The sequence below is a fragment of the Cucumis melo genome, chromosome 10 (genome assembly GCF_025177605.1).
Source record: "Cucumis melo cultivar AY chromosome 10, USDA_Cmelo_AY_1.0, whole genome shotgun sequence".
Taxonomy (NCBI): Eukaryota; Viridiplantae; Streptophyta; class Magnoliopsida; order Cucurbitales; family Cucurbitaceae; genus Cucumis; species Cucumis melo.
The window spans coordinates 15,691,791-15,973,785 of record NC_066866.1 but is presented as its reverse complement, the minus strand read 5'-3'; the positions used below and the strand labels follow the sequence as shown (position 1 = coordinate 15,973,785).

At 34.1% G+C, this 281,995-nt stretch overlaps 9 protein-coding genes, 2 long non-coding RNA genes, 1 other non-coding gene and 1 pseudogene across 22 annotated transcripts; 6 read left to right on the top strand and 7 right to left on the bottom strand.

Moving 5' to 3' along the window:
* Positions 1-7,599: 7,599 nt before the first annotated feature.
* On the bottom strand, positions 7,600-10,085 carry LOC103499110 (SEC1 family transport protein SLY1). Its single transcript, XM_008462005.3, has 2 exons — positions 9,911-10,085; positions 7,600-9,795 (listed from the first exon to the last, which is right to left on the bottom strand). The coding sequence occupies exons 1-2, from the start codon at positions 9,939-9,941 to the stop codon at positions 7,952-7,954; spliced, it is 1,875 nt and encodes a 624-aa protein (XP_008460227.1). The 5' UTR covers positions 9,942-10,085; the 3' UTR covers positions 7,600-7,951.
* Positions 10,086-10,257: 172 nt separating this feature from the next.
* LOC103499109 (uncharacterized) lies at positions 10,258-13,199 on the top strand. 2 transcript variants are annotated; one of them, XM_008462004.3, is made up of 6 exons: positions 10,258-10,437; positions 10,871-10,951; positions 11,997-12,125; positions 12,498-12,560; positions 12,732-12,856; positions 12,935-13,199. In XM_008462004.3, exons 1-6 carry the CDS (start codon positions 10,291-10,293, stop codon positions 13,128-13,130), a joined length of 741 nt encoding a protein of 246 aa, XP_008460226.1. In that variant the 5' UTR covers positions 10,258-10,290; the 3' UTR covers positions 13,131-13,199. The 2 variants fall into 2 exon arrangements, with proteins under 2 accessions (XP_008460226.1, XP_050947363.1); XM_051091406.1 differs by having other exon boundaries at positions 10,273-10,437; positions 12,949-13,199.
* A 36,757-nt stretch (positions 13,200-49,956) lies between these two features.
* On the bottom strand, positions 49,957-62,374 carry LOC103499108 (uncharacterized). Its single transcript, XM_008462003.3, has 15 exons — positions 62,226-62,374; positions 61,879-62,006; positions 60,650-61,177; positions 59,057-60,274; positions 58,637-58,964; positions 58,088-58,343; positions 57,785-58,001; positions 57,353-57,705; positions 56,688-57,224; positions 55,134-56,331; positions 54,616-54,969; positions 53,639-53,876; positions 50,720-53,358; positions 50,489-50,616; positions 49,957-50,383 (listed from the first exon to the last, which is right to left on the bottom strand). Exons 2-15 carry the CDS (start codon positions 61,987-61,989, stop codon positions 50,080-50,082), a joined length of 8,409 nt encoding a protein of 2,802 aa, XP_008460225.1. The 5' UTR covers positions 61,990-62,006; positions 62,226-62,374; the 3' UTR covers positions 49,957-50,079.
* Positions 62,375-65,994: 3,620 nt separating this feature from the next.
* LOC127151164 (uncharacterized) lies at positions 65,995-67,756 on the bottom strand. Its single transcript, XM_051090585.1, has 5 exons — positions 67,516-67,756; positions 67,083-67,327; positions 66,606-66,950; positions 66,370-66,519; positions 65,995-66,237 (listed from the first exon to the last, which is right to left on the bottom strand). Exons 1-5 carry the CDS (start codon positions 67,754-67,756, stop codon positions 65,995-65,997), a joined length of 1,224 nt encoding a protein of 407 aa, XP_050946542.1.
* Positions 67,757-84,310: 16,554 nt separating this feature from the next.
* Positions 84,311-169,086, top strand: LOC107991707 (uncharacterized). Of its 6 annotated transcripts, XR_007824253.1 has the most exons (8): positions 95,100-95,311; positions 95,418-95,502; positions 95,589-95,688; positions 95,935-95,984; positions 96,782-97,216; positions 167,091-167,222; positions 167,325-167,447; positions 167,690-168,571. It is a non-coding gene; the product is annotated as an uncharacterized LOC107991707 (long non-coding RNA). The 6 variants fall into 6 exon arrangements; XR_007824255.1 differs by lacking the exon at positions 95,418-95,502 and having other exon boundaries at positions 95,101-95,311; XR_007824254.1 differs by lacking the exons at positions 95,418-95,502; positions 95,589-95,688 and having other exon boundaries at positions 95,103-95,311.
* On the top strand, positions 112,680-118,090 carry LOC103499107 (eukaryotic translation initiation factor 2 subunit gamma-like). Of its 4 annotated transcripts, none has more exons than XM_008462001.3 (10): positions 112,724-112,982; positions 113,451-113,520; positions 113,936-114,122; positions 114,264-114,325; positions 114,823-114,935; positions 115,044-115,146; positions 115,376-115,603; positions 115,749-115,967; positions 116,707-116,967; positions 117,515-118,090. In XM_008462001.3, the coding sequence occupies exons 3-10, from the start codon at positions 114,017-114,019 to the stop codon at positions 117,815-117,817; spliced, it is 1,395 nt and encodes a 464-aa protein (XP_008460223.1). In that variant the 5' UTR covers positions 112,724-112,982; positions 113,451-113,520; positions 113,936-114,016; the 3' UTR covers positions 117,818-118,090. The 4 variants fall into 4 exon arrangements, with proteins under 4 accessions (XP_008460222.1, XP_008460223.1, XP_008460224.1 ...); XM_008462002.3 differs by having other exon boundaries at positions 113,451-113,547; XM_008462000.3 differs by lacking the exon at positions 113,451-113,520 and having other exon boundaries at positions 112,680-112,982.
* LOC107991708 (uncharacterized) lies at positions 141,553-142,428 on the bottom strand. 2 transcript variants are annotated; one of them, XR_007824257.1, is made up of 2 exons: positions 142,311-142,428; positions 141,553-141,733 (listed from the first exon to the last, which is right to left on the bottom strand). It is a non-coding gene; the product is annotated as an uncharacterized LOC107991708 (long non-coding RNA). The 2 variants fall into 2 exon arrangements; XR_001763929.2 differs by lacking the exon at positions 142,311-142,428 and adding an exon at positions 141,851-142,153.
* On the bottom strand, positions 149,525-154,486 carry LOC103499106 (sm-like protein LSM36B). Its single transcript, XM_008461999.3, has 4 exons — positions 154,247-154,486; positions 152,111-152,264; positions 149,919-150,032; positions 149,525-149,829 (listed from the first exon to the last, which is right to left on the bottom strand). The coding sequence occupies exons 2-4, from the start codon at positions 152,223-152,225 to the stop codon at positions 149,780-149,782; spliced, it is 279 nt and encodes a 92-aa protein (XP_008460221.1). The 5' UTR covers positions 152,226-152,264; positions 154,247-154,486; the 3' UTR covers positions 149,525-149,779.
* Positions 169,087-187,113: 18,027 nt separating the features above from the next.
* Positions 187,114-191,979, bottom strand: LOC127151306 (uncharacterized). Its single transcript, XM_051090789.1, has 14 exons — positions 191,658-191,979; positions 191,369-191,581; positions 191,205-191,297; positions 191,002-191,118; positions 190,490-190,921; positions 190,343-190,399; positions 190,025-190,255; positions 189,716-189,954; positions 189,463-189,630; positions 189,270-189,374; positions 189,121-189,169; positions 188,928-189,023; positions 188,742-188,845; positions 187,114-187,285 (listed from the first exon to the last, which is right to left on the bottom strand). Exons 1-14 carry the CDS (start codon positions 191,958-191,960, stop codon positions 187,282-187,284), a joined length of 2,211 nt encoding a protein of 736 aa, XP_050946746.1. The 5' UTR covers positions 191,961-191,979; the 3' UTR covers positions 187,114-187,281.
* Positions 191,980-192,225: 246 nt separating this feature from the next.
* LOC127151163 (uncharacterized) lies at positions 192,226-195,786 on the bottom strand. Its single transcript, XM_051090584.1, has 4 exons — positions 193,319-195,786; positions 193,117-193,222; positions 192,412-193,032; positions 192,226-192,291 (listed from the first exon to the last, which is right to left on the bottom strand). The coding sequence occupies exons 1-4, from the start codon at positions 195,784-195,786 to the stop codon at positions 192,226-192,228; spliced, it is 3,261 nt and encodes a 1,086-aa protein (XP_050946541.1).
* A 51,500-nt stretch (positions 195,787-247,286) lies between these two features.
* On the top strand, positions 247,287-249,048 carry LOC103499105 (exopolygalacturonase-like). The gene is made up of 4 exons (XM_051090849.1): positions 247,287-247,454; positions 247,532-247,831; positions 247,971-248,489; positions 248,619-249,048. The coding sequence occupies exons 1-4, from the start codon at positions 247,320-247,322 to the stop codon at positions 248,844-248,846; spliced, it is 1,182 nt and encodes a 393-aa protein (XP_050946806.1). The 5' UTR covers positions 247,287-247,319; the 3' UTR covers positions 248,847-249,048.
* A 19,896-nt stretch (positions 249,049-268,944) lies between these two features.
* On the top strand, positions 268,945-269,025 carry LOC127151510 (small nucleolar RNA R11/Z151; annotated as a pseudogene).
* Positions 269,026-269,131: 106 nt separating this feature from the next.
* Positions 269,132-269,240, top strand: LOC127151511 (small nucleolar RNA Z152/R70/R12). The gene has a single exon (XR_007824561.1). It is a non-coding gene; the product is annotated as a small nucleolar RNA Z152/R70/R12 (small nucleolar RNA).
* Positions 269,241-281,995: the final 12,755 nt, after the last annotated feature.

Below are 281,995 nucleotides of genomic sequence, written 5' to 3'. Positions count from 1 at the left end.
AACCAAACATCCATTTGGGTTGGAAGAGAATCGGTCAGACAAAACACTTCAACCTTCAAGGTAACCATCTATCAATTACAAGTTGCATCCTCAACCCACTAACGAATCAACAAAAGCTACCTAAAGACCTACTCAATGAACGTGAAGTTGAATAAGAAATACCCTAAAATATTTCCATAGTTACCTATAGAATGGTTTTCATAAATGTTTAGATCATAATAATCAACTAAATAATAAGAGGTATATCTATAGTTGTAGTTGTGCTACATAATTTCTTGGTCATTCAAAAGTGGCATTAAGTAAACCATAATTTTATATGCTTTTATTGATAAAAAATCTCTTTTATTCCCCTTTGTTCGTTCAGCCTAAAGAAACTTATAAAGAATGAATTCAGGGAAGTTCTTTGACAGTTTCTAAAGATCAAACTTGAAATTTTTTGAGTATGAAGCTGAAGAAGACTCGATTCTTGCGACAACTCCTTTTCTAAACAAACGTAAGAACATTGACAAACAATTACACTTACAACATTATAAAATGAACAAATCTGAAAAGTGCTTCAAGAACCACTCTTAAAGTATTTCTCCTAAAACAACTATTCAATCTAATATGTTTGTGTTTGGGACAGAGATGAAATAAGAAGGCTCAAAACTCAAAATCCTGAAATGACTCATAAGGAAGCCTTTAGAACAGCTGCAAAAAACGTAACAAAGTTCCTAAAGAAAAGTAAAAGAAATCCAAAGTAGCTACAATTCTAACTCACCGGTGCAAGAGACAGCAAAATCCCCTTAATTACCAAAATCCACAACCCATTGAAAAACAGAGCAATGACCACTGGAAAACACAAATACATTGAAAAATGCAAGCCCAATATATATTTCGGAGTATTTACGAATTAGATAAAAAAATAACAAAAGTGAAATATGAAAAAGAGCTAACCGAAGGAAGATTGGAGATGGCCGGAAGCGAGATGATCGGACGATAAGACAGAAGACAGAAGAGATGGAAGTCGAGACGGCCGGGGAAGACGAAGATGAAAGAGATCGATGATGGGTTACTTTTTGCGTCAGTCTCTCGAGTATCCAGAGCTTTTGTTAAATAAAATATTTGATGGATGACAACGACGACCGAAGATGGAAGAAGACGACGACGACCAAAATCAGTGAACGGAAGACGACGGCCAAAAACAGAGCGACTTTTGGCAAGACGGAGCGACGTTTGACAATGGGGGAGACGAGCGAGGCACGAAAATTTTGAGCAGGCACGTGATTTTGGGATTGTAATTTTTAATATTTTAATTTAGGGATTGTAATTTTGTTAAATTTTTTTAAAGATTTTAATTAAAAAGTTAATCTTGACGTTTCTAAAACGTCAAGAAATATTGAAAATAACTCCCTTCGTTTTTTATAAAAATTATTGACATTTTAAACCGTCAAGAATTTAATTGATATAACTTGACATTTTTAAAACGTCAAGAAAAAATACATTTTACTTGACGTTTACAAAACGTCAAGAATCTTGAAAGTATAAATATTCTTGACGTTTTATAAAATGTCAAGAATTTAATAGATAATCCTTGACGTTTTTAAAACGTCAAGAATAAAAATATATTCCTTGAAGTTTTTTAAACGTCAAGAAAGCTAAAGCTAAAAATTGATTTTCCATAAATATTCTTGACGGTTTGTCCTTTCAATCACCCCTTTCTTGACGGTTTTTTTCAAAAAAAAAAACGTCAAGAAATAAAATCTACAACCGTCAAGAAAGGTCTTTTTTTCTAGTAGTGAACAGACTCATAGAATGCCTATGATTTCTCACTCAATGCCAAATCCCAAATAAATAAACAAAAAGTTTCTTCACAAAAAAGGATCCGAAACTCTTCGAAAATTTTAGCCATTTCTAAAAATTGAAAATAAAACTTTATGAGGAGTGAAGAATGGTATTTTGAGACTTAAGCTTGTCGCATTCTAAACCTGGAAATATTTTCACAGTGGGGATTACGCGGCAAGAGTGAACCTTAATGGCGTATAAGGCTAACATGCATTATGAAAAGTTTAGTGGACGCGAAGAGGAGGGTAAGTCTACAGTGTGGAATTGTGCTTGGGGACAAGCATTTGTATGGAGCTATGCTTGAGGACAAGTATTATTTTAAATTTGGGGTGTGATAGCTTGTAGAAATTATACAAATTATTATGGCCTTTTAGGTAAAACAATGGAGTCTAAACACAAGATAAAGTGTAAAAAACACGTAGCCTTTACTACAAATTCATAAAGATAAGAAAATACAAGTTACATAAGTTTCCATGCTTAATTTACCACGCTTTTTAGTGTTTTATCGCAGGATAATGATGAAAAAAAGAAATAATGAATCGCAAGAAGAACGTGTGCGAAAGCTTAAGCGATAGGAACATTGCCTTGCGATTAACTTCACTAGACGATAGGCCATATCATCACGCAAAGAGATTCACTAAAAGACAAGAATGGCAGTTGAAGTTGATGTGACTTGACAAAGCTGCTTTTGGCGTTGACATGTGCAAAAGAATAGAAGTTTCCCACCTAAAGTAGTCTATATATACCTCCATCTCCACCATGAAAAAAGAGGTCTGAAGAGACCCAAAGCTAGAGAAAGGTCTGAATGAACCAAAAGCTGTAGAAGTTCTTTCTCTCTTCTCCTTTTCTTCGGTCAACTTTTGAGTGAGATCTTAGAGAGAGATTAGATAGAGAAACCACCAATCTTTCCTCTAACTTGTAAAAGAGCCAAATAATGCTCACAAGGTATTCTGCGGCTCGGTTCACCTTCTGACCTTCTATTTTTACACTTTTAATACATTGCATCTTTATTCATTATCTTTTTGTCACTTCTTTACTGTTCATCTTGTTGAAGTATTATAAGTAGTTTAAGTTCATGATAAGTACTTGATAAGAGATCTTTACTTATAAGGCTCATTGCGTTTAGCTAAGTTCTTCTTCATCGCTTGGCTAGCGTTTATCGCCAACTGCTCGAGAGAGTAAGTAGCAAAGACATAGCTAAACGCATGCAGAAAGAAGTTTGGAATCAAACTCCATTATTTTGGTGATTGACCCTCCATCATTTGTGTCTCGAAAGGAGAACAAGTGTGGTATCTTGACGCCAAGAGGTTGTCCACCTTAAAAGAGAGGCAATATGATTCTTATAAATATGGAAGTCTATATAGCTATCGCCTAATTTATCTTTATTATTTGTATCTCAAAAAGTGAACAAGTGCGACATTTAAGCATCGAGAGTTGCTTACTTTAATTAGAAGATGCTTAAGCCATACCTATCGCATCAAGGACCACTGCATGGCTAAATCACCTACAACGTAGAGACCTTCCTTCACTATTATTTAATGCAAGTTAGTTCACTCCTTATATTCACACAACGCCATGTCACCTTCTATAGAATCTCATATATACACTCATACTTTATATTGTATAGATATTTATACCGCCTAAAAAAATTAAACAATATAACTAAGTTTGATAGAAGTTTCCTATGTTCGACCTTGGCTTACCTATCGCTTCGCTTACACTTGGGCAAGCGATAGGAAAACTTATACTCAACACAGATTTAGTGGTTAAGCGTGGAAAGGATGTGTAACTTTTATTGCACGATCCTCGCCTAGAGACATAGAGAGCATATTGTATGCAATGAACATGTCTTATCGCATAACATAGTCACAGTATAGAACCCCAATGAGACACTGAAAAATTTATTATTAAGCCAAATGAGAGGTGTGTAAAAGATCGTATACCTTATCGTGTAGAGTTATGTTAACGATTGTGTACCCCATCGTGCATCATTGATTTTACGAAGAGAGGTTTGCGCTAGAAAGACTAAAATGATAAACTCCCAGCAAACCCCTCCTTAAATCTGACAAGCAAATTATCTACCATCGTGCAAGTCCTATTTTTCCTAATTTGTCTACGTACTCTATTTTTGCGCCAAAAGGTTTGCTCAACTTTCGAGTTAAATGCAAGTTCCAAGCTTAAGTTGTAATCCTTCACCCATATATTGCTAGCATACTCTTCAAATAAGTACACGATACTCTTATAGCAAAACTTCCTGTAAAAGACAAAAACATGCAAATGATTCAAAAATTTTATTGAGTCCCCAACAACGATGCGAAAAACTTGTTTGGTTGTTACTATGTGTTATAATTTTGAAGCGTAGAGATGCCATAATGCATTATGCAATGACTACATCCTATGGTGAATTCATATACGATTAAGTTTTTTACTCAGATTTATCATTGATGTTCTAAGTATCCGACTAATTATCGATGAGCCAACAAAATGCATTAAAAATGTGACAGCAATGATTACTCATGTCCATCACTCCAACTTTCTAATGATTTGTCTAATTGCGTACAAATTTTCCTTTATCATGTCCAAATGCAAGTATTAATAAAGGTTTCTTAAGTAAGTCAGAGTCGAACACACGACCTTAGTAGTTTCTAAAAACTAAGCAATATTATGTCTTTTGCAATGAACGATATATACAATAGAAGGATATGCACAATATGCGACTAAATTAACTAAACCTATAGTGTACATGTATGTGAAATGCAATGAGTGGAATGGAATGGAATGTGGGTGAGTGTGAATGTAGATGAACTATTAAGTTACTTGGTACAGACTTTAAGAGATGTTAGAAGGAATGCTTATACAAAATGGTTATGAACTAAAAAGACTTAAGAATTCTTTAATTTTTATTTAAGACAAGCGACCTCTTGATGCCTCTACCATCCCTAGTTACATCTCTGGATATATATGTTGAAGTTCATATACTATCTTTTCTCTTAGTAAAGATGAATAACGTGTTTATGTTTTAATCTTTAATTAAGTCACGCTACCTTTCGACACTTTAATGTCACAAACATTCTTGTTTCTAGATATGGATGCTAAGGTTCATATCAAACTTTTATTTCTAAAGTCAACCTTTTACTTATTTAAAGTAATATAAGTCACTTGCTCTCTCGAATAGTTAACTATCAATACTTAACACAATCTCTCAACTGAATTAAGTGTTTAATGTAGCATAGATTAAACAAGATGAATGTATTGTTCATACCTACTCTTTAAAATAAACTTTATCTTTTTACTTCATTCTAGAACCAACATGGAAAATAAAAAGATGAAAGATGGATAATGAAGAGTGTTTATATTCCTATGATAAATTGTTGGTCTTTCAACCATTCAATTCGACATCCAAATATAATAAAATCAAAATACAAATAGAAACGAAGAAAGTTGTGTCGAGCTACAAGATGCAATCTCTTGCATCTTTTGGCTCCATTGCAATCTACTCTAAAATACAAGTGGAAAGGAAGAAAGTTGCGTCGAGCTGCAAGATGCAATCTCTTGCATCTTTTGGCTCCATTACAATCTACTCTAAGAGTGGTATTAGGTGAAGGAATAGATGAGCTCCATCTCCGTATCCAAAGAAGAATTAAACTCTCACCTAAAACTTCAATGAAACCAAAGAGGAAAGGGAACGGGGTAGTAATTTGACAGATCTTCGACTTAGAAAGAATTCTCCAATATGAGGTATGTGTGTATAACGTCAAGCTCCTGTAGGCTATTGATAGGTGTTGAACTTGAATATTTCAAGCATACAAATTTTGATCTCTTCTAACACTGAACATTAAATTTCGTGTCTTGTCGCGTCGTTTCATAGCATCATAGATCCATATGATTGGGCATAATCTAGACTTTGGCAGCTACCAACTTGCTACTTGAATGATTACCAACCATGTTGGTTGTCTTGTCGTTTCATTGTTTTATTTGTTCATTGTCTGGTCCTTTGGTTCGCACTTGCCATGTTGATCAAATGCAAGTATTGATCACTGCTTCTTTTCTTATTTCTCTCTGTAGCCAATCTCTTCAAATTTTCTTCTTCTTCTTCTTTTTTTTTTTTATCTTAAACCTGCTTTCAAAACATTAAAACTAATAAGAAACATGAATTTGTACTCTTCTGTAAACTTATGTTCGCATAATAAGTTTTTTCATATAAATTCATGATAATTCATCGTCTTAAATCTCAACTTGGCTTCATTGTTTTAAATAAAATTATACAATAACTCACATTGCTCAAGATATCACATTTCAACAAACAGTTTGAAGTATCGATTTAATTTGGCGCTAACATAAACTAAGTGAAAATCAACATGTGATTATTGATCATCAAAAATTAAAAAAGGATACCACAATTCATCAAGGAGGTCTTCCCGGCTCTGAAAATTTCAACATATTCACAAATATTAAAGACATTTTAAAGGTGAAACAAGCAAATGAAGCTCAATCTTCAAATTGATAACTTTAGACTCGATTTAACACGACCCATCTCAAATGAAAACTTTTACAAATAATTATTAATTCATATGAAAGTGTGTCTAGACAAGATAAACAGAAAGAGGGATTAGAAAAATAGTTCGATGTATAGCTCTTGCTCAAGGAACAGAAGTTAACAAATAGTGGAAAATAATATATACAAAACATGAAATACATTTTTCTACAAAGCATCTACTACCTATTTTGTAGTATGAAAAGGAACTTTTTAGACCTTCTCTCTTTTACATCCAAATAAAACTATTTGTTGTGTGTTAGAAGCTTGCGTTTGTACATCATTGAATATTCTTTGTTATAATAGTCACATGTAAGCATACAAAAGATTCCTCAATCTGAACCAAAATGTAAGATCCTTTAGTACAGAGTAGACCAGTGAGTAAAATGAAAAGTACAACATTATCACACGTCTACCTGTTCCTCTAAAGTCACCCAGATTAGCAAAAAAGGGGAGAGAACAAGAAAAGGTAGCAAATCATTTATACACACAAAAAATAATAATAATAATAATAATAAATAAATAAATAGAACAAATCTCGAAGATTAACCAGATCCATAAGGAAGAATAGAAATGGACCAAGTACAAAAGGAAATGGTTACGAGATTTACACATGAAAAAAAGGATAAGTTAATGAGATTACAAAACCTGTCCTACGACAGCGATGGGAGGAAGAGCTTCCCAGAGGAGCAATCCTCGCCTCGCCACCATGATCTCTCGAGACAGTGCAAGCTTACTGGATTCAGTTGACTAAACTGATCAAGCTTCCATGGTAGCCATTGAAAGATGGAAATACAACGAAGATTTGAGGGTTTTTTTTTTATGGGAAAAGGAGAATGTAATAAGATGTGTTATAATGTCATAGGTTTTCTTTTATTTAATAATTACATCAGTTTCTCTGAATCTCATGAAATGTACCTATAAAATGTCAATCCAAAACTGACATTAAAGATCTACTCTTTTTTTTTTTTTTTAAATGTTTGACGTCAGTCAAAAATTGACATCAAAGATCCACTTTTTTTTCTACCCTCCTGACATTGTACATCTGAACCTTCTTTTTTGGAACGACATCAAAGGTTAAATCTCTTGTAGTTAAAAAAGGAATGCGTATGATATTAAAAAAATAGTAAAGAAATGAAGCCACTCAAAAATTAAAATGAGAACCACAACCAAATCAAGCAAAGCAAAACTGATTTTAGGAAAGTGAATAGCCCTACAAAGAGAAATGAAAATACCTACAATTACACATATAATAATCTTTGTAGATATCATTTAACAAAGAAATTTAGGACAAGCTTTGACAAAAGAATGTTTGGCAAAGGAATTTCCAAATACATAAAACTCTAAAGAATACAAAAAGTTATTAAATGGACAAACTAACATCTACAACGAAGGCATTCTTCCCAGATTATCGAAGGTTGAGGTCAATCAAGAGTCTGATTTTAAGAACATGAAAGTTGCCTTGAAAACAACTGAGGTGGGTAGATTCTATAACCCAAGATATTCTTGTGCAGATTTGCACCAATTTCTTTAATGAATTAGCCAATCCTAGGCACTGCAGTGGACAAAGAAATTTTACAGAAAGGGGTTCAGTTAACGACCTGGAGGAGGAGGAGGAGCAGCCACATTGCCAAATCCCATCTTCTGCCCCAAAAGCGAAAGCTGCTCCACAAACTCAACTCCGGTGAGAATTTCGGTGCTACCGTATATTATATGCTTGACTGGCTGCTGATTCATTGACAGTTCTTGCAAGCTCCCGTACTCGACATAGTTACCCCCTCCAATCATGAAAACAATGGCTTCCTTAAATGGTCCTTTCAAATGGCTACTACTTGTTCCAGAACTCGACTTTGGAGCACGTGGGTCAAATGTGAGGAAAGTATCAATTTCAGGGTTCGGTCTTCCATCCATCAGCCCCTCAACCGTCCTAGTCAGTGCAAGCTGCCTATCACTAGATAAAAGATTTTTAACACCAGCAGTCACTGCACTTATTGACTGTCCATATAGTTTTTCAGCCCAATCCACAAGGTTGCTTCTGCTAGCTGAATTTGCTGATGAGAATGAGGCATTCAAAGACTTGATTTTCTTGACATATTGAAATGCACTGGTATCAACCTCCGATTCCCTCAGAGCAGCTTCCACAGCTTCAACTTCAGATGGATTTAAAGTTTCAGAAGAGATGAGATATATAACAGCAAATCGGAGCTTATCCGTTTTAGTACCCTTCCCTTTGAGTACACTCAAGAGTTCATTTCTATCGATCCCTCCTCTGACCATCATGTCATTCTCCTTTTTAGCATATGAATCAAGTGACCTGTCCTTGATCGCACCTAATAATACTGTAGCAATGTTTGTATGCTTATCAATAACTTGCTTCCTTTCAGTCAATTCTGGCAATGAGTTCACTGCATTCATCAAATGCTTTGTGTTCCCAATCAAATCTGTTCCATCAAACTCAGCTCCATCAGTACCACCAGTTCTTCTATTCACCTCATCAACATCCTTTTTATACTTATTCAACTGAGTCTCAATCTCCACTGCAACTTCTGGAAACTCCAAAGATCCATTTGCCACCCAAAATGGGTCTGAACTATCTAATTCATATGATTTCATCCCACCCTTTTCACCCTGCACATTCAATCTATTCAACTTCAATCCTAGAACATCATGAACTAAAGGTCTATACCTAAAATCATGCTGTATTCCTACAGATAACTCAAAATTTCGATCAAACAGACACAAAATCGGACGCTGGAAGGAGCTAGCAAATCCTCCACCCTCTGTAAATAAATTGTTCTTCGACAACAAATGATCTCTCAACCTCTGATCCAATGCCGAGGCAACCATTTCCGCCGGTCCTCCTCGCTGGCATCGAATGACAGGCACTACAGCAAGCGTAGCCAAAACACTAAACAACCCACTCACGATTCTCTCAATAATCTCCTCGATTTCACGATCTCCAGCAGAGGGATCGTTCAATTGGAGATATATACTCTTCTGTGCTAACGAAAACAAGTTATCTTCCAACGTAACAAACTCCAAATACTGGTCATGAACCTTCGAGATTCGTTGTACCGAATCCGAATTCAGCGTCCCAGATGCGAGATCCTCAAGAAGAGGACGAGGAATAGAAGAAGAGAAGTTTATGTAAAAGCTATCGTAGAGAAAACGAGAAGCATCAGCAACAATTCTATCTATGTTGATCTTAGTCGGTTGGACGAAATAGACGGCGGGCACATCGTGAACAGGTTTTCGATCCTTGTCGATGAGAAAATAAAGAGTGATCCCATGTTTGCGAAGATCCTTGACGTGAATTAAAGGGGACAGTATGTTCTGGCAAAATCTGTCGAAGATCAAGATCTTGTAAACCTCTTCTTCGTTCCCGGCCGAAGTTGAGTTCACCGGCTGGTTCAAATTCAACATTCGAATTATACATTCTGCAATCGCAAGAAGTTTAAATCAAATTCCAGTTTGAAAACACCAATGCAGCATCAAATTTCGTTTCCATCACTGCTCAAAACTGGGATCTAAAGAGAAACAAAGAGAAATCACCTGTTTGCTTCTGGCGAAGGTTCAAAGCCATGGCGATTCGTACCCCAGTAAAATTCAGTCCCTTTTGTTGTCCAGAGGAAAGAAATCGGAAGCTTCGAGATTTTGGAGGATTCGTTCTTTCAATTCGCCGAAGCAGAGTTCTCGAAATGCGACGGTGGGTTGAAGGGAGAATGAGATATCTGAATGTATACTTCTTCCATACGGGCGCTTGTTGTTTATTTTATCTTAACAGCCAATACACGTTTGCCACGTCAACATAATGACTTGGTATTTTGACCCCATGTAAACGTGGAAGCTTTCCATTGGCTAAAATGTACAATAACTTCTCAAATAACGTTTAGTGTTTAGTGTTGCATCATGTTTAGTGTTGCATCAAATTCATGAAAAGGATTACAAATACCGGAGAAGCACAGAGGGGAGTTCAGGATCAGGGAATGGCAACGGCGTCGTTTCTGCGCAACCGATACTGGATTCTCAGGCATGGCAAGAGCATCCCAAATGAGAAGGGCCTCATTGTGTCCTCTATAGTTTGTGACTATGGCCCTTTTTCTTCTCTTTCTACTCACTTGTTTTATTCTCTGCTTGTTGTTTGGATTGTAAGAAAATGGCGTTTTACTGGATTCTTGTCTGATTTTAATATGTTTGTGGAGAATTTTTCTCAGATTCCGAAGTTTCTTTTATTGTTCTGAAAAATGGGTTTTTGATATGGCTGTGGTTGAGGATTGTTTTGCTGCTTCTCTTACGTTCTTCTTTTCCTTTCAACCTAATTGTGTTTTGGAAATGAATTGGGCTGTGCGTGAATGCTGATTTTAGGCTTCGTATTGTGGTGAGTTTGCTTGAATGTCTGTTTGTTCAGGGTATATGCCTGTGATAAGACATGTTTATGGAGGTTTCGCTTGTCAGTTAGATTGAGAAGAAGAGTGAAGAATAGGTAATTGACTGAGTTTGATTCTGCTGTAGGAAAATGGTATCCTTCCGGAGTATCAACTTGACCCCGAGGGTGTTGAACAGGCACGGTTGGCTGGAATACAGTTCTTAAAGGTATTCTATTTTTGTCCTTAATCTATGTTTCTTCAGGCTGTATTTCTGTAGTAGTCCTTAGATTGTGCAAATGACCGATTATACAAAGTTGGGTATGTGTAAACTGTATTCTTAAGGGTATAGAAAATGGAACAAAATGACTTTTCGGATGTTAAGCCTTAGCATAGCTCGAATTAACTTTAAAGTTAATATGTTGTAGAAAGAGTGAAAGTAGCTTAGCTTGTCAAATGCAAATAAAGTAGTTTTTGTTTTCTGGTTCTAGTCTATACAAATCTAATTCATCAGCCTTGTTTTTTCTTCCCAAAAGTAAAAATGAAATCCTTTTCTTTTGAAACGCTTCTTGAGTTTGTAAATATTGATTTCAGTATGTCTAGTAATACTACGTTTTACAGATCATTTAATCACACTTGGTAGAAACAATTTTAAGAACAAAAACAAGAAACTTCTATCAACAGTATGGTTTCACTGATTTTTCTTTCTGCTGAGGTAGACAAGGAAAGTCAGATTGTCTAACCATTTCAAGGAAATAAAGGAAATTTTTATATTTGTATGCAGTAGAATTGAGAGTCGAGACACATTGACATTAGTTTAGTTTATTTAATCTTTATGTAACTGCAACAGATAGGTTTAATTTGTTTTGCTTTCAGTATAACTCATGAAGCCCCTTGTTCTCTTTAGGTAGTAGCCACGTTATGTTTAATACTGATTAGGGAAGAACATGGGGGTTTTGGCCTTCATGATCATGATAATTAACCCGATACAATCAAAACTTATCTGGCCATTTAATTATGTGACATGTTTATAATTTTATGCTTTATGAACTATATGGGAGGATTCAAGGTAGTATGGGATGACCAATGTGGTACTTAAATGGCTTGACCCTCCCACCCCAATAATTAACTTTTGGGATATGGTTCTCCAAGGAAAGTACCTAACACTATCATCTCTATCATCGTCGAGTCTATCTCAATCGGTCTTTTTTGTCATTCTTGGTCACTTTTGACAAGGAAAATAATGATGCATCAAAGCAATATTACAAGTGCAGGAATTGAAGGAAAATTCTATTTTGCTCGAAAATGTTCGGATTTGCTATTCACCATTCTCTAGAACGATTCATACAGCTAAAGTTGCTGCATCTGTACTGAATCTTCCATTTGAAGATCCCCAGTGTAAGGTAAATAACTGTCATATTTCATTTGTGTTTCTTTAAATGGTCTTGGTTGGGTCAAATTTCGGGTTCAATATCTTCTTCTGTTTATTATAAGATAAATTGATAAAACCCGGATATATTAAATATAAAAAATAACAAAAACACAATAAACCAATTGATTTGAGGTACTTGGACCCTCAAGAACCCTTCATGAGATCACACTCAAAGCCTATCTTAAGATCACTCTCAAGCTAGTTCATGTACCAAATATTGCTTTATCTTCCCCATTCCCCAATCCCTGTATAAACCAACAAATATAAGTATCTAATTGTTATTATGCCCTTTATATTTTAATAACCCCTAATACCAATCCAATCATAAAACTTTGATTTGCAGATGATAGAGAATCTGAGGGAACGCTACTTTGGTCCTTCTTTTGAGCTCTCCTCTCATGAGAAAGTAAGATAGCGATTATTTGTTCCGACTTAAATGTGTTTTTGGTTACATGAAAATAAATTAGAGTGAATTTGAAGGTTGAATGAATAGAGAAAGTTAGCAAGAGTTTTGTGTTTGGAGTTGGTGACAAAAGAGTGGTGGTGTTGATTTTGTGTGTGTTGGATCATGTAAAAGTATGAAGATATCTGGGCTCTTGATGAGGAAGATCCATTCAAGCGGCCTGAAGGTGGAGAAAGCGTTGAAGATGTTGCTTCAAGGCTTGCCCAAGCAATTCTTGAAATTGAGTCACTATTTCAAGGGTATTCTTTTTTCCGCTTATTATAGATGAAGTATTGTTCGCTGTTGTTTGAAATTCATATTACAATAAGTATATGCAGGTGTGCAATCTTAGTGGTAAGCCATGGGGATCCCCTACAAATTTTTCAGGCAATGATGGGATCGGCCGCCAAGCAAGATGGATCAACTTCTTCTAATGATTTGTCGTCAATATTCCAAGCCCTCATTACCAAACCAGTTCTCTCCAACCACCGACAATTTGCACTCCTCACCGGAGAACTTCGACCTCTCCCTTGAATTCCCATAACTTCTCAAAGGATTTATTCAAGGAACATCATAGCTTAAATGATGCTTCTTTTTTTTTTTTTTTCTTTCTTTCTTTCTTTTTTTTCTCTTTTTAATTATATTAATATTTATTCTAAATTTAGGTTTACTTTTTCATCCTGAGCAATTAAATTCAAAGTTTTATTACTTCCTTATTGGATAGTGGTTAAATTTCATTAAATATCCACAAAATATAATCATAAAAAGACATATTTTTAATTTTATTATATTAATTACCAACTATTTACAGAGTTAATGACTATAGTAATTATATTTTAATTTAATAGTAGAATCTTAAGGATTTCTGTAACCTCCTTTGCTTCTATATAACTATATAGATAGTATCTCTTCTTAGGTTGTTTAACTCCCGATTTTTTTTTTCTTCATGTTTGTTGTATTATGTACTTGCGAGAGTTGCGAGAGTTGCGAGAGAAGATACTTCAACAAAATATATGTTCTCAAAGATATGTATAATTTATTCTTATTACATGTTTTAAGTTATTTTATAATCAAAAAATTGCTTCCTACTATGTGTTTTATTTTCTTTCAGGTTAAAATTCTTTAATTTCAATTTTCAAGAAAAAAGTCTTAGGAATGTCACAAAATTGTTCGCCACTTTCACATCCTATGAAACTACCACCGTAAAAATTATTTTTTTATTTCGTTACGTCTTTTGACCTACCTTTATCAATATTGAGTCTATTACTCTCAAATTTTAATTACTTTAATTTATAAGAATGTAAAATTCTAATAATATGAAAAAATATATTGATTATGAAAAGGAATATTTATTTTAAAAATAATTATTTTACATTAATTATATTTTATCATGAAATTTCAAAAATCATATAAATCTCAATCGTGATCATTTTTTCATATTTTTTTCAACTAAATGCCTATATTTATACTATATTTAAAAGCAATGATCCAATAAACACATTTCTGGACAACTACACTTCTCTCACTAATTTCAATCATTACTAAAATGTCACCAACAAAATTTGAATAACGATTGAAAAAAACCACGGAAGAGTTACATTTTAACAAACATTCTGTGATTATTTTTTATATTTCTAAATTTACAAATGATGTCCTTCCTACTTTAATAATACTTTAATAATTAGTTGAGTTGAAAAAAAAAGTGAAGATTAAGGTATGTAATAAACTGTAAAAAATCATCAAAATAGCAAAATATTGAATAACAAACAGAAAAATAGCAAATTCAAAAAATAATTTAATTTATAGCAAAATCATCTGCTGGATAATTTTTTTGAATTTTGTTTACCCAAATATACTCCTTTACAAAGGACAATTTGTCGTATATAGATATAGTGTATTTGTATAGGTCAAGGCAAAATTTAAATCAATTCACAATTTTTTATATTTCATATTATTTATCAAAACTTTATAAAATAACACATATTAAATATTTTTAATAACAATTTGAATCTACATTTTATATCTTCTCTTAAAATCGTCAATTTGAAATCAAATTTTACCTTGTATCCCTAAAATAATGTCAAATATTATTCTTTTCCTTTTTTCCTCGCTATGATTCTTTCATTGTCTTCCTTCGCTGCGATTCATCGTCTTTCTTCTTTTTCTCTTCTTTTTTTCTGCTGTGATTTTTTTTCATCGTCTTTCTTCTTTTCTGATTCTTTTTTTACGTCGTTTAATCTTTCCATCGTCTTTCCTCTTTTTTTTTTCACTGTCATTTCTTTCCATTGTCTTTCTTCTTTTTCACTTTTTTTTTACGTCGTTCAAATTTGGGTAATCAAATCTAAATGACCGTGTACAAAAGATAGCAAATTCTAAAAGATCATGTATAAAAAAATTTGAAAAAAATCATTCAGATTAGAGTAGCCAAATGTAAATGATCGTGTAAAAAAATAAATCATCGGTAGACAAATGTAAAACGATCGTGTACCAAAAGAATTAAAAAACTGTTTAGCCAAAATTAAACGATCGTGTAAACAAATCTAAACAATCGTGTAAAAAAGAATAAACGATCGTGTAGCAAAAGAATTTTAAAAAATTGTTTAGCCAAACCTAAACGATTATGTAATCAAATTTGGAAAGAAAAAATCATTTAGATTTGGGTCCACATCTAAACGATCGTGTAACTACATTTTAATGTAACCAAATTAAATGATCGTGTAACACAAATGATAGAATTGAAAAAATAAATTGTAGTCATATCTAAACGATCGTGTACCAAACAATAGTCAAATCTAAACGATCATGTAGCGGCATGGTTGACAGGACATTTTTGGTATTTTACTCAATAGACCTCTAGGCTTTTTTTGTTTTCAAAATTGTTCTATACCGTGTAAATATTTTGCCGCTTTGTTATATTTTTTTAAAAACGTCTTAAATATATATCATAAAGCTTAATGAGCATTCTTTATATACAATGTTTTTTTTTGTTACATTTCGAACATTTATAATATTTTCCTTTTTCTATAACATTATTAAACTTTTTGATCAAGCCATTTTATAGTCTAATTTGAATTTTTGTTGCCTGAAAAAGAAAACATATTAGATTTTGTATATTAAGTAAATTGTTGTATAAATATATTTTTAAGTAATAAATGTGAGGATGTGAGACAATATGAAAGAAAATAAATAGTAAATATTTATTTTATTTTATTTTATTTTTATATTGATCAAATAATAAATCATTTAATTTTTATGTGCAATAAAAAAAAGTTTTCATTGAGTATGTGGGTGGTGGCCGGTGGATTCTTTTTTTTTCCTTCTATTTATTAACACATTAAAAAAAACTTAACTAATAAGAACTATTTAGGTCTAGAAACACATGATAATAGTAAAGTTTAAGATTTTGAGAAATTGATAAAATAGTTAGAAAAAAAAATGATTCTCCTCTTAACTAATTTTGAAGATAAAATTGTGTTTTTTTTCGAGAAATGGTTTAATATAATTATGTAGAACAAATTAAAATGTAAAATTACAAAATTCAATGCTTTATTGGATGTGACTTGACAATTGACAATATATTGTATATCATTTTCTTACTTTCTTACATACAAAAATCAATTGTTGTTATGTACTACAAATTTAAAAAAAAAAAAAAGGAACTCAAAGAATTATCAAACTTGATTTCACAAAATTGACTTTGCATCATTTTTCTTTTTGTTCCACTACATCCATATCTTTGAGTTTTCCCTAACATTACAAAGTATTAACAATATTGCAACATAAAATATCATTGGGACCTTGTTAGAATTTATGTTCTAAAACTCGTAGTTTGTAATCATTTTATAATCAATAAAGTCGTTATTGAAAAATTAAATACTATAATCTTAAATTCGATAAATTAAGGTCCTAATGCTATTTTAAGTAAACTTGAACTTTATGTAGAGACGTAAATATAGATCAAGTTTGAGTAAATAGCCTAAATAGTCTATAGTATATGAATAAAAATTGGACACCTTATTCAGAGACACTATGGATGCGGCTCACTTTGTAGCTAGTACAGATGAGGGTAATCTTAAATTGTTCATGTAGAGACATAAAAGTGGGGGCATCCTATGTAAAGAGTTTAATAAGACTAAACCATGAAATAGTCACTTTTATGTTATAACGACGTTTACTGTTTAAAATTGACTATTTCGTTTTTTGTTGACTTAGGTAACTTAATATAAATCCTAAGGTAACTATGAACTCCTGTTCACATGAGATTATTCTTAGATTTGCATAGGTGAGGGCAGTTCTTTACCATTGGTCCAATAAGCCTCACATTTCATGGGTAAGATCGAATGGATAGTTGGTGACATAGGGTGCGAGACAAAATTCACTCCTACCCGCTTTAGGGTTAGTAGATAGGTTGTTCCCTTATGGACTGAATCCAAGTTTTAAATAAGGGGCCCTACCCTCTCATTGCCCTGAGAGGGATTCAGTTTATAGGTCGGAGCTTAAACTAATTGTTCAAATGGACCAGTGGTGATGGAACAAAAACATTAGAGAAACATGCAATGGAAGTCTAGGATCATGCTTTACTCTATATGCATCTAAACGATTTAGAAACTAACATGCTGCAACTAAACGACAGACCTAAATGAAGAATAGAGAAGGTAAACGATGAGCTTACCTTTGTATTCCTTAACTTCTTCTCCGTTCCAAAACTTCTTCTTGCCAGAAGATCACGAGCAAAGGACAACCACTATGTTGACCTACTAATCTCAGAACTAAGAACCGAGTTGTGGGACTCATTTTTATGAAGGAAAACTTAGAGAGATGGATGGAGAAAGGTGTATCGTTTAGAGACTTTTCATGAAAAGTTTCATCCACTCCTTATTCTGTAAATGGAAGTTTATAAAGAAAATTTACATGTAAAATGCATGCAATTTACTTTATGAAATCTCAACACCTAATTAATCCATTAACTATTAATGGAATTAGTGGCTTATAAATTCATTACAAACTGCCACATTTCTCACTAACATTTAGTAATAAATATAATAGTCAAAAGGGCAATTTGGTCATTTTGACTAATTAAGTCAAAGTAAAACTTTGACTTTTCTTAGCCAAAAGTCAACTTTTTGACTTTTTACTATTTTATCCGTCTTGAATAATTCCAACCTCCCGAGTATGAATCCGCATTCATTTTTCTAAAATTCAAATCATATTTGAATATAAATCCGATCAAAGTTTTGTTTTTCAAAGTAAAAAATCAACATGTTGACTTTTACAACTTTGACCGTTTCAAAACTTTCCAAGCTTCTAAATATGAATCCATATTCATATTTTTATTATTTAAATCATATTTAAACATAAAACTTAAAGTTTATATTTACCGACTAATAAACAGTTGGTTTAAGGTCCAACCTATAAACCTGAATTCTTCTCAGACCAATTAGAAGGTGAGGCCCCTTGTTCAAGACTTGGATTCAGTCCTTAAGGGAACAACCTATCTACTATCCTAGAAGTGGGTAGGAGTGAATTCCGTCTTGCACCCTATGTCCCTAGCTATTCACTCGGTCTTATCTCTGAAATGGGAGGCTTATTGGGCCAGGGATGATAAGCTGCCCTCACCTATGCAGATCTAAGGATACTACCAAATGAACAGAAGTTCATAGTTAGCTCAGGATTAAGATCAAGTTGCCTAGGTCATTATAATTGAAATAGTCAGTTTATATAGTTTACCGCGTTATAACTAAAAGTGACTATTTCGTAGTTCCAGTCTTATGCAAACCATTTACATAGGATGCCCCCACTTTCATGTCTCCACATGAACGATTTAGGATTACATCGTTTGCACTAACTATGGAGCGGGCCGCATCTATAGTGTTTTTCCAGAATAAGGCGCCCAACCTTATTCATACACTATAGACTATTTGGGCTATTAACTCGAACTTAATCCATGTTTATGTCTCTACATAAAGTTCAAGTGTATTGACAAACTTAGTAAAATAGCCTCGAGACCTTAATTTATTGGTTTTTAAGATTATAACATTCAATAATAAACTTATTGAATCAAATAACAAAGTATGAGTTTTAGGACAAAAATTCCAACAAACTCCCACTTGGACTAAAACTCCTAGTAGGATAAACAAAGTTAGAATTTTAACAATGAGAAAAGAATATATATATATATACAAGTACAATAAACATATATATTAAACTAGGGCACATTCCCAATAAGTCTCCCACTTGTACTAGTTTACAAACAATGTAGACCTAAACCATTTAGGTGGCTCTCAAACACTTTAGCCGTGAGAGCTTTTGTAAACGGATCAGCCATGTTTTGCTCGGATAAGATTTTTGTTACTGTAACATCTCCTCGATGTACGATTTCTCTAATAAGATGGTACTTTCGTTCAATGTGCTTTCCTCGTTTGTGACTTCTAGGTTCTCGTGAATTTGCAACTACACCACTGTTGTCACAGTATAAGGTGATTAGCATATGCATATTTGGAACAACTTCCAAATCTGTTAAGAACTTTTTAAGCCATACTGCTTCTTTTGTTGCTTCACAGGCTGCTACATATTTAGCTTCCATAGTGGAGTCGGCAAAACAGGATTGTTTTATGCTTCTCCATACTAATGCTCCTCCATTCAGAGTGAAAATTGATCCCGATGTAGATTTTCTAGCATTTTTATCAGATTGAAAATCAGAGTCAGTGTATCCAGTAAGGATCAGATCCTTAGAACCATACACAAGCATGTAGACTTTTGTTCTTCTAAGATATTTTAGAATATTCTTAACGGTTGTTCAATGATCACGTCCAGGATTGGACTGATATCTACTAACTATCCCTACTGAATAGCAAATGTCAGGTCTAGTACATAACATTGCATAAATCAGGCTTCCAACAGCAGAAGCATAGGGAATGTTACTCCTATCCTCAACTTCTTGAGGTGTCTTTGAACCTGTTCTTTTGATAAATGAATTCCATATTTGTACGACAACAGACCCTTTTCGAAATTTTGCATCTTATATCTTGACAACATTTTGTCTATATAAGATGTTTGAGACATGGCTAGTGTTTTGTTCTTTCGGTTTCGAACTATTTGGATACCAAGAACGTATTGAGCATTTCTTAAATCTTTCATTTGGAATTGCGTAGCTAGCCATTTCTTAATATCAGTTAGATGACCTACATCATTCCGAATGAGTAGAATGTCATCTACATAAAGAACTAAGAATGCGACAGTGGAATTGATGATCCTTTTGTAAACACAAGGTTCATCAACATTTTGTTCAAAACCATAAGATTTGATCGCAGTATCAAACCTTATCTTCCAGGATCTAGATGCTTGTTTTAATCATGGATTTTCGAAGCTTACAAACCTTTTGTTCTTTATCCTTTTGTATAAACCCCTCTGGTTGGACCATATAGATACTTTCCTCAAGATTTTCGTTCAAAAAGGCTGTCTTGACATCCATCTGCCAAATTTCATAATCATAAAAAGTGGCAATGGATAAAAGTATTCTAATTGACTTCAACATGGCAACAGGAGAGAACGTTTCTTTATAATCCACTCCCTCCTTTTGTGTATAACCTTTTGCCACTCGTTTTCTCTTGTAGATCCATTTACAACCAATCGGCTTTACATCATTTGGTTGATCTACTAGAGTCTAGACAGAATTGGAATACATTGATTCAATTTCGAGGTCCATGGCTTTGACCCATTGGTCACAGTCCACATCATTCATTGTCTGTTTATAGGTCAATGGATCCTTTATTCCATTATCAGGTATGACGATTTGAGCTTCACTTAAACCCAAATAGCGATCAGGCTGTCGTACAACCCTCCCACTACGTCGAGGTTCTCCCAACTCTTGAGAAAGATGTGTTTGACCAATATCCCTAGTTTTATCAACTACTTTAGTGGATGAACTAGGTCTATCTGTAGTATTCTTGGAAATTTCTTCTAATACTAGTTTACTGCAAGTTTGATGATTTCTTATGTGGTCTTCCTGTAAGAATGTAGCATTTATCGATACAAATACTTTATTTTCTTGAGGGTCATAAAACAAACCACCTTTAGATTCTTTTGGATAACCTACAAATAGGCATAATTTTAAACGACGTTCCAACTTCTTAGAATTTTGCACCAACACGTGTGCTGGACATCCCCAAATTCTAAAGTAATGTAAACTACCTTTACGCCCTTTCCTTAGCTCATAAGGTGTTTCAGAAACACTTTTAGAGGGAACATTGTTTAAAATATAGATAGTTGTTTCTAAAGCGTATCCCTAAAAATAATCTGGCAACTGAGCAAAACTCATCATAGAGCGAACCATGTCCAACAAAGTTCGATTTCTTCTTTCTGATACACCGTTCTGCTGAGGCATGCTAGGTGCAGAGAGCTGTGATTGGATTCCATGTTCTATCAAATAGTCTTGGAATTGCAAGTCCATATACTCTCCACCTCGATCTGATCGAAGTGTCTTTATAGTTTTACCTGATTCATTTTTAACTTCAGCCTTATATTCTTTGAATTTTTCAAAAGAATTAGACTTGTTCTGAATTAGGTAAACATGACCATACTTTGACATTCATTGGTCCACAGAGGTCCAAATGTACGAGCTCTAAAGGTGTTTTGGTTCTTAGACCTTTTCCAGTAAAAGATCTTTTGGTCATTTTTCCTTCAAGACAGGAATCACATGGAGGTAAAGAGTTATCTTCTAATTGACTTAGAAGTCCACTCTTAACCAATCTCTTAGTCCTATTGAGATTTATGTGACCAAGTCTTAAGTGCCACAAGAAGGCATTGGAAGAAACTTTTTGTCTTTTATTATGAGTTTCAGTTGTTCTAAACATTTCAATATTTAAGACAAAATTTGCTCGTGTTAGTCTTAACTTATATAAGTGTCTTCAAGTATAGCAGAACAAACATGAATACCTTTTCGGAAAACGAACGCTTCATTAATTTCAAAAGATATTCTGTCCATATGTTCTAACATACAAGAGATAGATATTAAATTTCTCTTCATTTGAGGTGCATACAAGACATTCTTGAGCATGATATATCTATCATCAAAAAACAACTTCAAGTCTCCCACTGCTTTAGCTGAGACCATTTCTCCAGTTCCAACTTTGAGAGTGACCTCGCCCTCAGAAAGCTTTTTCCAAGAACTATTTTCCTGAAATGAGAAGCAAATATGATTAGTGGCTCTTGAATCTAATATCCAGGTAGAATTTTCATTTTCCACTATATATGTTTCAAGAACAAGTAAATCATATTTACCTTATGCTTCCTTCTCTGCTTTTTCCTGAGCAAGGTATTTTGGGCAGTTTCTTAACCAATGCCCATTTTCACTACAGTGGTAACACTTACCTTTTTCTGTAGTCTTCTTTTCCCTGTTATGTTTGGGAGTCTTTCCCTTTCCCTTCTTTTCTATTTTTCGATTAGGTTTTGAGGGTCCAGCTTTATATTTAGAGGACAATTCTCTTGAGAATTTTCTTTTCGTAGTAGCAACATTTGCTTCTACTTCCTTTCCCTTACCCATGATAAGATTCTAGAAACGTTGGAGCTCATTTAGAAGGGTTATCAGAACTCTATCTTCTTGAGGGACGCATTTGTTTGAAATGGTATGAAGCTCTTCGGAAGAGACTCTAAGATAAAGTTAACCTGATTAGCCTCATCGATGGCACCACCATTTACCTCAGCAATATTCAAGTGCATCATCATGTCCAGGACATGTTCTCTAATAGAGGTCTCCTCCTTCATTCGCTTAGTGTAAATGTATTTAATTGTCTCGTGTCTTACGGACCATTCTTGTTGCCCAAACATTCCTTTTAATGAATCAATTATCTTTTTAGTCGTGGCTAAGGATTCATGTTTCTTTGCTAAAACATCAGACATGCTAGCAAGGATGTAGACATGGGCTTTCTCACTAGCTTTTATCCATCGATCGTATACTTTCCGACTAGTTCGATTCGCATTTGAGGCAGGGGTTTGAGGACATTCCTCAGTTAAGACAAACCTTAAATCATCAACCACTAGTATCGTGTTAAGATACAATTTCCATGCCGCATAATTATCGCCGTTAAGTTTTTCGGAAGCTAATAATTGAACTATCAAGCCATTCATGCTGAAAAACAAACATACTTTGTTTAGAAACTATAACCCTAATAAACCAATCTTTTTAGCAAAAACTTTTAATAATGTACCCCTTATTATGTTTTGCTACGATATTTCAAAGGTTCAGAATAAGCTCTACCGAGGGGTAGCCGATTACTTGTCCTTTGAATCAAGACAATCTTGACTAAATGCTAACTCACAAATATCTCATATTTACTTAGCATTTAGTTACCATTACATCGGTCAAGAATATACTAACTATTTAGTAATTCTTGTAAGTGTAACTCTCCATTTTCGGTCCTCAGAGATGAGAATCATTATGCTCCCAAAAGTGGAAAGGCAATATGAAAACTTATCTAAGAGGCCCTATCCAAATATGGAGTTCACGGTGTTCCGAATCTTATAATACATCCCTCTGAATGGCACGTCGCTTCAGGGCAGACAAGCAGGCGCATTATAGGAATCTTACGGTGCAACCCAATGGAAGAGACCGTGGGATGTATTGTCATATATCCCTCACCCACTTACTCTGTACTACTTCCCCCATTCACCTTGTTCATAACCCATGCGAACACTCTTCGTATGGAGTCCGCTCCTACGCACGGTCCAAAGCCCTGCATGAACCTCATGGTGTGAATTCTTGGGGACGCTAGAGCTAAAAGTACAATACTTTTCTCCAGTTGAAGTGTTCTAAAAGGATTTTTGGGTAAATTATTCAAGATTTTATTTAGGCTAACTTAAACAAATCCTAAATCTAGGTAAAACATCCGAGCATAACTTTTATACTAGATTTAACCTACGATGTCTAGATGATAAACCAATTTTATTACCTTACATCTCTCACGCATGCTCATAAAATTAGGTTAACTAGGCTCAAGAATTGATTACGATCTCTAGGTAGGAGGTGTTCCATAAACCGTCACCTTAAAAACCTCCATTCCTTAGTTATCTTATTTGACTTGTTGACAAGATCGAACCAGGTGTGCCTCTTGTAACCTAATTTTACAAGATATCGACTTAAATCTAATTTTGGAAGATATGGTATTGACCTAGGTGAACATGCATCTTATCTTTATTATAGATTTTAAAATCTAATTTATTTTATAACAATTATAAAACTCTTAGACAAACCTATAACATTCATCTAGGAATACAACAAATAATTAATATGGTATTCTGATTTATTTAACTTTTAAATAAATCAATAATTGATTAATTTCATTAAATTATATTTAATAAAATTAATTCAATTAATCTTTAAATTAATCATATTAATTTAAATTAACACTAATTAATCATATTAATTAATTTCCATATTAATTACTCAACATGTATACTAAACATGCATGAACATGTTAACCTATGGTAGGATTTTAAAACTATATGTCATACAATATGCATATACAATTTTAGTAATAATTAAGACATACATCACATGCATAATTAAATAAAACACCCTAAATTGGATTGATTTTGGCTCTCTAAATTAAGTTAAAACTAGATTATTACAATAATAATTTGATGGAGTACATGAACCGTTCTCAAGCACTTCGAACCGGCTGGAATAACACCAATATTGCATAAACCGACCAAAAACCGCTCGTTAATCCTTACACGATCGCTGACTAGGTAGACGATATTCATGGGCATAACGATACGCGTACCATACGCTATCACCGAGAGGGTGAACAATAGGGTTTTAGGTGAGCGATCATTCATAAGGTAAACGATCGTTTATAGGTGCCAACGATACGCATACCATACGCGATCACTAAACATGTAAACGATTGTTCAAGTGCTAGCGATATGCGTACCACATGTGATCGCTTAGCAGGTAAACGATGGGGTCTTATACAAACGATACGCGCACCATACCCGATCGTTTAGCTGGTAAAAGTGATGTTCGTTGGTTTAAGCGATGCGTGTACCATACTCGATCGTTGAGAAGGTGAACGATAGGTCTGAAACAACTTCTTCTCAGGTCTGAGCTTCAAAACAACACTTCTTCTTCCCAAAAGAAGCAATTACAACAAAATTCAACTCTAATGACTTCAACAATTACAGACTCTTTGCAGAAAGTAAATTAAGCCCCCAACAGAGCTATTTACAATAATTAATGCAAATAAACAACTTAATTTAGAGCCAAAGCCATAACTTATCCATTTTAGTTCAACCATAGCAATTTATCATATAAATTGAAAGAACCCACAATATGCATATGAGTAAAGCTAAGCATGCTCTGATACCACATGATGGAACAAAAACATCAGAGAAACATGCAATGGAAGTCTACGATCATGCTTTACTCTATATGCATCAAAAAAATTTAGAAACTAACATTTTCAACTAAACGACAGACCTAAACGAAGAATAGAGAAGGTAAACGATGAGCTTACCTTTGTATTCCTTAACTTCTTCTCCGTTCCAAAATTTCTTCTTGCCAGATCACGAGCAAAGGACAACCACTATGTTGACCTACTAATCTCAGGACTAAGAACCGAGTTGTGGGACTCGTTTTTATGAAGAAAAACTTAGAGAGATGGATGGAGGAAGCTGTATCGTTTAGAGATTTTTCATGAAAAGTTTCATCCATTCCTTCTCATTCTGTAAATGGAAGTTTATAAAGAAAATTTACATGCAAAATGCATGCAATTTACTTTATGAAATCTCAACACCTAATTAATTCATTAACTATTAATGGAATTAGTGCTTATAAATTCGTTACAAACTGCCACATTTCCCACTAACACTTAATAATAAATATAATAGTCAAAAGGGCAATTTGGTCATTTTGACCAATTAAGTCAAAGTAAAACTTTGACTTTTCTTAGTCAAAAGTCAACTTTTTGACTTATTGTTATTTTATCCATCTTGAATAATTCAAACCTCCCGAGTATGAATCCGTATTCATTTTTCTAAAATTCAAATCTTATTTGAATATAAATCCGATCAAAGTTTTGTTTTTCAAAGTAAAAAATCAACATGTTGACTTTTACAACTTTGACCGTTTCAAAACTTTCCAAGCTTCTAAATATGAATCCATATTCATATTTTTATTATTTAAATCATATTTAAACATAAAGCTTAAAGTTTATATTTATCGACTTATATCATATATTCTTGTCGGTTTCTCTTTCTTTACCTAATTCGAACAATTCGAGTTATTCCAACATATTGTTCTAAGTTGAATCCATATGAGCTAGTAGGGGAACCTAATGGACCTATAGATTATGAGCCCCAACGATTCGAGATTAACTGGCTAAACTCTTTTAGACCAAGCTTAATCAACATTCGTTAACCAATGAGTCATTCCACTAAAGACTCATAGTTGCACTTCCTTCACTATAGATATATTTCTGTCCACCTGATATAACCATGATGGGTAAGTTGATCCTTCACAGGTTGTTCTTAATCTTGGCTGGGTCAAAGTACCGTTTTACCCCCGATATTACATCTTGCTCCTTAAGACCCACTGATCCACTATTGAACAGTTGGTTTAAGGTCCAACCTATAAACCTAAATCCTTCTCGAGCCAATGAGAAGGTAGAGCCCCTTGTTCAAGACTTGGATTCAGTCCTTAAGGGAACAACCTATCTCTTATCCTAGAAGTGGGTATGAGTGAATTTCGTCTTGCACCCTATGTCCCTAGCTATCACTCGGTCTTATCCCTGAAATGGGAGGCTTGTTGGGCCAACGATGATGAGCTGCCTTTACCTGTGCAGATCTAAGGATACTAATGAATGAACAGAAGTTCATAGTTAGCTTAGGATTAAGATGAAGTTACCTAGGTCATTATAATTGAAATAGTTAGTTTATATAGTTTACGACGTTATAACTAAAAGTGACTATTTCGTGGTTCCAATCTTATGCAAACCATTTACATAGGATGCCCCAACTTCCATGTCTCCATATTAACGATTCAGGATTACATTATTTGTACTAACTATGGAGCGAGCCGCATCCATAGTGTTTTTCCAGAATAAGGAGGCACCTTATTCATACACTATAGACTATTTGGGCTATTAACTCGAACTTAATCTATGTTTATGTCTCTACATAAAGTTCAAGTGTATTGACAAACTTAGTTTTTAAGATTATAACATTCAATAATAAACTTATTGAATCAAATAACAAAGTACGAGTTTTAGGACATAAATTCCAACAAGTGGGACTTAAGGAACAAAATGTAGTCTTAGGGGTAAAACGGTATTTTGACCCAGTCGAGCTTATGAAAAACCTATGAAGGATTAACTTACTGATCATGGTTATATCAAATGGACACAAATATATCTATAGTGAGAGGAGTGCAACTACGAGATTTTAATGGAATGACCCGTTAGTTAACGAATGTTGATTAGCTCGGTATAAAAGAGTTTATCCAGTTAATCTCGAATCCTTGGAGCCCATGATTTATAGGTCCCTTTAGGTTCCCCTACTAGCTCATATGGAATAAAATTAGAACAGTATGATGGAATGAGTCAAATTGTTCGAATTAGGAGAGGAAAGAGAAGCCGACAAGTATATGTGATATAGTAGTCGAATTTTAGATTACAGATAGATCTTTATTTTTAAATGGGACTTAAATATTAAATATATGAATTGGGATTCATACTCAGAAGTATTAAAGATATGAATGTGATATAGTTGTAAAAAGTCAAAATGTTGACTTTTAACTTTGAAAAGTCAAACTTTAACCAGAAATATATTCAAATATAATTTAAATCTTGAGAAAATGGATGCTGATTCATGCACGAGAGGTTAAAATTAATCGAGGTTAAAAAGGTACAAAGTCAAAATGTTGACTTTTGATTTGAAAAGTCAAAGTTTAACTTTGACTAGAAAGGTCAAATGATCATTTTGTCCATTGACCAAAGTTAGTGGAAAAATCTAACATTTTGTTGGGTAATCCCACTAACTCTTAGTTGGGTAATCCCACTAACTCTTAGTGGGCTAAGTGGAGGCTTATGGTGATAACACCAAGCTCACTAAGAGGAAATGAAATGATAAATAAATGGGAAATTTATGGAAATGGCAAATATAAGAATAGAAATTTGAAAAATAGCAAACTGTTATTTTTTTTATTTATGGCAAAACTAACTGCCTGAAATAGTTTCCCACTTTTTTGGTTTGAAATTGCACCTCAACGGATGAGAATCGTCTAGATACAAATACAATGTATTTAATGAGGTCGAAAAATCAAATAAAATATCACATATTCGATTACAGTGTATTTGTAAACACACCCACTTATGATAATTATTAACTAAATAAAAAAATTATTATATTCTTTTAGAGATTCCTAAACATATTCAATTGGTTTCAATATCCCTTAATTATTCCGAGTTTTACCTTCAAACTAATGAAAAATAACTTCAAATATTTATTTTTTTAATGCAATAATTATACATTCAAACTACTATAAATTCAAAACTATATAATGCAAATAATTATTTATTATTATAAAAAAATTAGAAATTAACGAAAAAATGGTTCAAATCTTCATTCTTGAAATTTTAGAATTATACATTCGAAAGTGAATACGTCCTAAAATAATGGCAAAGACAATGAAATAATTCTAAAATTTCGTAATACCCGACCTGTAAATCAAATTAAAACGTGATCGTTAAACATGAAACAGTGAAGACTGTATTCGATAAACGTGTTCTCTTTGAATTTTTCTATAGCTTTACAACGAGTGAAGACCGTATTCGATGGTAGATGGATTGAGTCCCGATATGTTGATTATCGCGTCCTTGATGTTTATATTCCAGTTTCATCATCATTTCAAGAATTTGTAAATTGCATCCAACGTAGACTTTTTCCAAATTCAAAAGTTTCTGTCTCTAGGTTGACCGTTTACTGGAAAGATTGCAACAATTCGAATCTCATTCGAATTGTTGATGATAAGGATGTGTCTTGGATTATCTTAGTCATGTCGAAATTCCCTGACAATGATCTACTTGTTGTCGTTGACACTGTACATGCTACTGATATTGGAAATACCCTGTATTTGAGTAGTAAATTACCTAGAACCGAAGACTTGCGTACTGAAAATGTAATTATTGTCCTTAATGCATTTGAATCATCTCATACTGGTATATCCATTAGAGTTGGATCAATGTTTAGGCAAAAATCAGTTTTGAAGAAAGCTATTTATATGCTCGCTTTGAATAATAGCTTTGAATTAGTTACTGTTAGGTCCAATCGTACATCATTCTATTAGATGTAAAGATTCATCTTGCCCTTGGTATCTACATGCTTTGGTATTCAACAAAGTGATATTTGGATAGTTCGTAAATTCATGGATACACATCAGTGTTCAGTTGACGTCGTGAAGAATGATCACAAACAAGCAACATCCAGGATTGTATCTGAGTGTACGAAATTAATATTTAAAATGAATGACAAGACTCCATGTCGTCCTTCGAATGTTATAAATTATATGAAGATTCACCACGGAGTGAACGTAAGCTATGATAAAGCTTGGAGAGGACGTGAAATTGCTTTAAATTCCATTAGGGGTACTCTAGAGGACTCGTATGCCATGATGTCTGCTTTTTCGGATGCATTGATCTGAAACAACCCAAGTATAAAAACGGCAAATACTCTGTATTTTAGTAAGTACCAAACGATCAATCTAAAAATACAATGTAATTATAAATTACTTTATTTGACTGTTTTAAGGTACATATACAGCTGAAGAAGCAGATGATGAAGGTCGGTTTAAATTCTATTTCATGACACTAGCTGCTTCAATTGATGCATGGAGCTACTGCGTACCAGTTATTTCCGTTGATGGTGTAGCCATGAAGAACAAATATCTTGGTACCCTCATCTCTGCTTGTACTATTGATGGGAATTCTCAAATTGTGTCACTAGCTTTTGTTGTCGTTGATTCAGAGAATGATTTATCATGAGCATGGTTTTTTCGAAACCTTAAGACCATTTTTGGGGAACATAATGAAATGGTAATTGTGTCTGATGCTCATAAAAGTATAGAAAATGGGTTTAATGTCGTTTATGAAATAGCTGAACATGAATTATGTGCATTCCATTTGTTGAAGAACTTGAAAAAGAACCATAAATCACTTCCCATGGCGGACTCATTCGATAAATGTGCCAGAGCTTATACACCATTGGAATTTGAGTACTAAATGAGGCAACTCGAACAACTATCTCCATCAATGAGGCATGAGTTGAAAGCAGTGGGAAGATACAGGTGGGCTAGGGCATTTTTTAGAAGAAAAAGATATCAGGTTATTACAACCAACATCTCTGAAAGTATGAATTCTACCTTGAAAGAACAACGAGAATTGCTTGTAAATAGGACTTTTGGAATCAATTCGTAGTTTGGTTCAAAAATGGTTCTACGAACGTCGTACCAAATGGAGTTTCCAATGCACAAAACTTTCAATATATGCAGAAGATATGATTCAAGAATCTTTAAGGGAAAGTCACTCAATGAACGTAAGTTATTTAATATTCTATAAATGCAATAAATGCAATAAATATGTATTCACTTGTTTGTAAATGATATTTTTTTTACTGTTTTGACAGATATATCCTATAGACCAACATGATTTGAAGTCCACCATCGTAAGGAACAATTTGTTGTCAACATTTTAAATCGGACATGCTCATGTCGTCAATGGGACCTTAATTTGATCCATTGTTCACATGCATGTATAGCATTGTCCACAAGGAATCTTAATCTCCATTTGTACACTGATAAGTTCTACTGTCTCAAATTTGATAAACCTATACAAGAAGGGAACGCGTCCTATTAGTAGTGTAAACCAAATTAGGAATATACACCAAGGTGGCAATGATGGAATACTTCCACTGCAGGTTAAACATCCAGCTGGAAGACCAAAAAAGAAGAGGTTTACTTCATTTTTAGAGAAAAAAGCCACTGTTCGTTGCAGCAGGTGTGGTAAAAAAGGTCACAATTGTAGGTCTGTAAAGAACCCATTTATTAATTTCCATGTTTAATAACTTAAAGTTCTAATTAGTTTATATTTCCTTTCTAATTGTCTATATTCGTAGTTGTATTTTGTTATCAAGTGGGTTGAATGATTCGTTCAAATAAGATTGGTCTTTTGTTCATTTAAATACAAAGTATTTCTTAGAATGTTGACGACTTAGGTATGTTTACTAAATACATTACATTGTATTGACCTGTTTTAAATTCATTTATAGTTATGTTCAAAATCCAATGTATTTCAACTTACTTAATAATTATCAAATAAGCATGAATTGATAAGTTTTGTATATCTAAAAACAAATATTTTAGTTTAACAAAAAATTTATAGATTTAATGTAAGTAATCCAATAAAACAATGAATATTCCAATATATTCTAGACCCCTAACAAAAAAGTTTAAAATGAATATATCAACCTTGACTTAGATGCAGATCAAACGATGACCATTCTGAGGATGAATTCTCTTTATCCTTCCTTGGTGGAACTACTTTTCCTCTTAAAGCATCTATCCATATTCCTGTTGAAATTGGTGTAACCTCTCTATACACTTTAGCATTTGATCTTTTCATTCACAATCCTTCCTTTGTGGTGTTCGGCTAAAAACAAAAGGAAGTCTATTAATAAGATAACATGTTATAAATTACGTATAAATTATGACATATACTTACATGTTTTAGAATAACCCTCGCTGCTGGTCTATTTTCCTTCATATTTGAAAGTCTATCATTACTCGGCATTTTCCCTATAATCTACAAGTTATTGACAAACAAGATTCTATAAGTATGTTATTACCATTTTCGAAATGTTGAACCCAGATTCATACTAGATATGTTGTCACCTTAGCCATCTGTGGTCTATCTTTAATTTTGCCAAATGCTAGTTGCACATTCTTCAACATTCTTGGGGTTGAATTCAATGAACATTGACCCTGTGCATTCTTTAATATTTCTCAGGTATTAGTTAAAGATACCATTCATATACAACAATTCACATCTTTCTAAGGAATAGGTAGTCAGACCAAACTTACAGCCATTCACATCATTATAGGTCACATTTCAGATACACTTTAATTGTTATTTGAATTGTTTAAATACAATAGCCATACATTCATTCAATATTATAACTGTCCATTCATTAACTGATATTCATAATGATAAATGTCTTACAGCAACCCATTCAATTATATTCATAATGATAAATGATATTCAATGATAAATGTCTCATAGCAACCCATTCAATGATATTCATAATGACAATTACCCAGAATAACACTATAATCAACATATACTATGTAATTACCATAATTCATTACAAAAAACAGTAGCAACTTGTAGATAACCCAAAAAAACTTTCATATCATCGATTGCCATACACTTCCTAATATGGTCAGCCTACTACGACAGTTAAAGGTACAAATTCAATATAGTTTATATTATAGTCATTAAAGTAATAGTCACTTAGTATAATATACATACACACATCCACAACTATACCGTTCTTCTCTTGTGTTCTTTCTTCTTGATCTCGTCATATATAACACTTTCATCGATTGACTGTATCAGCTTGTTTATCTCCTCATCAGTTTCCTCTTTGACCTATTACAAGTATGTACATATATTAGTCTATAATATGTATTATACACATCTTCAACAGTTTCATTTTTTTCTTTACCTTATATGGCGAAGAATCTTTATCTCCGGCTGTTGGTGGTGTCTCTGATTTTTCCACTTTAGATTGACCACCATCTTGTCCTCTCAAACTTTCTGCTCAACTTTCATCCATAAGCCCTTTTCCGTGTTTGTCTTCATCATCATCCCTTTTTCCAAGCACCGTTGGATTGCTTGAATCCAAGTTTAAATCTTCAACATCATCTTCTTCTTGGTCATCCTCTACCTTGTCAAGGTGCTCTTCAAACGCCCTTGCTCCCTGTGCAACAATACAAACAAGATACACTATATTTGTTAAGATTTAGATTCATGCACGCAGATTATTAAAGTCTACACAATATGCTTACCATAAATTTATGGGTGTATTGGCCACCCGAAGAACTATATTTTTGGCTCCTTATTGCTTCTATTATTCTATTCATCTTCTGCCCTAGTTCTTCAAACCGATTATTCAATTTCAATTCTACAAATTTAAGAAACTCAAGAATACCTTCCACACTTGTCTCCATCCTTTTTTGACTATTCTCAATCTTATCTACCATTTTCGTCAAGACATCAATCCCACTTGTAGAGGGCATGCCTCTATTCAGCGAAACACGGGCTATGTGGTCAGAATTCTTGGTCTTTCGAAGCTCATCTTCTGCTTCTTTGAGTATATCTTTTTCTGTCTCGATGAATGGTGCAAAGTATGGCATTCCCACTTCAGTTGGGGTTGCGAGCATGGGGGACACTTCAAGCTGTTTCAAAAAGGAACAAAATACTTTATAAACAAAACTATTATAAATATATAAACTACTACAAATTACCAGATTTACATACCGTTGGCGAATCGAAGACTTTCTGTTTTAAGTCCTTCCATTTCGGTTGTGTGTCAGCTGCCCAATTTATAATCCTAGGGACTTCATTAGAAATCCTTGTTGCCAAGAAGTTGGGTGGAGTACTTAATGTTGGGATTACCTCGTAAGCCCAAGTAAGAATGGGAAACCCCCCCCCCATCGAAATCCCAGTTTTTCCCTTGCTACAAACGACCCTATTCATAAAGTTCACTAAGAGTTCAAAAGCAACTCTACCCCACGGGTACCCATCAAATACTTCATCATCATCTACCATAGTGATATGATCCCACTCTACACTTAGACATTCTTGCTTAGGGATCAAAAAACTCTCGAGAAAGTATAATTTGGCCATTTTTATCCTATCATCATCGGTTTCAGCAGTACTTACATTGAACATAATGTTCAAGTACTGCCTCGTCATAGTTTTAAGATTTTTAAAATATACCCCTTTTAGCCGTCCACCACCCTTTATATCCTTATGGTTAATATCAGGAATCTCATGGCATTTTAGGCCAGTTATAAGCACAAATTCTCTCAATCCAAACCTCAGAACTCTTCCTCCTATTAGAAATTGAAGTTGATTAGTCGATTTGGGTTTACACATTCGTTGAATAAGGTGCAACAACAATTTGGAGGATTGGTTTGTTATGGAGAAGTTTAGAAAGTGCCCAAATGTGCCCTCCCTAAACCTATTAATCAGCCTATCTCCAAGGTTTTCCTTAATTTTGTCTACTACTGTGCTCTTAATGTATAAATTGATTTTTAAAGGCTCGTTTCTCCTTTCAGAACACATTAAGTAAACCGAGTCCTAACATTGATTTGAAAAAATTATCAGTAACCACACATATATCTATCACATTTAATTAATTTACAGTAAAGATATATTGTAACTAAAATAAATTAATCTCAGACTGTGAATACATTCAATGTAACAGAACATGGTTTACATTCGTAATAAAAAAATACTGTTTAATTGGATGCACCATATACACATATCTCATAATGAAATTCATATACACTCAATCGATAAATACACTGTCAACATAAAATACAGTCAACATATATAATTGAATACACCGTTAAGATAAAATAACATACAACACATTCACACTTTTCATTCTCAATTTATACGTACAATGTAATTAACTACATCGCATACAACCAAATACCCTAAACATACAAAATACAGAAGCCACAAATTCAAAACACATACAACAGAAGTACCATACAATACATTTGAAACACTACAAATACAGAGTTGTGGCTACAGAAATATATACCTCATATTTTTTCGGCTTCATTGGGGCTTTTCTCTTCCTCCTTTTATCTTCTCTTGCCTTTTCTTCTTTTTTAATAGCCTTCACCTAGTTTATAAAACCAAAAATTGAGACATGTACGTAAAATAACATACACCAAATGGAAATTATTTGCTTACTTTCTTTCCCTTTTCTTCAACCTCTTTTTGTTTTTTTCCTTCACCTTTCCCTTTATAAACTCGCCTCCTCAAAACCTAAACAGGGAACAATATAAATAAAAGATTTTTTTAAACCTAACAAGTCATTGGAGAATAAATCTACACTTTATCAAACTTTTAATCCTTCGTTTCTTCTAGACATTGACATCTTCTTTTTTCGTTTCAGTCCTTACCCTCTTTTTTGAAGTTCCTGGACTCTCCCGCTTGCCCCCGAAACCTTCTCCCATTATATTTTATGTTCTCTGATATGCATAGAAAAACCTATAAACATCTAGATAGAACTCGATAGATTTTGAATTCCAATTGCCAATGATTTTCTAGAACAAGTGATCCCCGTGGCTCTTAACTGATCACTTGTTCTTGTTTTGACATATCCCTTCCCATTTTTCATCTTTATATTCTATACAATTAAAAAAAAATTCCAAGGCAATATATATTTATATATAACCACACAACAAATCACAACTAATATTCCTAAAATAAAGGGCGTTCACATTTTATGCCCTTTATTTTAAAAAACATAATTAAGGAAATAAAATATAAACATGACTTTCTATGCAAGTGGAAAGCGATTTGAAAATTTGAAGAACACCTTAAAGAACAAAAAGAAATGTGGGTGGAAAGCCATTTGAAAATTTGAAGAATGTTAGAACCGGAGAAAATTTGAAGAAAATTTTGAGAACCCGGTATTTTTTACCGATACATGCAAAAAACAGATCAGGAAAAATCCAAAGGTTGAAGAAGGAACGAAACAACTCACCGATACTTTGCAATATACCTGCAGAGATCCAACGAAAGGTTGAAGACTGGTGGAAAGAGATCGGTGGTGCAAAGCAATCGATGGTGCAAAGAAGGGCGTGCTGAACGACAGTGGAAAGCCTTGAAAATACGGAAGAGAAAGCGACGATGGAAAGCTTTTAAAAACTTTAATAAATGCGGGTGGAAAGCCTTAAAGAAAGAAGAGGGAAGGAAAAACTAGGATTTTCTTGGAGAAGTGGAGTGGTTGCATGCAGAAGATGTGATGTTTTACAGAAGATGGTTTCTTTTTTTTTGGGGGGGGGGGGGGGGGGGAATTAGAAAATTGAAGGGATGCATGTATATAATTACAGCGTATTTGTGGATTTTCTTACTATTGTATTTAGGAATCTATATTGTAAATTAGGTAAGGGCATTTAAGGTATAGTTATCCCATTTATTATGTGGAAATTAACTATTTTGCTATTTTGACAATTTAAAAATAAATTTGTCATTTATCCAAAGTAAACCTTATATTTTGCTATTCTTCTTGTCGCCCCTAAATAAATCCACTAATTGTTAGTAGATTATAAGGTGTTGGGCTTTGGTAATTCAATTACATGAAAATTTTGTATGCAATTTGTTTATAAAAGGATAGTTTTTTCAAAATTTTAAAAAAATTTGCCTCTTCAATTTTCTCTTAAAAAAATTAAAATAACGAAAGTTTTTCCCCAATTACCTTTCTAAAATTTCCATCGCTCCCTCACTCAATTCCTCCTTCTTTCGGGTCCCACAACCCAATTTTTCATCCGAAGTATACCGAGTCAACTTTAGTGGTAGTCCGAGTTCGTGTTTGGTGAAATTTCTAGCGATTCAGAAACTACAAAGATTATTTCATGAAAACCCTAATTCATGTAGTTTATTTTTTTATGCATGTTTACCTTAGCAAATAGGGTAATTTTATGATTCATTTTTCGCTATGCATGTCAATTATCTATCAAAAGCAAGGTTAGAATCATGTTAAATTTAAAAAATCATAGAAATTATAAGGCTAAGAGTGAGTAATAAGAAGAAAATTAAAAAAAGCCTAAGTAGAAATGACCATATAAATGTTTGCAAGAAATTTTTTTGAAGAGAATTCTTTATATTGTTGAGAAAAATAGAAGTTACAAAACCTTTTAAACTTATATGAATTATTCTAGAAATTTAATCATTAAAATAAAGATATAGAATTTTCATGTTCTAACCTCTTTTATCTCTTGAAATCATTATAGGTTAAGAAGGGCTATGGGAATGTAATTAGAAGATAATAAATAATTAATATTTGTTTTAATTTTTAATAATAAAAATAATAAAATCGTTTTAACTTTAATGTGTCAAAAGTAATATTTTTTCATTTTATTTTTAATAATTAATAATAATTAAATTATTTTAACCTTAATATGTCATAAGTAAATGTTTTTTTATTTGTTTTAAAAAAAAAACTCATTGCACTGTGTACGTGAGTGTAATTAAATCATTTTAATCTTAATATGTCATAAATAATGTTATTTATTTATTTATTTTAAAGAAAAACTTATTGCATTGTTTACATGAGTGATATTTTTTAATTACCAACCTACCATAAAATATTCAATAACAATAATTTTAATGTCTAGAAATAAAAGGTGCTATTGTAAATTTAAGACTATCATAACATTACTTATCATAATCCTTCTCCCAAACACATACTATCATAACACTAGGATTATTGTAATACTAGGATTATAATAATACTAACCCTTCCATAAATCAACCCTTCCCCCAAACGCCCTCTAAATGTTTTAAGAAACACATTATTGATTAATTCTAAAACTTCTTAATCAATAAGAATAGAAAATGTTAACATAGGAAAGAACAAAGTAAAGAACGTAATTGAAATTAGAAAATCATCATATGGACAAAATAGTTCAAAAATGATTCTCCATATTACGTAATAAGATAAGATTAGATAGATAAGATAAATTGGTACAAAAGTAATACTAAAAATGCATGTGCTTTGTAATGATTTCCTTTACAAATAAAAGCCTTTTTATACAACAAATTCATATCATAAAACTAACAAAAACAAAAAGACAATTTCTTAAGCCGACTTTCAACTTAATACATAAATATTTTTTAAAAAAATGAATGTAAGAATGAGATATACCTTGAATCAAAGTCATTTAACACAATTCTTCTTTGCTTAGCAATATAACTCTTAGAAATATGTGAAACTATTTACAGGGATGGAAGAGAAAAATGTGCCCTATCCAATTTGTTGTAGAATTTGAAAGGTTAAGAGAAAATTTAGAAGATTTAGAACGTGGAAAGATTTCATTCATTACTTATAGACATAATTATAATATAATAGTAATAAGTCTTTTCAATTGGCTTCAATGGTTAGTTGAGAATGCATAAATTAAATTGTAACCTTTTCAATTTCTTATTATTAAGTCATAGAGTGGATCAATATTAATTGAAACATCCACTTTCAAGATGTAACCTACATAGACATGTTTGATTATGGGTATGATCGAAATTTTCAATATATAGGAGGGATAGAGAAGGCCAAAAATGATTCTCCCGGATCCTTTTTTTTTAATATAGTAAAGATATTTTAAGTTTTTTTTATTGTAATTATTTTGTTTAATGAAGAAGCATGGATAATTTTCTTATATTGAATAACTTAAAAATGAGCAATAAAGTTACATGTTGGTAGGCTGTGCAACTATGTACGCAATATTGACAAGTAAAAAATATTTTTTCAAACTGGCAATGCTAGAAGCAAAAATTAGTACAATATCTAGTTCTGCAAACCTGATTGGTGGATAGAGAAACCACCCTAACTTTAGATGGAAAGGAAATGGTCAACAACGAAATAGAAAAGTCTGTCATGCTAGTAGACATAGTGAAATATCTGGTTATCACCAAAGCCAGCATAATACCAGGTTTTATCACCCTCCTCCATAGAACCAGAATATTGCAACCTCTTCAACCTCTTATATAGAAAACTTTGTGAAGGAGTATATGCAGAAGAATGATAAAATTTTGCAAAGCCAACTTGCCATGTTCTAAAATCTGAAAGATCAAATGGGGCAGATAGTAAGTGAGTTTACAGGAAAACCAAGAAGATCCCTTCCAAGCAACACAGAGGCTCCAAACAATGCAAGAGGATCAAGAAAAGAGCAGCGTAAGGCTATTACACTACGAGCAGAAGGGCTTTAACCATTCGCGAGCTTGACCAAGAATGTAGAATACCTACTTCTTTACCCACAAACTTCATGAGTGACCCAAACCATAGTACTAATGATATTCTTGTTAATATATTTCTTCAACAAATGATTTTTCTTCCTTGTAGAATGACATACAGAAAAACAAGGAAGTGAAGAAAGATAGACGAGGTTTTGAGCGAAGTGAAGCGTCAAAATACGCGCCTACTTCTGATATTTTGTCGCCTCCTCCATTTATTGGTCACCTGAAAAAGAAAAGTGATGAATAGTACTTTCAATGTTTTTTAAATGTGGTCAAGCAATTTCTCACTTTTCAATGCATTAGAGAAAATGCCTTCCCATGTCAAGTTTCTAAAAGACATACTATACAAGAAAAGAAGGCTGAATGAATTTGAAATAGTGGCTCTAACGCAAGAGACAAGAAACATCTTCAAAAAAAGGATTCTTGAAAAGATGGGAAATCCTAGAAGCTTCGTCATCCCTTGTTTGATAAGTGGAATAGATCTTGGTCGTGCACTATGCGACCTTGGAGTTAGTATCAGCCTAATGCTGCTTTTTGTGTTAAAGAAATTTGAAATTAGCGTGGCAAGACCTACTACAGTATCACTCTAGTTGGCTGACAGATCCATTACGCATTATGAAGGAAAATTTGAAGATGTGTTGGTGCAAGTGGACAAGTTCATATTCTCGTAGACTTCATCATTCTAGATTATGAAGCTGATTAGGAGGTTCCAATTATCTTAGGGCGGTCTTTTCTGTCTACTGGTCACATATTAATTGATGTCTTATGAGGCCTTGATCATGCACCACTAACATGATAAAGGCCCCGCGAAAGGGATGCTATACTAAGAAATTTATGACAATAAAATTTTTTTTGCAAAAGAATTATGCGATGGAAGGTCACTACGCGAAGAGGTTACACGGCGAACAACTAGGTAATTCAGGGATACTTCACCTAGGAATAGTGATGTGACCTTGATGTCAGTAGGTCATCGATTTATTGAACCCTGCCACCCAATCCAAATTCAGGATAAGGGTTGGGTAGAGATACGTGGTGCTTCAAGATTGGACCACTTCCTTCCACCAGCAAGAGTAATCATTCTAGCATGGGAAAACTCGTTGAAGAGACCTACAAATAGAGAAATTCAGATTAGTTTGAAGTTTCTTTTACCCTAAGCTCAATTAAGAGAGAATTAAGAAGATTTCTAAGGTTTTCAAAGATCCAAAACAAGCCTGATCCCGACAAGAATTGTTGAAAAGTTCAAAGGAAACTTTTGGTCAAAGAAGCTAGGCTAAGGAGCTAGTCGACTGTTATTGTGAGTGGCTCTTCTTACAAAATGGTTCCAAATTATAAAAGATTTCTAAAATGTGTTTAAATCCTTAAATGTATTTCTATTAAGAACATAAATTACATGATTTCCCATATGCTTTCAAGTTCTTAAAATGCATATGGCTTACAAACCCATTTGTTGTACATTGGAATGATGTGTTCTAGAGAATGTATAAGAACTAATAAATGTTGAAATGAAATAATCTTTGTACCCTACGCGATATAATGTCTCAAACTTGCTGTGTGTTTTAGTGTGGAATGCCTTATCTTTGTTGGAAAATCACCCACGTTCCCTATTAATTTAATAAATTAATATCAAAATAAAAATAAAAATTAATTTAATAATTAATCAAATCATGTTTAATTAATATTTCATTTAAATTATATTTAAATGAATATCTCTTGCATAACCAATAGTTTTAAGGGAAAGTTTCATAAATATAACAAACTACTAAAATATTTACGGTCCGTGTAACAAAGTCCATAAAGTTAGCCATTTTTTTTAAATATTTCTGGCTTGCCCTTCCATCTTTCTTCTCCTCTCTGCGATTTTTTTATCGTCTTCCTCCCTTATTTTTAGCTACGATTTCTTTTCAACTTTATTTCTTTTTCTCTCTTTTTTCTTCTGTCGTTTAGATTTGGGTAACCAAATCTGATTTCTTTTTATCGTCTTTCACTATTTTTCTCTTCTTCTTTTTTTCACTGCGTGCATGTTTGTCTTCTTCTTTTTCTTTTTCCTTTTTTTCATTCATTGTGTGCATCGTCTTTCTTCTTTTCTATTCTTACATTGTTTAGATTAGGGTAATCAAATCTAAAAGATCGTCTATAAAGAATCTTGAAAAAAATAGTTTAGCCATTTAGATTAGGGTAACAAAATCTAAAAGATTGTGTATCAAGAATATTAAAAAAAAATCGTTTAGCCAAATCTAAACGATCGTGTACCAAATTTTGAAAAAAAAAATCATTTAGATTTGAGATAGCCAAATTTAAACGATCGTGTAACCCAATTAATTAAACAACCGTGTAACCAAATTAAACGATAGAATTGAAAAAACAAATCTAAACGATCGTGTACCAAATATATTACGCGCGTTACCAAATGTATTACGCGCATTGTTGACGGAGCATTTTTGGTATTTTCCATGGCGGACCTATGGGTTTTTTCCATTTTTAGAATTATTTTATATAGTGTAAATATTTGAGAAATCCGTGGAAATGGCAAACATAAGAATGGAAATTGTCAAAATAGCAAACTGTTATTTTTTTTATTTATGGCAAAACTAACTGCCTGAAATAATTTTCAACTTTTTTCGACCGAAAATGCCCCTCAACGGATGAAAACTATCCATAATCAAATACAGTATATTTAAGGAACTGGGAAATCAAACAAAACATCACATAGCTGATTACAGTGTATCTGTAAACACACCCACTTATGATAATTATTAACCAAATCAAATAATTATTATATTATTTCAAAGATCTCTAACCATATTCAATTGATTTCAATATTCCCTAATTATTCCCATTTTTCCTTCAATAATTATATATTCAAACTTTATCTAAAACGATTTTTTTCCTCAATAACTATTAACACAATGAATAGGTTCTAAAATTTTAATGCAATGAATTCTTCCTTCCTAAAATAATGATAAACATGATGCAATAATTAACCATATACAAAAACATTAAAAAACCTAACGGAAAAGCATTTAAAACATTCAAAATTTAAATCTCTAAAATTCAAATTTAAATTCCAACCATTCCCTAAAATTATGGCAAATATAATTGGAATACATAAGTTTAGATTCAAATCTCAAATATCCCTAAAATCATGCCAAAACACAAATCGGAATTATCCCTAAAATTGTGATCTATCTTTAATGTTGCCAACAAACCGGAATTAATTGAAACCAAAACACAATATTCACCGAAAGACAATTTTTTTGAAATTTCACATGAACGATCATGGCCATTAAAACATAAATTTCAACGAAGAACGGAGCAAAGCATATTATTTTTGAAATTTTAACATCTTTATATTCTAAACTACTTTAGAAAAATAACTAATATTGTCTTCCCAACATTATATTCATAAGATTATGCTATATACATTTTATTTCTTTACCCTTATCTACCATATTTTCGTAATATCCGACCATTACATCAAATTAAAACGTGATTCCTACAAATGAAACAGGTACCCGTATAATATATGAAACAATAATTTAATTTAATATTCATCCCTCCTATAGACAATCTAGCAGTTAATACTTTATTCAAGAAGCGTGTTCCCTTTGAATTTCTTCCATGGCTTTACAACGAGTGAAGACCGTATTCGATGGTAGATGGATTGAGTCCTGTCGGTATATTGACTATCGCCTCCTTGATGTATATGTTCCAGTTTCATCCTCGTTTCAAGAATTTGCAAATTGTATCCAACGTAGACTTTTTCCAAATTCAGAAGTTTCTGTCTCTAGGTTGACCGTTTACCGGAAAGATTGCAACAATTCGAAACTCATTCGGATTGTTGATGATAAGGATGTGTCTTGGATTATGTTACCTATATCGAAATTCCCCGACAATGATCAAATAAAACTTAACGGATGAGAACCGTCCAGATTCAAATACAGTATATTTAAGGAGATAGAAAAATCAAATAAAATATCACATATTCGATTATAGTGTATTTGTGAACACACCCACTTATGATAATTATTAACTAAATCAAAAAATAATTATATTCTTCCAAAGACCCCTAAACATATTCAATTGGTTTCAATATCCCCTAATTATTCCGATTTTTACTTTCAATAATTATATATTCAAACTTTAACTATTAACGTCCTATAATTTTAATGCAATGAATACTTCTTAAAATAATAATAGAGATGATGCAATAATTAACTATTAACAAAAATATTAAAAAAGTAACGAAAAATCATTTAAAATATTCAATTTTCAAATCTCAAGTAAAATTCAAATTCAAATTCCAACCATTCCCTAAAATTATGGCAAATATAATGAAAATACTAAGTTTATAATCAAATCCCAACCCTCCCTAAAATCATGCCAAATAAAATGTGATTTAATTATGGCAAATATAATGGTTTAGAATCAAATCCCAACCCTCCCTAAAATCATGCCAAATAAAATATGATCTATCTTTAATTTTGCCAACCAACCAAAATTAAGGGAAACAAAAATAGAAGATTCACCGGAAGACAATCAATCGAAATTAAGGGAAACAAAAATTTGTACTAAAAGTGACGATGCGGGTGGAAAACAAATGCGAGTGGAAAACAAATGCAGGTGGAAAGCCATTTGAAAATTTGAAGAATGTTACAACCGGAGAAAATTTGAAGAAAATTTTGACGAAAATTTTGAGAACTCGGTATTTTTTACCGATACATACAGAAAACAGAGAAAAAATCCAAAGGTTGAAGAAGGAATAGAAGCGTGAAACGAAACAACTCACCGATACTTTGGGTGGTGCAAACCGATTAAAAAAGGAAGGGGTGGCAAACGGTGGAAAAGCGATGAAAGAGAAATCGATGGTGGAAAAGCGTTGGAAGAGAAAGCGACGGTGGAAAAATGGAAGAGAAAGCTACGGTGAAAATGCGCCGGAAAGCCTTTAAAAAACGGAAGAACAATACGCCGGAAAGCTTTACAGAAGATGGTTTATTTTTTTGGGAGGAAAAATTAGAAAATTGAAGGGAGTGCATAGTATGTATTAATTACAAGGTATTTGTGGTTTTTCTTACTATTATATTTAGGAGTCTATATAGTAAAGTAGGTAGGGGCATTTAAGGCATAGTTATCCCATTTATTATGTGAAAATTAACTGTTTTGCTATTTTTTACAATTTAAAAATAAATTTGCCATTTATCCAAAGTAAACCTTAGATTTTGCTATTCTTCTTGTCGCCCCTAAATATTTTCCCACTTTGATATATTTTTTAATAGACCCCTAATTTTAATTTAATTAATTTAACTAAATCAAATTAAATTAAACTATTAATTAATTCTCTAATTAATTAATTTCTAAATTAAATATCTTATATTTAATTTAATCAAAATTTGAATCATATTCAAATATGAATTTCACTCATAACCTATAGTTTTAATTTGTATCATACACATTAAATTTTAACTTATAGTTTTAGTATGAATCTAATTCACATTAAATTAATATTTGAACTTATTCAAATATTTTATTCTCTAGTAAATTAATTTTGAATCATATCCAAAATTAAATTTATATATTAAAGTCTAATTAAAATATAAACTTTATATCATAATGTATCACCATACATTATATTAATTCCTAAAGTAAATTTGAATATTTCAAATTACAACCAATACAATTAAATCTCATTACCCTTTATGAGCTAGGAAGGGGACCTAATGGACCTATAGATCAAAAGCTACAGTGATATGAGATTAATTGACTAAACTCATTAACCACAATAATCAATATTCGTTAACTGTGTGTACACTCCACTAAAGACTCACAGCTGAACCCTTTTAACTGTAGATATATTTCTGTGTCCACGGATATAGACCAATACCAGTAAGTTAATCATTTACAAGTGTTTGTAACACCAGTTGGGTCAAATTACCGTTTTACCCTTGGGTTACTTCTAGTCCTTAAATATCAATGATCCTCTAATGAACAACCTGTTTATGGTCCAACCACTAAACAGAAATCTCTCTCGTGTCATAGAGAGGGTAAGACCCTTTGTTCAAGTCCTAGAGACACCATTTAAGGGAACACTTATCTACTTACCCTAAAGTCGGAAATGAGTGAATTCAATCTTGTTTGATTATGTTTCCAGCTCCTCACTTGGTCTTGTCCCTAAAATGATAAACATATTGAGTTGGCAATCTGGCCACTCTCACCTGTACAAATTAAAGGACAATCTCTCGCAAACAGGAGTTCATAATGCACTCAAGGTTAAGACTAAGTTACCTAGGTCACCATAATGAAATAGAAACTCAACTAGTTACAGAGTTACATCTAGTGATTACTATTTCGTGGTTCGGTCTTATGCAAACTCATTGCATAGGATATCCTTACTTGCATGTCGCCTACATAAATGTGTTCGATCAATGCATTTGTATCAAATACAAAATGAGTCATATCCATAATGTTTCCAGGATAAGGTACCTAGCCTTAACCCTATAGTACTATAGACCCTTTAAATTGATCTTGAACATTGATCCTTGTATGTCTCTACATACTGTTTAAGACTCATCAAATAACTTAGGATGTTAATTTATTGGATTTAGGTTATTATGACAAAACTAATAATATAATCAATAACACTCATTGAAATTATAATAATAAAACACTTTATTAATAACGGTCAATGTATTATATTTACTATCTACGAGTTTTAGGACATTAAACCCAACAGACTCCCACTTAGACTAAAACTCTAGTCACTATGGGATGTACATAATAAAGTAATCCTCAAACATTGGAAATGGTAAAATGTACAAGTATATTACATAAAATGTATATATACAAATACAATAAACTAGGGCATCCTCATACCCATTAAACATCTCCCACTTGCCCTAGATTACCTAATGTACATATCTCGTAGACTTAGACTTTCTAGATGACCCTCGAACACTTTAGCTATGGGAGTCTTGGTAAATGGATCAGTAATGTTATGCTTTGAAGCAATCTTGGTGACGATCACATCCCCTCATTGCAGAATCTCTCGTATCAGGTGATACTTCTTCCCTATGTGTTTCCCTTGTTTGTGGCTGCGAGGTTCTCTAGAATTGGCTACTGCCCCACTGTTATCATAATATAGAGTGATGGGTAAGTTCATGTTTGGAACAACTCCCAAATCATGTAAGAACTTCCTAAGCCAAACTACTTCTTTTGCTGCTTCACAAGCAGCGACGTACTTAACCTCCATAGTAAAGTCTGCAATGCATCCTTGCTTGATGCTACGCCATACCACAGCTCCCCCGTTCAGGGTGAACATTGATCCTGACGTGGACTTTCTAGAATCCTTATCGGTTTGGAAATCATAGTCAGTGTATCCTGTAAGGATCAAATCCTTAGCTCCATACACAAGCATGTAGTCTCTCGTTCTTCTAAGATACTTGAGAATAATTTTAACCGTCATCCAGTGGTCTAACCCTGGGTTAGACTAATACCTACTGACTATTCACACTGCATAACAAATATCTGGCCTAGTATAGAGCAATCATACATTAAGCTGCCCACAGCTAAGGCATAAGGAATACGTCTTATATCATCAACTTCTTGAGATGTCTTAGGACACTGTACCTTAGACAAGTGAACCTCATGCCTGAAAGGTGATAAATCCTTCTTAAAGTTCTGCATCAAATATCTAACAAACATTTTGTTGATATAGGTTTCCTGAGACATTGCTAGTGTTTTGTTCTTACGATCCCTTATGATTTGGATCCCAAGAACATATTGTACCTCTACCAAATCTTTCATTTGGAATTGGACTGCTAGCCAAGTTTTAACATCAGTTAGGTATCCCATATCATTCCCAATGAGGAGGATATCGTCCACATAAAGTACTACGAAAGCTACTTTACCTTTATTGATTTTTTGTATACACAAAGTTCATCAACATTTTGGTCAAAACCATAAGATTTGATCGCAGTATCAAACCTAATGTTCCAAGATCTAGATGCATGTTTCAACCCATAAATGGATCGATTCAACTTGCAAACATTTTGCTCCTGACTTTGGGTTATGAACCCTTCGGATTGAGATATAAAGATACTCTCTTCAAGATTGTCATTCAGAAAAGCAGTCTTGACATCAATTTGCCATTTCATAATCATGAAATGTGGCTATGGACAAGAGAATCCTTATAGACTTTAACATAGCAACAGGGGAAAAATTTTCCTCATAGTTAACCCCTTCCATTTGGCTTTTGCTACATGTCTAGCTTTGAAGGTTTATACATTACCAACTGAATCTCTCTTTCTCTTATAGATCTATCTACACCCTATAGGTTTTACCCCTTTAGATAGATCTACAAGCTCACACACTAAATGGAAGTACATAGACTCCATTTCAAGGTTCATGGCTTTGACCCATTAGTCCTTGTCTACATCATTCATTGCTTGTTTATAGGAAAATGGATCCTCAACACCATCATCTGGTATAACAACCTGAGTTTTAGTTAAACCCAAGTAACGATTAGATTGTGATACAATCCTCCCACTGCGTCGAGGCATTCTCAACAACTGAGAAGGATGAGACTGACCTGATGTGGTGGTTTGATCAACTCTTGATGAGGGACCGACTTTGTCAACAACCTTTGTTGATTCATCGGTAGCTTCATTTAATACTAATTTGCTTTGTGGTTTATGATCTTTCATGTAGTCTTCTTCAAAGAAAGTAGCATTTGTCGAACTATGTTTTCTTGTGGATCGAAGAATAGACCACTTCTTGTCTCTTTAGGGTAACCAATAAATTGGCATAACCTTGAACAAGGTTCCAACTTCTTGGGATTTGTCACTAACACGTGTGCTGGACAACCTCAGATTCTGAAGTGACTTAAACTAGGCTTACATCCTCTCCATAACTCGAAAGGTGTTTCAGAAACACTCTTTAAGGGAACATTGTTCAAGATATGAACTACAGTCTCTACTGCATACCCCTAAAACGAGCTAGGCAATTGAGCATAACTCATCATTGAACGAACCATGTCTAACAAGGTTCTATTTCTCCTTTCAGATACACCCTTTTGTTGAGGTGTACCAAGTCGGAGAGTTAGGATTGGATTCCATGTTCTATCATATAATCTTGGAATCTCAAATCCATGTACTCTCCACCTCGATCAGATCGAAGTATTTTAATCTTTTTACTTAATAAATTTTTAACTTAAGCCTTATACTCCTTAAACTTTTCAAGAGCTTCGGACTTATGCTCCATTAAGTATAAATAACCATACCTTAAATAAACATTTATAAAAGAGATGAAGTATTCAAAACCTCCTCTAGCTTTTACATTCATCCGACCACAAAGGTCTTAATGTATAAGTTCTAAGGGCTCTTTGGCTCTATAACCTTTTCCAGTAAAAGGTCTTTCTGTCATTTTTTCTTCAAGACAAGATTCACATGAAGGTAATGAATCATCTTCTAACTCGTTTAGAAGTCCATTCTTTACCAATCTCCCAATCTGATTGAGATTAATGTGACCTAATTTTAAATGTCAAAGATAGGTATTGCTATTTGGAGAAATTCTTTACCTTTTATTTTGAGTATTAGTAGTTTTAAACATCTCATGATTTAAAACTGTTTTTGCTTCATTAGGTCTTAATACATATAAGTTGTTTTCAAGCTTAACCAAACAAATATGCACACCATTCTTAGAAATGAACACTTCATTCAAGGAAAAAGTAATTGAGTATAATTGTTCGATAAGTGAAGAAATATAAATTAAGTTCCTCTTAATTTTAGGAACTATGTACAAGTTTTCTAAAAACAAGAATCTATTTCTTAAAAACAACTTGACATCTCCCACTGCACGAGCTCAAATGATGTCTCCCATTCTAACCTTAAGTGTCATCTCACCCTCCTCAAGCTACTTGAAGGAACTAGTTTTCTGTAAAGAAGAACAAACATGGTTAGTGGCTCCTAAATCAAGTATCCAGGCATTTTGGTCATTTTCCACTAAACATGTTTCTAAGACGAGTAAATCATATTTACTTTCCTTTTCTTTCTTTTTAGCAAGGTACTTGGAGTAGTTTCTTTTCCAATGTCCTTCCACATTGCAATGGAAACAATTCCCCTTGATGGCTACCTTAGTTTTCCTTTTGCCCTCAGCAGCAACAGTAGGATCTTTCCCCTTCCCTCCTTTCTTCTTCTGAATTTTCTTAGATTCAGAAGATGAAGGTGGAAACATTTACCTCTCCTTTTAGGAGGGTAGTCATGTTGTACTCTCTCTTGTTCATTTTCGCATTGCTGCGAAATTGAAGAAAGCTCTTTGAAAGAGATTTTAAGATATAGAACACTTGACTTTTCTTATCAAAAACCGCTCTGTTCATTTCTGCTACAATGAAGATGACTATCATGTTGACAACATGTTCTCTAACATACTGACCCTTTTTCATACATGCATTATAAATGTATTTAATAACCTCTTGTTTGATCTGAATGGGCAGTTATCCAAAAATCTCTCTGAAGGAGTCCATAGACGTAATTTAGTATGAAATATATTAGAAAGAAAGACTCATTGTATAATATCATATAACAAGTTAGGCTATTCTAATTGAAACTCCTTATGACATAGACCTAATTTAGTTAAAAAAAAAATTGCTAATGATGTAAGTGCTTCGTAGTTTATAACCTAAACGGAATTATATTAACTTAAAAGTGTACATAATGTCAACCACGATTAGTTCAATTTTTCAACTCCACTTTGATCTTAGGATTCCCTACCTTGTTTGAAGTCAGCCAAGACGACTTCATGGGAATGCATATATCAATAAGAATTTTCATGTTATCTAATTCTCAACTTATTAGAAAATTGATAAGTAATAAAACATGTAAGATTTTACAACTTCACCAAAGATCTTCCAAAATCAATTTTACGATGTTTTAATAAAAGAAAGTTAATTGAAAAAAGAAAAAGGAAAGTATTTCTGTTGGCCCATGATGGAATTGATTTGTAATATAACATAATCCAAAACTCATGTTTTGATCGAGGGTTTCAAATCCAATTTTTAACCTAAAACTAATTTTATTCTAATATTTTTCAATCCAAACCCTTTTTCTCACCATTTCACTCTTCACGATTTCACTTCCATTCCATTTTCAATTACTCAAATTTTTCAATACTCCTAGATTTTCAATAGTAATCCTAATTACATTCTACCTCTCCAAACAACCTCTTGAAAGTACTTTAATTTTAAGGTGTAAACATCCACATTGTCCCTTAGTTGTGTTGAAAAAAAATATCAAAATCACATTCAGATATGCTCTTTGAATATTTGTATTTCATTCTTAGTTCCATAGCATATTACAAAACAACTTAAAGAAAAAACAGTTCAATTAAGAGTATAGCAGTTGGATTCTCACTTATTTTTTTCGACTCTTGTTTTTCTTGGGCTTATTTTTTCCTTTCCCTTTTTGATTCATTGCTTGGGGCAAAACAGGTTCAACTTTCACAGCCTCCACTCCTCTGCATTCTTCAGGGCTCTTGTCATTGCAATCTGGATTGACAATCTCGTCTCCTTCAGCATTCTTGATACCCGACATCTGACCTACTTCCATTTCAGGATCATCGTTTAGTAGTTTAGTAAAAATAGACTCCAACTCTGTCCTCCTTGAATACAAACTCTTTGAAATCGATATCACCTGAGTTACATTTTCCTCGGGCTTGCTGATGTAAAATTCATTTAACAGCGGAATGTTAGCATCAACAGGCAATGGTAGAAGCAGATGGAAGTTAAAGCTTATTATGGAGAGAATGTATAAAGTTGGTTACCTCATGCTTAAAGCAGTAGAAAGCAAATCTAATTCATTAAGCAAGCCATCCACTTTTTCTAAAGGTATCTCTTTCTCTCCCATGCTTTTTGCAGCAGTTAAATGCTGAAGCCATTTATCCACATCCATCTGCAAGAATAAACCATAGAAAAGGTATAAGTAAATTTCAATTGGATGCTTCCACATAGTTCATACAATGTCAAAACAAATCTGACATGAGTGTTAAAATTACCTTGACTTTTGAGGCGTTCGACTGTTTGCTCTTTCCATCTATTTCACTCTCTACTGATGTCAAAGCTTCAAACATTTCCCAGAATCCAGCAGGCTTTGGTGAATTACCCTCATTTTCGCAATCAGATTTCATCTCCTTATATTTATCTAAAGCCAAGCTAGAGGATGGAAGCTGGGTAACTTCACCTGGATCACAGCCTTTTGATGATTGCACTTCACTGGTAGTAGTAGTAACATCTTGAAATTTGGGAGTGTCGGTTCGAATTTGCATAGTTTTGGCTTCCTTTGGGAACATAACCTTCATTATGTCGTTGATGGAGTGGCTGATCTTCAAGTTGACAAGGGTTGCATCTCTACATTTGAATTGCTTGCAATCTCCATCTGAACTCACAATTACCATTGGGTTTCCAATTGCCTTGAAGAATCCAGCAATCTTATTTATTTTCTCAGTTTCTACGTAAAAATTCTTTCTCCTAAGTGCATCACAAAATTCCAAGGGTAAACAGTCGGTGATGTAGTTGCGACCAAGCAAATTGCGGAGTACATCAAAGCAGATGCCAAAGTTGAGATTAAGCAAACATGTTACAGCAACCAATCTCCGCACCAAAATTGGGTAGTACTCCTTCAAGTTTGGATGTGTCTTTTTTGTCCAATCCTTTGTTGTCTTCACGTCCAGAAGAAAATGTTGCAGAATATTAGCCAAAAATACAACAGTTGGTCGAAAAGAATGTTGTGTTTGAGCTCCTAAAATGAAGGTTACGTTGGAATTTTCTTCCTGGCAGATGAGCCATTCAATAAAAGAGAATTTTGTAGTGATGAAGTATCCCTTCATGGATGATACCATGATCAAAAGCCTTTCGACGAGGTACATGAAAGAGAAAGGCGAAATATAATCTCGCTCTGCAACCCAATTAGCGTTGTACATGTCCCTTAGAGCTTCATGAAACCTCCACACTAGAGCCATTTCTTTTGCCAGGTTCCCTCTTGGCTCATTTTCTACACTCTTACTGTCGCAAAGTTCTTGAATGAAAGCACTCCAAGGATAATTCTCACGTAACCAGTTAAATATACTTCTACACAATTTCTTATCAAGTTTTCTAGATCCTAAAATCAACATTGCAACCCTTCCAATTTGGCCATAAGTTGGCCTAATTGTTAGCTGAACATTCTCCATGATAGTTTCGATCATCATATTCTGACAAACATCCGTAAGTCTTAGACATATTAAACTTTCCTTCAAAGAAACTTGACAATCTGGTGGGAAAAAATGAGTTTGGATTTCCCCAGTTGCCAATTTATAGAATCTAAGTAGCATCTGTTTATCATGATATCCGTGATTCAAATGTGTGCTCTCTAGAAGAAATTTTGCAACTTCAAACATGCGACTGAGAAGCCTACACAAAAGAAACGTGGTGAGCTGACTTTTGTTGGAGAATTTATAAAGGTAGTCAAATTTTTCTAAAACCTTCAGCCCAGAAGTACGTAATTCTGTAGTCCAATAGTTCTTGGCAAATAAATAAAATTGGGCAGCTTCAATAGAAACCAATTTTCCATTCCTGTGAACGAATCTTTCGTCCACATTTTTGGCCCAATCAGCATTTGAATTGAGCAATATGTGACTGTTGTTCAGCCTCCAAACACCAAAAAAATCTAAACAGAACTCATTGTAAGGGTAGATATCAACATCGTTCCCACCATGAAATGTAAGGCTCTCAAGGAGGCTTAAAATTCTATCTTTCCAGCAATTCCAAAAGTAAACCAAAGTTTCAACGGACACTTGGTTTTCCAAAACCACTTCTTTTGAATGCTTGGTTAGATCAGAAACTAGTTCATATTCCAAAGTGTATTTTGATGTATTCAAATGAACATCCAAAATTTTTCGAAGACATATCATTTCACCTCTAAAATTATTTTGGTTTTTAGTCGCAGTTAGATAACCAGCCAAAGCTTCCAAGCTATCGTTTTCATTCGATATAATGTCTGCTTCTGTGCATGTGTAGTCGTATAATTTTTTTGAATCATTTTCTGCTAAGGATTTGGCCTTCTTCAAAAGCTCTTCCTTTTGTTTAAACTGCTTCAAAGGCCAACCTTTGCTTCCGGGAGACCAGAGAGAGTTGGAAAGTACATATTGTACAAGAAGCTTGGAGGCGTCAATAAAATTTCCTGCCTTACCTAGAAGATCAACGACATGAAGTAAATCACCTTTTGACTTTGCAATTTTTACTGCATCCAAGAAGTTACCAAGTTCTTCTTCCAACAAAAGTAGCTCGTCAAGGCAATTCAAGGACTTCAAGAAATCACGCATCAAATCCACCGTTCGAAAACTTTTAACCGACTTCATCATGGATCTACTGTCTTTGCAGTAGTGAAAATGAAGAGCACATTTTTCTAGGAACTCTTGTTCAAGGTTCTCAATTTCCTTACTTTTGAATCCATGGTGATCACATCCAGCATCTTGTTTCCAGGATAAAATGTATTGCAAACCAATGTCAAACAATTTCCCTTCAGAGCAAACATTCAAACACGCAGAAAAGCGATTTTCTCTGGCATAAACATCGGCAGCACGGTCATAGCATTTTGCTAGATGAAAACACTCCCCTGCCCTTTCTAGTTTTCCACATTTTTCCTCAAAAATAACCCCTGCAAAATTAACATTTTACAGCTTCTTAATTACTACTGATAACCCTTACAGTAATCGTTATGAAAACATGACAAGAAAGGGAAGTAATTTCATTGTACAATGAGTTCTACCACCAACAATGAACAAACAACATAATAACCTGCCTCCTACATCATAAAGTTTGATTCAATAATGTTTAAAACCAAAATTTCTATTTGTTATACTTCCATGAACAATGTAATTTTTCTAAAACAAGAAATTGGTACACCAAATTTTATGAGTAGCAAAGATTGTACTTACCTGCCCTTTTAAACTCTCCAATATCAAAAAAGCATTGAGCAGCAGAATCAGCCTTTCCAATTGCTTCGTATATTACCGCTGCTTCCCTGAGGATTGAATTAGCTTCTACAGGATTGGCCTTAAGGATATGTTCTGCAAAAGCTCTAAGACCAGAGGCCTTGGATCTTTTTTCCCAATAATCATCTTCAGCTCTTTCAAAACACATTGTTGCCATTTTATAGTTGCCCTCGTGGTATAGCTGAGTAAGAGATGAAGAGATCAGATTTCAGGCAAGTATAGAGTCTAAATGGATCTCTAACAACCCCTTGTGCAAGAAAAACAACTTATCATACAGCAGCAAGCAAAGATATATATGCATGACTTTGAAAGATAATTCTCACAGTGAGTGTTGTATGATTTTTTTAGTTTGATTTTTTCTTCTTATAAGTCCTTTTGGTGAAAGAAAATTAGGGTGTATTCAGAAGCTCTATCGCAATAAGTGCTTTAATGAAAATAACTTTATTCATATAGAGTACTTAATAAATCAATTTGATGTTTTGTTTTAAGATTTTAAGAAGTGATTTTCGCCACCTTAACACTTTTGTAATGATCGAGTATATATTTCTAAGTTTCTAATTCTTTTTTAAAAATAAAATATAAAAAACAATTTGTGTTCGGAGCTTCGAAAGAAAAATTATGTGTATACAAAAAAATATAATAGAGGGGGTGTAAAGAGAGATTTTGAGGGAGAAAAACATATTTAAGCACATTTAACAAGTGTTTTCAATAAGTTAAAATTTATTTAAGCAAAGTTGGAAGTAATGTTCAATGTATGTTTTTCCATATAGTATTGTGGAATGAAAACAAGAGAATTAATATTAGATAAATAGATATAAATACTCAGTGACCACCTTAAAAAGTACAATCAAAGAGTTCCATGTAAATTGCATCCCTCATGATATCTTAACATCAATAGAAGAAATAGCAAATATACTGACCTTAAACCCTTGTGACCTCCAATCCTCCCTACTACTCGAAGCTACCATAGATTGAGCAAGGGAATCATTCAACTGTTGAACTTGCACCACACATTTTCGTTTCCAATAATCAAACAGGGGTTCAGAATGCTCTCTTGTATCCTCGCAAAACCATAGTCTCTGCCTCGTACGAGTCACCGCAACATACAATTGCTTCAGCTCAGAGCACAAACTGTTATGTTTTGACTTGCTAAATTGAGGGATAGACTGATGTAAGTTGGAATCTAGCATGCCTAGCTCCTCCATATAATTGTAAATAACCCTCCATTTGTTTTTCAAAGGCGAGGAACCAAAAAAGTTGTATAACAACACATCCTACAAGTAGAAGCATTAAAAAACAAAGAATTTCAGATCAAGGGATATTAGATAATGAGACTTCTACAGTCTAGGTAATTTCTGACGTATCTTATTGATTGGAATGCAAATTTACTATAAGAAATCCCATCAGATCCATAGTAAAATATAAAAGATCTTTTTACCTGAAACTCGAGTCCCTTGCACTCCAGAATGGTAAGTACAAGTGCTTTCTTTCCAACAATATTAAAGATCTCTTTTTGGGCAGATTCATCACGCACCAATATTACCTGCTCGGCCCCAAATCCTTCCATACTCCCAACATTCCTTCTATTTCCAAAGATCATTTTAATTGCATTTTCATTGTTTCCACATTCAAGCAGCACAGGGGATTCCCCAGAAATACGACTAGTCTCAGGCTTCAAAATGTCAATCGATTGTGGGAAAAAATGATAGAGAAGATCAATTACACTTTGTGATAGATTAAGAACTCCAGCATGTGTTCTAAAATTTTGACTCAAATGAAATATCTCTGAAATGTGACCTTTGTCTTCTCTTTCACGACCTCCACTCCTTATCTGTGGTAATACAAACTTTTTGTAAAACAATGATCTTATATCCTGGAACCTAAAATCAATTCCCCTGGCAATTGTCTGAGCTGTATCACCTGAAAAGACAAATCCTTCTTCGACGTTTCTGCAGACATAACTGAAAAGAGCAAGCTGACTCATGCTCAAATCCTGCACTTCATCAATGTAAATAAAATCCATTTCATCACCCTCATATCCTTGAGTTCTAAGGCGATGATGGAGGTCAATAACAAAATCACCCAGATCAAACTCTCTATTTTCCATCTTCAATTTCTCATAACTTTGGAAGATCTCATAAATTGTCTCTCTCTCCTGCCTAGTTAAGCTGGATGTTCGACAATGGGACAGTAAAAGATAATCCTCTTTACTTAATTTTCCATCACTTGCATCAATGGCTCGAGGATCCCCTTTTATATGTGAAAGAATCTCAGTGAAAACCCTGGAGCAATCTAGCTTTTTTGTGAGTTGGGTATTGAAATGAGGCCAATAAGAAGAACTAAAACGATCATACGTAACTTCATTTTTTCTTATAAAAGATTGCAATGCAATAGATCTTGAACCACAAGTTTGACCATATAACAGTTGTCTTGCATCACAAAACCTCTCAAAATAAGAGTTGCATAAGGTTCCATCCAGCATCATCAAGAACTTGTAGAAAGTTATCACAAGTGGATATGACTTCGTTGTAATATTAGCCAAGGAATCAGGGACATCCGTGAATTGTGCTTCTAAGTCATCCATATTTTCCATATCAAATGCAGTTGTTCTCTTAGTATCCCCACCACAAGCATGGCTGTAAATGATAGAGTAACATACATTAAACTCGAAAGTAAACTGAATTTTTTCAAATCAAATAGAATATCAAATTAAACAGTGCTACATTGTACTTTTATCAAATTTAAGAATACCATTGTCTGAAATGATTCAAAAGGGAAATGGCTGTATTTGATGTTATCATCCGCATTTATGTCTTGACCAAACAATAATCTAGTACTACAGAAACAAAAAAATATCGAAACTCTAACTTGTTACCGCGTAATTAGTCCTACCAAAAGAATTTCATGCAAAGAAGGGAGAATATTAATGTTAGACAGACAGGGAAGACAAAAGAACTGATAATAGCAACATTTTCTGTGTTTCATTCACTACCTTTTCAAGTGAGCTACATGCTGTCTAACAGCATAACAAAGTTTTGGACTAACTGTCAGGAAAAGCTGCCGTAAAACAGCTCCATTTTCCGCTGCTGGAATATCTGAAATTTCACTTTTTTGACCAACTTCTGAACTCACACCATCCTCAACTCCATAGGATCCTGCAACCAAATAATGCAACTTTTCCTTCTGATATAACTTCATGGTTAATACAGTTGTTTTACCAGTTCCAGACCGTCCAAGGATAAAAGTGCTTCTGGGATAAAGAATTATATCTAGTTCTTCTTCTGTTACTTCAAACGGAAGGTCCAACTCAATGCCATCTCTATCCGAAAGCAAATGGCTCACCACACCAAATGATAAGGAGTAAAATTTCATCAGTAACAAGCTGTCTTTGACCTTTGAATTCTCAACATAACTTCTGCCATCATAAGCAGTACCTTGTAAGTTGCCCCCATTTGAATTGTCAACATCACTCTTGTATCTTACAAGCTCTGACATAAATGCCCAAGTTTTGGGAACTTCCAAGAAATCCCTATTCATGAAAGAAAATCCAAATAGTTAAGAAACCATTTTGAAGAAAAGCACTGAACCTTTTAAACAGAAACTTTTTCTTATTAACAGTAAAAGAGGATGAGATGCCACCATAGAAATCCTACATACCCATCATAGCATATTTCTTGACAAAGATTGACGTATTCATCAGTGTAAGAGCTGAATATATTGTCGAGATGTTTGACCAATTTTGAGATATCCTCCAATGGTAAGACATCCCAAATTCTCAAAACTTGCATGTATGCCGACTCTTTTACTATATCAATTGAACAAATAACATAGAGGCGCTCGACCTTGATTTTCTTCAAAATTCTCGTTGAACTTCCACATACCAAATTTAAATCTCTTGTTTTCGGCCTCCAACCATTGGAAAGTTTTAGTAGAAGATTCAGAACTTTTTTCTTCATCTCAACTGCAGACAATTTCTTGAATGATTTCAGAAATCTATCACTGAATAGAACCTATACATGTAAAAATAAGAGACAGTGATAAAGTAAAACAAATAATGAATACTAATAAGAAATTTGGTTGGTATTGAACCTTCCATCTTGCATTTCTGAAAAGAATACTATCTCCTCTCAATAAATCATCAAGTTGGTTGAACTCTTTCTTTACATCCACTATTGCTTTGGCTAGGTTCTCATCATCATCAGCATCAAAGAAACAGCCACGATCCTTAGCATCGCAGACCAAATGAGCCCAAGAAGACTCACTATTTGACAAGGTTTTATCATTCCCTAGAATCCACAGGCAATATCTGATGCATATAATGGGCAGTAAGTATTCTCCAAATATAAGATAAAGCGAATATAAACTTGCAAAAAAAATTGTAATCTACATTACCTAGCTCTTGTAAGAGCAACATTTGTCCTTTGATCACAAGATAAGAATCCAACAGAAGAACCTCTATTTGATCTAACGGTTGAGATAATGATTATGTCTTCCTCACCACCTTGAAAGCCATCAACAGATTTCACCTTCACCCAAAAGCCATCAAGTTTATCATACCTGTGTCCAAGTTTATCTCGAATAGTTGCTACTTGAGCAGAATATGGGGAGATAATACCAATGCTGAGCTTTCCTCCTGAGTTTGTCCATGCTGTTACAACAGCGATGAAACCAAAATTACATACTACAGTCAGAAAATTGATTTCTTCAAATCATTCTATAGTATTTTTCATCTATACTGTTCATATAATAGATTTCTTCTATTCATTCATTTGTATTTTTCGTCTATACTTTTCATATAATTAATTTCTTCTAATCTACTATGCTGATTTCTAACTTTTTCATAACACCCTCAAAAGGTTGTTTATCGTCTAATTGATCATACAATGGAATTTTCTACTTTTAGAATCTTAAGAGTCATTCAAAAAGTCAATATAGGCATACCATTGTACAAGCTTTGCACAATTTTCAAAGCGACAGCCACCTCAATCATATTCTTTCGACTGTGTCCAATATCATCTTTCTCTTCTTTTCCATACTTTATGTTTATGAAAGAATAGGGTCCAAACATAAATCCCAAAAGATAGTTCTTCTGATAGTTCGAACTTTGAACATTAGGACCGTCCAAGATCTGGCTAAAATAGAATTTCGAATTTGGAAAGAAACTAATGGATGGGTGCATTCTGTACTGCACATTGAGAAGGTGTCTAGGGTGGCCAAGAGAGCTAAACCGTGCAAATAAACTTCTTCCAAATCCAGCATTGTCAGCAAGCTTTTAATGAAAGTAGTAAAAAGTTTAGAACTCAAGTTTAGGAAAGGAAAGAGTAATAGTTACATATAAAATGTTAAGCACACATATTCTACCTTGCTTTCAACCATTGCAGGTAATTGGCACTCATCACCTATGAGTATAGCATGCTTAATATCTGGAATTTGAAATGCAATGATTGACTCACACTCTTTCAACTGTGCTGCTTCATCAATTACTAATACTTTGAAAGAAGGCATCGACTCAGAATCTAGCCTATATTTATAATGTAACCTATATGAGCTTGAAGCAGTGGAAAAGACCAAGGAAGCGTTCTGAAAGCAGAAGTGCTCGATCGATAATCTGTTTATGGCCCTTGGAAGCTTAAGTGCTCTTAAGGAACAATGAAGAGATTTCAAACCGGATAAGCAACCACTTCTTGCCATGTCAAACAAGCACGCAAAATCGGTGCATGTTGTAGGGAAATCTTCACTTACAACAGAACGTTTAAAAAGATCCTCAAGTACATCAGAAACAACAGATTGTCGAAATAGTAAATCTTCAAAACAATCTAATGATTTAGAAAGGGAAACCAAGTCCTGCAAACCAAGCTTCAAAATGCATTTTCTAGGTAAATGAGTACTGAAGATTGCAAGACACGTTCGGAGTTGAGATGCAACGGACATAAACTTCTCTCTCGCAAATTCAAGAAAAGATTTACTAGCCACCTTAGCATCTTTATCTTTCCTTATGCAGCCTTTTTCATCAGTTTCTTTATCATCAAGGCATTCTTGTTTAAGTGCATTTTCCAAGAAAATGTTGTACTGAGAAACACAATCTTCAAGAAAATCAGTCATGGATCCAAAGCAATGCCTCCAACCAGTGAGGGGGCCAAAGCACTCCAGAAGTTTTTGAATTCGATAATCCAAATATATTTCTTCAACGTCTGAGCCAAGTTTGAGCATCTCCTTATTTCCAAATAAAAGAATGTCTCCAAAAGAATAATATAAACAATCTGGTCCATATTCTATTTCATGTAACTCCTTGACCAAATTAAGAACTCGGGTGGCAACTTCCACGATGGCAACATTTGTCGGAGTGACTATGATAGTTTTGCATCTGTTCTGCATTAGATTTAAGAGCAACACACTAACTGTCTTCGTCTTCCCTGTCCCTGGTGGACCCCATATAAGGTCAGCAGTAGGTTCATGCTCAAAATTTGTTTTGTAAAGGGATGACAAAACGGCTCTCTCTTGAGAGGCATTCAAGGATGAGAGAAAGCTGGCATTCAAATTTTGATACAGATGCCTAGACGTGTCAAAATTTTCAGCATCCTGTTTTTCCAAATAAATAAATAAACTCGTGAGATCAAACATTTGCTTTATACAGAATTCACAAGTCAAATTGATCAATTTTATTTAGGTATTTTTAGATTAGGAAAAAAACAAAAAAAATATTAAAAGATGGCAACTCTTCATAAATTTTGAGATAAAACCATTTGTCTCTCTTGCTCGCTGCAATTTCCAGTCTGATGAGATAGTTTATTGCAATCTTCTTATAACATGACAGAATACTCTGTTTCTATATTCCCTTCTTTACGATTTTTTCCTTATTTTCATTATAAAAAAACAAAACAGAACAAAACTTCCTTCCATTTCGTACCAGAAAACAAATAAATAACTCAAAAATTTACCAGAAATGTCACTCACCATTGAATTGGGGCATAGAATTTTACTGATAATCTCTGAATTCACATTCATGTGTAATGCATTCCATATTCTTTTGCTCGGGAGTATATTAAACAAAAAAACCACAAACATCGATTTCTCGATCATCTCCAAGTTCTGTACTTTTACTTTAAATGAAGTGGAGGAGAGATCATCTTCTGACATTTTATGAACAATGGCTAAACTCCAAGATTTTCCCATTCTTTGTAAATCTGAAGGAAGTTCAGGTTTGACATCTGCCAAAATAAATACATCTCCAGGAAAAACTTCATATGGCTCCTTCCCAATTCGGTCAAATTTGTTCTTCCATCCATCAACCTTGCAGTCATATAAACCGGTATTATACGGCTTACACTCTACCAAATAACTCACTTCAGCACACGGTGCAGCCGATATAACATCCATGTCCATGCAAGAACAAAGCTGAGCTCTAGTCTCCTCTAGTAAAGGGTTGATATATGACCCAAGATAACTCTCAACAGACCCAAAAGTATCCGGAATCTTTTCAATCTATCAATATATATATATATATATAAATCAATCAACGAAGTATAAAATCAATAAACTACTTTTAAAGCTAAAAAATCATTTGTAGTTGTGGGTGCAGCTAGCTCTTCATGAGGTAACTATATGAATTTTCAAGATACAAGAGCCCCTAACCAATTCAAAACATAAGTGGAAACATAGTTCCAATAAAGGGAACATGGACCATATTCTTCTCCAATCTAAGTTTTGTTCATGTTTTGAATGAATTCAAGGACATATTCAAAGAAATTCTAACCATCAGTAGGAATGGTTTGTGGAAGACTAACGGTTCATACAAGGTAAATCTTCTAATCAATAATTGGGCTAAAGAAAGAAATATAATTTATTTAGTATATTTTTATATCTATCAAGATGTTTGCTTCTTTTATCTAAAACTTGATCCTATTTCCATGGTAAAATGTTGATTCAACAAAAATGATGAACCAGGAAACACATTCAGAATGACAACTCGCCTTAACTTTTTTGTGCTTACGAAGTAATTTAGTTAAACTACACAATAAACGAAGATAAGTAAGTTAAACAGCGAAGATTATCATCAACCAAATAATTAACGAATGTAACAAGTCAACATAAAAAAGAGAACCCACAATGCATCAAATAAGAAAAGAACAAATGAGTGGAAAGATAATAGGTTTAAAGAAACCAAGCCATTAGAGAAAAATAACCTTATCTTGGTACAAATTTTCATTGAAAATATCTTCAAGTGACCAAGAAAACAAAATATCAGTCAACCCCAAATGGGTCTCCATCTCCTCCTTCTCCTTCATTTCATCCATGCTCCTTGCTGTTCTTTCTGCAAAAACCAAAATGCTTTTAAGAAACAAAACCTTTCACTGAAAGGCAGGAAAACCACTAATAACCAAATAATATCTCCATATCTATACATCATTTCTTCAAGTGAAAGAAAGGAAGAAAACATAAGTAAAAGGTGATGACTGAGAAAGGTACAAGAGAAAAAAAAAAGAGAGAGAAAAAGAGGAAAAGGGTATGTGAGAACAATCAAAATCCGTACATATTTTGACTTAGAAAGACCCAAGTCTTTGTTCTTGTTGGGTTGTTGTTCATAAAAATGTAATAGAGTTCGAGGGTTTTGTTGCTTTAGAAGCTCTATTGTTAGAAGCATTTGTTTGATTTTCCCGCCTCCGAGAAATGGTACGAAGAAGTAAGTAAAATGAAGCAGACGATGATGATCGGGTCGTACAGTGTTTTTATTTGTACGATCAGCCAGCGGTTTCTTCGCCAAGAAGAATTTTCTTACACAGTCTTTGCATGGTGTTTTATTTAACTCTTTTGTGTTATTTGTGCTGTATTATTATTTTTGTATTTTCAAATATTAGAAAAATATTGTTTTGTATTTTCAAATATTAGAAAAATATTATTTTTTGTTATTTACATTTTGTCTTTTACATTGTTTCGTAGATGTATAATATTTAAACAAGTAAATAATTTCCCAAAAATAATGCATGTATGTATGAAAATTAAAAGAAGAAAAGTAAAGGATAGCATAATTCCATGTTGTAAAATAATACTTAAAACTATTAAAACTTCAAACGTGACTCAACATACAAAATATATAATGATATTATATGGACCTTGTCCCATTTTAGTTGGAATCCGACCATCAACCCAAATGTTAAACAAAATCTTCTAATAATCAAAATTTTTTTCGTCCAATAATAAATGTTTTGCTTCCCTTTTTCCTAATTCTTTCTCTTAACAAAAATATGATATTGGGTTTTCCCTTCAAACAAATCTAATTTCTTTTGACTAATGCAAATACCAAAACGGTTCAAATTCCTTTTTTGTTCTGTACAATTTATATTAATTATTTATTTAATCACATTTGAAATTTAAATGATAAGTTTCATTTTCTCCTTTTATACTATAGGGTAAATTTATTTCCTATAGTTTGAGAAAATAGAGTTTAAATTTCATTCCTATAATCTATAATTAGAATTTAGTTTACATATATAGAAAATCCTTTGAGACCATGTATGAGAGAATTTTATTAAAATAATAAAACTATTCGTGAGATTTCATCAAAATAAATTTTAATATTTTTTCAGAAAAAAAAACATAAAGTTGTAATTAAACACCAATATATATAATTTTCATTTCAATGTTTCAATTTATAAACCCGGATAACACCAATTAGGTTGCTCCCTGATATTCATATTTAGTCAACTAAGGAAGCTAATCTTTTAAGTAAATAAATGCACATTTTTGTAGAAAATGAAAAAATAACATAACATAAAATTATGATATTTATACTCAAACTAAAAAAAAATTCAATTAAAAACATACCCCAAACTAGCAAGTAGCAAGAGGTACAAAATTGGTTGAAATTACAAACTCAAATGTACAGTAGGCAGAGAGATAGAGATTTGGAAAGTACCTGAAAGTGGAAGACTTAAACTCCTTATGAATTTATAGGATAAAGCTTAAGAAAGAGTTGTAATTTTTACATATATATATATATAAGTTTTCTATTTCAATTTGTTATTATTATTTAGTAGGAAATTGGATACATGGGGAAGTGGAGGGGACGAAGTGAATATTTAGAAACTTTTGAGTTACCACAACATAATTGGCACGTGGCAGCTGATATGTAGAGAGGCTTCTCAAATCTCTCTCTCTCTCTCTCTCCATTAAAATGTTAAATGCTCATTTGTTCTCCCACGTGGCGGAACAATAAATTGTGATGATATAAAACTATTCTTTAACGGTACATTATATTATCCACCTATGCATTTACATAGAATTGCCTAAATTATACAAAATACCTTCAAATTTTTTAAGTTTTATTAAACACTTCAAAACTACCCATTATTACACACTAAACTTTTAAAAATAACCTAAAATTTTGTATGAGTTCAAAAATATTGTTAGAGTTACTTTTACTACGTGTTTGAAATAAATACATGTACAAAAGCTAAAAAAAAAAAAAATCTATAAGACTTTTTTTTATTGTTTTTTTAGTCCCAACAACCTATATTATTAAAAGTTTGAAACTTTTTAGTGTTTTTCTGAACCTATAATGAGTGTTATTATAGAGTATGAAGATATAGCTTATATATGTTGCTATAGAAATATTTGATACTGTTTTTTATTAAAACGATAATATGTTTATATAGCTTAAATAATGTGCTATATTTAACATACAATAGCATTTTCAATGCTATAATATAGTATTTATAGTTGCAATTGTATGTTATAGTAATGCTATTAAATCATTTGCAATTATTATAATAATTATAATATAATCTTTTGATAGCATTTCATTTTTTCTATAACTGTTGGCTACGAAAGGGTTAACTTTTTTTCTCAAAAATAATTTTTGAATTAATTTGTTTCTAATAAATTTTAGCTCAAGTACTCAATTTTAGTTAAATTTATGTACACACTTCATAACACAAAATACTAATAACTTTCATTCATAATCTATTAACATTACAAAATAAAGTATTCAATAATTTCTTAAAATAAAGTTATTGTCTAAATGATACTAAGGTAAATAAAGTATTTAGTGAATGTACCAACAACATAAGTTAATCCTCAAAATACAAACAAAATTTACCAAATGTTAAAGATTATATTATCATGTGACTATGATACCATCATTGGTTATTTTTTTCTTATTCTGAAAAAGCAATGTGAGAGATAATCAATTAACCCTTCAGTTAATTCTAAAGTTAATAACTTTAGTAACAACTTAAGGGATAGCAGAAGAGAATAACACAAGATACTTTGGTAACCCAGTTTGGCCAATGTTATCTACGTCTAAGGGGTTGCGCACAGCCCTGATGAGTAATTTTTATTAATATTCACTTAAGTCAAGGTACATCAATACAACATATTAAGCTCAGTTTAATTATATGACTTAGTAGCATGTGTCTCGACTTCAGACTCCAGGCTCCCCCTGAATGCACGAATCACTTTTCTTCATGATGTCTAACTTCAGGCTCCCCCTAAACACATAAGTGAATAGCTCCGACGATATCTTTATACTCTACCAAAGATCGCAGTAACCACACGTTCCACTGTCTCGTCTTTTACGTTACTCATCAATAGACACAACTTCGATCAACATATTGATCTTATAGTCATAAGATCATAATACCTTTTTAGTTCCAGCAGTTTCTGTGAATCGCTCTTTGAAAACCTTCAGTCGTAGATCGTTCACCTCTAGTCCCTTTTTTTTCCTCACGAATAAAGTATCTCGACGGCCTATTTATACACATAACAATCGTATGTATAAATCCTTCTTTTTTTAAGATAATTAATAAGATTCCTAAGATAATGGGAAATCTTTTATCCTTTTAAATATCTTTATCTTTTTAAGATTAATTAATCCATTAATTAAAAAGATATTCTCAAAAGTCTTTTAGACAAAATCTCCAACAAACTCCCCCTTTTGTCTAAAAGAACTTTCTTTTCTGGTTCAACACAAAGCTTCCACAAGACAACTGTTGAGACTAACAGATGATAACAAGTCATATCCTCCTTCTTATATTAAAAAATTCGCACACCACAAACGATTAACTAAACTTATTCATTATTTCAAAAGAAAAACAACTTCCACATAACAAGAGGCAGAAGTATTAGTAGGAACTACTTCTCCCTTAAAACAACAAGAAGAACTTCCAACTAATCAGCAAAAAAAAAAAACACACATTTAAAAGAAAAACAATCAGCCAAAACAACCAACCAAGCACCCTGCTGCTGTTACTCCCCCTTTGAACCAGAAAAAAAAATAACATCATCCAGACCCATGTCCTCTTCTACTGGTAGATGGGGCAAAAGCCTTGACAAATGAGAGCATCCACCTCTAAACGACGTCCGAACAATAGATTGATAAAAGTGGACAAGGCTTGAGATTCAACAGCAAGTGAATTAACAATACGAGAAGTCAACTCCCCATCAACAAAGAAACCTTCAGCAGACTCAGCCCAATCACTTGTAACGAAGACGCGTGGCCCACGAGACAGATGCACATCTTGATCAATATCAGGCACATGACTGCCCTGAAAAAGTCTGTAACTGAGAGATAAGGTTTTAGGATCAGGTCCAGGAGCATTTGATGCAATTAGCACGACACCATTTTAGTGGAGTAGCAGACTCGAGAAAAAACGTGACAGAGCAATTGGAACTTTTACCCCAAACGATCCAACATGCCTTAACAGCTGATTATATATAAAAGCACTTGTATCCACTTTATTGTCATTACAAATTTGATACAGAAAAGTTGCCAGGGCTGCAGATACACTGGAGGCATGAGAGGAAGGGAACCAATTAGCAATATCAATCTTATGCAGAATGGCATATTTAATGCTAAGAACAGGGCAGGGATTCCATTGACAGGCCACATAGACAGGGTCCCACCAGATAATACAGAAGCCAGAACATTACTAGAAGGAGACGATGGAGAATAGTCAATATCAACAACATTACCTAGAAACCCGTTAATCACAACAGGAAAAACTACAAATTTGAATCCCCTAACATGAACCGTATGATAATCTGGGCTACTTGGATCATTAAATTCATCAGGTAAGTTGACTATAAACTCCCTAATAAGATGAGGATAAAATGGACCAGCATTCGAAATAGTTTTTGCTAAACCTGTTCTGCCAATGAGGTCTATGATACTCATGTAGGATTGATGTTTGTCAGAAACATTTACCTCATTAGCCAATCGTCGCTGAACCACAAATTTCCAACGCTGAACATTCTCCTCCTAATGAAACGAGATTCCATCAATGGGAACAGATGGAACATTTGAGGGAATCTTCTTTCTGTCTGTTTTGGTGGTTTTATTGCGGCGATTTTGTTGTGATTTCCTCTTGACTGGCTTTGGTACAACCGGGACCTTAAAAGAACAAGGTGGAATAGTAGGAGTATCATCAGCATTTGTGGGAACTTTATCAGTGCACACTTCAGGGTTTGAAGGATCTACCTCGTTCTCATCACTTAGAGCATCGGGTTGCTCTTCACGTGCAACAGAAACATCACCAGGAACATCATTAGGAATAGATGCATGGACATCATCAGATGCAACGGGAAGTGACGGAGAAGGGAGGAAACGCACAAATGGCCCAGGTTGAACTTTAGAAGCTGGAGCAATACCCAGAGTAGGAACAAATACTCCCTCAGTTGACGAGCTTTCTTGAGACTACACAGACGCAGAAGGAGCCGCTGGTATCTCAACAGTAGCCTTTAGGACATTAGTCTTCTTCAACAAGCGAGCCAAAGGGACATCATCTAGGTCATCGAAATCCATGTCAGTGAGATGAGCCTCAGACGCGCTTGGCCTAGCTGTAGCAACACATCAGAGCCAACTTCTTCTTGCACTAGCTTATGAGAACTTTTGGAAGTATCATCCTGTGATTTTTCTGAAGGAAGACGATAGGGCCTTCGTGGGGGAGTACTTTTGAACCGACGGCTACACATTCTTACACCATGCATGGCTCCTTTTGGGCTTGAAACTTCATGAACTTCTTCAGAGGACTTGCCAGCATAAGTTCCCTTACGAGTGTTCACCATTGTCAATTCAACTCAAAAAAACTTGACTCAACTAACGACCTCACAACCGATTATAAGAAGATGAAGAAATCTGAAGTTAAAACGTTCAGCTTAAATGATCTGGAAAACTTCTTAAATATTCTCTCTTACCAAGGAGATCTTCTTCAAATGCCAAAAAGATAGTCATTATTTCCTATTACGGCGTTGACACAACCATTATTACAGATCGTGATAAAATGCTCCATCTTTTTAGCTAATTAAGGAGTTAAATTTTACATACTCCTAATCTGGCGCGCAAATGCTCAAACGTGGTTGCATCAAGAGGTTTAGTAAACATATTTGTCAATTGTGAATCGAGCGAATATGTTCCTGTTGGATTTTATGTCTTAAAACTCGTAGATAGTAAATATAATCAATTGATTGCCATTAATAAAGTGTTTTATTATTATAATTTCAATAAGTGTTATTGATTATATTATTAGTTTTGTCTTAATAACCTAAATCCAATAAACTAACATCCTAAGTTGTTTGATGAGTCTTGAACAGTATGTAGAGACATACGAGGATCAATGTTCAAGATCAGCTTAAAGGGTTTATAGTATAGGATTAAGGTTGGGTACCTTATCCTGTTAACACTATGGATACGGCTCACTTTGTATTTGATAAAAATACATTGATCCAATGTGTTCATGTATGCGACATGCGAGTGAAGGTATCCTATGTAATAAGTTTGCATAAGACTGGACCACGAAATAGTAATCACTAGATGTAACTCCGTTAACTAGTTGGATTTCTATTTCATTAGGATGACCTAGGTGACTTAGTCTTAATCTTGAGTGTATTATGAACTCCTGTTTGCGAGGGATTGTCCTTTGATTTGTACGGGTGAGAGTGGCCAAATTGCTGATTCAATATGCTTATCATTTTTGGGACAAGACCGAGTGGGGAGCTGGAAACATAATCACACAAGATGGAATTCACTTCTTCCCACCTTTAAGGTAAATAGATAAGTGTTCCCTTAAATGGTGTCTCTGAGACTTGAACAAAGGGCCCTACCCTCTCTATGGCACGAGAGGGTTTTCTGTTTAGTGGTTGGACCATAAACAACTTGTTCATTAGAGGAGCACTGGTATTTAAGGACTAGAGGTAATCTAGGGGTAAAATGGTAATTTGACCTAGCTGGTGTTACAAACACTTGTGAAGGACTAACTTACTGGTATTGATCTATATCCGTGGACACAGAAATATATCTATAGTGAGAAGAGTTCAGTTGTGAGTCTTTAGTGGAGTATACACACAGTTAACGAATATTGATTAATGTAGTTAATGAGTTTAGCTAATTAATCTCATATCATTGTAGCTTTGATCTATAGGTCCATTAGGTCCCCTTCCTAGCTCATAAAGAGTAATGAGATTTATTTATATTGGTTGTAATTTGAAATGTTCAAATTTACTTTGGGAATTAATATAATGTATATTGATACATTATAATATAAAGTTTATTAGACTTTTTTATATAAATTTAATTTTGGATATGATTCAAAATTAAATTACGAGAGAATAAAATATTTGAATAAGTTCAAATATTAGTTTAATTTGAATTAGATTCATATTAAAACTATAAGTTAAAATCTAATGTGTATATGATACATATTAAAACTATAGGTTATGAGAGAAATTTATATTTGAATATGATTCAAATTATGGATTAAATTAAATATAAGATATTTAATTTAGAAATTAATTAATTGGATAATTAATTAATAATTTAGTTTAATTTGATTTAATTAAATTTGATTTAATTAAATTAATTAAATTAAAACTATCGGTTATGCGATAGATATTCATTTAAATATGATTTAAATGAAAATATTAATTAAATATGATTTAATTAATTATTAAATTAATTAATTATTTAATTAAATTAATTAATTAATTTAATATATATATTAATTTAATAATTATTATTAAGTTAAGACAGAACGTGGGTGGTTTTCCCACGTTCCCATTTATTATCTCCAACTTCCCACTTCTTTCGTCAGAAGAAGTGGGAATTCTTTGCGTAACAATCACAACAGTGAGTTCTGCGAAGAAGACTCTCCATTATCTCTGAAAAAATTCTCTCCATTCCCTTATTCCAATTTTGGTTCCCATAAACCATCTCAATCAGAGAATAGGAAGGTTTCCAAGTGGTGGTGCCCCAAAATTTGGTGTTTGGTAGATTCAGAGTCGTCAACGAGCGTAAGTTTTTTCTTCTCTGTATTTTTTCAAAGCATGTTTAACCATAAATTTTTTTTTCTATTTTTTGCCAATGTATTGGTATTTTTAAGGTTCCAATTAAAATTGAGTTTCTGTATTTTTTCTGCTGTAAAGGGTTTTCATCCCTCAGTTCCAATGTAATAATCTTATTTTCAATAAGCTCTCTAATGAAATGATGTCTTATATCAATATGCTTGGTTCGACTATGTTGAACTGGATTTTTTGATATATCAATCGCACTCATATTATCACAGTACGGAGTCATAACTTCTTGGGTTATTCCGTATTCATGCAACATGTTTTTCATCCATATCAATTGAGTACATCCACTTCCTGAAGCTATATACTATGCCTCTGCTTTAGAGAGAGATACACAATTTTGTTTCTTACTAAACCATGAGATAAGATTGTTTCCAAGAAAGAAACATCCACCAGAGGTGCTTTTCTTGTCATCAGCAGAACCAGCCCAGTCTGCATCACAATATCCCACCAATATAGAGGTTGTATCATAGGAATATAAAATTCCAAAGTCAGTTGTTCCGTGAACATACTTGATTATTCGTTTAATGGCTGTCAAGTGAGAAGTACGAGGATCCGACTAAAATCAAGCATATATTCCAACAGCATAGGCAATGTCAGGTCTGCTTGCCGTTAAATATAGGAGACTCCCAATCATGCTCCTATACAATTTGTGATCTACTTCTTTACCATTAATATCCTTGGTAATTTTAACATGTGTCGCAACTGGAGTCCTTTTGTGTTGAGACTGATCCAGACCAAATTTCTTGACTATGTTTTTGGCATACTTCTCTTGAGATATAAATATACCCTCACTTCTCTGTTTGATCTATAATCCCAGAAAATAAGATAGTTCTCCTACCATGCTCATTTCGAATTCTGATTTCATTATGTCAATGAAGTTATCAACAAGTGCTTTAGGAAATCCCCTAAATATAATATCATCAACATAAATTTGAGCCACAATGAGATCAGTGCTGGTTCTATTAATAAATAGTGTCTTGTCAATTCCTTCTCTGGAATATCTTTTATTACCCAGATAAATTGTTAAGCGTTCATACCATACTCTAGGAGCTTGCTTTAGCCCATATAGGGCTTTATGAGCTTGTAAACATATTGAGGAAATTCAGAATCAACAAACCCTTTAGGTTGTGCTACATAAACTTCCTCATTCAAGTACCCATTCAGGAAGGTGCTCTTGACATCCATTTGATACAATTTAAATTTGTGGATACAAGATATACCGAGCAGAAGGCGAATAGCTTCAAGTCTAGTAACAGGTACAAAAATTTCATCAAAATCAACTCCTTCTATCTGGGCATAACCTTGAGCCACCAAACAAGCTTTGTTCCTTGTTACACATCCTGATTCATCAGTCTTATTTTTAAAAACCCACTTAGTACCTATAATATTTACCCCGTTAGGTTTAGGAACCAAGGTCCATACATTGTTACGCTTAAATTGAACTAATTCTTCTTGCATGGCGTTTATCCAGTATTCATCCTTAAGTGCAGCCTCAACAGAAGTAGGTTCAATTGCTGAAGTATAACATAAATCAATGATCATTTTTGAATAATCTATTTTGTCCTTCTTCCTAGTGGTGATTCCAGCAGAAGGATCACCAATAATTGAGCTTGACGGACGATTTTTCCAAACATGTGATGAAGGAATTGGTAAAGTTCCTTCAACTACTGCTTCCTTAGATGTATATTTGGAGCATAAGTTAGAATTAGTTGTCTCAATATCAGCTTTGGATACATCAGCAGGTGTAGAAGTTGGAGCTAGAGTCACCTTAGGTGTTTCGTCTTCTTCATCATCAATTTTCTTATTAGTATATTCAGAATCATTGACCACAATATTAATTGTTTCCATAACTGTTTCAGTTCTATTGTTGAAAACTTTGTAAGCTCTGCTGTTTTGTGAGGATCCAAGAAATAGACCCTGTTCTGATTTAGCATCCCACTTTCGATGATATTCTCTGTCAGCAAGAATATAACAAGTTCTTTCGAAAATATGAAAATATTTAACATTAGGCTTTCTACCCTTCCACAGCTCATATAAGGTTACATTACTTCCAGATCGAGTAGTGATTCTAATGTGAATGTGGCAAGCTATGTTAATAGCTTCTGCCCAAAAATGCAGAGGTAAACTTTTGGCATGTATTATGATTCTGGCCATCTCCTGTAATGTTCTATTTTTCCTTTCGACAACTTCATTCTGTTGAGGAGTTATAAGAGCAGAGTATTCATGGTGTATTCCTTCAGAATTACAGAAATTATGGAGATCTTCATTTTTAAATTCTTTGCCATGATCACTTCTGATTCTAAGAATTTTCACTCCTTTTTCTTGCTGCAAAATCAGACATAAGCTAATGCAGACTTTGGGAGTATCAGATTTGCCTTTCAAAAAATGAACCCATGTGAATCAAGAAAAATCATCTACAGCTACAAGCACATATTTCTTTCCACCAAGACTTTTCAGTCTGCATTGGTCAAAGATCCATATGTAGAAGTTCAAGGACTCTATTTGTGGAACATCCCTTTAGGCTTTTGTGAGATGCTTTAGTTTGCTTCCCAATTAGACAATCTCCACAAAAAAAAATTTATATTTACATCAATATTAGGAACACCTATCACAACATCATTTTTTACAGCCCTATCTATGCTTTTCAAGTTGATATGTCCTAACATTCTGTGCCATAACCAGGTTTGATCTTCTTTAGTCGAATGACAAACTTTTGAATTATTGGAGATCCAGTGATAGCAGTTATCCACTTGCCGACTACCATTCATAAGACTTTGATTACCCTTATTAATTACCACACAGCTGTCTTTACTAAAGTTTACACTGTAGCCTTGATCACATAGCTGACTTACACTAATCAGATTTACTTTTAAGCCATTCACATATCTAACATCATTCAGACATGGAAGATTATCTTTGACAATGTTTCCTTTTGCTATAATTCATCCTCTTGCTTCGTCTCCAAATGTAACATGGTCAGAATTACACTCCTTTAGTTCAGAAAAGAAAGATCTGTTTTCTGTCATATGTTTAGAACAACCACTATCAAAATACTAGGCATCAATCGTGACTTGAACATATGTGAATGCAATATTACATTGTCTTGACTGTTTAACTCTCCAAACTATACCACTTCTTTTTCTCTTATCTTGTTTTGCAGGACTTGCTTTATATTTTCGATTGTTGTGTTTTGCCTTCCACTGATACAATATATCTCTCTATAGTTCATAGCAAAAAGGTCTAATATGACCTTTTTGACCACAATAGTGACAACTCCATTTAGTAGTTTTAGCTGAAGGGCTAACTACTTTCGTTGTTGTGACTGTGTCTGTCTTGTCATTAACTGATGCAGGTACAAACTTTATTTCGGTTGTAGTATTGATGAGTAATTTTTATGTTGTATTGATGTATCTTGGCCGAATTGTAACTACACACAGCCCTGATGAGTAATTTTTATTAATATTCACTTAAGTCAAGATACATCAATACAACATATAAGCTCAGTTTAATTATATGACTTAGTAGCATATGTCTCAGCTTTAGACTTCAGGCTCCCCCTGAATGCGTGAATCACTTTTCTTCATGATGTCTAACTTCAGGCTCCCCCTAAACACATAAGTGAATAGCTCCGACGATATCTTTATACTCTACTAAAGATCGCAGTAACCACACATTCCACTATCTCGTCTTTTACGTTACTCATCAATAGACACAACTTCGATCAACATATTGATCTTATAGTCATGAGATCGTAATACCTTTTTAGTCCCAGTAGTTTCTGTGAATCGCTCTTTGAAAACCTTCAACCGTAGATCGTTCACCTTTAGTCCCTTTTTTTCCCTCACAAATAAAGTATCTCAACGGCCTATTTATACACATAATAATCGTATGTATAAATCTTTTTTTTAAAGATAATTAATAAGATTCCTAAGATAATGAGGAATTTTTTATCCTTTTAAATATCTTTATATTTTTAAGATTAATTAATCATTAATTAAAAAGATATTCTCAAAAGTCTTTTAGACAAAATCTCCAACATATTGAGATATCATTTCATTCTCCTGCATAAATTTATAAAATAGATATCAATATATGATTTTGTAGACACCAATAATAGTGGATATTAAGAAAACATATATAGAAAGCTTAATAAATGTAGAAAATTTATAAAATTAGAAAATAACATACTAATGGTTAGTTTAATAGATGACCATGCAACCGTACTGCTAAAAGCTTCTTCAATACATGTCATTTCTATTTTCTAATGTTGGCCTCTACAAATATGCATTGGGTTTCTTTGATGTATCAACCCATACTTTAACTACATGTGAACCAATAGGAATGTGATGAACAAGAGTAGTTGGATCGTTAGAAGACTTTAGTATCATTAGAAGACCATCTACAATGTGAAGAATGCATTTATTAGTCGTTAGTGGAGTGAATGCTAGTTAGTGAATATTGATTAATTCAATTAAAGAGTTTAATTAATTAATCTCATACCATTGAAGATTCTAATCTGTAAGTTCATAAGGTCTCATTGTTATCTCACTAAGGATAAAAATGAGGAATAATTTGAATTAACCAAATTGTTTAAGGGAATTTTATATTAATATGATTAATATAAAAGCATAATGTATTTTGATACGTTATAGGATACAGTTAATTATAAATATGATCTATAATAATAATAAATATATATAAATAAATAAATAAATAAATATATATATATATATATATATATATATATATATATATATATATATATATATATATTATATGAGAGATATTTGAATGAGATTCGAATATTAAAATCATATGAATTATATTCATATAAAGTTATAGAGTAAAATTAATGTGAATGAGATTCACATTAAAACTATATTATAAGAGACATATACGCATATAAGTATATGATATCTGTATGTTAATTAATTACTTGGAGTGAACTACTCTCAAGCAATATACATTCTTTAGGGTTTCTTGCTTAATTAGTGATGAATATCACAATGTGATTCTCTAGAAAAAGAAAAGCCTTCCTTTATCTTTGTAACGATTAATCCCCCTCTAAATTCTTTTTGTCAAAAATTTTTTGGTAGGGGAGCAAACGGGTTGGATTGGGAGACATTCTCAATCTAACTCATGTTTTTGGGTTGATTAGGTTGGCAATTCAAATAACCTGAATTAAGTTCCTACGACCCAACCCAACCAAACCCATAAAATACAGGTTGGGTTAGGGTTGGGTTGTCAAGTTGTTTTGTTGTTTTTTTTTTTCGTTTCTAAATTTTAATGTTTGTAAAGTTCAAAATTGTTCCTTTTCTAAAAAAAAAAAAGAATGTTGTAATCTCCAATTCTCCATAGCCCATCAAAATATTGGTGCTCATATAATAATTTCTTAAGTGAATAATAACTAAAAAGGACAACCACAACATACTTTGAAGCACTCAAATAATAATCCACATAAAATAATACAATGGTCCATACAATAATCCATAACATACTTTGAAGGAAAACCAAAAACAAAAAATTGGTTCTTCTTCAAAGCACTCAAATAATCAGGAATAAGTAATTTCTTCAAATTCTCCACCCAACCACCAACAAAAGAAAACATAAAAACAAAGTGACTGGTCTGCTTCTAGATTATTAAACTTTAGACATACATGAAACATTGAAGTTTAATTTTTGATTAGTAAATAATTTTAGTGTACCTATCACACCCTACTTCAGATGCCGCTTCATGCGATCAAGAGGAGGCGTGTTGCCTAGACATTCAACGCACATCTCTCATGAGATGGTACACGTAATGCTAAGCAGAACAACTTCTTTAAATACAAAGTTAAACACAGAATTTGCACTTTGATGAAACAAGAGAACTTCATTTGATAGACAATTCACAAGAGTACATTCGGTTCTTAGTACTCAAATTGTTCAAAAGAAATATAGACTGAAAAAATGACTTGACTTTTCTTGCCTAGCTTCTACATATTTCACAAGATAACAATGGTCACTACCAAAATAATGCAATTCATGAGGCACGATAGACGATCAAGACATCAAGTTCTACGCCGGATGTCCTTCGTTACTTGGGGAGGAGGGAGTAAAACAAAATATTGAAAGAGTTAGACGAAAACGCTTAGTGAGTGAGATCTCTTAACAAGTGCTTTACGTAAATTAGTTGCCTTTTTCACCACATAATCTTTTCCAATGCAGGTATCATGGCAAAATATAAATCAACTATTTTGTGAGTTCATTCTACACAATTAATTTCATCTTTGTGTATCATCTCCCTAGCTCAATCATTTACCACATTCTTTTACCAAGTTGTAGTCATGCAGAGGAACCTCAACACACTGGTAAATACCATAAATTTTCTTACGTATAACACACATTTCCATGTTAGATCATATATCAAGCAAATAGGCATCTTACACTAGATCACACAGCAAGTATGAGGCATCCTAATCAAGATCACAAATAATGAATAGGGCATTCTATTCTAGATCATACAACAAGAATAAAGTATCTTATCTTAGGTCACACAGCAAGGATAAGGTATCACATTATACAGGGTACAGAGATTATATTTTCTTGACTTAACAGTTTTGTACATTATTCAGCAACCATCATTTCAAGACATGACGTCAACATTAACCTCAATGCATTTAATCGTAATGCAACTTCTCACTCAAAGAGGATGCTTCCACAGTATTCCTTAACCAGAAATCATTTATAAAATACTTCTTTTCCATTTATAAGATCACTTATGTTTTAATGATGAAAAAACATAATGAAAATTATGTTGTTTATAATTTCAAAATAATATATCAAGGATTTTAAACACATAAAAAAATCCTTTTTCTCTTGGAAATATTTAGCAAGAAAAATCACTCACAATCACAGTCGACTAGCTTCTGAGGTCGAAGTCTCCCTTACACTTTTTGGAATTCTTTTTGGAAATGAGCTCGTTTTATGTCTGAAATCCTTAGGTATCTTTCTAGTTCTTTCTTAATGATATTAAGGTAAAAAGTATCTTCAAATGATTTGAATTCCTCCATTTATAGATTTTACCGACGAGTTTTTTCATGTCAAAATGATTCCTCTAACCGATGGTGAGAATTGGCCCAATCTTAAAACGTCACATGCCCATGTCAATCCCTTATCCTGAACTTAGATCGGGCGGCTGGGTCAAATCAATCACCGACCTATTAACGTCTAGTTCACATCATTGTTTCTAGGTGAAGTAACTCAACTTGTCTATCTATTCGACGTATAACGTTTTTCGTAGAGAGGTCTTTCGTCGCATAGTCCTTCCCCAAATCGCATTTTACCAATCGAAATCTCTTCATGCATTATCCACATCGTAGGATCTTCATCGTATTGTGGAATGTGATCAAGACCTTATAGTATAAGGATTCGAACACATTTTGGAAATCCTTTTTATTTTGAAATCATTTAATAACAAGGACCACTCACTCTCAACAATCGGCTAATGGAATACGAGACATGCACAACGAAAATAAAACGACCTATTTTACTCTAAATGTAACTAAACATTTTAGTAATTAACATGCATAAACTACCATAATTAAACGAAATTAGGGTTAAAGGAAAAACTCACCTTTAAAGATTTTTTATCTTCGTAATCTCCTCACGAACATGAACTGAGCCACCACTAGGATTACTATTCTCTAAACCTAGAACCGGGTTGTAGGACTTGATAAGGTGGAGAAAATTGAGAGAGATGGAATTTGGTGTTGGAAAAATTTAGGGTTGAGATTATGGAGAGAATTAAATTGTTGAGAGAAAAATGTAATTTCAAATTACAAAATTGGTAAAAAGTTTTTTCACATTTGAAATCAAGCCTATTTATAACCTAGTTACATGCAAAAATGCATGTAATTTGTTCATAAAATCTCAACACCTAACATTCCACTAACCATTAGTGGATTTTAGTGGGTTAGGTACTTACATCTCATGTAGTCACCTATCCAACCACTAAATGTTAGTGGGATTATCCAACAAGGATTATCCAACAAAATGTTGGATTTTCCCACTAACTTTAATTCAAGGGCAATATGGTCATTTAACCATTCAAGTCAAAGTCAAACAAAAGTCAAAAGTAAACATTTTGACTTTTTTCCATTTTGTCTATCTTGACGAATTTCGACCTTTCGAGTATGAATTCGCATTCAAAATCATATTTGAATATAAAATCGGTCAAAGTTTGACTTTTCAAAGTCAAAATGCTTTTGACTTTTCACAACTTTGACCATTTTAATCAATTTCGAGCTTCCGAATATGAATCTATATCCATATTTTTAATATTTAAATCAAATTTAAACATAAACCTCTATCTCAAACTTATAACTGATGACTATATCATATATATTTGTCGGTTTCTCTCTTTATACCTAATTTGAACAATTCGAATTATTCCAACATATTGTGCTAAGTTAATTCCATATGAGCTAGCAGGAGAACTTATAGACTATGGACTCCAACGACTCGTGATTAACTAGCTAAACCTTTTTAAATCGAGCTAATCAAGATTCATTAACTAATAGCACATTCCACTAAAGTCCCATAGTTGCACTCCCCTCACTATAGATATATTTTTGTCCATCTAATATAACCACGATTAGTAAATTAATCATTCATAGTTTGTTCATAACCTCGACTAGGTCAAAATACCGTTTTACCCCTCAGATTACATCTTACTCCTTAAGTCCCACTGATCCACTATTGAACAATTGGTTTAAGGTCTAACCATAAACCAAATCCCTCTCGGTACAATGAGATGGTGGGGCCCCTTGTTCAAAACTTGAATTTAGTCATTCAGGGAATAACTTGTCTACTAACCCTAAAATGGGTAGGAATGAATTCTATCTTGCACTTATGTCCCTAGTTATCCACCCGATCTTACCCCTAAAATAGAAGACTTATTGGGCCAGCATTGTTGAGCTATCCTTACAAATACAGATATAAGGATAATTTTGTTTGAATAGAATTTCATAGTAAGCTCAAGATTAAAATTAAGTTACCTAGGTCATTAAATAGTCAGTTTTATGTAATTAACGATGTTATAACTTAAAAGTGACTATTTCATAGTTCCAGTCTTACGTAAACTCTTTACATAGGATGCATCAACTTTTATGTATCTACATGAATGATTTAGGATCACTTCGTTTGTACTGACTCCAAAGTCGGCCACATCCATAGTGTCCTTAGAATTAAGTCGTCCAACCTTATTCATATACTATAGACCGTTTGAGCTATATACTCGAACTTGATCCACGTTTTTGTTTATACATAAAGTTCAAGGCTACACTAGATAACCTTGAGACCTTAGTTTATTAGATTCAAGATTATAGTATTTTATTTTCACTAATAAGTCCTCAATAACCACTTTATTGGATATAATATAATTTAAACTACAAACTATGAGTTTTAAGATATAAATTCCAACACTTGCAACCTTTTGTCAAGTTCTCAAGCTTCAGGAAATTCTTGAGAATCTTGGAAAATTCCTCAATTCCTTCTATTTATAGTTAGATTCCTTTTATTTATAGGCTTTTTTGGTGACGTTTTCCATGTTGAAATGATGACTTCCGTTAGTGGTAAGAACGGTTCAATCATAGAATGCCATTTGTTCTTGCCAAATCCTTATCTTTGGATTCAAATTGGACGGTATGGTCAAATCAATCACTGACCTACTAATACATGGGCAACACTATTATTTTTAGGTGGAGTAGACTCAACGCCTAATCACTAGCCACGTTGCCTCTCTCCAATATTCTTTATTTATCGTATAACCACTTCGCAAAACACGAGTTACTTTTTGATGAAAGTCTCATCGCACTAATCATTCTTTTCACTTGAATTTCAACACATTAGACAAAACACGATTAGGTTCTTACATATCACACCTTGTCTTTGACCCTCTTCTCTTAGCCTAAGAGAAGGTGTAAAGCCATCAAACACTACGCTACTCTCATGACACTTAGTGAAAACTTACTGAACTTGCTAACTCTTAACTTACATAAAGAAACTAAGAGAATATGCAATACTTTAATAAAAAAAATTAGAACACCTATACAGTACTTACAACGTATTGAACTAAAAATTTAGGCTCGGGAATCACGAGCTCTACCTTGAAAATGGAAAACATTTGAATGAATGAGCTAGGAGCCCAATGAGTGACTATTAAATGCACTTTTAAATCAAATACTTAAAATCTCAGGAAAGCAGTAATAATTAAAACTTTCTCTTTATTCTATACCTATCTAACTAGGTTTTGTTAGAATTTAATCAACACTCATAACGGTATTTTCTCTGTAACTAGTTAAGTTGTGGTAGAATTTAGTCGATACCAACAACGGTAATCTCTTTAAAACTAGACATGAAGTAGAATTTAATAGATACCCACAATCATCCTCATCGAAGTGGAATTCTACATCACAATAGTGAAAATCTCTCTATGTGCACATAGTAACTATCCCTGAAAGGCTTAAACTGATCTCTGGATATCTTAGGTATAGGGTAAATTAAAATAACTCATAAAACTTAACTTAAATAACTAGCTCAGGTAAGTCATACTTAGATAAATAGCATGCCGGTAGAAAGCTTCATATAAACTCATATTTGCTTTTAAATCATGTTTTGCTTAAATACTTGCTAAATCTCATGTTTAAATACTTTTAACTAAATCTCATGCTTAAATGCCCAAGATAATTCTCATGTTTTGTAACTCAATGTAAATAGATAAATTATGCTCATAATAAATCTTGATTAGTAACTTAGGAGGCGTTTGTGGGAAGGGTTGGGCTATGGAGGGTTAGGGTTATGATAAACCTAGTGTTATGATAAACCTAGGATTATGATAAGATGTGTTTGGGGGAAGAGTTATGGAGGAAGTGTTATGATAAAATGTGTTTGGGGGAAGGGTTATGAAGAAAGTGTTATGATAATGTTTTGATAAGATGTGTTTGGGAGAAGGGTTATGTGGGTAGGGTTATGATAGATTAAGGAAGAGTTGAAGAAGAGTTAAGGAAAAGTTGAAGAAGTGTTGAAGAATGATTGAGAAAAAGTTGAAGAAGGGTTAAGAAGTGTTGAGGAAGGGTTAAGGGGCTAAAACTAGGGTTACATAACTCTTCCCTCAAACGAGGGTTGGATTACATAACCCTAACCCCCCATAACCCAACCCTTCCCCCAAACGCCCCCTTAAAGTTTACTTTAAATAATTTTGCTTGAAATTCATGCTTAAACTAAGAAAATTAAAACCATTTTATCACTCATGGGTTTAGGCTAGATCTATTAGGTTTGTAAGCTTACCTTATGTCTTCTTGGCGGGAAATAAAATAATTATATTTCTAATTTAATTCTCTTAGTCCTTAAAAATTCCAAATTTAAACGTAAAAGTCTAAAAAATATATATATAAAAAATGGCACAATGGCATGGTTGGGCACATGGCTGTATGGATGGCATGAGTTGGGCACACAAGACATTGTGAAGGGTTACTAGAATGCGTGTTAACCTCCCTGGCCACGCTGCATGCCCACTATGGCTACAAACCCTTTACCATGTGTCTATCTTGTGCGCACAAGTCTTGCTGCGTAGCCCTTTGGCGCATGTAGGCCTTGAAGCCTATTCACCTGATGTACGAGCAAGCCTTGATGCATGGTCATTATGCGCATGCATGATTCCATGGCCCTGCGATAGGTTTGCTTTATACTATACATGATACAAAATATTAGCACTCACTCGCACAAGCAACATTTCATGGCAGCTTTTTCTGCCTAGTGTCTTAATGTCTAGCCAAGGACATACTTGCTTGCCCATAACCTCCAACCTACCTGCTTAGACACAAATTCTAGATTTCACCTAAAAAATTCATAACTTAATATCCATTAATCAAATTGAAAACCCTCTTTCTACAAACTTCTTTCTTAACCACTTAACTAGTTTACCTCAAATTTTCATATCACAATTCCAAGTATTCCTTTGGCTAGCCTCTAATCTTTGACCACTGTCTTGGGTTCCTTAAAAAATAGACCGAGTGGTGATTCCTTCAACCATTCATCATATTCCTCACTTCCTCTTCTCCAGAAAGCCCTCGTTGAGAAACTACCCTATTTAAACTTTAACTTTCTTTCAAGACTAGAATCACTCAATTCGTACAAGGGGTTATGAAGTACTTTCAATTAAAAGTTAAACTTATAGAGTTCTCTGCATTGAAATGTATTTCTGAAGTAAAATACAAATTTACAAGTGTCTTAGTCTTGTTACCTTCATATTATAGAACTTTCCAACAATAAGAAGTATTACTATAAATATGGGTGACATCTCCTGTAAACGCGATATTTTCTTGGTTTAATTTCTTTAAATGTGGAAAATGAAAAGAAAAGAAAATGGAAATTAAAGAAAAGAAAGAAAAGAAAGGAAAAAAGGAAAAAAAGAGAAGAAAATTTCATTTTTCTTTTCTTCTTCTTCTTTTTCTCTTCCCTTCGCCACCAAACATTTTGAAGAAACATTCTCATCCAACTTCCATTTTTTTCCTTCTTCAATTTACAGAGAACATTTAAGAGAGAGTTTGGAAGGAAGTAGAAGAGAAATATTACAAGAATTTTGAGGTTGAAGAAGAGAAGGAGAACTCAAGCAAAGTGTATGCATGGCTGAATCTTGATTCATTCTGCACATCACTAGTTTTTAATTCGGTTTGAACTCTTTAAAAGGTATTAAGAGGTGAGGTTTACATTTACTGAAAGTTAACTCATTTTCAAACAAATTCTATGAAGACAGTTGGAGCCAATTCGGATATTCATTGGGTGCTTTTTGATGAAGAAAACAGGGCAGTTGGTTTTTACTCGTAATCAGGAGGTCTCTAGTTTTTCTTGTATTTCAGAGTGTACCAGTAGAGTTAGGATCTCTATTTGGTATGGTTGGAAATATTATTCAATTTACTACAACTTTCATGATGAAATTATGAACCAAAAACGACTAAAAATAAGTTAAATTGTAGGAACAAGTTAAAGAGGTCGTGTGCACACGATTCTTGAAGTTGTTCTGTTTTGAGGGTAATCTAAGTTTATTCACAGGGAATCCGATTTACATGTCTTCAGGTAAGTTTTAGAGGATCTTAAAATGAAGATTTTGATATAAAGAACGCTCATTTTGGTGAAGTGTTGAGGAAGTTATAATCATTTGAAGTTTATGTTAGAAATCTGGAAATTTCAGAGAGTTGTTGAAATAGGATTTTATTTCTTAAGTTTTGTTTTCATGAGCGTCATCTTTAGTGCGACATGTTATGTATATCTTTAGAAAACCAGAATGTTTAGAGTTCCAATATTCGGTTGGGTTGTTGGCAGGCCGAGAAGAATTAAACCGAGCTTATAGACCAAGGATTTAGCTCAAGATGGTGAGTGACAAAACCAACTTTGAAATATTTTCCATAACTGTTATTATGATTGAATGCGATAAATGTTTATTTACGAAGCTATGAAAGGTATTTGAATTTCATGACTATTTTCAAGTATACATTTGGAGACTAGATTTCTTAAAGAAATTTATTCTAGCACGTAGATATTAAATGTTTGGAAAGTATTTAAACCACAATGTTTTAAGCAAAGCATGAATTAGTAAGAAGTTTTGTTTTAAGAACTACATTTTCCACGAAAGAGCTGAGTAAAGTTCGAGCTTTGTGTAAAATTTATAAGCAGGCATGTTTTAATATTTTTAGATGATTTATGAAATTTTCATTAACTACATGACTGAGATCTTGAGCCTGAGGCTAGAGATTACCGTGTGCACACTTAGATTCCGTTGTTGACATTAAGTGTACTCCGTAACAACGATGCTGTTATGAGTGCTGGGTGGGTCCCACTACGACAAAGACGATGGGAGTGCTGGGTGGGCCCCACTACATCGTAGAGCTTGTAAACGTTGTTATATTGGGTGTACCCTACACAACGTAGATTTTTCATGTTAGTTAAAATGCTTCGATATACTTGATATGCCTTGCTAGATTTCAATGACGAACATGCTGAGTATTTGAGGAAGCTATTCTTACTACTACACGTTTACATTTACGACTTGTATAAACAGATTTATATGTGTAAAGTTTTCACGTGCTCTTATCTTTAAATTCATAGTTTTAAACTGAGTCACTCATTGAGCTTCATAGCTCACCCTTTAAAAAATGTTTTACCCATTTTCCAGGTAGAGATCGAGTTCCCGGTGCCTGATAGACTGTCTTAGTCTGCTAAAGCTCCATTATCGATTGCCATTACGTGTTTTGAGTTGGGCATAGAGTCTGTTGTGTTATGATGTATATACACCCTTGTATGTTATAGATACTCCACAGTTTGTATAAGCTTTAGGAGCTGCAGTTGTGTAAATTTTTGTTGGTTATATTTTGATTAAGGCGTCTTTAGGTTTACTCGTGAAATCAATTAATTTCGAGGTACACTTCATGTATGTGTTTGACTAGACTAGGATCCGTTGTGTTTTGTTGCATGTATAATAGTTTATATACTAGATTCGCAAGTTCATCACATGAAAGTTTTAAGCAGAGTCGACAGATACAAGTACAGAAAAGCATTGTTCGTCAGCTTCACGCCATCTTTCGGTGTAGGGTAGCAGGTAATCCGGGAGAGGGTGTGACACCTCCAACTTAGCTAAATGTTATTGTTTATTCTTAATCTCAACCACCTATAAAACACCAAATTGACTTAGCCATCTCGCCTCTTGGTCTATCAACTCAATTTGAATGCCTAGCTTCACCAACCTTGCTTGCTTAAAGCATCCTTAGCCATGTCGCATAGTCCTCAACACTTGATATTGCCATCTTGCCACCACTAATGTCTAGAACACTCATGATGTTAACCACTTCTTAATGCCATCTAGGGAATAATAATTGAACATACTTTCGCATTTGGCCGCCTATGTGATACTTAAGTGTCTTAGTTTTGCTGCCTCATACACACGCCCTTTGGCTGCCTTGCAGCCTTAACTCGCCTTTACAACACTTAGCCAAAATTTACCTTTCTTTTCTTTAGTTGCCTAACAAAACACATCAAGTCCCTTATCCAGACAAAGTCTAGGCCACCAACCTCATGCCATTGATATTTTGGCTGCACACTTAGCTCAATAACTTAACACATACTTATGTTATCTATCATCCTTCTCGACCAACACACTTAACTATTATACCTCTTCAATACTCGACTTAAACTACCTAATAAGTGATATAATAATAGTATTCATAAATCATAATACTAAAATAAAGAGGTAGCAAAGTTAAGGTGTAACGACCCGAACTTTCAAATTAAGCTAAGGTAAACTCAAAAGATAAATATCAAAAGACACTCTCTCGAAAAGAGGATAACTAAAATCTTTATAAAATGAATTTCAATAACTCTTTGTAAAATATAAAATTTGTAAATTCAATAAAACATCGTAAAAATATGACCCATGAGTTCTAAAAATTTTAAAGAAAAATAAATAAATAAATAAGACAAAACTTTAAGTAAAATGTCTAAAATTTAAAATACTGAGAAAAAAATATATAAATAAACACGGAAGCTGAACTGTGTCCTCATATGGCATGCCACAGATCTCTTTATGTCGCTTGCCAACTTTCCAAGTTCTCTACCTTAGCTTGAAATATTAAACATAGAAAAGAGTGAGTATATAAATATACCTAGAAAGAGTCCCACTGCTTGTTCCGCTAGGTGATCTGTTAACACCTGGGTCAGTGAGACCAAATAACGACGAATAATAAAGACTTATAATGAAGGTTAATTTTCATAAATGTAACAAAACACAAAAATATTTATGGCTCGTGTGACAAAAAGCAAAAAACCCATGAAGCTGATACAATATTTTCATGATTTCCATATTTGTCCTTGAATATTACGAATGATTCATCACTTTTCTTTCTTCTTCTTTGCACTCTCATCACTATAAATATATTTATGCCACCTGATATAACCATGATTTGTAAGTTAACTCTTCACCGGTTATTGTCCCGTAAGAATATCTCTAACTGTAAATATATGTAGTATTTTAAATTCAGTTCGAAAGCCCAATAGTAGAATTTCTTACCTTGAGATTAGCTAAGTTAAATCATATGTGTCACAGTCAAAGCTTTCCAATAGACAAAGCCTAAACAGTAGAAGAAAATTATCAAAATATTTATGACTTAAAAATGAATTGGAACGATGTGATGAAAAGTGAAGAATGCATAAAATTGGATAAGTTTAAAAGAAAATAATTTTTTGTACCCTATGCGATAAGAATGTCTCATAATTGTTGTGTAATATGGTAGGGGATGTTTTATCCTTGTTGTGTGATCTGAGATAGGATGCTCTATTCTTGCTGTGTGTTCTGGAATGTAATGTCTTATTCATGTTGTGTGATCTTGAGTAGGATATCTCATACTTGCTGTGTGATCTGGCATTGGAAGACGTGTTATGCGTAGAGGAATTGATGGAACTTACTCATTGCATTAAGATTACTTTACATAACTGAAACTTGGTAAAAGAATGTGGTAAACGCTTGAGCTAAAAAAAGGTTACAAATATGTAATTAAATATGTAAAATGATTCTGCGAGATGCATACATTGTGATATGAATTGCGGTGAAAGAATTAAAATGCAATATATTCCATGAGAGTTATGATAAACCATTTAGAAAGGTAAATCTTCCTATGACTTATGAAACTGAATGATGAATTGAAATAGCATGGGTCGCCTGAATGCATTATAAATGATTTGGATTTAAAATTAATCTCTTGATGACACATGCTATTTACACTGCCTAATTTGGCGGGATGTTTATGATCAGTTGTGGTCATTTTGATGAATAAAAGGTGATGAAAAAAGATTCCACTCACTAGACGTTTTCGTCTAACATTTCTATATTTTGTTTTATTCCCTGTCCCCCTAGGTAGCGAAGGACATTCTGCATTGAACTTGCAACCTTGATAGCCTGTTTTGCCCTTGTAATCACATCAATTGGTAATGGTCACTGGTACCTCACATAGTAGGTAGAGCTAGGCAAAAAGGTTAGTCACCGGTTTTGAGTATGTACTTAGTTCTTTTGAAAACTTCGTGTGGAAATTAAATGTATTCCCATGATTTGATCATCAATGAAGTTTTCTTGTTTCATGTGTGTTAATTTCTGCGTTTCACATTTATGTATGCATTTGTTCCCACTTACTAGATGTTTAGGGTTTTTATCTCGAGGGAGTGATGCGTTGAATGTCTAGATGGCATACCTTCACTTAGTTGCATAAATTGACATTTAGAGCGGGATGTGAAAGTACAAGTACTAATCTAACCAACCTAGGTTTAGACCCAGTGGGTAGTTAGCTAGCCATTTTGAAGATAATTGTTCACCCAAACATTTCGTAGATCTTAATGCAATTAGGGTAATTTGAAATTGCATGTTCCTCATCTTTTCAAGTTAAACTAATTTGTTAGTTATGAAAGATTGATTAGATTTTTTAAGTAATTTGTTTATGTGAAAGTGGTCGATAATTTTAAGTGATGAAAACTTGATGAACAAATGTCTTGAATAGGAAAGCTTCAAAACAATCCAAGTTAGACTTTTAATGATTGATTTACATCTTTTATTTACTTTGTTTTATGTAATTTTCTCTTCTGTGCAATCAACCCATCACATACACTCCTCGATTACCTCAAACTGCTAATTATTTACCTAAGAAATTATTTGTGTTGTCTGTGCTTGACCCAAACTTACCACTAAGACTAGTTTTTATGGAATGTTTAAGTTTACTGAACCAAGGTGTCTATGGCTGACTTTCTCAGAAAATCCATGCAGCTATAGATCTTGAATATGAGACTTTCTATACATAAAATCAAAGAAAGAAGTGACTCATTAAACTCTAAGTCTTCTTCTCTCTAACATAGTGAGCTGCCTCTTTCACACCTATCATTTTTTAACTTAGTTTTTCCTTGATCCCCTCCACGCAAAGGTAAGTTCATTCATCTTCTTTAGTAGGGTCTTGAGAGAAGTGACCATATCTCTTCTTATAAAATATATAGAAGCTAGCCCAATAAGTATCATTGGAATCCATCTACTTAGTTTCGGGCAGGCGATTAGAATCAGTAATAGTTCTAGTTTCATAGGTTGAAGTACTATTATCATTAGAAAGGTCACTCTAAAAGGAAAGGGAATTAAATCGTGTCGCCTCAAGGGAAGAAGTACTATTCTCTATTATTTCTTCTCATAGGACTAGAAATACAGGGTGGGTTCATAACAATTTTACTTAGTCGATATGGATCTGCTCAACTCTTATCCAAATTTAGGCAAAAACAATTGTTCAACCAATGACGACTAGTGCAAATAAGATGGGGTTCTCGAAGCTTGTTGAGATTGCTTTGAAAGTGGAGCAGATATAGTGGAAGAGAAAGAATATGGGGATACATTAAGAGGTGGACAAACAAGTCATTCTTTGAATAAGTCTTGTGCTTTCTTCAATTGAGGTGGTGATAGGAGATTTATGCTAGGGGTTTTTGGAAATGGGAGTTTTGAACCTGATCTATGCATAGGTTTCTTTCCTAGATTTGTCATGTTAGGCTTTAAGTGAGCGAATTATAGGCGAATGTATGAGGTTATGCATTAAAAGGCGCATTCCTATTCATGCGTTGCTAGCTTTCTAAAAATATGCATGTCGTGCAAGCTTTCCTCTCTATCACTCAAGTGTAAGCGAAGAGAGGTTTTCTGGTAAGTCCAAGTCGAACTTAGGGAATTTAAGCTCCTAATTATCTTATCTCGTCATTAAGTCATACTGTATAACTATATAGTAATGATTACACACAGAACATTCTTAATCTATTATTTACACTATGGTGTAAGGTGGTTATGGTAACATGGTGAGAATGTAAATTGAACTTATCTCTAGAAATGACGATGCAGGAATGGTTTAATTATTTAAATGCATTGAATTGTGTTTAATACTTCAAGGTGATACAAAGCATATATTAACTCTAAATTTGGGCGAGCAACTTCTCGATACCTTTGCCATACTTGCTTGCCTTTCGGAATCCAAATATACAAAGTTAAGCTATGATTTATATCTGATCTTCTTGAATGTGCCATTAGTAACTTATCCTTAATTAAGGTAAGCAACCTCTCGGTGCTATCACCACACACATTGGCCTATTGTAATGTATGCAAAGGATGATTTTGGCAATAAGATTGTATTGCTACAATCTTCTCGCAACTCGCTTAACTAAATGTGTGTTCTTACTTGTCAGGCGATTATAATATGCACCATTATTCTTCTATCGAATATGTAAAATGCTTATATATTCGCATTTAATTCAGCAAAACTCATAACACATATATTCTGATTCTCTAAATATTAAAAACACATTTCATTACTCGTTAGCTAACTAAATGGATTAAACATGGAAAGTATAAGAAATATGAGAGAATGAAAGAAGATATGCAGAATGAAAGAAGATATGCATTGCTTTCATAAAAATAACTTTAGGCATTTTGACCATAGTGTACATCTTACAAAACAACACAAGAAAAATGTAAAATGGAATACAAGAGAAGGTGTTATACCCAAAGTTTGATTTCTCATACTCTTTGTGTCATACCCCTTTCCGGACTACCTGCTAGCTTAGACCGAAAGATGGCGTGAAACCGACGGACAACGCTTTTCTTTACCTGTATCTGTCGACTCTACTTAAAACTTTAATATGATGAACTTGCCACCCTCGTATATAAACTATTATACATACATACAATGCAACGAATCCTAGACTAATCATATACATGCATGAAATATATCTCAGATATAACTAATTTTACAAGTAAACCTAGAGACACCTTAGCCAAAATATAACCAACAAAGGTTTATACAACTGCAGCTCCTAAAGCTTACACAAACTGTGGAGTATCTATATCACATAAAGATATATACATTATAATACAACAGACTATATGCACAACTCTAACCACGTACTGGCAATCAATATCGAAACTTCAGCAGACTAAGGCAGTCTATCAGGCACCGGGAACTCGATCTCTACCTGGAAAGTGTGTAAAACATTTTGGAAGGGTAAGCTATAAAGCTCAGTGAGTGACTCAGTTTAAAACTAGAAATTTAAAAGTAAAAGCATGTGAAAGCTTACACTTATAAATCTGTTTATACAAGTCGTAAACATAGACGTATAATCATAAAAACAGCTTCCTTAAATACTCAGTATATACGTCATTGAAATCTAGAAAGACCTATCAAGTATATCAAAATATTTTAACTAATATGGCAAATCTACGTTGTGTAGGGTACACCCAGTACAACAACGTTTACAAGCTCTACGATTTAGTGGGGCCCATCCAGCACTCCCATCGTCTTTGTCATAGTGGGGACCTCCCAACACTCACGACAGTATCGTTGTTACAGAGTACACTCAACGACAACAACAGAATCTAACCTGTGTGCATACGATACCATATAGCCTCGGGCTCAACACCACAATCATGTAGTTAATAGAAACATTAGAAAAATCGTATGAAAACATAAAACATGCCTGCTATCCTTTTATTTCATAAAGCTTAAACTTACTTAGATTATTCATGAAAAGCTGTAGTTCTTAAAACAAAACTTGGTAACTCATACTTTGTTTGAAACACAATGGTTCAAATAATTTCATGATATTCAATAATCACGTGCTAGCATAAACATTCAGTAAGAATTCTAGTCTCGAAACTCATACTTGAAAATAATCATGGACTTCAAATGATTTTCAATGCTTTGTAAATAAACATGTAGATCAGTCAACTATAGTAAATATTTAGGAGGAATAAAATATATTTAAAAACCGGCTTTGGTCACTCACAATCTTGGACTAGTTTCCCGATGTGTAAATTTGACCTATTTCCTCTTAGCCTGTCAAACAACCAGAACCAAGTATTAGAAACCTAAATATTATGATCTTCAAATTTTATGTTTAACATGGTTCACTAAGGATAATGCAAAAGAAGTCCATCTTAAAAACAATAAACCATACTCAACACACTTCTCAGAATTTTCCACATTCGTAGGACAAAATTCAAATGATCATAACTCTTCCAATACATAACCAAAATGAGATTTATTTGTATCAAAATCTTCATTATGAGGTCCTCTAAAACTTATCTCAAGACATATAAATCTGATTCCCTATGAATAAACTCAGATAACCTTCGAAACAGAATAACTTCAATAATCATGTGCACACGACCCCTTTAATTTGTTCCTACAATTTAACTTATTTTTAGTCGTTTTTTGTTCACAATTTCTTCATGAAATTTGTATTAAATTGAATAAGATTTCCAACCATACCAAATAAAGAACCTAACTCCACTGGTACTTTCAGAAAAACAAGAAAAACCAGAGACCTCCTGAAATCACGTGAAAACCAGCTACCCATCTGCCCTGTTTTCTTTATCAAAAATCACCCAATGAACATCCAAATTTTCTCAAACTTTCTTCTTAAAATTTGTTTGAAAATGAACTAGCTTTCAGTAAATGTAAACCATACCTCTTAATTCTTTTTGTGTAGCTCAGAATCAGCAGAACATTAGAGGTATGCTGTGTGAATCAATTTTTGTCAAGGATGAAGCTTTGCTTGGAATTCCATTATCTTTCTTCAACAAACCTTCTTGAACTTCTTCTTCTTCCTTTCTCAGCCTTCTTCCCTTTAAAATTCATCTGAAAGTTGGTGCAGAAATGGTGAAGAAAGTGGTAGAAATAGATGGAGAAAACCTTGGTGATGGAGGAAAGAGAAGAAGAAAAGTAAAATGAAAATTTTCTTCTTCTTTTTCCTTCCTTTTATCCTTTCTTTTCTTTTCTCTTTATTTTACTTAATAAAAACATTATATATATATATACATACTTTATTTTCATTTTACTTTTATTCATTTCACATAAAAATAAAATAAAATCAAATAGACTAAGAAAATATCGGGTTTACACTTTGGCTCTAATTTTTGCTTATCGATGAGGGGGAAGATGAAGGGGATAAACTCTCTCCTTCTCTTGTTCTAAGCTCTTACCTAAAACTCAAGGAACGGGAGAAGACAGACGATGTATGAACTTGCGCTTCAGCCAAATGTGCACACCTTGTTCTAAAGTGAGAGGTTCTATTTATAAGCGAGGCTTGTTGTTGACAGGACATTCCAAATGTCATTAATGCTTCTGGAAAGCTACATCGGCCGCCGCGTAGACAGCCTTTTGTCTTTTTTCTGATAATCACGCCAACCAAATTTGTTTACTAGTGCATTATATTGCCTAGCTTACTCTGTTTATCACCGCATAGGTTGAGCTCATCTCCTCGCATAACCATTATAATACCGAGTGTCACTTCTTTTACCTAAAATCATGTGATTAGAGCACTAAAATACAATAAAACAGGGATAAGGTTATTTTGTATCATGTTATTCGCAGATTAATCAAATGGCCTACTTTTTCCTCTGTTTTCCTCTATTCTCATGCAATAAGACCTCATTATTATACCTAAATCTCATGTATCCTGGCCTAAAATTGATACATCAATAGGTGCTAATTAAGAAATAAAACCCTAGAATACTATAGTGAATGTGGAGGAAGAAAATGAATTGTAACATACCATTTGCGACCTAAAGACTTAGGACTCAATCACCTCCAACCCAGGTGAGCATGTACAACTCCAATCACATGATGTGTGGTATCATATATGATGACTCCCTATAGACAACTCACCCATTGATGAATGACACTGTCTTGTAGGCCCAGACCTACAAATACAATGATATCATTAACATATGCATATAAGTTCTAAAATAATGAACACGGTAAGCATATAATCATAAATTTGAAAGGTGAAGGAAAATAAGTAGAGGCCATACGACTTCGAGGACTTAGTTATTCCCATGTTTCTTCTTGTGCAAGGTCACTTTTCCATTAACTACCTTTTTTCAAACTAGTAATGGTCTTGGACCATACCAACTCACCTCATTCGTAGCTGATGAAGTCTTCCTAGTCATCAATCAGGCTCAACATCGTCCAATCCATATGTTGCCTCCTCTTTCAATCCATCATCGCAAGCTCGATGAAGTAGAATATCGACATCTTTATCACATCCTCGTCGTTCTCAAAATGAAGGGTTGGATAATCCTTCTTAAACTCATAGTCGTTCATGCTTGTCCTATCCCGCAAATATAATCTTTTTAATCGAAGGGCCTTGTCCTGTTCAAACTGGAACTCACGTATGGGCCTATACCTCAACCTTGTAATTATGTCAAAGTCCTCCAGCCCAAAAGGAGACCTTCTCACCTAGTAACTTAAAACTAATTGTGTTATCTCATCCCTCCTCGACCTCTCTTAACAAAATGTAATGGTAGAGAGGTCCATTGAACACCAACTTTACATCCAAGAAGTGTATAAAGACGATTTTCCTAGACATGTGAAGTTGCCTAAGTGTTAACTTATTTTTTATACTTGACACGGTCTTTAATAGATGTGAACAACAGGTCAAGTTTTCAAGGAAGAAATCCTTGAAGTTGATTTTGGTCACAAGAGGGATTTGCAAAATAGAAGAAATACATATTTGAAGAAAAGAAGTATTCTGTGTTAAAACTCGGGTTGCTCTCAACTCAATCTCAATTGGAAACCACATGAAACGCTACTTGACCTTGGACAAAATTATCCGAGATAGCACGAGATAGGGGTTTCACATGCATTCGGTAAGGTAATCTCGATCCCATCTCAGGCAAAATTGATCCCGAGATTGCCCTCAGAATGCATGTAAATCACATCAGATCTCAGGACTCCTCAATGAATCTCGGGACATTTTCATAGATCTTGGTAGAGATTCTTCATCTTGCGACCCTCCTTGATGAAATCATTGAGATCCATCGAAGGAGACCACATGCATTAACTTAAAATAATATTGTACATCTAACCACATCAGACCACCAATTACAAAGTTTCCCATCCACCTCAAATTTCAAACTCAAAACTCAAAACATAAAACATAAACTAAAAAGTAAACCCCAAACTATGAAATAGTTAAAAATGCTTCGCCTTGAGAAATTTAAGAGGATAAATGAGTTCAAAAACTTTCGTAGAGGAAAAATCACTTAAATTCATTTGAGTTTAGAAGCGAAATCATTCACTTCTCGGCTGAATTGAGCACAATATTTGTCGTTTATTGTTTTAGGAGAATATATAATGTTTAGGGTTCTAGGGATATTTTATTAGTCATTTGAAATTTCAGTGAAAGATTTTTTTAGAATTTACAAATGATCTCGAGGTCGAACTTAGTCGAAATTGACTAAGAAAACAAGATTACGAGTTTTCTCAAAGTGTGCTACTTTTGAAATGTAAAACCAAAAATGTGTTATTTCTCAAAATTTACTCCAAACATACGAAGTTATCTTAGTAATGAATGATTTGAGAGGTGGTCTTGTGCATATTAATGAAGAAAAAGGTACAAAATGATGATAACAAAGCTTCAGAATGTTAACTTGATTTTGAAAGAGGATAGAAACTTACCTGTTGCAAGTTTACTTGATGGAATTAGAGAGTTTTTGCAAAAGTGGTTTCATGATCGAAGAAAAGCTAGTTTTTTAATGAAACCAATTTTAACTCCTTAGACTGAAAATAGATTACAGAAGCAACATGAAGAATCAAGAAGTTTCTTGGTAAGAGTTCTCTCTCTTTTTCCTTCTTTTTATTTAGATATATCAAATTGATGGAAAAAAAGTCTAACACTGTCTATTAGTGATAGACTGTGATAGGACTATTAATGTTTATTTGTAAGTATTGATTTTGTAAACCTGATATTTTCATGGTTTAATTTCTTTAAATGTGGAAAAAAAGAAAAAGAAAATGGAAATTAAGTGTAAATATAAATATATATATTTATATATTAAATAGTTTTATTAAATTAATTAAATAAAAGAAAGAAAAGAAAGGACAAAACGAAGAAAAGGAGAAGAAAATTTCATTTTCTCTTTTCTTCTTCTTCTTCTCTTCCCTTCACCGCCAAGATTTTGAAGACATCCAAGTTCCCTTTATTTTTTTTTTCTTTTTCCTTCTTCAATTTGCAGAGAACTTCTAAGAGAGAGTTTGGAAGAAGAAGAGAAATTTTACTAGAATTTTGAGGTTGAAGAAGAGGAGAAGAACTCAAGCAAAGTGTATCAATGGCTGAATTTTAGTTCATTCTGCACATCACTGGTTTTTAATTCGGTTTGAACTCTTCAAAAGGAATTAAGAGGTGAGATTTACATTTACTGAAAGTTAACTCATTTTTAAACAAACTTTATGAAGAACGTTGGAGCAAATTCGGATATTCATTTGGTGCTTTTTGATGAAGAAAACAGGGCAGTTGGTTTTCACTCGAAATCAGGAGGTCTCTAGGTTTTCTTGTATTTCAGAGTGTATCGGTGGAGTTAGAATCTCTATTTGGTATGGTTGGAAAGCTTATTCAATTTACTACAACTTTCATGAAGAAATTGTAAACCAAAAACGACTAAAACTTGGTTAAATTGTAGGAACAAGTTAAAGAGGTCGTGTGCGCGCGATTCTGAAAGTGGTTCTGTTTTGAGGGTTATATGTGTTTATGCACGGGGAATCAGATTTATATGTCTTCAGGTATGTTTTAGAGGATCTCAAAATGAAGAGTTTGATATAAAGAACACTCATTTTGGTTAAGTATTGAGAAAGGTATAGTCCTTTGAAGTTTATGTTAGAAATCTGGAAATTTTAGAGAATTGTTGAAATAGGATTTTATTTCTTAAGCTTTGTTTTCGTGAGCGTCATCTTTGGTGCGACATGTTATGTATATCTTTAGGAAACCAGAATGTTTAGGGTTTTAATACTCGGTTGGGTTGTTGGCAGGCCGAGAAGAATTAAACCGAGCTTATAGACCAAGGATCTAGCCCAAGACTGTGAGTGACAAAACCAACTTTGAAATATTTTCCATAACTGTTATTATGATTGAATGCGATAAATGTTTATTTACGAAGCCATGAAAGGTATTTGAATTTCATGACTATTTTCAAGTATACATTTGGAGACTAGATTTCTTAAAGAAATTTATGCTAGCACGTAGATATTAAATGTTTGGAAAGTATTTAAACCATAATATTTTAAGCAAAGCATGAATTAGTATGAAGTTTTGTTTTAAGAACTACAATTTTCCACGAAAGAGCTGAGTAAAGTTCGAGCTTTGTGTAAAATTTATAGGCAGGCATGTTTTAATATTTTATGATGATTTATGAAATTTTCATTAACTACATGACTGAGATCTTGAGCCTAAGGCTAGAGATTACCGTGTGCACACTGGTTAGATTTCGTTGTTGACGTTGAGTGTACTCCGTAACAACGATGCTGTCGTGAGTGCTGGGCGGGCCCCACTACGACAAAGACGATGGGAGTGCTGGGCGGGCCCCACTACATCGTAGTGCTTGTGTTGTACTAGGTGTACCCTACACAACGTAGATTCGTCATGTTAGTTAAAATGCTTCGATATACTTGATATGCCTTGCTAGATTTCAATGATGAACATGCTGAGTATTTAAGGAAGTTATTCTTACTATTACACATTTACATTTACGACTTGTATAAACAGATTTATATGTGTAAAGTTTTCACGTGCTCTTATCTTTAAATTCATAGTTTTAAACTGAGTCACTCACTGAGCTTCATAGCTCACCCTTTCCAAAATGTTTTACCCATTTTCTAGGTAGAGATCGACTTCCCGGTGCCTGATAGATTGCCTTAGTCTGCGGAAGCTTCATTATCGATTGCCAGTACTTGTTTTGAGTTGGGCATAAAGTCTGTTGTGTTGTGATGTATTCACACCCTTGTATGTTATTGATACTCCACAGTTTGTATAAGCTTTAGGAGCTGTAGTTGTGTAAATTTTGTTGGTTATATTTTGATTAAGGTGTCTTTAGGTTTACTCGTGAAATCGGTAAATTTTGAGGTACACTTCATGTATGTGTTTGACTAGCTGTGTTTGACTAGCCTAGGATCCGCTGTGTTTTGTGGCATGTACAATAGTTTATATACTAGATTGGCAAGTTCATCACATGAAAGTTTTAAGCAGAGTCGACGATACAGGTATAGAAAAACGTTGTTCGTCGGCTTCACGCCATCTTTCGGTCTAAGGTAGCAGGTAGTCCGGGAGGGGGGGGTGACAGATTTCTTTTTCTATTTTTATTTATTAGGTTCACTATATCAACAACATTAAATATAATGTAATGGCTAGTGATAAACCATTGATAGTAAAGTTGAACTTGGGATAATCTTGTAGTTGTCGAGTATGTGCTTTCCATGAGATTCCTTATTCTTATGCACTTGTCATTCTTTAAATGCTTAACCTAGATACTTATTCTTATGTGTCTGATTATTATCATTTAGAGATATTATTGTCGACATATATGGGTTCTGTTCTACCCATTGGAGTTCATTCAAATTGGAGGGTTGTAAATAACGACATTAGAGCTTTACTATGATGCCCTAATTAAAAAAGGGAGTCATGTTGAAGAGGAACCACATTAGATAAAATTACTTATATAAGTATAGATAAGACATTATGTAGAGAAACAATGTGATGAGAGAAAAGGTAATTCAAAGAGAAATATTTGAGTCTAAGTGTTATAGCACTGGAGTAAGCGACGCAATGAGGAAAACTAGCGAAGAAGAAGCATGTGTTGGATTCTAAGAACTAGGCATTGGAACGGTAAGGCGGGAAAAGTACCTACACCTAAGTATGTTGTGATGGAATGAGTGTCTGTTGAAAAGACTAGAGGATCCTCTAAGGAAAAGTAAATGTATGTTGTTTCTCGAGAAAAGAGTTAGGTGGATTGAGCATTCCAAGTAGATAAAGTTGACGTCTCAAGGAAAATGTCTAATCGCAAAGTGATGGCTGGCTTATGTGTCGAGCTTGGGTTGGTTGCATAGAGCGTCAAAGGGGTAAAGTGACACGTGTAAAGCATGAAAATGATCTTTGAATGTGAAAGGTCACTATAAATAGGACCAAAGATCAGAAGAAACAGGCATGAGATATTAGAAGTTTCGATGAATTGTTAAGAGAAGATTTTGAGTGTTGAAGATGTTGGTTGAAGGAACCACTAGGCGAGAAGAGAAAGTCGAAAGAAAAAGGGAGAAAAGTTGAGGCTAATTATTTATATGAGTGATATTTATAAATGAATAAATGTTTGTAAATGATTTCATAAATAAAAAATAAAGTGATTCTAAATGAATGAATGGTTGTTTTAACAGAAATATTTTCATTTATGATCCTTGTAAATGAAAGAAGTACTTTTAAGAATGAATATCTGAAAAGCATTTTGTTTGTAGCCACACATTATTGTTTGTTGTATGACATTGTCATGATTGTGAGTTTATGCGTTGAAAGTAAGCTATTAAGCTAATGTTCTCATTTTTTTATTGTAATGGTTGTATAATGTGTGGTGTTATTGACCTATAGCAAAATGCTGGTGGAAATCCTAGGTTTAACGTGAGACATTGGTGGAAGTGAAGCCAAGGTCTAGGTGGTAAATGTTAGTGAAGTGAATCCCAAGTCTAAAAGAGAATGGGTTGTATGCTTGAAAGCTAAATGTTGGTGAGATGAATTCCAGATCTAGGCGAGGAATGAATTATGAGACGTTGGTGAAGTGAATCCCAAATCTATCGCAATACATTGTTGAAGTGAATCCCGGGCTTAGGTAATGAGATGCTAGTGTGAAAGCGAATCCTAGGTTTGAAATGAGAATTGAGTGCTATGAGATGCTGATAGAAATCATAGGTATATCGCAAGATACTGGTGGAAATCCCAAGTTTAACGTGAGATGTTGGTGAAGTGAATCCCAAGTCTAGGTAGGTAAAAACTGGTGAAATGAATCCCAGGTCTAGGTGATTAGATGCGGATGGGAGAATTATAGGTCCCGGTTATGATTGGTGAATATTTGATGAACTGAAACACATAGAATTGTTTACGATTACTATGTTTGTAAATTGTAGTGAAACTTTGTGTTGATGCAATGAATACTTGTGTTCACGAGTTTAAGATTGCTATTATGATTGAACTTGTTGTATTCCCCAAAAAAGGTATTTCCCAAACCCATCACTCAATAAGTCTTTGACTTACGTTTTAAGTTTTCCCCTCTTTAGATTATCAGGCGTTGAAGCTAAGTAAAGAATGACTGTCAGGTGAATAAGCCAAGTAAAGGAGGAAAATGTGGATTGTTATGTAAACTTATATGACAGGCAAGCCATGTCTTTCCATATTGAGTTTAAGGAGTTAGTAGGTAAGAACTTCACTTCTTAACGCCAAGGACAATAGCTCAGTTCTGAAGAAGTGCTGAGGGTAACATCATAATTTTGTGTGGCCCAAGATAATGAGTAGAAGACCTGAGCTAAGGATGAAGAGCCCAAAGGTTGTCCTTGAGTTGGGTTGCTGAGCGATCAAGGAGAATGATCAGAAAGGGTTCTTATACTCCTAAAGACCTTGACGTGAGAGTACCACCCAGTGGATGGATGAAAGCGTGTGGTTTAGAACTTACGTTTTATTTTTGTTCCATATGAAGAAAGGAATATAATTGTTAAAGTATGAACTATGTGTAAAGTGTTAAGTTAATAAAGAGAAGTTATGTTGATTCTCCTGCATTATTATTATTTATACTTATCGTTTAGTAGTTGAATTTGAGTTAAGTATTGAAAACTAGGTGATGGAGTAAAATCCAAGGGTTAAGTATTTCTGCTATAATGAGTTGTAGAAGTCTCTAAAGCCCAAGGTAAGAGCTTTGCAAAGAAACAAGTTGAAGTGAGTTTTTTCGCTTATCAAGTGTTCCGCGTGTCATCTCGTGGTGAGATACACAATGGATGTCTAGGTGACACGCATCCATCTGGTTGCAGGTGGTGGCATTTAGGGCGGGACATGACATTTACCTCCTATTTTTAAACGTCCAGCAAGAAGACCTAAAAAATTAAGAATCCCCTGAAATTAGTAGTAGTTCAACAAGATGTAATAGTTATCATGGTAAGGGTCATAATTTTAGGACTTGCAAACTTCGTCAAATTAGTCAAATTAATCAATGATGTAATCACTATAGGTTCATTTTTCTGTTGTATTCCCAAATGGCTTTATTGGAATTTATGAATGTTAATTTTTCAAATTCTTTATATCAATAAAATTCTTCGATGTCTTTGTTTATATTCATCTTTAAATTGAAACATGTGGTGTATAAACATTGACATTGACACCTTTATACAATGACACACATTAACACCTTTATATCAGTGTCTATCAAAGTTATCACATTGAACTCCATGTATATTTTTTTAAATTAAGTCCTAAAGAATTGAATTATGTGATATATAATCTTATACACACTATGATACACATTGATACCAGTTTTCATCACTTATAGAAACTGATACCTCTCTATCAGTGTCTATCATTGATAGAAACTAATAGAAAGAAGCTCCATGTTCAATTATAAACTATCAATTCTTCTATTTTAAATTTTTCATGCATGGGAAGGGGGTTAATACCTTTCCCACCCTATTAAACCAAAAAACTAAAAATTCACTGTCAATCACTCTTTTTAATAAGGAGGAATTGTTTTCGTATCCTAAACTTAAGGAAGGCAAAAAGTCCCTTGTCTCCCTTGTTGTGATAAGGGGTAGAGCTGTTTGTTTTCAAGTCAAACTTTGCATCCCTCTCACTTAACCTCTCTCTTTTCGTGTTAAGTCAAGCTCCCTTTCTCTTTTTAAGTCAAGAAAAGTCAAGTCAAGCTTTATCTCATGTGATATATAAATTTTAATACATGTTCATATTAGTTTCTACCACTGATAGAAACTTATAGAAAGATGTCATATAACACTAAATACCTGATAGGAAACAAAAAAGAATCTGCATGTATATAATACTAGTCTAAAATCTATTTTTGAGATATAACATTTACAAAGTAGGTGGTTCATGTCACGACCCACTCCAAAATCACTTCATGTGATCAAGAGGAGGTGTGTCGCTTAGACACTCAATGCGTATCATCTCGCGTGATAGCACATTGAACGCTTAGTAAGCAAAACAACTTCATTGGCTAAAATTAACGACTCAACTTTGATAAGTAGAACATAACGGAAAAACAACAAACAACCTCTCTTTATTCCTTAATAACTAGCAATTTAGATACAATACAAAACTTATGCTTTCTTTATAACAAATCTTAAAATAAAATTTATGTCTTTAACGCCTTGCTTGCTTGCCTTGCTCTTCTTTACTTGGCCTCATTACCTTGATAACTTGAGGAAGGAAACTTAAAACATAAATCAAGTACTTAGTGAGTGATGATTTTGAAATCCTTTTTGGGAATGCAAATCAATCACATAAAATCAATTTCATTTTCGCAAACAGGCTCTCAACTCCCCGTTTCATAAAGACATATAAATCATGCATTAGCTTTTACTTATCCCTTTGTCCCAAGAACATGAAGCATTCCTTCATATAGACTTGGGATTTGTTTCACCAGCATCAAGCCACATAGACCTAGAATTCACTTGACTACTATCCAACGTTTAAGCATGTGATTCCTTTCACTAGTATCCTATGGGAATTACCTTGATTCATTTCCTATTGCTTAGGTTGTTGACTCAAACACCTTTACCCTTTAAGTGTACACTACATAAGAGTTAGCTCATTAATAGGGATAAGGCTAATGGTTTACTCACATACAAGCATCACAATCACCAAATAAGAAACAACAATCTATAACTTTCTTTTTAATAATAATGTTAACTTCAACAATAATATCAGATAGTAGTGTACGCGTACAACACATGACTTAAAAAGAAAAGATTTTGAAGACATCTTTCTTTTATAAAATCACTCACAAAATACTAAGTTTCCTTCCTTTCAAAAAGCCTAACTTTAGATCTTCCTTCTCGCCTAGTGTTTCACTTAGTAGCTTAACACTTAGACAATTCTTAGGAAATCAGCACCTTCTTAAGTCTCTTTCAATTCTATTTATACTAATCTTAAATCAGATTAGTCATCTTTGAGCTTCTCTTAATTTGTGAACTCCTACTTACAACTTTACACGTGTCAGCTTATAGCTCATGCTTAAGCTTAAACTTAACACAATCGATTGTCAAATCAAGGATTAGAGATTTCCTTGAAATTCTAAGTTTTCATCGCATAGCATCTCGATCTCCTTGCATTACAATACCATGCCTAGTGTCACGCCCCACCTCAAATGCCACGCCATATGACCAAATGGAGAGCGTGCCGTCTAGACATTCATCACATACTTCTCGCAAGGTAATGCACTAAACGCCTAGTAAGCAAAACAATGTTTTCTTTTGTCTCTTAACACAGCTCTTCCACTTGAGCCTTGAGACTTTCACTTCTTTTTACAGCGGAAACAACTTAAGAAAATATAACACAACGAAAAACTTAAACTCGTTCCTTTATTAACTTAAGGCTTACAATTTACAAATTACAAATTACACTTTGCTTTGATAAACTAAACTAACTCTGATCTTCTCGCGTCTTTCTTCTTCCACCAAGGTTCCTCTCTTTGGGTCAAGGTGATCTGCAGTATAAGACTTCAATCTCAGCCCTTTTTCCTCTAGTCATCAGTAGTCCAACCCAAGGACATCCTCCGGAGTCTCCTTTCTTGCATTTCGCCACTAATGTTGCTCCTTGTAACGGGTACTTACAAGTGTAAAGGTGGCACTTCCTCCTTCGCCTAGGTCACCCAACTACCTCTCTTAGCAAACGATGATTAGGGCTACTTTTGCCCTCACTTCGACTCTTTGGCTTACCAAGTTAGACCTCACCAACTTGGGTATTGCTCTAGCCTTCCTTATGACTCGGGCCATCTGTGTTAAGGAGCAACCCGTTTATCAATCGACTCTTTAAGCGTAATAGAAATTTCTATGGATAACGCACCAAGACTACAAAAATACTCTACATTCCCTCCTTAGCTTGGCTACATAGCCTCATAACTAACCTTTGCATGGCCTCAACGCTTGACAACCTGGGGGAGGGAAACACTTAAAACATAAGTCAAACAGACTTAGTGAGCGACAGGTTTTAAGAAAACCTTTTTGGGAAATCACAAGGAATCCACAAATAAATAAACAGTAAGTTATAACAATTAAGGTTTGTCACAACGAACAGTTAACGTACATCGTATAACTAGCACAATTCAATAACCACGCAGTGAGTTACCAAACTGTACAACGATCACAATCGCAAGATCATTCTAAGACCTGGGAATCTCCCCTCGCTGACCTGGAATTCGCTCTCGCTAGTATCACGCGAGTTATCTGGAATATCCAACAACGTCTCGCCAGTATCACGCGAGTTACTTGAAATATCCAACAACGTCTCGCCACATTCATATTCTTAAATTGATAGTTACACTCCACTAACGTCTTATCAACATCTTTCTCATAGCAAGTGCTACAACGCCATATGCTAGAATCATTTCACAACAAGCTCATTCTGAGACTTGAGAATATCCCCTCGCTGACTTGGGATTTGCTCTCGCCAATATCATGCAATTTACTTGGGATAACCAACAGTGTCTCACCACATATTTCTCACAGCTTGCTTCGACTTGGGAATCCTCCCCCCATTGACATGAGATTTGCTCTCTCCAGTATCACACGAGTTACCTGGGATTCCATCTAGCATCGTGCGATAGATCAAGCCACAACCATACAGTATAATATTATTTCTTCTCATAGCACAAATCAACACAGTCAATAAAGCATTTTGTAATCATCAACATAGAAAAAAGAATACTCAACATGCATCCTGTATAAACATCACTTTTCAGAACGAAGATCAACCCAGGTTTAGAAATCATATTGGAAATCATTTACCACTATTTATAAAACACGTTTTACCATCTTTCAAAGAATACTCAGGTTAGTAGAAATATTTATCAATTTCACTTTACTATCAGAAAATGTTCACATAATGGATCTTAGTAGTCATAGAAATTGTTGGAATTTATGTCCTAAAACTTGTAGTTCACAGTTAAAATTATATTCTATTCAATAAAATGGTTATTGAGAACTTATTAGTGAAAATAGAATACTATAATCTTGAATCCAATTAATTGAGTTTATAGTCCAAACAGTCTATAGTTTATGAATAAGGTTGAGCGTCTTATTTTGGGAACACTATGGATGCGGCTCGCTATGTAGTTAGTACAAACAATGTGATCCTGAATCATTCATGTAGAAACATGAGAGTGAGGGCATCCTATATAAAGAGTTTAAATAAGATTGGAACCATGAAATAGTCACTTTTAAGTTATAACACTGTTGATGATATAGACTGACTATTTTGATTATGATGACGTAAGTAACTTAATCTTAATCCTGAGCTAACTATGAACTTCTATTCAAACGGTATTATCCTTAGATTTGCATAGGTGAATGCATCTCAATGGCGCTTGTCCAATAAGCCTCCCATTTTAAGGGTAAGACCAGATGTGTGGTAAAGGACATAAGGTGCAAGACGGAATTCACTCCTACACATGTTAGAGTTAGTAGATAGGTTATTCCTTTAAAGATTGAATCCAAGTCTTGAACAAGGGATTCCACTCTCTCATTGGCCTGAGAGGGATTCGGTTTATAGGTTGGACCTTAAACCAAATGTTCAAATGTTAGTTAGGTGCAGGGAGTGGAACTACGAGACTTTAGTGGAATGACCCGTTAGTTAACAAATGTTAATTAGCTCTGTGTAAAAGGGTTTAGCCAGTTAATCTTGGATCGTTGGAGCCCATGATCTATAGGTCCATTAGGTTCTCCTGCTAGCTCATATGGAATTAACTTAGAATAATATGTTGGAATAGTTTGAATTATTCGAATTAGATAAAGAGAGAGAAATCGACGAATATATAGGATATAAGTGTCAATTATCAATTTGATATAGAGCTTTAAGTTTAAATGTGATTTAAATATTAAAAATAAAAATAGGAATTCATATTCAGAAGCTCAGAATTGATGGAAATTGTCAAAGTTATGAAAAGTCAAAATATTAACTTTTGACTTTGAAAAGTCAAACTTTGATCGGCTTTATATTCAAATGTGATTTGAATTTTAGAAAAAGAAATGTAGATTCATGCTTGAAAGGTCAAAATTAGTCAAGACGGACAAAATAGCCAAAAATCAACATAAAAAGTCAAAGTTTGACTTTGACTTTAATGGTCAAATGACCAAAATGCCCTTGGACTAAGTTAGTGGAAAAATCCAACATTTTGTTGGATAATCTCACTAACACTTATTGAGATAGGTGGTTACATGAGATGTAAACACCTAGCTCACTAAGTTCCATTAATGATTAGTGGATTATTAGGTGTTCAGATTTAATAATCTAATTCCATGCAATTTTGTAATCAGTTTATTTAAATATTGGAATGACTTTTGGAAAATATTTGATTTTATGAATTTCAAAATCACTTTCAAACTTGTTTTTCTCCCAAATCTCAAACCAAAATTCCTCCTCAATTTCCATCTCTCTCTAATTATTCCTTCACTTAATGGGTCCCACAACCTGGTTCTAAATCTGGAAAATAACGAGTAAACACTAGTGGTGGTCCCTGATCGTGAGAATGAGGAGATTTCGAGAAGTTTGGAAGCTACAAAGGTAAGTGCTTTTCTTAACCCTAATTTAGTTTGAATTAAGTTTTTTTAGCATGTTAATCAGTAAAGTGTTTAGTTGCATTTAGAGTAATTTTCGACCCTTGTTCCCGTTGCGCATGTCTCGTTTTTCCATCAGAAATAGGATTCATAAAACATACTTGATCATTCAAAGAATCACATTCATTTTCATCGAACAATGCTTGTAAAATAAAATAGTGTAATGTTATTCTTGATACAATATGTAAACCATTTTGTCACTCACAAGCTATTGCTTGTGTAACTTAAAACCATACTTAAATAATTGCTTTTAAAACAACGTGTCACTCACACAAAATACTTAGCATTGGCTTCTCCTTTCTCGAATTTCAGCTTGCTTTTCTTTTTCGACAGTTGGAGGATTCGTCCGTTCAGCATTTGAATCTTTCTCCTTTTTCCTTCATCAGAAAAATCCACACTTTTCTTTTAGTAAAAACTGCCATTTTATTAGGCATTTCGACCTATTTATAGAAACCTTTCACATCCAAAGGTCACTTCTGCACTTTACACATGTCATCTTAGCATGCACCACATTATGCTACCGATTCGAACTCGACACATAGCCTATCCTTCAGCGGCGATTTGACTTTCCCTTGAGATGCACACCTTATCTCATTGGAAAGCTAAACTCTTAATTGTCTGACTGTTTCCGTTCTCTTCCTGAAGAAGCTACCGTCGTTTCTTTTCTCATAACGAGTTGTTATGTTGTTTGACAAGACGATTACTTCCTTGCCTCACTCTCTTGGGTACATATACTTCTCACAGTATCTTGTCATTGCCTCACTCAGCACATTGTCTTTCTCGCCAGCTATTCTTAACGCGTTACTCACCCTTATGTGATAGAATCCTTTGGCTAACACTTTCTCTTCACGTTGTCTGTCTTCTTTCGCATCCTTCCTTGCAAGATATCTCAACACTTAGCTACAACTTTCCAACAAGGCTCTCCTCAACAAGACATCTTTCTCTGGATTAGGGCCTCACACCTAGTCCTTCTCGCGTTACAGGTCTTACATGTATACCTTTTTCTCCTTGCGTCGCCTATCTTAAACACATACTCCAAGATACTTAGTTTCAAAATCTTTTAAATCAGAACTCTTTCCTTGACAGAACCCTTCTATTTTAGACATGGATTTAGCGGTTCATTATTACAAGGTTTTTCAAATACGTTTACAAAATAGGTAGTTAATTATAGAGCACAATAAACAACAACACCTACTACGGTAAAAAATTTTAAAGAACAAAATAGTGTGTTTCTTTTCCAACACTGATATAATAAATGATAGACAATGATAGAAGTCCATCTCACTCAAGTTTTAAACAGTTTGAAGTTAATTTCCACAAACATAAGGATGGCATAAAAGAGTACTAAGATAAGATGAAATCATATAAAAACTTTCGACCAATGAAAGTATAATGAAACTATAATTCTAAACTTTAATGTAGATCATGAATTCCAATTATTCAACAAAATTTTTTCTATAACCCAACAATAATATAGCTAAATCGAATAAAATCAAGGGAAAAAAAAATTAGATCTCAAAATGAGATGCCAAAAGTCAAAATTCAGTACAAATATGCATTTCGTAGTTTCTAATATTTACCTTTATCTTTCTCAGCATCATCACTATGAGTTTTCTCTATATCTTCACCTTCAATCTCCTACAACAATACAATTTGTTGTTATTTTATATTATTTAAGATAGACACTCATACTCCCATCATTGTCTAATGACAGAAGTGTCTATCAATGATAGACAATGATAAATATCTATTGATGATAAAAACTTATAAAAGTCTATGATTTAATGAAAAGCGGTAGACATGCTCAACAGAAAAACATGATCTATTTTACTCTAATTACATCTAAGCAATTTAGAAATTAACATGCATATATTACCTTAGTTAAACGAAATTAGGTTAATAGAAAACGTACCTTCAAAGTTTTCCCGACCCACATAATTTCCTCACAAACACAAACTCGAAACGACCACTAGAATTGATCCGCTATTCTCTAGACTTAGAACCGGGTTGTGGGATCCGATAAGTAAAGGAATGACAGAGAGAGAGAGATGGAAATGGAATTAGGGATGGGAGAACTTAGGTAAGTTTTTTTTTTTCACTTTTTGCTTTAATTTCAAAAATTAAAATTTGCCAAAAAAAATTCTACAATTTTGAAAACAAGCCTTTAAATAGACAAAACACATGCAACTATTGCATGTAAAGACTAACCTAAGTTCAACACCTCATTTTCCATTAATAATTAGTGGAATTTAGTGGGCTAGGTATTTATATCTCATGTAGCCACTTATCCCACTACGTGTTAATCGGATTATCCAACAAAATGTTGGATTTTTCCACTAACTTTAGTCAAAGGGCAATATAGTTATTTGATCATTAAAGTCAAAGTTAAACTTTTGCTTTTTCAAGTAAAAAGTCAACATTTTGAATTTTTACCATTTTGTTCGTCTTGACTAATTTCGACCTCCTAACATGAATCTGCATTTATTTTTTCGAAATTCAAATCACGTTTGAATATAAAGTCGGTCAAGGTTTGACTTTTCAAAGTCAAAAGTTAACATTTTGACTTTTTAGAATTTTGATCATTTCCATCAATTTTGAGCTTATGAATATGAATCTGTATTCATATTTTTACTATTTAAATCATATGTAAACATAAAGATCTATCTCAAACTTATAATCAACGGCTATATTACATATATTCGACGATCTCTCGCTCTTTACCTAATTCAAATTATTCTAACATATTGTTCTAAGTTAATTCGATATGAGCTAGTAGGGGAACCTAATTGACCTATAAATCATGGACTCCAACGATTCCTAAACACTTTTAGACCAAGATAATCAACATTCGTTAACTAACAAGTCATTCAACTAAAATCCTATAGTTGCACTTTCCTCACTATATGTATTTGTGTTCATCTAATATAACCATGATCATTAAGTTAATCTTTCACAGGTTGTTCATAATCTCGACTAGGTCAAAATACCACTTTACCTTCGAGATTACATATTGCTCCTTAAGTCCTACTGACCCACTATTGAACAATTGCTTTAAGATTCAACTTATAAACTGAATCCTTCTCGAGTCAATTAGAGGTTTGGCCCCTTGTTTAAGACTTAGATTCAGTTCTTAAGGAAATAACCTATCTACTAATCCTAAAGCGGGTAAGAGTGAATTCCATCTTACACTCTATGTCCCTAACCATCTACTCGGTCTTACCTTTGAAATCAGAGGCTTATTGGGTCAGCACTGTTGAGCTCCCCTCACCTATGCAAATTTAATGATAATTCCGTTTGAACATAAGTTCATAATTAGCTCAAGATTAAAATTAAGATTAACTTACCTAGGTCATCAATAATCGAAATAGTCAGTTTTATATAGTCAGTGGTGTTATAACTTAAAAGTGACTATTTCTTGGTTCTAGTCTTATGTAAGCTCTTTACATAAGATGCTCCAATTTCCATGTCTTTACATGAACGATTAAGAATCATATCTTTTGTACTAACTACAAAATGGGCTGCATCCATAGTGTCACTAGAATAAGATGTTCAACCTTAGTCATACACACTATAGACCGTTTGGGTTATATACTCGAACTTGATCCAAGTTTATGTCTCTACATAAAATTCCAAGACTACAAAGATAGCCTCAAGATCTTAGTTGATTTGATTTAAGATTATAGTATTCAATTTTCACTAATAAGTCCTCAATAACAACTTTTATTGAATAAAATATAATTTAAACTATAAACTACGAGTTTTAGAACATAAATTCTAGCATGATTATCCATAATAGCAAATGTTTTTTTAAAAAAAGAAGACAATCTCCTTATTAAGATTCAATAAAAAGTCAAAGTACAAGAGATAATTACTAAAAGTATGAAAAGAGAGACAATTTGTTAATAAAAAGAATGAAACCTTCTCTTCATGATCATCCTCTAACTCTTAAGTTATCAGAGTTTCTTTTATATCTTCACCTTCAATCTTCTACAATAATACAATTTGTTATTGTTTTGTGTTTAAGATAAACACTTATGGACAATGATTTATTTCCAGTGTCCATATAAAAATCAAGTATTTTAATAAAAGGAATGAAACCTTTTCTTTTACTTTTGGCATATATCTAGTCATCTCCCAACGCTTGAGTTGAGTTTCCAAAGTAACCATTGCAATAATAGGTTTTGACTCTTGCGTTTGAAGTTGTTGGGTTTGGTTTTCAATTTCAATTTCAACTTATAAGAAAAAGAAATTTTATAGTTAGTAATCTAATAGTTACAACAAAAAAGGGTAAATATCATATACCAAAGACTTACCATAGATAAATAATTTGTCACATAGTTTTACTACGTTATCAACATTACTGTTATCTTCCAAAACTTCCGACTGCAAGAAGGAGATTTGTTTTTCTTCAAAGTCAGTTCAAGTTCCTTTTCTTTTACAGACTCTTGTGGAAGATTTTTCGGTGGAATATTCTTTAAGCAATCTATTACCATTTTCAACAAACTTAGAATTTATTTCTGTCCTTGTCTAAATTATTTTTGTTCCTCTTGTATTTTCTTTTGTCGTTCAATTATTTCTTTTAATTCCCCGATGTTCTGCGCGATTCTTTTCAGTCACTTTATTTCTTCCATCTTCTTCAATTAGTTCATAGTTCTTTATTTTCTTATTTTCTTTGTTCTTCTTTCTTCTTCATGTCAACAAAATAATGCATTATCTTTTATTTAGATTCTTTCTTTATCCAAAATTACAAGTAAACACATATAAAATTATTAGAAAAGTTATTTACACTACTACAAATATGGGTTTTAACGAGACTTTCAACGACACAATTTTCGCGTCATTGAAGTCACAGTCAAGAAAGGCTATTTAACGACACTTTGAAAAACGTGTTATTAAATATGTTTAGATGACATCAAAATTGTGTCATTAATACCTTTACCTTGACGCAATTAATATGACATCGTTATCTATAACTCGACACCCATATATTGTCATCAATACCCTTATATTGACGCAAATCATGTGTCACCGTTATCTATACCTTGATACTAATATATTGTCATTAATACTCTTAGATTGACGTTTTAAATGTGTCACCGTTATCTATTACTCGACATAAATTTATTGTCATTAAAAACCTTATATTGACGCTTTAGAATGTCACCATTATCTATACCTTGACACAAATATATTGTCATTAATACTCTTACATTGACACTTTAAATGTGTCACCGTAATCTGTCACTCGACACAAATATATTGTTATTAATACTATTGCATTGACAATTTAAATGTGTCACCATTATCTATCACTCGAAACCAATATATTGTCATTAATACTCTTATAACGACGCTTTAAGTGTGTCACCTTTCAATATAACTCGACACTAATATATTGTCTTTGTAAATATTTCGTTACACAAAATTGTTGTCAAGAAATGTGCTTTAACGACACTATTTATGTTTAATAAAGGCTTATATGTCGACACATGTTTGGTCTCGTTATTCTTCATTTTCGCAACACATATTTTTCTGTCATATATTTCTTCTTTCAAAAAAATTAAATACTGAATTTCAGCATTACCCACATATGTTTGGAAAGATATTTATATTGATAATAAAAAAATATAACTTACATTATCAGTAAAGATTTTACAATAATCTAAAAGATAAATTTACTGTAATATTACATGTATGTGTGACCTAATCTAATCAAACTGACGCATAAATGAGAACTTGATCGATACCATGGTCCATGGATTCTTCAACTACCTACAAATTTGAAGAAAATGAACCTTAGCCAACATTCATTACGGAAAATGCATAAACATAAGCATAAACATTAAGCACATGCCAAACAAAAATCACCTTCTTAATAAGCAGACCAATAAACTTTTCAAAATAAGCGTCCAAAGTTCATACAACCAAAGTTTTTAATAAAAGACCCATAAGGAATGCAAAAGATTAAAAAAAAAACACCGACTACATAAGCATAGGCATAAGCATTGTATATAAATGTTGCAAATGTAAATTTTGATTCAATCTTTACAGACCAAGCAATGTTCTAGTTTGCATCAAGTCAACTTAGCATAAACTTACCCTTAGCCCCTCTCCTCCAAAGTAAATACAAAACAACATGATTCCTATAACATATGTCTAAGCGGATTGAAAAAATAGCTTTTCAATGACTACCATAACTGCAGAATAATTAACACAACAAAGTATCAAGTTCCTAAGTATGTGTGAACATGATTCCTAAAACATATGTCTAAGCTGATTGCACAAAATAGATTTTCAATGGCTACCACTGCAGGATAGTCAAAGCAACATTCCTAAGTACACGTTAACATGATTCCTAAAATAAAATAGTTAAGTTATGTTACAAAACATAAAGCACGCTTACCTCTTTCTTTTACTAAATCTCCACCCCCATATCTTGATTGCCCTTCATAGAGGCTTCTTCTTTCTTGCAAGTTCAGAAGCCCTAATAATGAATAGCAAACTACGTAAGTTAAGTTTTGGTTACTCAAATTTAAACGACGTAAAAAAAAAGAAGAAGAAAAGAAAAAATACGATGGAAAGAAATCACAGAGAAAAAAAGAAAGGAAAAAAAGAAAGACGATGGAAAGATTAAACGACGTATAGAAAGAAGAAGAAAAGAAGAAAGACGATGAAAAGAAATCGCAGCGAAAAAAAAAGAGGAAAACAATAAAGATGACAAAAGAAATCGGAGCGAAGAGAAGAAAAAGATGGAAGAATAAACTTGAATTGGACAAATTTTATGGACTTTTTACATAGACACTAATTTGGTTTTTTTGTTAGCTTCCTACAAATTTTCCTCTTTTATTTTATTTTTGTAAAAGTAAATAAATATGTGTCATTAGTCTAATTTTTTGAACTTATTTTGGGAGAGATAGAGGAAGACTTTAAAAAATTATTATTACTCTCCATTTTAATTTTGAGAAGAGATTGTGTTGTACCATTCCTCTTATTGCTTCCAATTTCTTTGAGGGCAGCCCTAGCCTTTGTACAACGCAAGCTTCCTGTAGTATCTCTATCTCTCTCTCTCCCTCTTCCGACGGTGATCTCTTTTCTCTCTCTCACATTCATCACCCGCCGCCGCCGGTAGCTTCTCTTTCTCTGACGCCACCGCCGCCGGTAATCTCTCACTCGTCGCTCTCAACACAGAGAAATTTCTGATTGAGCATCACCAGGTCCGGCAACTAACATTCCTTGCTTCTGCATCTCTTTTTCTTCAATTTCTGGTATAGTTTTGATGGATGGATTGTGTGTATTCAATCATTTATTGTGTTTTGATGGATGAACCCGTTTATTATTCTTTTTTATGACTTCAAGTAATTGCAACTGGGTACTTCTATCTGCAACTTCTTGGCTGAAGTAATTTTTAGTTAAGTGCAAACGGACGGGCTGGGACCGAGCCAATCTAACGCTTATTTTATCGAATTTTGAGGAGTTGGTTTTGTTTGGGTTTATAGCTTAGGAAGGGTTTTTGGTTTCGAAGAACCTACCATTTGAAGGGTTGGGTCTAAAATGTCGCTTAATTCGACCCAATATGACTCTGAATGTTAAATATTGAATAGAAAAGAAATGAAATACTATCCCTAACCTGTCTGCCAATTTCGTGCAAAAAAGCCTAATAGCCAGTTTTTTCTCGCCGGCAGTACATTCGCCTTCCCCTTCCAAGCGCTACGGACTGTTGCTCAATCTCCAGAATCTCTCAATTCGCAGGGGGCAAGTTCTTTCCATCAATCATTTTATGTATTTTTGCTTCTGCCCTAGATCGTTCATCTAAAGTTCTTTACCTTTTTCTTCTGTTTTGTTTTTTGGTGTATAACTTATTTGATGGTGATGGATTATGATTCAGTATCATTTTCTTATTTTATATCAGCAACAAATTTGGATTTGAAATCATTTTTTAAATACCTTTTGATGTTAAGGGTTTAGGCTTATTATTATGATTCAGAGTCATTTTCTACGTGTTAAATTAGTTTACTTTCCAAGTATGCAGTTATGTTCAAGCAGTTATGCAGTCATTTTCTGATGTGGGAGATAGTGCTGTTTTCCTTAAATGTTTTCTATTTAAACCATTGTGCGCTTGGTTGGTGGCCGTGCAGATAATTGCATTTCTTTTTTTGGATTGGGGCAGGTTGGTTACTCTCTGGTTTAACTTTCACAAAGAACCAAGACAGACATCCGTAACTTGTTTGCATAAAGACATTCAACCAAGATGTCGCGGAAGGGTTTAATGGAACAAGACTTAAAGAAATTGGATGTGACAAAGCTCCATCCACTTTCTCCAGAAGTTATATCTCGTCAAGCAACCATCAATATTGGTAACTTTTCTTTTGTGTGATTCTTTTATTGCACATTTTTAATCCTTGTTACACCATATGTGTATACCGGAACATTATATACTTGGGGATCTTATCTTATTATCAGAGTTGACAGTACATTAATAAATTCATCTTTCCCAGGTACTATTGGTCATGTGGCACATGGTAAGTCTACTGTTGTAAAGGCAATTTCAGGAGTCCAGGTGATTATTCTTTCCATCACTGATGGCTAATCTCGGTCGCTATTCTCTATTGCACTATTCTGTTTTACTTCTTTGGCTTGATTGTTGGTTGGATTTTATGTTCCATAGAGGTTCCTTGGTTATCCTTTGGTGCAAAACTTTTCTTCCCTTCTATTTTTCTTCCTTTTCTGCATAATGATAGTAGCATGGTATGAATTTATAAGAGGAACAGAAAATCAAACAAGATATTACGTAAAACTTTCTTTTTCTTATTGACCATCATGGAAAAAATTGCTATTAATATTTTGTCTAAAACCCAGGCTTTTACATATTTCACAATGGTGTCAATAACATGTACTTGCATGGATGCTTTATTGCATTGGATTTCACTTAGAGCAAGTAGCACAGATTTCAAGTGGTTTTCTTTCAAAATTTAGGTCGTATGAGTAGAATTTCCCAGAAAACCATTATAACTTCTGCTTTCTGATGGATCTATTAATGGAATGTCTAATCTGCAGACTGTACGTTTTAAGAATGAGCTGGAGCGTAACATTACCATTAAGTTGGGGTATGCTAATGCGAAGATATACAAATGTGAAGATGACAAGTGCCCTCGGCCTGCATGCTACAAGTGGGTGTTTCTTCTATTTTTATATATTGCTAAGCTTGCACTCCTATTTGTACCTAAAAGGTCAATGACTTCCAGTATTTGATTAACGTAGTCAACATGCTTTTGTAGGGCATATGGAAGTGGAAAGGAAGACAGTCCTTTGTGTGATGTGCTTGGGTTTGAAAATTGCAGGATGAAACTACTGCGACATGTATCCTTTGTCGACTGCCCGGTAAGGCTTTGAATTGTTGCATCTGTGTGGCTAAGAATTGTATGAAACATGATAGAAGACAAAATATATTATTCCTTACACATTTTATGGATAATATCTTCTTACGAGTATCTTGGATTTTCAGTCTTTGATTTTATCATATGGTGGATTATTCACCATCACATATTCACATGCCACAAAAGCTTATTTCTCTGCTGCTACCATAACCTGGTTCAAATTTTTTTTCTAGGGTCATGATATTCTTATGGCTACCATGCTTAACGGGGCAGCCATTATGGATGGAGCATTACTTCTGATAGCTGCCAATGAAAGCTGCCCTCAACCTCAAACTTCTGAGCACCTTGCTGCTGTTGAAATTATGCGCCTTCAGCATATTATAATCCTCCAGAATAAAGTTGATCTTATTCAGGAAAATGTTGCAATCAATCAACATGAAGCTATTCAAAAGTTCATTCAGGTTAGCTCAGTTTATTCTCTTTCCTCTAGGTTATTTATATTCTCGTACGAACAATTTTGTCTATTTACTTTTAGAAAAGGATATGCAACTTTCATAGTGAAGGATTTTAATTGTATTCAATTTGTCTTTTTAAAATCTTTGATAGGGAACAGTTGCTGATGGTGCACCAGTAGTACCAATTTCTGCTCAGCTGAAGTATAACATTGATGTCGTTTGCGAATATATTGTAAAAAAGATTCCAATTCCAGAAAGGAATTTCGTCTCACCTCCTAATATGATTGTGATTCGTTCCTTTGATGTTAACAAACCTGGTTTTGAAGTTGATGAGATCAAAGGAGGTGTGGCTGGTGGTAGCATATTACGGGTATATACTTAATACTATTTTCTTAAAGAAGTGATCGTCAATTTATGTTGAAATTGTCATGTTATGAAGTACTTAAAGCAGCTTTCGGATGGTCTGTTAAGCTGTAATGGTACCTTATGGTTGAAATTGTCATGCTATGAAGTACTTAAAGCAGCTTTCAGATGGTCTGTAAAGCTGTAATAGTACCTTATAGTTGATTTTTAGTACCTTACATCCCTGGATTACTTGCTCTGATACCATATTGAACCACTAATTCACCCAAAAGCTTAAGCTGTGGTTGAAGGAAAATTTTATTATATATCATTAACAAAGACAATTGTTCGAATTTGGCTTGAATTGACAAATGTGATTTATCCTTTTCAATCGTTGGTGTTAAAGTTAAAAAAGAGGCTTTTGACGTTGCATATAGATGATCTTGTTCAATAAGTTGAGTTATACGGTTAAGAACTTTGTCCAAGTTTTTTGATTGGTTTGAGTTACATTTGTACTAGTTCAAGCAATCATCTAAGTAGTAAAAAAATCAGAATTTTTGTTATTTCTTTTAATTACTTCTTGGTGGTTGGATGTTTTGATTTCAACCAACCTGAATTTTGCAGTTGAACCTGTTTTGGATAACATTATTTAAGGAATTCATGTCACCGTTTACATTTTTAATTCATTTTACCTTTTGGAAAAATTGTCCACAGTTTTTCTGGTGCTTTATGTGTGGCTAACGAATTTGAAAATGTATTATTTCCAGGGTGTTTTAAAGGTGAATCAATTTATTGAAGTTCGTCCTGGGATTGTTGTTAAGGATGAAAGTGGTAACATAAAGTGCACCCCGATATACTCGAGGATTGTTTCTTTGTATGCTGAGCAAAATGAGCTGCAATTTGCAGTCCCTGGAGGTCTTATTGGGGTTGGCACAACCATGGACCCCACTTTGACTCGTGCTGACAGATTGGTAGGTCAGGTTCTTGGGGAAGTTGGATCACTTCCTGATGTTTTTGTCGAGCTAGAGGTAAAGTTCTTATAATTTGAATGTACTCTTATTTAATGGATGTGGAGACCTTTTAAGTTGCGATCTGAGACTACTCTAAGATTCTTTCGGCTCGTCCCCTTCATCTTCCAGATTGCTGTTTATTTGTTTATTTGTTTAAAGCAAGAATTTCTGTGCTCTTTTGGAAACAATTAGTGGGCCTACTCGTTTTTAGTTGTTTGGTTGCTTTAAGTTGTTTCTGCTTAATGGTGCATCCCTAAACCCAAGCCCTCCTGCATTCACCCTTCTGGTAAAGGCCGAATGTTAATGCACATTGGCTTTCTACAGTTCTCTGTATGATTTGTAGAGGTCTTGAGAGATCTTGGGAGGAGGTTTGGTTCAAATATAATGCTTCTCTTTAGGCAATGGCCTCTAATCATTCTTCTAATTGTTTGTTAGGTTAGGTCTTATCTTCTTGGATCGTTTTTTGTTCTTTTTTACATGCAAATTTGTGAATGATTTGATCTTGAGAAAGGTTGGAGGAAATTGTCCAGAATATCTGTTTTGAGACTTGTCCTTATCTTTTCAGGTAAACTTTTTCCTTTTACGGCGGCTCCTAGGTGTGAGGACAAAAGGATCAGAAAGACAGGGAAAAGTATCAAAACTGGCCAAGGGGGAGATTCTAATGTTGAACATAGGATCCATGTCTACAGGAGCTAGAGTACTTGCAGTGAAGAACGATTTAGCAAAGTTGCAGCTTACATCTCCTGTTTGCACCAGCAAGGGGGAGAAGATTGCTCTAAGTCGTCGTGTTGAGAAGCACTGGCGTCTTATTGGCTGGGGTCAAATTCAAGCTGGATCTACTCTGGATGTCCCTCCCTGCCCCATTTGAGTAGTAAAGGTAAGAATCACGAAGAAAAGAAGTGAGAAGAGTAAGGAAAATGTGCAAAGTTAGACAGTTTGTTGGAACCATTTTTGTTAGGTGGAGGAGAAAACACCATCTGGTTTCTCATTGTTTATTAGGTTGTCTTTTTCACAATTTCATCCCCCGAAGTCTCTTTATGATTTTTACTATTTAAGTTTCGAATCATGGATACATGACATGTGAGCCATTTGGTTTATGAACTAAAAATGCGATAATAGGACGAACAATATTATTATTTCACCTTTGCGAGTTTGGTTCAGACTTTCAAATGAAACAACCCATAAAGCTCACTGCAAAGCCATGTTTACAAGGACAGATGAAATAAGTTAACATAAATACATATTGTGTGTATAACAAACAAATCTTTTAAGAGACTGCCCCTGTGTGGATCATTGGGTAGTTTTGAACATAACAAAATAATTGTTTTGGAAATATTTACATATATATTTGGGTTGGATTGAGGTGGAGAGTTGAATTGGGTCTAGAAATTTGGGTTTAAGGTGTAGAGTTGATTGTCATGTGTATTTGGTGTAATTTTATGTGACAAGAAGTTTGATTTATATATTTACAATTTTGTTTTCTTAATTTTTTGTTCAACCATTTAATTACATGTATAAGTTTTCAAATTTTAGATTGGTAGTTGAAGTTCATCACATTTAATTTTCAATGTTGTTTATATCGTGGTAGACAAATTACTGATGCTTCATACCAACAGTAGAAGTAAATAAGTATGTCATCGGGGGTCTATTTACCTGTTTACAAAATACTTGATAATGGCCAAGAATTTGGTTGTTTAATAACTAAAAAGAAAGAAAAGAAAAGAAAAGGGTTTTTTTAAAAATATAACAAAGCATATAATAGAATTATTTCGAAAACAGAAAAAGCTTAACGGGCTTATAATAAAAAATACAAAAAGTGTCTCGTCAATTATATTGTCAATAACAGGCATAATATATTTGGTACACGATCGTTTAGATTTAGCTATTGTTAGGTCGTTTAGATTTGATCATTTATAGATTTGGTCGTAATTTAGATTTGACCATTTATAGATTTGGCCGTACCAATCGATTTATTTTTTCAATTTTATCGTTTAATTTGAATCGTTTAGATTTGATCGTTTACACTTTGGTAGTTAATTCTAAACAATTTTGTTTTTTCCAAAATTTGGTACACGATCATTTACATTTGGCTAAACAAATTTTTTAAGATTTTTTGGTACACAATCGTTTATTTTTTTCAAGATTTTTTGGTACACAATCGTTTATATTTGGTTAAACAATTTTTTTTAATTCGTTTGGTACACGATCGTTTAGATTTGCTTACACGATGTTTATTTTTTTTACACGATCGTTTAGATTTGGTTACTCCAAACTAAACGATTCTTTTCAAGATTTGTTATACACGATGTTTTAGATTTGACTATTTTTTTACACAATCGTTTAAAAAGAATAGAAAAAGACGACGTAAAAAAGAAGAGAGAGAAAGAAGAAAGACAAATCTAAATGATGTAAAAAAAGAATAGGAAAAGATCGTTTAGATTTGAGTGACGTAAAAAAGAAGAGGAAAAAAATGAAGACGATGGAAATAAATTGAAAAAAAAAAAAGAAGAGGAAAAGAAGAAAGACAAATAAATTGTAGAGAAGAAAGATGGGAGGATAAACCTAAAATATTTAAAAAATGGTTAATTTCATGAAACTTGTTCCACGAGCTATAAATATTTTATTTGTTTGTTATATTTATGAAAATTTTTCAAAAGAAAACAAGGTTGCTTATTAAAAAAGGTGGATTTGTTAGTGTTAACCAGTGTCAACTATTTCTTTTTGTCGTAAAAACTTGAGTTCATTCCTCCATCTTATAATGAAGACTATGCCATCCTCAACCTCAAACAAATAATTTGTACATCGACTCCTCCAATACCACTAGATAGGGTTATGAATGAAGCAACGTGCAAACTTAATCCTCAATTAATAACATATTTTGTGTAAGCTGAGTGCTTAATAATGTTAAAAAAAATTATTGTAATGGTTGGTACATCTCATATTCTATGCCAATCCAAGAGACGCTAATGTTCTCCTTGGTAAGGTACTAGAAACCCCTTAGCATTAGGATATCTTGCACTACATAAGTAGCGTATTACAAGGTAGATGATAACTAAGTTTTAATGTTTTAATTTCTTTCCTATCCACGATGAATAATGTTTTATTTGTTTTTAAGCCCTTAAAAACCTTCAAGTTGTAAGGTTGGAAAATTGCATTCTTAAGAACTTTAGAATTGGTTGTGGGTCCTTATTGTAGGACAAATATAAACTCTCTAGTCTGTATTTGGGAAATAAAATGTTTTTTCACTCTTTCTAGTATTATATTTAGGTCGATCAGTGTTACTATTCGTTAGTACAGATCTTTCAACACAGATAGACAACTCTACTTGGAAATGAAAATATCATTGTCACGATAATCATATAAATGATTCTTTTTTGTTTTTGTTTTATGTCCATGAGTGTTCGAGCCAGTTTAGCAACTAATCTTATGGGACAATCTATTTAGCCTAACGAATATAAATATTTACGATATATAACCATTTCATCGCTCACAATTGGTGCATGGGTTTGTGATTGGCTCTGGTTTTTAGAGTGCATTGAGCACAAAATTGAAATGTCTCAAAACTATCTCACAAGACCTAAAACATTGTTTGTGAATCATTCAACGTCATGGCCAAATAGTGGACTCTCCTAATTAAGCATATTACAAAGAATCACAAAAGGTTCTAAGCCTATCACGATGTCTAACGTATAACACGGTTGGTTTTCTATTCTTAGAATTATTAAGTAGTCGGCCTACAGTTACCAATAATATTGTTGTCTTTGGGAGGTGGTAATGATTGTGGGCATAATCAAGGGAACACAAATTTCCCATTTTTTTAGTTTAACTACATCAATTGTGTTATAATATCTTCTTGTTAATGTGTGTATCACTTTTTACTCCTACTCCTTAAATATACATACATGACGATCATTTTAATAGTAATCGTTGGTTTGAATTCCATTGGTACACTTAATTCTCAATTTCTAGATACTTCATTGTGGTAATGACAGAAGGTATGGTAGGGAATTTCTGGATTTTCATAACAAATTCTTTGTTTAGAAAAAGAAAAAAGACAAAAAAGAAAAGAAACAAAGAAATTAAATAAAAAAGGGACCAAATAATGGTTTCTGAAATAGGAATATGTGAATTTTATACAACTCCATCCATAAAACTGTGTAAAACATGGGAATGACAATATACATAACATAACATTGATTCTAATAATGAAGTATGAACCCCTAAACCATAGCAACTTTGGAATAGTGATAACCCAATAGAGAGAAAGTGCTCATCTCACTTGGAAACGTTTTCATCACCACGTACGCTTTAAGACACCTTGCGAAGTGTTGCAAAGTATACCATTCCATAGAATGCAAAAGATGTCATAAATAAATCTAGATCCAGGAGTTAATTTTACAATCCACAGATTGGTACATTAACTCTTAGATAAAAAATTTATAATAAGTCTTTCAATTCTGGACTCTTTTTTTTTTGTCCAATATTAGATTCTCATAATATCATTTTCGCATTTCTCAATATATATTCAAAATAATTTTAAAATCTTAACTGTTGTAATAAACATTAGTTGGTTTTTTTAAAAATATAAATGTATTTGGATGAGAATTTGAGTATTTTGATAATTTGAACATATTCTTTATTTTGAATATTACAACCAAAACAATTTATCTTGAGATCGATTTCGATCGAGATTATTCTTAAAAAAATAAAAATGTAAGTTTTTTAAAAGGTATTCTTTTAAAATGTAAAAACTAAATTGTGTCGTTTTTGTCTTTCGAAGTATTAATGTGGATAATGCTTTTTAAAATAAGTATGCTAAGCTGTCTTTTAAAAAAATTTGTTGTAGATGTCATGTAACGACCAAACTCCTTATACTGAATCGAAGTCATTACTAAATATGGAACAAGTGGTTTAAGTCATAAAATTTAGTAAAACACATAAGGTTTGAGAAATTTTATTTATGAAAATCCAAACAAGGTAGTTATGCAAAAAAAAAAAAAAAAATGAAATGCGTTCTAAAGTCCTACTCGGGCCCTATCTACATAAAAGATGGTAAGTAATGAAGAATACTCAAACTCAGGTACTAAAGTCAAAAACAAGAATAAGCGGAAGCAGAAGTCCCTATGGCTCACCACGGTCACTTCGGGTCGCTCGCCAGCTTGCCTTTGCCCTTGCCTCGTCCTCTACCTGAAAACATGACATGAAGAGAGTGAGTATAAAATACTCAGTAAGGGACCCACTACTAGTCCCACTAGGTGCCTGTTAACTTCCTGTCAGAGTCCTGTAACTGGTACCCAATCTCTGGCACGTTCCCGAACACGTGCAACATGCGCTCCCGTAGGAACATAACTCTGGTCTTCGGTGCCCCGGGGGACACCTAGGACAATCGGGATGCGAGGACCCCGTCGAGTCACTCGAGTCATATCTATATCCATGCTAGACTGGTGTCCCGTCGGACCACACAGTCCTCAATAGGTGGTGATCCCGAAGGACACCCATGCAGGTACGACTCTAACAGGTTAAGCTAACAGGTATCCTAATCGCAGTATACATACACATGGCATCGACATATAACATAACAGATAAATCATCATTACACTCTCCATCTCGACACCAGTCGTACAGCCATAACAGTTCTCGTCATCACACAACATGGTATAATATAACCATATCGTCATTTGCATCATACTATCATTGATTTCATGCATCGTACAGTCTAGTCCTCAACATGCACAATTGAAGGTATACGTAATCTCATAATTCTAAACATGGAGCTAGTAGTAGAATCTCTTACCTGGAGATTTGGTTGTCGAGTCCTAAAAGTAAGGGAAGGTGTGCTTTCCAAGCAGCAGGGCCCTAAATGATTAAAAAAAACAATTAAACCTAACCTTCAAGGAACAGAGATCCAAGAGTCGTTTGAAGCAACTTACCCCAAAATCAAGGTTGCGCTAACTCCCTTTAAGCCGAGGGAGAATCCCACGCTGCAGCAGTTACTTGGTCCAAGACGTCCCTTAAGGAAAATAATTTAATTTAGTTCCAAATTAAATTATTTAGTGTCCAAAAACATTGAGTCTTATTGGGTAATGCCAAAATAATTAATTAATTTACCAAGAATTAGGTGGTAGGAGCCAAATTAGGCTTGGCGGCTCGGCTGGGAAGAGAACAGGGATCGGCTCGGCTTGGAGGTTGAAGATCGGCTTGGCTTGCGGCGCAGACAGGCGCGGCTCGTGGTGCAGACAGACGCGGCTCGGCTCGGCTCGGCGCAGAGGCTACGCACGTACGGCTCGCACGCGGGTGCTGCTCGGCTCACGGGTGCACGCGGCGCGGGTCGGGCTTCGGGTCGGAGGCACGCGTCGGTTCGGGTCGCGGAGCGGGTTTTCGATCGGGTCGGATCTTTGCGCGCGAGGCGCTGGTTTCTGGATTTCGGGTGGCGCGACGGCTGCTGGTGGTCCGGCTACCCACGGCTTCGCTCGGCGACGGCTGCAAACGAGCGTTTCGGCTGCGCTGCGTCGGATCGAAGTGGCGCGACTCGGATGGCTGACGGGTCGGCTGCGGACGCGCGAAGGTGACGCTGACTCAGCTTCGGGCGACGGCTGCGAGAGACGGCTGCAGACACGGCGCGGTGTGCGTAGCTACTCCTAGGCGTGCGGCGGCTTGACTCGGTTTGAATTCTCCGGCGCGGCTCGGAGGGTGGTTCGGCTTCTACTGCGGCTGGCTCCCGAACGCTTGTGCTTGAACTGGTGGCGAAGGCGGCGGCGCGGGTCGGCGGCTAGGGTTTCGGCAGCTAGGGTTTCAAGAAGAACTTAATTGCTCCTCTCTCTTTTTTTTTTTGTTTTTCTTATGCACGGGTCCCAAAGCTGCTTTATATAAGAAAATATCCTCTTTTTTTTTTTCTATTTCCTTTAATTAATTTGAAAACCAACCACCTCCTATGTCTCCCAAATCTCTTGAAATTTTCCTTATTAACCCCAACTAGGTCCCCACATTTCTCCCTTAACCAACCAACTTTAGTTTAATAATAACTTCACCAATTATTTCCAAATAAAATACTTATTATCTAAACAAAATAAAGATTCCAGACCTTATTTAATTGTAAATTTCAAAATGATAAGGTTCTTCCAATAAATTTGAATTTTCCATAACCGCACTTACATATTAATGACAATGAACAAAATCGAATTTGTTGGGGCTGTTACATGTCACCATTTTCTTCATGTATAAGTTTATATGTGGTACGATTATCTTCATATAATATCATTCTTGGCTACTGCATGAAGGGCCAATATTTCAATAGTTGAGATAATTTGTTTCATATAGAATTTTATAATATAAAATTTTTCTCTATTCACTTCGTAACAATCCTAACTTTTACATGTTAGATAAGTAACATATTCCCAATCGATCATAATTAAAATTAATTATTAAAAAAAATATCATTAAACTAATTCTCAAATAGACGATGTTCCAACTCTACTCTAATGTAGTTCTTTTGGAGGAATATTATATCTATATAACAAAATTGTTCAAAATACGATGATTAAATCTTAAATTGTTTATTATAAATACACTTTGAATTAATAATATCTTAAAACTATGATTCTTCGAGATCTAAAGTTATTTACTAGAAAATCCTTATATTGAATGATATACTTTTTCGCATCGAGTAAATAAAGCATAATAGGAGTACTGTTGAATGATGTACTTAATTAGTCCCATGCTAAATCTTTTATGTATAAAATGATCAAACCTATATGCTTTATGTGCTTTATTAATTGCACGTTAAAGCAAAACTTAATTTGTTTTTTCTTTGAAACTTTCATCTCAATTTCTTTCTTAAAAAACTTTATTACCTTCGAGAGCATTTTGGGAGTTTAATTCCATTATAATTTAAATCATCAAAATATATATATAAATTGTCTATGATTTCTTTATATATATGAACAAATTGATGTTATTTTTATACTTTCATTTCAACAAATATTTAATGAGATGATTGTATCACATTCATCATGAATGTTTTATAAGAATCTTTGTTATATGTATATAACCTTTTAATATTTGAATTATATGATTACGACACTTCAGGAATTTTCATGAATAAGACATTATGAAGAATTTCTTATAAATGTTGACGATTACATCCTTCAAATGTATGCTAATCTTTTTTTTCTTTTTTCGAAAATCATGCATGTTAACATATTAATATACACTCTGAAATCAATACCACTCCATTTCAGAAATTATAGAATATGACTTGCAACATTGCTCTATTTGTTTTTCTTTAAATACTCACTTACATTCCACGGGTTTGATATTTTTTTTATGTTTGAACTACTAACTTTCATGATTTGAAAAATAAGTTTATTTCTATTGGATTGTATTTTTTTCTTTTGTACATAAGTCAATCATTTCTATATTGCAACATTTTTTCTATCATACCCCCTTCCGAAGCCCTATCACTCTCCCTTTCCTCGAAAGAGAGTGCGAAGGCTGGCAAACATTGTCATACTTTGACAACACTCTCCGACTAACCTAACCAAACTAAATCAGCAACCACAAACGAACATTGCAAGCCAGAAGAACAACACAAGCTAAAAGCGCACTAAACAACTTACTGACTGCAACCTATTGTAGATACTCAACGGAAACATAGACTTAACGTAACAAATAACTTTACTAATTGGGCCCTTACTTCTAACTCATGCTAAAATGCATAAACAAGTCAGTTATAAGAAGAATAACCCCAACTCACAATTAGAGGATAAGCATGTAACGCCCCAAAAATTAAGATAATTTTGGAGTTAATTATCTTAATTTTGTATAAGTAAATTTAATTTATTGGGCGTTATTTTGAATTCATTTAATGAGAATTATTTGGTTTATGTGGAAATTGAAATTAATTAAATATTTATTGGATGAATATTTAATTAATTAAAGGTTTTGGCATGTGGTGTTGAGTTTTCGATTAAATGGTAAGTTAAGAGAATTAAGTAAAGTTCTGGATTTTTAGTGTTGTTGAACTTGAATTTAATTAAATAATTATGGATGTTATTTAATTAAATTGTGGGGTGAAAAGTTTGTTGGAGATTTGATAATTATATGTATATGTGGAAATATATATATAATTATTATGTTAAAGGAAAAGATAATTATATTTGTTGAAATATAATTATTTAAGGAAAAGATAATTGTATTTTGGAGAAACAATATTTAGTAAGGGAGAAAAAGTAAAATAATTATATTTTGGGAAAATACAATTATTTGTAAAAGGATAATTACTTTGGAGAAAGATAAACAATAATTAATTATTGTGGAAGATAATTAATTATTTTGGAGAAAGATAAATAATAATTAATTATTATGGAAGATAATTAATTACTTTGGAGAAAGATAAATAATAATTAATTATTGTGGAAGATAATAAATTATTTTGGAGAAAGATAAATAATAATTAATTATTGTGGAAGATAATAAATTATTTTGGAGAAAGATAAATAATAATTAATTATTGTAGAAGACAATTAATTATATTGGAAGAAAGGTAAATAATAATTAATTATTCTGCAGAAAGATAAATATTAATTATGGAGTGGAGTTGTTATGGTTGGGTTAAGATAATTCATATTAGAAGTTAGTGATTTATTGGAAAAGATTTTGTTGATTAAAATAATTGAGAATTTAAGTTAATTTGAGATTTTGGAGGGAAAAGTTGGTTTTGGTGGAATTGGATTTAATTGAGTATATATATGTGGATATATATATTTAATTAATAATTTGGAAAAGTGAAGTTAATTATATTATGGAATATAATTATATTTGTTTGGAAAAGAAGATAATCATGAGGAGAGAGATGGTTGATTTGATTGGACGAAAAAGATATATATTTATTTATAAGAGAGAATAATGGTTTAAATAAATATATATGTTTATTGTAGATTTTGGTGAGAGAAAAATAATAATAAAGAAGTATTATTATTATTATTAATGGTTATAAATGTCTAAGATTTTGTGCATTTAAGACATTTATTTAGGAAAGATAATGGGAATAAAGATATATATATATATATATTTGGTATTATATATATATATCCTAAAAGGAAAAGGAAAAGGAAATAATAATAATAAATATTATTGTTATTATTTAGGTCTATAAATAGCATTAGAATGCTTAAGTTAGAAAGTAAAGGAAAAAGAAAAAGGTTCTTCATCTTCTTCTCTAAGATAACTCTCTGTTGTCGCCGTCTCATTAGTTGAAGTTAAGATTGGTCTCTTTGGAAGCTTGAGGATTTAAAGTGATGAATTTTTCATCAAGGATAAGAGGATTTTTCAACCTCCATCTGAGTAACCTTGGTAAGCCAATGAAATTAAATTAATATTTTATTAATTTAATTTTGGATCTATTTGGGGTTTCTTTAAACATTCAATTGGCTAAGTTTTTAAGATTTAAATCTTAAGTTTTTCCTAATCAAGGTTGAATTGGTTTCAATCCCAATTTTTAGAAAGTTAATTAATTTGGGAGGATTTTTGGATGTTAGCCAATTGCTAATTTCAATAATTAAGATACTGAGTTTTCCTTTATGATTAGGATTAAGTTCATTGGAGAATTTTTATTGTCAACTAGGGAGTACCTTATTTGGCTAAAATCTCCAGGTAAGAGATTCTCCTACTAGACCTTCGAACTGAATTTAAGAGACCGCATGTAATTATGATTATGCATTGATGGTAGCTAAAATGCACAATTCATTATATTATTGATGACGATGACGGATGTTATGTTAATGACCAGTAGTATGTTGTTGATGACTGTTGATGTTGATGTTGATGCATGATATATTATCACATGATTAAGAACGTTAAGATTAATATTCATGTCAGCTTATGATCACTAGAAGAAATCTGACCTTTAATGTCGGTTTAAAACCGACATTAAAGGGCTTTAATGTCACTTGGCAACCGACATCTTTGTGAGCGTTATTAAAGGCCTTTATGTCGGTTGGGCTTTAATGTCGGTTTAAAAACGACATTAAAGGCCTCTTTAATGTCGGTTTGAAAACGACATTAAAGGTCTTTAATGTCAGTTTTCAACCGACATCTTTGATACTGTTATTGAAACCCTTTAATGTCGGTTTGGCTTTAATGTCAGTTTTCAACCGACATCTTTGATAGTGTTATTGAAGCCCTTTAATGTCGGTTGAGCTCTGATGTCGGTTTAAAACCGACATTAAAGCATAATTTTTGGGTTCATTTTTACAAATTTATTTTTATTTAATTATTGCATTATTGTCCATTTTTTATAGATCGACATTGGGTCCATGTAGATAAATATTTTTTTCACGCCAACAAATCAATGAAATTCATATTTTTTTTAGAAACTATAATATTTGTCTTTTACATTTGAATACACAAAATAAAATCTTAATATTGTGTTTATATATACATTCTACAAAAGTACATGAAAAAAGATCCTAATACAAGAATTAAATAATTAGAAATCCTAAACGCCTTCTTAGTCTTCAATTTTCAACGGTCGCCTTACCATCTGCACACTCGCTTAGCTTTCAACCCGATATGACTTTAATCATCTACAAACAATATCCAAATAAACCGTTTATTTAGAATAGCAAAGTTGTTTGAAGCACTAAAATTGCAGAGAAGATAAAAAGTGGAAAGCATAACCAACATTGACTATTAGAAATTATGGAAATTTAGCGCTCAGTAGTGCGGTAGATCATATAATCATATATCCTATAGGTGCATTAGTCTCCAAAATAGTCAAGAAACCACATGATCCTACTAACTTAGTTCTTGAAACAGCAACCCTTATCTCATAATTAATTATATGAATATCTTTAACTTAAAACGTAAAAAGGGGTAACATGCTTAGAAACTTATCTTTAATTTTCAAACAAAACATCAACACACAACACAAGCTCACATTCATGCATTTTATGCCATGGAATTACAGCCCCCAAACTTAACTTCTTTTTTTGTCGTCAATTAATATTATAAACAATTCCTTTACCTAAAATTTTCCTATTCACGTTCAACCAAAGCCTTCTCATTTTCCTTTACCCAAAATTTTCAAATTATATGAACATATTACATTCTTAAAGGCTATTCAACAATATTAAATTACTTTAATTAATTTATATGCAGCACTGAAAATATATAGGAAATAATTAATTTTATACCTTATTTGCTAGCTGCCTGTTCTCCTCTTGCAATGCCTTTTCCTACAATCATTTTATGAACCAAATTTTACACCATGGAAAATAAAAAATTATAGTCCTGTATGAATAATTAATGAAGCCAAAACATTAATTACTCTAAAACTAGGTTATTCACCTTTTTGTGCAATATTGAAATAGATTCTTGCATTCGTTGTATATGTAAAACCAACATCAAAGTGCGGGGAAAATAGCTAACATGGATCGAAGTATCTCTGTTGCCTAACTTACCAGGGAAATTTTCTTCAACTTCTCGGCTAATTCTTTCTGCATCTGTAAAGCTTTCTTAGCTTTTGTTAAAGCATCAAGAGAGAGATTTCCACTTTTCCCAGCAGTTGAGGATGTCCCATCTGTACTAGATTTTCCATGAACCTCATGAGATCTGGTAATACTAACTCCCTTATTTTCATTTGTGGTAGAAATTGAAGATACCTTGATAGGAAGGGAATGACTAGGATGTTACAAATTCTGGGGCACACTTGCTGATGGTATATCGGTAGGTTCCACCATAGATCCCTGCATGATTACGACTTTAGTTCATTAAGTTCATTACTAGCAGTCTAGCACTACCCAAAGGCAAGGCATCATAATCATGGAAGAGTTTCCTCGATATTATAGAATTAACCCATGTATACAGATTAAAAATACAGATGCAAAGAAGGTACGGATCACTATAAGGAACCTTGAACCAGACGGGGCGTTATAAACCAAATAGTTTACAAAATTACTAAATATGTCAGCTCTTACATCCAACAAATGTCAAATAACACTCAAACTCACTCCCACGTCAAAACTAATGGGTAGAAAATTGCCAAGATGATTAATATAACAAAGAATGAATAAATGTCCTGAGCTTAAACTTACAAATCGAAACAGAATACAATCACCATAAAGCTTCAACTTACAAATTCATTTTGGTGACTTAATTAGCATAACATAATCAAAAAAAATTCTTGAGCTTATACCCATCTATGAACAGCACCATATTACAACAAGACTTGGGAATATAATTTGTCCACAGCTTAAAAAATTCAAGATCCCATCAATAGTACACATCCTAGCACTGACAATTCGTAGGCTTCATAACATTTTATAGAGATATGAGTCTACTCACATGAAAATTACCTCTCAAAAAGAAAATTTCAAGCCTAGAAGTCACACAATGAAAACCTGTTAGAAATGCAGTAGAAACATATAATTAGAAACATACAAACTAATTCTCACCTTTAGGATTCCAATCTGGTTTGACAATAAGGTCCTTCAACAAGCATCTTATCGGTGAAGTAAGTGAGTTAGAAAAGCCACCATTAACCGCTTTCCCATCGCTCTGCATATAATTAGAAGAAATGATATCTCAGACGCACTCATCATTTGATCATATACAAGGCTAAGAAAGGATGCATTCATTTGCAGAAAATCTTAATTTAATTTGTAATACCTAACTAAACTAGAAACTTCAAATTCTTCCGTTTAATTTTACTCGTCATCATATCCGCTCAAAGGATAGCCATAAGCTACAGACAGTGAGAAACTGCAAACTGTTCTGAAATGATCTTAACGAACTTACCTCTGGAGGGCTTTTTGGACTTGAATTAAGGTTATAGTGAACCTTGAAAGAGTATTAATTAGGTTCCTACCACTCGTATTTTATGTTTAGACCATTAAACTATTCAATCTTCTTAATGTCTATTTATTAACAAAATTGGAAAGTTTAACTTCAATATGTTAGATTATATTACAACACAGAATTCAATTTAATTTTGTGGTTAAAAGATCATTTATTATTTTTAAAAATTTAATTATTTCTTTTAGTACTTCAATTCTCTTAACAGACAAAAATATGAAACAACCTAACAAAGTTTAAAAAATCATTCAAAACCTAGCCATTAAACACAAATGGAAAGTTTTGGTTTTCAAATCAAAGTAAAAGTTCTTGTTTTTTGTTTTTCAATATCTAAGAAGTTCAAACAAAAAAGTACTTAAAAAAAATTAGAACCTAAATATTAAGCACAAATGGACCTTTTGTTTTTCTTTTTTAATAAAGTAAAGTTCTATCATTTATTTATTCCAATATCAAGAATGTTACAAAACCATATTAAATGGGGATTTTTAAAGTGGAAATTAGAAAATGACCTAAACCAAACAAAAGAATGATCCAAAAAGAAAAAGAGAATAAAATTCCAAATATATATACATCAAATTAATCAAATAGTGACCGTGCATAAGTCAATGTTTTATTAAATAATATGTTTTTTATCCAATTGAAATTAACGACGACTCAAGGATGAACAAACCAATTACCAACAAGGCACCGACGAGGAGATTTCCAATTCACCGGCGTAGAGACAGGGCTTTGTTGCCTCTGCACACTACTGGATCTCAGTTTCCGCTTCGGGGAATTGGTCTCCGTTACACTCTCGACCTTGCACTGATTTGCTCGAGTAATGGCTGTCATTGATCAAATCCCAACGAAATGCGGCACAGCCGGGCGAGATCCGTCGACAGCTAGACCCAACCCCTAGTGATCGGAATCGGTGCTGGACGCAAACTGGAATTCGACGACAGTTACTGGTGAAGTTTCCTACAGAAGGCCGAGAGAGAGAGAGAGAGACGCTGACGACCTGCGGCGTTTGAAGGCGGAACGGCACGGCGGTCGCCGGACCTTCTCATTTACCGGCCATAGTAAATCTTCAAATCGTCAAAGGAAAAAAGAATCTACGATGGTAGGAAATGAAAGCAAGAAAATTTGATTGGTGGCTGCAGAATTTAGGGTTAGAAGATTTCAAGGTTATAAGAGGAAGAAGAGAGGAGGAGAATTTATATAGAAACTTTTAAGGAAAAAGAAAAGGTAAAGTAAGAGAGAGGAAACTTGATTTTTTACCAAATTAAAAAAATAAAAAAAATTAAAGGGGCTTTAATGTCGGTTTTAAACCGACATTAAAGCTCATTCTTTAATGTCGGTTTAAAACCGACATTAAACGTCCGCCTTTTGAAAACCGATATTAAAGCCCATTTTTCATTTTTTCCACCCGACATTAAAGGCCAGATTTGTTGTAGTGGATGTTATGTTATGGTACATGCTATGGATAGGGTGTTCTGTTAACTTTGTCTATTAAAGTCGTACCTGCATGGTTGTCCTTCGGGATCACCACCTATTTAGAACTGCGTAGTCCGACGGGACCGCCAGTCTAGCATGGATATAGATATGATTCGAGTGATTCAACGGGATCCTCGCAGCCCGATTGTCTTAGTGTTTCCTTCGGGTACACTAAAGACCAGATTGTCCTAGGTGTTCTTTTGGGTTCACCGAAGACCAGATATGTTCCTACGGGATCACATGTTGCACGTGTTTGGGAACGTGCCAGTTCTTGGGTACCACTTTTCAGGACTCTAATGGAAAGTTAACAGACACCTAGCGGGATTAGTAGTAGGTCCCTTGCTGAGTATATGTTTATACTCACTCTTTCTATGTTTAATATTTCAGGCGAAGGTAAAAGTAGAGGAAAGCTGGCGAGCGACAAAGAAGGATCCGTGACATGCCATATGGGGACTCAGTTTTGCTTCCGCATTTATGTTTCAGTGTTTCAGTATTCCGTTTTTAATGAAAATTTAGTCTTCCCTCGTTTAAAAAATAGTCTCTTGTCATTGTTTACCTCAGCTTAGTATAAAGAGTTGGGTCGTTACAAAGCAGCTGTAGGGCAGGCTCGACATGACGATCACTACTGAAAAAGTGAGAAACAATTTGAAAGAATGAGCTAAAAAACTCAGTGAGTGACTATTTTATAAAACATGCTTTTCTAAATATTTATGCTCAGACTTTTTGCTCCTCGAAACATGCTTAAAAAATAATGAATATTAATAGTAAACTTTAGTAAAGCATTAAATAATTTCATAAATTTTCACTTTCCTCTCTATACTCTGGAACAAATCCTCGAGAATGCATAGCGAAATCAATACCATAACCCTAATCCTTGAGAATGGCAGAGTGAAATCAAAATTGTAACCCAAATTCTCGGGAATGGCAAAGTGAAATCAATACCATAACCCTAAATGGTAGAGCGAAATCAATACCATAACCCTTAATCTTGGTCCTAATAGCAGATTGACATCAATAGTATTAGTCCGTCCTTTGAGATTGTCGCCTCAATAATCCTCTGTGACCCAATATCTTCCCCTGTAGGGTTATAATAAATATGTCTTGAGTATAGAATAAAACATGTTTTATAAATCATAAACTTTAAGACATAGTCTCAAACTCAGCATGTTCGAATAATTCTTGCATAAGCAAACCTCTACAACTTTGTAAAACAACTTTGCTAAAATATCCTCAAATCAAATTCTCTAAAACTTGCATAAACATGCTTGATAAAATACATAGAACTTAGGTTTGATAAAATACATAGAACTTAGGTTTTAAATCTCATGCTTATAAACTCATACTTTTAAACTCATGGTTTGCAAACCCTTTACTAATTTAGTAAAGAAATTTTCCTTAAGAAAAACATATCTTCTTCTTCTTCTTCATAGTCAAACAACACTAACATATAACACATAACACATAACATACACACACTGCCATGTTTTGCCCTCTCTAGCAAGTGAATCTCACTCTAACTTCTGTCTTAACTAGTTGAACCATAAACCCACAAATTTGAAGAGGAATGAATCGGCAACCAACCAATAAATTTTACCTTTAGTGGGCGTGCTAGTAAAGCTGGTTAAAAAGATCACAAAACCTACGTCTAATTCTTCTCTGATTTTTTAGGTGAAAGAGAAAGAGAATATGAATTATTATTTATTGATTTGTTTGATTGTATTATATATATATATATATGTATGTATTCGAGAGTTCACTGCCCACATTTGATTAGTCTTTTCACCTGCAGAAATGGAATAAAAATTACTACTAATTTACAATAAGTTATTGTACTTCAAAAAAAAAAAAAAAAAAAAAAAAGGAAAAAGAAAAAAAAAAAAAACAACTTGGCTGCACAAAGCAAACAGTGTTAATATATTGATCAACATCTCCCTGATATTTTTCACCCTCATATTGGTTCCATAACTTATTCTACTTTTTGGGTTCTAAACTGTAGTATAATTTTGTATTCAACTCATCAACAAGTGTATATTTGAGTTCTATAAACCTTTGGATTTTGTCTCATTATAGACGTTGTAGACATTGATGTTAGTTTTTTCAATATGCAATATATAAGTGTTTTATAAGTTATGAGGCCAGTTAAAGGGGACTAATAATGTGTATGTTGAAGAGATAGTGCCAATGTTTTTGTATATATGCTTGCACACCATGTGAAATATTGAGTAATTGGTTGTGGTTTTAAACGGTTTAGTTGAACTTTAGTAAATATAATGTTATTGACATTCATATCTAATGCCAATATATATATATATATATATATATATATATATATATATATATTTGAAGACCTTGGTGGCAATACAAGCATGTTCAACATATTCATATCAAATAACTACATTGAAAAAAATGTAAGTATTAAAGATTCATCTTCTTCGCCTTTTTTATCTAATTGTGGTGTTTATCTTTAATCTCATTGCTTTTGCACTTGCTGTTGTTGTAGAGTAGAGAATAGCTACTTTCATACTGGTTGTAATTAAATGGCTTATTGATTTTTGGGTTAAGTTATATGTAGGTGGCTTTTGTATAAAAATGCTTTAGGTGGTTTAAGTTATGTGTAGGTTGATGTAATTACATGTATATATTATCTTGTTTCTAGATCACTTTTTCAATTGTTTGTGAATTATGATGGGATTGTGAAGATCATTTTTTTAATCGTTGTTATTGGTTTATGATTAATTAAGACTAATAACTGTTGCTTTGTGGATATTTGTACCATTTTATTTATCTTTATACACAGCTCGGGTTGTTATTGGTTTTTGAATCAGAAATGTTTGACTGTTGTTTTGTCTGTTGTGGGTGTTTCGCTATTTCATGTCTTTATAATAAGTCTTATTCTAAGTTACAATCATCATTTTCTTTTCTTACTAGATTTTGCAAGAATTCATTGGAGCAGTGAAGTCATGTTTGCGGCAATTGATTGATTTATAGGTCTTTTTGTAGGTTTGGTAGTCAAATTTTGGTCCAAATGTATTTATTTAAATAGCTTGTTCATCACTTTATTGTACAAACACTTTATGACGAACAATTGTACATATATTAAATTATATATATTAATGCGTTCACAACTTCTTTCCATGTGGGCGTGTTGTATAGTACTTTGTGATTGTATTAGTGTGTGTAATGGCAGGGTGACCAAAAAAAAAGGGATTCAATTAAAAATGGGACAAGAATGGTAGATGAAATGATGACAGTTAATAAAAGTCATAAATGATAAATAATGACATTTAATACCTGTCAAACAAGATTAATAATGACAGTTATTCTCTGTCATAAAATAACTGTCATAAAATATAAACAATGACAGTTATTCTCTGTCATAAAATATAAACAATGACAGTTATTATTTGTCATAAAATCTAAATAATGACATTTATAATTTGTCATAAAATAAAGAATTCGTGACATTTATTCTCTGTCATGAAAAACACATTTCGTGACAGTTTGTAGAACTGTCATAAAATATTTTCCATGACTGCTGCATCAATGACTGCAAAATAACTATCACAAAATCGTTTTATGATAGCATTTAATTATCATCGTAGGCCCTTTTTCTACTAATGAAATTATAACATTTAGAATATTTCTCAAAGTATGCCTAGAAACTTTTAACGTTAAGCACATCTTCGTAAATAAACATTGAAATTCATTTTGTCACTCACAAACTTGTAGATAAACTCCTTAGCTTGAAAATTCCCCATTCTTCTTCTTGGTCCGAAACAAAGGAATTAATATTCCATAATAACTTCCTCATATTTAGAAAATATCAAGAAACTAACCAAAAATCACAAAACTTCCAAAATTTCATTTTTGACCCAAGGCCATTGCCCATGCCATGTGTAACGACTTAAATTTAAGATAATTTTTAATTTAGTTATCTTAATTTTATTTAATTATGTTTGAGTTTATTGGGTGTTATTTTGAGTTCTTTGAAAGAAATTATTTGGTTATGTTGAAATTGGAAATTAATTAAATATTTGTTTGGATGAATATTTTATTGATTAGTGGATTTGGGTGTTGGTAGAATTATGATTAATTGTAAATATATACATATACATACATATATATATATATATATATATATATATATATATATATATATAATTATTATGGAAAATGTTAAAGATAATTTTTCTTGTGAAAAATTAATTATTGTGAAAGATAATTAATTATTTTGAAAAAAATAAATATTGATTGAGTAGAGAGGTTGATATGGTTGGGTAAATGAGGAAAGAAAATAAATAAGATTTATTTAAAAGGAAAATTGATAATAATATATTGAAATATAATTATTGAAAAAAATGTAACGTCCCAAGTTGTATTGGAAATTTTATTAATTATCTTAAATTATTTGGGAGATATCTTGAGGTTTAGAGTTAAAATTGAATTATTAAATAAGATAATTCATATTAGAATTAAAATAAGTGATTTATTGGAGAAGATTTGGTTAATTAAAAGAATTTAGAATTTGAGTTGATTTGGGATCTTGAAAGAAAAAGTTGGCCTTGGTGTAGTTGGAATTAATTAGGTATATATATATATATATATAATTAAGAATTTGGATTTTTTATTTTGTATAAATAATTAATATGAAAAAATGAAGTTAATTATATGATGAAATATAATTATAAATGTTGGAAAGTAAGATAATCAATAAGGAGAGAGATGATTGATTTGATTGGACGAGAAAATATAATGTACTTAGGAAAATTGCCAAAAAGGGAGGGTTAAAAGAAATTTGGGATTAATTTTCAAAAAGTTGATTTTTAGGACAATTAGAAAGTGAATTACCAAAATTACCCTTCATTCAATTTTACCTTCTTAAAAAAAAACTAAAAAAAATCCCATTTACGTAAAAAAAAAACTAAACCCATTCACGTATTATCCCATTCATTTGCAAAAAAGAAGAACCAAACACCAAACACATTCGCGTTGAACTATCCCAGCTTCTACTCCGGTGCATATCGTGTTACTCCGATGTCGTTTGTCGCTCCATCAAGTTTTCATGATGTCCGCTAAGTTTTTAGATTTTTTTTTGTTTTTTATTATTTTTCCCCACCGAACTGTGTTGTGTTATATATAGTTTTTTTCCTTTTCTTTTGGTGGAACATTTAACTCTTAAATATATAAACGTAATATAGTTTTTAATTGTTTCAAGTTGATTTAGGATTGTTTCAAAGTTGTATCAAAATATGTCAGCAAGTTATTTGTTATTTTTTTTCATCTCGCAAACATCTTGCAGGATCTTAAGTTCAAATCCTTAATCTCAAATGAATTATATACTTGTGCTTATGTGATTAAGGGTGCTTTTAGCTATTGTTTTTTGCGTCTTACAATCTCGTAAACATCTTGCAGCTTCCAAACTTTAAATGAGGTTGAATTAGTCATATACTTATTTAGGGTACGACTATGCATATTTTATTTAGTTTTTAGCTACTGTTTTTTAATCTTGCAGATAAGTCATATACATTTTTTTATGTGGTATGTCAACTTCTCAGTTCAAATCAATTTTTGCAGAAACTAAAAAGTTTAAAGTGGTTTAAGGATGTCACATGTTCGGATTTTAGTGCGCTATAGTGGTGCATAGGATGAGGGACAAATAAAGTATGAAGGAGATATGTTAAAAGACATTGTTGACAGTAAAGAAATAACGCACAAAAATTTACAGGCTGAATTATTTGACCTTGTAGAAGTTTGACACAAAGATAAGATGCATATATGAGATAAAAGTGGAAAATGAAGCTCCTCCATTTGATTTAAGAAATGATCGTGATTTGAAGTTTGATATTCTTAGTGAAAATCCATTGGAGGTCCCCCTAGGGCAAGGAGATGATGGGAATAATTAATCTTGTACACGGGTCCGTCAGTCGATGTCGATAACCCTAACCGTCGTTGCCCCTATTGAGTTGAAGATATCTGTCGCTGCCCTTCTAACACCGTCGCTTACCCGTTTTGGTTAAGATTGGTGACTTAGGTGAGTGTTTTGGATCATTATTGTGGGATTTTAATATCCATTAAAGGTTAATTGAGATTCTAAATTAAGTTTATTATTGGAATTGACTTTCAGTTGCATGCCTTTGGTAGATTCCTTTGACAAAGCTTGAAGATTTAAGTGGTGGATTTTTTCATCAAGGATAAGGAAATTTTTCGATTGTCGTTTGGGTAAGTTTGGTAAGTAATTAAATAATTAGTAATTTGTTGGCAAAAATTGTTGATTCAATTTTGGTTATGCATAGGTGGAATTGTGGTTTCATTTGCAACAAGAAACTTAGCATAACCCAAGGTAAAGGCTTTACTATTGGATCCCCAATTGAGGGTTGGATTACTGTTTGAGTATAATTGATAATTTTATTAAGTAAATGATTAATTATTATTCTTATGTTTAGATTAATTTGTGAGTTTTGGATATACCCATCAAATGTTATTTATTGGTTCGAAAATAAATTTATGATAGAAAAAAATATGTGCAGTAGAAAAAGAATCGAAATCCTGTCCTAATTGCTCCTAGTTAACCTACAACCCTAAACTAAGAAATTGCCTTTGTAGCTTCCAAAATAATTGCCCACTCCTCGATCACAAACTCGAACCGCCATTAGTAGTCACCTATTATTCTTCGAACTCAAAACTAGGTTGTGGGACCCGATGGATGAAGGAATCGAGGGAGAGACGATTTTAGGGAGAAAATGATGGAGTTGGAAGGTTTGGTCTTTCTTTGGTGTGTGAGAGAGATGAAGCTTCTTTTAATAAAAGAGAAATTATGAAATTTTTTTAGCAAATTTTACAAAAAATGTTTTTAAAACTAAAATTTTAAAACTATTTTATAAAGAAATTACATGCAAAATGCATGTAAATACTTCACAATGGCTCAACATCTCAAAAAGCTCTTACTCTTGTGGGCTTGTGTCATCACCATGAGCTTCCATCTAGCCTATTAATTAAGAGTTAAACACTAACTCTAGTCAAGGGGTAAAATGGTCATTTGACTATTCAAATCAAAGTCAAACTTTTGACCGTTTTGATTTTTTACAATTTTGACCGTTTTGACAAAATCTGACCTCTTAAGCATGAATTCACATTCATTTTATCGAAATTCAAATCATATTTGAATCTATAGCTTGTCAAAGTTTGATATTTCAAAGTCAAAAGTCAACATTTTGACTTTTTACAACTTTGACCAATTCCATCAATTCCGAGCTTCCAAATATGAATCCTCATTCATATTTTTAATATTTAAATCATCTTTAAATATAAACTCTATCTCAAACCGATAACTGATAGTTATATCACATATATTCGTTGGTTTCTTTCTCTTTACCTAATGTGAAACAATTCGAATTATTCCAACATATTGTTGTAAGTTAATTCCTTATGACCTAGTAGGGGAACCTAATGGACTTGTAGATCATGGACTCCAACGATTCGAGATTAACTAACTTAATCCTTTTAAATCAAGCTAATCAACATTCGTTAACTAACGAACCATTCCACTAAAGTCCCGTATTTGCACTCCATTCACTATTGATATATTTGTGTCCATCTAATATAACCATAATTGGTAAGTTAATCCTTCACAGGTTGTTCATAATCTCGACTGGGTCTATATACCATTTTACTATGAGACTACACATCTTGCTCCTTAAGTCCCACTAAATTCATGGGTTGCACCCTATGTCCTCAGCTATTTACCTGTCTTACCCTTGAAATAGGATGCTTATTAGTCCAGCGCTAATGAGTTGCCCTCACCTATGCAGATCTAAGAATAAACTCGTGTGAATAAGAATTCATAGTTAGCTCAAGATTAAATAGTTAACGACGTTTATAACGTAAAAATGATTATTTCATGGTTTAGTCTTATGTAAACTCTCTACATAAGATGGCTCCACTTTCATGTATTTACATGCATAATTGAGGATCACATCGTTTGTACTAATTACAAAGCAGGTCGCATCCATAGTGTCTCATAATAAGGCATCCAATTATTATACATATACTATAGACCATTTTTGGCTATATACTCGAACTTGATCCACGTTTATATCTCTACATAAAGTTCAAGTTTACTTAAAATATAGCATCGGGACCTTAATTTATTGAATTTTGAATTATAATATTCAATTTCACTAATAATTTCTTAATAACGACTTTATTGAATAGAATATGATTACAAACTATAAGTTCTAAGACATAAATTCTAACAATTTATTTTGAGATTTAATTTGGGTTTTTTTTAAGGATTCATTGACTAATTTAAATCTTGGAATTTTTCCAATCAAGGTTGAATTGGTTTCAACCTTAAATTTTGGATAAGTTAAATTAAGAAAAGTTAGAGGTTAGCCAGTATTGTTTTTATTAAGTTATTAAATTTTTCCCTTTTTGTTTAGGACTGAATTAATTGGGAAAATTTTACTATCAACCAAGAATTATTTTCAACTAATCTCAGGTAAGAGATTCTACTACTGAATATTCGAATTAAATTTAAGAGACTGCATGTGTTTATGGATTATGCATTTATGTTAGGTAAAGTGCATAGTTGGTTTAAGTAAATGTGGATTGATGATTAAGCATGATTTAGTGGATTTCATGCCATGTTTATATTGATTGTTACATGCTTTTGGACTATGGTATGTCTGTTAACTTTGGCTGATAAGTTTTTTACTCCACTTGTATTGTGTTCCTATCTATGGGGTCACTTGCACGACTAGGGGGTATTCCTACGGGACCACTCGCATGATTAAGGGTGTACCTATAGATCACATGCACGGTTAGGGGTCAATTATACTATGCATATAGGATCACTTTCGCACAACTAAGAGTGTTTCAATGGGATCACTCGCACGATTAGGGGTGTACCTACATATCACATCATATTTATGAAGTGTGTACGTTGATCAATCGCACAACTAAAGATGTTCCTATCGGATCACCCGCATAATTAGGGGTGTTCGAACGTACGGTCTCACTCGTCTAGGTTTGCTCCATTGGACACACGACATTATTGTTATAACACGACATTATTATTATGTTCCTAGCGGAAAGTTAACAGATTATGTCACACCCCACCCCGCAAGACACCTAAAATTGCCAAATGAGACACAATATGATTTTGAGTGTCTTGATGCATTAAATGCCAAAAACACTCGGTCTTGAGGTCCTTTAGCCTTGCTTAATTGCCTAGCCTTTTAAACTTACCTTAGAAAATAAGCCTGAGGCGATAAAAACAACTTAACACAAAGAATAAGATGTAAATATTCCTTTTAATAAGTTAAGTCACGCCATTACAACACTTTACAATACTTAGCCAAAATACATGATCAATACTTAAACTTAAGATCTAAATGCCTAGCAACTCTTCTCGCCTAGCAAGCCTTTCGCCCTTCCTTACTTGGCCTTAACGCTTGATCACCTGGAAGTAAAACTTCAAAACATAAGTCAACCGACTTAGTGAGGTTTTAAGAAATTCTTTTCGTGAAATATCTTTTGTAAACAATATTTCCTCAAACATCAAATTGCATATATTCACCTTTTCATATAAACATATAATTGCGCATAAACACACATTAGTCAACAATCATTCCTTTCGCGAAGAATCCCAAATCATTCTCCACACTAAGTCTCATTACTCTGCGGTTAGACTACTGTAGCAATAATATCTGAGAATATTCTAATTCGATTTTGTTGCTCAGGCCGATAAACACAATGCGGTCTTTTTCTACATTGGTCAGCTTCACTCCACCATGCAGTCCTTTCCTACATGGCTGCCTTTACTCCTTATGTGCAGATAACAATTAACTCATTGATTAGAAATAGATTAATGGTTTGAACACCATTTCCTTAATCATTAAAATCACATAAAACATGCTTTTTACACAACATCAACTGTTCATGGAAATCTCTTTGAAAACATGCATATTGAAATCATTATTCCAAATCAGTAAACACTTTATAAAAGAAGCTCCAAATCATTTTGAAGAAACACTTACACTACTTGATTACTCAAACTCGAATTACTTCTCTTCTTCTTCTTCTCGCGTAGACCCTTTGGCAGCACTTCAACACTTAGCCTTTTCTTTCCAAAATTTCTGAATAATCATCCTCAATAATTTAGCTGAAGACTTCTATTTATACTACTCCATAAACAAGCTTAGTCACCTTTAATCTCTTATCAGCTTGCCAGCTCTTACTCTTAGTGGTGCATGTGTAAGCTTAAGGTTTAACTTAATCATGTTTAACTTAAACTTTACACGTGGCTCATTAAGGAAACTTTAGAAAATTTCTGGGAAGTTTCCTTACTTCTTCTTGCCTAGTCCTTCATCTCGAAAAACACCTTAATTGCATAAAAACACAACTTTCAAAAATCTTGTCACATAACCTTTCTTGCAAACTAACAAAAACATCAATCTCTTATCATGTAAACTACTCAAAACGTCTACTTCAGGACATTTAGTCAAATTTTTATTCTTATCCTAGCTATGAGTCTTATAGATTACCTAGTGAGACCAGTAGTGGGTCCCTCACTAGGTATATTTAATATACTCACTCTTTTCTATGTATAATATTTCAAGCAAAAAGTAGAGGATTTGGAAAGGTGTCGAGCGACAGGAAGGGCTCTTGAGATGCCATCCGGGGACCCCATTATGCTTCTGCTTCTATTTATTAAATTTTTCAGTATTTTGATTTGTAGACAAGTTGTTTAAAGTTTATCTTTTTTATTTTATTTTTGTTTTCTTTAAAATTGTTAAAATTCACAGGTCATGTTTTCACATTTTTTATCGGTTTTGTTAATTTTATGTTTTACAAGCATTTATTTGATATTAATTTCATAAAAGCTTTAGTTTTTCTATTTTCAAGAAAGTGAAATTATTATTTATCTTTAAGGTAACGACTTTAGCTTAGTATAAAGAGTTGAGTCATTACACCATGACATTGTCATGGGCATGCCTCCTGTGCACATAGGCAAGTCATGCATGGTCTTAGACAGTTCTGGCTAACCTCACAGTCGCATGCCCCCGATGCTTACCTCACACCTAATACTGCCTTGTCGCAACTTCAACACCTAGCCTTGACACTCGTGGTCTGAAGCTTCAGATTTTCCTTTGAAAAACATGACTTGATTTTAGGAACTCATAACTTGAAATCCCAAACTCAAATCTAGAAATTTCCTTCTACAAACTTGTTTCTTATCCTCTTAATATATTATCTTTAAATTCCAACTCCAAATTCAAATTAATAAGCTCTGTAGCCTCTAGAAAATTGACACTGCTCTAGTTTACTCGAGAAATGACCTTCAAGGCTTTCCTTCAAAGATTGAATGTCTTCCTCATATCTTCGTTGTCTAGAAGCCTGATTCTTTAAAATAGACTTATTTTGAGAGCTTTTACAACTGAAATCACTCAAAACGCACAAGTAAAATAAGAGAACTTCCTCCTCAAAGATGCCTTATATACTGGTCTATGCATTGTTGCCTTAGAACTCTTCCTACTTACCGTTTTTTAAACTCATGCATGCCTTGACATCTGGAATCCACTTCAATGAAAACTAAAAGAACACCTAAATATCACTGGATTTCATGACATCCAAATTGACCTCGCAAATCCTTCAACCTAAACCATGCCACAAGCTCTTGACACACATCATGTCACATCCCCTCCCAAATCACCTACTCTCGATTCGAGAGACAGCGTGAAGTCAACTGATATCACTCTCCTTCTAAATGTGTATTTTTTTACTTAAGAGATAGTGTTATGTATGCCTATATCAAATTCCATGCAGTAAGTTATTGATCATGATCATTGCATATGATATGCTCACTATGTCTCAGTTCATCGTGTACTTAGTAAGTCCTTGTTGAGTTCAATTTTTCCTATTGCTTGTCCAAGTATAAGCGAAACAATAGGTTTCCTGGGTAATCTAGGGTCGAACACAGAGAATTGATACCAAAGCTTAGTTGTTCTAGGGCTTACTCTTCATTCAGGCGGTATACATTACTATCTATACAATATGGTAAACCGTAAGTTTAAGCTATATCTACTATCTACACTAGAGAATCTGTAAAAGAGGGAATAAGATCGGTAATAAGATGGAAATGTGAACTAAACTTGTGTTAAAGAAAGAGTTGAGGAAGGTGTATGCGTTATTAAGCGATTAAACCATGCGACAACCTTGATGCAATAGAGACCAATTAACTAGTTTATGATTAAGGCGAGCACCTCTCAGTGCTTTAAATGCCACACTTACTCGCCTTTCAGGATGCAAATGATAAAACTTAGTTAAGCAAGACCTATCTAGAAGGGTTTACTTAAAAGACTTATAGCACTTCTCTTTAAGGGTGACAACCTCTCGGCACCAAATACCCACACTTGTTCTCCTTTCAGGACACAAATGCTGGAAGTTATCTCGTCAAGGTGAAGTTCGTCTCTAAACCTCTCTTGGCGTACGTTAGCCATGTCATTGCTACTTACTCTCTTAAGTAGTTGGCAATATACACTAGCCAAGTGATGATTATAGCTCAGCTAACGCGATAAGCTTTATAAGCTAAGCTTCTTATCAAGAACCTATCATAAGACTATAGTATAGATAACACATTGACAGATGAGTTGAAAAGGTATAAACACGTAGTGTATTAAAGAATATAGGCCTTAGGCCACTGTACTATATGAACACATACATTACAAAGAAATATACAAATAGAAAGTAAAGAGAATGACTTTACAAGTTATAGGAAATGGAAGTGATGGAATCTTATCTACTTTATCATAAGAGCTCACTCACAGACTAACCAAGAAAAAGAAGAAAACCTTTTACAGAAAGCGATGAGGCTACTCCTCTCTGTCACTCTCTAGAGTTTGGATCGATCCATATAGATATCTGACTTCTCTCGAAGCTGGCCTTCACAGTCTTTTCTCGGTAGTGAAGGAGTCCTTTTATAGGCAACTTTCGTCGGAAAACTTCTATCCTTCTAAATATGTTAGCGTTGAATGCAACCTTCGTCAAGTCACAGTAACTCCAACTACCATTCTTGTCTTCTAGTGAACCTTCCTCGTATGCTGATGTGGATCTCGCCTCAAAATTGTACTTGCTAGACATAGTCTTCTTGCGTAGCCTTTCCGCGAGTTCCTCAGTGATTCATTAGTCTTTTCCTTTATTCTTAATCCTACGATAAGATATTAAAAACAGGGTAAAACAGGCATGGTAACTTATATAGAGTGTATTTTTCACATACTTATGAATGTATAACAAAAGTTATGCATTTTGACACGGTTACCATGCATTTTGGTCCCATTATTCTACCTAAGTGGCTATAATAACTTGTATTTCTACAAGTTATCAGAATTATACCAGCTAACCCTAACTACTGATCACTTAATTACTAAACAACTTTAATGGTTTAGACTTAAGTAGCGGACCAAAACAATAATCATAGATTAAACATACTTCTTTACATAATTTCTGAAAACAAGTTAACGTTAAATGCCAATAATTTCAAACAAATTTCAAAATAACTAAAACCATACAACTTAACTAACTTAGCTTTAACACATGTACATGACATGACTTGACTTAAAGTATTAATTAAAAGCAACAAAACTTATAATAAACTGGTATAACAGACTGGTGACTGGTTTTGAATCACAGTCTCTTCCTGGAAAGTGAAAAACATTTGGACAGGGTGAGCTAAATAGCACAGTGAATGACGGTTTTTATAGAACATAGTTTTAAAATAAATTAACTTTAATTAAGCTTAGTCTTTTGCATAAATAATTGATAAAACATAATATGAAACATAAAATTCTTAAAGCCTCTTTCTCAATAAACTCTTTATGCTTTTAAATAACTCTTTCTATCTTTCAGTAGCTCTTTTGCTTTTTAAAATAAATCTTTACTTACTTATCTTTGTTAGTTCTATACCCTGGAAACTCGATCGTGATAGTAACTAGCTTGACTATCATGTCTAATAACTCGATCATAACTATATCATGCCTGATCTCGATCAAGATAGCAGAGCTCTGTTCATACTATCTTGCTTGAACTCGGTGGTAGCTGCTAAGTGGTCAGCATATCCTGATACTGCTGAAACTCTATACACATTAACTGTCAAGAACTCTATACACATTAACTGTCAAGAACTCGGTATATAGGACAAACATGATTTTCTTACTTAAAACAATTTCTCATCAAACTCATGCTTTTGCAAGCATCTTTCTAAAACAATGAACAACTTTATTTCATAAAGTTAAAGCATATTCCTAAATCATTGTTTACTAGCTCAAACACATAGTTGAAAACATACAACTTTACTTATAAATCTCAACAAACATTAGTAAAGCTTAAATCATACTTTTAACATACTTTATAAATTAGTAAAACTCAATGTTTATTTCAAGCATAATTTAGAAAATAACTTGTAAAATAGAAACTTCTTTAGAAATTATTTCGTCACTCAAAGACGATAGCTTAGACTCTCAGCTTGTAAACTTGACCGATCTCCTATTGTCTTGAAATAATGGGAAATAAATCCATTTAATTTTCTTTGATCACAAAAACATCAAATCTTAACTCAAAATTCCTAAAATCACCAAAATAGCTCATCTCGCCTTGCAAACTCGGCCAGCCACCAATACTACCTAGAACTCGAATTTCATCCAGAAACTTAACTCTACTAAGGAAAATCATAACTAAACATCCATAACTCTTTTAAGTAAACGTTCTTCTACAAAGTTGCTTAAATTTGTCTTAACTTTCTTGCCTCAAAATGTTAGCTAACAACTCCACAATATGCATTCTATAGCCTTCTTGGAATCAAGACTACTCAGATTCCTCACGAAAATGACATTTCTCCCTTCTTTCACCTCAAACTCAACTTTCCTTTCCTCAAATTAAATCAACAACCTCAGTCTAAATACTAGACACAATGTTCAAACTTTTGGGAGTAATTTCAACCAAAACGCCTAAGTAAAATGAGAGAAATTCCTTTCTGAAGTGACCTATTTATAGTAAGCCTTGCATGAAAATTTCTTGACACCTCTAGCATGTTGAAATTTAACTTAAGCATGCAACGTAAATGTGGATTCTTGGTCCAAACACAGCCCGATTTATTTTTGTGATCTCAAATAATTCCTTTTTTATCCTCAGTCTTGATTGACAAAGCCCTAGGATAGCCCTAAGATTTTTCCAATTTTCTCTTTTATCTTCAATCTCGATCGAACTTGTGCCCGAGATTGCACGAGATTCCTCTAATTTCCTTTCTTCTTCTAATCTTGACCTAACCATCACCAAGATTACCCGGGATTACACTTTTGTCTTCAATCTTACCCGAGATTCCACATGACTGCCTGAGATCCTTTCATGAAAAGCATTCTGTCTTTCCTCTCGACCGAGCAAGATTGAGTTTTGCCCTAGGATTCTACTTAACTGACTTACCATCTCACCCAACTTCAATCAAAACACCTAATTAAAACGCCTAAAGACTTCAAATGCCTTGCTAACCTCTATGAACATGCCTTCAACGCCTAGCCACATACACACTTAAACTTGGCCACCTATACTTGTCCAGAATGTCCAGAACGCCTAACATGTGGACTAGCCATAATTTTATCTTTTAAACTTAACCTCCAATCAAAACCTAACCTCCCATACTTTCAATGTACTCAAGTTTCTTTAGGGTTTGGGGTTTACACACTGCCTAGCCACTTGACTAACAACCCATCTCGCATAGCCCGCCTAAGCCATGTCCCTTACCCTCAACGCACACACCATGCTACGTTGAGCTTCTTAGCATAACTTGGCCACACACCTCATGTCGCATAGAGGTTATGTACACCACCCTTGGCCGTATAGGCTTGTCTTGGTCATGTGACATCATAACTCAACACCCTTGCTACCTAGCAAACATTTCCTTGCTTAGGGTGTGCCTTTTCAACCTAACCCCTTGTCTTTAGAGATTTTTGTTAACATGGTTGGTCATTCAACCATGCTCAATGTCTAGCACCATGGCTGCTTAAAGATTGTCACTAGAGGTTATTAACACCTCTTGGCCGCCTAGCAACAAGTCCAAAATGCCTAGCCAACACTTGGCTAATTTTCGAACTTCCTTTCCCTCTTTCATTTTCCTTCAGCCATCTACTATGGATTCTCATGTTCCAATACTTAAGTCAATTTCCTCTCAACTTAGCCAACATACTAAACTTCGGCTCTTTTAGGCATTCTAGGGTTTACATTTTTGATATATATAAATATGTAATACTTGTGTTTGTAAGTATTGTGAGCAACATTGTATGTGAAAATACTGCTAACTTTTAAAAATATGATTCTATCATTTTCAGTCATGACATTTAGTTTATCAAGATCTTATTAATCTTCTTTAATATTTTTTCAAGTACTCTTCCTAGCATTCATAAAAAGAAAAAAAAAATATAAAGTCTTGTACATATATACATAGATACAAACATATACATGTATACATACATATATACATACTTAAATAAATACATACATATATACATACATACATATTATAAATACTCACATGTATACGTATATGTATGTATGTGTATGTGTATACAGGCTGATAATACTAGTTCATCTTAGCCGATCTAGCTAATGTTTGACGTTTTGCAAATAATTAAAAAATTCTCACAGGAAAGAAATAATTCTGTTATAAAATGCTTTTAAAAAAGTACATGAACATATGAAGTCTAATATTATTTTTCTTATGAAAAACTAATCACTATTCAATACTACTTGCTATACATTTCCTACCTCAGAGTCTCCGTAATTGTTGTACTTTTTGATAATATAAACTCAAGTCTAAATCATATTCAAAAGAAATAGCATTTAAATTTTTCAATAAAAAATGATAAAGCCTTTTGATTTCACACCTACTTTTTTTAAAGACTTATGGAGGGGTGACCATCACACATCCCCGTAATGTCTATACATTCACCCTTGTTTAGTAGTTCAACTAAATCGATAGAAGATTAGATAGAATCATCTGAAGATAGAGACCATACCAATTACCACTAAATCGGAGGTCAGCCCTTTTCAGAACTATACATTTGTCTTGCAAAACATCATATTCGTGGTTTAGTCAAAGACAGATTTCATAATTTATAATTATTCTGAAAGGAAATTCTTCAGAATCTTTAGCTCAAACAGGAAAAAACAGGAATTTTAAACGATCAAGAGCCATACATGAGCATTAAGAAGAAGGGATTTGTTATTTGAGTCTCAGGCATATCAGAATAGTAATTCCAATAAAAGAAAGGTCCAAAGGTTCATAGTTTGCATTTCATTTCTACTAAACAAGACTTTTGGTCGAAGTTGTTCACAAGCACAAGAACATAACATCATGGCGCCATGATTGGATTCACTACTTCATTGTACACAACACAATTTCATGATCAATTTCCAATTCCGACCAATCTCTCATTTCCTGTCAGAATTCTTAGCGTTGCTAAGACGACCCTTCTGCTAATGTCCTCTTTGATGTACTGATGTACAGAACTGCATTAACAAATTGTAGCTTAATATTATTGTCAAGAGTTGAGAGTCAAGACAACAAGATTGCCAAAGATGTTATTTTCAATATCTACCGTTATTTCCGCGAATGAAAGCATCGCCATATTTGTTCTTCAACTGTCCATTAACGTATTCTTCGGTTTGCTCCATTGCTATATTCATGTATCCATCGAGACAGGCAAGAATACCTTTGCAATGAAACATATAATGGGATCTTCACATTAGAATTCAACAGAAACTTTATCTATTTTTCAACTGTTAATAGGTAATACTGCACAAGAAAAGATAAAGGTCCTATACAAAGGACGACAAATGGTCATATTTAAAATCAAGACAACATTTGTGAAACAAATGTTCATTTTCATGTTCCTTATGTATTGACGAGAGGGGCAGTTCACATTTAGTTAGCTGGGAGAGGGTTATGATACCTATTGAGTTTGGAGGGTTTTGTATTGGCAATTTGAGGATTTGTAAATGAGGCTTTATGGCTAAATGGTCGTGGTATTTTCCTTCGGAGCTGAATACTTCACCGCACAAGGCACATGGGCCCCAACCTTTCGACTGAACCTCGGAGAGAGGTTGAAAGGCACTATCAAGAACCCTTGGAAAGCCAGCTCTTTGGATGATCCCCCTTTTTTCTCCAATTAATTGCTATCAGGAACGATTCAAACACCTATTTCTCAGGTAAGATTGCTTGGTGGTGAAAAAACCAGCATGCTATCACAGTTTGGAACTTTTTTTTTAGACTTTTGGTGAGTGCAAACATAACAGATTGTGATAGAACCAAAATAATAGCTAAAATAGCGTTAAAAGATAAAGATGGAGGAACACAATTAATTTGAGGTACTTGAACACTCCACTCAAACTTGAGAGGCTCAACTAAATCAATCCATACCTTTACCATTTCCCACCGACTCTATTTATAACAAATCACAACAACTTCCCTACAATACCAATATAAGTTTCAGTTTTCCCTTCGGCTTTCAATTTCAAAGATCATTTGTAACAAATAAGCAACCATTATTTTACTTAGTTGAAGCCCCGTCCGGTAGTTGGCTCCCTTTTTTTGTGAGCTTGAATTTTTTGAAAGCCCTTGTAACTGAATTATTTTCCCAAGATTGTTTTAATCAAAATATAAAAATAGGAGTTCTAACATACTCTTAATCCGACAATAAGATTCCTGATAACAACCCTATCCCATTCTTTTTTACATAAATTTTAAGGGAAAAAAACTAACAATGAACTACACTTTCCCTGAGAAGAAAATGTCACGTCCAAGAAATCCGAAAGCCACAAGAATCTAGTAAATCAAAACAAGACCATAACAATAAATAAAAAAAATTTAGATAACATCATTAGAAAGAAACATAGAACCTAACAAGTTTAGATAACCCAAAACATCTCTACAGTCTTGTCTCAAACCTCTAAAATCCTATTGATCCTATTCCATAGCCCCCCACACCAACGCATACACGTAGCTCTATAAAAATTGTCCCTTAACATTTTCATCAGATTGTTGCCTTGTGATGGAAAAGGCCTTGTTCCATTTGTCTTTTCAATATAAGGGTAGTATGCTTTTTCAAACTCGCTTCTTTGCTATTTAATAGAGCATTGGTTGGAGATCAATGAGAGAATTATCAGAGGATTGAGAGGTCTTAGGAATGTGTGCGCTCTTGCCAAGTTTAACGCCTCTCTCTGACATCTGTTTCAAAAGACTTTCATGATTATTCTCCAGGTCTAATTATTTTGGATTGGAGGCCTTTTTATCTTGTTAGGGCATTGTCGTATCTCTGGCTCAGCTTTTTGGGTAGTTTTTTGCATGCCTCTTTTGTATTCTTTCGTTTCTTCTCCGTGAAAGTTGGTTTATGTTAAAATTTTACAAACAAATCAGGTTTAAAGGACAAGAAATTGATAAAGAGATTAGATGGAAATAAAAGGGTTTACTAAAGATGCCATTTGTCAACAAGGAAGATTCATGAACAAAAAAGGATAGTGCCTCGACATTTGCAAGTGTTGTTTTCCCTCAACGTCTATAGATTCTTATAAGTAATGAAAGAAAACAGAAAGATTGACTATTAATGCCATTTATCAACAAGATTCATGAACAAAAAATAGGATAGTGCCTCAACATTTGCAAGTGTTGTTTTCCATGAACTTCTACAGATTCTTAAAACTAATGATACAGCCCTGAGAATTAAAATCAAAATTGAACATGTAGAGACTTATCCCAAAACCAAGGGTGAATGAAGAGTAGAGGCAACCATACCTCGGTAGTCAACACCAGAGTTGAGTTTCACAACTACGGGACGACCCCGAATTGATTTGAGAAAGTCCGCTGGTGTCTTTGTTGATGCAGAACCTTTTTCACCACCAATACTCATCTTTAGTTTTCTTCTATTTGCACAACCAACTTTTTATACCTGAATATTAGTAATCAAATTTATTCAACACCATCAAACGACGTAAAAGAACTAATGAGCAATTATTATTTATCACTTTAATAAACAGACACTACGTATTAAAAAAAAAACTATGACATGCTTCCACAGTTATGGGAGTAAGAAATATGCCAGAAAACTCTACAGAACACAGAATTTTTTTTTTTTTTTTTTTTTTTTTTGAAAAGGAAACAAGACTGTATATTAACAAAGATAAAATGAGACAACTCCTCATAGTACAAGAGAGATATATAAGAGAGATATATAGAGAGTAATAAAATAGGAACATCAAACGCACCCGGGCATCTCAACTAGGATGATACCCCAGGGTGCAAAAACAACACTAAAAACTAAAAAGGAACAAAAAGGCTAGGCAAAACCGACACAGATACAAATAAAAGAACAAATTGCATAAGAAACAGAGATATACAATATCCTACTGGGCTGGAAAAATGAAAGCTCTCCAGAACAAATTGACTTCCTGAAGACTAGCTAACAAAACACTTTGAGAGGATGAACATAGAGGTAATGAACTCGGAAATGTACAGTCTTGTTAGTTATTTAGTTTGATAGTCATCTAGATTTTGGTTTAACGAAACACAGGACTCAGAAATGAAAACAAGAAACCATTAAGGCCCCATTTGATAGTCATTTGGTTTTTTGTTTTTTTTTAAAAATACTTATATACACTACTTCCACCAATAAATTTCTTTATTGTTATCCACTTTTCATCATCTTCAAAGACCAAGTCAAAATTTGAAAAGTCAATTTGAAAACTCAAAATTATTTTCATATACATGTTTTTCTTTCTAGAATTTCACTCAGAATTCAAGTGTTTCTTTAAGAAATGTGAAAATCATAATATGAAATTTAGGAAAAACAAGCATAAATTTCAAAAACAGAAAACTAAAAACAAAATCATTACTGAACAGGGCCTGAACAATAAAAAGGATAAAAAAAGAGACAACTACGGAAAAGCTAAAAAATAAAGAAGATTCAAATACACGTTGGCTTTCTTAAATATGAAGCATGCATAATTATCTCTGGTCGTCTAAATGAATTCCAGTTAATCTTCTTTATTAACTTTCAGTTTATTCAACTAAAATTCCTTGACGAGAATTAAGTTAATGAGAATCTCTTTTGAAAATTCATTGATATTTTAAGAACGACGTGTTAACTTAAAATATTACCCAAAAAGAAAAAAAAAGGGTAAAAACAAGAAGCAATTACTGCACGTGCACATGGAAATTGTGAAATCTAAGAGCATCTAGACCATTAGAGGTGCAGCACTGTTCGATTAATTACAGTGTTTTCCAACACTATGAACCCAATCCAGATGGTTCAGTTTGGAATATGCCTACGCTGGGTTTTTATCCACGAACTGGTTTCAGAATTAGGCTAATATACGTACTACTGCACTTGATTCATCCAACCAATTAATTAGGCACAAGTTTTAGTTTTCTGACTTTCTTTCAAGATTTCTGTCATTTAACGACAATTGTAGTTTCCATAGCCACCATTTCAATCCAACAACAATAAGGAAACCTGAATATAAAATGTTTTCTGAATAAATAAAAGTAAAAAACAGAAACCCCTAGTAGATAAAATTCCTCCAAAAATATCTTGAAAAATCAGAAAATTAGTACAAACTTCAAATGACAAAAATCTTAAATTCACCGAAAACCAATGTAGTTCCCCTTCGTCAAATATAAAAGCTTCAAAAAGAACAAAGTTATCCATAAAAACGAACCATAAGAAAGAAGTTCACTCATAAAAACAAATAAGCTACCGAAATGAAATACAAGCCCAAACGAAACTTGGGGATTCAAACAAATTAACAGGGCGGTAAGTTTTCTGAAAATGAAAACTTGAAACAAATTAGAAGAATTGAGAAAGTAGCCAAAGAATCACGCATAAGACGAAGAAAGAGAAACTGAGAAAATGTTAAAGAAACGATAAAATACCGTGGAATGAAGACAAGAAAACTGAAGATCTGGTGCCGCTATTACTGAAAGAAATGCGAAGGTGGATGAGAGCTGATAAAGCAGAGAGAGTGTGAGAGAAGAAAGGATAGTCGGAGAAACTCTACAGTGAGAGAGAAGAAGATGAAGAAGAAGAAGACGATGGTTAGGGCAAAAACTAATTTGCTCTCTTTATTCACTCATTAATTATTATTTCTTTTTCTTTTTCCTCGTTTTATTAAAGTCGTTTTAGTGGTTGTTTGGCAAAGGATTACAATGGATGAATTTATAATCTTTTATTTATAATTTTTATGTTTATGAATTTTTGTTAATTTTAATCTTTTTATTTAAAAAATACAGTTTGTTTTTAAGTTATGATTATGGTATAATTGCATTATTAAAATTTTAATTTTTTCCTTTTTTCTTTAGATTAGGTAATTTATTGAACTTACACGATTAACTTTTTAATTTAATTACCTTCAATCAGTATGTTCGAATTCATATCAATATATTTGTGAATTAAAATTTTAATCAATCTCAACCTCATTATATTTTGTTAATTAGGTTAAGGAATGTCAATTCAATAAAAAAAATGGTAAAATTTTAACTACCATGATTACAACAATTAACAAACTATGAAGACTATTTGATTAAATTAAAAATATGTGGGATTGTAATTTTAACAAACCTATTATTTAGAAGTGGTTTGTCCATATTCCCCACTTTCATAATATTATTTTGGTTATTAAATTAAACTTAGTTAAATTAACTAACAAATCTTTTGTTAGAGAGATGGTAGTTTCATGAATTTTTTATCCAATAGTTATTGCAAAATGACTAAAATAAATATTTTTGAAAATATATAAATCAATATTAAAAGAATAAAAATTAAAGTTAATATTTTAAAAGTAGAAAAAAATAAACCGAAGAGAAATCTATAACTAGATTATTGTAATTTTCTACTAGAAAACAAAACTAGAGTTAGTAAAAGCTTTCATTATGTTTCCGGTACTTCATATTTCCAATTGTTATTTGCACTTATTTACATGTTTACGAGTTGCGTAACACATTCATAGAAACAAATTTATTGAAACGTCATGTATACTTAAAAAATATTGAAAATGAGCGTCGTATTTAAAGAAATTAAGACAAATTGTTTTGTAAAAACTAGGAAGATTTGATAAATTAAATATACGAAATTTGTGTATTGAATTTATAATATGAATTAAGATATATATAGATAATGTAAAAGCGTCGATTGTTATTTTCGGTTAGGTATCTCTAAGTTCTGTTTACATTTGAATTATTCTCATTTTTTATATTTTCTAAAATCTTTAGTCTGCTGGATGGTGGGGAAACGTGTTTAAACTAAGTCTTGTCCGAGCGGTCATTCATTCAACTTCCAAACATTCATAATTTTATAAATAATTTCAATATTTTTGAAAATATTTTCCTTATAAATATGTTTAATATTTAGCACTGTTTTCGTGGAATTAGATCTGTATATTGAAGATTCAAAACTTCTTGTTCTAAGGAGTAATATTCTCTAATATTTTTATATTGATGCTTTCTCCTTAATACAATCCAAAACTTCTTAAAAGTTGAAGATCTCTATTTATAGAGAATTTTTATAGGTTTGGCTCTATTTGCTTGTTGGACTTAGACTTGGGTTCATATGTTGGTTGGGCTTGGACTTAGACTCATTTGCTTATTGAACTTGGGTTTAGGTCTATTATCTTCTTTAGCCCAATTTTTCTATATGAAAACTTGAATTGAGTTGGATACAAGAATAAATGGCGAAAATTAATTTAAATTATTAATATAGAAAAATCATAAAAAAATGAAAAAAAAAAAAGACTGCAACAAAAATGTCTCTAATGCCCCTACTCTAGTGGAAAAACTCACATCTCAAATATAATTATTTCAAAACAAAAATACTCCATGATTGAATCAGGCTCCCCAACCACAATCATTTAAGCTCTCCCTTTAATTTTACCTTATCAAAACAATCAAAGCAATTAAAAGTCATCAAATCCCCAATTTCCCCCCAAATTCGTTTATCTTCTTCATCTCCATTAAAGCCAATTACAAAACCTTCCTTCATTCTTTTTCTTCATCTCCATTGACGTAAAGCCTCAGACACTATAACCCTCGAAAAAACAGTGGTCGTTCACGAAAAATCCTCTCAACTAAAAAAAGGCCTCCAACTTCAATTTCTATATAAACAAAGTTTTGTTTTGCTTCTTCTTTCGTTTAGCTTTGGTTTCTGCAACTTAATTAGTTAAATTGATGGTTAATAACATAGGGCCAATTACCTTAAGGACAGGTTGATCGTGACATGCAGAGGTCCACCTTTAGGGTAGGTAGATAAGTGTTCCCTTAAATGGTGTCTCTGAGACTTGAACAAACAACTCTACCCTCTTTATGGCACGAGAGGGGTTTCAGTTTAGTGATTGGACCATAAACAGGTTGTTCATTAGAGGAGCACTGATATTTAAGAACTATAAGTAACTCAAGGGTAAAACAGTAATTTAACCCAGCTGGTGTTACGAACACTTGTGAAGGACTAACTTACTGGTATTTGTCTATATCCGTGGACACATAAATATGTCTACAGTGAGAAGAGTTCAGCTGTGAGTCTTTAGTGGAGTGTACACACAGTTAACGAATATTGATTAACGTGGTTAATGAGTTTAGCCAATTAATCTCATATCATTGTAGCTTCTGATCTGTAAGTCCATTAGGTCCTCTTCCTAGCTCATAAAGAGTAATGAGATATATTTATATTGGTTGTAATTTGAAATGTTCAAATTTACTTTGAGAATTAATATAATGTATGTTGATACATTATAATATAAAGTTTACATTTTAATTAGACTTTATTATATAAATTTAATTTTGGATATGATTCAAAATTATATTATGAGAGAATGAAATATTTGAATGAGTTCAAATATTAATTTAATGTGAATTAGATTCATATTAAAACTATAGGTTAAAATTTAATGTGTATGTGATACATATTAAAACTATATGTTATGAGAGAAATTTATATTTGAATATGATTCAAATTTTGGATAAAATTAATTATAAGATATTTAATTTAGAAATTAATTAATTGGAGAATTAATTAATAGTTTAGTTTAATTTGATTTAATTAAATTAATTAAATTAAAACTATAGGTTATGCGAGAGATATTCATTTAAATATGATTTAAATGAAAATATTAATTAAATATGATTTAATTAATTATTTATTTTAATATATATTAATTTAATATTGATTTATTAAATTAATAGGCAACGTGGGTGGTTTTTCCACGTTCCTATTTATTCTCTCAACTTCTCACTTCTTCCGTCTGAAGAAGAGCGAATTTTTCGCGTAACTAAAACAAAAGGGAGTTTTGTGATTTTGGATGGACATCGATTCTCTTTGAAAATTTTTTCTCTGTAAAAGAAAAATTCTCTTAATCCAATTTGGTTCCCACAAATTATCTCAAATCAGAGAATATGAAGGTTTCCAAGTGGTGATGTCCCAAATTGGTGTTTGGCAGATTCAGTTTCGTCAATGAGCGTAAGTTCTTCTTCTCTGTATTTTCTTGAAAGCATGTTTAGCCATATAAATTATTTTTATAATTATTTTGTCAATGTATTAGTATTTTGAGGTTCCAATTAAAATTGTATTGGTCTCTTTAATTATTCCGCTGTAAAGGGTTTTTTATCCCTTCAATCTCAATGTAGGTAAGATCAGATTGTGAAGGCACATGGATACCAACATAATATTATAATGGTGTGTTTTCAAAATTTCAGACAACTAGACCATAATTTTATTACGTTCATTTATCTCATTTCATTATTTATTGTTTAAAACTTGTATATCATGCTAATTGTTTCTTCATTTTGATTAACAACCTTCGAATAATATTATATGGATGGTTTTAATGAAGAACTTGGTGTCGGTGAGTTGAATGCAACAGTTGAAGAGATTGGTACTGAATGTGGATGTTCTTGAATTAGGAGAGAGGCTTAATAAAAATGCCTACGGAAAGAGAAGTTGTATGTGAGTCGACATTAACTTTGCCATTAGCGTTAAAGTTGATTCTCAGATACGCTGAGAAGGTAATGGAGAAACATTCCAGCATCACTTTTCCACTACCCGCTGATATTTTTGGTATTAGTCGAAACAATTATGTGCTTCGAGAGGATATCATTGATATTTGTAACATGAACGAAGTTAAAACGTTTACATTGGTGGCCTATATGATGTAAGTCAAATTCATTTCTTTGCATCTAAATTTATGTATCTTGTTTACGAGTTTATATATTTTGTAGGTACTTGTATTTATCTGTTCTTGGTTCGAAAGAAAATGTGCAGTATGTCTTTGTAGATCCGTCCCCCATCTCTTTTAGAAACACACAATAATCTCGAATTTGAAACTTGTGTAGTAGATTGATGGTGTCAAAAGAAAACCAAGTAGTTCTTACTCCCTTTAATATTGGGTAAGTTCAATTAGTTTATCGGTTGCATTGACAATAAAATAGTACTTACATTTTTGTATAATTAGGGGGTCATTGGGCACTGCTTGCCATAAATGCGTATGAGGATACAATGTTTTTTCTTGACTCGCTAAGGACGACATCTAAAGTAACTACAAGATATGTAACCGACACGTAAGTTAATCTTCTGTATCATGTAGTGCTATTAATTCTAATGCATGTACAATATTCTATATGTGCAATCTTATCTTGGCAAAACAATGCAATAGCGATATTTCACTCGCAAAAGAACATTAATAAAAGCAGGAAACAAACTTTATGGCGAACAGTAAAGGCAAGTATAAATATTTAAATTCATTGTATTTTGTAGACTACTAGCAATTAGGATTAGTCCGTTATTCTAATTTATTGATTTTATAGTGTCCACTACAAGTCGGGAGCACCGCATGTGGATACTATGTCATGAAGTTTATGAGAGAAATTGTAAATAGGGAAAAAACATTGTCATCTCGGATTCGGTATGTTATATATCAAACTATTTCTTTTGTAGGTATAATAATTTTCATGAATACTAATTAATTTATTTTGCATGTTTACAGATTGATACACGAAAATCATACTCACAGGCCGAGTTAGATGAGGTGCGAGTTGAGTTGGCTGAGTTTTTGGGTTCATACATATGATCTACGACTTATTTGTGATTCTGAAGCAGGAAACTTTTTTTGTGGCTGATTTTTTGAATTGTTCGTATGGAGGGGGTTGATTGATATACTTTTGAGACTTTGCTGTGGTTTAGGGTTTAGGTGAATTGTTCATATGTAGGGGGGTTGCCATATTATGAAACTTTATATATGGAGATGATATACTTTTGGGCTAAGTTAGTTAATTAGATGATGTTTAGTTGAATTCTTAAAAATCTGATGAAATTGTTTATATTGGTTTTGTAAATGATATGAATATGATGCAAAGTTTTGGAAATGATATGAATAGATGATGTTGAGTTGTCATTTGATGAATATTTATTGTTTATATGCATTTAAAATGGAACAATTGTTGGACCACTATATAGAACCAATGAGAGCATAATACATGAACAAAAATATAAATAAATTACAATTAAAAAAAGGAAAATTGCTTGACGGTTTTGAAATGTCATGAACAATAGCTTTCTTGACGGTTTCAAAATGTCATAAACAACAACATTTTTTACGGTTCTTAAATGTCATGAAAAAGGATACTCTTGACGGTTACAAAATGTCATAAACAATCACTTTCTTGACGCTTAATAAATGTCATGAAAAAATGTATTCTTGACGATTTTAAAATGTCATAAATATTCATATTTTTTACGGTTTCTGTTATGCATGCTCACATTCTTGACGGTTCTAAACTATCATGAAAAATTGAATACTTGACGGTCATAAACTGTTAACGTTCACCATTCTTGACGTTTTTAGCAACCGTCAATAACTTTGTCTTTCTTGACAATTGATTCAATAACGATTTTAAAACCGTCAAGAATAATCATTCTTGACAATTTAAAACCATCAAAAGAGTCTGTTTTTGTAGTAGTATGTAGAAAATAAACATATAAAGATACAATTTAAAATAATAAAAAGGAAAAAGATGACAAATATATTTTCAAACCTTATTAGAAATACATATTTCGAAAAATTCTATATTGTCTTGTATTTTAAGAATCTAATTAAAATATATATTATGGATTAATTAACTATATAATTTGAAATGTTATTAAAAATAGATATTATGTATTACTTAACTATATAATTCTGAAATGTTTGTAAATAAACATATTAATATTTATTAAAGATTCAGTTTCAGTTATGATATGATGGGATAACTAATTGAGGATATGAATGATATTCCATTAATATAGAGAAATTTGCTGCAATTTCCTCCAGCAAATAAATTTCAGATTTAGTTACGATATAACCAAATAACCGAGTTTGCAAAATACATTGTGTTTTCAAAATCCAGCCACTTGCCTATGATCGATCCAACTAAAATACACTGTACTTTGAACCTATGAAATATCCTAGAATCAGGGGCAAAATCGAGGTTAACAAACAGCCATAAATGCACACGACTATATTTTGCACTAGACAGTCAATGCCCAAAACAATCGATGCCCCAAAAACATATCAATGCAGATATATGTTAGACTTAAGCAATATGTAGGAAAACTATCAGTTAGTAGAGACTGCCCTTCGTGTGGAGTAGAGTATAACATAAGAGAAATCAGCAGTAGAGCTTAGTCGTGGGACTTCAACAGCTAGTGGATTTAGAGGTCGTGAGCAGCGGAGGTTCACGCCTGGGATAAATATTTCAAGCCATCAAGATTTTAAGAATCGCTCTGGAGGCCAAGCATCGAGGAACGTGAGTTATGGTAGTGTTTTTCAGAGACAGAGCCAGAGAATACCTAGTCAACCCTCTAGATCAACAGTAAGATCGCAACCAGGTCAGAAGTCTGTTGCTAGTACAGTCAGGTGAACACCATGCACAAGTTGTGGCAGGAACCATCGGGGTTAGGTTTTGGTAGGTGCCGATGTATGTTACCAGTCCGAACAGCAAAGACATTTCAAGAAAGATTGTCCGCAGTTGAACATGACAGTTCAGAGAGATCAGGGAGTTGGGTCCCAGACAGTTGAGCAATCGAGAGTTTCAGTGGTTCCAACAGAGGGCACCAGTGGTGCGAGGCAAAAAGGAGTTGTTGGAAGACCTAGGCAACAGGGAAAAGTCTATGCTATGACTCAACAAGAAGCGGAGGACGCACCAGACGTTATTACTGTATGATTCTTATTTGTAATGTACCTACAGATGTTTTATTTGATCCAGGTGCTACGCATTCCTTTGTTTCTAGTATATTTCTGACTAAGCTGAATAGAATGCTAGAGCCTTTATCTGAGGGGTTAACTATATACACTCTAGTTAGTGACGTTTTATTTGTTAATGAGGTGTTGCGTAATTGTGAAATTTTAGTATAAGGTATCAGTCTGCTAGTGGACTTGCTACCACAAGAGTTGCAGAGGTTAGATGTAATTTTAGGAATGGATTTCTTATTTGCTCACTATGCATCTATGGATTGCCATAGGAAGGAAGTGGTTTTCAGAAACCCAGGCTTTGCTGAAGTGGTTTTTAAAGGTATGAGGAAGGTTGTTTCTAGAAGTTTAATCTCAGTTTTGAAAGCTGAGAAATTGCTGAGGAAGGGTTGTACAGCATTTCTTGCACACATCGTAGTAGTGCAGAGAGAAAAGCTAAAGCCAGAAGATGTTTCTGTGGTGAAAGAGTTTCTTGAAGTATTTCCAGATGATTTGTCAGGTTTGCCACCTGATAGAGAGATTGAATTCACCATTGAATTATTACCAGGAACATCACCTATTTCACAAGCACCGTATAGAATGGCTCCAAGCGAGCTAAAAGAATTGAAGATGCAGTTATAAGAACTAGTTGACAAGGGATACATCAAGCCTAGTGTTTCGCCGTGGGGAGCACCAATGCTATTTGTGAAAAAGAAAGATGGTACCCTCAGATTATGTATTGACTATATACAGTTAAACAAGGTTAAAATACGTAACAAGTATCCTTTACCACGCATCGATGACTTATTTGATCAACTAAGGGGAGCATCGTTGTTCTCTAAGATTGACTTAAGATCAGGATACCACCAGTTGAAGGTGAGAGAATCAGATATTGCTAAGACAGCATTTAAAACGAGGTATGGACATTATGAGTTTCGAGTTATGCCATTCGGTTTAACGAATGCGCCAGCGGTTTTCATGGATTTCATGAACAGGATCTTCCATCAGTATTTAGATCAGTTTGTGATTGTGTTCATTGATGATATATTAGTTTACTCGGTCGATAGAGAATCCCATGAGGAACATCTGAGGATTGTTCTACAGACTCTACGCGATAAACAGTTGTACGCTAAGTTCAGCAAATGTGAGTTCTGGTTGGAACAAGTAGTATTTTTGGGGCATGTAGTTTCAGCAAAAGGAGTTGGTGTCGATCCACAAAAAGTAGAAGCGGTTGTCAATTGGGAAAGACCAACTAGTGCGACAGAAGTACGTAGTTTCCTGGGTTTGGCAGGATACTATAGGCGTTTTATTGAGGATTTCTCTCGATTGGCATTGCCTTTGACCGCTATGACAAGGAAGAATGCTAAGTTTGAGTGGTCAGATAAATGCGAGCAAAGTTTTCAGGAATTGAAGAAAAGACTAGTTACAGCACCTATTTTGGCACTTCTTGTAACAGGGAAGGACTATGTGATTTATTGTGATGCTTCAAGGCTAGGATTAGGTTGTGTGCTTATGCAAGATGAGAATGTAATAGCTTATGCTTTAAGGCAGTTAAAGGAGCATGAGTGTAATTACCCTACCCATGATCTTGAGCTAGCAACAGTTGTTTTAGCACTAAAAATCTAGAGACACTATTTGTTTGGGGAAAAGTGTCATATTTTCACAGATCATAAAAGTTTGAAGTATATTTTTGATCAGAAAGAGCTAAATCTGAGATAAAGGCGATGACTAGAACTGATTAAAGATTATGATTGTACTATAGAGTATCATCCAGGTAAGGCTAATGTAGTAGCGGATGCATTAAGTAGGAAGTCAAGACTTCCGAAGAGTGTCTTGTGTGGTATTCAAGTAGCTTTGTTGAATGAGTTAAGAGGTTCTAAGGTAGTAGTAACTACAGAGGATTCAGGAAGTCTCTTAGCACAATTTCAGGTTCGGTCTTCTTTAGTAACTGAGATCGTAAGAAGACAGCCAGAGGACAGTAATTTACAGAAGAAGCTTGGGAAATCCAAGAAAGGCTTAGAGGTGGAGTTTGAGCTGAGAACAGATGGAGCCATTGTTAAACAGGAAAGTATGTGTTCCGAATATCAGTGAGCTTAAGAATGTTATTCTAGAAGAAGCTCACAATTCAGCTTACGCTATGCATCCAGGTAGCACCAAGATGTACAGAACTTTAAAGAAGACTTATTGGTGGCCTGGAATGAAGCAAGAGATAGCTGAATATGTTGATTGATGTTTGATTTGTCAACAGGTTAAACCAGTAAGACAGAGGCCAGAGGATTTCTTAATCATTTGCCAGTGCCAAAGTGGAAATGGAAGCATATTATTATGGATTTTCTATTTGGATTACCTCGTACATCCAGTGGACATGATGGTATATGGGTAATAGTAGACAGACTCACCAAGACGGTACGATTTATATCGATTAAAGCGACATCTACGTTAGACCAGCTAGCTAGATTATATGTTGATAAGATTGTGAGTCAGTATGGAGCACCAGTGTCCATAGTTTCAGACAGGGATCCGAGGTTTACTTCTAAATTTTGGCCTAGTTTACAGAAAGGAATGGGAACAAGACTAAAGTTTAGTACATCATTTCATCCCTACACAGATGGTCAGTCCGAGGGGACCATCCAAACTTTAGAGGACATGTTGAGAGCATGTGTCCTTCAACTTAAAGGAAGTTGGGATACCCACTTGTCACTTATGGAGTTTGCTTATAATAATAGCTATCAGTCTAGTATCGGTATGGCACCATATGAGGCCTTATACGGGAGACCATGCAGAACTCCTGTTTGCTGGAATGAAGTGGGAGAGCAAAAGTTAGTAGGTCTTGAGTTGGTTCAGATTACGACAAACAATATTAAGTTGATCAGAGAAAATATGAGGATAGCCCAAGATCGACAGAAAAGTTATGCGGATAAGCGACAAAGAAACCTAGAATTCCAAGTTAGAGATCAAGTTTTCTTGAAATTATCTCCATGACGAGGTGTTATTCGTTTCAGAAGAAAGGGTAAGTTAAGTCCTAGATATATTGGGCCATATCAGATAACGAAACGAGTGGGACCAGCAGTGTATAGACTTGAGTTGCCAATAGAACTTGCACGAATACATGATGTTTTCCATGTATACATGTTAAGAAAATATATACCAGATCCATCACATGTGTTCCAAGAGTAACCCGTTGAATTAAAAGAAGATTTGAGTTATGTTGAAGAACCAGTTCAGATTCTCGACAGGAAGGAACAAGTTTTGAGAAATAAAACGATTCCACTCATAAAGGTTTTGTGGAGACATCATGGAGTGGAAGAGACAACTTATGAACAGGAAGATCAGATGAAAAAGAGATACCCGATACTTTTAAGTTAAGGACATTCTAAATTTCGAGGACAAAATTTTCTAAGGGGAAGGTAAGTTGTAAACCTGATATTTTCTTGGTTTAATTTTCTTTAAATGTCGAAAAAAAAATGAAAATTAAGTGTAAATATATATATATATATATTTATATATTAAATGGTTTTATTAAATAAATTAAATAAAAGAAAAAAAAGAAAGGATAAAAAGAAGAAAAAGAGAAGAAAATTTCATTTTTTCTTTTCTTCCTCTTCTTCTCTTCCCTTCACCGCCAAGCATTTTGAAGAAACATTCTCATCCAACTTCCATTCTTTTCCTTCTTCAATTTGCAGAGAACATTTAAGAGAGAGTTTGGAAGAAGAAGAGCAATTTTACTAGAATTTTGAGGTTGAAGAAGAGGAGGAGAACTCAAGCAAAGTGTATCCATGGCTAAATTTTGGTTCATTCTGCACATCACTTATTTTTAATTCGGTTTGAACTCTTCAAAAGGAATTAAGAGGTAAGGTTTACATTTACTGAAAGTTAACTCATTTTCAAACAAACTTTATGAAGAAATTTGGAGCAAATTCGGATAATCATTGGGTGCTTTTTGATGAAGAAAACAGGGCAGTTGGTTTTCACTCGAAATCAGGAGGTCTCTTGTTTTTCTTTTATTTTAGAGTGTACCGGTGGAGTTCGGATCTCTATTTGGTATGGTCGAAAATCTTATTCAATTTACTACAACTTTCATGAAGAAATCGTGAACAAAAAATGACTAAAAATCAGTTAAATTGTAGGGACAAGTTAAAGAGGTCGTGTGCGTGCGATTCTGGAAGTGGTTCTGTTTCAAGGATTATCTGAGTTTATGCACGGGGAATCAAATTTACATGTCTTCAGGTAAGTTTTAGAGGATCTCAAAATAAATATTTTGATATAAAGAACACTCATTTTGGTTAAGTATTGAGAAAGTTATAGTCATTTGAAGTTTATGTTAGAAATCTGGAAATTTCAGAGAGTTGTTGAAATAGGATTTTATTTCTTAAGCTTTGTTTTCGTGAGCGTCATCTTTGGTGTGACATGTTATGTATATCTTTAGAAAACAAGAATGTTTAGAGTTCTAATACTCGGTTGGGTTCTTGGCAGGCCGAGAAGAATTAAACCGAGCTTATAGACCAAGGATCTAGCCCAAAACGGTGAGTGACAAACCAACTTTGAAATATTTTCCATAACTGTTATTATGATTGAATGCGATAAATGTTTACTTACGAAGCTATGAAAGGTATTTGAATTTCATGACTATTTTTAAGTATACATTTGGAGACTAGATTTCTTAAAGAAATTTATGCTGGCACGTAAATATTAAATGTTTGGAAAGTATTTAAACCACAATGTTTTAAGCAAAGCATGAATTAGTAAGAAGTTTTGTTTTAAGAACTACAGTTTTCCACGAAAGAGCTGAGTAAAGTTCGAGCTTTGTGTAAAATTTACAAGCAGACATTTTTTAATATTTTTAGTTGATTTATGAAATTTTCATTAACTACATGACTGAGATCTTGAGCCTGAGGCTAGAGATTACCGTGTGCACACTGGTTAAATTCCGTTGTTGATGTTGAGTGTACTTCGTAACAACGATGCTGTCGTGAGTGTTGGGCGGGTTCCACTACGACAAAGACGATGGGAGTGTTGGCGGACCCCAATACATCATAGAGCTTGTAAACGTTGTTGTACTGGGTGTACCTTACACAACGTAGATTTGTCATGTTAGTTAAAATGCTTTGATATACTTGATATGCCTTGCTAGATTTCAATGACGAACATGCTGAGTATTTGAGGAAGCTATTCCTACTACTACATGTTTACATTTACGACTTGTATAAACAGATTTATATGTGTAAAGTTTTCACGTGCTCTTATCTTTAAATTCATAGTTTTAAACCGAGTCACTCACTGAGCTTCATAGCTCACCCTTTACCCTTTCCAAAGTTATCTTTAGGTTTACTCGTAAAATCGGTAAATTTTGAGGTACACTTCATGTATGTGTTTGACTAGCTTAGGATCCACTGTGTTTTGTTGCATGTATAATAGTTTATATACTAGATTGGCAAGTTCATCACATTAAAGTTTTAAGAAGAGTCGACAGATACAGGTACAGAAAAGTGTTGTTCGTCGGCTTCATGCCATCTTTCGGTCTAAGGTAGCAGGTAGTCCGAGAAGGGGTGTGACAAAAGCTCAATTTGATCGTCAAGTATGTAAGCTCAGGAAGACTTTGTACAGTTTGAAAAAATTCCCAATAGCGTGGTTCAACATGTTTACTACATTTGTTAAGTCCCAAGGTCTCACTGAAGAACACTCTAATCTTACATTGTTTACAAAATGGTCGGTATCTAGGAAAATTATTGTTCTAATTGTGTATGTAAATGACGTTGTCTTATCAGAAGATGATACAGTTGAGATCACCTGGCTAAAAAGAAAATGTCCTTGGAATGGAGGTGACAAGATCAAGGGAGGGATCTTTATCTCACAACGCAAATACACCATTGACCGGTTAAAATAAACAGGTATGATTAGATGTAGACTTGCCAATACTCTTTTTAAATTCAATGCAAAACTAGAGGTTTTGTTGACAAAGTTTTTATTGATAAAGAGAGGTATTAGCATCTTGTGGGAAAGTTGATTTACTTGCCTCACACTAGATTAGATATTTCCTATGTTGTCAGTGTTAGTCAGTTTAAGTAGCCACCCTATGAAAAATATATGGAAGTTGTGAATCGAATTCTAAGATATTTGAAACGCTCTCCAGGTAAAGGTCTGATGTCCAAGAAAACTTAAAGGAAATGCATTGAGACTTATGCCGGACTTCGATTGGGCAGGATCGATTATTGACAACAAATCTACCTCTGAGCATTATACCTTGGAGAAGTAAGAAGCAAAGTGTTGTTGTTAGAAGCATTATTGAAGCTGAATAGCTATGAGTTTGGGAATCTGTGAAGAAATCTGGTAGAAGGAAGTTTTGGGTGATCTTCTTCAAGATAGTGTTTTACCTGTGAACCTTTACTGTGGTAAAAAGGCGCTTATGAGCATAGTCAATTGTTATAATATGTGTTTATATTCTAATTATGTATAGTCACCCTTCACTGTAATTTTACATTTCCTAAATTAGGGTTTTTTAGTTGCCTATATATATGTATCTTCCCTTTTATTAGAGAATAAGATCATTATATTCTCCACAAGTACAAAGTACATGGTATCAGAGCATCTAGAGTTTGGAAATATTAGTTTGACCACTTCACTCTCCATTAGGGTTTAAATTTAGGTCATCTTCGAGTGGTTGTTTGTCAATACCGCCCATCTCAAGAGGAGCACCATCGTCCTCCTCCTAAGTCTGTCTCTATGATGAGTATTCTGTCTCTTCACATTGGCGTGTGAGAGCGCGTGGAAGCTACATTTTTGTTTTCATCCATTGAGTTCATCTCAGTTTGCATTTTTCGACAAGTCTATGCATTTGGTATCGTTGAAATCTACTCAGGGTGTGAAGTTATTCGAAAATATCCTCTTGTGCTTAGGGTTTGTTCTTGTTTTTGTATCAATTTGGAGTTGTTATGCTTTTCAGTTTAACCTTGATTTCATTTTTTATTTGTTATTTTTCACTTGTGACATCTACAACCTATTGGTTAGCTTGTAATGGGTGGGTGAAGCATACTATTGTGTCTAATGTTATTCCCTTAGCATCGAAGATAACTCAACACAAATTAAAAGGATCTAACTACTATGATTGGCGTCGCACGATTCAATTGTACTTAGTACACAGGATGATCATGAGACTGAGGAGCCACCAAAAGATAAGAAAAAGGCTTGGCTTCGTGATGATACTCAATTTTATCTTCAAATTAAGACTATCGAAAGTGATGTAGGTTAGTAGTCATCATGATTCTCTTGAAAAGCTCCTATCATTATTTTCGTAACCCGAGACATCTAAAACGTGATTTTTGAGCATTTTATAACAAGTTACACTGTCAAACTTACTACACATCAAGGCACACGGCTTGGGTTGCAACGACGGAGGACTTCGCGAACGGAGAGGTGACGCTCGACTTCGTCGCAGAGGGAACGTCTGGACGTGCGGATTCGCCTGAGCATCGACTGAGGTCGAATGTCGTCAGATGGTGGCGGCGGCGATTTATGCGAGGCAGAATAGATGAGGGAGGGGCGGCGGTAGGTTGAACGAAGAAGAAGATTAAATTTTTGTTTCTTTTAACTTCACTCAGCCCAAGATTCCATTTTAAATAAAATAAAATAATTATAATAATAAATTTTATTATTAAGTTTTATTTCTTTTTCCTTTTTCAAATATCTTTCTTTTTTTTTTTAATTCTCCAACAAATAAAACCTTCTCTCCCATCATTTAAATTTTCCTTACCCACGAAATAATTAAAATATAATTATTTTCTTATTTTATTTTTTTCAACAAATATCCTCTCTTTGGATAATTATCGTTCAACAATTAATTTATCTCTATTTTCTTCCTTAAATATAATATTTTTTACTTAAATAAATAAAAAACTTTCGTAAATATAACAAACTACTACAATATTTACGCAACAAAACTAATAAAGTTAGCTATTTTTTTAATATTTTAGGTTCGTTTTTGCATCTTTTTTCTTCTCTCTCCGATTTTTTCATGGTTTTCTTTCCTTACTCTTCTTTTTTAAGCTTCGATTTCTTTCCACATTTCTTTCTTTTTGTTTTTTTACGTAGTTTAGATTTGGACAACCAAATATAATTTCTTTCTATCATATTTTTATTGTTTTTCTCTTTTTTTTTTCGCTGCATGCATGTCTTTCTTCTTCTTTCTTCTTTTTTCTTTTTTTTGTTCGCTGTTACATCGTCTTTTTTCTTTTCTTTCTACACGTTGTTTAGATTAGAGTAACCATATCTAAAGAATCTTAAAAAAAGGTGTATAAAGAATCTTAAAAAAAAACCGTTTATCAAAATTTAAACGATCGTGTATCAAATTTAAAAAAAAAAATCGTTTAGATTTGGCTAAACGATTGTGTAACCCAATTAATTAAACGATCGTGTGACCAAATTAAACAATAGAATTAAAAAAACAAATCTAAACGATCGTGTACCAAATAATAGTTAAATCTAAACGATCGTGTACCAAATATATTACGCGTGTTACCAAATATATTACGTGCATTGTTGACGGGACATTTTTTGTATTTTCTATGGTGGCCTTTTGGATTTTTTCCGTTTTAGAATTGTTATATACGGTGTAAATATTTTGCCGCATTGTTATATTTTTTAAAAGACCCCTAAATAATTATATTTTCCCAAATATAATTAGCTTTTTTTTTCATCAATAAATAAATAAATATATATATCCATAGGGAAATTTTCATAAAATATAACAAATTGCAAAAATATTTATGGTCTGTGTAACAAAATGAAAAAAGCCATGAACATGATAATTTTTTAAATATTTCAGGTTTTCCCTTTCTTCTCATTGTGTACTAAATATAAAAGATTTTGAAAAAAAAGTCGTTTATATTTGGGTAATTAAATCTAAATGATCATGTACAAAAAAATAGCCAAATCTAAACTATTGTGTACCAAAGCAAATTTAAACGATCATGTATAAAATCTAAACGATCGTATAACCATATTAAACGATCGTGTACAAAGAATTTTGAAAAAAATCGTTTAGATATGAAATTTAAACAATCGTGTATTAAACAATAGCCAAATCTAAACGACCATATACCAAATATATTACATGCCTCGTTGATGAGACATTTTTAGTATTTTTTATTGTGGGCTTGTGAGTTTTTTCCGTTTTCGAAATTGTTCCATACAGTGTAAATATTTTGCCGCTTTGTTACATATATTTTTTAAAAGACCCCGTATCCATATGTACATATTATCAACTCTCTAACAAATTTCCACTCCTCCAAATTAATTAAATAACACTCAAAATTGTTTAATTAGATTCAAACTTCCACCAAAAACCACACAATTTATATTAAATGAAATAAAAAATACGCGCAATAAATGAAATCTAATTAAAAAAACTAAAATAATTAACTCCAAACTTATCTTACTTTTTAAAAAAATTATCTTACTTTTTTTTTTGGCATTACAAGAGAACACTTAGAGGCTCAAATCAAAACTCAAGCAAACACTTACGGTTCACACTGGGACTAAGCACTAGATAGAGGAGGGCACGACGGTCAGTCCCCATGTCAACCTTAAACTTGAATCGTGCACGGAGATTTCAAACGGAGCACGGCGATTTTGAACAAAGCACAACGAAAGTCTTTTGTGTTTCGAAGGAGACTGCGATTTCGTGAACAAGCTTGTCGTTTGCTAGCACTTATTGACATTTTAGGGGGTTTGCTACGCATTTTACAAACTCAATCCACACGTTTTTTTATTTATTTAATAAAACTTGATGTTTTTAAAACGTCAAAAAAATTATCTCACGTGATGTTTTAAAAAACGTCAAGAAATTCAAAAAATTATCCTCTCTGGATTTTCATAAAAATTCTTAACGTTTTAAATGTAAATAATTTAATAGATATTATTTGACGTTATTTTTAAAACATCAAGGAAAAATACATATCACTCGACGTTTAAAAAATGTCAAGAATGTCGAATTTATAAAAATTCTTGACGTTTTGAAAACGTAAAAAATTTAATAAATATTACTTGACGTTTTAGAAAAAATACATATTACTTAACGTTTGAAAAACATCAATAAAGTTGAAAATTGGCCTATCTCCGCCTTTTCATAAAAGTTCTTGACGTTTTTTTCTTTGAAATCACTCATTTCTTGTTTAAAAAAAACATCAAGTAATTAAAACTACAAATGTCAATCAAGTCAAATGTTCCAGTAGTGCATTGACATAATGCTTATACAATATGATCTTAGGGCCATCTCAAGGACAGGATTATTCGAGAACAGTTAACCTAAATGTTTCGAAAAGAGTATGATTTAAATTAGTACCGTGTTGCGATTTATGAAAAATCTGAACAAGGATTCTTGTGACAAATTTGGTTCGAAAGGAGTTAACCTCAATTTCAAATTTTTAATAGTCGAGTGAGATCAGAGAGTTTTTTAAATTTGAGAAGAATCTCATGTCGATCTCAACCGAGATTGACTCTAAGAAAAAAAAATTATGAATTTTCTAAAAGTGTACTACTTTTGAAATATAAAACAAAAAGGGGCTAGTTTTTGTGGATTTCCCAATTTTCCAATAATATAATATAGCCAACTCTTTAATTATCTTCCCATGTATTTATTTCTAAACTGTATACACAAATAATTGTGTTTGTGAGTTGTGTGAGTTATGAGAGTAGAGGAAACGAGGAGTTCCCCAGAGGCAATCTCTTGCAGTTCTCGATAAAATAATAACTAATATATAAATACTCTACTCTGTAACTTTTTCTAAAAAACTTAAAATTTCTCCATATATGTCCTCCATTTTCTCATCTACTCTCTTATGTTTTCTTTTCCATTTCTTGGCAGATCATAATATTCATAACAAAAATTATGGAAGAGACTCTTGAGGTAAGTGGAAGCAGAACTAGTTTTTTGTTGGAAAGTTTGAATCTTTAGCCATCACCAGTATCCCAAATGATCAGAAAGGTAACAAAGCAATCAGAAGGTACAAGAATTCCAAAAAATATTCTCCTCCTCCAACAAGAATAATATCCAATGAAAGTAGTCTTATTCACCTTATCAAATCTTGGTCCCTTGAAGATGTTTTCAACCAGCACCTATTCAAATCCAAGGTTCTTTATCTATTTCAATTCCCTTTTCATTTTTGTTTCTATATGTATAACGTACACTATGATTTTCTTCAAACAATTCTTTACCATTACCATTATTTGAAACCTTTTCATCTCATTTTCATTCTTCCAGTACTCTATCTAAAAGGTATATATGTAGATTTGTTAGAGCCGGTTTTGCTTATTTTATGAATGTACGACTTGAAATAATTCTAGTCCCTTTCGTAAAACAAAAATAAGTTTTTAAAAAGTGTTTTATTTCTAGATTTTAGGTTTGGTTTATTTTTTGAAAATGTATGGGTGGAAAATAGATAACAAAATAAATAAATTTATAATTGAAAGCCAGTGTTAGTAGGCTTAATTAATTTCCAAAAAATGCTCACCAATAACAAATTTAATGATGATTATCACTTTTGCAGATAAAAACGATTCCATTGTGTTTTGATTCGTTAGATCAATATTTCGAGTCATTCATGAATCCATTGCTAGAAGAAGTACGAGCCAACTTACACTCAAGCATGAATCCCATTTCCAAAGCTCCATTCACTGAAGTAATGTCCTTAGAAGAGATCAATCCAAGTGAGTTAGGATTATCCAACATTCAAATCAGGGAATGGAAAAATGGCCGCAAGGAATTCTTAACTCAAGGAGACATATTCATCTTGTCCAATATCAAACCAAATGTCGTTTCTGATTTGCGAAGAATCGGAAAAATATGGACTTCCGCATCATTTTTCCCAAACAAAGATCACGACGACGACAACGAAACCTTCATGTCTTCCTTTACCTTAAAAACATGGCAACCCAATTTCAAATTGGACTCAAAACAACCCATCTTCCGAATCTATTTGGTCAATATACTTCCCTATATTAGAATATGGAATACCCTCCATATGAACAACAAAAACGAATCATCCATTTTCAACCAAATTCTAAGCTCCAACAATAAAAATAATAATAGTTCCTCAAATCGTCATTGCAATGAGTGTGGTGAACTATTATCCAACACGAGCAGTTTGTTCTCGATGTTGAACGAGTCCCAAACTAAAGCCATTGCGTCTTGTTTGAAAACCATAAGTTGTAAGCACAAATGTGGGATTGAACTCATATGGGGTCCACCAGGGACAGGCAAAACAATGACCGTTGGAATTTTGCTGTTCCAATTATTGAGGAATCAGTGTCGGACGGTTGCTTGTGCTCCAACCAACACTGCAATAATGCAATTGGCCACCAAGTTTCTTGCTTTGGTGAAACAAATGCATGAGAAAAAGTGTGGATCTGACGTGATTTTTTGTTGTTTAGGTGACATTCTTTTGTTCGGGAATAAGTCAAAACTTAAAGTTTGATTTGCTGATAAATATATCTTCTTGGATTATCGAGTCGAAAGGCTTCAAGAGTGTTTCAATCCCTTCACTGGATGGAGGCATTGCTTTGCATCCATGACCGATTTCCTCGAAGACTGTATTCTCCAATTTCAGGATGTTGACAATGATGACATGTCGTTTCTCAAGTTCGTACAAACGAGGTTTAAAGTCATTGCATCGTCACTTCGGGATTGCATATCTATCTTTTGCACTCATGTTTCGAGGAGTGTTTTGAAGTACAATTTTGAGAACATGAGTTGCCTCATGAGTTTAATTGATTCTTTCCAAAGTTTGTTGTTTGAAAATTGGGTTGAATCTGAGGAGCTTGAGAGGGTATTTTCATCCGATCTTTATGCGTGTGGAGGATCCTTATTTAACAAATATGAGGAGCTTTTGATGACAAAAAATGATTGCATTGTAGTTTTGAAATCTGTTCAACAATCCATGGATTTGCTTGGTCTTCCACAAACTACAAATAAAAGAACCATTTGTGAATTTCTGTTTTCAGAATGCTTCATTGTTCTTTTGCACGGTTTCGGGTTCGTTTAAGTTGTATTCGAAGTCATTAGAGCCATTGAAGGCTTTGGTGATTGATGAAGCAGCACAGTTGAAAGAATGTGAGTGTGTTATTCCAATGCAACTTGCTGACATAAAGCATGCAATCCTCATAGGTGATGAGTGCCAATTGCCAGCCATGGTTGAGAGCAATGTAAGAAAATTTCGCCCCTTTATTTAATCATAGTTGTTTTAACATATATTGACACAGAAAATTTCTCCCCTTTATTTAATCATATTTGTTTTAACATATATTGACACTTTGATCAACACTTGTTAAACATGATAAATACGTTTTGAACACTCACGTACATATGGATAACCTAAACATTTCATAGACTTAAAATTCCCCGCCCCCTTTTTTTAAGGGTACAATAAATCTCAACTTTTTAAAGTTATATTAATACTTGATTAAGACCCTATTTAATAATAATTTTGTTTGTCTTTTGTATTTGAAAATTAAACTTATAAATGTTACTATATACCTCTTTATCATAGTTTTCCTTTTGCTTTTTACCCAACCTTTTAAAAATAATTGTGAGGCAAAAAGTTCCACTAAATAAAGCTAGCATTCAAATAATTAGGTCAATCAAACTACAAAAGGTAGTTTTATAAACTTGATTTTAATTCGTAAATGTTAGCTCATTTTTATTCAAATGTTTGGTCTTGAAGGAAGGCCAAAAGATCACCAACAAAATTCAGCATAATATTAAATACATTAATTCGAAACGATTATTAAACGTAGGCTTGAGCAAGTTCAGATTTTTTAAAATAAATACAATGTAGATAAACAATAAATTTATAGGGGAAGGTTTTTTTATAGGCTTCATCAAGTTCATTCGTTTTCAAGAAATCTATGAGTTTAATTGTTGGAAAATTATAAGTAGCCAATCATCGTTGGTTTTTCTAAAATTGGGATCATAATAATTTGATTCATAGCCAAAATAAAAAAAAAAAGAACAAGAGCAAGTATTTTTTATAAAATATAATAGTTTTGAAAACAAATACATAGAAATACTAAAAATAGTTTCTAAAAACCATTTTGTGTCTAGATTTCACAACTTATTGGTTTTGGTTTTGAAAACAAACTTGCTCTTAAAAAAATTATTGCAAAATGTTTGCGTGAAAGAGTAAACGTAAGCTTAATGTTTTTCTTTAAAGAAAAAAAATGGAATGTTTATTAGACAAGATCAATGGTGTTATATATATATGTTTGATTTATGAATTCTAACAAAGTTATATATTTAAGTTGGCAATAGGTACTGTTTGTGGATATTGGGAAACTTCAAAACACTGTCAAACAGTAACTCGGTTTGGGAAGAGTTGGTTATGGATGCCAAAAGTCGTGGCTGCTTCTTCAATGCTAATGACAATGCCATAACCAAAGACAACCAACAGATTGTTACGCTACTGCATTTCAAGTCGAATGATTATGTGGATATTGATGAAGGAGAAGAAAAGTGTAAAGGAAGAAGCTTGGAGATTATGGAGGTAAAGAATAATGTAGAATTAGATCATGAATCCGAGGCTGTTACTTGTTCTGTGAGGCATAAAATTAATCGGTTCATGGTTACGATTGAGGAGCAGTTCATCGCTAGTTGGGTCTCTCGTTTTATGCGAAAGCTATTAGGAAATTAGTTTATTATTATTCCACATTTTGAATTGGATATATATTCGGACTTGGCCTATGCTCCGTTTTGTTTGGATGGATTATTATTATTGTTGACCTACCTTTTTCGTTTGGCTTCACTTCTCTAACTAACATTATTCACAGCTTATAACTATAAATTATATCTTTTCTCAGTTCCAAGAATTTTGTGCATCAGAATGGACACATATGTATCCAAAACTTATATTTAGATTCCACAGCTTTTGGCATTTTCATGCTTTAATTTATTTCCAAGCATTCTTATTTTCCCACATGCCGCCTTTTCATCCCCCTCCCAAAACTATGTTTTCTTTTTCATCTCCATCTAATTTCTGTTTCAATATATAATTTCATTTTGAATATAGCTGGTTAGTATTAATTTAACAAAGCAATGGATATTAAATAATAAATAAATAAATAAATTGTTAAAAATAGTAAAATTGACAAAATATTTCCACTTCCATCTTTGAAAAATCGAGTGAAATGAATGTCTTTTATTAGTTTTTTTTTTCTATAAAATATAATTAGTTTATTTTTTATAATTTCTTTCAGTGGTTTTTTTTCTATATGAAATGTAAATAGTTTTTTTTTTTTTTTTTTTTTGAAAAAACCCAATATAAATATTTGTTTTCATAAATCTAAAAAGAAAACATATAATAAACTGGGGGTCTCACCCTAATATTAAGGTTAATAACTATAGTAACAACATGAGTAACTAAAAGTAGAAATAATAATAAGAACACAAGAATTTGTGTCCAAGTTTGATGCCACAACATTTACATCTGAGAGGTCATCTTAGACCTATAGAAAGAGATCATATATTGCCTTATGAAATAGTTCATGAGTATAAGATAATTGTCAACTATATGGACATTAACATAATATAGAATAATCTTGTATGCACAATCAATCCAAGTTTTACAGATACAATGTTCTTGAATTATTCTGCACTAAACCCGACCGTCTCATGTATGCCAGAACATGCTCTCCCTAAATGAGATATCATAAAGCACCATCAACTGTCAAGCATTCCCTTGACCTTTTACGATCTTTGCGTCTACTTTTTCAACCACGTACTATCACATTAGCAAGGTATCACATGTGATGAACTCACCAAGTAAGAGATACAGATACTCGTGGTATCAGAGTGTGCATGATTTTACTCAAACACATATGGTGGGTATTTTAATTTATTTGAAGAATTGTTGTTGAACTAAGATGGATTTATGGTTTTGGACTAAATAAAGTTTTTGTTTTGTTTTAAATGTTGTAATTGGCCTTAAATTTGTGGCCTAATTAATTGTATAAGGGTTTTTAATCTTTATTAGAATCATAAAAGTCCTTTCTAGGTTGTAATTGTTCAACCGAGAGAGAAAAAGTGAAAATTGGAGAAAAGTTGGAGGACCAACCCGATTTAGTTCTCCAGACCTATTAACTGACCTGCAAACCCAACACAAACTCGAATCGTAAGCCAGCTAATCCCAGACAGGGCCTACATCTGAAGCCCAACGGCCTAGCCATCAATAGTTTAGTGTGCGACCCAATTTCTTTCGACCTAGCGTGCGCTTGGTCGCTGATGAGGACCTGACCCAATTAGCTTCACGCTCTTGGGCGTTGCCACATGTCATGAGCATGCTTGTCCAAGGCATTTTTTCTCATGGCCGTATGCCCAAACATCCTCAAACCATCTTATCTTTATGTTTTGTACTTAGTCTAGCTCATTAGTTTCATTTTGTTATTGCCGAGCTAGAGTGTGACGTTTTGGTATTTTCATATGCAAGCCTGTTAAAGCTAAAATTGTTAAAAATGTACTATAGGGGAGACATAATAGTTGAATCCCCGACTAAGCCTTGTTGTACTCTTTGCAATTTAATCTTTCCTTGCAATTGACAGTCTTTATGCTTTCTTTAACGATGTTTTCAATGATTTTCTTTCTCTCACATTTTATAAACCCATTTTCTCTCAAAACGTGAAGGGATGCTACATCGTACAATGAGTTTGTCCATGACTCTCAGATTTTAGACGACTGACTTGTTCACCGAGTTAAAACGAGTGTTGCATAATCGCCTGTCCCGTGTTTGAAAAGTTGTGATTGTAACAAGTGGTATCAAAACTTTGTTAGCTCCTTGGCTAAGGGAGACGCAAGTATGTCGACTATGAAACAACTGTCGAGGTCGCAATATAAGTAACTGGCTAAGATTGAGGAACAATTCTTGTATCTGAGAGAATTTCCAGATGAAGTAAGATTTCTATAGACCCGACTAGAGGGGTTGGAAGAAAAATTTGGAGAAGTAGACACCTTGAATGCCTGAGTAGATGGGCTACCCATAAGTGAACTGACACTGATGGTTGATTCGTGGAAACATAAAACCACTCAAGCAGACAGTTTTGAACGTGGGGGTAGCTCTTCAAGTTCTATTGCGCACATTGAAGAGCGTGTCGAAGAGCTTGACAATTGACAAAAGACCATGCTAAAGTTGTTAAGCAATCTGTTAGACGACTTTAGAGCAACAATCGAGACAATCATGGCTGAGATGGCCGGAATGAAAATGTAAGTAAATTTAATGATGCAAGAAGTGGGGAACAGACCCCGAGTCGAGTATGTAATGTTTTGAGTAGGCTTAAGATCTTGGAACCCAAGGCCTTCAATGGGAACTGTTATGCTAAAGAGCTTGAAAATTTCATCTTCGATATGGAGCAGTACTTTAAGGCTAATGGAACCAATTCTGAAGAAACTAAGGTGACATTAGCCTCCATGAATCTATCTGATGATGCAAAACTTTAGTGGAGGTCGAAAGTGAACGATGTCTAGAATGGTCATTGTACCATTAATACGTGTGAAGATCTAAAGAAAGAATTTAAGGACTCAGTTCTTCCTTGAAAATGTTGAATTCATTGTTAGAAGAAAACTGTGGGAACTTAAACACACTGGAACCAGTAAAGAGTATGTGAAACAGTTCTCCGGTGTTATGTTGGATATTCGAGACATGTTAGAAAAAGATAAAGTATTCTGCTTTGTACAAGGGCTCAAGCCGTGGCCAGGATTAAGTTATATGAATAAAAAGTTCAAGATCTTGCCTCCACTTTTGCTGCAGCAGAGAGACTGTTTGACTACGGTGGCGACCAAGGGTTCTAAAAAAAGAATGTGATCAAATTGAATCCCGGGAATAGGATCTTAAAGCCTAATCTCCTAAGAAACTTTACAAACGATAAGAAACCACACACCTCAAGCTCTAGTACTCTTCGAGGAGTACACCCATCAAATTCAAATTAGACAAGACTTGCTTCTCGTCCAAAGGCCCCCATCGGGTAGCCAAATGCCTACACTAAGGCTCGCTGGCAGCTTTGCAAGCCTTCTTACAGCGATCTAACGATTCAAAAGCAGAAATAGAAGCAGAAAGGGAAGATGAGGGGGACAACCCCAAATAAGTGTATTAAAATTCTTATCGGCAATCCAAAAGAAGGCATCTCACCAAAAGGATGCTTTTGAAAAGGGACTCATGTTTGTCGACGCAATCATAAACTCTAAGACTGCAAAGAGCACCATAGTGGATTCAGGTGCAAATCATCACTTCATTTTTAAACATGAAAGCATCAGTTGGAATTGAAAATCGAGAAGGACACATGCAAGATGAAAGCTGTGAACTCTCGAGCCTTGCTAATTGTTGGGGTATAAAAAAGGGTATCTCTAAAGTTAGGCGAATGGAGAGGAGATATTGACTTTGTCGTAGTCCATATGGATGACTTTGTGTTGAGAGTGAAAATGATATATTACTCGATATAGTAGTAACAAGAAGTCACTTGACAGCGATCCAAGCAAAAATCAAACAGCCTAGTGGGGTGAGAATGATTTCAGCCCGACAAATGAAAAAAGGCCTCACCAGAGAAGAGTCGACCTTCATGGGCATCTCGTGGGTGGATGAGTAGATAGAAATGGGAACTGTCCCAACAAAGATCAAGAAAGTTCTAAATGAATATGATAATATCATGCCGTCTGAACTGCCAAAGACACTGCCTCCTCGATGAGGGATTGACCACAAGATCAAACTTGTCCAAAAAACCTAGCCTCCAGTAAAGAATGCTTATCAGATGACTCCACCTGAGTTAGCTCAGCTCAGAAAATAATTTAATGAGTTATTAGTTGTCGGATTTGTCAGACCTGCGAAAGCGCTTTGTGGGGCTCCTGTGTTGTTTTAAAAGAAGAAAGATGGGACTCTATGACTGGGCATAGACTACCGAGCCTTAAACAAAGTCACAGTTCAAAATAGATATCCCCTCTCGATCATAAATGATTTGTTCGACAAATTGAATGAAGCTCAATACTTCACTAAGCTTGATCTCTGGTCAAGCTACTACCAAGTTTGGATAGCATAAGGGGGATGAACCGAACAAGGTATAAGGCCTTCAAATTTCTCATAATGTCCTTCAGATTAACCAACACCGTCACAACCTTTTGCACCTTAATGAATCAGGCATTCCACGAGTATCTAGATCAATTTATTGTGGTCTATCAATTTATTGTGGTTTTTAGTTTTAGCCTTGAAGAACATCAGGTCCATCTGCGACTAGTCTTTGATAAACTCCAACAGAATTAATTGTATGTATAGAAGGAGAAATGCACTTTTGCTCAACAATGTATTAATTTTTTGGGTCACGTCATCGAATGTGGAAAGATTCAAATGGACGAAGATAAACTACGAGCCATTAAGGAGTGGAAAGCCTCTTACTTCTATGATAGAGTTACGTTCCTTCCTTTGATTGGTTAATTACTATTACCGGTTCATTGAAGGATATTCAAGAAAGGTTGCACCATTGATCGAGTTGTTGTAGAAAGGTACGACTTGGAGATGGCCAGTCGAATGTCAAACTGCGTTTGACAATTTAAAGGTGACAATAACGAGGGGTCCTGTCCTAGGATTAGTGGACGTATCTAAGTCGTTTATAGTTGAGACCGATGCGTTAGACTTTGCTTTTGGGGGCGTCCTTAGCCAAAAGGGTCATCCAATAGCTTACGAGAGTCGTAAGCTTAATAGCTCTAAGAGGAGGTACACTGTCTCCGAGAAGGAAATGTTTACCATGGTCCATTGTCTGAGGGAAGGCAATATTTACTGGAATCACCATTCGTGGTGAAATCTGACAACGACATCTGTCACTTCTTCAGTCAGCCTAAGTAGATTTCCAAAGAAGTGAGGTGGCAAGAATTTTTGGCTGAATTCGACTTCAAATTCAAGCATAAAATAGGAAACAACAATCAAGTTGCCGATGCTCTCAGCCGTAAAGGCCAACATACGACCCTGTTCATTCTAGCCCCCATGCATTCGAGTAAAATTGATCCATCAATCTGCAACATAATTACGGAGTTTATTCAGAAGGATTCCTCCGCCCAAGATGTGGTTGCTCTAGCCAAAGCCGACAAGACCAAACAGTTTTAGGTTGAAGAAGATTTGTTGACAAAAGAAAACAAACTATATGTTTCGAGAGCAAGTGACCTAAGAAAAAAGTTACTACATAAGTGTCATGACACGCTGTGGGCAGCCCATCCTGGGTGGTAGAGATGACATCATGCAGTATACAAAGATGTGCCTCATTTGCCAACAAGATAAGGTCGAGAAAGCGAAAGTTGTTGGACTTCTCAAACCCTTACTTGTTCCGACGAGACCGTGGAAGAGTGTCTTTATGGAGTTCATTACACATCTTCCGAAAGTGGGTGACCTTGAGGCTATCTTAGTTATCATTGATTGATTCTCGAAGTATGCCACTTTCATTCCCCTTATCAAGCTTTGTTCTATCGAGTTTATTGCATAGCTATTCTTTAAGCATGTGGTGAAGTTGTGGGGAGTCCCGACGAGCATCGTGAGCGACCACAATGGTAGGTTCATCGATACCTTCTGGACCGAGTTATTTACTTTCTTTGAGAACAAGCTTGAACATATCCTCAAGCTACCATCCTTAGATTGATGGCCATACAGAATGATTAGATGCTCAAGGAGTATCTACACCATTTTGTCAATACAAGACAAAATAATTGGGTCCAGTTACTGGATGTGGCTCAATTTTATTTTAATGCTCAAACCAGTTCGTCAACAGGGAAGAGCCCCTTTGAAATTGTGAGTAGAAGATAACCCTTGCTACCTCATATTGTTGACCATCCTTATGCAGGGGAGAATCCACATGCTCAGAACTTTATGAAAGAATGGAAGCATACTACAGTTATTGCTTGAGCTTACTTAGAGAAAGCCTCGAAGCATATAAAGAAGTAGGTTGATAAAGTCCTCATCAAACTAGTAGTGGAACAAATACGATTTAGAAGGCATAAAGACCAACGCCTCGTCAGAAAATATGAGGGGCCTATGGAAGTCCTCAAGAAGATAGGAATTACATCATATAGAGTGGCATTGCCTACATGGATGAAAATTCGTCCAGTAGTTCATGGAAGCAACTTTAAACCCTATCATTAAGACCTCAATGAAAAGCAACACAACGACTGTGTTTGACCAATTGTCGACCTGAAATAGAAGAAAAAGAAAGAAGTCGAAGAGATCCTTGCTAACAGAGTAAGGAAAGATAGAAGACCTATGAGGAGAATCTACGAATTCCTGGTAAAGTGGAAGAAACTCCCCGTGGAAGAAACAAGTTGGAGACGTGTCAAAGACCATGAAGCGTGAAGCAAAAGAACAAAGAATTTCAACTTCACGAGTTGACAGGGACGTCAACTGTTAAAGTGGGAGAGAATGTCACGAGCATGCTTATCCAAGGCGTTGTTTGCCCATGACAACATGCCCAAACATCCTCAAACCACCTTATCTTTATGTTTTATACTTAGTTTTGCTTATTGCTTTCATTTTTTTGTCGCCGAGCTAGAGGGTGACGTTTTGACATTTTCATATGCATGTCTGTCAAAGCTAAAATTTTTAAAACTGTACTATATGGGAGACATAGTAGTTGAATCTCCGACCAAACCTTGTTGTACTCTTTACAATCTAAGCTTTCCTTGCAATTGATTGTCTTCAATGCTTTCTTTAACGATGTTTTTAATGATTTTCTTTCTCTTCCACGTTTTATAAAACCAATTTCTTTTAAAACGTGAAGGGAGGCTACATCGTACCATGAGTTTGTCTGCGACTTTTAGATTTTAGATGACTAACTTATTCACCGAGTTAGAACAAGTGTCGCACAATCGTCTGTCTTGTGTTTGAAAAGTTACGATTGTGATACAACGTGTCTTGCTCATGTCTACTCCATGACATGCCCTTTGACCCGTACGCCTGATGATCTAAATTAGGGATTGGAGCCGGTTCAAGCCCAATCAGATGGGTTTTGGGCTGCTTCAATGAGTTTTATGCCGACTCAAGCTAGTTTTGGTGTTTTTCAGTCGGGTCAAGTGGTTTGGAAGCTCTAATGTACTACACCAAATTATTTTTGTAATAATTTAGTTATTAGCTTAATTTAAGGGTCAAAACAAGTCCATTTTAGGGTCTTTTTAATTAATTATCCATGTGATGTATGTTTTAATTGAATTTAATTTGTATGTGCATAAAGTATGCCATATAGATTTAAAATCCCACAATAGGTTAACATGTTCATACATTGAAAGTATGTTATAATGTATAGTATGCATTTTAATTAATTAATATGGAAATTAATTAAGTTAATTTTAATTAAATATGATTTAATGAAATTAACTAATTAATTAATTATTGATTTATTTAATTTAATTAAAAGTTACATAAATAAAAAATCTATATTAAATAATTTGTTTATAATGGTTATAGGTTTGTCTAATTTTTTTATAAGTGTTATAAAATGAAATAGACATTTAAAATCTATAACAAAGATAAGTTGCATGCTCACCTAGGTTAAACAAATCAACTATATTTTTCATAAAATTAGGTCGATATCTTGTGAAACTGGTTACAAGAGGTTCACCTGATTCGATCTTGTCAACATGTCAGATAAGATGACTAAGGTTGGAGGTTCTTAAGTTGACGGTTTACAGAACACCTACTACCTGGAAGTAATAAAACTTATTTATCACTTAGACATCGTAGATTAAAATTCAGTATAAGGGTTATACTTAGATGTTTCACCTAGACTTAAGATATGTTTAAGTTAACCTAAATATGATCCTATTTTTCTGAGCACCATTTAAAACCATCTTAGAACACTTCAATTAGTGAAAAGTAGCGTACTTTTAGCTCCAACGTCCTTAAGAGTTCACACTGTGAGGTCCATGTAGGACTTTGGATCGTGCATAAGAGTGGACTCCCTTCGGAGAGTGTCTACATGGATGAATATCAAGGTGAATAGAGGAAGTAATTCATAGTAAGTGGGTGAGGGATATGTGTCAACACATCCCTTGGTCTCTTCTCTTAGGTCGCACCATGAAATTCCTATAATGCACCTACTTGTCTGCCTTGGAGCGATGTTTCCTTCAGAGGGCTGTATTATAAGATTCGAAACACTTTGAACTCCTTATATGCATATAGGGTCTCTTTGATCGGTTTTCATATTGACTTTTCAGTTTCAGGAGCATAATGATTCTTATCTATGAGATCCGAAAATGGAGGATTACACTTACAAGAATTACTATGTTGTTAGTAAATTCTCAACCGAAATAGAGGTAACTAAGTGCTACGAGAATAATAGATATTTAGGAGTTAGCATTTGGTCAAGATTGTCTTGGTTCAAAGGAGGAGCAATCGACTACCCTTTGGTAGAGGTTATTCTAAACCTTTGAAATATCGTTGCAAAACATAATAATGATGGATACATTATTAATATTTGCTAAATTAATTGGTCTTTATGGGATTGTATTTTTTCACTAATTAGAATTTGTTTTTTTGAGTATGAATAACTCAATAGTATTACTCGTAGCTTCTAAAAAACTTAACGGCGACAATTATGTGACTTGGAAATCAAACATAAATAAAATACTAGTCGTAGATCATATAAGATTTGTCTTAACTGAGGAACGTCCTCAAGCCCAGACCTCAAATGCTACTGAAATGTTCGAGAAGCATATGACAGATGGGTTAAAACTACTATTTTTAATGACACTACTAATAAGAACATTAGGTTGTTAAAAATAAAAAAAAAGGAGTGGGGTAAGGTAAATCGTGTCATTGAAAATAAATATGCGAATTATTTTTTGACACAATTCTATTGACACAATATAATTTTTCATGATACAATTTTTGTGTCATTAAAAAAAACTTTCTAATAAAAAATACTCATTCCCAAATTTAACTAATTTTTTCCTTTCTTCGTAATTTCCCTAACCAATCGTTTACTCTCCATAACTCTTCGCCTTCCTTAGTACATGATGGGACAATATTTGGCCCATAGTTATCTGTGTATTTTATATTCCACAGTATGATTATACTCGTTATTTTGATATTTTTATGTAGATTAATAAGCTAGACTCTGTTACGAAGTAACACAACAGAAATCAACAAAAACATTTGTTTGTAAAATTAATACTAATTTCTTGAATATTAATTTCTTAGTTATAGCATGGATATATTCACTTTTCTTATATTTTTATGCAGAATATTATAATAGACTCCATCATGAACCTAACGTAACAAAAATCAATAAAAACGAAGTCCGAACGAAAAAAAGGGTAATTAGAAGATCGAGGGCATTTTGATAAATAAGTTGAAAATTCTTGATACGTGTCGACGTCAAAACCACGTGCGAAACTTCAAGGTCAAACGTTTAAAACTCACTAGGTGTAAATTAATTTCAAATTTTTTTGAATCTCCTCATGCGCACCTTTCTTCACTGTCCGCCTCTCCGTTACTGCCACATGTCATCATCTCCTCATCCGTGCACTTCAGACATCCCAAGTTCGAATCTTAGTAGCTTTAAATAAGTTTTTCTCATATATTTCGAGTGGTAATTTCGTAAATAATTATCAACTTTTCGAAAATCCTCCATTCACTACTACAAATTTGGGTTTCAACGACGCAAAATATGTGTCATAAAGAGTTTCAACGACACACTTTTCACGTCATTGAAGCCACTGTCAAGAAAAGCTCTTTAACGACACTTTGGATAATGTGTCGTTAAATATGATTCGATGACACTAAAATTGTGTCATTAATACCTTCACCTTGACGCAATAAATATGTCGCTGTCATCTATAAAACGACACCAATATAGTGTCATTAATACTCTTACATTGACGCAAATTATGTGTCACCGTTATCTATACCTTGACAAAAATATATTGTCATTAATACACTTACATTGACGCAAATCAAGTGTCGCCGTTATCTATACCTCAACACTAATATACTGTCATTAATACAATTACATTGACGCTGTAATTGTGTCATCGTAATCTATACATTGACACAAATATATTGTCATTAATACACTTACATTGACGTAAATCAAGTGTCACCGTTATCTATATCTCGACACTAATATACTGTCATTAATACTCTTACATTGACGCTTTAATTGTGTCACCATTATCTATACCTCGACACGAATATATTGTCATTAATACCATTTTATTGACGCTTTAAATGTGTCATCGTTATCTATACCTCGACACGAATATATTGTCATTAATACCCTTATTTCGTTGCTTCAAATGTGTCACCGTTATCTATACCTTGACCCGAATATATTATCATTAATACCTTTATAACGACACTAATATATTGTCATTGTAAATGTTTCGTTACACATAGTTCTTGCCAAGAAATGTGCTTTGACGACACTGTTGCTGTTTACTAAAGGCTTATATGTCGACACATGTTTGGTGTCGTTATTATTCTTTTTCGCTGCACGTATTTCCTGTCATATATTTCTTCTTTCAAAAAAATTAATTACTACAATTTAACATTATGCACATTTGTTTGGAAAGATATTTATATTGATAATAAAAAATGTAAATTACATTGTCGGTAAAGGTTTTCCAATAATCCAAAAGATAAATTAACTGTAATATATGTACGACCTAATCTAATCAAACTAATGTAGGAATGAACTTCATCGATACCATGATCCACTATTCTTCAATTACCTACAAAGTTGAAGAAAATGAACCTTAGTCAACTTTCATTACGGAAAATGCATAAGCATAAGCATAAGCATAAGCATTAAGTACATTCCAAATAGGAACTTTTTAACATAAACGTCCAAAGTTCATACAACCAAGGTTCTTTATAAAAGACCCATAAAAAACACAAAAGATATAAGAAAAACATCGATTACATAAGCATAAGCATAAGCATAAACACAGAATCAAATAAATATGTTTCAATTCAATCTTTAAAGACCTAACAATATTCTGATTTAAATTTAAAACTTAAGCATACACGTATCCTTAGCCCCCCTTCAAAGTCATTTATAAACTTAAACATTAACTTAGCATCTCACTCACTCCTTCCAAGGTCATTATCAAAAATAAATGTATCACTCCCCTCCCACCCAAGTCATAAAACCAAGTTTCTTAGTAAAAGATTCATAAGGGAAGCAAAAGAGAAAAAAAAACACCAACTTCATAAGCATAAGCATAATATATAAGCAATGCAATAATTTGTTTTCATTCATTCTTTACAGACCCAACAATGTTTCAGTTTGCATCTAAGAACAACTTAAGCATAAACGTACCCCTAGTCCCAACCCCCCCGCCCCCCAAGTCATTTCTAACCTTAGCAACTCACTCACTCCTTCCAAGGTCATTATCAAAAATAAATGTATCACTCCCCTCCCACCCAAGTCATACAACCAAGTTTCTTAGTAAAAGATTCATAAGGGAAGCAAAAGAGAAATAAAAACACCAACTTCATAAGCATAAGCATAATATATAAGCAATGCAATAATTTGTTTTGATTCATTCTTTACAGACCCAACAATGTTTCAGTTTGCATCAAAGAACAACTTAAGCATAAACGTACCCCTAGTCCCAACCCCCCGCCCCCCAAGTCATTTCTAACCTTAGCAACTCACTCCCTCCTTCCAAGGTCATTATTAAACATAAATGTATCTCCCCCCCCCCCCCCCCCCCCCAATTTCCCACTCCCTCACCCCTTCTAAAGTCAAAGTTGAGCTTAAACATGAACTTAGCACTCCCACCGTCCCGCTCCCCACTTCCAAGGTCATTAATAAACCTAAACTTACATCATGCCTCCTCCATTCCACAAACACCTATGCTACGAATAAAACTTTACAAGTAAACGAAGTGAAGGAGAAATTAACAAAACAAAACAATGTGAACACGGTTCCTAAAACATGTGTAAGCAGAACCAACAAAATAGCTAGCTTATCAATGACTACCATAACTGCAGGATAGTCAACACAACTATGAACAGAGATCCAGAGTACATGTCAACATGATTCCTCAAACATATGTCTAAAAATCAACAAAATAGCATTTCAATGACTACCATAACTGCAGGATAGTCGACGCAACAACACGTGTTGTAATAAAATCCACACAAAAATTCATATAAAGTTGTCTTGTTTACAAATTTTACCTTTGAGATTGGGAACAGAAAATATATTTGTTAACGAATTCAGCCCACTCCGTTCTTACGACATCTAAATCGTCCTGTGAGTATGTTGAGGTTGATCCTTCCATCTATTCATCATTTAAAAATGATTTAATATGCAACAATTGTACATAACATAAGTAGTTCAAAAAGGTAAAATGAAATACTTACTACTTCAATGATTGTCCTGTTGCTTGACAATATTATATCACGCATGAATCGCATCACATAATACCCGCACTCCACAATGCCACCTTGCTTCGGACACTATCCATCAGAGAAAAAGAACAAAATACCCATGATACAGTTGCAAAACATAAAGTATGTTTACCTATTTCTTCTACTAAATCCCCATTCCTCATACCTTGATTATCCTCCAAACAGGCTTCTTCTTGTTCGAAATGTCGAAAGCCCTAAGAATGCATATCAAACAACGTAAGTTATACAATCATTGTCTCATATGCAACATATTAACTCATTATTGTTTTATCATAGATAAAAGTTCCAACATACATCCGGACGACATCAGAGGCATCATTGTTAATTCGATTTCTCAAAGGATCCATCCAATATGCAGTGCCTCTTGAAAAATCGATGGCTATTAGACACCAATGGTTTCTATATTGACAGGTAAATGTGAGTTAAACTTAGAATGAAGGTCATATAGTTCATTAGGTGCATTAGCTGAAAAAAGTTTTGCACATACCCTGAATTGTAAGGAAACATCAAAATCTGACGATGGTCGGTCCCAAGCAATCTAGCATTCAGGATCTGTGCTCGATCTTCTTTACTTATACCAACTGAAATAGAGCCAGCGTCTGCAAACTTGTAGGATCCCAACGTTCCATTCTCTTCCATCACTTTGTAGAGGTGACTACAAATATGAACAGCATACTCGACTTTACTGCGTGGTACACGTTATTATACTATGTAATTGATGTACAAAAGAGGTAACTTACAACATGAATGCATCAATGCATTGGGTTGATATAGGCTGCATTTGACAAAATTCTTGGAGTGCCTCGAGGAATATGCAACATTTTCGTTCATACCCAAAAACTTTAGCAGGTACGTGGATTTGAATTTTTGACCCAATATAATCAAGTTCCCATAGCAATAATCGTAGTGTAACTGGTGCTCTCTTTGTATTCAGTGTCAACGACGGTAATTGCGGATCAGCTTGGTACACGTTTTTCATCTGCCACAAACATAAAATCTCATCCATATGAAATATATTTAAACCAAATCCATTGTGAAAAACACATTACCTTTTCGTCTAGGGGAATGACTAAATGACGAGGCCATAACAAGTGTGAACCAACTTCTTGGGAAAGCATAGTCCTACCTTCCCTTGTTGGAACAGGAACGAAGCAATTACCATCGGTAACCATGTCCACTGATACCTTCACGTTGTCACCGTCCATGTAGTAGTCGAAAATAGTTCCAGCACCGACAACATTGTCCTTAGTCCCAATTGCAAGTCGACAAGAAGTGCCATCCTACAATATACATTGAAAGAAAATATGATCATATTACTATACTGTATCTGAGAAATTGGAAACTATAGGAATCAAATTCATACTGACCTTCACTTTTGTCAAAGTCTCAATCGATGCACAAACATATTTGTTCTCCTCACCAACCTTCGCCCCACATAAGTGTTAATTGATCAGATATTTAATCATTAAAAAAATAACGTTTGAGTTAAAAAAATAAAAGTAGATGCTTTCTACCTTATCTTGTTTTTCTATTGTCAAGTCCTCTATTGTCAAGTCTTCTAGAACTTGTCTATTTTCTTCTTTTGCGTCATGTTCATTTGCATCATCTGATGTGTCAATGCTTTTAGAAGCCATTTGACTCTTGATCTTGCTCTCGTCAGTTTCTCCCTTTGTGGCCACTTCAGGAACCTTCTTATGCTTCATTAATTCTGCTTCCAGTTGTAAGATACGAGCAGCCATTCTCGCTCGCTCTTCAGCATAATCTTCTTCTTTACCGACCTTCTTTCGTTTTTCTCTTGCAGTGTGGAAGTATTTACTTGGTGTGACGTATTGACCCACCCCTCGAATCCTTCCTGGTGGATCATTCCCTCCGATGGCTTGCGATAATATATCACAAGTTACGTTGTCCGTTGAATGAGACGCACGTTTTGAAACAAGTAGGTTGTCCTATCATGAAAAGGTTATAGTATTTTTAGTAAGTACAAAAAAAAAAAAAAAAAACAGCCTTAGAAGAGGAAAGTACTTACAATTTTATTGGCCACCTCCTTTGTGTCTATGTCTGGAATATCTCCATCTTTAGTAGTTCGTGCTTTCTTCCATACTAAAGCACGATCAATTAACTCACCATTAGATGTGCTTGCTTTCTGAAAAAGGAAAGAACATTATGATTAGTTATAACGCATTACATGTTGCATTATGTTAACAAGCATATATACTATTCTTTGCGTACCATCTCTTCGGTAAGGTTTGCATAACCTTTTCGCGACATTCGATGGTTGTACTTGTTGTTCTTTCTCCGCTCACGTCCCTTGTTGCTAACCATCTTCACACATAAACTACATTTTAGTATAATTACTGTCATATATGAATGAAGAGAATGGTGATTATAGTTACCTCAAATTGTTCGGTTAATCTGGAAGCGACAAATATGTTCCAATGCTCACGATCGATGAAAGAGTATTTTGTTGGTGGGTCTTTTAGTTTCCCCAAATCTTTCTTATATGGTAATACATGCTTTGTAGTTAGCGACGACTTGAAGTTTCGAAAACATACACTCGCATTTTGTAAAATACTCTTTTTGGATCTGGGGTCTACTACGAAGCCACCCTATTACATTACATTATATAATGAACGTTAGTGACAAAATGCGAACAACGTTACTAACTAAAGGTCAGAAAATTACCTCAATTAGTTCGTAAATTTTATCTTTGAGCTCTGTAGGTACATCCTTCCAGGATTTGTAACTGATCGGAACATGAACCCGCACGGTTGTTCCAATGAAACTCTTTAACTTGGTTGCACTTTCACCAATGGGTTGACCAAGCTCATTGTATTCAACCACTCTCTTGTGTCCATCACAACTAACCCGTGTGATCTCAGACATTCCCGTAGGTCCACGTGTACCTTTACCTTTATTAATGACTCCCTCGGTACTCGGTACGCTCGAGCAACCAGCTTCTAATCTAGCTTGTTTTCCAAGTGTCATTGTTTGGTAAGTGATGGTCCACCTGCATGAAATGACACATAATTCTCAGTATAATACACTATTCATCAACATATCAATTATTTAGGCGAAATGAAAATGAAAAACACTAATCATAAACAACAATAATCCATTAGTGAGATCCATCAAAAAGTTGACATAACATATAGATCAACATACATGAAGATTTGATAAGTTTGTTACAAGACGTAAAAGAAAATGTTTACAAGTATCACTAATCGCTCAATGGAAATACTAAAAAACAAAGCTAAGAACTGCCAAGTGGACTATTGAATACTACAAGTAGATCTTCCAGATTGGAATTGAAAGTGTCCTGCAAAGAAAGAAACAATAATATTATTTATTAGGCTTAAAATGAATGTTTTTCAATGACTAGAATGAATGATGGGAAACTTTGGAGAAACATTATATTACCAAATGTTTATGTGTTTACCCAAGTGCCTTCACAGTCGACCCTGATATATGGGATCTCTTCATCTTCTCTAGTCATGTCTGTTGGACATTCTAAAATTGCCGGACAATGGAGGGATGTATCCCCTAGATCGTCGTTGTTAAAATTATCAACAAAATCTTTTTCTCGTGGCTTCACAACGACGGACCATCTATCATCACTGGGATCTTTAACATAGAACACTTGTCTTGCTTGTGATGCTAATATGAATGAATCTGAATGGTGTCCTATACGATTGAGGTCAACTAGTGTGAATCGAAGATCGTCTACTCGTACTCCATTCTTCGTATCGACCCAGTCACATCTAAACAGTGTGACCCCAAAAGTGTTGTAACTGACTTCCCATATTCCTTGAATCACACCATAGAAGGACATGTCAGCAATTATCGGGTTTTTGTCTTTGGCACTAGCCACATGCATTGTTGATGCAACGAACATAACCCCACTATTTTGAACCGTTCTAGTGTCATCACGACGCTTTGTATTGTAGCAAATTCCATTGACTTTATATCCCTCATATATCATCACAACGGGATGTGGGCCATGTGCAATCCATCTGATTGTCGTGCTCACGACTTGACCTTCCTGGATTTCACGCATGACCTATTTTGGCGATCATAATTAGTCACGGTTGTTCGTACTTTCTATTATGTGTCAATAACATGAAAGTACATTTAAACAACATACCTCGTCTCGTATCCAGTTAGGAAATGATCTATTGTGCTCATCTCGCAACCATTTCTCATTTCTTGCCCTTCGTGGGTTGGAAGATTTCAACATTTCCATATGTCGTCTATGTAAGGCCAATCGAGTTGGAAGTAGTGAGTATCATTTATTTGAAAGAATGTATATAAAAGTAAAATAACTTGTCAACGGTAATGAATCGTACTCTCTGTATGGATGAACTTCTTCAATGTTTTCTAGTATGTGTAGATGGGCTTGTTTTAGTACAACTTGACTAGGTGTAGTAGATGATCCAGCAGATAACGGTCTTTCGATCCGACCTTCCTCTCGAGATTTAAATGAACCTAGTCCAATGGGGTCAAGCCCAGATAGAAACTCAGAACAAAATTCAACAGCTTCTTCACATATGTGTGCTTCTGCAATCGATCCTTCCGGACGATTTCTATTACGGACATAACTTTTCAACATTTTCATATATCTTTCGAATGGGTACATCCACCGAAGGTATATGGGTCCACAAAGTTTTGCCTCTCGCACAAGGTGTACGCATAGATGTACCATAATGGTGAAAAATGATGGTGGAAAGTACTTTTCAAGCAAACATAATGTTTCAACAACGTCTTGCTGCAATTTATCTAAATCTGATATTCGCAAAGTCTTGGAGCAAATAGCGTTGAAAAAAGAACATAATCTAGTGATAGCCACTCTAACATTGTTAGGTAAAACTCCACGTATTGCAATTGGGAGAAGTTGTTGCATTAGAACATGGCAATCATGTGATTTAAGACCAGAGAGCGTTAGGTTCTCTAAAGATACCAAACTTCTGAAATTCGACGAATAGCCTTCTGGAGCCTTAAGATCAGACAAAGTTCTGCAAATAGAGACTTTCTCCTCTCTTGACAATGTATAACATGCTGCAGGTATGTAAGTTCTACTTTCATCGGACACAGGGGCCAACTCGGGTCGAATGTTCATTTCTACCAAATCAAGTCTAGCACTCAATCCATCCTTACTCTTCCCTGGTATGTTAAGCAGTGTACCAATTATATTCATCAATACATTCTTCTCAATATGCATAACATCAAGACAGTGTCTTACATGTAATTTTTTCCAGTACGTTAACTCATAGAACGCAGAAATCCTCTTCCAGTAGTCGTTCGAAATATCTTCATTCAACCTTCTAGTAGACCTTTTACCGCATGGAAAGGTCTTATCCTTAAGTCTATTATAAATTGTCTCGCCTGATAAAGGGAGAGGAGGTGTTCCATGCTCCTGATTACCATCAAATGCTTTCTTTTGTCTCCTATAAGGGTGATGACGTGGCAAGTATTTTCTATGTCCCATATATGCATTTTTCTTCCCATGTGGTAGTCTTATAGAAGAAGTTTCCTCCCCACATATTGGACAAGCCTTATACCCCTTCACGCTACACCCACACAGGTTCCCGTATGCAGGAAAATCATTGATAGTCCACAGTAAGACAGCTCGCAGGGTGAATCTTTCATTTCTATGTGCATCAAAACACTGAACACCTTCTTCCCACATAAGTTTGAGATCATCAATCAAAGGTGCTAGGTAGACATTTATGTCGTATCCTGGTTGCTTAGGTCCCGAGATTAACATAGTTAACATCAAATACTTCCTCCTCATACATAGCCATGGTGGAAGGTTGTATATTGTAGCAATCACAGGCCAACAACTATATTTCGTTGATAAATCTCCGTATGAATTGATGCCATCTGTGGAAAACCCCAAGCGGAGGTTTCTCGGTTCGGACCCAAAATCTGGCCACAAATGGTCTACCAACCTCCAAGATGGAGTATCAGCTGGATGCCTTAACACACCGTCTACTTTCCTGTCATTTGCATGCCAACACAAGTGCTTTGCATATTCGGAGTTCTTGAACATCCTTAAGAACCTCGGAACAATTGGAAAATACCACAGCTGTTTAGCTGCAACTCCCTTAATCTCTTCATTTGAGTTCTTACTTGTCTTCCACCTCGAAGTGTTACATTTAGGACACCTACTGATGTCTGCCAGATCTTTTCTATACAAGCAACAATCGTTAGGGCATGCATCTATTTTTTGATAACTAAGGCCCAAAGTAGTAAGCGTTTTTTTTGCTTCATACATGGATATCAGCATTTTATTATTTTCAGGCAATAACTCGCTAATCGTTGCCAGTAGTTCGGAGAAGCTAGCATTACTCCATCCAAGTCTAACCTTCAGGTTGTATAGCCTAACTAATGCTGATAACTTTGTGAATCTTTTACAACCAGGAAATAGAGGCTTCTTTGCATCATCGAACATATTGTCAAACATATTAGGTACTTCAGAAAACTGATCGCGGACATTTTGAACCATATTTATCACATGAAATAAATCATCGTCGACCGTTTCTTCGTTCGTGTAAGCTTGTCGATTACATGAAGTCTCTGATGTAAAAGATTCGCCATGCCAAAACCATATCTTATAGCTTTGATCGATCCCATTGGCATATAGATGATATCTGACTGTTGATTTGTCTTGCGGCAAACGGTTCCCACATTTCAAACATGGACACCTGATAGTACTGGAACCTTTGGCATGACGAAAACCAAATTGAATGAACGCTTCCACTCCCAATTCATACTCTCTGGACATCCTATTCTCCATCATCCATGATTTGTCCATTAGACGATATTACACGGTTTATATATCTCAGAAGTTAGGACTTAGTCAAACCTGTTTGCAAAGAAATAGTAAGAAAACTGGCCAAATCCTCTAAAAGAAAATAAAAATAAACCAAATGGCTATCAAATTCCTGACCAAAAATTTGCGTCTAAAACAAGCATGTTAGAACTTAGAAAGACACTCCAAAGTTCCAAATCTAGTCTTAATTTAGAGAAACCATGCACCTAGTAAGTGGGGAGTGACTGAGAGTTTAAATAGTTCGTTAAGAGAAGATAGGTGACGGGGAGGGGGAGTAGTGGGGAGACCATCTAGAGAGAGAGGTTGAGGAGGAGATGATCTCCTGTGGGGAGACCATTTTGATATCTTTCCCTCACCAACCTGAAGCCTGTGTAGAGAACTTTCCACAACAAACTAGTCATTCAACATGATTTTAACTTCTTCCCATACCCTTTCCCTTGACAGCAGCACCGTAGCCTAGGATCACTCCATAATTGTGTGTTGCTCCACAATCAATGAGCACAACAAATTTAGATCCATGGATTGTTCCTCTCACCTTCATTGTAAGTTCAAACGAACCTAAAAAGTTCTAAAAACGTGTATAAGTGTCACTTGAACTTCCAAATGACCTAACAATGCTCAAGTGATAGTTCGTAACTCATAACCTCCCAAAAAGTTAAAAGAAGTTGAAAAAAAGCACTTCCTGGGCTAATTGGCAACCAAGTGTGTAAGTTCAACAAACTTAGTCTTAAACCAACTTACAAAGTATTCACAACGTGCATAAGCATAACTTTCAAAAGGACCTAACAAAACATAAGTGTAAGTTTATAAGTCATCGCCTACCAAGAAGTAAAAAACATCTAAAAAAAAAACACTTGAAGTTTCAAAGCAACTGTACGGAGAGAAACAGCATTAGTTGTCAGGTCCACTAGGAATATAACAAGCAAGTGAATTCTAGTGACATGACAGAACTTACTAGCTTCAACAAGAAAAGATAGAACAAATAGCTACTAAGCTGATGCGTGACTGGCTAATTAGCCACCAAAACAACAAGAAACAGTGTAAAACAACAACGAAACGGGAATTCAACAATCGTTCTTCATTTCTTTAAAGGAAACAGACAAACAACGCTCTTCTTAGCCACGAAAAGAAAAGAAAAAACAATCATCGAACATCACTTCTTAGGTATTTAAGGTAAGAAGATCATTTCCAGCAGTAAAAATCAAAACAAAACGGGCTAATAGGTTGCCAACACATGGGGCATTAATGAATGGAACTTTTGAAAGCTGTCCAATTTGTAATATTTTAGGGTATGGTCATGCAACATTAATTAAACTACTAGAAAAGGGCACATGATATTGTACATTAATTTTCTAATCGTGGTGACAGAAAAATGGCCATAAAATTATGAAAAGAAGAAAAAAGTATAGCACTCAACACTTCAATAAGATGGAATTTCCAACATAGCAAGTGCAGAATTTCAAAAGTCTTGAAACAACTTAAACATACTCGAAGTCAATCTCAACGACATCAATGGGACCTCTCAATTAAGCAAGAAAACAAGAATCAAAACACGAAGAAGAAAAAATATATAAACTCACAAACATATACAATGTTAACAACATAACTTACAACATGAATGCATTGGTAAAGGAAAACCAACCATAAAAGCAATAGTTGAAAAAGAAAAAGAACAACAGATCAGGAAACTAATATTTAGGTACCAATAACCAAACAAGAGTTTTGTGAAGGAATGGTAGCAATATACGAGATTAGACCTGTGCAGTATTTAAGTTAAAAAAACGTTAGAAGCTTACCGGGTAGTTGGAACCAAATGCTAAGGATGCTTTGCAACTTAAAAGTGATCTAAACCAGAAGATGTTCGGGCTGCCAAGAAAAAGATTAGATCATCAATAATCACATCTACTTTCATCAACTTTCATGTTTGTGTAACCTAATTCCAGTCACAAGAAAATTAAATAAATCAAGCAAAAGTATACATGAAATCTTTAATCCTTGTTCTGAATATACAGTAAAAAGAATAATAGCTAATTTGATCTCTCTTCCTAAATTAGATAAGTGCCCACAATGGTTAAAATCTTTAATCAAGAACTTTCAGAAATCAAGGTTCAAAGCAGAGGAGAGAGATCCCATGAAGCGATGAAACCAGAAAATCGTCCATCACATGAAAAGAAGGGTGCACACAGATGGGACACATCCCACCTTGGATTCAAAGCTTAGTAAATGAAATAAATGAAAGAAGGTCAAAAGATCGACGACAGCGGGCTCTGTAGTAACCGAGACTAAATTCCCATAAATACAAGTTCTCTTCTTCTATAGCCGCATCTAAACCTGAAAAAACTTCTACAGCAGCCAATCCACAGACTCTTTCGCTTGAAGTTTCAGTGCTCCTCTTTCTCTGAGTATGATATCTTTATAGCCTCTTAATAGAATTATTTCCAATTATGAATCTAATATGATAGATGAAATACTCATACTTATGGTTTGTTGCTCCCATAGGACAGAACACTGAACCGATACAAAGGCATCACATGGAAGCAAAGAAGCTGATTGCCAGAAAAAGAGAAAAATGTGATCGACCATGGGGTTGAGGCATCCATGCACGAAAGTGGAAGTTTTGAGCTTGGTAAGCTCTGAAATGAGCTATGAGGCCTAACCTACTATTTAGGAAGATTTGCATTTTGATGCCCCACATATCCATTTTGCAACCAAATTTTAGCCTTAATGAACAAACGTCAAAAAAATTGAGAGGAGTTGAAAGGTTATTAAATAACCCGACTAAAAGAAGAGGGGCGAAGTGAACTCCTTATTCTTAAAAGGAGCGGCGCAAGTGAAGAAGGAGTTGAGAAAGCTTTCTTGGCAGTAGGGGCACACCCACGAATTTGCTTGACTTTAGTTTATTTTAGTAAAACGAAATGAACTCCACTAAGGGAAAAGCTTAAACAAAAAAATCCCCACTGGAAGAATGAAGGATAAGCTTTTCAAGTCAGATTAGAGAAAAAGGAAGAAATTCAAGAAAGTATATCTCATTCTCATATTCTACCAGATCGAAACCATTTAGTGCTTTCTTTAGCTTCTATTTCTTCTTGTCTTTGACTATGAATCTAATAGTCGACGATACTATTAATAACTAGTCAATTTCAAAAGATCACCTAAATGAACAAGGTGAAAAGAATATTGAATTTCGTTAGTTTCATCTTTCACTACTAACTAGCCCTAGCTGCTTGCATGAACGCTTTATATTGACTGACGAGTGAACAAGAGGAAGTAGGGTCGTATCTAGTGGGTAGAGGCCTACTTGTGAGTAGCCCCTGTTCGGATGCAAGTCATATCGACCTACAAGCTTCGTTGATAGGGCATTTATATCATCAGAGTTATGTGAAATTGGAATTCATAGGTTTCCGCATAAGAGAAGTTAGCCAGCTGGGTAGGTTAGAATACCTACAAGATCTTTTTAAAATATGTATCTTCATATTACAATAGCATGCATAATTAGAGATATGAGCCGAAAGAGGACATCAATGGCATATTTTAAAAACAATGTTAACAACATAACTTACAACATGAATGCATTGGTAAAGGAAAACCAAACATCAATGGCATATTGAAAGAGAACAACATTGGCATCCAAATAAAACCTACTTGAACACCTTTAACTTATGCAGGACATAGTTCTCAAAGAGCAGAAAAACCCAAATGACAAAGAGGAAAAAGCGAGATCTTAATTATCAATTACTCAGGCTAACTATTACTACTCAAGGTGGCAACATTCTTCTCTCTTATCTCTATCATTTGCAAGTGCTAGGATAAAGAAGAAAGTCAGTTTTCAATATTTAAAAGTAAACGTATATGATAAACATCGTTTAGTAAACATATATGAACTTAACTTTCAGCATAAAAAATGCCAATGGGAGAAAAGAGAATGATGGAAACGGACTGAATTATGTTAGGGCTCACGAATTACCTCAAATAGCTTTCATTACGGACTGAATCTTGATTGTTTTATTTTTGCAGAAACATTTGCGCTCCTCACTATTTTTGTGTCAAGTGCAGCCTGTGAAATCGAAAGTATAATAAAAAATAATCCTTTTGTATTTGTTGTTTCATGCATAGGAATCGATGATCATATATAGATATGACTTCTATCATTATACAAACGATATCTATATCAACCATTTAACCTTTGGAATTCTAACAAGGCAGCTTTGGAAAAAAAAAGTGGCATCCTAGTAACTTCAATACATTAAATATTTCAATGATTAGAGTTAAGCTTGTTTACAATCATGAATCTTACACATATATATTTAGATTCAAATAAAAACAACATAGATCAAACTGCTTCATTATGAAATATATTGAAATTGATAACAAAAGTATACATATAGATGCAATTTAAAAAACTGAAAATCCAAAGGGACCTGATTAGAAGTTGTTATCTAAATAGCTATAAATTTTTTCTTCAAACTGATCAAAAGTCACCAATAATGAATTGGATTAAGGAGATAAAGGGATGAGTGTCTGAAGAATATCTGTGAAATTTGTGATAACAAAAAAGTAGTACCTGAAGAATATCAACGTCGAGTATGAACCTTAGAACTTGTTCCTCCAAATAGACCTGCTGTCAACGGAGTAAGAAATTAAATATATTGAATAACAATTGAAAAGGAGTGGGTAGACTCTTATAACAAATAAATACTTAAACAATATTCTCGTAAACTGCTCTAAAGAGGCTATAAATCAAACATGATACAGCAAAAATTGTACAACTATCAAATCGACTAAATAACAACAGTAGCAAAAGAATTGACAGTTACTGTTGAAATTGCAAAAGTGGTGAACGTTTTCAGATACTTTCTATAAACCATGTAGGCAGAGCAAAGTGTTTTTCATATCCTTAGTAGTTAAGCACATGTCTTGCATCTGATAGATTTAACTCCACAAAAGGAAAATACCAAACTCCACTATTCGCACTAGATTATTCCCATAGATTCACACGATGCCTTTTAAGTTGAGAGTTGGTGAAAGGTAGAATTCCACCAATATAAAAAAAAAACAACAATATCAAACTGAAGACAAGAGAGGTAATGAGTTAACCATTATAAAGTTTCTCGATTAACATGCTAATAGAGATTATGATGTAAACACTATAAAATAGCTTTTACCTAAATCAAATAGTCTATTCACACATTCTGGAATAGCAGCTAGTTTTGGGTGTATGCATTTCTTCAACTATTAGAACAACCTTCCTTAGTGTTCGTATTGGAAACATTATGGTTATTCATTAAGTAACAACAGAATGATGAAACAATGCAATTGGATAGCCTTCATTTCTGAGATCATGATTCCATTTTCCATTACCATTCCTTCTTAAATCTATAGCTTTGCCATTGCATCTGATGTGATACAACCCAAACCTTTCCCCCACTCTAAATCTTATTTCTGATTTTTCTTTAGAGCTCTGACCAAGTAGCGATAATGGGATTTGGATACCGACCAGAAATGACTAGAGGAAATAATGTGGACCTACAACCTCAATGTTGGTGCAACACTTCCATCTAGCTATTATTGGAGATAATGTCTTCTGGCTTTTGCTTTTTTCTCTACACTGCAGGCTTGGTAAGTGAAACCATTAAAAGGGTTTAATTTCTAACCATCTCAATTGTCTCTCTGAAAGTACTAATCCAATTTCTGTCCTGTCAAGGTCAACTAGCATTTCAGGTTCAAGAAGAAGTTCCAACCAAGACATCTTTCTCTCATAAAGAGGGTTTTAATAATTACTCGAGTAAGAACAGAAAGCGAAGGTTCTTCTTAATGAAGAGTTTAATATACAATATGCTTCAGAGAGTACGGTTCTTGAAAGGTTAAAGAGAAATTATATTTTTCACAGAAAAGAACAGTACATTTATTAAAATCAAGTGTAATTATCATTCACCTTCCACATTAGATAATAAAGAAACTCAAAACTCGAGATTGAGTTTCCAAAAACCACTCGCATTTGAGAGCACAATGACAAATAAAAAAAAACCTCTTTTGACTTTCAACCATCTCAAATCAATCATAAATCATAAACTTAAATTGATACCCACGTCTAAGACCCAATAACATTTTCTAAGTTACACAAAACAAGTATCAAAGAGTTTACCGGAGCTATCATTTACTCTGAAACCATCTCAAACCTCATTCTTATAATACGAACCTAAACACAACAAAAGTTTAAAAGTTGGACCAAAAACCACATCAACAATAAACTCGAAAGGGATCAAAGTCTCGATACTCACCGAGAATTTACTAATTGAACCTTAACCAGGACAATATACTAACACCATTCAAAACTCGATAACTCGAATCTTAAGACACAGTACCATATGTAAATAAAACGAGTCAAATGGACTGTAGGTAACAAGAAAATAGCGAGAATAATGCTGAAACGCCACAACACGAGCTGGACATGGAAGATCAAATGAGATTATGAAGCGCGAGGAAGTTAAAAGATAGCAATTATACATTTACATATTGCCATCTTACTTTTAAAAATGAAAGGAAAAATAAAACACGCATTTTAGAATACTATGAAAAGTTCACACTGAAGCACCAAAGTTTAGAAAAGTTTCAATAGTCTTATTCTTCATACAGAAGAGAAGATAATCTTTGCATGCATCAATCACATTAGTTTCCAAGATGGTAAGTTCAATATAACATCAAATAAAAAAATGTGTCTAATGCATGAGCTGATGAGCATGATCTTGCCAGTTACTTTCTCTTGGATGGAAAATTAGAGTTTCCTTGGATGCTGGGAAACTATAAGAAACTATATAAAGAAAGTTCCCAAAGAAGTAGAGGGGTAAATTTAAAACTGAAAACAAAACCCCGTATTAGCGTAGTTCATACGGTTAATAAGTGATGGTTAAGTTAACTATACAAGTTTAAACCGAGAATATTTCAGTTTATAGCTAGGAACCAAGCTATCATATTACTATACACCCTTTTGAACACCAGATAAGCAGAAAAACCATATCCATCTCAAGATCTTTGACAAATGTAACAACCAAGTAAATTTTCGCCTTTTTGGTGATGGTAAATTCAATAACACATTAAACCAAAATACAACGAATCTGTGACAAAGCTTTAGCATAATCTTCGAACTTGGATCATAGAAAACAAAATAACAGACCCAAAGGATGAAGCCAAAATAAGAGATGACAACCACAATTGATCCACTAAATATGAGTGATGATCTAATGCAACCAAACACTCTGCATTCCAAGGAAGCCTTAACAGCTCAATGTGCAGTAAATACACACAAATCTACAAGATTTCAAAAACAACTCGAACGAGAAGAACCCCAAAGTTACAACCAAAATAAACAAACACTATCAGTCTTAAATTAAAAAAAAAAAAAAACCCAACAAGTTCAACGAGAGAAAAAAGGCCACCACAAAAATGTCTTAGCTCTCAATTCCACTAGACAACTTTTTTTATGGTTCTCTTATTGCGTTCCATTAAGTTCTTTTTTCCCTCACTTGAAGAGTTTGTATTTCAAAAGTATCAATCACTTTTCAATTATACATTGAAATTTTTCTGTCTATAATTCTAAATTGTGTAGGTTCCAAGTGATTCTTCATTGTTCCATAGACATTAAGCTCACTCCTTTGTAGTTATATAACAAAATAGCTCCATGATTGAAGGGATTAAAAAAAGCTCAATAAACAGAAGAAAAACTATCAAAACAAGAAATAGAAAAAACCAAGATCAGTCACCAACTTCAATTTACACCCAATAGTATTTTTTTGAACAAGGGGGCCAAAAAACAGCTGAATAACAACCAACAGAATTCCCAATAATCCAACAAAGGGGAAGAAGAAACCCAATAGATTAGGAAAACATCTCTATCAAATTCATGTTAGAATTCCCAAAAAATGGTATCATATCATAAGACCAAAAAGAGAGGTCAAAGAACAATACCCATATCCCAAAACACCATAAATTGAACAAAAACAAAAACACAGAATCAGTAGGCAGACGACGGAATTACCTCGCTGAACGATGGCAGAGATTGGATTGAGAGAGACGACGTCAACGGTCGAAAATCAAATGCGAGTGGTGGATGGTGGAGGGAGAAAACGACAACGATCGGTTGGTGGAGGGAGAAAATTGTATACGGCTGAGGTCGGAGGGCTGTGAGTGGTGGGTGGCAGACGGAGCGACGACTAAGGTATGCGAGTGGTGGAGGGCGGCGGGAGACAACGGCGGAGATTGGATTGAGAGAGACGGCGTCGGAGGGCAGGGAGGCGGCGCAAATGGCGAACTAGTTAGGGATTTGTTTTGACACTTGTAATTTGTGTCAAGAAATAATAATTTTTTTTTTTATTTGAGTAACTTTTTAATGACACTTTAATTGTGTCGTTAATTAGCGACGCAGAATTTTTGTCAAGGAAATTTGTGTCAAGAAATAATAAAGACATTTTTTTATTTGAATAACTTTTTAATGACACAATAATTATGTCGTTAATTAGCGACGCAAAATTTTTATCAAGACACATTAAATAACGACGCAAAAAATGTGTCGTTAAAAATTCTGCATTTGTTATTTTTAACGACACATTTTACTTCTACCCCACCCTTTTTTATTTTTAACGACACAATAATTTGATTACTAGTGTCGTTGAAACCTAAATTTGTAGTAGTGATTTTTTCTTTAATTTCATGTGTGCGAGCTCTAGATTATGGTTTCAAACCTTACTGATAGTTTTTTTTATTTCCTTTCTATAAATACGTATTCTTTCCCTAATTCTTCATCAATTCATCAATCCAAGTCCAATTTTCAGCAAAATTTTCTCTAAATTTCATTTTGACATAACTCTTCCTTCTTCATTCTGCATTTTCTCCCAAAAAACTCCAGTAATTTTTTTTGATCCATTGGAAGAGAAATCTTCTAAGAGATAAGTGTTGGAATTTATGTCCTAAAACTCGTACTTTGTTATTTGATTCAATAAAATTTATTATTGAATGCTATAATCTTAAAACCAATAAATTAAAGTCTTGAGGCTATTTTACTGAGTTTGTTAATACACTTGAACTTAATGTAGAGACATAAACATGGATTAAATTCGAGTTAATAGCCTAAATAGTCTATAGTGTATGAATAAGGTTGGACGCCTTATTCTGGAAAAACACTATAGATGCGGCCCGCTCTGTAGTTAGTACAAATGATGTAATCCTGAACAGTTCATGTAGAGACATGGGAGTGAGGGCATCCTAAGTAAATGGTTTGCATAAGACTGGAACCACGAAATAGTCACTTTTAGTTATAACACCGTAAACTATATAAACTGACTATTTCAATTATGATGACCTGAGCTAACTATGAACTTCTGTTCATTCGGTAGTATCCTTAGATTTTCATAGGTGAGGGCAGCTCATCATCATTGGCCCAATAAGCCTCCCATTTTAGGGATAAGACTGAGTGGATAGTTAGGGACATAGGGTGCAAGATGAAATTCACTCCTGCCCACTTCTGGGATAGTAGAAAGATTGTTCCCTTAAGGACTAAATCAAAGTCTTGAACAAGCGCCCCACCTTCTCATTGGCCTGAGAAGGATTTAGGTTTATAGGTTGGACCTTAAACCAATTGTTTAATAGTGGATCAGTGGGTCTTAAGGAGCAAGATATAATCTCGAGGGTGAAATGGTATTTTGACCTAGCCAAGATTATTAACAACCTGTGAAGGATCGACTTACTCATCATGGTTATATCAGGTGGACAGAAATATATCTATAGTGAGGGGAGTGCAACTATGAGTCTTTAGTGGAATGACTCATTAGTTAACGAATGTTGATTAAGCTTGGTCTAAAAAAGTTTAGCCAGTTAATCTCGAATCGTTGGAGCCCATGATCTATAGGTCCATTAGGTTCCCCTACTAGCTCATATGGATTCAAGAACAATATGTTGGAATAATTTGAATTGTTCGAATTAGGAAAAGAGAGAGAAACCGACAAGTAATAAGATATAAGTTGGTAGATATAAACTTTAACCTTTGTGTTTAAATATAATTTAAATAAATATGAATGTAGATTCATATTTAAAAGCTTGGAAAGTCTTGAAACGGTCAAAGTTATAAAAGTCAACATGTTGACTTTTGACTTTGAAAAATAAATTTTTGACTGGATTTATATTCAAATATGATTTGAATTTTAGAAAGATGAATGCGGATTCATACTCAGGAGGTTAGAATTAGTCAAGACGGATAAAATAGCAAAAGTTAAATAGTTGACTTTTGACTAAGAAAAGTCAAAATTTGTCTTTGACTTAAATTGGTTAAATGCCCAGATTGCCATTTCACTAATTTCTTCAACTAAATGTTAGTGGCAAATGTGGTAGATTATTATGAATTAGAAGTCACTAGTTCCATTAATTAGTTAATGGATTAATTAGGTGTTGAGTTTATATGAAATAAATTGCATGCAAATTGAATGTAATTTTTCTATTTAAACTTCTCATTTCAGAATGAGAAGGGATGATGATTCTTCATATTTAAAAACTCTAAACGATTCACCTACCTCCTCCCTTCTCTCTAAACGATTTCCTTCATAGAAACGAGTCCCACAACTCAGTTTTTGGTCCTAAGATTAGTAGGTCAACTTAGTAGTTGTCCATTACTCGTGATCTTCAGGCAGAGAAGCTTTTTGGAACGAAGAAGAAGTTGTTAACTACAAAGGTAAGCTCATCGTTTACCTTTTATACTCTTCGTTTAGGTCTATCGTGTAGTAATTGCATGTTAATTTCTAAATCGTTTAGACGCATATAGAGTAAAGCATGATCTAAATCTTCTACTGTGCATGCCATCTCTGTTTCTTCCCTTTTATTTTTACTTTATTTTGTTAATTAAATTTGCATCTAAAAAGCAACTTGTTTTGATTATTGTTACTAATTCTCTTGATATTCCCTACATATTCTTTTATGTTTTCCTTTTTCTACTAACAAATTTCCTTTCAAAATTCATCAATCAAACTCAAATTTTCACAAAAATTCTCTCTAAATTTTATTTTTCTAGAACTCTTCCCTCTCCATTCTACCATTTTTCTCCCCAAAACACCAACAATCTTTTTTGACCAAATAGAAAGACAATCTTCTAAGAGGTAAGAGAACAATGGGTATTCAATTTGTTTGAGAGTTCTTCCCTTTATTTCTGAATTAAATTTGCGTCTTAATTCTTTTGATATTCCCTACATATTCTTTTATGTTTTCCTTTTTCTACTAACTACTTTTCTTTCAAGTTTTGGTTTCAAGAATTTTTATTACCAACCATTCTCTTGGGTTTAACATCTTAACTTGCTACGGTAAAAGGTAAGGGTTAATTGTTTTTTTTTGCAAGTTAAATTGGTGAGTTCCTTACCCTTTTTCTTGGTTCTTGGCTTGTAACTAGTATATTACATTTTCCAATTAGTGAAAAGATTTCATTTTTCCTCACTTAGATAACTTTTTTTGCTTTTCCAAACTTCGGTCAATCTATGACGTAAAGCTTTACCGACAATTTAATTTAAAATTTTTATTATCAATATAAAAATCATTCCAAACATATGTTCATTATGTTGAATCATGTATGTTGATTTCTTTACAGGATAAATATATGATAGAAACATATGTGTTGCAAATTGAAAAATAATTATGCCAAACAAGTGTCGATGAGCTTATTTAAAGAGAAACAGTGTTGTCAAATCACATTTCTTGGCAAGAATTATTTGTAATGAAACATTTAAACATGAGAATATATTGATATTGAGTTATAGATAAAGGTGACACATTTAAAGTGTCAACATAAGAGTATTAATGACAATATATTCATGTCGAGTGATAGATAACAATGACACATTTAAATCATCAATATTGACAATATATTCGTTTTGAGTGATAGATAACGACGACACATTGAAAACATCAATATAAGGGTACTAATGACAATATATTCGTATTGAGTTATAGACAACAATGACACATTTAAAGCATCGGCTCGGATGATTCAGCTTCACGTGGTAGACGACAACACAAAGGAGAAGAAGGATGCTTGGGTGACGACTGTGTTCTCGTGAGGCTGCGGCAGACAAAGGACAAAGAGGAACTGAGATGGCTGGCGGTCGATGGATAGAGGAAGACCGAAGATGTGACGTAAATTACTCTACCAAGCAGCTGTCAGACTTCATAAATAGAGACAGATTTGGCCGGTGGATGAGGAGATGCGCGACAGTGGTGACTGGGCTTCGACGAACAAAACACGGGGAGAAGACAGGGATTCACTCGCGACCAATGAACACTGCAAGCACCATGCACTCAGATCCCTCATAATTCGCGTTCATCACTAAGACCTAGGATTCTTCCTTGCCTGACCTAGGGATTCACTCACGACCAACGTCACATGAGTTTCTTAAGGACTCCACCAGTGTCTCAACACATTCACTCTTTTTCAGATTGGGGATTCTCACCTCGTCGATAACTGGGATTCATAGTCAAGCAGCATCATTTGAGTTATAAGGGATTTTCATCTGCATTTCATAGTAGATCTCATGTTCTTGTGTCATTCCATCACTACAATCGACGGGTCAACTTCCTAGCTATTCTTCCATACATCACATCGCAGTAATGACAATATTATGAAATGTGTATCACTGACAGAATACCCTCATATTAAACAACAATAGAATACATCAATCACGTATTAAACTTACAAACACAACATCAACTATTTATAAGGGATCACTCATAGAACATTTATTCATAATTCAAATTCAAGCATAGAAAACATTTAATCATATATAACAATGCAGAAATTCACATTGAGAACGTGTTTTTCACTCACCACATTCATGCATTCATAAGGATCATCCACCCAATTACTTGGCTTTCACTTTATACCTTTCTGCTATTGGATGCCTCTTTTTGCCAGACGATTTTTTCGATCGACTGTTCAGCATTCGGAGTTCCTCCGTGACTTTTTCGTCTGGGGAAATTAACACTTTTGAAAAACCCTTTCCTTTTAGGCTTTAGTCCTATTTATAGTGATCTCCCATACTTAGTGTCACTTCCACGCTCTACACGTACCCCTTACTGAACTCAACATGCCACTCAGTTAATCCAAACTCGACACATAGTCATGGATTTTGGGTTTAAAGATGTAAACCCTGAATCTTAAGAAAACTTAAGTCATTTGATGAACATGAAAAGATAAGAGTTGAATGGAGTTAAGGATAAAAATGAACTAAAAGTGTCATTAAAAGTGTGTCATGGTATTTGGAAAGAAGGAAAAAGTTGGCTAAGTGGCAAGGATTGAAGTGCTAGGTATTTAAAGGTTATTTTGATGGTGCATTGGGCGTCCAAGGGTAGGAAAATAACCTCTAAAGAGGTTAGTAGATGTTTTGGACATGTCAAGGCGGCCAAGAACTTGCTAGAAAGACATTAGGCGAGAAAAGAACCTCTAAATGGGTGTCATAGGCAGCTAAGCATGCATGTGTGCCTGGCTAGGCGAGAAAGGCTGTCACTTAGAAGACAAGACAACATAGTGTTAGGCGAGAAGCATGGTAGGCGAGGAAAGCTTGGAGGTTAGTAATGCGTTTGACATTAGGCGTTTAGGCTTGTCAATTGATATTAGGCATTTTGGTTACGTGAGATGATGTAGAGGTAGAGTCGATGAAGTACTTTATAGGTTTCCTTTCATGCTTAATTTAGATTCTGGCAAGTAGGTATTGTCAATAAAGGTTCATGCAGGGTCCAATATAATAGGTCAAGGTGGTGTCAAGAAAGTGAGGAAGGTAAATTTTTAGGTGAATATGAGCAAGTACTTCCGGAAGACTATAAAGTGCATTATTTGGAATTTGAAGCTGAAAGTTTGAGGTAAGAACATTAAGACATTTTTAAGAAACTTTATGGAAGGAAGTTTCCTCAAAGAAGTTGTGAAGTTTTAGTTATAAGTCTTCAAAGTGAGGTTATGTTTCTGGAATAGAAATAAGTTTATGAGCAAGTTGGTGGCTAGCGGAGTAACAAGGTAAGCTAGATGAGATGGACAGGTATTTGATGATCATAGAGGTTAGTGTGTGTTAAGGATAACATCGGATGCACGTCCTATGGACTAGGCATGTACAGCCAAGGAGGTACGCGACAAGCCTTGCGTGCATGGAGGTTGTGCGAGACGCGATGCACTCGCGGCCATGTGAGGCGCGCAACGTGCCTGCACGTGAGGTTAGCATGGCATGCCCAACGTTTCGGCCAAGGCTTGCCGCCCACCCATGTGCGCTAAACAGTGTCATAAGGCGTATTGGGCAATTTTTAGTGATTTTTGGAATTTCTAAGTAAGCTTTTGATATTTTTATAATTAAGGGAAGTTAAATGGATTATTTTACCATTATTTCAGGTTAAGAAGAGTTCAGAAAAATTTATAGACCAAGGATTTGAGCTTGTATCTGTGAGTGAAAAATGGATTTATTACAGTAATTTCAAGCATGTTCTTAAGTTATTGTTCATGAATGATTTATCTTAAATATTTAAGCTATTTTATGAATGATTTTCAAGCATGTTATTGCTTAAGGTATTTATTCAATAATAATGTTTACTAAGGAATGTTTAAGGTTTACTGAAAAATGAGTTGATCAAGTATTATGAGATTTAAAGGCTCTTTATGAAAAAAAATTCTTTGAGGAAGCTTAAGATTATGATTTTATAAATGTTTTCTCAGAATCAAGATGTCTCAAATTATCCCTTAATGGAGAAATACTAAGGGGCGCTGAGGAATTGAGGTAAGGGCACTTATCTCCAGGATTGGAGCTAAGGACGCCTATCTCCACGAGCAGGGATTGGGGATACCCATCTTTGAGGTTTGGAGTTGGTATCGAGTAATCTCTACAACTCAAGTAGATACTTGGGTTTCAAGAAGGAAAAATAAGAATTTATGTTACTGTTTCCTAAATGGTTTAAAGTTCAAGCTTTCATGTTATTGTTTGTCATTTAATGTTTCAAAGGATTTATTAATCATTCTTTCTAAAAATTTATGAAATGTTATTTAAAAAAACTATCACTCATAAGGCTCGTTAACTTACACTCTTCAAAAAAATTTCCCACTTTCTAGGTAGAGACAGTGTCCTCGGAGCCTGAATTGCTGTTATTTGTCTACTGAAGGGTTTTTACTTGTTTTTAGTTGATCTTTTGTGGTATCAGACTTAGGTCGTAGAAAGGTAAGTTTTGGGTTATGTAAATAAGGTTAAGTGATGTCTATATAAACTTGTACAAATTTTGTTCATTAAAAATAGGTTTACCCAGTTGTGTTTAGAATTTATTTGTTAGCTTACGTTAGTCTCAACTGTTAAGGGCTTAACTTAAGGGTCAACTGATGTCATTTTTAAAGTGGATGACTGATGGAAAATGATACATACGCAGGAAAATTACGGATCAAATCTTACTCTAATTGCATCTAAACTAATTTAGAGGTTAACATACAAATTACCCTAATAATTAAAACAAATTTAGGGTTAAAAAAAGTCATACCTTTGTAGCTTCCTGATTCCTCGATAATCTTCTCACAACTCGAACTGGGACCACCACTATAGTTAACCCGTTGTTCTTTGGATTTAGAACCGGGTTGTGGGATTTGATTAAGTGAAGGAAATTGACAAAGAGGGATGAAAATTAGAGGAAGAATTTTAGGGATAAAGAAAAATAGGTTAAAAATTTTGTAATTCAAAATTACTAAAAGTAGCAAAAGTTTTTTTCAAATTGAAAAATACCCTTTACATAGACTAATTGCATTCAAAATTGCACGTAATTAGTTTCTTAAATCTCAACACCTAATAATCCACTAATCATTAGTGAAACTTGTGTTTACAACTTAGTCGGCTAGTTTCTTAAATCTCAACACCTATCCCACTAAGTGTTAGTGGGATTAACCAACAAAATGTTAAATTTTTCCACTAACTTAGTCCAAGGGCATTATGGTCATTTGACCATTCAAGTCAAAGTCAAACTTCGACTTTTTCAAGTGAAAAATCAACATTTTGACTTTTTACCATTTTGTCCATCTTGATTAATTTCGACCTTTCGAGCATGAATCCACATTCTTTTTTCTAAAATTCAAATCATATTTGAATATAAAGCTGGTCAAAGTTTGCCCTTTCAAAGTTAAAAGTCAACATTTTGACTTTTTACAACTTTGACCATTTTCATCAATTATGAGCTTCCGAATAGGAATCTGTATCCATATTTTTAATATTTAGTCAGTTTCTTCTTTCTTTACCTAATTCAAACTATTCGAATTATTCCAACATATTGTTCTAAGTTAATTCCATATGAGCTAGCAGGGGAACCTAATAGACCTACAGATCATGGTCTCCAACGATTTGAGATTAATTGGCTAAATCCTTTTAGACTGAGGTAATCAACATTCGTTAACTAATGAGTCATTCCACTAAAGTCCCATAGTTTCACTCCCCTCACTATAAATATATTTTGGTCCTTCTAATATAACCATGATCAATAAGTTAATCCTTCACAGGTTGTTATTAATATTGACTAGGTTAAAATATCGTTTTACCTCCGAGATTACATCTTATTCCTTAAGTTCTACTGATCCATTACTGAGCAATTGGTTTAAGGTCCAACCTATAAATTGAATCTCTCTTGGGCCAATGAGAGGGTAGGGTCCCTTGTTCAAGACTCGTATTCAATCCTTAAGGGAATAACCTATCTATTAACACTAAAGTGGGTAGGAGTGAATTCCTTCTTGCACCTTATGTCCCTAGCTATCCACCCGATGATACCCCTGAAATGAGAGGTTTGTTGGACCAACATTGTTGAGTTTCCCTCACCTATGCAGATCTAAGAATAATCCAGTGTGAACAGAAGTTCATAGTTAGCTCAAGATTAAAATTAAGTTACCTAGGTCATTATAATCGAAATAGTCAATTTTATATAGTTAACGGTGTTATAACTTAAAAGTGACTATTTCATGGTTCCAGTCCTATTTAAATTCTTTACATAGGATACCCCCACTCCCATGCTTTACATGAACGATTCAGGATCACATTGTTTGTACTAACTATAGAGTGGGCCACATCCACAATGTCTTTAGAATAAGGTGCCCAACATTATTCATACACTATAGACCGTTTGGGCTATATACTTGAACATGATTCACGTTTATGTCTATACATAAAGTTCAAGTCTACACTAGATAGCCTCGGGACCTTAGTTTATTAGATTCAAGTTTATAGTATTATATTTTCATTAATAAGTCATCAACAACCAATTTATTATAGTATTCTATTTTCATTAATAAGTCATCAACAACCAATTTATTGAATAAAATATATTTTTAACTACAAATTACGAGATTTAGGTCATAAATTCCAACAACGATATCGGTTGGCTTCACGCCACACCTTAGGCCAAGCAAGGAGGTGCTTGAGGTGGGGTGGGACAAAAGAGGTTAGCATGGTGATGTTGGACGCGCAAGGCATAGGATAGCGCATGGCTATATCGCACGAAGTACACACTTGTGACATGTAGTCTGTCCTGTACGCGTCAGCCCTGCCAGCGAGACACTAGAGGCACATTCAAGTGAGGTGTGTGGCATCTTCCTTGTGAGGTAAGCAGGTGACAAGGCCTACCCAGGCCCTACGCACGGCTTCCAGTCCTGTTGACGTGGCCTATGTGCTAGCCCATGCCAATAGGTGATTTTGGGTCATTTTAGTGATTTTGGGTCGTTTAAGTAAACTTTTGACATTTTTATGATTAAAGGAAATTAAATGGAATTATTTTCCATTATTTTAGGTCAAGAAGAGATTGGCCAAGTTTACAAGACGAGGGTTTAAGCTACCATCTGTGATTGACAAAATGATTTCTAAACGAAGTACTTTCTAAATATGTTTTACAAGTTATTGTTTAAGTATGCTTGGAAATATTTATTGATATGTACTCATCATTATATTCTGATTTACAACCATGGTTGTAAATGTATTTGAGTATACTTATTTAGAAAATGTTTTCAAAGCATGAGGTTAGAAATATTTTGACAAAGCATGTATTTGTTGATAAGTTTACTAATGAGATTCACAAGTAATGATTTATGAGTATACTTGAAGTTTGTGAAATAGAATTGTTTACTGTTTTAGAAAGATACTTGAAAAAGCATGAGTTTGTTAAGAAAGTTTTTAAGTAAGAAAATAATGTTTGTTCCATATACCAAGTTCTCGATGGTCAATGTGCATAGAGTTTTAGGGGTATAGGGCTATGCTGACCATTTAACTGCTACCACTGAGTTCAAGAAAGATAATATGGAAAGAGCTATGCTGTCTGGACCGAGTTCAAGCATAATATAGTCATGATCGAGTAATTAGGCAGGATAGGTCGAGCTAGTTACTATCATAAACAAGTTTCTAGGGTATAAAACAAACAAAGATAAGTAAAATTGAGATTTGTTTCTAGAAAACAAAGGAGCTATTGAAAGATAGAAAGAATAAATTAAAGATAGAAAGAGTTTGCCAAGAAAGAGGTATAAAAGATTCTATACTTTATGTTAAGTTTCATAAATTATTTATGGAAAAGACAAAGCCTAAAGGTTATTTATCTAAAAACTATGTTTTATAAAGATCATCACTCACTGGACTATTTAGCCCACCATTTCCAGATATTTTTGCACTTTCTAGGAAGAGATTGTGATCCTGAATCCTGACCGTTGTCTCCAATTTACTGTTCGAGTTGTCGATAGTCTTGCTACTTTTGGTTAGTACCTATGTAACCCCCCAAAAATTAAGATAATTTTGGAGTTAATTATCTTAATTTTGTTTAATTAGACTTAATTTATTAGGCGTTATATTGAATTCATTTAATGAGAATTATTTGATTTTGTGAGGATTGAAATTAATTAAATATTTATTGGATGAATATTTAATTAATTAGAGGTTTTAGCATGTGGTGTTTGTTGAGATTTTGATTAAATGGTAGGTTAAGAGGATTAAGTAAAGTTGTGGATTTTTAGTGTTGTTGAAGTTGAATTAAATTAAATACTTATTGATGTTATTTAATTAAATTGTAGAGTGGAAAGTTTGTTGGAGACTTGATAATTATATGTATATGTGGAAATATATATAATTATTATGTGAAAGGAAAATATAATTATATTTGTTGAAATATAATTATTTAAGGAAAAGATAATTGTATTTTGGAGAAAAAATATTTATTAAGGGAGAAAAAGGAAAATAATTATATATTGGGAAAATATAATTATTTGTAAAAGGATAATTATTTGGAGAATGATAAATAATAATTAATTATTGTGGAAGATAATTAATTATTTTAGAGAAATATAAATAATAATTAATTATTGTGGAAGATAATTAATTATTTTGGAGAAAGATAAATAATAATTAATTATTGTGGAAGATAATTAATTATTTTAGAGAAAGATTAATATTGATTATGGAGAAAAGTTGTTATGATTCGGTAAATAAGGAAAGAGAAGGAATTAGATTTATTTAAAAGAAAATTGATAATTATATATTGAAATATAATTATTGGGAAAAAGGAATGTAACATCCCAAATCTTTAAATTTTTTTTTATTAATTATGTTAAACTATTTGGGTGTTATATTAAGGATTGAAGCTAAAATTTAATGGTTGGGTTAAGATAATTCATGTTGGAAGTTATGAGTGATTTATTGAAAAATATTTGATTGATTAAGAGAATTAAGGATTTAAGTTAATTTGAGATTTTGGAGGAAAAAGTTGGTTTTGGTGGAATTGGATTTATTGAGTATATATATGAATATATATATATTTAATTAATAATTTGGATTTTTTGTGAAATATGATATTAATTATTTGATTTTGTGTAAATAATTAATAAGGAAAAGAGAAGTTAATTATATGACGGAATATAATTATATTTAGTTGGAAAATAAGATAATCCATGAGGAGGCATATGATTGATTTGATTGGCCGAGAAAAGATATATTTATTTAGAAGAGAGAATTTTGGTTTAAATAAATATATATGTTTATTATAGATTTTAGTGAAAGAAAAATAATAATAATAAAGAAGTATTATTTATTATTATTATTAAGGATTATAAATGCCAATGATTTTGTGATTTAAGGAATTATTGAGGAAAGATAATGAGAAAAAAGATATATGTATATTTTGATATTATATATATCCTAAAATGAAAAGGAAATAATAATAATAAATAATATTATTATTATTTGGGTCTATAAATAACATTGGAATGCTTATGTTAAAAAGAAAAGGAAAAAGAAAAATGTTCTTCATCTTATTCACTAAGATAACCCTCTGTTGCTGCCGCCTCACAAATTTTAGTTATGATTGGTCCCTTTAACAAAGCTTGAAGATTTAAAATGATGAATTTTTCCATGAGAATTTTTTTCAACATCCATTTGAGTAACCTTGGTAAGCTAAGGGAATTAAATTAATAATTTGTTAATCTAATTTTGGACCTATTTGGGGTTTCTTTAGAAGTTCAATTCGCTAAGTTTTGAAAATATAAATCTTGGATTTTTCCCAATTAAGATTGAATTGGTTTGAACCCCATCTTTTTTTTGAAGTTAATTAATTTGGGAAATTTTTTGGATGAAAGCCAATTGCTAACTTCATTAATTAAGATACTGAAATTTCCTTTTATGATTAGGATGAAATTAATTGGAAAATTTTTACTGTTAGTTAGGGAGTACCTTGTTTGGCTAAAATCTTCAGGTAAGAGATTCTCCTACTAGACCTTCGAACTGAAGTTAAGAGCTTGCATGTAATTTTCCATTATGCATTGATGTAGCTAAGATATATAATGTGTTGATGTTGATGATTGATGATGATGAATGATATTATGTTTATGACTGGTAGTATGTTGATGATGACAACTGATTTACGTTGATGATGATACATGATATATTAATCACATGATTAAGGATGTTAAGATTAATATTCATGCCATGTTTATGATGTTTATGATATGCTATATGAGCTATGGATGGGCGTTCTGTTAACTTTCTCTATTAGAGTCGTACCCACATGGGTGTCCCTCGGGATCGCCATCCTTTTATAACTGTGTAGTCCGACGGGATCACCAGTCTAGTATGAGATGATATGTATATTAGTTACTCGACGAGGTCACTCACAGTCTGATTGTTTTAGTGTTTCCTCTGGATCCACTAAAGATCAGTTTGTCCTAGGTATTCATTTGAGTTCATCGAAGACCAGAGATGTTCCTTCGGGATTACAGATTGCATGTGTTCGGAAACGTGCCAATTTAGGGGTACTACTCTACAGGACTCTGATGGAAAGTTAACAGACACCTAGTAGGACTAGTAGTGGGTCCCTTACTGAGTATATGTTTATACTCACTATTTCTATGTTTAATATTTCAGGCAAAGATAAGGGTAGAGGAAAGCTGGTGAGTGACAGAGAAGGATTTGTGACATGCCATATGGGGACTCAGTTTTGCTTCCGCGTCTATGTATCAGTGTTTCAATATTTTGTTTTTAATGAAAATTTATTCTTCCTCTTTTCGAGAAAGTGTCTCTTGTTATTGTTTCTTTTTAGTAATGACTTCAACTTAATATAAAGAGTTGGTCGTTACAACCTAGGTCAAGCCATGTCATGTACATATATGTGTTAAGTATAAGATTAGATTAGTCAAGATGTTTAGTTTTCATGTGGCTAATGTGTCGTCCATAATCAATGGCATTTAGCCTTGACTTGTTTTAGACAATTGTGTAATGAAGTTTGTTTAATCTATAAATATTATGTTGGCTCATTGCTTTAAGTTTTAAATTTTTTTAAAATGTTTAGCATTCCAAAAGGTTCAGGAGCAAGGGTCAACTGATATTGCTTAGAAGGGGAGTGATATCGGTTGACTTCACGTCATCATTCGGGTCAAGAGTAGGTGATCTGGGAGGGAGTGTGATAGTTCTCCTTAGAGTTGCAAAGACTGTATATGATTTTGTATGTTGTAGTTTTGAATCACGATCACTTCATTCCTAGATTCTTCTTAACCTTGATTGGAGGCTTTTGAAAGTCTCTTTATTGCTATTTTCTGTCCATCTAACGATCGTCCCTGAAATGAAAGAAACCAAATACAATTAATTTAAAAAAATATATATATCAAATGACAGTATAATTTAATAATATAATAGGTCGTTCAGGAGTGATTTTGTAAAAGCCAAAATTTATTTTGTCATGTTAAAAAGTAGGTTGAAGCATAGTTTTAATAGCTCAAAATCAATATTTTTTTATATGAAATCACATTTAAAACTGTAAATTCAAAGAACCCTAAATCGATTTTGAATGAATATAAAGTGTTTTCTTATAGTTGTTATATATTTTGAATATGACGAAAAGTGCTCTCTCAAATATGTACTAAGTAGGCTACCTATTTTACCGAATATCTTGGACCAAAACCGCCCTGGCCGAGCTTGTTGTTACTTTAGTCAAAAAAAATTTGTTGCAATGGCATGTATCTCGAAATCAAAACGAGGCAGCTCCTCCAATTTTAATTTTGCCTCCACCAATCATGTCATAATTCCTTGTTTCAACTTGTTAACATTCTCTTTTTTGGTAGATGTCACGTTTCCCTCATCTAGAATAATTGAACTTGTTCAAATGAATAAAACTAATTACGTCCATTTTAACAAGTAAAATGGGAAGGAAAATGACATGATATGATGACATATTATTCAATGTTGAAGTAACATTAAAAAATCTGACGAATGCATTTTATAAAACGACTAAATGAGAATGTTTTGATTACCTAATTTTGTGCAATTCTCTTCCTTCTCCTCAAAAAGTATATGGCAATGATGAAGATGACAAGTGTTATTGGTAGCACTATTACCACTATTGTTATGAATCTTTTTTTGTCTGTGACTTCATCTACGGATGTGGAATAGCTTTAGGGAGTATACCAACAAATATAGCCGTGTGTGTTCACACGTTTAAAAAACGTTTTTAACCTAGAAATACATTTTTAAACATTTGGGGGATTTGGGCCCATTGAGTTAGTAAATTTGTTTTCGAGGAGTAGAATTGTAAGATTAAGTTACTGGATAGTGGTGAAAGGTAGATTAAGAAAGTGAGATAGAGTTACTTGGTACATGTGTAGAAAGATAGAGACACTACAAGAAATTATGGCTCTCCCGACGCATCAAATTTTTGGAAAATAAATCAAAATTCATTTAATGCATAGCATCCTGTCGGGAGACGGGTCGAGAGAAATGCGTCGAGAGGGTATTTCCCGATGTAAACATGAAGCGGCGTCGAAAATTCATATCATCGACATTGGGATGAAGCGCATCAGAAGTAAAGAACTCTCGACGCGCTTAAGTACGACATCAAGAAGGTCTCTATCCCGATGTCGGTTCGAAAGTGTACTCAGGAGATCCTCTCTCCCGACGCCTACTAGAAGCGTCGAACGTGAGCCATAACTCTTGACGCCTTTCTGCATTGGGAGATGATTTTTTTTTCAATTATTATCTTCATTTTTTGTTTGTAACTTGTACTACATTTTTTAGTTCCAATTCAATTGAAATTCGAGCAATAGAATTTTCAAACAAATCAAACACAAAATTAATAACTTCATTGAAATACCAAATTTTAATTTACAAAATAATTAAAACATATTTCATATAAAAAAAAGTTTTACAATAATGTTCGTTTGAAACAAATACATAAAAAAGATAAATACATTATCTCTCATCGCCAGACTTCATCTTCGAACACTTCCACACCTACAATTGCACATAAAAGTAAAATACATTATTTAAACTTAAAATAAACCAAAATGGAAGCCAAAAACCAAATTTTTTTCACTAACACTAATCAAACTTAACTCCATGATCAACCTACCATTCCATAACAACCCATAAAACTCACTCCAACATCAATCTACCTTATAAGAACCCAACGTAACAACTTTGACTATTTGTACAAATGTAACAACAATAGAATATGAACTCCTTACACAAAAACTAACTTCCGCGTGACCCACCCATAACTACCCAATCTCTCAACTTTTACTCTATTTATGAAAGTAACCAACAATAGAGACTCAATATACAAACTCCTTACACATGAACTGACTTCGGTGTACCACCCAATGTGACACTTACAATGAAATCTTGGAAGTAACATTTAAGTCTCGTCCCCAAACTGACTCAATGATCAAACTAGACCCCATAACAAGCCAACCTCTCAACTTTCGCTCTTTCTATAAATATAACAACAATAGAGATTCAATATAGAAAAACTAGGTTCAACTAAAGGCTACCATAACTATAGGATAGCCAGAACCAATAATCATAATTCAAAAGCCAAGTTTAACTAAAGGCTACCATAACTGCAAGATAACTAGAACCAATCCTTTGAAATAAATTTATCTATCCTCAATAAAAAATAATTATAAATTTAAAAAATACGACGTACCTTAAGTTCAAGGTCCTCTTTATGCTTGTGTCATTTCTTCAATCATTTTCTTTTATCATTTCTTTCATTTGTCATGTGAGACCCGTACCTAATTTAAGAGGTTAAATTTTGGTTAAGTATGAAAAGTAGGCGTTTTAGACGAAAGAATATGGAGAAGGATTATGCGACAAGACTTTTGAAGGTTAATTTTTGGCATTGAAGTAAGACTATGAAAGAAGATGTTAGCAATTGAGTTAGTTCTAGAGAAGGATTATGCGACAAGACTTTTGAAGGTTAAGTGTTAGTAAGCGATTAAGGTTCTTCGCGAGTTGACAGACTAAGCGAGATGGAGTAAGAAAATTTTCTTAAGTTTACTTAATGGACCATGTGCAGGAGTTTAAGCTAAGCATTTTTAAGTTAATGATAAGATTCACACGTGTACCACTAAGAGTAGGAGCTGACAAACTGACAAGAGTTTAGAGGTGACTAAGCTGATTTGGGACTAGTATAAATAGAAGTCTTCAGCCAGATTATTGAGTATTGTTACTTTGAAATTCTGAAGAGAAAATTTAAAGTGTTGAAGTGTTGTTGAGGTAACTACGTCAGAAGAAGAAGAAGAGAAGCAATTGAAGTTTAAGTAACCAAGTGTTGTGTGTGTTTTTCTTAAAATGATTTGTTTATGTTTAAAGGTTTTCTTTTAATTTCTTATTGATTTGAAATGATGTTTGATATACGATATTTCAAAGGGTATTTCAAATCAAAAGCTTATGTTAAGTTTAAAGCATGTTTTATGTGATTTTAATGATTGTGAAATGGTATTCAAACCATTAGTCTTCTTTCTATTAATGAGCTAACTTTTGTGTGCATATAAAGAGTAAAGGCAGCCACATACATAAGATGTGAATGGTGAAGTGAAGTGGAACAATGCATAAAAGATGTGTATTGCGCTTTAGCCCAAGCAACAAGGAATGAATAAGGATATTCTTGGATGCTGTTAATAAGAAGGTCATCATGGTAGTCTAAACGCGAAATGATGAATCTTTGCGTAGAGAATGATTTAGTTCCTTGGCGAAAGGAATGTGTTTATGACTAATGTGTATTTGTGTGAAATGATGTTTATGCGAAATGATATGTTTATGTTAAAAGATGTGTTTAAGTGACTTGATTTGAACACTGATGTTTATGAAAGGCATTTTGCAGAAAGGCTTTCTTAAATCTTCACTAAGTCTTTTGACTTATGTTTCAAATTTTTACCTTTAAGGTGTCAGGCGTGAAGGCTAAAGTAAGGAAAGGGTGAAAAGCTTGCTAGACGAAAAGAGCTACCAATCATTTAGCTTTAAAGATTAAGTGTTGTTTTTATGTATTCTTGTTAAGTGTTGTGATCACATAATTTAACTAATAGAAGTTTGACTTTGGTTACTTATGTTGTGTTAAGTTTGTATATCGCCTAAAATTTATTTATAAGTTACAATTTAATAAAAAGAAGCTACTAGGCGATTAAGCAAAGTTTAAGGACTTCAAGCTGAGTATTTTTTAGTGATTAACACATCAGAAATACTGAAAGTCACATAACCTCTCGCATGGCGAGTTAGGATGCGTACGGGGTAGGGTGTGACATGTTAAGCATGCATTTCTGACGGTTTTTTTGTACTTCCATCATACATCTTTTCCCTTCCTCAAGTTCTTGAATCCGGTATTGTGGGGTCTCAAATGTATTTCTTAGCTCCATCACCTCTCTATCTTGCATTTCTTGAGACACTGAACTCGATGAACTGTTATCACCCTTCCTTGACTTGGGTTTCCCAACTAAGACTTTTTGAATAGCCCGATCATCTACTCAAAACTGTATTGCATATTTCGTCCCTGGAGAGTGGTTAAGAACCTTCTTTAGTGCATGCAGATAGCAATTCCATCATTTGATTATGCACAAAAATAGTTAAGTTATTCACTCAGTTAAACTAAAAAATAAACAACATGTAACGCCCCGAATTTTCGAGGTAAACTTTTCTTACGTTTTATATAATTTTTCGGGAATGTTAAATTTTGGAGTAATTTCTGAAATTCTGAATTAATATTTGTAAATTTATATAATAATAATATAATAGTAATTTTATTATTATTATTATTATTATTTATTATAACCTTTATATATAATTTAATATTAATATTATCTTTCATTATTATTATTAGTATTATTATTATTGTTATTAATTAATTATTAAAAGTTAATATATATATATATAATAATATTTTATATATTATTATTATTATTTATAATTATTAAAAGTTATATATATATATAATAATAATTTTTTTTATAATTTAAACCCTAAAACGCGCGCGAGCCCCCCCATCCATTTTTTTTTCGTTTCGTCTTCCTCGCGCGTCGCAGCCATCTCTCTCTCCTTCCGTTTCAGCGCCGCCATCCACCATCTCTTCTCCGTGCACGCCGTCGCCTCCATCCCCATCAAATCGTCGCGTTCTGTCCCCGTTTCCATCTCTGGCGTCGGCAACGTCTTCGAATTCAGCATTTTCGTCCGCTGCGGCTCCCTACCATTTCGGATCTCCTCTCGGTTTCAAATCGTCCAACCGTGTCCGCCGTCAAGCCGTCGTCCTCCGCCGCGTGAAAACAGAGTAGTCGTCGGACTCCTCCCAGCCGCGACACATCCCCGTCGTCGAACGCCCGAAGGTTGTCGTTGAGGTTGCCCGTTTTCAAGTCGACCCGAACCGAAAACCCGAATAAAATCCGACCCGTGTTTCAAGCCGCGAGCCGAGCCGCGAGCCGAGTGGAGCCGAGCTGCAAGCCGAGCCGCGAATCGAGTTAAGCCGCGAGCCGCGAGCCGAGCCGAGAACCAAGACGAGCTGAGCCGAGGCCAAGCCGAGCCGAGCCGAGTTGAGCCGAGCTGTGAGTCGAGGCCAAGCCGAGCCGAGCCGAGAGTGAGCCGAGCTGTGAGCCGAGGCCAAGCCGAGCCGAGCCGAGAGTGAGCCAAGCCGAGCCGAGCCACCTAAGCCTTCCTTCCTCCACTCCGGGTCACGGTGAGTTTTCGGTAAGGATTGTTTTGATGAATTGCCTAATGTTGCTGCATCCGATTCGAGTTTGAATATTTGAAATAAGATTTGGTCCTACTTTTTATCCCTGGAAGGTATTAAGGAGTTGACGTTCAAGTTTTCGGGTTCCGCGGCAGGCTTGGTTGGAGATAGCTTTCTTTTACTTGGGTAAGTCAACGATTGTTGCTTATGGCCAAGTAAAATGACTTCTGCTAGTATCATAGTTTAAAAACCCTTGTGTTTACGTTCAGGTGGATTCGTTGAGCGTGGACTCGATCGGGGGGCATAACCAAGTTTCAGGTAAGGGTTTTTCCTACTACTGGACCTCGGAGCGAGGCTGGAAACGTAGTAGTCCACAGGGGATTACACGTTGGTAATTGTACCGAATAAATATATGTGTGTTGACTTTTAAGCATTGTTATTATATTCTTGTCTGATGTAAGAGAAATCCGATCGCTAGTTGTAACTTGTGCGCTATCGGGTATAAGGAGTTTATTGCTAGTAGACCCCGATGCTAGATGTCCGGTATAGTGTGGTTATGTTAACGGGCTACGTGGTAGATTGGAATTGCATGTCGATGGACCTTGAAGTTACGGTTACGCGTATGGCAACTAAGGATGTAGTTGTTTAAATCTGTACTATCTGACTGGCAAAGCCTATGGCGAAATTGTAATATGAGTGTTGATGGGGTATGACTGTTGTAGACGGTTTAGTATGGACTGAGGGGTAACGGTTATCTTCATCTATGGGGTAGTGTGCCTTACTGATATGTGCATCCTTCGGGAGCACTAGACTGATATGTGCATCCTTCGGGAGCACTAGACTGATGTGTGCATCCTTCAGGAGCACTAGACTGATGTGTGCATCCTTCGGGAGCACTAGACTGATCTGTGCATCCTTCGGGAGCACTAGACTGATATGTCCGTTCTACGGAACCACTAGACTGTTAAGTAGGGTACCCCTGAATAGGAAGTTAACTGTTGTTCCCTAACGGGCCCAGTAGTGGGTCCCTTACTGGGTATGTTTATACTCACCCTTTTCTTTTCTTAAACTTTTCAGGTAAGGGCACAGCGAGGGGCAGACCGACGAGAGGCAGGAAGGACGCGTGAAGGCCATATGGACGCGTCTGGTTTTCTTATTGCTTCCGCTATGTATTTTTGTCAGAATATTTGGTTTGTGATTTTGAACTGATGACTTAAGTTTTTATTTGAGACTTTTATGACTGATTTAAAATAGGGCCCGAAATTGTTTTTTTTGTAATGTTTCTAACGTTTTTAATGAATCGTAACCGGTCCGTTTTAAATTTTATGTTGTGTGGTCGAGTTTTGGTATTTAGTAGTGACCTCAGCTTAGTCCGGAAAGTTGGATCGTTACAGTTGGTATTAGAGCCTAAGTTTTAGGTTCTGTAGACTATCTTATAATGTGAGTCTGTGTTTTGTGTCCTTATGGCTAAAACGATCCTTGCCGCTCGTCAGGTACGCCCTCATGAAAGCATATGTATAACTCTATATGCATTACCTTACCTAAGTTAAACTGCAAAGTTAATTACCATTTATGACTAAAGGGATCATTGGTGGTTGTTAGGGAAATGCCGCCAAGGAGAGGTGCACGTAGGGGTGGCCGAGGAGGCCGAGGAAGGGGAGCAGGACGCGTTCAGCCTGAGGTGCAGCCCGTAGCCCGAGCCACTGACCCGGCTGCGCCAGTTACTCATGCGGATCTAGCTGCCATGGAGCAGAGGTTTAGAGATTTGATTATGCAGATGCGGGAGCAGCAGCAGCCTGCCCCGCCAGCTCCGGCGCTAGCTCCAACGCCAGCTCCAGTACAAGCTCCTGCTCCAGCTCCGGCTCCAGTACCAGTTGCGCCCCAGGTTGTGCCGGATCAGTTGTCAGCAGAGTCTAAGCACCTGAGGGATTTCAGGAAGTATAATCCCACGACATTCGATGGGTCTTTGGAGGACCCCACCAGGGCTCAGCTGTGGTTATCGTCTTTGGAGACTATATTCCGATACATGAAATGCCCTGAGGATCAGAAGGTTCAGTGTGTTGTTTTTATGTTGACTGACAGAGGTACTGCATGGTGGGAGACTACAGAGAGAATGCTAGGTGGTGATGTGAGTCAGATCACGTGGCAACAGTTTAAGGAGAGTTTCTATGCGAAATTCTTCTCTGCTAGTTTGAGAGACGCCAAGCGGCAGGAGTTCCTGAACTTAGAGCAGGGTGACATGACAGTGGAGCAGTATGATGCGGAGTTTGACATGTTATCCCGCTTCGCTCCCGAGATGATAGCGACCGAGGCGGCCAGAGCTGATAAGTTTGTTAGAGGCCTCCGACTGGACATTCAGGGTTTGGTCCGAGCTTTCCGACCCGCTACTCATGCCGATGCACTGCGCCTGGCAGTGGATCTCAGTTTACAGGAGAGGGCTAACTCGTCTAAGACCGCTGGCAGAGGTTCAACATCGGGACAGAAGAGGAAGGCTGAGCAGCAGCCTGTTCCAGTGCCACAGCGGAATTTCAGATCAGGTGGTGAGTTTCGCCGCTTCCAGCAGAAACCTTTTGAGGCAGAGGAAGCTGCCAGAGGGAAGCCGTTGTGTACCACTTGTGGGAAGCACCATCTGGGCCGTTGCTTATTCGGGACCAGGACTTGCTTTAAGTGTAGGCAAGAGGGTCATACAGCTGATAGATGCCCGTTGAGACTTACGGGGAACACGCAGAATCAGGGAGCAGGTGCTCCACATCAGGGTAGGGTCTTTGCTACCAACAAGACTGAGGCTGAGAAGGCAGGCACGGTGGTGACAGGTACGCTTCCAGTATTGGGGCATTACGCCTTAGTTTTGTTTGATTCGGGTTCGTCACATTCTTTTATCTCTTCTGCATTTGTGTTGCATGCCCGCTTAGAGGTAGAGCCCTTACACCATGTTCTATCAGTATCTACTCCTTCCGGGGAGTGTATGTTGTCGAAGGAAAAGGTGAAAGCATGCCAGATTGAGATAGCAGGCCATGTGATTGAAGTAACGCTGTTAGTCCTGGATATGCTCGACTTTGATGTAATCCTGGGTATGGAATGGTTGGCCGCTAACCACGCCAGCATAGATTGTTCCCGTAAGGAGGTAACGTTTAACCCTCCCTCGATGGCCAGTTTTAAATTTAAGGGAGGAGGGTCAAAGTCGTTGCCTCAGGTAATCTCAGCCATCAGGGCCAGTAAACTGCTCAGTCAGGGTACTTGGGGTATCTTACCGAGCGTGGTGGATACTAGAGAGGTCGATGTATCCCGTCGTCAGAACCGGTGGTGAGGGACTATCCGGATGTCTTTCCTGAAGAACTTCCGGGGTTACCTCCGCACAGAGAGGTTGAGTTTGCCATAGAGTTGGAGCCGGGCACGGTTCCTATATCCAGAGCCCCTTACAGAATGGCCCCCGCAGAGCTGAAAGAACTGAAGGTGCAGTTACAGGAATTGCTTGATAAGGGATTCATTCGACCGAGCGTGTCACCTTGGGGTGCGCCAGTTTTATTCGTTAAGAAGAAGGATGAATCGATGCGTCTATGCATTGACTATAGGGAGTTGAACAAGGTTACTGTAAAGAACAGATATCCCTTGCCCAGGATCGACGATCTATTTGACCAGTTACAGGGAGCCACAGTGTTCTCTAAGATTGATCTTCGGTCGGGATACCATCAGCTGAGGATTAAGGATGGTGATGTACCAAAGACAGCATTTCGTTCCAGGTATGGACACTACGAGTTTATTGTGATGTCTTTTGGTTTGACGAATGCTCCGGCAGTGTTTATGGACTTGATGAACAGAGTGTTTAGGGAGTTCCTAGATACTTTTGTGATCGTGTTTATCGACGATATCTTGATATACTCCAAGACGGAGGCCGAACATGAGGAGCATTTACGTATGGTTTTGCAAACACTTCGGGATAATAAGTTGTATGCAAAGTTCTCGAAATGCGAGTTTTGGCTGAAGCAGGTGTCCTTTCTGGGCCACATGGTTTCTAAGGCTGGAGTCTCTGTGGATCCAGCTAAGATCGAGGCAGTCACCGGTTGGACCCGACCTTCCACAGTCAGTGAGGTTCGTAGCTTTCTGGGTTTAGCAGGTTATTATCGACGGTTTGTGGAGAACTTTTCTCGTATAGCTACTCCTCTTACTCAGTTGACCAGGAAGGGAGCTCCTTTTGTTTGGAGCAAGGCATGTGAGGACAGTTTCCAGAACCTTAAACAGAAGCTAGTTACCGCACCGGTTCTTACTGTACTTGATGGTTCTGGCAGTTTTGTGATTTATAGTGATGCTTCCAAGAAGGGTTTGGGTTGTGTTTTGATGCAACAGGGTAAGGTGGTCGCTTATGCGTCTCGTCAGTTGAAGAGTCATGAGCAGAACTACCCTACACATGATTTAGAGTTGGCAGCATTGGTTTTTGCTTTAAAAATATGGAGGCATTACTTATATGGTGAAAAGATACAGATATTCACGGATCATAAGAGCTTGAAATACTTCTTTACTCAGAAAGAATTGAATATGAGACAGCGAAGGTGGCTTGAGTTAGTGAAGGATTACGATTGTGAGATACTGTATCATCCAGGCAAGGCAAATGTGGTAGTTGATGCTCTTAGTAGAAAGGTATCACATTCGGCAGCACTTATTACCCGACAGGCCCCATTGCATCGGGATCTCGAGCGGGCTGAGATTGCAGTGTCAGTGGGGGCAGTCACTATGCAGTTAGCCCAGTTGACGGTACAGCCGACTTTGAGGCAAAGGATCATTGATGCTCAGAGTAACGATCCTTATTTGGTTGAGAAACGTGGCCTAGCAGAGGCAGGGCAAGCGGTTGAGTTCTCATTATCCTCTGATGGTGGACTTTTGTTTGAGAGACGCCTCTGTGTCCCGTCAGATAGTGCGGTTAAGACAGAATTATTATCTGAGGCTCACAGTTCCCCATTCTCCATGCACCCAGGTAGTACGAAGATGTATCAGGACCTGAAGCGGGTTTATTGGTGGCGTAACATGAAGAGGGAAGTAGCAGAATTTGTTAGTAGATGCTTGGTGTGTCAGCAGGTTAAGGCACCAAGGCAGAAACCAGCGGGTTTATTACAACCCTTGAGCATACCGGAATGGAAGTGGGAAAACGTGTCCATGGATTTCATTACAGGACTGCCGAGAACTCTGAGGGGTTTTACAGTGATTTGGGTTGTGGTGGACAGACTTACGAAATCAGCGCACTTCGTTTCGGGTAAATCCACCTATACCCTTTCCATGTTACAGTTTTCAGGTAGAGGCAAGGGTAAGGGCAAGGGCAAGCTGGCGGGTGACCAGAAATGACCGTGGCGAGCCATAGGGATCTCTGCTTCTGCTTTACACCCCAGTTTAAACTTTTCGTATTTGAATTTTTATTATTCTTTATTTATTATTTCATTTCTTCAAAAGTAGATAGGGCCCGAGTAGGATTTTAATATTTGTTACGTTTTGCTCATTACCTTTGATTTGGTTTTTTTAAATAAATAAAATTTTGAGGTTTTGTTCGTTTTAGCCAAACTTTATAACCTTATTTGTGTTTAGTAATGGCTTCGACTCAGTATAAGGAGTTGAGTCGTTACAGTTGGTATTGGAGCCCAGTGTTTTAGGTTCTGTAAACTGACTTATGATGTAAGTCTTTGTTTTGTTTTGTTTTATTTTACCCCTATGGCTATACGGTCCTTCGTCACTCGCCAGGTATGTCTTAAAGCCTTGCTAAATGTTATATTTACAATCTTGCCTGAATGAAATGAGAATATGAATGTTATGTTTTTGTGGTGAAAAGTTTCTACTGGTGAAGTTTAAGGAAAATGCCGCCACGTAAAGGTGCACGCCGAGGAGATGGTAGAGGAGGCAGAGGAGCTGGACGTGGCCAGCCGGAGGAGCAACCTGCTGTACAGGCAGCAAACTCTGACGCACCTATCACCCAGGCGAATCTCGCCGCGATGGAGCAGCGATATCAGGATATGCTACAGGCTGCTTTAGTGCCTTTCCTCGCTGTCCAACAGAACCAGGCCGCCCTTGTTCAGGCCCAGACCGTCACTCCTCCAGCCAATGTGGAAGCTCAGCCTGCGCCAGTTCAACTGTCGGCTGAGGTCAAACACCTGAGAGACTTTAGGAAGTATAATCCTAAAACTTTTGACGGGTCCATGGACAACCCTACCAAGGCCCAAATTTGGTTGACGTCCATAGAGACTATCTTTCGGTACATGAAGTGCTTAGACGCCGAGTTTGACTTGTTGTCTCGTTTTGCTCCTAATGTGGTAAGGGATGAGGCTGCCAAGACCGAGAAGTTTGTTAGAGGTCTTAGACTAGACTTCCAGGGCATCGTTCGAGCCCTCCGACCAGCCACTCACGCTGATGCACTACGCATAGCATTGGACTTGAGTCTGCACGAGATAGCGGATCCGTCCAAGGCTGCGGGCAGAGGGTCAGCCCTTGGCAGAAGATGAAGGTTGAGTCGCAGCCTGACGTGATACCGCAGCGAAACCTGAGGTTAGGAGGTGTCTTCCAGAGGCATCGACGGGAGCTTGCAGCAGCCGGGAGAACTCTGAGAAAGCTACCTGTCTGTCCTACCTGTGGGAGAGTCCACGGAGGTCGTTGCTTTGCCGGGAGTGGAGTTTGCTTCAGGTGCAGACAACCAGGACACACTGCTGCGCTTGTCCTTGGAAACCCATAGAGACCACCCCGCACCAACCTCTCACTTCCCAGTAGGGAAGAGTTTTTGCCACTACCCGTCAGGAGGCCGAGCGAGCTGGTACAGTGGTGACAGGTACGCTCCCAATCTTGGGGCACTATGCTTTTGTGCTGTTTGACTCTGAGTCATCCCATTCATTCATATCCTCTGTGTTTGTTCAGCATGTGGGTTTAGAGGTAGAACCATTTGGTAGTGTTTTATCTGTTTCTACTCCATCTGAGGAGGTTCTGTTGTATAAAGAAAAGATAAAGGCATGTTAGGTAGAGATAGCGAACCATGTGTTAGATGTGATCCTGCTAGTGTTGGACATGCGTGATTTTGATGTGATTTTAGGCATGGATTGGCTGTCGGTAATCATGCAAGTATAGACTGTTTTGGTAAGGAAGTCGTTTTTAACCCTCCCTCTGGGCCTAGTTTTAAATTTAGGGGGCAGGAATTGTATGTATACCCAAGGTCATCTCAGCCATGAAGGCTAATTAACTACTCAGCCAGGGTACTTGGGGCATCTTGGCAAGCGTAGTAGATACCAGAGAATCGGAAGTTTCCCTGTCCTCCGAGCCAGTGGTAAGGGAGTACCCCGATGTTTTCCTCGACGAGCTTCTAGGACTTCTGCCTCCCAGAGAGATAGACTTCGCCATCCAGTTAGAGCTGGGCACTACTCTTATCTCGAGGGCCCCTTACAGAATGGCTCCAGCCGAGTTGAAAGAGCTGAAGGTACAACTGCAGGAGTTGCTGGACAAGGGTTTCATCCGACCCAGTGTGCCACCTTAGGGAGCCCCAATGTTGTTTGTGAAGAAGAAGGATGGGTCGATGCGCTTTTGCATTGACTACAGAGAGTTGAACAAGGTGACAGTTAAGAACCGCTACCCCTTGCCCAGGATTGATGACTTGTTCGATCAGTTGCAGGGAGTCACTGTCTTTTCTAAGATCAACCTGCGATCAGGCTATCACCAGTTGAGGATCAGGGTTAGTGATATTCCTAAGACGGCTTTCCGTTCCAGATACGGGCACTACGAGTTCATCGTGATGTCCTTTGGTTTGACTAATGCCCCTGCGATATTCATGGACTTGATGAACAGAGTGTTTAAGGATTTCTTATACTCGTTCGTCATAGTTTTCATTGACGACATTTTGATTTACTCCAAGATTGAGGCCGAGCATGAGGAGCATTTGCACCATGTTTTGGAGACTCATCGAGCCAATAAGCTGTATGCCAAGTTCTCCAAGTGTGAGTTCTGGCTGAAGAAGGTGACTTTCCTTGACCACGTGGTTTCCAGTGAGGGAGTTTTTGTGAACCCAGTAAAGATCAAAGCGATTACCAACTGGCCTCGACCGTCTACGGTTAGCGAGATTCGTAGTTTCCTGGGTTTGGCAAGTTACTACAGGAGGTTCGTGGAAGACTTTTCACGTATAGCCAGTCTCTTGACTCAGTTGACCAGGAAGGGGACTCCTTTTGTTTGGAGCCCAGCTTGCGAGAGTAGCTTCCAGGAACTTAAGCAGAAGCTGGTGACTGCACCAGTTCTGACAGTGCCCGATGGGTCTGGAAGTTTTGTGATCTACAGTGATACCTCCAAAAAGGGACTGGGCTGTGTTCTGATGCAGCAAGGTAAGGTAGTTGCTTATGCCTCCCGTCAGTTGAAGAGTCATGAGCAGAACTACCCTACCTATGACCTAGAGTTGGCAACAGTGGTTTTTTCACTGAAGATATGGAGGCACTACCTGTACGGTGAGAAAATACAGATTTTCACTGACCATAAGAGCCTGAAGTACTTCTTCATCCAGAAGGAGCTGAACATGAGGCAGAGGAGGTGGCTCGAGTTAGTGAAAGACTATGACTGCGAGATTCTGTACCACCTAGGTAAGGCAAATGTAGTAGCTGACGCGCTGAGTAGGAAGGTTGCACATTCAACAGCACTTATCACCAAGCAAGCTCCCTTACTCAGAGATTTTGAGAGAGCCGAGATTGCAGTCTCAGTAGAAGAGGTTACCTCACAGTTGGCTCAGTTGTTAGTACAGCCGACCTTGAGACAGAGGATTATTGTTGCTCAGCTAAAGGATGGAAATGGGAGAGTTTGTTGATGGACTTTATTACAAGACTGCCCAGGACTCTAAAGGGCTATATAGTGATCTGGGTTGTTGTTGACAGACTCACGAAGTCAGCCCACTTTCTTCCAAGGAAATCCACTTACACTGCAGTAAGTGGGGACAGCTATATATGACGGAGATAGTGAGACTGCATGGAGTACCTGTATCCATCATTTCGGACAGAGATGTTCGTTTCACATCGAAGTTCTGGAAAGGACTTCAACTTGCATTAGGCACGAGGTTAGACTTCAGCACAGCCTTCCACCCTCAGACTGATGGTCAGACAGAGAGGTTGAACCAGATTTTGGAGGATATGCTGCGAGCCTGCGTGCTAGAGTTTTCAGGGAGTTGGGACTCCCATTTGTATTTGATGGAGTTTGCCTATAATAATAGCTACCAGGCTACTATCGGCATGGCGCCATTTAAGGCTCTGTATGGTAAGTGTTGTAGATCTCCCGTCTGCTGGGGCAAGGTTGGTGAGCAGAGAATGCTAGGCCCGAGTTAGTCCAGACCACCAATGCAGCCATAAAGAAGATTCGAGCTCGTATGTTGACAGCACAGAGCAAACAGAAGAGCTATGCTGATGTACGGCATAAGGACCTCGAGTTCGATAACCTATGAAGGGTGTTCTGAGGTTCGAGAAGAAGGGGAAGCTAAGTCCATGTTTTGTGGGGCTGTTTGAGATACTGGAGCGGATTGGCCCTGTAGCTTATCGCTTGGCGTTGCCCCCATATTTTTCTATAGTGCATGATGTATTCCATGTCTCCATGCTGAGGAGGTATGTCGCAGACCCGATGCATGTAGTTGACTTCGAGCCACTGCAAATTAATGAGAAGTTGAGCTACGAGGAGAAACCTTTTGAGATTTCGGCAAGAGAAGTCAAGATGCTCCGTAATCGAGGAATTGCACTGGTCAACATTCTTTGGAAAAATCATGAGGTTGAAGAGGCCACATGGGAGAGAGAAGAGGACATGAGAGCCCAGTACCCCGAACTGTTCGAGGATTAGAACTTTCGAGGACGAAAGTTTTTCAAAGGAGGGAAGATTGTAACGCCCCAACTATTTAGATTTTCATTTTCATTATCTTAAGTGTAGTTAGTGAAATTTTGAATTTATTTGAGGAAGCGTGGTTGGTTATATTTTTTGTTGTGAATTAATTAAGGTTTTGAGTTATATAATTATTTTGATTTGGAAATTGAATTTGGTAAAGTTATTGATTGCAAGATAAGAGAGATTTGGTGTTTTAATTAAAAGGAGAAAAAATGGGGGGATTTGGTGAGTTTTGGAGGAGGAGAGAGAAGGTGAAGTTAGTTGGTGCTTAAAAAGCCCTTGGAACCCGTGCAAATTATCCTCTCCTTCTTTAAGAATAAAAAAGAAAAAGAAAAGAGGAAGAGAAAACCCTAATTTGGAAACCCGTCGCCGCCGTGACCAATCTGAGCCGCCATAAGCAGCTGCCACTCGCCACGCTCCGTCGAATAGTCGTCCGCGATCGAACGAAGCGTCTACCGACCCACACTCTCCAACCGTTGATTTTTGTGGATCGAAAGCCGATCCACCCCACCGATCGCTCCCAAACGAAACGCCCGCGCGCCCGTGGCTCCATCACCGCGTGTAGAAGACCCGACCCGCGACCCGAACAGCCACGCTGCGCCTTGCGTCGACTTGGAATCCGACCTGCGCCCCTCTCTGTGAGCCGAGCGCCAGCCACGCGCGCTTGCAACCCGCACCCGTGCCGCACCTGCACCACTAGCTGAGCCGAAAGCTCGTGTGAGCCGCACGCCCGCATGAGCCGCGCCTTCTTCCGCAAGCCGAGCTGACTCCTCCCTTCAAGCTGAGCTGATTTCTACTCTTCCAGCCGAGCCGCCAAACCCTTTTGAATCACCTAGCCTTTTTTCGGTCCTTTGCACCTATTTTGGTAAGTCAAATGGGTTATTTAGCATACCCAGCGAAGACTTTTTATTTTTTTAACCTAAATAATTTAATTTGGATTAAATTAAATTATTTCTCTTAAGGAACATCTTGGGCCAGTTGATATTGGAGCGTTGGATTTCTTCAGTAAGGGCTCAAGCGTTGCAACCTCGACCTAGGGTAAGTCATCTCAACTACATTTTTGGGTCTTGGGTCATTTGGTGAATTAATTATGAGAAATGGCGTTATTAAACATTTAGGACCTCGCTGCTTGGAAAACACATTTTCTTGCTGTTAGGACTCGTTGAGCAAATCTCCAGGTAAGAGATTTCTACTACTAGCTCTACGACTAAAAGCATGAGATTGCATGCATTCCTAGTTATGCACGTTGAGGATTAGACTGTATAACGATATGTCAATTAATGAGGGCATGATGTGACTGATGATGTGATTTGATATGATGGCATGGTATAATGTGATGACGTGGCTTTTTATGACTTTATGTTTGGATATTGTGATGAGATGTGACTGGATGATTAGACTGTTATGATTGCGAGATGATGCTATGTTATATGTATGCTATGGTTAGGGTACCTGTTAGCTTAGCCTATTAGAGTCGTACTTGCATGGGTGTTCTTCGGGATCACCACCTATTAAGGACTACGTAGTCCGACGGGACCGTCAGTCTGACATGGATATAGATATGATTCGAGTGATTCGATGGGATCCTCGTAGCCTGATTGTCTTAGCATTTCCTCCAGGTTCGCTACAAACCAGTATATCCTAGGTGCTCCCTCGGGACACCGAAGACCAGATTCAGTTTCTACGGGAGCGCATGTTGCACGTGTTCGGGAACGTGCAGGTTATTGGGTACTATTTTCAGGACACTAATAGGAAGTTAACAGGCACCTAGTGGGACTAGTAGTGGGTCCCGTACTAAGTATTTTATACTCACTCTTTCCATGTCACATTTTTCAGGTAGAGGCAGAGGTAAGGGCAAGGGGAAGCTGGTGGGCGACCAGAAATGACCGTGGCGAGCCATAGGGATCTCTACTTCCGCTTTACACCCCAGTTTAAACTTTCCGTATTTGAATTTTTATTATTCTTTATTTATTATTTCGTTTCTTCAAAAGTAGATAGGGCCCGAGTAGGATTTTAATATTTGTTACGTTTTGCACATTACCTTTGATTTGGTTTTTTAAATAAATAAAATTTTGAGGTTTTGTTCATTTTAGCCAACTTTATAACCTTATTTGTGTTTAGTAATGGCTTCGACTTAGTATAAGGAGTTGGGTCGTTACACTTTTATTGCATGTGCATTTCTTTGAATAGCTGCACACGTCCATCTGGTTGACCTCGTTGTTCACTAAGCTCAAATTGTCGCTGTAGGAATGACTTCAACCTGCTACTATGATTGTATTGTTGTTTCCCTCTATTCGCCTTGTTGGTCCTCGATTGCTTCTACATGCAAACAACAAAAATTACACGTGAAGTAACATTAGAAGATATAAATGATTCATGATTACTTCTACTTAAGTACCTGAAAAGCATTCACGATACATCAAACGATGTAAATCACAATACATCAAACGATGTAAATCACGATACATCAAACGATGTAAATCACGATACATCAAACGATGTAAATCACGATACATTAAACGATGTAAATCACCTGATATTGTTGACTTAGATAATGGTCGCAAAGGAAGTGTCAATCTTCTAAATGATTTTTCAATATTGTAGGTGGTTTGTCACGTGCTTGCTCAGAGTTGCCACATTTCTTAAAATGTCTGTGCAAGTCTCCTCTGTATTCTTTGAAAGATGTTAACATTTGATGTTTAACGAATCTATTAAGTACATGATCTGTGAAATCAAGCATGAAATAGCGCTATAAACAAAAGAACATATGGATTAGGTTTTTGTACATGTAGGTTAGGATGTAAACTAATAAACTTACGTGTAAAGAACCCTTAACAATCTATGTATTCCGGTCGAACATTATCAAGCTTAAGGCACCAGACTGAAAACATATCTCTCACGCAACACCAATAGTGTGTTATTGAACCAAATAACATGTAAACTTATAAAGTGTGATCCAAGTAACGAGACTAACCTAAAGTGTCACCTACCAAGGACAATCGCGTTTGAGGGGACATATCCAACTCTTGGAAAAAAATCACTTGATTCGTGGAAACTGCTGGGGAATGATGTCATAGTACCTATAGACACAAAAACCAAAGTTAAATAAACGAAAATGTTTTAAATTGAATCTAAAAAAAGCCAATACGTGGATAAGATATCATTTGTTGGTGAAATTATAGACATCATTTGTTGTTCAATTCAATCTTGTATTCTAATCATTTTCTGAGGGGATAAGAGCCCTTGCACAGTTGAATAATTAACAAAGACCACAAGCCCAATTTAATTGGGAAGTTAAAAATAGCAAATACATTGGCAAAATTATACAGAATTTTTTTTCCTAGAGGCTAAGAATGCTTTCAAAATAAATATACAGAGAAGAGGAAGAAACTTACGCACGTTGACAACTCTGGATTTGCCAATCACCAAATTGGTGCACTACCATTTGGAGACCTCCCTATTCTCTAAATTGATATTTTGGTTTGTGGGAACCAAAATTGCAAGAGAAATTTTTTTAGAGAAGATTATTTTTAAAGAATTATAGTACACAAAGTTTTTCCATGGAACTCTTCTATCACCCGTAGCTTACCTCCTTCTTCTTCATCCTAAAGAAGAGGGAGTTAGAGAGATTCTGGGATATGTGGGAAAACCATCCATGTTCCCTAAATAACTCCTTTATTTAAGGGAGTTTTAGTTCAATTTAACTAAAATAAGTTAAATTAAATAAAAATAATCTTAAAATAAATAAATAATTAAAAATAAATTAAATAAATAATTAAATATGTAAATCATATTTAATTAATATTTCATTTAAATCGTATTTAAATAAATATCTCTCACATATTTTCATAAATATAACAAACGGGTAACATATTTTCGACCCGTATAACAAAGCCCATATAGTTAGTCATTTTTTAAATATTTCATGTTTGCCCTTCCCTTTTATCGTCTTTCTTCTCCGTCTTTTTTTACCTCTTTGTTTGCGAATTTTATCGTCTTTCTTTCCGTCGTCTTTCTTCTTTTCCTCTTATCTTTTTTCAAACTGTTATTTGATTCAATATTGTGTATCAAATATAAAAGATCTATTTTTTTCAAACTTGGTTGTTCACAAGATCGTGTACTAAATATAAATATAAAAGATTTGAAAAAAATGTCGTTTAGATTTTCCTACTCTAACCTAAACGATCGTGTACAAAAAGTAGCAAAATTTAAAAGATCTTGTATAAAAAATCTTGAAAAAAATCATTTAGATTAGAGTACCCAAATGTAAACGATACGGTAAAAAAGGTAAATGATCATGTAAAAAAAATCACTGTGTAGATAAATCTAAATGATCGTATACCAAAAGAATTTTAAAAAAATCGTTTAGCTAAGTCTAAATGATCGTGTACGAAATTTTGAAAAAAATGTTTAGATTTGGGTTCAAATCTAAAGGATCGTGTAACCAAATTTAAACTTAACCAAATTAAACGATCGTGTAACAAAATTAAACGATAGAATTGAAAAAATAAATCGTAGCCAAATCTAAATGACCAAATCAAAATGATCGTATACCGAAAATTACCCAAATCTAAACGATTGTGTGCCAAATATATTACGGGTGTGTTGTGATGGCGTGATTGACGGAGCATTTTTTGTATTTTCCTTGATAGGCTTGTGGGCTTTTTCCATTTTTTGGAATTATTTTATACAGTGTAAATACTTTACCGCTTTGTTATATTTTTTAAAAGACCCCTTAAACTAAACTATTAATTAATTCTCCAGTTAATTAATTTTTAAGGTAAATATCGTATATTTGATTTAATCCAAATTTGAACCATATTCAAATATAAATTTCTCTTATAACATATAGTTTTACTGTGTATCATATACACACTAAACTTTAAATTATAGTTTTAATATGAATCTAATTCACATTAAATTAATATTAAAACTCATTCAAATATTTTATTGGGGTCTTTTCAAAAATATAAAAAAGCGACAAAATATTTACACTCTATAGAACAATTCCAAAAACGGAAAAAGCCCATAGGCCCACCGTGTAAAATACCAAAAATGTCCAGTTAACCACGATGTCAATAATGTGCGCGTAATATATTTGTGATTTATATGCGATCATTTAGATATGGTTCAATATATAGGCGATCGTTTAGATGTGGCTATAATTTATACTCAATCATTTAGATATGGCTACAAGGCGATCGTTTAGATATGGTTCAATATATATGCGATCATTTAGATATTGTTCAATATATTTACGATCGTTTAAATATGATTATAATTTATACGCGATCGTTTAGATATGACTACAAAGAGATCCTTTAGATATGGTTATAATTTATACACGATCGTTTAGAATGACTACAATTTATACACGATCGTTTAAATATGGCTACAATTTATCTTTTGAATTCCATCGTTTAATTTTGTTACATGATCGTTTAAATTTGAGGACCCAAATCTAAATGACTTCTTTTTTAAATTTGGTATACGATTTTTTAATTCTTTTGGTACACGATCGTTTACTTTTTTTACACGATCGTTTACGTTTGGCTACTCCAATCTAAATGATTCTTTTTCAAGACTCTTTATACACGATCTTTTATATTTTTCTATTTTGTTGTACACAGTCGTTTAAATTTGGTTACAAAATGTAAACGCGTAAAAAAAAAGAAAGAAGAAAGACAGTGGAAAGAAATTGCAGCAAAAAAAAAAAGAGGAAAAGTAGAAAGACGATGGAAAGAAATCGAAATGAAAAAAACGAAGAGGAAAAGAAGAAAAATGATGGAAAAATGAAATGACATAAATAAAGAATTGAAAAATAAGAAAGATGATGGAAAGAAATCGTAGAAAAAGAGAGAAAAGAAGAAAGATGAAATTGGAGGGGAAAACAATATAACAGGAGGAAGACGAATCACGAGGAAGAATAGATAGATGGAAGGGCAAACCCTGGAATATTTAAAAAATGGCTAAGCTTATGGGTTTTGTTACACGAGCTGTAAATAGTTTACGGTTTTGTTACATTTATGTAAGCTTCCCTATTTTATTCTCTCATAAATTAATTTTAAATAATATCCAAAATTAATTTTGAATAATATCCATACATTATATTAATTCCCAAAATAAATGTGAACACTTCAAATTGCAACCAATACAAATAAATCTCATAATCTTTATGAGCTAAAAAGAGGACCTTATGGACCTACAGATCAGAAACTACAACGATAGGAGATGATTTGGCTAAACTCATTAACCACATTAATAAATATTAGTTAACTGTGTGTACACTCCACTAAAGACTCACAACTGAATTTTTCTCACTATTGATATATTTATAGGTCCACAGATATAGACCAATAACAAAAAGTTAGTCCTTCACAATTGTTCATAAAACCACATAGGTCAAATTATCGTTTTACCCTTGGGTTACTTCTAGTCCTTATCTAACGGCCCAAAATTTCGAGGTAAGTTTTAACATTTTTAATTTAATTTTCGGGAATTTAAATTTTTGGCGTTAAATTTTGTTTGGTTTGGAAGAGAAAAGAAAAAGAAAATGAAGCGTGTTAGTTTTAATGATATAATATGATATAAAATAATATAATTAAAATTATATTATTATTATTATTATTATTAATTTTATTATTATTATTATTATTATTATTTAATATATATATATATATATATATATATTTAAAAAAAACCCTAAAGAAAAGGGGTTAACCGCGCCGCCACCCCCCCCGCCACTTATTATTCTCCTTCATCTCCTTCACCCAAAAGTTGACAGTCGCCACCACCTCAGATCTCTCCCTCTCGGTCGCCGTCCGCTGTGCTCCGATGCCCCCACCTGAGACGCCTCGTTCGTCCGCGGTAGTCGAAGCCTAGCCGTCCATCGTTCGACTTTTTTCGTTCGTGCATACGGATCTGCCGCCGCCTCCAATACTTCTGTCTTCCTCTTTCAGCAGTCACTACAAGAAAATGGAGCATTCCCGACGCTGAAAAGGACGTCGGCATAAAGAACGTCGGGAATAAGGGCTTTCCCGACGCATCAACACAGCGTCGGGAGAAGCGTCGGGAAAGAATGTTTTCCCGACGCATCACAAAGGTGTCGACAAGTATTCGTCGGAAAAAAGGGTAAATTAATTTTAAAAAACGAACTATTCCCGACATCGTGCAAAGTGCATTGGGAGCGGCGTCGGGAATAGGGGTTTTTCCCGATGCAGCCTTAAGCGTCGGAAAAACCGTTTAATGAGCGTCGGGAATTCCCCTTTTTCCGACACTTTTTGGGGGATTTTCCGACGCTGCGGGACTGCGTCGGAAAATCCCCTTTTTAATCGTTTCAGTTCTGTATTGTACAAAACCGAAACCGAGAGGGGAAAAGAGAGGAGAAGCCGAGAGCCGTCGCCATTTTCGTCGCCCTTCCGTCGCTGTTCTGCCGCCGTCCGTCGCCACTGTCCCTCGTCGTTGTCCGCCACTTTAGGTAAGTGGAAAATTAAAATTTATTTAGTTTAAATTTATGTTTTAGAGTTTTTTTAGATTTATTTTAGAATTTTATTTTGGAATAGATTTTTGTTTGTTAAATGTATTTTTGTATAGAATGTGTGTAATTTGTGGTTGAATTGAAATTTCAATGGTTTAGGGTTTAGGGTTATTTAGAAAATTGAATTGAGGGGGGAGTTTATAGTTAAATGAAAATTGAATGGGGGTTGAATTGGGGGAGGGGGTTTATTGTTAAATTGAAAATTTAATTGAGAGGGGGGTTTATATTTGAATTGAAAATTGAAATTGGAAGAGGGGAGGGTTAATAGTTAAATTGAATTGGGGGGGGGGGGAGATTTATAGTTGAATTGAACGCCATCGACCGCCCCCGACCTCGTCTGGCCGCGTACGCCCAGTCACCACCGTCGTCGTGCTTTCTTCTTCCACCTTCAACCCTCTTCGCACTATACACCATACCCGAGCCGACCAAGTTGACCTGACCCGAGCCATCCTCTCTTTCTATCTGACCCATGAACTGAGCCATAAATCGAGATGCGAGTCGAGCCGAACAAAGCTGCGAGCTGAGCTGAATCAAGCCGCGAGCCAAGAATTGAGCCGAGTCTAAGTCTAGCCGTCTTCCGAGCCAAGCCATTTTTCTAAGCCAATCTCCCTGTTCACCGAGCCACGTAAGTCGTTTCTATCCGTGCTGAGTGCCGATGAGTTTTGGTAAGGACCATGTAAGGAATTCCTAACGTTTTCTATAGTCAACGTGAGTTTAAACGTCGAATTAAAATGTGAACTTATTTGTTGGGTTAACTGTTGATCCCTTGAAGGTTAGAGAGGTGATGCTCGAGTTCTGAGGTTTTATGGCAAGTGTAGTTGGAGCCAACTCTCCTCTATTTGGGTAAGTCCGTAGATGTTTTCTTTTGAACGTTTTGTAATGTGGGTTTTGGTGATGTCATTGTTAAACCCTCATGTTTGTGTTTAGGTGGATTCGTTTGGACGTCGAATTAAACAAGGATATTAGCTACAGTTCAGGTAAGGGACTTCTACTACAAGACTCAATTTTAGATTGGCTCGTATTGGTTGATATGAGAATTATAATATAATGATTGTACTGTTCGACTGTTTGTATAAACCAAAAAGTATTGCCAGGTTATGCCTTCGACTGAGAGTAAACATCATGACTGCAATGTGTGGTCTAGTATAATGATGGGTTGTGCTGTCGATTGAGTTTGGATGTTTGGACCGTTATGAGTGGTTTATATATAAATATATCATCATCTATATTAATGGGTTACATTATTGACAGAGTATAAATGACTTCGCTGTTATATGCAGTTTATTCGTACTGATGGGTTGTACTGTTAATGGAATAGTGATGTTTAAGCGGTTATGTGTAGTCTGTGCATATGGTCGGGCTGTGCTGTTGATGGAGTGTGGGTTCTAGACTATAGTGTGTAGTCGTATATACTGATGAACTGTGTTGCAGACTGAACATAGGCGTGATGCATAGTTTACTTATCTTATTCGAGTCAAGCTGTTAAGAGGATAAGTAGTAACTCAAATGAGGGTTGCACAACGACTGCCCTTAAGTGGCCGGTGCACGTATGCCTAGAAACACCACTAGTATGCACTTGGTGACATGATTGTTAGTTGTAGCTTATATATATATATGTGTGGTAAAGGGGTGGTTCTACTGATGGAATACGGACGCCCAGATGTCCCGTGTGATATAGTTATATTGATGGGTCGTGCTGTTAACCGAAATAGTAATGTCGATGGGTTATGAAAATCTTGATGTTATGTATAGTTGAGGTATGTTGTTGGGTTACCTATTATCAAGTTATGTCGTTGACGGACTAAGAATTCGGAAACCTCGGGTGTAGATTGTGTATTCGCTGTTGGACTGTGTTGTAGACTGAATACGACTGTTATGCATAATATGGACTTTATGCATAACATAGGTTACCTGTAGTTGCGGTAGGGTTTGAACTGAGACGAAATGATTGCCAGGTGTAATTACATAGAGATGATTGATTCGTTGACTGGATTTAGATAAGGTGACGGTATTGCATGGATTGGATTTATGTATAGCGACTGATGAGACTGTTGACTAAACCTAAACTGTCTGACTGGCTAAGCTTATAAACTGAACTGTTAGCTTGAACGATATTGTGATGTGACAGTTATAGACGGTTAAGTATGGACTGAGGGGTAACTATTAGCTTTATCTATGGGTAGTGTACCTTACAGGCACAATATCCTTCGGGATTCCTCGATTGATATGTTCATCCTTCAGGATCACTAGACTGATATATGTATCCTTCGGGATCACTCAACTGATTTGTGCATCCTTCGGGATCACTAGACTGATATTTGTATCCTTCGGGATCACTCGACTGATATGTGCATCCTTCGAGATCACTCGACTGATATGTGCATCCTTTGAGATCACTAGACTGATATGTGCATCCTTCGGGATCACTAGACTGATATGTGTATCCTTCGGGATCACTTGACTGATATGTGCATCCTTCGGGATCACTCAACTGATACGTGTATCCTTCGGGATCACTAGACTGATTGATGTGTGCGTTCTACGAAACCACTAGACTGTTTATGTAGGGTACCCCCTTAATAGGAAGCTAACCGTTATTACCCTAGTGGGCCCAGTAGTGGGTCTCTTACTGGGTATGTTTTTATACTCACCCTTTACTCTTTAACTTTTTTAGGCAAAGGTAACGTGAGGGGCAGACTGGCGAGAGGCAAGGACATGTGAAGGCCATGTGAACATGTCTATTTTTTTTGTGCTTCCGCTGAACGTATTTATTGTTTCTGTTTCTTTTTTTCTTATTAAATGGAGTCATGGTTAGAATAATTGTTTTCCTGTCTTTTTATGATGACTTCATGGATTATGCATTGGAACTTTTGGAAAGTTATTTAAAATAGGGCCCGAAACTGCTTTTGTTATGTATTGAAAGATTTTAATGAATCATAAACAGGTCTTTTATGAGTTTGTGCATTTTACTGTGAGTCTAGAAGTAAGTAATGATCTCAGCTTAGTCTGAAAAGTTGGGTTGTTACACCTTAATTACCAATGCTCCTCTAATGAACAACTTATTTATGGTTCAACCAATAAACAAAAACCCCTCTCGTGCTATACAGAGGGTAGGGCTTTTTGTTCAAGTTCTAGAGATATCATTTAAGGGATCGCTCATCTACTTATCCTAAAGTGGGGAATGAATGGATTCCATCTTATGTGATTATGCTCCCAGCTCCCCACTTGGTCTTGTCTCCAAAATGATAAACATATTGAGTAAAAAATCTGGCCACTCTCACCCATACAAATCAAAGGAAAATCCCTTGTTAAAAGAAATTCATAATACACTCAGGATTAAGACTAAGTTACCTAGGTCATTCTAATGAAATAGAAATCCAACTAGTTAACAGAGTTACATTAGTGGTTACTATTTTGTGGTTCGGTCATATGTAAATTCATTGCATAGGATACCCTCACTCGTATGTCACCTGCACGAATGTGTTGGATCATTGCATTTGTATCAAATACAAAGTGAGTCGTATTCATAGTATTACCGGGATAAGGTCTATATTATAGACCTTTTAAGTTGATCTTGAATATTGATTCATATATGTCTCTACATACTGTTCAAGACTCATCAAATAGCTTAGGATGTTAGTTCATTGGATTTATGTTATTAAGATGAAAGTAATAATAAAATCAATAATACTTACTGATATTATAATAATAACACTTTATTAATAACAATCAATGACTTATATTTACTATCTACGAGTTTTAGGACATAAAATCCAACGCTTTTTAATTTCCAAAAATAATGAAATATTAGATATAAGAATGAACTTAGGAAGGGTGTAGTTAATCAAGTGCACTGGGATGAAAAACAAAAGGAAAATTTTTAAAACTCGAGGCAACTTTGCCCTGAGTTTCACAATCTAAATCCCTATGTTTTCATCTTGAGACATTTTAGAAGTTAATGTTATGTCATTTAACAATTGTATAACCAAATTCAGTATTTCAATAAGTTAATGGATGATTTTTCATGAATTTAATCATTGAAAAGCAATTTTTAGCATGACAAACATGATTACACTGATACACAAAGTGGAAAGAGATAATCATATGTGAGGCCCTGGACCGAGATAAAAGGGTAATTTTGAAAGAAGCATTTTGATTAAAAGGATTTTGAAGAAGGTGTTTTGAGGAGTTGGCGTTATGATGTATCGTGTTAAAGTGGGGTGACGCGATGAGAAGAAGGATGTATTCAAGTCTTGTAGTCAGAGAAAGGTTAGTCGTTTTGGTGTAACGCGATAAGAAAGTCGGTATTGAGGATTTAACATTTCAAGGAAACGCGTAATCTTGATTTAGAACCAGTTTACATGGTAAGCATAAGCTTAAGTATGACCTTATGAGTTATAAGCTCACACGTGTAAAGTTGTAAGTAGGACTTGACGAGCCGTGAGAAGATAAAGGATGACTAACCTAACTTAAAGTTAGTAGTGTAAATAGGATCAAAGGATTTGAAGAAAAGTTATTGTTATTCTAAGAATCTCTCAAGTGTTGTATTGCTTGCTAAGGAAGCACTAGGAGAGGAGAAGAAGATGAAGTTAGGCATTCGAAAAACAAGGAAACTAAAATTAAGTATTTTGTAAGTGATTTTCTAAGAGAAAGAAGTGTTTTGAAAGCATTCTTTGTGAGTCTTGTATTGTATTTAAGTTTAATGCTGTATTATTGTTAATGTTGTTATTTGATATGAAAACTAAAGTTTCTATGTGATGATTGTGATGCTTGTACGTGAGTAAATCATTAGCCTTATTCCTATCAATGAGCTACCTAATTATGTTTGCGTAGCGAGTAAAGGCATATGAGTCAATAACCTACGCAACGAGATATGAACTAGGGAAATTCCCAAAAGGATAATGCTGGTGAAATGAATCCAAGGTCTAAGCGAAGGATTCTGGTGAAATGAATCTCGAGTCTATGCGACTTGATGCTGGTGAAATGAATCCAAGGTCTATGCGTGGGAATGGTTCGTGTTCTTGATTGAAAGGAATAAGTAGAAGCTAACGTGTGATTTATATGTTTTATTGAGATGAGGCATTAAGAGCCTGCTTTATGTGATTGCATTGTATTTCCGAAAAAGAATTTCTAAAAACTCATTCACTAGGTATTTGACTTATGGTTTAAGTTTCCTTTCCTCAGGTTATCAAGGCATCGAGACCAAGTTGATAAAGGTAGGCGAGTTGCTATGCGTTGATCGGAAGTTAACCGGGCTTTCTAAGTGTGAAGCTGCACAAGGCAATGGATTGGAAGCCTTAATTTATAAAGCTTTAATTGTATTGTATTTAGAACGCATGTTGTTAAGTTAATAAAGAGAAGCTGTTTATTCCACTGCATTGCGTTATTCTTATCGCTTAGTAGCTAAAAGAGTTAAGTTAAACTAGCAATAAAGTTAAGGTTCAAGTTGCATTGAGATCGGTTGTTGAAGTAATTCCGCTTACTAGCCTTTCAACGTGCTATCTCTTGGGAAGATATACGTTGAGTGTCTAGGCAATCACGTCTCTACTTGATCATGAAAAGTGACATTTGAGACGGGACATGATATTATATACCTGTCTAATCCAAGTCTAGCCACTCTAAAGTAAAAATTGGTGGTTCCACCTCTCTCAAACTTATGTACATCGATTAATTGGTTATTCCAAAGCATACAACAAAGACCCTTTCCGTATTCACAATTCTTCCTGTAGTCTCTTTCGCAATCCTGTATTGAAATAGATGAATTAGACCATTTAGCAAAATAAGGGACTTTAACCATTTCCAACCTAGCGAAACCATTTCTTCTTCTTCTTTGCTATTGTTCGAGTTTTGACATTTTAGTGGTGTCTTTTGAACACATCCACCACTCCAGTTCCCTTGATTCCATTCGTCTTCCTCATTAGCCTTAAACCCACCTAAACAACTACAAATAGGAGAAGCTTTTGCATTACAAATCCCAAATGCCCCACAAGCCTCACAGTAATCACAAGTCGTGCGAAAAGCCGACCAAGTAACCAACCACTCCTGTTTTTCAACATCCCATGTTGTTTCTTCAAGATTCCCTAGTGAAGTTAGAAGTATACATACCCAAATCTCTTAACTTGATAGATATAGTTTGCAATATATATAAGTAGTAAGTATTATAGTCAATATGAAGGTCGTTATATCCAGACAGATAAGTATCCATTTCGGGTACTCCCATAAAAGATAGACCACTCCATGGACCAGATGGCCAATAGATATCACCACCATTACCCTTCCACATCACAAATTCAGGAATGAAACTGACTTCAAGAGATGCAAAAAAGTTTCCTTTTGATGGATGAACAGGGCTATTCCATGAGTTTAGCATATTATTTATTTTTTTATTTACAACATTATTGCAGATTGTGAGATGTGGCCATGCGTATGGATCTTAGAAGGAAAGTAATTTGATTGGAGTTAAAGAAGTAGTAGTTCCAATGTTTAAGGAAGGAGCTAATGATACGCACATGATGCATTAACCTCAACCTCTTATTCATCTTTCGACATATTTAGCAAATCAAAATTTTTCTCCTACATAAAGCCAAGTTGGAAATGAATATTTTAAGCAATCCTTCCAATTAAAACATAGCAGAAAGACAGAGAAACAATGGGTTTGAGATCAAACTTTGCTCCATTTCTATCTTTATTGTTCTTGTTGGCATCTACTACTAAAGGTCAATCTAACGGTGGTGTTTTTGATGTCACTCGGTATGGTGCAAAACCTAATACTGATATTACTCACGTAAGTATTCGTTATTTTGTTATATCATTTTAATTTATAATCTAAAATATTTTCTAATAAAACAAAATCATATATAGGCTTTACTAAATGCATGGAAAGGAGCATGTGCATCAACAAGTAGAAGTAAAGTGTTGATTCCAAAAGGAGTTTACTTGTTAAGTCAATCCAACCTCAAAGGTCCTTGCAAGAGTTCTATTGAAATTCAAGTTGATGGGACATTGCAAGCTCCTCCCGATCCTAAAGGTGATGGGTTGGTCATTTTGGAATATATCGATAAACTGACATTGTCAGGTACTGGAGTGTTTGATGGACAAGGAAAAGTGGGTTGGGAAAAGAATGATTGTCACAAAAAGAAAATATGTACCAAACTTCCAATGGTAAACACTATGGTTTATAATAGTCGTTCGTTTTTGGCTTAATAACATACACAATTTAAATACATTAGGAATCTCTCTTAATTGTGTGTGTATATGTTTTAACCCCAATTTTTTCCTTTTTTTTTTTTTTTTATGCCAGACTTTGAAGTTCAATTTTGTCACCAATTCAATTGTGAGGGACATAACTTCGTTGGATAGTAAGAATTTCCATATCAACATCTTGGGTTGCAAAAATCTTACATTTCAACATGTGACAATATCTGCACCAGAAGATAGCCCAAACACCGATGGAATTCACATTAGTAGTTCAGAACAAATCACCATTCTTAATACAAAAATATCAACCGGAGATGATTGTGTGTCTGTAGGAGATAGTAACAAACAAATAACGATTAGAGATGTGACTTGTGGACCAGGACATGGAATAAGTATAGGAAGTTTAGGCAAGTATAGCAAGGAAAAGGCTGTGGAAGGCGTTTGGGTGACAAAATGCAAATTAACCAGTACTACAAACGGTGTTAGGATAAAAACATGGCCAGATTCTGCTGGTGAATACTCAGCCTCTGACATGCATTTTGAAGATATTGAAATGAACAATGTCAGCAATCCTATCATCATAGACCAAGAATATTGTCCATGGAATCAATGCAATCCAAAGGTACATATTGTAGTTATACCTTGCTCATTTTCAATTAATTATTGTTAAACTTCACAAGTATCAATTAAGAAAATGGAAAAGTTGAGTTATATATTTATGTTAACAATTATTTATGTTTACAACATTTAGATTCCATCGAGTATTAAAATCAGCAAAGTTAGCTTCAAAAATATTAGAGGCACTTCTGCTACTCCAGTAGCGGTCAAGCTTGTTTGCAGCAAAAAAATACCTTGTGAAGCTGTGGAAGTTGTCGACATTGACCTAAAATACAATGGAAACAAAGGACCAATTAAGTCTCAATGTGCAAATGTGAAGCCGATCATTTCTGGAAAGCAAAACCCTCGGATATGTGCCTAAGCTGCCCCCGTTGATACTCCATCAACCGACTAGTTAAATATTTTCACCATGCTCAAGTTAATTACAAGACCAATTTCTATTTGAATTTTTTCTATTTGAGATTTCAAAGTTTTCACAAGGATGCTCCATTATTGGAAAATTTTGTTTGTATTATTTAAAGCGGAACCATATCTCTCAATATATATGCTGAAAGATCTCTCATCTTATTGGTAGTTTAAATACAAAATAAAGCTAGATAGCGATTTCTAATTGAAATTTAAAAAGCACATCCTTTTTATTATTATTTTATTTCTTTCACTTCAAAAGAGACAATAAATTCGTTTCTTATTTTCTGTTTTTTTTTTCTCGTTCTCGTTTTCTTTTTCTCCTTTTTCTCCTTTTTAAATAAGAAACAAAACTATGTTTGATAATTATTTTTGTTTCTCGCCTCTTGAGAAAAAACAAACAAAAATAGAAATTTGTTTTATAATTATTTCCTATTTCCTATTTTTTAGAATAAGAAGCGTGACTATGTTTGATAACCATTCTTGTTTCTCATTTTTGTTTCTTGAATTATTTTTCTAACATTTTTGCTTATTTTTTTAGTTTAAATATTATTTAATTATGTGAAAGTATATATAATTCATTAAAATATGTAAAAAAAAAAAAAAACAACTATAGAACACTCACACTTACACATAAATGCCGTTACAAACTTAATACCTATAATACAAAATAAAATTAATAACTATAATACAAAATAGTTTTTATTAATCCTATGCTAAAATTCAATTCATTTATAATATTATGTTAAAATGTCGTGGCGGTAAAATATTACAAATAACCTAAATGATTATCATAATAAAATAAGTTTATATAATGTAAAATTTTAACTAATTTCAATGATACAAAAAATAATAAATATAAATTTAAAATAACATATCAAGAAAATTGAAATTCTAGCCTTTAGATCAAAAGTAGATATAGGCATGTCTCCCAACCAATGAGCCAATTAGTGTCTATTTGATAACGTTTAAGTTTTGTTTCCTACTATTTTTTCTCTTTTTTTTTAAGAAATATACATGTTTAATAGCCATTATCATTTGACACTTCTAAAATTTAAGGAACGTTATCAAAAAGTTGGGCAAAATAGATACTATTGAAAAATAGTTTTTCCTAATATTGTTTTTATTTTATTATATTCTATTTCTTCCGAGATGCCAAATCTCAAATTGGCTCATTGGCTCATTGGCTTGGAGTCACATTTATATCTGCTTTTGACCTATAAAGGTCTTGTTCCAATTGTTCCAATTCTCAACTGTGAGTTTTGAATTTTCAATATTTAGATTAATGTATTATTTGATTTTCAAATTTTAGATCTAATTTTAAAATTTCTTTAGCTATATTTATAACATCGTTAAACAAAAAGGAAGAAAAAATAACATATGATCAGATAAATAAAAAAAGATAGAAACAAATGTAATATCTCTTGAAATAATTGAGTATTTTTTACTAAAGATAATGTATGCTGCTAAAAATTCTTAAAGTAAAAAAGAACAACGTATAACGAACAAAAAAATCCATAATGCTACAATAATGAAAATTTCTACTAAAACGAAAGAAAAAAAATTAGAGAGGGGTGAGTTAAAAAAATTAAATGAAAATTAAAAAAAAAAAGAAGAAGAAGAAAATCGAATATATTTTATTTAATCGAGCTATTTTATAGAAAAAAATAAAGGGGCTTTTTTAAAAAAGATAATATACCGACAAAATATTTACAATGATAGAACAATTTTGGAAATGGAAAAAACCCACAAGCCCATTTTGGAAAATACCAAAAAATGTCCTAGTCAACATGCAATTAATTTGCCACATGCCCACGTATAATTCTTATTCTAAACGATCATGATACGCAATTGTGTAGGAAATGATACACGATTGTCTAGAAAATGATACATGATTGTCTAAAAAATGATACACAATCGTGTAGGTAGTATCAATGCCGGCTACCACGCAAGGGTGTAATTCTTCTTCTAAACGATCATGATACATGATCACAAATGATAAACGATCGTGTAACAAATGATATACGATTATTTAGTGCTTTTTAACGATGGAAGAAATGCTTTGTGTAATTCTTCTTCTATACGATTATGTAGGAAATGATACATGATCATGATACACGATCGTGTAAGAAATGAAACACGATCATGTAGGAAACTATACATGATCTTGTAGTTCTTTTTAACAATGGAAAAAATGCTTCATGTAATTCTTCTTATACACGATCATGATATGCTATCGTGTATGAAATGATACACGATCGTGTAGGAAACGGTACACGATCGTGTAGGAAACATACATGATTGTGTAATTCCTTTTAATGATGGAAAAAATTTAAGGCCCTAATTCAGGAAAAGGCATCCTGTTGGGGAAAAAGCCTTGTTGGGAAGTTGTTTAAGTATTGAGACATCCCCTGGGGAAAGATGCTATAAAAAGTAAGAGATATGAAAAGAAAGCGTCAGCCAAAGGACTCTGTCGCATGAATGTAAGTAATGCGATAGGAATAGAAAGAGAGGATGGCGATGAGCTGAACGAGGCATATTGGCAAGATCCCATGAAATATTGTAACGCCCCGAAGCTCGAGGTAAAAATTTTCGCATTTTAAGTGAATTTTAATAATATAATATTAATTATATTATTAGTATTGGGTATTATTGTCATTTCAATTTTAATATTAATATTTACATTATCCTTTTACTATTTACTTAATATAAATATTAATATTATTATTTAATATTATTATAACTAATTAGTATTAATGTTTTATTATAAATTATTATTATTATTATTATTTTTATTTAATATATATTATTATTTATTTTAAATTATTTAATATTAATATTTTAATATTAATTATATTTATTATGTTTTAATATATATATATATATATATATATATATTTTTTTAAAAAAAAAAAAGAAAAGAAAAGAAACCCTAGCCTAACCCGCGCGCGTCGTCTCCCTCTCCCCCCCGTGAACTTCTCCTTCTTCTTCCTCTCCCTTCCTGGCCCGACGCCGCCGCTCCCTCTCATTTTCTCCTTCTCCTTCGTTTCTCCTTCGTCCATTTCCTTTTCCTTTCCGTCTTGCGCCGCCCGTGTTTCTCCATCCGCACCGCACCGACGGGAAGCCACAGCGACAGCCGTCCCGACCGTTCTTCTTCTTCCGGGTTCCGCGTGCACGGCCAGCCATCGGCCGTCTCTGCCTCGGTGGTGCGGCGTCGGCTGTCACCATACCAGCATCGACGTGAGGGCAAGCCATTCGGCCTTCGTACCGCCGTCGTTCGCCGGAAGAAAGGACCATCGAAACCGTGGCTGCCGTTTTCATCCAACCCGACCCGGTTCCAAGCTGACCCGACTCGAAACCGCTTCCAGTCCGAGCGGAGCGAGCCGCGTGAGCCGAGCCGAGCGAGCCGCGTGAGCCGAGCGGAGCGAGCCGAGTGAGCCTAGTGAGCTGAGCCGCGAGCCGAGTGAGCCGAGCCGCGAGCCGAGTGAGCCGAGCCGCGAGCCGAGTGAGCCGAGCCGCGAGCCGAACTAAGCCGAGCCAAGCCGAGCCGAGCCGAGCCGAGCTGAGAACCAAGCCGAGTTAAGCCGAGCCGAGCCGAGCCGAGCTGAGCCGAGTCCAAGCCGAGCCGAGCCACCTAAGCCTTCCTTCCTCCACTTCGGGTCACGGTGAGTCTTCGGTAAGGATTGTTTTGATGAATTCCCTAATGTTACTACATCCGATTCGAGTTTGAATATTGGAATAAGATATGGCCCTACTTTTCTCCTTGAAGGTAGTACAGAGTTGACGCTTGAGTTCTCGGGTCTCGCGGTAGGCTTGTTTGGAGGTAGTTTTCCTTTCCTTGGGTAAGTCAACGGATGACCTTTTAAAGCAACTGCTACTAAAGTCATCAACTAAAACCTTTGTGTTTTCGTTTAGGTTGATCCGTTGAGCGTGGATTCGATCGAGGGGCATAACCGAGTATCAGGTAAGGGTTTTCCTACTACTGGACCCAGAATCCAGGCTGAAAACGTAGAAATCCACAGGGGATTACACGTTAGTGACTGTACTGAATAACTGTATGCGTGTTGACTGTTAAGTACTGTTATTGTATTTCGTCTGATGTAAATATACTGTGACTGCTAATTGTGGATTGAGATTTTATGTTGATGGACCTTGAAGTTACGGTTCAGTATGTAGTAAAATACTAGTCTGGATGTGGTTCATGGAGTTTGGACGGGGAAGGACAGTGAGGCCGGTTTTTGGTGGGTTAGTCGATTGGATCTAGGGTTTTCCCTAATGGTGTGCGAATTGGTAATGCGTATAGCAACTGAGGGTGTAGATGTTTAAACCTATACTATCTGACTGACAAAGCCTATGGCGGAACTGTAATATGAATGCCGTTGGAATGTGACTGATGTAGACAGTTTAGTATGGACTGAGGGGTAACGGTTAGCTTCATCTATGGGGTAGTGTGCCTTACGGATATGTGCATCCTTCGAGAGCACTAGACTGATATGTGCATCCTTCGGGAGCACTAGACTGATATGTGCATCCTTCGGGAGCACTAGACTGATATGTGCATCCTTCGGGAGCACTAGACTGAGATGTGCATCCTTCGAGAGCACTAGACTGACATGTGCATCCTTCGGGAGCACTAGACTGATATGTGCATCCTTCAGGAGCACTAGACTAATATGTGCGTTCTACGGAACCACTAGACTGTTATGTAGGGTACCCCCAAATAGGAAGTTAACTGTTGTCCCCTAACGGGCCCAGTAGTGGGTCCCTTTCTGGGTATGTTTATACTCACCCTTTCTCTTCTTTAACTTTTCAGGTAGGGGCACAGCGAGGGGCAGACCGACGAGAGGCAGGAAGGATGCGTGAAGGCCATATGGACGCGTCTGGTTTTCTTATCGCTTCCGCTACGTATTTTGTCAGAATATTTTGACTTGTGATTCTGAACTGGTGACTTGATATTTTTATTTTGTGACTTTTTGATTTATTTAAAATAGGGCCCGAAACTGTCTTTTGTAAGGTTTCTAATGTTTTAATGAATCGTAACTGGTCCGTTTTAAATTTTATGTTGAATGGTCGAGTTTTGGTATTTGGTAGTGACCTCAGCTTAGTCCGGAAAGTTGGGTCGTTACAAATATTGATGTCCTAGAGATTGAGACGAGTAAGTAAACATCTTGTCAAGCGACATGATAACTCGCTGTGGGAAAAGAAATGACGGTAGCTTCTTCGGAAAGAAGAATAGGAACAGTCAGACAATTAAGAGTTTGGCATCCCAATGAGATAAGGTGTACATCTCAAGGGAAAAGTTAAATCGCTGCCTGATAAACAGGCAACGTGTTGAGCTCGGATTGGTTAGCATAAAGTGGTACTTGTTACGATGTCACGAGTAAGGCATAGAAGTGACCCTTTTAGGTGAAAGGACCCTATAAATAGGATCGGAGGGCCTACGAAAAGGACAGTTGTTAAAAAAGAAATGAAAAGAAAATAGTAGACCCTCCTAATGAAGGAAAAATGAGAAAGCTTCAAAAGTTAAATAGACAGATTCTTCAACCATCAGACAAAAAGGGGAAGTTGGAAGCCAATAAGGGAAAAGTCAAGGCTAAATATTGTGAGTAACATCTTGTTTTGAAAAGCTAATATCATTTTACATATGTGTTGGTGTGAATAATGTTACAGTGGTTGGTTTTACAAGTACTGTTCGAAAGAACTGAATGTAGTTTTATTTCTTCTTTGAATGATCAAATATGATTTAGGAATCCTATTTCTATGACTGTTAAGATCCATTCTTGTGAACATATTCTGAATGAAAGGAAAAAGGGTAAATGTTTCCACAAACATGAGTATTCTTTGAACGATGGGAAAATGTGTTTTTCAAGTAATGGTAAATGGTTGTTGAATATGATTTCTAAACTACTGATGGACCTTTACTCTGAAAACTAGTGTTCATACATGATGCATGTTGAGTATTCTTTCTAGTGAGAGCAAATCCCAAGTCAGTGAGGGGAAAATTCCCAGGTTGGGGAGTTGTGAGAAAGATGTGGCCAGATGCTACTGGATATCCTAGGTAACTCGTGTGGTACTGGCGAGAGTGAATCCTAAGTCAGCGAGGGGAGATTCCTAGGTCTCAGAATGGGCTTGTTGTGCAATGATTTCAGCGTATGCCATTAAATGCTTCAAATTTAAACGATCATTTAGATCATATCACAGGGATATTTAAAAGATCTTGATATTATGGAAAAGGGGTTGTAAGAAAGAAAGAGAAGACGAAGAAAGAAAGAAAGAAAAAGAAGATGAATTAAAATATAAGAAAGAAAATCTTGGAAGTAATTTGTATTTTATTTAAAGAAAAAGAAGAAAAAGAAGTGATGAATCGTCCGTAATATCAAGGATAAATCTGAAATTTATGAAAAAGTTCTATGAACTTCACGGGTTTTTTTATTTTGTTACACAAGTCATAAATATTTGGTGTTTATTATATTTATGAAAATTAACCAAAAATAAATCTCAAAAATCGTGATTATCTTTTATTTTCATTCAAAACAAATATATTTATAAATTGTAAAACTATTGGAAAATGTATTTTAGTTTAACGATATAAAAGTTATTTTTTTAAAATCTTTAATATAATATATTATTACTTTAGATAAAGGGAAACTTTCATGAATGAAACAAAACACCAAACTATTCACGATCCATGTAACAAAGCCCATAAAGTTAGCAGTTTTTTAAATATTTCAGGTTTGCCCTTCCATCTTTCTTCTCTTCCTCGCGATTTCTTTCATCGTATTTCTTCTTTTTCTTTTTCTTTTTCTACTGCGATTTCTTTCAATCGTATTTCATTTTTTCCTCTTCTTTTTTTCTACTGCAATTTCTTTCCATCGTCTTTTTTTACTTCGTTTAATCTTTCAATCGTATTTCTTCTTTTCCTCTTTTTTTTTTTTTTTTTGCGGTGATTTCTTTCCATCTTCTTTCTTCTTTTTCTTTCTTTTTACGTCATTTAAATTTGGGTAACCAAATCTAAACGACCGTATACAAAAAATAGCAAAATCTAAAAGATCTTGTATAAAAAATGTTGAAAAAAAATCATTTACATTGGGGTAGCCAAATGTAAATGATTGTGTAAACAAAGTAAATGATTGTGTAAAAAAAATAAAAGTTTGTGTATAAAGAATCTTGAAAAAAATCATTTAGATTGGAGTAGCCAAATGTAAACAATCGTGTAAAAAAAGTAAACGATCGTATAAAAAAATAAAAGATCGTGTATATAAAGAATCTTGAAAAAAAAATCATTTAGATTGGAGTAGCCAAATGTAAACGATTGTGTAAAAAAAAAATTATCATTTAGAGAAATCTAAACGATTATGTACCAAAAGAATTTAAAAAAATCGTGTACCAAATTTTGAAAACAAAAATCCTTTAGATTTGGGTCCCCAAATCTAAACGATCGTGTAATCAAATTTAAACGTAACCAAATTAAACAATCGTGTAACAAAATTAAACAATATAATTGAAAAGATAAATTGTAGCCATATCTAAACGATCACGTACCAAACAATAATCAAATCGAAACAATCGCAAACATATTACGCGCGTTGTTGACGATGTGGTTGACGAGACATTTTTGGTATTTTACACGGTGGACCTCTAGGCTTTTTCCGTTTTCGGAATTGTTCTATATAGTGTAAATACTTTGCCGCTTTGTTATATTTGTGAAAAGACCCTTTAGATAAATTAGATTTTTATCGATCGTATTTAGATAACATAAGATTATTATAGATAAAATTTTCAAAAGTTATTTTTTTATAAAAAAAATTATTGTGATTCAAAATTTCTCCCTCCACATGAATGACAATATATATATATATATATACATATACATATACATAAACACTTTTAGATTTTAAATAAGAAAATTTGATGCAGATATATAGTAAATAGATTTTCTTCTCGGACATTTTCAAATATAGCAAAATGAACTAAAATATTTACAAAATATAACAAAATTTCAGATTAATAATTGCTAGACAATGCAAGATATCTGTCGGTATCTATCAATGTCTATCTTTGACAAAATATAAAATTTGGTCACATTTTGTAAATATTTGTAACAATTTTACTATTTACAATAATTTTTTAAATTTTTTTTAATATGACTTATGTGATTTTGTATAGATTTCTTTTAAACATTTTTTTGGCAAATTTGTATTTTTTTATACATAAAATGAAAATTTCAATCATCACTTTAGAGATAGCATGTAGATAATATCTATAAGAAAAAATAATAAATAAATATTTGTAGCGTTTCATAATTTATAGGTATCTAAATTTTACATAGTTAAATTTACATAAATATAAGAGAAGTGCTAAATATTTACAGTCCATATAATAATTTTAAAAAGGCCAGGAAGCCAATTATTTTTTCATAAATTTCATATTTGTTTTTATTGGATTTTAATTATTGCGGGACGATTTGTCAGTTCTTTTTCTTCTTCTTCGTTGCGATTTCTCTCCTTCATATTATTACTTCTCCTTCTTCATATTTCTTCTTCTTGTTTACAATTTCTTCATTTCCTTTTCTAGAATTTCTTCCTTCTTCTTCTTCATCTCTAATATTTTTTTTTCTTCTTCATACAAGATCTAAACGATATTGGTACAAAATCAAAACGATTGTGTAACAATATCTAAACAATCAGTTGTCTATCATAGATAAACACAGATAGAGACCACTATCATTAATAGATTGTTTAGCTTTGGTACAAAATCATTTATACTGAGTACAAGATTGTTTAGATTTAGTATAAGATCGTTTAGGCTAGGTAAAAGGGTATAAGATCGTTTAGACTGGGTAAAAGGGTATAAGATCGTTTAGACTAGGTAAAAGGGTATAAGATCGTTTAGACTGGGTACAAGATCATTTTTTCACGCATGTCTAACCGATTAATCATGAGGTATTTTTGTTATTTCACGTTGTGGGCTTTTTCCTTTTTCAAATTGTTCTATAAGGTGTAATTTTTTTTTACGCTTTGTTCTATTTTTTTAAAATACCACTTGTACATATCCTTTTTAGATTTTAGAAGATTAATTTTGATAGTAAATATATTTTTAGTTTTAGTTTTATTTTAGTTAATTTCTTTTCAAATGATAAAACTTATAATTATTTAATAACTTATAAATAGGGGTCTTTTAAAAAATATAACAAAGCAAAAAGTTATTTACACTATATAGAACAATTTCGAAAACGGAAAATGCCCATAGACCTACAATGGAAAATACAAAAGATGTCTCGTTAACCACGCCATCAACAACGTGTGTAATATATTTGGTACACGATCATTTAGATTTGGCTATTGGTTGGTACACGATCATTTAGATTTGGTTTTTTAGATTTGGATAGCAAAATCTAAACGATTTATTTTTCTATTATTATTGTTTAATTTCGTTTAATTTGGTTACACGATCATTTAGATTTAGATTATTCGGTACACGATCATTTAGATTTGGCTAAACGAATTTTTTAAAGATTCTTTTGTTATACGATCGTTTATTTTTTCAAGATTCTTTGGTACACAATCGTTTAGATTTGGCTAAACAACTATTTTTAATACTTTGGTACACGATCGTTTATTTTTTTACATGATCGTTTAGATTTGGCTACTCTAATTTAAATGATTTTTTTCAAAATTCTTTATACACAATCTTTTAGATTTTGTTACCCTAATCTAAACGATGATGTAAAAAAAGCGAAGGAAAAGAAGAAAAATGATGGAAGGAAAAGAAGAAAAATGATGGAAAGAAATCCCAGCGAAAAAATAAAAGAAGAGAAAAAGAAGAAAGATAATAGAAAGAAATCAGATTTGGTTACTCAAATCTAAAACAATGTAAAAAAAACGATGGAAAAAAATCATAGTGGAAAAAATAAAAGAAAAGGAAGAAAGACGATAGAAAGAAATCGTAGTGAAGAGGAGAAGAAATATAGAAAGGCAAACTTGAAATAATTAAAAAAAATGGCTGACTTCATAGGCTTTGTTATGCGGGCTTTAAATATTTTAGTAGTTTGTTAAATTTATGAAAATTTCCCTTATAAATAAATAGAATAGTATTTGGAGTTCGAGTTCGACGATATTGTCAAAAAGTTATTAGAGAAAAGAAATAGAAAAAGTCACAATAAAAATCCAATTTAACAATATTAGCACTAACATTTTCAATTTTGCAAATATAATAACTTTTTAATTTTGGTTGATATTTCTTATTTTATTCTTTTTACTATTCCAAAATTGCCCTACTTTGGTGTTTTCTCTTCCTCTTTCGTTTTTCTTTATTGTTCTCCTTCATTTTTCGTTTTCTTCTTCTCTTCTCTATCGTTCTTTTTCACCATTTCTCTTATTCACCTACTTCTCTTCTCCTTGTCTTCTTCTGCCTCTTCTCCACCGTCCTTCTCTTCTCTCTTCAGTTTTGTTCTTTTAGATTTCTCCCTCTTTGTCGGCTTCTTTTTTTTTTTATCATCTGTAACGGCCCAACTTTTCCGGACTAAGCTGAGGTCACTACCAAATACCAAAACTCGACCATTCAACATAAAATTTAAAACGGACCAGGTACGATTCATTAAAACAGTATAAACCTTACAAAAGACAGTTTCGGGCCCTATTTTAAATAATTCAAAAAGTCACAAGATAAAATGTCAAGTCACCAGTCCAAAAATCACAATCAAAATATTCTGACAAAATACATAGCGGAAGCGAAAGAAAAACAGACGCGTCCATATGGCCTTCACACATCCTTCCTGCCTCTCGTCGGTCTGCCCCTCGCTGTACCCCTACCTGAAAAGTTAAAGAAGGGAAAGGGTGAGTATAAACATACCCAGTAAGGGACCCACTACTGGGCCCGTTAGGGAACAACAGTTAACTTCCTATTCGGGGGTACCCTACATAACAGTCCAGTGGTTCCGTAGAACGCACATATCAGTCTAGTGCTCCCGAAGGATGCACATATCAGTCTAGTGCTCCCGAAGGATGCACATATCAGTCTAGTGCTCCCGAAGGATGCACATATCAGTCTAGTGCTCCCGAAGGATGCACATATCAGTCTAGTGCTCCCGAAGGATACACATATCAGTAAGGCACACTACCCCATAGATGAAGCTAACCATTACCCCTCAGTCCAAACTAAACTGTCTACACCAGCCACACCCCAACGGCATTCATATTACTGTTTCGCCACAGGCTTTGTCAGTCAGATAGTATAGGTTTAAACATCTACACCCTCAGTTGCTATATGCATTACCGATACGCACACCGATAGGGAAACCCTAGGTCCAATCGACTAACCAACCAAAACCGGACTCACTGTCCTTCCCCGTCCAAATTCCATGAACCACATCCAGACCAGTGCTTTACTACATACTAAACCGTAACTTTAAGGTCCATCAACATATAATTTCAATCCACAAATAGCAGTCACAGTATATTTTCATCAGACAAAAAAAAATATAATATCAGTACTTAACAGTCAACACGCATACAGATATTCAGTACAGTCACTAACGTGTAATCCCCCGTGGATTACTACGGTTTTAGCCTGGACTCGGGGTCCAGTAGTAGGAAAACCCTTACCTGAATCTCGGTTATGCCCCTCGATCGAAAACCACGCTCGACAGATCTACCTAACGAAACACGAAAGTTTTAGTTGATGATTTTAGTAGCAGTTGTTTTAAAAGGTTATCCGTTGACTTACCCAAGGAAAGGAAGCTAACTCCAACCAGGTCTGCCGCGGAACCCGAGAACTTAAGCGTCAACTCTGCACTACCTTCAAGGGAGAAAAGTAGGGCCATATCTTAATCCAACATTCAAACTCGAATCGGACGAGGTAACATTAGGGAATTCATCAGAACAATCCTTACCGAAGACTCACCGTGAACCGAAATGAAGGAAGGAAGGCTTAGGTGGCTCGGCTCGGCTTGGTTCTCGGCTCGGCTCGGCTCGGCTCGGCTTGGTTCTCGGCTCGGCTCGGCTTGGTTCGGCTCGCGGCTCGGCTCACTCGGCTCGCGGCTCGGCTTGGTTCGGCTCGCGGCTCGGCTCACTCGGCTCGCGGCTCGGCTTGGTGCGGCTCGCGGCTCGGCTCACTCGGTTCGCTGCTCGGCTTGGTTCGGCTCGCTCGGCTGGAAGTGGTTTCGGGTCGGGTTGGCTTGGAACCGGGTCGCACGGTTTTTGGAGGGCTTTCTCTCTTCCGGCGACGGCGGCGGTGGCGGACGACACTGGAGGTGATACAGGAGATGGAGACGGAGAGGAGGAGAGATATGGTGGCGGAGACGAAGGCGGAAGAGAGAAAAAAAAGGCCGGAGAAGTGCGGCGGCGTCGGGCGAAAACGAAACCGAGAGGACACCCGAACGGATAGTCGCGGCGGCTGTTCGCTTTCGGAGACGGAGACGACGACGCCGGCAGCGATGCAGAGACGAGGAAGGAAGGGATGGAGGAAGAAGAGAAGATGGATGGTTCGGGTGGCGGTGGCGCGGCGTCGGGGAGAGGAAGAAACGGAAGAGAAAGAAGAAAAAATTTCGGTGGGGGGGGGGGGGCGGCGCGAATTAGGGTTTTTAAAAAAAAATTTATTATATATATATATATATATACATATATATATATATAATTCTTAATAAATTTATAATATTAATAATTTAAATTAAATAATAATATATATTAAATATAAATAATAATGATAATAATAAAGTAATAATAATAATATATTAATAATATTAATATTAAATGATTAATAATTTATTTTATTGTTTTATAAATAACAATATTTCTATAATATTAATTAATAATAATAATTATTATAATATTAATATTATAACAAATAAAATAAATATTAATAATAATAATATAATTAATATTATATTATTATTATATCAACTTGCATTTTACATAAAACGAGAAAAATTTTACCTTAAATTTTCTGGGCGTTACATCATCTTTTCATCGTCTTCTTCTCCTATTCTCCTCATTTTTTCTTCAGGAAAAACAATAATTATGTATGTATTTCTTCCCCTTTTTTGAAGCCATAATATTATTTCTGTAAAATGCTCATATATTATTTATTAAAATTAGGGTTATGATTAGTTATTCCTCATCTCTTTTATTTGTTCATAATATCTTTTATCGAAAGGAACTTTGTAGATCAGTTTGGTTTTATTTAGTTACGTTCGGTTCTGTTTTTTTTTTACTTTTATCTGTTTTTTATATCAACGGTATGATATACTTATATTATATGTACTAGTTGACTGATATACTTACTACGTGTTTTTTATTTTTCCAAAATTGTTGCAGTTCATTGTAGTTATGGTTAAATTGGTAGTAATTGTTTTTCAAAGTGGTTAATGGGATGAGCAACATTACTACGTGGATTACAAAACAAATTGTGTTTTGGTTGATGAAGCGATATCATCATTTGATTCTTTTGTGAACTTGATTCATACTGAAATTCAAGTTGAGTCATGTATTGAACTTTTAGTTTTAGTTTATTGACCATAGGCAATAATGATGTTCAACATGTTATTAAGATTGTAAACATACCATAACAACACTTTCACAAGTGTATCAACAACATATCAAGTGTTTCAGACTAATAATATGTATCAATGAAGTTTAGCAAGTGATTAAGTGTATTACATTTATCAAATGTATTAGCAAACAAACAAGTGTATCAACGATATATAAAGTGTATCATTCTTAGCGCATCAAATGTATTTAATTGATTAAGTGTATCAATAGTTGAGCAAGTGTATCAACAACATATCAAGTGTTTCAAATTAATAATATGTATCAACGAAGTTTAACAAGTGATTAAGTGTATTAAATCTATCAAGTGTATCAGCAAATAATAACAAGTGTATCAGCAAACAATAACAAGTGTATCAACGATATATAACGTGTATCAATGATATATAAAGTGTATCATTCTTAGTGCATCAAAGTGTATTTAATTGATTGAGTATATCAACAGTTGAGCAACTGTATCAACAACATATCAAGTGTATCAAACTAATAATATGTATCAATGAAGTTTAGCAAGTGATTAAGTGTATTAAATCTATCGTGTGTATCAGGAAACAATAACAAGTGTATCAACGATATATAAAGTGTATCATTCTTAGTGCTTCAAGTGTATTTAATTGATTGAGTGTATCAACAACATATCAAGTGTTTTAAACTAATAATATGTATTAGTGAAGTATTAGAGAGTAAAAAAAAGTGTACAAGCAGTACATCAAATTAGGTGTATCAAAAGTATATACTGGTGTATCAACGGTATATATTGGTGTATCAGCCGTATAAATTGGTGTATCAACCGTATATATTGGTGTATCAGTAATGATTGGAGGGTAACTTCGTAATTTCGTAATTTTAAAATGCGGGCTGGGCTTCAATTTTGCTATTTTTGCAAATGTAAAAATGATGTGTTATGGGCCTAATTTATGATACTATAATTGTCATATTTGCAAGAGCCCCTTAATGAAAATATCTATTATTTTAAAAAATCAAATCAATTTTGACTTATTTTTATCGTTTTAGGAAATAGATAAATTAATTTATTTATACAATATCTTTTTCGATTTATTATTTTAGGAAAAACAAATAAACTTATTTTGAACAAAATCTTTCAATATCACATTTTTACTATTTTAGAAAAAATAAATTTCATAATATCTAATTTGATTTTATACTTATTAAATTTTCCTAATTTGTGGCACACCCCGGGCCTATAAATAGGGACCTTTGGTCATTTGAAAGGGGGGCGAAAGAAATTGTATTAGAGAGAATCTCTATGAGAGGAAAAAGAAATTTGATTATTTAGAGAATCTCTACAAATTGGTTGTTATTTTTTTCGTTTCATTGTTTTTATTTTTATTTATTTATATGTCTTTTGTTTTTTACCCTAAATCTATTCCATAACAAAGGAAAAACTTAGTTGGAGGCTGCATTAGGTAGAGATTTACTTCCAATGATCCGCACGTCATACAACAAATAATTTTTTCGGGATCGAACCCTTATTTTTAAAAAAGTAGAGAGAAAGAAAAAATGTATAAGGGAAATTTCTTATGTTTATTTTTGCCATTTTGTTTTATCATTATTCTATAAAAAAATATATAATAATGAATCTATTATTTATTTATTTATTTATTTTTCTTTTATTTATTTATTATTTGGTTTTTTTATAATTTTTAAAAACTTATTATTATTTATTTCATTATTCTTAATTATTATTATTATTATTCTTAATAATAATAATTATTATTATTAGGGATCTTTTTACAAATAGAACAAAACAGTAAAATATTTACACTGTATAAAACAATTTCGAAAACGGAAAAAAGGCTACAGGCCCACCATATAAAATACCAAAAATGGCCCATTAACAATGGGCGTGTAATATATTTGGTACTAAACGCATACGTAATATATTTGGTACACGATCGTTTAGATTTTGTTATTGTTTGATACACGATCGTTTAGATTTGGTCATTTAATTTGACAATTATCTTTTTTAATTCTATCGTTTAATTTGGTTACACAATCATTTAATTTGGTTACGTTTAAAATTGGTTATATGATCCTTTAGATTTGATCGTTTAGATTTGGGTAGACAAATCATTTTGTAACGCCCTAAAAAAATTAAGATAATTTCTTGGGCATTATTTTGAATTCATTTAATGAGAATTATTTGACTTATGTAGGAATTGAAATTAATTAAATATTTGTTGGATGAATATTTAATTAATTAGAGGTTTTGGCATGTGGTGTTTGTTGAGTTTTTGATTAAATGGTAAGTTAAGAGAATTAAGAAAAGTTGTGGATTTTTTTTAGTGTTGTTGAAGTTGAATTTAATTAAATAATTATGGACGTTATTTAATTAAATTGTGGGGTGGAAAGTTTGTTGGAGATTCAATAATTATATGTATATGTGGAAATATATATGTAATTATTATGTTAAAGGAAAAGATAATTATATTTGTTGAAATATAATTATTTAAGAAAAAGATAATTAATTATTTTGGAGAAAGATAAATAATAATTAATTATTGTGGAAGATAATTAATTATTCTGCAGAAAGATAAATCTTGATTATGGAGTGAAGTTGTTATGGTTGGGTTAAGATAATTCATGTTGAAAGTTATAAGTGATTTATTCGAAAAGATTTGATTGATTAAAAAAATTGAGGACTTAAGTTAATTTGAGATTTTGGAGGGAAAAGTTGCTTTTGATGGAATTGGATTTAATTGAGTATATATATATGTGGATATATATATTTAATTAATAGTTTAGAAAAATGAAGTTAATTATATGATGGAATATAATTATATTTGTTTGGAAAAGAAGATAATTCATGAGGAGAGAGATGGTTGATTTGACTGGACGAAAAAGATATATATTTATTTATAAGAGAGAATAATGGTTTAAATAAATATATATGTTTATTGTAGATTTTGGTGAGAGAAAAATAATAATAATAAAGAAGTATTATTATTATTATTAATGGTTATAAATGCCTAAGATTTTGTGCATTTAAGGCATTTATTGAGGAAAAATAATGGGAATAAAGATATATGTATATATTTGGTATTATATATATATATCCTAAAAGGAAAAGGAAAAGGAAATAATAATAATAATAAATATTATTGTTATTATTTTGGTCTATAAATAGCATTGGAATGCTTAAGTTAGAAAGTAAAGAAAAAAAAAAGGTTTTTCATCTTCTTCTCTAAGATAACCCATCAGTTGAAGTTAAGATTGGTCTTTTTGGAAGCTTGAGGATTTAAAGTGATGAATTTTTCCATCAAGGATGAGAGGATTTTTTTCAACCTCCATTTGAGTAACCTTGGTAAGCCAATGAAATTAAATTAATATTTTATTAATTTAATTTTGGATCTATTTGAGGTTTCTTTAAACATTCAATTGGCTAATTTTTAAGATTTAAATCTTGAATTTTTTCCAATTAAGGTTGAATTGGTTTCAACCCCTTTTGTTTGAAAGTTAATTAAGTTAGGAGAATTTTTGGATGTTAGCCAATTGCTAATTTCATTAATTAAGATACTAAGTTTTCCTTTTATGATTAGGATTAAGTTAATTGGAGAATTTTACTGTCAACTAGGGAGTACCTTTGTTTGGCTAAAATCTCCAGGTAAGGGATTCTCCTACTGGCCTTTGAACTGAATTTAAGAGACCGCATGTAATTATGATTATGCATTGATGGTAGCTAAAATGCATAATTTGATGCTATTGATAATGACTGTCATTATACTAAGATTATGTTGATGACTGATGTTATGTTAATGACCGGTAGTATGTTGCTGTTCATGTTGATGTTGATGCATGATATATTAATCACATGATTAAGGACGTTAAAATTAATATTCATGTCATGTTATGATGTTATATTATGCTACGTGCTATGGATATGGTGTTCTGTTAACTTTGTCTATTAGAGTCGTACCTGCATGGGTGTCCTTCGGGATCACCACCTATTTAGGACTGCGTAGTCTGACAAGACCGCCAGTCTAGCATGAATATAGATATGATTTGAGTGATCCGACGGGATCCTCGCAGCCCAATTGTCTTACTGTTTCCTCTGGGTTCACTACAGACCAGTATGTCCTATGTGCTCCCTTGGGATGCCGAAGACCAGATTCTGTTCCTACGGGAGCGCATGTTGCACGTGTTCGGGAACGTGTCAGTTCTTGGGTACCACTTTTCAGGATTCTAATGGGAAGTTAACAGACACCTAGCGGGACTAGTAGTAGATCCCTTACTGAGTATATGTTTATACTCACTCTTTCTATGTTTAACATTTCAGGTGAAGGTAAAGGTAGAGGAAAGCTGGCGAGCGACAAAGAAGGATCCGTGACATGCCATATGAGGTTTCAGTTTTGCTTCCGCGTTTGTGTTTCAGTGTTTTAATATTCCGTTTTTAATGAAAATTTAGTCTTCCCTCGTTTCAAAAAAAGTGTCTCTTGTCATTGTTTCTTTTTAGTAATGACCTCAACTTAGGATAAAGAGTTGGGTCGTTACACATTTTTCTTTTGGTATACGATCGTTTAGATAAGGCCAAACGATTTTTTAAAAAAAATTTCTACGCGATCGTTTACTTTTTTTTACATGATTGTTTAGATTATTTTTTTACACAATCGTTTAGATTTGTCTACGCAATCTTTTATTTTTTCAAGATTCTTTAGTACACGATCATTTAAATTTGGATAAACAATTTTTGTAATTACTTTGGTACACGATCGTTTAGATTTATCTACACGATGGTTTGTTTTTTTACACGATCGTTTATATTTGGCTACTCAAATCTAAATGATTTTTTTCAAGATTATTTATACACGATCTTTTAGATTCTACTATTGTTTGCACACAATAGTTCGACGTAAAAAAGAAGACGAAGAAAAAAAAGAAAGACGATGGAAAGAAATCACAAAGGAAAAAAAAAGAGAAAAAGAAGAAAGACGATGGAAAGATTAAACGACGTATAAATAAAAAGAAGAGGAAAAGAAGAAAGACGATGGAAAGAAATTGCAACGGAAAAAAAAGAAAAAAAGAAGAAAAGAAGATGGAGGAGGAAAAACTTAAACCATAAGTTGAATACTTAGTGAATGATAATTTTGGAAAAATTTTGAGCATACAAAACATAAAATCATTTTCATAAACATGGCCTTCATCACCTAAATTCATAAAACAAAAATTACACATTAGTCTTTCATAATTCTTTCTTCCAATACTACTAAAAAACAGGCAATACTTGACGCTTGTATAATTGATATAGTTGACAGTTTTAATAAAAACTGTCAAGTAACATAAGGAAGCGTCAAGAATAAGAAAGATTGAAAAAACCCATAGTCTTTTTTTTTTAAATAATTGACGGGTTAAAATCGTAAAAAATAATTTTAATTACTTGAGTTATAAAAAATGTCAAGTAATATATATTTTTAACTCATTCAAAAAAAATTCCCTCCTTTAATTTAACTTTCCCAAATTTCCTTTTCCCACAAAGTTTCTAAAAAACCCTAACTACCCCATATTTCACTTCGACGGAAACAACAACACCAAGTCACCGTTTCCAATCCCATATTTCTGCCCATATTTTCGATCCATTGGCAGCATTTCCAGTCAATCTCCTCAAGTGTTTTCTATTTGCTTGCAACGTCCGCCACAAGTTCATCACAAGTTCGTCTGCCATTAGTTTTTGCCGTCACCACAAGATATCACACGTTTTCGCCGTCTCTTCCACTTCCAGTCCACCACAAGTTCGTCTGCTTGTTTTTGATCGACCTTTTCAAGCTGCTGTTGCCTCCTTGCAACGTCCACCACCAGTTCGATCAATCTTCTTGGCAGACGTTCTTCTTGTCGGACGACCACCTTGTATGTTCCACAGACGACCACCTCGTACGCATCACACAGACGACCATTTGGTACGTTCTTCGGCTGCACATCGGAGATGACCACCTCGTACATTCTTTGGCCGCTTATCACAGATGTACCAGACGTACATTCCTCAGCCGCACATCACATAAATTGCTAGACATTCCTCAGCCGCACATCATAGAGACTCCTCAAGGTATGTTAAGCTATGATCAGTTGGTAATTTTGTTGTTACGTTTTGTTTGATTCACTAATTTTGGGTGGTGTGGATTTATTTGCAGGAGGATATTATCAAGGGTCACCAGTGATGGTGCCACCACAGTACGGCGCCCCACCCCCAAAATGACAGTCAAGTTTCTTGGAGGGATGGTATGCCAAAAAGCTTCTTTTTCTCCCTCTTTAATTAATTGTTTTGGTTTTGCTTGCATATACCAAAACTAAAGGCTTAAACTATGAATGTTAGGATGGTCTAAAGAAAAAACATATCGAAGTGATGAGAACGCCTATGAAGTTTGAACTACATCTTTCATACTAATATAATTATGTCTTAGAAACTTATCTCATTTTTTACTTGCTTTCTGTTATTTACAGGCTTTACTAAATTATCTTCACATCTTTCCAATTTTTAGATTGTGTATTTGATTCTATGGGCTTATTATGACATTTCAAATAATCTTAGCCAATTTCAGTGAGATTTTTTATCAATGATCTAAATGTTACACAAAGCTTATTTTTAACTTAGTATATTAGACTTGTTATAATGTAGTTTAGTTTGGTAATTGGCAATAATGCAATACATTTTCCTCTGTTTATGACATTTAATTTAGGTGGAGATGAAGCTATGATAACAGAAGACATTGATTATTATGGGCGGTGGACGTAACTTTTAATTAAGTTATGTAGTGAGCCTATATAATAAACAACTTCTCATTCCACTGAGCTTCTTTGTTGAGTTACAGCTTCATATATTGTTGAGTGTATTATTGGTATAACATATTGAATCCATTACCAATTTTGGGAGATTTACAGCAATTTGCAGCAGGAACCAAACAAATTAAATTCGTGGAGAAACTGAATTTTGAGTTGAGTAGAAAGCATCGAGTTAAATTGAAAGAAGGAATATAACTCACAGTTTGAAGCCATTATTAATTTCTTTTGAAAGATTATAGGTAACCTGAAAACTCACTATGGCTTGTTTCAAGGACTTTTTTTTAAAGCACCGGATGAAGCTACATCTAACATGAAATGGAGCTCATAAAAATCTAATAACAATCAACAGGTAATTTTTACAACTGAAGTAGATGTTATGCTTGAAACTCTAGTTTGATATAAAGTTTTGGATTAGATATAGCTTATTGATGAGTTTCTTTGAATTTCAAATATCTATAAAGGTTTTTGTATGTTTGCCCCCTCCTCATTGTTTGTCTTGCATGCTTATCTTTTTTAGTTTCGTTTGAGAGTTCTAAATGTGATTCATAATGGCTTTATGTTTATGACTCTATGCTCATTATTTTATGTGTGCTTAAATGATCATTTGTTCCTAAACGTGTTTTGATCAGGATTTGGTAAACTTATTAGCTTTGTCTCTTGTTTAACTTGTATTGAATATAAACTTATTAGCTCTTGAAGTGTTAAAGAGTTTTGTTTGTTTACTTTTTTCTTCTCATTAGTACATACATGGAATTGTTGCTCATGGAGTTCACTACATAAATCGGCCAGGTCTAACATAAGATTTTTTTCATTCAAACTTTTGAACATAAGATGCATGGGGCACCATCACCCTGTACGCAAACTACTACCAATTATAGTTCTATTATTTTGTTCTTTTCCTTTGTCTTTTCGGCGTCAATCCTACTGCCACAGCATATCAATTGTTTTGAAGTACAAATAGTTAACAGTTCTTTTCAAAAAAACGCATATGACTTCACAATATCATTATCCTGTCCTTTTATTTATACATTGTATTCATGTGACAGGTAATTTCTTTGTTCCTCTTGGGATCATATTACCTTTTTCTGGGTAATGTGCCTGTTGTTGCTGTAGTTGCGCTCTTGCTATATGTTGGTAGTTACCAGGTATTTCAGATTTTCCTTTTGTTTTGTCATGTATACGACTTGACAATGTGCTCAAGTCATGCTCTGCTGTGTTGGTTTCTACCATTCTTCTTCTGTTTTGTTACGTTGAAAGGTATATTTATATATTATTTTGCATTCACGGCCATAGTTGAACATTATAGCAAGCATATATACATATATTTTTAATGAAGAGATAATATGCTTGAAGAACTAACTTCATACATTCAGATAACTTAATTCTTGATTTCTTGTGCAGGAAAATACTTATTAAGGGCATGTTATGAAAGAATTTAGAGCATAGACCAAATGTTAGCTTTTTTACATATTTACATTTTACAGACTTTAAGATTTTTCATGTTAGACATAGAGCTAAGTAAAACAATTTCTTCATATGGTAGAAGTTTGGACTATTGTAAGTAAGTATGTAATGACCTACTATATGTATGGTTTAATGATATATGCAATTTTTTTAAATATTAGTTCTTTGACGGAAAGTTTGTGTTGATTCTATTGTTCAATTAATATGCGTAGTTTAGCAACTTTGTGTAATCTCAAAGGCTCTACTTATATGTGTGAAAATGAACTTCAAAATAGGTGTGCAATATAGTTATATGGATATTTCAAATTGTACAATTTTTCATTTGAAAAAAAAAAAGTCTTGACATGGAAAATGTGTCAAGAATTGTTTATTCTTGACGCTTAAAAATTGTCAAAAGAAAAAACTTTGTTATTCTTGACACCGGTTAACTTGACGCATAAAACTATCAAGTATAATTATATACTTGATGCTTTTTACCTGTCAATTATACTTATACTTGACGCTTAAAAACTGTCAAGTAAACCTCCCTTATTCTTGACACTGGATTACTTGACCCGTTGAAAAAAGTCAAGTAAACCAATACTTGACAGGTAAAAAGTGTCAAATAAAGCTAGTTTTGTAGTTGTTAAAAGAACATGAACCATTTGCATGCATAAACTCGTTTACTATTTCCCTTCTTTAAGAATGCCAAGTCCCCTAAAATCTTCTTTCTTGGTGACTTCTTAGTAAGATAGCACTTAAATCTTAGAGAAACCTCCTTGTGTTTTGACCTCTTCTCCTATTTATACTAATCCTAAGTTGGATTAGTCATCCTTTAAGCTTTCTTAAAGTGTCAACTCCTTCTTGTAGTGTTAGCTCAATATTTCTTTTAGTCATGCTTAGCCTTAACCTTGACACGTAGCCCACTAATTAAACATGATTAGCAATTTTTCAGAAAATTCCTAACTCTCAATGCCACGCCTCTTCTTGCCTTGCTCCAAAACGTCTCTTCATTCCTCGCGTTGCCTAGCTTCAACGTGATTCCCTCAAAATGTGTAAATCCTCAAACACTTTATTCTCAAAATGCCTTCTTAAAAAACTCTTATTCCTAATTGACCCTTCTATTTTAGTCATGGGTCTCACGAAAACCACCAAATATCTCAAAAGGGATATGCGAATCTTGATAATGAAATAGTAAGTCTTTCTAGTTAAATTAAAGAATTTATCTTAATATGTTTATGCTAATTAAGTATATTTTTGGTCGAAGAATATAATGAGTGATCATACTATCATGGGCGATCAAATCAATCGAATAAGAACTTATACAAAAGGAGGATTGGAATTTGATTACAGATTGAAATTAGAGAGAAATTTTGACATGATTCTAAAGAAAGAATTTCCAGAATTTCTATTCCACTCGAAAGTAGCTGCTTCAAATAATTTATATGTATAGGCTTCTATCATGAATTTGTCACGCTAAGCTCTAAGTGAGTGACTAATAGGCGACTGAATAAGGTTATGCGTTAAAAGGTACATTCCTATTCATACGTTGCGAACTTTCTAACGATATGCATGTCATGCAAGTTTTTCTCTCTCTCGCCCAAGTGTAAGTGAATAGAGGTTTCCTAGTAAGTCCAGGGTCGAACACAGGAAATTTAGGCTTCTAATTCTCTTATTGTGCAAATAAATCAGGGGGTATAAGTTGTACAATAATGTTATGCACACTATAATTTTATCCTAAGTATCTACACTAAGGTGCTTGGCGATGCAAGATGAGCATCGTGAGAAAATGATGATGGTAAATGAACTCATTTCTAGGTATGATGATGAAGGAAAAGTTTGATTATCTAATCGCATTGATTTATTCTTTAATAATTCAAGGTGATACAAAGCATAAATTAACTTCGAATTAGAGTGAGCAACCTCTCGCACCTTTCCATACTAGGTCACCTTTTGAGATCTAAATACACAAACTCAAGCTATGATTTATATCTAATCATTTTGGATGCATTACCAGTAATTTCTCTTTGATTAAGGTAGGCAACCTCTTGATGCTTTCGCCAAACACATTGACATCTCTACAATGTATACATTGACATCTCTGCAATGTATGCGAAGGACAAATTTGACGATAAGATTGTTTCGCTACAATCTTCTCAACACTCACTTAGCTAAATGCATGTTCTCACTTGTCAAGTGGTTACAATCAATATCATTGTTCTTCTCTCGAATGTAAAATACTTTGATATCCACATTTAACTCAACAAAACTCATAAAGAAAACATTATGATGCTCTAGTTAATAGAAACAGATTTCATTGCTCACAAGTTAACCAAATAAATTTAACATGAAAAGTAAAAGAAAGATGGGAGAATGAAAGAAGAAATGCATTGCTTTCATAAAAATAACTTTAAACCTCTCAGCCATGATATATAAATCTTTAAAAAAAATATAAAATGGAATACATAAGAAGGTGTTGTCGCCACGTACCCGAGACGACGCGGAGCGGCCGACATCCTTTTAAAGAGTTTTATTTTAAAAACGAAAAAAGAGGAGTCGCCACCAATCTTTTTTACGGTGTGATTGGACACCGAAATAAAGTGAATCATTTTAAATAAAATAAAAATTGGTCTACGAAAAAATTAGAGTTGAGTTCGGGAGTCATTTGTGTACGGGGAAGGTGTTAGCACCCCGTAAAACCCGTTTTAGAAAACGGTGGCCAAATTTAATGTCTTGAATAAAATTCATTTGTTTTTAAAGAACCATGTCTTATTTCATTGCTCACCACTCCAATATTTGGAGCAATGATCCCATAAAATAAGTGGGATTTACCCATTAGTTAGACTATATTGAGGAAAAAGTTCTCACCTTAAGAGAATGAGAAATTATTACAATTTCTCAAATTCTATCATAGGCTAGTCTTCGAATAAAGTTTTTTTTTTAAAAAAATATTGATTAAATTTTTTTTTCTTGGGATCAAATCTCGGACTCCCAAAGATATTGATCCCTCACCTCAAGAATCTAGAAATAACGGACTCCCAGAAATTTCTAGATTCCATCGTAGGATGTTTTTTAGTGAAATCAATGTGGGTTATTATAAAAAAGGTTGATTAGGAAAATCTTATCAAATATCTATTTAATTTTGAGTTTTAAAATAAATAATTTTAAAGCAAAAGAAAAAAAAAAGATTCTAAATGGTTTAAAGAGAAAAATTTAAAAAAAGATTTCAAAATTAAATATAATTATGGTTAAAAATATTTTAAAATTTTCAAGAAATTTTTAATGAAAGTCAAATAGAAGCAAAAAATATACCACACAATAAATTAGACAAATAATTTAGGATATCAATGTATGCATATACTAAATATAACAATAATAATAAAAAATAAATTAAAAGAAAAGGAAAAGAAAAGATACATAATAACGATAAAGAAAATAAGAAAAAAATGAAAAAAAGAACCAAATGAAATAATAAACAAATGAATATGTAAAAAAGAAATTAAATAAATAAGTGAAGAAAAGAGGACATAGGGATGATAATAAGTTAAAAGAGATAAAAAAAATTATGAAAGGAAATAACGATAATGGTATAAGAATAAAAATAGCAAAAAGTTTTTTTAAAAAAATCATAAATATAAAAACACTAAATAAATAAATAAAGTTATATATAAAAAATATTAAAAAAACATAAAAAAACAGAAGGTTAAATATATATATAATAATAATAACAATAAAATAATATTAATAAAATTACAAATAAAATTAAATTTAAATAAGTAAATAAATAAATTAAAAAAGAAAAAAAAAAGGAAACAGAGGGTGACGGCAAGGTTTGCCGCCACCCTAAAAGAGAAATATATATATATATATATATATATATATATATATATATATATATATATATAATAATAATAATAATAATAATAAGAAAAATGATAATAATAGAAATTTTCTTTTGTTTATAACTTTTCTTTTTCTCTATTGTTTTAGAGAGAAGAAAAATGTTAAAAGATCTTTTTTTTTCTTTTAGCATGATGATAAAAAGGTAGTAAAAATAAAAAAAGAAATTTTCCTTATATATTTTTTGTCTTTCTCTTTACATTTGAAAAGAGAAGAAAAAAGATAAGGATTCAATCCCGAAAAAAATTACTTGTTGTATGAGGTGCGGATCATTGGGAGTAAACCCTACCTAATACAACCTCCAACTAAGTTTTTTCTTCCTTATGGGATTAGAATTAGGATAAAAAAAAGACGATATGAAGATAAAAATAAAAATAATAAAGCGGAAAAGCTAATGACCCACCTTTATGCAGAGGAATACGTTTCTTCAAATTCTCTATAAACACTTTTTTTCGTAGAGATTCTCTCTAAAACAATTTTTTCTCAAGACTTTCTCTAAAACAATTTATTCTCCCCCTTTTCCAAATGACAAAGGATCCTATTTATAGAGCCGGGGTGTGCTACAAATTAGGAAAATTTAATAAGTATAAAATCAAATTAGATATTATGTAATTTTATTAGTTTTCTTTTTTCTAAAATAGTAAAAATATGATATTGAAAGATTTTGTCCAAAATAAATTTTTGCTTTTTTCCTAAAGTGATAAAGATAAGTCTAATATGGTATTTAAATTTTTTGTATAAAATAAATTATCTTGCTTTTCCTAATATGATAAATCAAAAGATATTTTGTATAAATAAATAAATTTGTTTTTTTTTTCCTAAAGTGATAAGTCAAAAAAAAAAACATTAATGACTTTATTTTCCATTTTAATAAAAAGATAAGAAAAAACATAAGATTTGATATTATTACAAAAACATTTTACCTTTTTTTTTTTTAACAAAATAAATTAATGAAATATCTTAACCGTTGCTACAATTAATAATTTAAAGAATAATAAAAAAATGTAGGATAAAATTAGGTGGCTACAGCATGCCCCCCTTCGTGCATCCTTATAGAATTAGAAGGTGGACGAAGGTGTAGCCACTAACTCATCAAACTAAGATATTTTAAATAAATTAACGGCGTCAAGGGGCCAGGGATAAAACAAGTGCCTCATTACAAAAGAATGAATAAGCTGGAGGCCAGGGATAAACAAACGCCATCTCACTAACATGGTGTCAAGGGCCAGGGATAAAACAAGCGCCTCATGACAAATGAATAAATAAACTGGAGGCCAGGGATAAAACAAGCGTCATCACAGTAACATGGTGTTAAGGGCCAGGGATAAAACAAGTGCCTCATGACAAAAGAATGAATAAGCTGGAGGCCAGGGATAAAACAAGCGCCATCGCAGCAACATGGTGTCAAGGGCCAGGGATAAAACAAGCGCCTCATGACAAATGAATAAATAAATTGGAGGCCAGGGATAAAATAAGTGTCATCTCAGTAACATGGTGTCAAAGGCCAGGGATAAAACAAGCGCCTCATGACAAAAGAATAAATAAGCTGGAGGCCAGGGATAAAACAAGCGTCATCGCAGCAACATGGTGTCAAGGGCCAGGGATAAAACAAGCGCCTTATGACAAAAGAATAAATAAGCTGGAGGCCAGGGATAAAACAAGCGCCATCGCAGCAACATGGTGTCAAGGGCCAGGGATAAAACAAGCGCCTTATGACGAAATGAATAAATAAGCTGGAGGCCAGGGATAAAACAAGCGCCATCTCAGTAACATTGTGTCAAGGGTCAGAGATAAAACAAACGCCTCATGACAAATGAATAAATAAACTGGAGGCCAGGGATAAAACAAGCGCCATCTCAGTAACATTGTGTCAAGGGCCAGGGATAAAACAAGCGCCTCATGACAAAAGAATAAATAAGCTGGAGGCCAGGGATAAAACAAGCGCCATCGCAGCAACATGGTGTCAAGGGCCAGGGATAAAACAAGCGCCTCATGACAAAAGAATGAATAGTCAAACTAAAGGTCATATATTAAATTATCATATCAATAATGTATACCATGCCACCTATGGAAATGCTGACAATGTGAAAAGTCATTTATGCATGAACAATGTTAAAAAAATTGAATCATTGTTTACTTTTCTCAAGAAATAAAACCAAAAACATGCGTAATAGCCCAATAACGTTCATGAGTACTAAAACCTCAAGTACAAACCCATATCCTTGAGATATTAGGAACTTGACGAGAAAATGCTAGAACCAAAAGTTAATCGTCGCTCCATGCATAATATTTCTTCACATAGTTTGCACTTATCGGGTTAGGCAAGTCGTCTCCGTCTATATTTGTCAAAATTAAAGCTCCTCCTGAGAAAGCCTTTTTACTACATACGATCCCTCGTAATTAGGATTCTATTTTCTTTATGATCCTTTTGAAAAGGTAGGATCTTTTTAAATACTAAAACTCCATTTTAAAAACGACAGTGTCAAACTTTCTTGTCATACACTCGTGCAATTTTATTTTTGTACAACTCTGTCCTCTACATAAAGCAGTCAGTCTCTTTTCTTCTATGAAATTCAATTGCCCGTACCTTATTTGAGCCCACTTTGCTTCATCTAGTTCTACCTCTTGGATTACCCCAAGGGACGACACCTTAACTTCAATAGGTAAAACTGCTTCGAAACCATACACCAGTAAAAAAAAAGTTGCCCCTGTTGACGTTCAAACTGATATTCTATATCCATGCAATGCGAAAGGTAGCATTTCATGCCAATCTCTATAAGTGACTGACATTTTCTCAAGAATCTTTTTGATATTTTTGTTGGCTGCTTCCACTGCCTCATTCATCTTAGGGCGATAAGGAGTGGAATTATAGTGTTTAACCTTGAACTCACTGCATAACTCCTCCATTAATTTATTATTCAAGTTTTTTCCATTATCGGTGATGATGCGCTCAGGTAAACCATATCGGCATATAATGTCCTTTCGTATGAACTTGACAACAGCCTGCTTGGTGACACTTTTGTATGAAGAAACCTCTACCCATTTCGTGAAATAATCTATGGCTACCAAAATGAATCGATGGCAATTTGATACCTTTAGCTCAACTTGCGAAGCTTTTGTCGTATAGGTTTACATTCTAGTTTAAGTGGTAATCAATGTGTTACAATCTCTGTATCAAAACCAGGCATATTTCGATGGGACCATACAAAATATTTTTGAACTCGTGAAGCAGGATCACCAGATCTGATTGATCCTGCTCTTGAGCTAAAGTGTCAATTCACACTTCTTTCACTTCTTCTGGTATTCCCAAATTGGTAACCTTCAAAGTCTCTTGATATGACATAGTATTTTTTTTCTTGCTCTATCAATCTTAGTAATTCAGGAGATATATCATATTCATCCTCTTCGATATTCTGCTTAAGATTATATATTGAAACCTTAAAATCAATAACGTCATCGATGTCACCTTCAACTTTGGTGCCCCTTATTCTTGAACTCACAACAATCCTCAATGAAATGGTCATCTATCTCGGGGTGGAATAAACACTGCTTCTCGTTGATGCATCCAAACTTCTCCCCCTCATCATTGCTAAACCTTGGTGACAAATATCCAGCTCCATGAAGGATTTGGAAAAATGTATTCATTGAAGTAGTCACATCACACACCTTATTCTTGTATCTTTCCGTAAATGTGTCAACAACATTTATGGCCGGACCCTCATGATTTGGTAAAGGGTTCTAGTTAACGTTGTAATCTTCTTCTGTCTTCTTGAATTTCAACCATTCGGCCTTGACTAGACTTTGCACTTTAGCTTTCAAAGGAAAACAGTTACCCTCAACTTAAGACTTGTTCGTCCCGAGCAAGAAAATTAAAAATGTGCTAACATTCAGTCATTCATCATGCAAGGGATTCAACATTATTTTGCAAGAATTACCTTCAAACAATCATGCAAAAAAATTGTTGATGTTTTCAAACAAATATGCAAAGGATGTTACTCATGCCTTAACAATTCAACAAAGTAATTTTTTATTAAATATTCAAGAGAAGCAAGTAGTCAATTTGAGGTTGATTTTTAATAAAGTTCATTTATTGAAATCATGTTTAGATAAAACATCTAAGTCTTGCTATTTCGACTCATTAGACATGCTTCGAAAGAATTAAAAAATGCCCTAGGCTTGTTTTCCCTCTACTCTGAAGCGGGAAGGATCCCTCCTTAAACTCGGCCCTCGGTCAAAACATTGAAACTAGCTAGAAAATTCTAAGATAGAATTGTATGGGTTTTACTAAGGCAAAGGATAGGCTTTTTCCGTAGGGATTCGTACCTCACTAACATCGAGTAATCCTAACTAATCATGGTAAAAATCCTAATGTTCGACTTAATCGTACTCTTTCTTTCTTTCTTTCTTTCTTTTTTTTTTCTGATAAAAGCATTTTGCTACTTTTTTTTTATTGGGATTCTATTTTTGATAGCAAGCTTTTTGCTTATCTCCGGCTTGGCTAATTCTAATCTTGGATTTAATCTATTAGGTTCTATGACTGACCGTTCTTTCGAGGTTACAACAAGCGAATTTAAGCATTCTATCCTTTTCTAAAGACTTCTAGGTTCGTCATGGCTCGACAAAGGGTTTTTTTTTTCTAATTCATGAGTCAAAGAGATGAAAAGTTTAAAAATTAACCTCAATTTCATAAATGGTTCTTTATCCTATTTAAAATACAAACAAAAATTGCTGAGAGAGGTGTATCACAGGCAATCATCATAAGAAACTTTGCAAAAACGTTAACATCTATGCATTTTCTTTTGCAAGCATTCATTCAAGCAAACAACAATCATTTCATTCATGCATTCAGAATAATAAAAAAAATTTGGTCAATTTTAATCTACCCAAGTCATGCAAATGCTTAAACAAAGAAAAAAAATTAGCACCCACCCCCAACTTAAAAACTTTGCATTGTCCTCAAAGCATATTTATGTAAAAGAAATGTACGAAAGTACAGAGGAAAAGCTTGCTTCAAAGCGAAGTGGTTGCTTCCTTTTATGATTCTTTGATTTCTTCAAGTGAAATTGCAGACAGGGGAGAGGCGCGCCCGGACGAGGGCTCAACACATGGCGGACTAGGCGCAAGTCGAAAATTGGTTCGTGGATCGAGTTGTCGGATCATGCTTCCGGGTTGTGCGAAAAAAATGAAAGAAAAAATAGGGGCGCGCCTGGAGTTCGAACACCCGACTTCGAGGCAGACGCATGGCATTGTGCATATTCCTTAAAAGTTTCAACATTCTTTTTTCCATCCTTTGAAGATCCAAACGGTCGGGTGTCATATCAATGTTGTACTTATATTGTTTTAAGAATGAATCGGCAAGATCCTTCCATCTATGCTCTTGTGAACCATCCAACTACATGTACTATCGAGAAGCGGGGCCAACCAAGCTGTCTTGGAAGCAATGAATCAACAATTTATCATCATGAGCGTAAGCTGACATTTTCTGACAGTACATAACTAGATGACTTTTTTGGACACGTGGTTCCATTGTACTTCTCAAAATCTGGAATCTTGAATTTGGGAGGGATTACCACATCTGATATCAAACATAGTTGTGCTGCGTCGATACTCCCATACATGTCTGCACCTTCAATGGCGCGTAATTTTTCTTCTAGAAATTCTAGTCTTTTTCTACTACCCTACTCTTCTGAAATTTTCTTACCACTTTACGTAATTGGAGTAGATGTGGGATCACTGACCTGGGCTGCCTATTGGGTGGTTGTGTTTAGGATTTTGCGCGGGAAAGGATGTAGGATATGTCATCCATTATTTTCTTCTTGTCCAATATGGATGTTGATGAGGTGAACTTAGAGCTATTTTGCAAGTTTTGGCTTTTTATCTTTTTAAAAAGAGAACAATGATTCGGTTAGGATGAGTCTAGATGTAAATGCTAAATGTGAGAAGGAAAACCATCAAATAATGCAAGGGCTCAAACAAACTTAGTGAAGTTAATGCTAGTATCCTATCTAACACAGGTCCTCAAAATGGTGTATAGTCATACTTGATCATACAACCAAATTGAGTGAGAATTTTTCGTGTGCCTGCACGGGAGCAACAACTCCTCGAAGGTCAAACACTACTACATCCTCGAATCTAATCCTATAGGTACAACCCGGATAGAGGGCTTGTGCTAGTGTGTGAGAATAATATAATTAATAAGACAAAAAAAATTAAAATTCTAAAATATACGAATTAACAAGATATGAGAATCATAATGAGTGGAGCTGAATATAAGTCCTAAAAGATAAAAGGTCCTCAATTTGATCACAATCGTCACATGTCATTGTATGACTAAATTGAGTGAGAATTTTTCGTGTGCCTGCACGGAAGCATAAGCTCCTCGAAGGTCAACACTACTCCATCCTCGTTTCTAATTCTATATGGTAGAGCCCGGACAGGAGGCTTGTGATTGTGTGTGAAACAACAATAAACAACACACTAAAAAGAAAATAAAACAACAAAAAAAAAATGTACAAGATCAAGACAAAGAAAAGGCCAAACTCTCAAGGTGGAACCTCATGTCCCCAGTGGAGTCGCCAAGCTGTCGCCACGTACCCGAGACAGACTCCCAGGCTATTGAGGAAAAAGTTCTCACCTTAAGAGAATGAGAAATTATTACAATTTCTCAAATTCTATCATAGGCTAGTCTTCGAATAAAGTTTTTTTTTTAAAAAAATATTGATTAAATTTTTTTTCTTGGCATCAAATCTCGGACTCCCAAAGATATTGATCCCTCACCTCAAGAATCTAGAAATAACGGACTCCCAGAAATTTCTAGATTCCATCGTAGGATGTTTTTTAGTGAAATCAATGTGGGTTATTATAAAAAAGGTTGATTAGGAAAACCTTATCAAATATCTATTTAATTTTGAGTTTTAAAATAAATAATTTTAAAGCAAAAGAAAAAAAAAATTCTAAATGGTTTAAAGAGAAAAATTTAAAAAAAGATTTCAAAATTAAATATAATTATGGTTAAAAATATTTTAAAATTTTCAAGAAATTTTTAATGAAAGTCAAATAGAAGCAAAAAATATACCACACAATAAATTAGACAAATAATTTAGGATATCAATGTATGCATATACTAAATATAACAATAATAATAAAAAATAAATTAAAAGAAAAGGAAAAGAAAAGATACATAATAACGATAAAGAAAATAAGAAAAAAAATGAAAAAAAGAACCAAATGAAATAATAAACAAATGAATATGTAAAAAAGAAATTAAATAAATAAGTGAAGAAAAGAGGACATAGGGATGATAATAAGTTAAAAGAGATAAAAAAAATTATGAAAGGAAATAACGATAATGGTATAAGAATAAAAATAGCAAAAAGTTTTTTTAAAAAAATCATAAATATAAAAACACTAAATAAATAAATAAAGT

What these genes read in the sequence shown, in the direction of transcription:
- LOC127151163 (XM_051090584.1), bottom strand. Translation starts at nt 195,786, where the DNA reads ATGGACAAATCATGGATGATGGAGAATAGGATGTCCAGAGAGTATGAA. An exon ending in CTAACTGGATACGAGACGAG is followed by an intron (nt 193,033 to 193,116) that starts GTATGTTGTTTA and finishes TCGCCAAAATAG; the next exon opens with GTCATGCGTGAAATCCAGGA. An exon ending in TCGACTGTGAAGGCACTTGG is followed by an intron (nt 192,292 to 192,411) that starts GTAAACACATAA and finishes CTTTCTTTGCAG; the next exon opens with GACACTTTCAATTCCAATCT.
- LOC127151306 (XM_051090789.1), bottom strand. Translation starts at nt 191,960, where the DNA reads ATGACACTTGGAAAACAAGCTAGATTAGAAGCTGGTTGCTCGAGCGTA. An exon ending in AAATTTACGAACTAATTGAG is followed by an intron (nt 191,582 to 191,657) that starts GTAATTTTCTGA and finishes GTAATGTAATAG; the next exon opens with GGTGGCTTCGTAGTAGACCC. An exon ending in TCATTCCCCTAGACGAAAAG is followed by an intron (nt 189,955 to 190,024) that starts GTAATGTGTTTT and finishes TGTTTGTGGCAG; the next exon opens with ATGAAAAACGTGTACCAAGC.
- LOC127151164 (XM_051090585.1), bottom strand. Translation starts at nt 67,756, where the DNA reads ATGGTGAACACTCGTAAGGGAACTTATGCTGGCAAGTCCTCTGAAGAA. An exon ending in GCTACAGCTAGGCCAAGCGC is followed by an intron (nt 67,328 to 67,515) that starts GTCTGAGGCTCA and finishes GTATTGCTCCAG; the next exon opens with CTTCTAAAGTTCAACCTGGG. An exon ending in GGCATGTTGGATCGTTTGGG is followed by an intron (nt 66,238 to 66,369) that starts GTAAAAGTTCCA and finishes AGACTTTTTCAG; the next exon opens with GGCAGTCATGTGCCTGATAT.
- LOC103499109 (XM_008462004.3), top strand. Translation starts at nt 10,291, where the DNA reads ATGAAAAGGATTACAAATACCGGAGAAGCACAGAGGGGAGTTCAGGAT. An exon ending in TTGAAGATCCCCAGTGTAAG is followed by an intron (nt 12,126 to 12,497) that starts GTAAATAACTGT and finishes TTTGATTTGCAG; the next exon opens with ATGATAGAGAATCTGAGGGA. An exon ending in AGCTCTCCTCTCATGAGAAA is followed by an intron (nt 12,561 to 12,731) that starts GTAAGATAGCGA and finishes ATCATGTAAAAG; the next exon opens with TATGAAGATATCTGGGCTCT.
- LOC103499110 (XM_008462005.3), bottom strand. Translation starts at nt 9,941, where the DNA reads ATGGCTTTGAACCTTCGCCAGAAGCAAACAG. An exon ending in CCTTCGCCAGAAGCAAACAG is followed by an intron (nt 9,796 to 9,910) that starts GTGATTTCTCTT and finishes TTGCGATTGCAG; the next exon opens with AATGTATAATTCGAATGTTG.
- LOC103499106 (XM_008461999.3), bottom strand. Translation starts at nt 152,225, where the DNA reads ATGAGTATTGGTGGTGAAAAAGGTTCTGCATCAACAAAGACACCAGCG. An exon ending in CTCTGGTGTTGACTACCGAG is followed by an intron (nt 150,033 to 152,110) that starts GTATGGTTGCCT and finishes TTCATTGCAAAG; the next exon opens with GTATTCTTGCCTGTCTCGAT. An exon ending in TTTCATTCGCGGAAATAACG is followed by an intron (nt 149,830 to 149,918) that starts GTAGATATTGAA and finishes TTGTTAATGCAG; the next exon opens with TTCTGTACATCAGTACATCA.
- LOC103499105 (XM_051090849.1), top strand. Translation starts at nt 247,320, where the DNA reads ATGGGTTTGAGATCAAACTTTGCTCCATTTCTATCTTTATTGTTCTTG. An exon ending in CTAATACTGATATTACTCAC is followed by an intron (nt 247,455 to 247,531) that starts GTAAGTATTCGT and finishes AATCATATATAG; the next exon opens with GCTTTACTAAATGCATGGAA. An exon ending in GGAATCAATGCAATCCAAAG is followed by an intron (nt 248,490 to 248,618) that starts GTACATATTGTA and finishes TACAACATTTAG; the next exon opens with ATTCCATCGAGTATTAAAAT.
- LOC103499108 (XM_008462003.3), bottom strand. Translation starts at nt 61,989, where the DNA reads ATGGATGAAATGAAGGAGAAGGAGGAGATGGAGACCCATTTGGGGTTG. An exon ending in TGGAGAGTTTAAAAGGGCAG is followed by an intron (nt 53,359 to 53,638) that starts GTAAGTACAATC and finishes TTAATTTTGCAG; the next exon opens with GGGTTATTTTTGAGGAAAAA. An exon ending in TCTACTGCTTTAAGCATGAG is followed by an intron (nt 50,384 to 50,488) that starts GTAACCAACTTT and finishes ATTTTACATCAG; the next exon opens with CAAGCCCGAGGAAAATGTAA.
- LOC103499107 (XM_008462000.3), top strand. Translation starts at nt 114,017, where the DNA reads ATGTCGCGGAAGGGTTTAATGGAACAAGACTTAAAGAAATTGGATGTG. An exon ending in TATCCTTTGTCGACTGCCCG is followed by an intron (nt 115,147 to 115,375) that starts GTAAGGCTTTGA and finishes TTTTTTTTCTAG; the next exon opens with GGTCATGATATTCTTATGGC. An exon ending in CTGGTGGTAGCATATTACGG is followed by an intron (nt 115,968 to 116,706) that starts GTATATACTTAA and finishes TATTATTTCCAG; the next exon opens with GGTGTTTTAAAGGTGAATCA.